Here is a 288,358-nt window from a genome sequence, read left to right on the forward strand (position 1 = left end):
TGGCCCAATTCAAAAGGAAAGTAAAACAACTACTAATGATCAGTTCCCTTGGCCAGCGGTACTCTATAAATCTTCTACAAGACTACCCGGTATCAAGACTACTTGTGCTGACCCTCGCCTGCACTTACTCACTTTTGTTGTTCCCCGCATTTGTATACTCATATATGTTTGTTTCTCATGTTGGACCGCCCTCTGATTCCCTAAAGGATCACTTGTATATGCTTATATTCTTTCCTCCATGTTGGACAGCGCTCTGACACTGAAAGAGTTATGTTTACACTCAATAAAACTCAATAAATAAATAGTATAACAACGCACAAAATTGGGAAAAAATCTGAAAATTCAATGGAGTAACATCTTTTACATGGACCAATAAAATGGGTATAAATATAGGATTGCACATAAATGTGCCAGGTCATATACGTTGCTTTTTCCAGCATTTGTTGAGTTAATAATATTTGGTGTACCTGAAACCTGCATCGTCCTTTCTTGAACTGACACAGCAAAAAAAGCATGTTTCTAAGAAGAGAAAGAAAATATACCTGAATATGAATCAAAGAGAAATATGTCCTCATCCAAAATTCGTTATCACAATTTATTGACACGTTCTCATATGACTACACCAAATTATCTAAACTACATTCAAGCAAAACACACATCTTAGCAGCTAAATGTGCGTTTCACCATCGGCAGAGCGCATTTGGAGACCTTGGAGTTTCTAGAAATCTAAGAACTTGTTTTTTGCCTGCTCATAAGTCCATCTCTCCACAGCACGGATGCAGCACATTCAAAGATCTCATAACAATGCATCAAACATTTATGTATGTATAGTCAATCAGGAGTTAGATTTAAGATGAAAGTGATACATCTTCACGTGATATGTTTAGCTTTTAAGAGACCAATGCACGCCATATTTTTGTAAAATGCAAATTAGCTGTATTAGATCTCTCCTTGTCGTGCTTTCTTTGATATTCTAAATACCGGGGAGTAACACAGGACCCTGCAACACAGGGGGGTCCCCAAGCACTTTAAAGGGACCCCCTTCCGCCATAGGCCAATAAATATCTGTGAAATATGGGACACCCAGGGGCCCCTCATATTCTGCAGGGGGGCACCATTTTAGGTTACGCCACTGCCTAAATGTACACAATAAGATACAAAAAAGTATAAAAGAATGTCATAATTATATTGATCGGTCCAAAAGATTGTCTCCCGGGATATCTACACACAAAATGGGCAAATAATAGCCCTGAGAGCAAACACATAAATGATGGGGTCTCCTTTGGCTTCATGACTGGATATATTTTTGGCACAGTAAGCCGCATAAGTTACAGCACGCCTCGTTATGCACTGCTGCAACACAACCAGCGCTTGATGGCCTTAAGGAGGACCCAGAAATATATGGCCTCTTAATAATTAACAGAAAGACATTGATCCGTGTCGCCCTGGCCTTCCTCTTAATTTAATGAGTTTTTTTTCGAACATGGGGCTTTTTAAAGGTCTGAATCAGTACTTGGTTGTATCTTTTAGTTGATCTTTTCCCTTAAGCCTCTCTCACCACGAGACCGGCACTTTGCGTCTCAGCACTTCAACTTTGCTCTCAACACCACACAAAAAAAACATTATCGCAATTTTTTTTTATGCCGAGAAGTCATCTTTTTCATTTACTTTATTAATAATTCCAGTTCCTTATTGGGAATACAGTGAAACTGAACACAAATTGAGAAAATATACTTTATGACCACAAGTCATCATCTGCGGTTGACTGAATTTGGCCAGTCAATCTTTGACATGTTGGAAAAAAAATGTACAGTATGTGTGCCCGGTTTAATTCCCGGTTTGAATATTTGTTGGATAGTAACTGCAAGTCCTTGTTCTTTACATTTGATAAGGAGGCCTTCCTTTTAATCCTGAGGGTAAATGTTATACTACCACCGTCTAATACCTCAAACCGCATACAAGACAATATCACTCCGCTCAGATGGAGGATTGCTTTTAACGACTGCAAGACTGAAGTGTAAGGTTATATTTGAAGCAAGCCACAAGATGTATATTTTGTTGTATTTTCATTTTCTTGTATAGGTACTGCAGGTGGTGCCAGGATGTTAAAAAATGTCACCTCACTTGTGAAAAACTCCAATTACAACACCTCTAACATTTTCTCTCAGCCCTACCACTTAGTTAATGAAAATCATGTTTGTGGCTACTATCTTTTAAGCCCTTTCTGGCTGCACCCTGGTGTACTTGTGCTTCCTGGGGAACTGCGATATATTTTTAAGAATTGCGTCACTGTTTTTTCTCTATATTTTGGTTTTTCAACGATTTCCTACGCTGACGGTACTCAAATTGTAGTCGCGGTCACTGGCAGCATGGAGGAAGTGGCACTTTGTTTCAATAATTGTATGCTGGCAATTGTTAGCTGGATGAGTAGCCACTATCTTAAATTAGGTTCTGAAAAAACAGAGGGAAGGACACCTCGTTTTGGAACCTTTCATGGTGGCCTCAGACCTTGGGCCCCCTCCCAATACCGGTACTCAAAGTGAGAAATTTAGGGGTAATCTTCGACTCCAAACTATCCTTTACTGACCAGACAAATAAGCTCATCTTTTCTTGTTTTTTCATGTCAATAAAACTGAAGAAAATCATGTCTTTTACTCCTTTTAATTTACAGTAAACGGCTATCGTATCCCTGGTCTTAGCAAGATTGGATTACTGCAAACCCCTTTATTTGGGAATGCAGCAAGGCTCTTAAGGTTGACCATGGGCGAATTCTGCCACGGCATGGGTGAATTAATGAGTGGGCGTGTTTCGGACTGCCTCCGGCCGTCCTCCCCACACGCCCACTGTGACGTTGGACGGCCCCAAACGGGCTAAGGAAACTGCAGAGGGTACAGAATGCTGCAGTGTGCCTCCTCAAGAACATTTGCAAGTCTGACTCAGTCTCAAACACACTAAAGGAGCTTTATTGGCTCACTGTGGGAAAAAAGCGGATTTCAAAGCACTGTGTACAGGGCATAAAGCACTCCATCGTACCGGTCAAGAATATTTTTTTACAAAATTCTCCTGGTATATTCCTAGGAGATGCCTTCGATTTGTATCCTCTAGAACAGTGAAGGTATCTAAAATTCGTAAGATGTCTTGAGGAGGGGTAGAAGCTTTGTCTATGCTCTAGTTCCTCAGAAGTCAGCTGAATCTGGCGATTTTTAGAAACCATCTCAAAACATGGGAGCATATTACCAAGCAATAGCAATAATTATCGCTATTGCTTGGTTAGAGACAAAAATTTACCGCTGAGCTGCGGCGATTTTTATCGCAGATAAACCTTGGTATTACCAAGGTTTATCGCAAATGCGATAAAAATCGGCCGCAATGCATGAATATCGCTGAAAAGTCAGCGATATTCATGCATTACCGAGCTAATGCTCTTAGCCATGTTATCCACCTCCCATTGGATAACATGGCTAAGAACTGCTCAGGGCAGGTGTTAGCTTTTGGAGATATTCGCGCTTAGCGCGAATATCTCCAAAAGTTGGTAATAGGAGATAGCGATGTTAGCGACTGTTTCCAGTCGCTAACATCTTGGCACGCCCACTTTGCATGTCATTAGTGATAAATATCACTGAAATGCAAAGTGGGACCCAAGATGGTCGCTATCTCCTACTAGCTGTCGCTAACTGGTGTTAGCGACAGCTAGGTAATCGGGAGATCATTTTATCTCCGCTTTCTTGGCTTTTAAAGCCAAAAAAGCGTAGATAAACCCCCTTGATAATATGCCCCATGGTTATTTTCACTCGCTCTTTAGATTTCAACTTTCGGCCTTTTTTAGTGCAGAATTTCTCAGACTCCAGCGCCAGGACGCCTTCAGATATATGCCATGCTTTACAAATATTAAATATCAAATATTTTTGGTATGCGCTAACGGTCCAATTGTGTTTAAGAACCATTGTTACCATTTCCTTAAAACAGACATAGAGTGAGCATTGGCTCCACCCAGAGCAATACATTTCTGTTACTTCATGCCATTCATTGTTTGGTGTATCACTATGTGGAAGCCTCGTTTGGAGGGCATGCATTGCAATGCGGCAGGGAATAGTTTACACTGAATCAGGATACATTACATTTATTTTACTCATGGATACACAGTATACAGAAAGAAAGCATTTTTTTGTTTTTTTTCAGTGCAGCAGGCTTTTGAAAAATATTTTTGTTAATAATCAAAATGCAAGCCAGACCTATTGGCTTTCCCAGTGCTTGTTTTAAAATCCTTTCATGCAGCTTTCAGGTACCGTGCATTAGACAACTGCAAAATAAAATATAACGTTTTAATATGTATGCCTATGTCTACAAAAGAGTGTATAAATGTCTTGGGACAAGAGGTTTCCAGTTCAATTTGTTCACAAAGCTCTGCATAAGGACCCAAGTTTGCTATCTAGGCCCTGGATACACTGATGCCAGAAAAGGCTGAGGTGTTTACTGCACTGTGCAATACGATCAGTGTGAGGTGTGTTATACAATGGGAGCAGTAAACGCCTCCAGATCTGTGTTTTTCTCTGGAAAATGAGAAATCACATGCAGAATTGGGGTTTTCTGTATGGAGGTCTGCGTGTATTGGAATTTACCGCATGTTTTCTACTGGTAAACTGCGACAGGTTCCACCTGCTGACATTTTTCAGGGGGAAATTGTGGTGGTTCGATGTTTACTGCAAATATCGAAAGTGCAATCCCTCTGCCGTAGGAATTCACACGAGGATCCGAATGTCACCTCCCCCCACACACCCATATCTAACAGGAGGACCTTAGTGTCACTATGAACAAAGAAACAAACCAAGGGTGGCTCACTTGTGGAGCAGATAACCCGGATCTCTTAACACATTTTCCCCAAAAGACTATTTTTGGTGCAGCGTGAAGTGGCCGTCCAGTGACCTTACCCTGGCCTTGGCCGCCTGCGCATCAGCAAATCCCTCTTAATCGGACCACAGATCTCTGGCTCCTCTAGCCGCTGGCAGAAGGACAGGCTGGGGAGAGTTACTGTGGGATATTTTGTTCCTGTAGATATGAATCTATGGCCCCCTGCGGAGAAGCAGGGGACATATGTATGCTGAGACAATAAGCAATAGTTCAGGTGACCGTCGGGCATCCAGAGCTGCGCCAGCAAAATTACTCATTCAGCCTTGGAGCCGCGCGGGCTACCAGCCCGTACAGGAGATCTAGCACAATTCGAGGTCGATAACATAGGAGAGACTGCATTCCAGCAATTAGTGATCTATTATTACATGGAAAGATATTCATTCGCGTGAACAATGTGAACGGGCGCGAGACAGTGAGCAGCGACATAAATGACGCACTACAACTATGACGCATTGCTTTTCCTTACCACAGAGCGCACCCTGAATATCGAAACCAGAATATTGATGGCACAGAATATCGAGGACAAAATATCGAAACTGAAAAATTGACTAGTAGGTATAGACTTATGAAATAGATATACGCTAATACCGCTGTGGATAATGAGCACTATATACATAAATATAATAAATATAAATAATATAAATATAAATAATCAATATAAATAAATCAGTGATAGAGAATGGAATTCAACTGGAACAACACCAGGGACATTCTACAGAACAGCCACTCCTAAATATGAGAGGTTTCTAGATATTTTAAGATCATTTTCAATGTATATTTAGATACATCTTGCTGGGAGGTGTATCATGCAAGGGAATTAGGAACATAAAAATCAAACTCAGCACTTTGTTGCAGTGCAAAAATATATGGAAGGTTGCTTTATTAAATCATGTCCAACATAGGGTCCGGACGAAAGTCTGCTTCCTAAGGAGCAATCTGCTAATAGCAATCACACTCTATCATGTCTTCAAGGTCACACCTAGAGTTTTTGTACTTGTAGGTGAGTACAGGTATACTCCCTCACACCTCCTTCTCGCCAACTTTTCCCATTCTTTTCCCCACCCTTTCCTCTGTTGCTCGCCCACCCCTTGTGGTCCTTTTAATATTTATTTGTATAAGTTATTTACATTTCTAGGAGGACCCAGCAACTCCCACTTGTTGCCAGGGTGCTCCACTTGCAGAGATGCCCTTTTTGCATTTAAAATGAATGTTTTTGTTTACCAAGCCAAGTGTCATCCATCTTGGATTGATAAATAAAGAAATTAATCAATTGCATTTGCGTCATCCAGCAGATGTACGCATGTGTGGTGGCACATGTGCAGACAAATGTTATCGTGCTTGAGCATGTCTACTAAATAATGCGGGCACCACTAGCATCATGATGCGTGCACGCTATGCATGGACCATGATGCATATTTTCTTTTACATTTTGCTTTTTACCAGTGCTGAACAGCCTTCACAAAAGAGCACAGAAACAGTAAATAGGTCCCAAAGTATAGACCTATTGGCTTTGCCAATGCTTGTTCAATTAGTAATGATATTCGTCAGTAGTCAAGTGATACTTCAGTTTCTGCAGCAAGTGCTACGTCAAACAGAGCATCAGCAGGAGAGAGGACAGAATGAGGCAGAAAGATTAATGCCACATTGCAGAGTTGCACTGAGTGTCTGTCCCTTCATAGGGGCCATGTAAAAAACACATTGGAGAAGTTGTCAGTCTTGCAACTTAGCAACCCCTTCAAGGATAGATGGTAGAATTTGAGGGAATAAAGGGCCTTGATGCTTGAGGAAGGATCCTCTATTCTTTAACGTATCCAGCCCAATAAGAGACTGGCTGAATTACAGAAGAGCCAAGAGATATTGGAGAGATTTCATAAAGGGAAGGGATGAAAGTCAGCAAGTGAGCCTCCTACGTCAGTAATTAGGCAGCAATGGAAGGCTAACTGAATTGCTATTTTTTCTAATGGAATATCCTGAAGCAAGGAAAGAATGACTGGAACATCTGCTGTAATCTCCAATGATCTCTGATCTGATAGTAGAGAGCTTGTCATTACTAGGTAAACAGATCCATGCATATTTTGAGTATTATATTGAATTATCTGCAAGGTGAATTGCATAAACGTGAATTTGTATCAAATGCTGCAGACATATGAATATGCAGGTCGTAGAATTCAAATGAGGACAATGAGCACCGACACACGACAATAACAGGTGCACTTCAATGAAGTGGGGGAGGACTGGACAATACTCTCCTCTACATCAGCATAAAATCACCGTGACCATAAGATGCCTCACATTTCATCCTAACAAGGCAACCTGCACATGCCACGAAAGTATAACCCTTAAAGCAAAAGATAGGTAAACATTCCAAAAATAAAGATTCATGCAACATTCTAAAATGACTTCCATCACTCTTTTAACATTGTCCATCTTTAGTTAGGTGAGGAAATTAATCTTGTTCTTGTTCACATTCTTTCAAGGAAAGGATTGAGTTAAGAAGTGTGAGCGGTTTACGTAGAGAGACTTCTCTGCAACAGACTCCAATCTTTGTGTTGACAGTGGCCTAAATATGTAGCATTGCCAGTTCAACCCATGCATCACGCTAGTACTAATCACGCCCCCGCCCCGGTCATTCTCTGAGAAAAAATATTATGGGTTAGACTCCAGTGAGATTTATAATGGTGGCCAGCGGAAAAGGATGTGTTGATGTTAACAACATGCCTATGATAAACAACACATTTCTAATGAAATCCTCTTGTCCCTTTAAATGTTTCAGCTCTTCATCTTTAGAACGTTTAAATTCTATGAAAGTTTGAGACTGGTTTTCTGGTGTCTATCAAAAATCCCTAAAATAGTATTTGTTGAGATTGGTCCTGCATCGTAAAGCTCATGTCCATTACAGGTTGGCTCTATGTTTCAAAAGAGAACACTACTGTTACTGTAACTTTTAACGTTCATGTGATATTGGGCAAGAGGTAATCCAAACAAAAACAACCTCACCGTAATATCCCTCTTACACACATATACCATGCTATCCAAGGCTATCAAAGGCTAATCAATACGAGGATGATCTTTGTGAGAAATTTGGCTGTTGGTTGGAGGGGGGTTCTGGATTCAAGCAACAACCATAAAACCCATCAGGGTTAACTCCTAAAGTCACTAAACTAGCCTGTGCATAACCCTCTGATATCTTGGCACAAAAGCAGTCAGGCTTAACTTAGAGGTAATATGTAAAGTATTTGTGCAGCACACAAACAGTAATAAGGTGCCGCTCGCAGTCGCCACTGTGACCCTGCATTGTTTCCAGGCCCGTATCCTGAGTGGAAGTGCCCTGCTGCCATTACTTTGTGTGGGCCAGTGACTCTTGCGGTGATTAGACAACCGCAGCTGGATTTGCGAGTCTGGGACTGCGAGGCCCACAGGTCCTTGCCCTTACCACACCTCGCGCACCTGCAGCCTCTTCCCGGACTCCTCCCTGCTGACCTGGGCTCCTATTTCAGCGACTCGTGGCCCCCGCTTCGCGGGAGCCGCTCGCAGTCGCCACTGTGACCCTGCCTTGTTTCCAGGCCCCTATCCTGAGTGGAAGTGCCCTGCTGCTGTTACTTTGTGTGTGCCAGTGACTCTTGCGGTGATTAGACGACCGCCGCTGGATTTGCGAGTCCGGGACTGCGAGGCCCACAGGTCCTTGCGCTTACCACACCTCGCGCACCTGCAGCCTCTTCCCGGACTCCTCCTCCGTTCTATATAAATCCCGCGCTTACAGCGTCCGCGGGACGCGCGCGGGGCCAAGCCCGGGGCTAAGCCCGGGCAAAGGGCGGGCCGTTGTGTGGCGGTTAGGTGGCTGTAGGAGGCTGGGCTGGGGCCCTTTTCTTTCATCCCTCCCCTCTTTTATGCTGTTGGACGTCTTGCTGCAGTAAGATAGCTGCCTACTCAAAGCATTTACCTGTTTTCCCCATTGATTTGTACACTGCCGTCACTGCCACTGAACTTTCATTTGTATGTGGCTTTTGCGATTGTTTTTTTCTTTTTTTCTTCTTGCTTTAGCTAATATCTACATTCTCCAGTCCTGTGTTGCGGTGATGTAAACTGGGGATCTATATTGCCATTAGTGCATAAATTTCCTGTGGGTCCCGGGCTTGTGTAAAGTTTAGTCTTTTAGGTCATCACTAAGGCACTACTTATTTTGGCTTCTGGAGGGTTTCTCCCTATAGCTACCGCCATGGACCCACCCACGTTGAGCACCGTTGACGGATACAACAGCAAAGGCACCTTAGAAAACTACTTTAAAAAATCCACCTCTGAGATAGATAGGGAAAATGCACTGGCCGAACGAAGGGTAGAGCGACGTAGCTCCATTGAAGGTATTAAAGCCAGACTCTCTTCATCCATAGCACCCCAGACCCTAACCCCGGGTATATGTGTGGTCCCAGTAAATGAGGATCCTCTAGCCACCCAGCTTATTCCTGTACTTCTACGAGACACTTCCCTTTCACCCCACACAATAGCTGATTCAAACAGCACAGCTATAAACATCACATTAACTCCATGCACCACCAGTGCAGGGTCAGAAGCCTCATCTGCCAGCCCACGAGCTGCGAAAATGACTGCTAGAAACAAACCCAGGAAATTGGAGGTGCCCAAAGTATATGGCCCGTCCCCAAACAAAAGACGGAGGAGGGGTGGTGCACATCAAAAGGGTAGGATTAGCCATTCTGACTTTGGTAAGGGCAAAGGGGCTAATGCAGCTTCTGCTCCCAAACCAAAGGACACTTTAACACCTGAAGAAATTCAAACGGCCCTTCAAGAAACACCACCACCTCCTATGACGACTGCTCCGACAATTGGCTCAGAATCTCTAAGTGGCAGTTCGTTGGATTCTCTATCGCCTGTCCCTTCTTTTGATACCCTTGAGCACCTACTTAGGACATACACACTTCCAATTCTAGACAGAATAATGGGGATAGAGCAACGGTTGGGGCAATTGGAAATGGCTATTTCCAACAAAGTGGGCCAACAGAAAGATCCTGTTAAACGTATTCCAACTCCTGCCGTTGCAGTTACATCTTCGGCCCCCACATCTCACAAGGACTCAAATGTACCCAGTAAAATAGCGAGCCGAAATCCACAAGGGGTAAAATCTTCCAAACTTGCTCCCCGACCTGCCACGCATGCTTTTGGCGCTATCCCGAAGGGAAGAAATAGTCCTGTTGCAAGAAGCATGCGGGAGGTAAGAGGGAGGATGTCCCCTAACAGAGCTGAACACCGCAGGGGCCGCCAGGTCGAACTACCCCCAGAAGCGGTTCCCTATGTGGTGGTGCTCACGGGTGTCCCTACAGTCGAGGCTGATAAGAGAGAAGGCCCCCTCCAGCTCAAAAACAAAACTATGCATTGGCTTACCCAGAATAGACCGCTCCCCGGTAACATCAACGGGGAGATTGTGCATGTACGCCGACTCCCCTGGTTGGGGAGCCGAGAAAAAGACATTAAGGGTGATCTCATAGTGGTAAATTTTAGAGATCCAGGAAACGGTTGGATACCAGGGAACGTAGGTAAAACAATTGTTCCCTGTGATCTTACATACTTCTATCCAAGAGCCCTAGTGGCTCCCATGTCATGTCCTTGGCCACCCCCTGCCATACTGAGTAACCCATGCACCAAATTTAATAATCAGTATTTGCCGTCGATGCCCAATCCTATGGCCCCAAAGAACGTATTTGGGTGGGACACTGTTCCTTATAGGGGTTATGGTAGTAATTTTGGGAGGGTGGATCACATGTTAGAAACAAGGGAGATGGAACACCTCCTCCCCTTTACTACTTTGGAAGTTACCAATAGATTCGAAGCCTTTTCAGGCCTCGAAGATTGCGAATGACGGTTGGGTACCTCCATCAATTCATCGCTGCCCCCGAGGATTAATAGCAATAAAGTGAACTCAAGCCACTGTAAACAGATTCGGTCAACCACTAGTGAATCTGTAGGGCAGGGGACCGTGGGAGGTAATGCTGTCAGTACTACTCGGGGAAAACGAAACGTCCCATCTAGACAACCCAACCCTCTTCAGTGCGCGGGCCCAAGAAAATATTTTACCTGATAGCGTATATGTCCATGCACTGTTATCCACTGACCAGCCTGACCCGAATTTAACATCTTTTGTCTCACTCAACCAGGAAACAACACAATTGCAAGGGTCCCCTGTTCCGCAAGTGGTCATTGAACATGCTAAATCTGGGGCACCGGGCTCCAAATCTAAATCCCTACCCGAAATTTTGAAGGTTCTGTCCTGGAATGTCGCGGGCATTGCCAACAAACTACATACTGATGACTGTGACTTCCTAGTAGCTAATAGTGATGTTTGTCTCTTTCAAGAGACTTGGGCCAGGGAACCCCTGTCCAGAATGGGTTATGCAATCTTTGAAATCAAGGCCAGCTGGAGTGGCAAGGGGAGGCCCTCGGGTGGCCTGGCGGTGTGGGTAGTTAGCCACATTAGATGCACTACCGAGAATGTAGTTACGTTCTCTCAGGACATACAGTGTGTTCTACTCAAGTGGCCCAATGCCTCTAAGATAGCAATTATAAATGTGTACTCTCATACAGTTGGTCCAACCATGGAGTCACCCACACTTGATGATCTTTTGTCCTTCTTGGGCCAACTACCCAAAGATTTCAAGATAGTGATGGGTGGAGACTTTAATTGTCACTTTAAACCACTGGAAGCGTTGAGGGAAGGCACACTCACTGCAGAAGATGACTTTTGGGGTGTTCCGGCGTGTCAATCTCCCCACCCCAAATCTTGGTCTCCTCTTGCGGTGCAAATTATGTCCCTGACACTTAATTTTGCGCTAAGGGCTTGCAATGGCCGAACAATTTCAGACTGCCCCTCGCAATGTACCTTCAATAGGAAGGATCAGGAATCACGGCTGGACTACATTTTTGTAGATATTAGCTTGTGGTCCAAGGTCCAGGATTTTAGAGTAGTTGTACGAACGGACAGCGACCACAATGCACTTCTACTAGACATGGTGTATTCTGCAGACGCAGTTGGACCGCAGCCCGCCGAGCCCAGTGAGGACCCAGGTAACCTGGTTCTCACCTCCAATAGGCGTAGGGTAAAATGGGAGAAACTGGCTAATTCACAAGAAAGTATCAGGAAAATTTATGAGCTAGCACTCCCCAAGCTAAAGGACTTGGATAATCTAATTAACCAACCTAGATTTCAAGACTTTAACAAGAGATTAGCCCAAATCCATGAAGAGCTTGTGGGTGCTCTGGGTGAGGTCCTCTACCCGGTGGTAGTGCAGCGTAAGCAAAAGACCCGAACCTCTACCTGGTACAACTCTGCCTGCAAAAAGGCCAAGACTGAGTTAATAACAGCAATAAAAGCAGGTACAGATAGGGGCAAGGTTGCCGAGCTCAGGCGGGAATATAAGGAAATAATGGCACGGGCAAGGTCAGAATGGGACTGGAACAGATGGCAGGACCTCTCTCTTGCCCTAGAAACGATGGACTCCAGGAGATTCTGGTCCTTGGTGAACATTGGCACAGGTGAACCAAAAACTGCAGTGGAGCCCAACATTGCAGCTTCTGTGTGGGAAGCCCACTTTGGTAAACTCTATGAAGATACCTTTGAAGTTAACAATGATGTGGCTGCTGTCGTCTCATCTCAATCTGGCGACGGATTGGAATTTAGTCTGGGGGAGGTGGGGAGTGCAATAAAGAGACTGGCAATGGGCAAAGCACCGGGACTCGACAGATTGCCTGGCGACCTCTTTAGGTTCCATCCTGAGATCTGGGCCCCGTACCTCCACATTCTCTTCAATTCCATCGCAGGAGGCACGGAGATCCCCTGTACCTGGCTGGGGGCGGAGATAGTACCCATCTTCAAGAAGGGCTGTCCTCTTCTCCCAGCCAACTACAGGCCGATCAGCCTCATAGATGTGCCCCAAAAACTCTTTTCCCGCCTCTTACTGGACCATCTCTTGGACTGGATGGAGGACAAAGAAATTCTAAGCCCCCTCCAGGCTGGCTTCAGGAAAAACACATCCACCATGGACCAGATCTTCCGCCTCGTACTCCTCTATTGGAAAACTGTGAGGATCGAGGGGGGAGGTTGTATATGGTGTTCGTGGACCTGAGGTCAGCATTCGACCTGGTCCCCCGAAAGAAACTCTGGGAGGTTTTAAATGAGTTGGGGGTCCCTACACACCTTCTACAGGCCATAATCCGGCTCCATGATGGTAATTTTGCTCAGGTCAGGTGTGGGAGGGGTGGAGCATTGTCAAAAAGGTTCCCTGTCCTTAAGGGGGTAAGGCAGGGTTGAGTCCTGGCGCCAACCCTGTTTTGCCTTTATGTTAATAATGTTATATCCCATCTTGGTAATGTAAGGGATAATGATGCTCCAGTTTTGGCAGGCAGGAGGGTGCCGGCCATCTTGTTTGCCGACGATACCCTCCTGCTCTCCAAATCCCCGATGGGGATTCAGCGGATCTTGGATGGATTTGGTTTTTTCTGTAGACAATATGGTCTAGAGATAAATACAGGGAAGACCAAATTCATGCTATTCAACCCCTCACCCAAGACAAGACCAAATCCTTCACTGAGCTCTGTAAGATTGGAGAGGGTAAAAACATTCCAGTATTTGGGGGTAACCCTGCACGAGAATCTATCCTGGGAACCACAAATAGCAAGATCTCGGATAAAGCTGTCTCAACTGTCTGGGGCAATTTTGAAGGTTGCGAATACTTCTACTTTTAAACCCATTACCCTGGCAGTTGAAATGTATAAAACACAAGCTAAAGCGGCTGCATTATATGGTAGTGAGCTATGGGGGCACAAAGCAGGGACAGCGTTGGCGAGTGTAGAAAATAACTTCTTGAGACGCCGCCTGGCCCTCCCCCGTGGCACGCCCCTGCTCCCCTTATGATTAGATGTGGGTCTACCCCCAGTAGGTGAGGATCTGGAATCAAGGCCACTAAGATTCTGGCACAGGCTCTGGACCACCACTGAGCTTGCACACTACAGGCAAGATCTTATCCACGTAATGAACCTGAACCAATGTGACAGAATTCAGTGGTTGGCTTTTGTAAAAAAAGAACTATACCGGCTGAGTCTCCATGAGCTTTGGGAGGCCCCTGGGATAGGCTGCCAAAAAGTTTCCCGAAAAAGACTTGTGGAGATTCATAAGGAGAGAAGTCTTGCTTCCCTTATGCTTACACCCCACAATGGGATTTTAACTGAACGTTTACTGGACTCCAAGAATTCTTACCACTTTGAAAGTTTTATGGATATCATTTTCCAGATATTGGCAAGAAAACTATTCATCCAATGGAGGCTTGGTACATTGCCCATTAAATCCTTCACATGTAAATGGGAAAAGGGGGATGAAAAAACATGCCCTGGCTGTAGCAACTATGATGAGGAGGAAATTCATGTCTTGTTCTTTTGCCCAGCCTACAATAGACCAAGGAAACACTGGCTAGTGCCTCTATGTAGGAACTTGGGCGTAAGGAGCTTTGTGATTTCACACAGAATATTGAAAACAAATACTTCCCCTCATATAGTATTTGCAGTTGCTAAATTTTTAATGGCCATGTGGCACATCAGGAGAAAATTATCAAAAGCCTGACTACCAAAGGACGGAACTTCTATATAATTGTATTGCCAACGTATCTTTTGATCACCAACAGGGATTTGAGTGTTTTTTTATTCTTTTATCTACTCTTTCAAAGTATGTTTTAACACAATGTTTTAATATAATATGTATGTTTTGTAATGTATGGTTTTATATGTATCTTTTATGGCCTAAATGGCCAAAATAAAGAATTTTTGGATTGGATTGGAAAACTCAACAAAGAAAAATCCCAAACCAATTTAGAAAAAAACGGAGTAAAATTTAATCAATTATTTGTCACCAAAACAACAGAAATCCAATTATTAGTAGAAACAGAGACATGCAATTTTAAAGATTTAGGTAAAAATAGTGCTTAAAAGCACAAAGCGTCAACTGTGTTTATCTGGTTGCCCCGGACTGGGACCTAGTCACAAGTTCAAGCTGACCACAATAGAGCATGGGCCCAATACAGGGACCAAGAGGGTGAGAAATGTAACTTAAATCCTAGTTGCAAAGCATTGCGCTCCGGTGTTCCTGAGACGTGATGTGAGGTCCGCATTGAGATGCACCGTGCTGTGTTGGCTCCGGTGACCTGTGTGGGCTGTGGAGTGAAGTTGTGTCGAGGATGAGTTGTACAGCGATGGTTCAGATGAGCTGCGAGGGCTGCGGTGCAGGTTTGTGTCAAGGCTGCATCACTCTGGGCCAGTCCTGATGGGAAGTTGTGAGGTTCACACCAAAGATGCATCATGAAGCAGCGGTTCTGATGAGCTGTGCAAGTTCAGTCCTCCTCACACAGGCAGAGGGGCAGTCCTCCGTGTAGCAGAGCAGCACAGCAGTCTTCTTCTCAGTTTTCAACAGGTCTAGAGATGTACTGAAGAGTGGATCTGAGGGTCCAATAATTATACCTGGTGCCCACTCTGAAGTAGGAGAAGCTTCTGGAGTTTCCCTTTACAGAGGTTTCATGAATCTCCTGCCTCCCTGCCTTGGTCCCAGTCTGTGTGGAGGCACAATAGGCTAGACTAAAGTCCTTGTCATGTGACCCAGGAACAGACTGCAGGCACAAAATGGTAAGGTCAAGAAAAAGTCAGCTTTCCAAAAGATGTATTTTCAGAATTGTGACATAAAATCTGACTTTAAAGTTAAAGTGGATTTTAAATTCCAAATCATCATACACCAAATGACTTCCCTACCTGCTCCCAATCAAAGGTTAGCACTTATTGAATGTAATAAGGTACCCCAATGTTATCCAATGGAAGAGGTAGACCTTACAGTAATGAAATTAAAACAAATTTGTGAGTTTTTCACTACCAAGACATATAAAACTTACAAATACATGTCCATCTTTTTAAATTCAATGCACCCTGCTCTATGGGCAGTTTAGGGCCTACCTTAGGTGTGCCTTATTTGTAATAAAAATAAGTTTTAGACTTAGCAAGGTGGTTATATTACCAAGTTCAATTGGCAGTTTAAAACCAACTGCTTGCAGGCTGTAATGGAAGGCCTGGGACATATTTTACAGGGCTACTTAATTGGGGGGGGGGCACAATCAGTACTGCAGGCCCACTAGTAGTGTATAATTTACCAGCCTTGGTTATGTGGTATAGCTGTAAGTCAAATATGCTGATCAGCTGTAAGCCAATTTTACCATGTTTGAGGGAGTGAACACAAGCACTTTAGCACTGGTTATCAGTGCTAAAGTGCACAGAGTCCTAAAAGCCAACAAAAATCAGTTCAGAAAACAGAAGGGGTGAAGGCAAAACATTTGAGGTGACCTTGCAGACAGGGCCAGTCCAGCAATCCCGTTCCAATAATGGAGACAACAGTTCTGCAGAACCAGTGTTGCCTCCTCCATCATAAACATCTATATACAGGAGGCAAGCTCAGTGGTTACCAGCCAGTTATGCACATTGCACATTTATACCAATGGTGTACGTGGGCATTATCTCTTTGGAAATGGTGAGACACAAGAGGTGTAAGAGAGGAAGCAGAGGTAGCAACAGTAGTGTTGAGGGTTAGCTTGTTTGCCTCCATCACTACCTCTTTTAGCCTCGGGTGATTAGCGGTCTCAATTTCTCTATAGCCGTGCCCCCCTTCTTACCAACTATAGCATGCAGCTACAGCTTTCGTGTCCTTTCCTGTAACTGAAACTCAATCTTCTGTAACTTGCCTCCTCTTTAGATTTTGCCGTAATGATAGCTATCTCTATTCTCTTAAATGAGAACTGTTCAGTAGAGGGTGCAAAACATGAGTTGGGACTCCTATAGAAGTGGCAAGCAATAAGGTTGTGGCAAGATTAATAGGTGACAGAGGCACCCTGCAATGGGGGAATGGACTGCTAGCCCTGTACTTTGAGGTTTCTGAGCCTATTTACAGTCCTTGACAAAGTCAATCAATTTCCACTAGACTTGTTAGCCAGAATAGTTACCTCTATTGATCCTAACGTGTGTCCCCTTACTCCACAAACTTCTTGCGTTGCTTTTGTCACAATGAGCCTCGGCGGCTCCCACACATTAGTTAGTCTCAGTGAGTATAACTTACCTCTTATCATAAATTTAGTGGACTTTATTGAGTGGTGTTCAGCGTCGTCTGAATTCTGAAATGCAGAGATCACATAACGTATTGGCCAATGTGAGGCATTTTCTTGGAATATACTATTTTGGTTTTGCCTTTTACCGGCAGTGTCCTAGAGCAACCAATATCACTGCATATAATAGAAATTAGAAGAGGCTGAAGATTATGATAAGTTCGAGGGATGGTGACTACAGCACTGAGACTACCCAAAAGAGAGTGCAGACTGCTGCATCTGTAGTCTCTTGGTCGCATCCTATGATGGTGCTTGCATTGAGTCAATGGGAATGAGCATTCAGAATATGTCAGCATGCTAAGGGAAGTGCAAGTCACCCAAGGCCTCATTAATGAAAAGTGACAGATCGCTGTGTGAAAACAGCAATGCTTCACTTTTTATTGCGCCCTCCGTGCGACATGCTGGATGAGTCATATTTACAGTATGACGCATCATGTCGCAAGGAGTTACAGATACGTGAGTATTTCTGTCCTATCTGTAGGCGCAAAAATGACGCATTGCTGGAGTGTGTCACAAAAGTGACGCAACTCCAGCAATGGGTCAATACACATGGGCAAGCCCCATTTCAAATGTGCCTGCGTCTGTCTTACGCCTGCTGTGAGGCCGGCGTAAGATATTGATGCATTTGCGTCCTAGAAGTGACGCAGTGAAATCTCATAGATTTCACTGCGTCACTTCTACAAGGCTTACTTGCATCAAAATGCCCACCCTGCATACATTATACCTGGCGCAGGTATAATGTGGTGCAGCGGTTTACAAAGTGACGCATCTACCTAGATGCGTCACTTTGTAAATATGACTCAACATGGCGCATTTTTTACTCTGCTGGTAGATCACAAAAAGTGACGCACCGGCGGCGCAAAAGTGATGCAAGGGCTCATAAATAAGCCCCCCAGTTCCTGTCCTGTGGCCCATTTGTTCTCTATAAAGCAGAGCAAATACAGCTCATTCAAAGAGAATACTAAATTAGATGAATGTTTGAGACCGGCTCAGAGGTTTTAATGTGATCTTTCTTTAACTATCTTCTGAGATTCAGAGTACATAGTGATGAACTACCCAGGAAAAATTACCTTGCAAACATGTTTCCAGCTAGTCCCCTACCTGCATATTGCCTTCGTCAGGGATTCTCTGGAGAGCGTCACGCCACGTCTGATGATGACTCCTGACTCCCTCCTGGGGATGCCTTATGAGCATTTGCTGTTGCTGCACAACTGTATTCTTCATACAGTATCAATATAGCCTTTGAACAAGTGCATTTTATATATGTGCCTTTGTTGAGGTACATCTAGGGTGAAAGTCACATGATAGTTGTTGGTCTTTCAGAACAAGAATTGTGTACACAATATATATTCCACGCATTTGTCTAATGTCTGTGTATTCTTAAAAGGAGTAATTGGACATTCTTGTCTTTCCTCTTGTAGGCAAGTCTCCCAAAGCACGAAGAGCGGGTTATCGCAGAAGAGCGCGCTATACAAAACTTTATAAATAAATAAATAAATAAACGCTATAATCTAGTGGCTAGACAGCTGGTTTTAGATTCAGAACAGGGTACCTAATTCTGTCTTCCCCTGATGTTAGTTAAGAGTTGCCAGTCATACCAGCTGCTAAATCTAACTTGTCCTTTAGTACCCCGAGTGCTGTTAGAAATTAAACGCTAAGCCGTACTGGAAAACCATTTACAGTGGCGCCAGAATGGCTGCTCTTACAGGCAAAACCAAATAAAAGTCCCCGGTACTCATCCACCTGCGGGAACAACGTAAGAAAGACTTTCGGAATGTTAAGGCAGTAAATAAAATATATTTTTTCCGATGTACCTGATGTACTATTTACTGATGCTCAGTTCTGTAGGAACAGGGCTGCTTCACTTGGGTTTTCGCTTGTTTTTCGCAAATGGCCAACACCCTTGTGCATGACACATCCCTCTGTCCTGGCAATGTTTGTGAAAAGAGCATAACGGGTTTATCAAGTGAACTGCGGCTGACCTGAAAGTAACAGGTGGGAACATGGGGCAAGCAGTCTCTGGGTGAAGATGTCATTCAGCAGCAGAAGGGGCTTCTTATTGGCTGTTTCACCTCCCTTCGAAATGCAAATGTGTGTTGTTCTTCCTGCCTGTCCCCTAGCCCCACTCAAACTGTAATGTATTCTGCGACTTCCCTTACTGCGCTCTGTAAAATAAACATGTGCCCTCGTGGAATTAATTGATCTCTCCTCTTCTACGGTTGCCAAAGGCCGCTTGCAGGCCCTTGCCGGTAACTGTATCCGGCCTCCAAGTATCGGGCCCAAGCAGCTGGCTGGCAATCCCTTAAGTCGAATGTCCTCAACTGGCAGACATTTGAAAATATTGTGTCTTGAAGCCGCCTGTCAAGAACCAATAGCGCGCACAGATCTGTCAGAGGCGGGCCCTGTGTAATTAACACAGAGGGGTTGTAAACCATGCCTGTGCAGCCTATTTCCAGTCCAGTTCCCGTGTTTTTATAGAGCACATTCTTAGGTCGGGCGTCGCAGCGCAGCTGTCGTACTGCCTTATGTGATCAACAGATAAAAAGCGTAAAGGTGCACTACAGCGAGAGGGGCTTCAGCCTCCTTCAAATGTTGACTACCTTCAGTATAGGTTTTGATTGGACAGAAGTTGTGTGCTTTCGCTGAAAAAAAGTGCTTGTAGTGCACATTTTTTTCCCTGTAGCAAAGATTATGCTCAACATAGTAGGTCTGAGTTGGTTGTTATGATTAGCCAAGGCTACCAGCCTAATCTGTTTATCAAGGAAATCTATGACAAATATATTAACACCAATGGGTCTTTAATAGTGTTTTTTATTTACACTAAAGTACATGTTGAAGACAGGTATTTTGTGACAGGGAATTACTCAGTTTACCATAGTAGGCAAGCCTTGTGGCATTGGTTACTTCCCTATTTTCCTTTGTGGCAAACCCTCTGTATAGAATTCACTTTTACCATATTTAGCCTTTCTAGACTGTTCCCTACTCTGCCCCTCCTTGCATCATCTCATACCTCTTGAACTATTCCGATCCCCCTAAACAAGTCTTTCTAAACCCTCCCCTCTCACTCTTTCCCCTCTACCTCCTTTTTACTCATCTTTTAATAATCCTTTAAGGGTCCCGGAGTAGCGTGCTACTCGCCGAAAAAAAGCTTAAACATCTCATGAGGGGTAGCAAGAGCTATATAAATGCAAATCTTTTTCCTTCTTCTATCCCTCCACTGTCCTACTCATTCCAAATAACTGACTAACATATCCACCACTCAAATTACTTTCATATTTCACTATACTAATTCACCTCTAATCCTTCATGGGTTCTGGAGTAGCGTGCTACTTGCCGAAAAATCGCTTTAAAGCCTCGTCAGAGGTAGTAAGCGCTATATAAATGCAATTACAATACAACAAATAATTATTGTTATACCGTTTTAGGAAGGGCTGTATATAGTTTTACCTACTACAATTTTGTATATATTGTAATTTCATATTTTTTTTAAAACATCAATTGTTTCAAATAATAATTGTCTTAGAAAACAAGAAATTGACAAAGAACGAAATTAAGGCATAAAACAACACCTTTACTACTATATAACCACAAACAGATGGTTAATGGTCTTTCAGAGGGACGGAGTAACTTTGTTTTATGTAATTTTATGACAGTATTTCAATACTTGCGTTGTGAGAAAGGTTATGCGGAATACAGTAGCCCTGAACTAGTTATGGTGAAAAACCAGTAATAAGACCCTAAATGGTTCTTTGATAAAAGTTATGTCAGAACAGAAGCCATAGTTCTCAACTTCTTATTGTGAAAGTCATGCTAGAGCCAATAGGCCTTTAAGGATGGGATTGTTATTACACTGTGTTAAAGCCTGTAGATATGATTGCTTTACATAGATTCCCAAAGGCTACTTTAGGAGATAGGGGTTTTAGTGTCGGTTTCCCTCTGTGACAAGCTTTGCTGGTAGAAGATTTACAGTTTGATAATCCCATATAACTTTCTAACAAAGTATTCAATATTTTTTGCTAACTATAATTTTTGGTATATTTATAATTTTTTGACAGTGCCTGAAAGTTGCCTTAAGGGAAAACTTATACAGTATTCAGAAGGAATGAGATCGTTCTAGTGGAAAACTAATGATAAAGTCTATAGACAGGCCTGATTGGTTCTTAGAGGAAAATGTATGTATTATGCCACAGGCCCGATATGTTTATTGTGAAAAGTTATGACAAAGATAGAATTGTGGAAAGTGTTTGTTAAAGCCAATAGGCCTTTAAAGAGCAATTGCTAATGCACTGTTCCAGAGGCTGTAGACAGATATCATGTTACATCGAATCTCACAGATTACCATTGTAGGCAAGGTTGTTGATGTTGGTTATAACCTCTCGGACAAACACTCGGGGTTGAAGATAGCAATGTATTAATCCTTGTTAGATCCTTTTCAGAGGAGTTGTATGTTGTTTTGTGATCTCTAATTTTGTGCATATTTATAACTTTGACTGTGTGCCTGATGGTTGCTAGCTGAAGTGCAATACAGGAGGCCTCAGTTGGTTATGGAGACGTATCATTGTTGATTTCTGTAGGCTTGATAGGTTGATTTGAAAATGGTATGTCAAATGCTGCAGAACTGATCTGTTTATTTTAAAGGGGTACATCAAAGATAGTCAGTCTGGTCTTTAATGTTATGTCTGATCTGTTTATTATGACCAGCTATTATAAAAGAGGAATAAATGCCTGACTTATTTATTGTGAAAAGCATATGCAGACACCAATAAGCCTTTATGGTTTATATCTTTTTATTCGGTGAAATCAGTAACACATACGCTCACCTCCAACCAGAGGCTGGTGAGGCGAACAAATGGGGGGAAGGAAACAGAGGGGGGATGGGGAAGGACTAGGTGGGGCCATGATACAACAGAGGAGGGGAGGGAGGGACAGGACTACATAAGGGAGGACTAAACAGGTAGGGAATTAACTTCCATCACGGATGCCTGTGAACTCCACTGGTTCATCAGGCTAGGCCTATGTGGTATTGCAGGTTGGTGCTGGTCTCTCCTTGCTTTCGTGGGTCTGTGCGGGCAGGGGCCTGATTATTCTAAGGGCTTGAAGGTACTTTGGGCCGGAGAGTTCTCAGAAGTCTCATGATAAAAATGAGAAGCATGGGCCCACATTTGATCTAATTGCAGCAGTTTATTATCATGTAAGGTTGTGAGTTTTTCAATCCATATGGTGTTCCATAGTCTGTGCAGCCAATCAGTATATTCTGGCTGAGTGTCAGTCCTCCACATCGAGGTTATAACCTGTTTGGCTGAAATAAAGCCACAGCGATGGTCCTCTCTTTCTTACAATGCAATGGGTAGGGGATTGTATTTGGTAAACCCAACAGGCTACAGCTTGGGAGGGGAGGGATATCTGTGTCCAGTATCTTGATGTTGGAGGGAGGGGCTCCAATAGTGCTGAGCATTCCTGTTGGCTTTCTTTTGTTGTTTGTTTACATGTGTGGTTCTTGCAGTTGTAGATAAAAAACTATTGTGTAAAACAAAAGTCAAGAACCTGGTTGTTAATACTTGCAATCCTCGTTGGGGTTGGAGTTGAAATAACTGTGATATGTACAATAGAAAGAAAAATGATATTTCTTTCTTGAGTCCCCTCACTCACCAGGGTTTCCCCACGGTGACATGCTTCATCATTGGGGCCATCCCAGTCCTCTATGGGCTGAGGCGTGCTGCGACTTGCGAACTACGTAGGATCACTTTATTGTGATGGACTAAGTGGAGCCCTGAGGAAGAGATAGGGGTATCTCGAAACATGTTGGCATAAGTGAATAGGCATACCTTACCCGTTGACAGTAGGATCCCTAGTTCGCTACCCCACTTATAATATACCACCCAGGAGCCAGAATAAATTATTTACAGCTCACTAGGCAGGTATTTTTAAACCACATTGACACTTACCACTCTGCTTTCACAACACCACATTGGTGCATGTGGTGTTGTGAAAGCAGAGTGGTAAGTGTCAATGTGGTTTAAAAATACCTGCCTAGTGAGCTGTAAATAATTTATTCTGGCTCCTGGGTGGTATATTAAAAGTGGGGTAGCGAACTAGGGATCCTACTGTCAATGGGTAAGGTATGCCTATTCACTTATGCCAACATGTTTCGAGATACCCCTATCTCTTCCTCAGGGCTACACAGGGACCAGCCCTGTGTACGCCACTCCTAAACCTACTACTCATGGACAATGTAAATTTGAGAAAGGGGTCTTGTAGATTTAGCCATTCTAAGACAGTCCCTACTTCATTCTCATCTCCTTCACAAATCATGAGCACATCGTCAATGTAGCGTTTCAATAGTTTGACATGGTTCAGGTGGAGATTGTTATCGGGGTGTAGGATTATCTCTTTCTCCAAATGGTGGACGTACAGTCCCGCCACGCTCGGCGCAAATGTCTCTGTCAGCGCTATGCGACAGCATTCCAAAACCACATGTCTCGGCCTGTGGAAAGGCCATTGTTCTTGAAACACTACCTCCTCTAGTATTTGCAAAGTTTCTTTATGGGGTAAACTAGTGTAGAGGCTTTCTACATCTTGGCCAACCAGGATGTGGGTTGTAGGGTCAAAATCTTTTTTTTTTATAAGGCAGAGAACTGCCTTGGTGTCTTGGAGATATGTATCTGTGCGTTGTATTATGGGACGAAGGAAGGCATCAGCAAATTTTGACAAGGGCTCGATTATGGATCCAATACCTGAGACTATTGGCCTCCCTGGTGGTTTTTCCATGGTTTTGTGTATTTTATCTATTGTATAGAAGTATGGCATTGTTGGTTCTTTGTTCTTTAGGAAGTCTGCTTCTTTTTTGGACATCCAATCATTAGTCAATGATTCCTCAATTAGACTCGCTATCTCAATGCAGAGTCGTTCTGTAGGGTTTGATCCTAAGATTTCGTAGTTCCTCTCGTCTGCTAGAAGGCGTAGACATTCAGTGTTGTAGGCCGAGGTGTTTTGTACTACTATTGCGCCACCTTTATCAGCTGGTTTTATTGTTATTGATTGATCGTTGGACAGTTGTAAGATAGCTTCCATCTCTTTCTTGCTTGTGTTATGAAAGGTTTTTATCATTTTCGGGTCTATATCAGTCACCTCTTTCAGGACAGCTTTCACAAAAGCCAGTAATTCCACTGGCATGCTGCTGGCTGGGGGTGTAAAATTGGATTTCTTTTTTAATCCCGTGTCCCCAGTGGTATGATTAGTTTGCGGTTTGTCTTTGAAAAAAATCTCAAGCTTAATCCTGCGGATGAAATCTTTCAGTTCGCAGCACAATTTAAACTTATCGAGGGTGGCTGTAGGCACAAAGCCTAGACCTTTCTCTAGTACCATTGTTTGGTCATGTGTGAGAATGGTGTCGGAAATATTTACCACCAGACTCATTGGTGGCTCGTGGTTGGCAGATTCAGAGGTCCCATGCTGCGTGTGTGGCTCCTGTTGGTTTCCAGTGGTTGTGCCCATTGCACCTGCTGTCCTCGTTTTGTCCTTCCTCTTTGGGGGAGCTTGCCTCTCACTAAAAAAGGCTGCTGTTGAGGTTCCATTGCTTGGGCATTGTTCCAAAAATGGTATGGTTGTTGTTGGAAGGATTGATGAAAAGGGGGCGGGGGCCAAAGAAGCATTGTGGCGGTGGTCCGTATCCTTGTGCCCCTTGGTGTGGTGGCCTCCCATAGTTTCCTCTATTCCTCATCCTGCCTCCTCTTGGTCTTCTGTTCCTAGTTTGTTAACCATTGGAACTGGAATCTGATGAGTCTGATCCAGTGTCTGACCCCTCGGGTCTGTGTTGTAACCCGGGTTTCTTCCTGTTGGTGTGTAGTCTTCCTTAATGTAGGGATACACTTTCTCATGAGAAAACGCTTTCGTATCCTTATGGAATTTGACATATTTTGTATCACTGAGAGAGACTTCAAACTCACTCATGGTTTTGTTAAGTTCTCCCAGTCTTTTTTTAAGTTCAACAGGTGTCTGGTATGTCTTGAGTTTTATTTCTAGATCATGAATGTCGATTTTCATCTCTTCCGAGAGGCGTGCTGCTGTCTTGATGATGAAGACTAACCTGCCCCTGGTGCAGTGGCAGCTTACCAGGGACCAGTCTTTTTAAATGCCAGGTCTTTTTGAAAAATGAATGGTTCATTTCTGACTATGAGCCCGCGTGGTGCTGCGTTAGCTCTAAGGTACTCGCTCATCATCACGCCATGGATGATAGTTTTAACTTGGTTACGTTTAAGCTCTGTAAGTTCGTCCCAACATTGGCTAGCTTCACTAGTATCTCTACTGCTAGATCCTGCTTGAGGTAGCATGGATGCTATTATCCTGTCCACTTCTTCCTCGGAAAAAGTGAGGCCAGTGATCTCTGTCATTGTATACTTAATGTCTGTTTGCCCTAGGTGGAAGAATGTGTTATTATTGGTGTGTTAGGTTTTACTCACAAGTATAGAAACTCCCACAGCTGCGCGCTGTGTTAGACGTTATATCAAGTAGGGAGTTAGAGGGAAGGACCAGGTTCACCCTCCTAATATTAACAGTAGACAAAAAACTATTGTGTAAAACAAAAGTCATGAACCTGGTTGTTAATACTCACAATCTTCGTTGGGGTTGGAGTTGGAATAACTGTGATATGTACAATAGAAAGAAAAATGATATTTCTTTCTTGAGTCCCCTCACTCACCAGGGTTTCCCCACGGTGACATGCTTCATCATTGGGGCCATCCCAGTCCTATACGGGCTGAGGCGTGCTGTGACTTGCGAACTACGTAGGAGCACTTTATTGTGATGGACTATGTGTGGTGCATGTGGTGTTGTGAAAGCGGAGTGGTAAGTGTCAATGTGGTTTACAAATACCTGCCTAGTGAGCTGTAAATAATCTATTCTGACTCCTGGGTGGTATATTAAAAGTGGGGTAGCGAACTAGGGATCCTACTGTGAATGGGTAAGATATGCCTATTCACTTTTGCCAACATGTTTTGAGATACCCTTATCTCTTCCTCAGGGCTACACAGGGACCAGCCCTGTGTACGCCACTCCTAAACAGTGCTTTAATTAAGGAAAATAATGAAATGAATGCTGCAGGAATAAAGCATGCATTAGTACATACGTCCTAATGGTCACGTTGAACCTGTAAAGAAAAAACAGATATCAATAAAACACAGGGGGGGGTTCTATGCCCCATCGTGTAATAACGTTCATTATGTTCATCGGAATAGCGATTCATGCTTGGTGGCGCCATAGTCCATGCTTATAGAAAAAAGCCAAGTTCCCTAATTAGCGGTTCTGGTGGGCCCTTGAGCACAGACCCGGATAATTATGTGATTAAGATAACCGAGCAGTATTTTGCCCGTATATTGCATAGAAACGGCACACATTCCTGTTTACTCCCGCAACATGGCCACCATACCCCGCCGAGCATTCGCGCTCTTGCAGCATGTGAACGCGGAAGTAGACTGCCTAAATACAACCCCCCAGACACACACGCATAAATATGCGGTCCGGAGGAACACCCGTAGGTGACAATACCTCGTTATCCTGTACTCCAACTAAGTGCCGGGGATTACTTAAAAGGGGCCACGAACAACTACGGCCCAACCCTCACCGAGTTTCGGATAACGAACTCGATCCGTTTTTCGGCATTACAACCAGTTAAATAACGGGGCTATTTCTCTCCTTATAGTCCTCAGATTTGGGCAGGACATGAACGATCCTTCGCTGACCATGGGGCATAGTTAGGTCCCTTATTAATGTATGTGATATGTCTGTTTTGTTGATATGCGTTTATCCCTAGTGTTATGTTTTTTTATTGATCTGTGTGTTGATCACTTACGTTTTTTTACCTCACGCCACTTGGCTTTTTTCTATAAGCATGGACTATGGCGCCACCAAGCATGAATCGCTATTCAGATGAACATAATGAACGCTATTACATGATGGGGCATAGACACCCCCCCTGTGTTTTATTGATATCTGTTTTTTCTTTACAGGTACAACGTGACCATTAGGACGTATGTCTAATGCATGCTTTATTCCTGCAGCATTAATTTCATTATTTTCACTTTTTTCCTTAATTATAGCACGGTTTAGGAGTGGCCACACAGGGCTGGTCCCTGTGTAGCCCTGAGGAAGAAATAGAGGTATCTCGAAACATGTTGGCATGAGTGAATAGGTATCCCTTACCCATTGACAGTAGGATCCCTAGTTCGCTACCCCACTTTTAATATACCACCCAGGAGCCAGAATAAATTATTTACAGCTCACTAGGCAGGTATTTTTAAAACAACATTGACACTTTCCACTCCGCTTTCACAACACCACATGCACCACACATAGTCCATCACAATAAAGTGCTCCTACGTAGTTCGCAAGTCGCAGCACTCCTCAGTCCGTAGAGGACTGGGATGGCCCCAATGATGAAGCATGTCACCGTGGGGAGACCCTGGTGAGTGAGGGGACTCAAGAAAGAAATATAATTTTTCTTTCTATTGTACATATCACAGTTATTCCAACTCCAACCCCAGCGAGGATTGCGAGTATTAACAACCAGGTTCTTGACTTTTGTTTTACACAATAGTTTTTTGCCTACTGTTATGTAGCACTTCGGGTTCGCCCCTGCTCACTGGGGTCGGTGTATGCGCTGCTAAGTTCCCTTCAAACAGACTTACTGACACAGGAACTTTAGGTAACGCAGGCTTTATTAATTTGAATGTCCTTTTCCTGTATATCGTTTTTCTGTAGTAGGGCAGGGGGCTTTCGGACTCCGCCGTCTGTCTGTGCTGTCGCTTCTCTACAGCTGTCCGGCGGTCGTCCCGGTGACTTCTGGGACTTGTGGTCCGGGCCTCTTCCTCCACGATGTCGTGCCTTCACGCCGCTCCGAAGGAAAGAAAAGATAGCACCGTTTTAGTTTGTTGTGCTACCAAAAGGCACAGGGAAGGGAGTGAGGGAACACACGTGCACGAAGAATCAACTAGGGTCCGCTGTGCTTGGGTGGTGAAGGAAGGGTAGTGCACGGGAGGCGTAAGGTGCCTTTGCGGGGGTTTAGCCCACTTAAATCCCGCCCAACTTGAAAACCTTGATCGAACCTCTGGTAGCCACACTTCCCTTGAAGTTTGGCTGGGCGATGCGCCTTCCGGTTGACCTCTTGGCTTGTTGGGTTCGTCTCCTCTGGATCTTCCGATTCCGCCTCTCCTCTCTCCGTCCCCTTCTCCGGCCGTCGCCTCCTTCCTCCGATGGTCTCTCTCCTGCTCCGGTCTCCACTCCGCCTCCTTCCTCCGATGGTTCCTCTCCTGCTCCGGTCTCCACTCCGCCTCCTTCCTCCGATGGTCACTCTCCTGATCCGGTCTCCACTCCGCCTCCTTCCTCCGCTCCGCTCCGCTCCGCTCCGCTCCGCTTTCGTCTCCTCTCATCTGCTCCCGCCTCTCCTCCGTCTTCTTCGCCGATCTCCTCTCTGCTCCGCACTCGTCCTCTTCTCCGTCACTCTCACCTCCGTCGCCTCCGGGTGTAACACACACCTGTGTGCTTTCTGGGGCTGCCTTCACCTGGGATACGGGGGCGTGCCCTGTGACGTAGTCCTCGTCCAACTCCGCCCAATTAAAGAAACAGGGCTCACCACTCTCTTCGGGCTCCTTGTCTCCGAGGATATCCGTGTTTCTCCAGGCCCCTGTGTGCTGGTTGGAAAGAGGTGAAACAGGTAAGCCTGGCGGATCCGGGCCCTCCCTGTTACACCCCTCCCCCCTTTGATTCTCCCGATCGGGGAGAGGAAAACGAGAGAGATAGTCAGCACTAGCGTTGTCTTTCCCTTTTCTGTGCAGCACTTGGAAGGCAAAAGGTTGCAGAGAAAGGAACCACTGCATCACCCTAGGGTTGTTAGAGGCGTTGCGGCTCATCCATTGCAGGGGTGCATGGTCGGTATACAGCTTAAAAGGGTGTCCCTCCAGGTAATAGCGCAGTTTGTCTATCGCCCACTTGATGGCTAGGCACTCCTTTTCAATCGTGGGGTACCTCACCTCCCTGGGAAACAATTTGCAGCTGATAAACAGAATTGGGTGTTCAATCCCTTTGTCCGATACTTGTGACAACACAGCCCCTATCCCGAAATCAGAGGCGTCCGTGTGGAGGATGAAGGACTTGGAGAAATCAGGGGAGGAGAGGACCGGGCTAGTGGTGATTACTTCTTTAAGGGTTTTGAAGGCCCTCCACATTGCAGGGGTGGGTTTCTGGAAATCGTGTTTCGGGGCCTGTTTCTTAAGGGTGTCCGTGAGAGGGGCTGCTATGTCCGAGAAGGAGGGTATGAATCTGCGATAATACCCCACCAACCCTAAGAAGGCCCGCATATCCCTAACGCTAGTGGGAAACGGGGTGTCTGCAATGGCTCGGACCTTCTCTATTTGTGGTTCAATGACCCCATGGCCCAATACGTACCCCAGGTACTTCACCTTTGAAAACTGATTCGGGATTTCTTCGAGTTGATGTGTAAACCCGCATTTGTCAACTGTAGGAGAATGGTTTCTAGGTGTCGTAGTTGGGTCTCCCAGTTGGGGCTGAAGATAATAATATCGTCCAGGTAGGCTGAACTATAATTCTGGTGTTCCCGAAGCACTTCGTTCATCAGTCTTTGGAACGTCGTGGGGGCTCCGTGTAATCCGAAGGGAAGTACTGTGAATTCGTATAGTCCGTCAGGGGTGGCAAATGCGGTTTTCTTGCGGTCTTCTTCTCGCAGAGGCACCTGCCAGTACCCCTTCGTGAGGTCAAGGGTGCTGATGTACTGGGCTTCGCCTAGTTTCTCGATCAATTCGTCAATTCTTGGGATGGGATACGCATCGAACGATGAGACAGCGTTCAGGGCCCTGAAGTCCATACAGAACCTACTGCTCCCATCTGGTTTAGGCACCATCACGATTGGTGAGGACCATTCACTTCTGGATGGGCGTATCACTCCTAGTTTGAGCATTTCTCTCACCTCCCGGCTTATGGCTTCTCTTTTTGCGGCAGGTATTCTGTATGGTCGTTGTTTCACGATGGTGCCTTTCGGTGTCTCGATTCGATGTTCTGCCAATTTCATTGAACCGGGCATGTCAGAAAAGATGGAGGAGTAGCGCTTGAGGACTCTATGTAGTCCTTCCTGTTGTCCCTGGTACAATTCCTCGTTGATGACGAGATGGTCTACCGTGGTCTCTGTTTTGTTTTCTTTGGGGGTAGTGGAATATGCTGAAAGTGGAGGGGTTCCTAGCCACTTCTTTAGTAGATTAATGTGAAATATTTTGGTTTTCCTTCCTGTCATTCGTAGCCGGTAGGTGGTTTTGCCGATGGTTTCGATGACCTGGTAGGGGCCTTGCCACTCTGTGTGAAACCTCTTGGTGGTAGATGGTAACAACACTAAGGCCCAGTCATTCACATCAAGTCTTCTCCACTTCTTCCCTTTGTCGTAGTGGGTTCTTTGTTTCGTTTGGCTCCTTTCCAGCTGTGAGTAAGCCAATTCCTGTATTTTCCCCAACTGGTTCTTGAGGTTCTGGCTGTATTCCAACAAAGTTTTCGTGTCTCGGGATGGTTCTGCCTCCCAGTATTCTTTCGTCATCTCCAGGAGGCTCCGAGGCTGTCTTCCGTACAGCATTTCGAAAGAAGAGCAGCCAAGACTGCTCTGGGTTTGGCCTCTAATTACATACAGGGCCAGGGGTAGCAACATGTCCCAGTCTGTTCTGTTGGCTGTGAGCATTTTCTTTAAAATGCTCTTTAGCGTCCCGTTATATCGTTCCACGAGACCATCGGTCTGTGGGTGATAGATTGAAGTCCAGATTTGGTGGAGGTCCAAGAGGAGGCACACTTCCTTCATCACGCGGGACATAAAGGGAGTCCCTTGGTCGGTAAGGACTTCCTTGGGGAATCCTACCCGGGAGAAGAGTTCCATAAATTTTTCAGCAATGTTCTTGGATGTGGGGGATTTCAAGGGGAAGGCTTCGGGGAACCTGGTGGCGTAATCCACAATAACAAGGGCATATTGGTTCCCCTCCGAGTCTTTGGGAGGGGTCCAATGAGGTCCATTGCCACCCTCTCAAACGGGGTCCCAATAATTGGCAAGGGTTGCAAAGGTATAGCTAGAGGTCTATGTAAGTTTTTTCGTTGACATACGCCACAGGTCTGGCAGTGTTGCTTGATGTCCTGATACACTCCCGGCCAATAGAAGTTCCGCAGGATGTTCTGGGTGGTCTTTTCGCTGGCCGTGTGACCTGCGATGAGGTGGGTGTGGGCGTTGAACATTACCTGGTCCCTGAAGCATACTGGAACAAGGAGCTGTTTGGGTTCGTCTTGCTTCCCTTGTTTGTAAAGGAGTTCATCTTGTATCACGAAACGCTGGTACTTGGGGCTTGGGTTATCCTGGTCGGCATGGGCCTGTTCCCATGCGTTGAACAATGTGGAGTCGTTGGCTTGGGCAAACATGAAGCTACGGTCCACTTCCCAGGGATCCGGGGCTGTGAGTACCATGGTGGGGCCGGTATTCCCTTTGTTAAGGGTTTCGGAGAAGAGGTCTAGGAAGTGGGGATTGTCGGTCCCTATAATCAGCTCTTCGGGGAGAGTGTTCAGAATCCCCACCTTAACCACTATGGCCCGCCCCCCTTCCAACTCTAAAGGGATATACGCTACCGGATAACTCTTTATATCGCCATGGACACACTTGATATGTACTAGGGCTTCTGGCATTACCTGGGGGGTACACACAAACCGTCCCTGTATCACCGACTGTTTGCACCCTGAGTCTAACAGAGCCTTGACCTTCCTCCCGTTCACCTGGACACTCACGTGGTACGCCCCTCCAAGTTCCGCTGAGTACATAACTGCACGGGGTAGATACCCGACCTCCATCGGCTCCTCCTGGGTCCTCTTCTGTGGACAAAACCGGGGAATGTGTCCCCAGGTGCCACAGTCGAATCATTGTGGGCCTCTGAATGTAGGTACTTCGGGGTTTGGGAGTCTAGGCCCTGGAAGACCGGGGGGGGGGGGGGGTCGTGGTTTGCGTTCGATCCGTATTGGGGGTCTGCTGCCTTTCTAGGGCTCCGTAGGGTGCAGGCCTGGTTGAGCCCGCGTGAACGTGGAGGCCATTTCCATTGCTTGCACAGTGGTCAAGTTAGAGTGTTGCCTTAACCAACGCTGGGTCCCGAAGGGCAGAGCCTCGAGGTACTGCTCAAGGTAGATTTTGTCCATTATAGCCTCCTTGGTGCTCTGAGCGGGTGTTAGCCATTTGTCTGCTGCAGATTTCAACCGGAAGAACAACGTCTTCGGGTTCTCTCCGGGGGTCCCTCTCTCCTTACGGAATCGGACGCGGTAGGCTTCTGCGTCAAGACCTAAGTGATCCAGGATGATGGTCTTTATTTGTCCATACGGGGTCTGCCCATTGCCGTTGGCCACCTGGTAGGCAGCCTGTGCTTCCCCGGTTAACAGTGGGGCGAGAAAGAAGGGCCATTTCTCTAAAGGCCATCCACAGGCCAGAGCAACCCTCTCGAAATTGACGAGGAAGGCGTCTGGATCTTCTCCCGCCGTGTACTTCTGTAGGGATATACCGGAAGGGGTGGATATCTGCTGCCGTACTTCACGAACCGGGTTGCCTGCCGGATCGATTGTTATCGGTTGTAACCCCTCTAACAGTTTCACCACAGTGTCTCTGAAGGTATCACGGTCCGCTTGAGCGGTGGCTATCTGTTGTTCCACCGCCCAGCCCAGCTGCTCCTGCCCTTTGACCAGTCTTTGTAGTAGTTCCTCCATCTTTGTGTCCCAGATGGCTATCGAGCTGCCCGCACTCTCCACCACTTGTAGCACTTCGGGTTCGCCCCTGCTCACTGGGGTCGGTGTATGCGCTGCTAAGTTCCCTTCAAACAGACTTACTGACACAGGAACTTTAGGTAACGCAGGCTTTGTTAATTTGAATGTCCTTTTCCTGTATATTGTTTTTCTGTAGTAGGGCAGGGGGCTTTCGGACTCCGCCGTCTGTCTGTGCTGTCGCTTCTCTGCAGCTGTCCGGCGGTCGTCCCTGTGTCTTCTGGGACTTGTGGTCCGGGCCTCTTCCTCCACGATGTCGTGCCTTCATGCCGCTCCGAAGGAAAGAAAAGATAGCACTGTTTTATTTTGTTGTGCTACCAAAAGGCACAGGGAAGGGAGTGAGGGAACACACGTGCACGAAGAATCAACTAGGGTCCGCTGTGCTTGGGTGGTGAAGGAAGGGTAGTGCACGGGAGGCGTAAGGTGCCTTTACAGGGGTTTAGCCCACTTAAATCCCGCCCAACTTGAAAACCTTGATCGTACCTCTGGTAACCACACTTCCCTTGAAGTGTGGCTGGGCGATGCGCCTTCCGGTTGGCCTTCTGGCTTGTTGGGTTTGTCTCCTCTGGATCTTCCGATTCCGCCTCTCCTCTCTCCGTCCCCTTCTCCGGCCGTCGCCTCCTTCCTCCGATGGTCTCTCTCCTCCTCCGGTCTCCACTCCGCCTCCTTCCTCCGATGGTCCCTCTCCTGCTAGGGTCTCCACTCCGCCTCCTTCCTCCGATGGTCACTCTCCTGCTCCGGTCTCCACTCCGCCTCCTTCCTCCGCTCCGCTCCGCTCCGCTCCGCTCCGCTTTCGTCTCCTCTCATCTGCTCCCGCCTCTCCTCCGTCTTCTTCGCCGATCTCCTCTCTGCTCCGCACTCGTCCTCTTCTCCGTCACTCTCACCTCCGTCGCCTCCGGGTGTAACACACACCTGTGTGCTTTCTGGGGCTGCCTTTACCTGGGATACGGGGGCGTGCCCTGTGACGTAGTCCTCGTCCAACTCCGCCCAATTAAAGAAACAGGGCTCACCACTCTCTTTGGGCTCCTTGTCTCCGAGGATATCCGTGTTTCTCCAGGCCCCTGTGTGCTGGTTGGAAAGAGGTGAAACAGGTAAGCCTGGCGGATCCGGGTCCTCCCCGTTACATGTTAATATTAGGAGGGTGAACCTGGTCCTTCCCTCTAACTCTCTACTTGATATAACGTTCTTGCAGTTGTGCCATTCCTGTTTGTCTCTCAGCTGGTGTGGGCCCATCCTCAAGGGCCGCCAGCTGTTGGACGCATCACACATGGAGTTGCCCAGACCTAGGATGTTGCTGGCCTCCTCCAACGTGCATATCATGTGGGTTTCATTGTTCCAGACAAAGATCAGGCGAAACAGGTGCCCTATTGACGCCCTGTTCACAGCAGAATATTGCAGGTTTATGCCAATAACGTTGCTGTGATGTGATGGAGGACAGATTTTGATAGAGTCATATTTGTACTCTGTCGAATAGTATGGGGCCCCGATCTTGCACCTCTGCCATGATGGCTTCTTTCAGCCGGTAATGGTGGACGCAGGAGAGGCTAACCTGCATGGTGCCCGGGGTACCAAGTAGCTATCCCGCTGTCATCTCTGAGTTTTATGAACAGTGCCTTCATGAAGGCAAGAGTGAGGAGCACCCTGACTCTACCTGATACGCCCTTCAGGTTATGTGTCGTGGAGCAAGCAGTCTCCAACTGGGGGCTCAACAATGTGGTCTGTTTTTTTTTAGAGGGTCCTTAGTAAAAATATGTCTCTAAGTGTAGAGTCCTTCATGGCCCTTTGCAATGCCAAGGTGGTCACCGGATCCCACCCCGCAGGGGCAGTGATACATGGGTACAGGCTGAAACAGTTCATGATAGGGAAGGCTCTCTGGTTGAGAAGCTATGTCAAGAGCGGAACCCGCTGGGCCCTCCCAGCATGGAGGAACAGAGTGCTGTGTCACTAAGCGAAATAAGCTGCTCAGGGTGGGGGTTCTTTGCACTCACAATTGGGCAGACCTCATGGTTGGCATGGGTCCACAGCCATCTCCCCGTTATGCATGTCAGATCAGATATGAAAGGTCCATCGGCTAGGTGAACGAAGCACAAGCTGGTCCAAAGGCTGCCTCTGCAGCAGGCTAACCTTTATGCTGAGAGCACCGGACCCAGCTCTCCTCATCCCAAGTGACGCCCGACCACTGTCAAGATGGAGCAAACCAAACAGGCCCGAGGGACAAGCAGCGGCACAGGGAGAGGTGCAAGTGATGGAGGGTTCCAGCCTCACTGCATGTCGCTGTGTCTTAGCGCACTGTTCTCCCTCCTACTATCATAGTGGGCGCCAAGCGATGTCTCACAGCCCCATCTAGACGGGTCCAAACAACCGATACTGAAGTGCCAGCAACTGCATGGTGAGTGGTGTAGGTGGAGGAGGGTTCAGAACTCATCGCAGGGCTCTGCGTTCAGCTGGTCTCACTGTGGGGTGCTCCGTCTGAAGCTTTGAACGGTGCTCAGTGGGCTTTGAGGTCCACGACTGCAACCTCAGATCGAAGTGGCCTGTACGATCCTCAAGGGAAACCGGCATACCTGGTCTCATCTCCAGGCCTGAGCCGAGGCATGGCTGCTGTGCACCATACTCTTTATGGCAGCCACCATCTTGCGATGCTGCCGCAGGGGCACCAAAATCCTGGCAGGTGGGGGCCCAGAAAATGTGTGCGGGTTCCCCATGGGCAGGACAGCTGTTCGATCAGTGATCTGCACCATCGGCGTTTGAGGCGGTGGAGCTCAGCTCGCTCGCATCTACCTAGCCGCCATCTTGGCCATACACCGCCACTAGTCCTTTAAAGGTTGATGCTGTATTAAACCCTGGAAAAACAGTGTATTAAAGCCTGTAAAAAGATATTATGTAACATGCAGTCCCATAGATTTCTATAATAGGCAAGTGGTCTGGTGGTAGTGACCTCATTTTATAAAACCATGGGGTAAAAGCTTTACTCTGCAAGAATTCCTGCTAGGCACTCTGAAGTTGGTTTATACATTGTTTTGCCAACTCTACTTGTGTACATATTCCTAATTTGTGACTGTCTAGTTACATTTTTTTTGTAGGAAAGTGTTTGCTCAATATAGAAGGCCTTCGTTGGTTATGTTCATGAGCCAATGATAAAAGATTAGGGCCTGATTAGTTAATTAGAAAACATTATGTCAGATGCTACAATTCCGATCGGAAAAAGTTTATAACAAATGCAGTAGGCTTGATTTATTCATTGTTCAAATGATATGCTAAGAGCATTAGGGCTTTAAGGGGGTTGATATTGTACTGTGTTAATGTCTGTAGATAGGTATTTTGTTACATGGGATCTCAAAGGAAAATTTAGTAAGTAAGTATTTTGGTGTTGGTTACTGCCTTAGGCAAACCCCGTGGTAGGAGATGAGCATACTCTAAATACTCTTATCAGGGCCAGGCAGGTTTGAGGGCCTGGCAGGCGGATATACCTGCCAGGCCCTTAAAATAAAATAAAATGTTTTTAAAAAACTGTACATACATTGAGGGTCTTTAGTTAAGTATTCTTCTGTCTGTTTGAGTATCATTCACATTCTGCATCTCCCCGTGACAGCGTACTACATTGGGCAATGGGTTAGCCCATTTCTATCATTGATTTCATGGTCCTATGAGTAAAGACAATTTTCTTGATCACATATGCACGTAGGAAAAGTAGAGTGCTTTAGTGTCTGGGCTGGTGGCCATTCCGTTAGTCTTCCATTTCTTCTTTTCCACATCCTCTTTCATTTCCCTGCAGCTCCCCAGGGAGTCCTACCAGAATGTTCGCTTGCCGTTCATTTCATCTGCAGTGTGCTGCATCCTGTGCGGCCAGGATTTCTAACCGCTTCAGCCATCTTGGAATGGTGTTATCCATGATGTATCATTGTTTTACTGGTCCATGATATCTACTGTGCATTATGTTGTCCTCCTTATATCAGCACAACAGTGATATCCATACATGTGAGCATTCGAAAATGTATAATATATAATATTGCCCGCTGCTATGTTTAATTTTTTGTATTGCAAGCACATGCCCATCAGTACTAGGTGGTGGCATGTTTTTACTTCATCTGTGTTGTTGTGGATGGGTAAGTGGATGAATCTAAGAATGAGTCAGTTGGTGGATGCATGGACGTCTTAGTGCAAGGATGAGGGACAGAGTGAAAGTATGTCGACTTGTTCAACGCTTCAACTCAATAGTGACTAAAGAGGCACTTTCAGTTGTAATTCAGACCTTTTCACATTGCAAATGCTATTGTTATAATGTTTTGGGTGTTTAGCCCTATTCACTGATTTTGCAGTTGTGCAAAATCTAGGATTTCAAGCCCTGCAGTTGCTCACCCTAATGTAAGTACAGAAACTGTCAACGTTTCTCTACAGACTTTCATGTCTATATAAAATCTTTACTTTATATTGTGATAAGTAAACAAAAGAAAATGTTACCATTTAATTTCATGGTCTTCTGCACAACCTTCCTTTCCAACTTCAGCCTAACAATCCACCCCCGGCATTTACGCTACTCCCAAAGAAAGGTCTTGCTATGCTTGACCTTTATGTTGCAAATCTCTTTTCTGTGGGCGCCTTTGTATAATTTATTCCCTAATTTTATCATCTCTGCTTTACCATATACAATTCTCAGACTGCCTAATATGCTACAACGATTCTTCACCCTCACCAATGTTCATGTTGATGTTTTATCCTTCTCTTTCTTAATTCCTACTTCTCCATACACCTTCCACAATAACAAGACTCTTCCCGCATTCTAGGGACTATTTAGGCAATCTTTCATCTCAGCCGACCTATCAAGGGCAAGCCCCATGTGAAAGGGCCTGCATTACTCCTTATGGCTGCTGTGAGGCAGGCAAAAGGATTTGAGGCAGTAGCGCCCTAGAAGAGTTTCAGTGCAATCTCAGAGATTTCACTACAACACTTCTAGAAGCCTTTTCTGTTCCGGTACGCCAACCCTGCATACATTATACCTGTTGCAGGTATGATGTAGCACAGGAGTTTACAAAGTGACGCATCTGCCTAGATGCATCACTTTGTAAATATTGTGCAGTGTGGTGTATTTTTAACGCTGTCGCAGCGTCACAAAAAGTGATGCAACGGCGGCGTAAGGGCATTATAAATAAGATTGTCAGAGTGAAGTGGCTATGAGGGGAGTTGTGAGGGAACGTGGAATGGCATAGAGTGGGGTAGAGTGTTGTAGAGTTGATTGGTATAGAGTGGAGTGGAATAGAGTGTCAGAGTGGAGTGGAGTAGTGTATCGTTCAAAATAAGTAAAGTGGCATGGAGTGGCATTGAGAGAGTTGCATAGAGTGTTATAGATTTGAATAGGGTTGTATTGTGTCAAAGAGTGGAGTGTTGTAGAGTGAAGTGTCATAGAGTAGAGGAGAGTTTAGTGTGAGTAGAGTGCAATAGAGTATAATGCAGTGGCGTAAATTAGAATGTATAGAGTGCAGTGGTGTGGAGTGCAGTGTTGCAGAAAAGATTAGAGGGTGGAGTGATGCAGAGTGCATTGGCATAGAGTTCAGTAGAGTGGGTAGAGTTAAGTGGTGCAGAGTAGAGAGCAGTGGCATAGAGTGAAGTGGCAAAGAGAAGGGAGGTGTATAGTAGCTTGGTGCAGAGGAGAGTGGTGCAGAGAGCAGTGGTGTATAGTACCGTGGTGCAGAGTAGAATAGAGTGACATGTAGTGGAGTGATGTGGAGCACAATGGTGTAGGGTGGCCTAGCATGCAGTGGCGCAGTGTGCAGTGGCAGCGAGTGCAGTGGTGCTGAGTAGAGTGACAATTAGTTCCTTTGCAGAGTGCAGTCTGCAGAGTAGAGTGTTATAGAGCGCAGAGGCGTACAGTCAAGTTGCATAGAGTGCAGTGGCATAGAGTAGAGTGTCACAGAGTAGAGTGGTGCAGAGTAGAGTAGTGCAGATACCAGTAGTGTAGAGTACAGAGGGGCAGAGTAGAATAGAGTGGTGTAGAGTGCAGTGACATAGATTGCACTGGTGGTTTCAATCCAGTAACGCTAAAATGCCCAGTTTACTGACGTCAGCTTTTGGCGTCCTGTTTAAGGTGCGGGCGCCCATGCGCTTCAAGAAGTCCGGCGAAAACGGACGTTTATTGGCCGAAAGGTTCTTGTGACTGTAAGTACATTCACTAGTCTAGATAGGCTGTGTTCTCAAGGCTATATGTAATGCCTGATTCATTGACGAAAGGAAGATTTTTGTTTGTTTTATTTTTTAGAATCACACATTAAAACATAAAGCAGAAGAAACCCACAGTGGTGGTTTTGTCTGAAGTTGGTAAGTAGCAGCGAGGGTGGAACACTTAGGAACGCTAAGTAATTAAAGCCAGATCTAGTTTCTGATATGGTGTTTTTGTTTTTTGTCTTCACAGTGGTTGTTGGTCCTGATGGGAACCCCCACACTGCATGGGGTTTGAAACGCGCAGACCTTGTTATTCCCACTCCCATTCAAATTGTTCCCTTGGTTGGGTCAAGATTGATGTTATATTGTGAAAAACTGCATTTATAAATTTGTTTTGCATTTATTAAACATCTAAGAGAGAATTTTTGTTGGAGAGTGGCCAGGCCAGTTTTCATAATAAGAACATTGGCTTGTTAGGATTTATGTTGTATATGTTGTTTGTGGTGATGTGTATCAATGTGGATGTGTGTGTACATATGCATAACATGGAGTAAGTGCAAGTGTAAAAAGTGTGAGTGTAAAATGGTGTGTGTATTTATTTGATGATATTGATTTGTATATATCCCCTATATATGTATTTTTAAAAAAAAAATCTTGTTTGAATATTGAAAATAAAAGCTAATAAGAAGCTGTTGGATGCTTGGTTTGGTTTCCTTGCACCTATTTAACTAATAGCATTAAAGTCAGGTATCAGTATTGGCAGCTCGGTTGGTGTGTAGTGTTGGTGACTCAGCCTTACTGATTAGAGTCAGGCCCTGTTTTTTGTTATAGAGTAGAGTGCAGTGGCATAGAGTACAGTGGTTTAGAGTAGAGTGGTGCAGAGTAGAGTGGTGCAGACAGCAGTGGTGTAGAGTATAGTGATGCACAGTAGAATAGAGTGGCATGGAGTGCAGTGACAGAGCACTGTGATGTATAGTGGAGTAGCATGCAGTGGCATAGCATACAGTGGTGCAAAGTAGAGTGGCATTGAATTCAGTGGCAGAGAGTGCAGTCCTGCAGCATAGAGTAACACAGAGTACAGTGGTGTAGAGTATAGTGGCATAGAGTGGTGCAGAGTAGAGTGATGCAGAGTAGACAGGTGCAGAGTGCAGTGGCATAGAGTACAGTGGTACAGAATAGAACAAAGTGATGTAGAGTGCACTAACATAGTATACAATGGCATAAAGTGGCATAGTGTGCAATGACACACAGTGTTGCAGAGTAGAGCATAGTGTCGTAGGGTGCAGTGGTGCAGAGAAGTTCGCAAAGAGTGCAGTGGCATGGAGTGTATTTGTTTGGAGTAAAGTAGTGTTGAGTGCATTGGCACAGAGTGCCTTGGTTTAAAGTAGAGTGGGTAGAGTGCGGTGGCATAGAGTGCAGTGGAGCAGGGCAGAGTACAGTAGAGTAGTATAGAGAGGAGCAGCATAGAGTAAAGTGGCATGGAGTACAGTGGCATAGAGTACAGTGGCACAGAGTGAAGTAAAGTGGCATAGAGTGCAGTAGGCTTGAGTGCAGTGGCATATAGTGGATTGTTTCAAAGTAGAAATGAATTGGGTAGAGTGGAGTGGTGCAGGATAGAGCACAGTGGCTTAGAGTAGAGTGTATAAGAGAATAGTACAGCGTTATAGAGTACAGTAGTGTGAAGTGGAGTGGGGGCAGAGTGGGGTATAGAGGTACATAGTGCAGTGACATAGAGTAGATTGTTTCAGAGTAGAGTGAAATTGTGTACGCTGGAGTGGTAGAATGCAGTGGTGTAGGGTAGAGTATAGTGGAGTAGGGTGCAGAGGTGCAGAGTTGCAGAGAAGTTGGCATAGATTGCAGTGGCATACAGTGTATTGGGTTTCAGTAAAGCGGTGTTGAGTGCATTGGCATAGAGTGCTGTGGTTCAAAGTGGAGTGGGTAGAGCGCAGTGGTATACAGTACAGTGGAGCAGTGCAGAGTAGAGTAGCAAGAGAGGAGTAGCATAGAGTGCAGTAGCGTGGAGTACAGTGACATCAAGTACAGTGGCACATAATGCAGTGGCATAGAGTAGATTGTTTCAGAGTAGAGTGAAATTGTGTAGGCTGGAGTGGTGAAGGGTAGAATGCAGTGGTGCAGGGCAGAGTATAGTGGAGTAAGGTGCAGAGAAGTTGGCATAGATTGCAGTGGCATAGAGTGTATTGGTTTTGAGTAAAGTGGTGTTGCGTGCATTGGCATTGAGTGCTGTGGTTTTAAGTAGAGTGGGTAGAGTGCAGTGGCACAGAGTACAGTGGAGCAGTGCAGAGTAGAATAGAGTAGCATAGAGAGGAGCAGCATAGAGTGCAGTGGCATGAAGTACAGTGGCATAGAGTACAGTAGCACAGAATGGAGTAAAGTGGAATAGAGTACAGTGGCATTGAGTGCAGTGGCATAGAGTGGATTATTTCAGAGTAGAATTAAATTGCATAGAGTGTAGTGGTGCAGGGTAGAGCACATTGGCTTAGAGTAGAGTGGTGCATAGTATAGAAGAGTGACATAGAGTCTAGTGGCGTAGAGTGAAGTGGGGCAGAATGGAGTAGAGTGGAACAGAGTCCAGTGACATAGAGTACATTGTTTCAGGTAGATTGAAATTGCATAATGTGGAGTGGTGTAAGGTAGAGTGAAGTGGTGCAGGGGAGAGCACAGTGGCATAGAGTAGAGTGATGCAGAGTAAATTAGATTGTAGTGGCATAGAGTAGTGGGGTTTAGTAAATTTGAATTGAGTGCAGTAGCATAGAGTGCAGTGTTGCAGAGAAGAGTGGCATAGAGTGAAGTGGCATAGAATGGAACGGTGCAGAGTAGAGTGGAGTGACCTAGACTGAATTGGTGTAAAGTGTGGTGGCTAAGAGTGCAGTGATGCATAGTGGAGTGGGGAAGAGAGCACTAGCATAGAGTAGAGTGGTGCAGAGTAGAGAGGCGTAGAGTGAAGTTGACTAGAGTGCAGCGTCATAGATTGCACTGGTGCACAATAGATTAAGCTGGCTTAGAGTGTAGTGGTGTAGAGTGCAATGGCACAGAGTTCAGTAGTGCATCATAGAGTAGAGTGGTGCAGAGTAGAGTGCAGTGGCATAGAGTCCAGTTGTGCAGAATAGAGTGTCTGTACCTAGTCCAAGCCTGTTCTGGTCAGTCCTGGAGCATTTTGTTGACAAGACTCCTTATTTGCTTTGACAGTGTGAGCCAGGGACATCAGACACACCACAGGATGTGGAGCCAGCATTGTCGAAGGTAGCCACAGCCCTATTCAGGTCCCAGGGGCTCTCCTCCCCTTACTCTACATGCAGATGGGTATATTCAGCCCTGTGACGACTCACCCATTTTCCTGGAATCCCCCAGTCCCTGTCACTCAAACTCCAGACAAGGAATACACAACCTAGCAGATGCAGGCTTGGATAGTCAGACAAGAAAATACCTACTTTCTAAAAGTGGTATTTACAATATTTACAAACACAGAATGTTAAAAACCAACTTCAATAAAATATGTATTTTATCATTCTGAGTTCAGGCATGCTAAACTCAACTTTCTACCAAGTTCCCCGAGTCAGTTAGAATTATAAGATGTTATAATCAAACTGCCCATTCTGGCCTATGAGGAACAGGTAGCCTTGCAATAGTGAAAAACAAAAAATGGCTGTAATTCACTATCAGGACATGCCACACACATAAGGCATGTCCTACCCTTTTCTAACAATGCACCCTGCCCTTGGGCCTACCATAAGAGTGAATAATATGCAGAAAAGGGAAGGTTTAGGGACTGCCAAGTGGGTGCAATTGCCCAATCAACATGGCAGTGCCAGACTGTACACAGGCTCTGCACTGGCAGGCCTGAGACACACTTTACAGGCTGTTTGTGTGAGTTGCACAACCAGTGCTGCAAGCCCACCAGCAGCATTTGATGTGTGAGCATCATCCTCTGCACCCAAGAACTTAATATGAAATCATCTGGATTGCTGATGTGCAGCGTACTATAAACTTCTGTGAATTGTGAAAAATAATTCGAACTACAAACTGTGTGCTTCATGTCCTGTATGGCAAAGCTTCTGGAATGACCTGTGCTAGGTTTTTACCTTAGAGATGGGGTAAACTCATGGCCACATAGAGAAAACAGTCTGTCCCCCTAACTGATTCTGTCTGTTCCCATTTAGTTCCCTTTCTTTCTTTGTCTGCTTCCTTTGCTGCTATCCCCTGAACCTCTCCCCTGCCTGCTACACCACCTTGCCCCCTGTCCTTTGTGCCCTTTGACTAAGCACTCCTTCTCCCCTTGTTGGGGAAAGATCTAATAGTTATACTTTGGAGTCTCTGCAAACCCGCTGAGTGTCCACAGCGCTGAGGGAGCCACTCACAGTAGAGGTTTGGTGTGGCACCCCTTGCCAAAGCACTACCGCTCCCCTTTTTGGGGAAGGATCCAGTATGTAGACCTTGGAGTCTCAGAGACCCCTCTGAGAGAGTCCACTGTGCATAAGGAGCCTCTCGCAACAGGGATGGGGAAATGATACCAGTTCCCCTGGGATCACTGCTTACTGGACTTTGGAAGCAGCTTTGACTCGTCTACCGGTTTGTGTCCCAGCCACCCCCCTCTTCTCTTCATGCTGTGTCTCTTACCCTCCCCTCCTCTTCCCCCTCCTCCATTCTCTGTCTACTTCCCCTGCCTACTACACCGCCTACCCCCTGTCCTTTTGTGCCCTTTGGCTATGCACTACTTCATCCCTTGATGGGGAAAGATCCAATATTTATACTCTGGAGTCTCAACGAACCTGCTGAGAGAGTCCACAGCCCAAGGGAGCCACTCACAGCAGAGGTATGGTATGGCACCCCTTGCCAAAGCACTCCCTCTCCCCTTTCTGGGGAAGGATCCATTATGTAGGCCTTGGAGTCTCAGAGACCCCTCTGAGAGAGTCCACTGCGTATAGGGAGCCTCTTGCAATAGAGATGGGGAAATCATACCACTTCCCCTGGATCACAGCTTACTGGACTTTGGACGCAGCCTTGACTCGTCTACTGATCTGTGTCCCCGTCATCCTCCCCCTCCTCTTTCTATATGGTGTCTCTCACCCTCCCCTCCTCTTCCACTCCTCCATTCTCTGTCTACTTCCCCTGCTCTTATCCCCCTCCTCTGAATCTCTCCCCTTGCCTGCTTTTTCCCTTACGTATATGTCCTTGTTGTTTGTCTCGACCTCACATGTAACTATTTGCCAAGCTCTAATAATTGTGCAACCTTTGTAACGTTGTAACCTGCAACTATGGTCTGACACTCATGTAAAGCACTCTGATACCTCCGGGTCTAGCCAGCGCTATATAAAACCTTTTTTTGAAAAAAAGAATAATTAAATAAATAGAAAAACAAGCCCTGGGCACTGTACTAGGGTCTGACAAGTAAACCAAACCAGCCAATCATGGAGTCACTAATCCATACATCAATTTTCCATAGGGAGCACTTGCACTGTGGCACTGAATAGCAGTGGCATCTATAACTAGCAAAAAGACATGAGGCAACAGCAAAAATGGAAGGGAGACCCACGCCAATGGTGCCAGATCTAACAACTGCACAGCGGCCCTCTGTGTCCTATCCTTCTTACCACATAAAAAACTGAGGATTGCTTTGGAAGTCCCCTGCTACTCATATTGCTGTCTGGTTGTCTCTCTCCAACCTCCATCCGAAGCACCTTTCCTGGCAGGAAATCAAAAGGATTCCTGGGTTTCCAAAGTGATGCACAGGACATACACTCTCGGCACACCCTCCTGCACATACAGACTCTAACAATACATGTGCTATCAATAATTCACAGGAATAGAGAGAAGAATTCGGCTGTAGGGGACTGTCAGACCAATTCAAAACAAGAGGGGTCAGTAGGCAAATCTTCCTGGCAGGCAACAGGTAAAAAGGCCTGCTGTGCTATTATGATCTGTTGCTGCCTCCACTGTCAATCCTCTAATCCTCCCTGGTGACCTGACCGTCGTTACTCTCAATACAGAAGGATGCACATTATGTGCACATACTCACTATAAGGCTCCACTCCGCCTCGCATTCCATGTCACGGGGTCTTCAGCACACATACATGATGTGTATGTACACTGAGGCTAACAACCATCCGTGACTCATAAGGAGAAACTCAGGGCAGGGGTACACATTCTCAAGACTCTAATAGGAGAGGTTGTAATGAAGACTGGATGCTAGAAGACAATAGATGGCAGTCGGTTGAGAGGGAAGAACAAATGGAGATGTGGTGATAAAATACAGCTGTGTTAAGTACATATTAAGTCCGGTTCAAATCTGCTTTAGGCTGATGTAACATTGCATATTTTCTGGTATTCATATTACAATTTTTTCGTGTCTGAGTTTATGCTACTACACTACATCACATAAAAAAGATTTGCACCATTTTTCCCATAAACTGCCTCCTTGCATCCTGTTCAGACATGAGATGGAGGACCAGCATTTTGTGTAATAATGCATCAGTTTCTGTAATTTTTGGGGCATTTTAAGTACATTATGCACGTTTTTTCCATACTTACTATGAACATCAAGAGTGTTACAGACAGAGAACTGGAAAAACTAAGCCCTAAATACACCAAGCGCACCAAACAAGCCCAACCTGCTACAAGGGTGCTTGGGCATGCCTTCCCCCATTAAAAGTCTTGAAAAATTGGGACAGTGTATTTCCAGCACCATCTTCCACCTAAATTGCGTAGCGTCCTTCCAAGCCTGCTAGCATGTAAATTTTAAATTAAATGTAGATGACACCACACATGGAGCTCAGTATTTAACGTCTTTAATTCTATGGAATGCAACCATTAGCTGACACTTACTGCCTCATGAATTTTATTAACCCCACCCAATCACTTACGTCACTAGACTACGGAGTCCGTTAGGGACCATGGGGGTCCCCGCTCTATAATACACAATACACTGCGGGCCACATGCATCAAGCTATTATGCGATCGCAAGCATTGCGTATCGCTAAAAAAAAGCTGTTTGAGATCGCAAAATAGCCCTAAGCAATGCATCATAAAAATTTACAGAATTTGTTAATTGCAAATTGGGACTCGACAAGCTATGCATGACAAATCGCAATTTGCTATTTTGTTGAAAATCGCAATTTTGCGATCTCAAAATACCGAATTCTTCAGGCAGGTGGTAACCAGGTGAAAACAACAAAAACAGGTGGGAAGCATTGGTAAAGTATTTAAACAGGCCCAGAAGGCCTAAGAATGTTTCACAATGACAGTGCTCTATGTCATGGCGAGGAGGATGAGGCTCGGAGCAGCAGCATAGAGAAGAAGGAAGATACAGGAGCGCATTTTTAGAGTGCACAATACATTGTTTGGTCAGACAGAGGAAGAGATCTATGACAAGTATAGGTTAAATGCAGACATGATCGATGATTTGATTGCTGAATTAGATCCCCTACTGTAGAGTCAGACTTGCAGGACACATGCCATACCCACTCATGTGCAGGTCCTATGTTCCCTGCACCTCCTAGCATCATGTAGTTTCCAGGGTGTATTAGCTTTAGCTGAACAGGTGTCACAAAGTGCCCTATCGCAGCTTTGTCGAATCTTTCATTGACAACATGTTGAGCAGGATACACCACCACATTAGCTTCCCCACAACCCCACAAGAATTGCAGCAAACTAAATTAGACTTCTATCAGGTAGCCCGGTTTCCCCACGTAATTGGTTGCATTGATGGAACACATGTAGCCATTTGTCCGGGAAACAACCTTTACAATGCAGACATTACACCCCAATCCCTTCACAACGCAGTACCATTACAACGCAAGTTGTTACAATGACTTGCTCTAGGTGGCGCTCTAGACTAAGGAATAGTATGATTTACTTTTCCAACACCTTCCCTACTGTTGCACACACTGGAGTTGGAATAATAAATCATACTATTCCTAAGTCCAGCGCACCATCTAGAGCAAGTAATTGTAACAACTTTCGCTGTAATGTTACTGCGTTGTAACAATGCAGTCGTTGTAACAACCGCGTTGGAACGGCACTCGATCTAATGACTCGTGTTGTAAAGAGGCATATTCCATTTGTCCCCCATCAGTGAATGAGTACATTTATAGGATCAGAAAATCTTACCAATCACTGAATATCCAAGTCGTCTGCAATTCCAAAAACATCATAACTGACATAGTGGCACAATTCCCTGGCAGCTGTTAGAATTGAAAATGTTATTGTCCCATTGCTCATGTTTCATTCTGTGTTAAGATAGCATTCATGGTGCCATTTTATTAGTAGCTGTCATTCTGTTCTATGATAGAAGCTGAGCTCCCGCCTCATATAGCTTCCCCGAGCAGAAAACTGCCTTCATGTATCTTTCTTTGTGTTTCTCCAAGGCTGAGTTTAGCTGTAATATTGAATGTACTCTCTATTATGACATATCTTTGCTGTTAGATAGGCTTGTTCCCACCTTCTAGAATGGGGGGCATGGGCAGAGTAACCTTAGAGCAGAGATAACATATACCCGGTTCCAGGACCGTAGCTCATCCTTCTGTGCCTCCTTTGTTTGCTAGTGCCTGGACTGGAATTTTCCAGTCTGGGCATGTTCTTAGGGATTTGGAAATGTATAATGTATAATATCTTATGCTATGTTGGGGGGAGTCAGTCCCTCAGCAGCCATCTCGCGAGGATGGTCAGACTGGGTTCCGCTGCAGCGCAATTCTAATAAATAACTTGGGTTTATATTCTCTATTGTCTGACCGACTCATTGTCTGAATGTTAAGCATTGCCTTGGCCCTATTATGCTTAGCACGCTATGGCACATTTATGCAAGGGACAATGACGAGTTGCAGTGGCCACTAACAGGTACCTTTGATGAACAAGAACTGAATTTCCTGCAAGATAAGTTGTTCGCAAAACAAAGTAGGCAGACAATGTTTGATTATCTTCAGGTATCTCAAAAGGAAGCAAGGCAAAGGCGAATGAAAGCAGCAAAAGAGGCCTGAAGAGGAAAAATGCAGACAGTGACTCAGGAAGCAGTAGAGTATGATCGAGAGAAGGTGGAAAAAGGTATAGAGTGTGCTGACGGGAAGTTTAGGTTACAATGTGACAAATCTTATGTTGCCCGAGAGGAAGGCGATGCATTCGTGGAGGAGCTGTTAGACCCTCGACCTCCACCTCCCTATGCCCCACAGAGGATATACCCTGTTGTCCTGACGCCCCAGTCTTCTGCCCCTCCTGCTTCCACCTCTAGTTTTTCTGCTCTTGACCTGGCTGCCTCAGCTACAGCACCTCCTGCTCTTTCTCTAGCCTCACATGCCGCGACTGTGACGACTGCAAGTCTCGCTGCAACGCCTATTGTTTCAGCTTACACTCTTTCTCCATCCCTCTCACCCTCGACACAGCCATTAATAACTTTAGTGTCTGCTCCTTCATCTATTGTGTCTTCCTCGAATATATCTTCCCTAACAGTGCTGAGTTTTGGGATGCCGGTGCGTGGACTGGAGGAGGGTGATTGGGTGACCGCTCTGGAACGAATGGGGCAGGTGCTGATTCGATCTGATGTGGGAGATGTAGAGAAAAAGATGATAGCTTATCGGGCTGCACAGTGGGCTCGGATTTACAGCATGGAATATGTTTGGAGTGTGCTGAAGGAAAATGTTGCAGTTCGTACAGCAGAATGCCCTCAAGCATATGTCAGCTACCTTAATAGGGTTGTGGGAGCAGCGTTTCAATGGTGTCGCACCTCAGATAATATATGACATCCGGGACCGTTTATATGCTGCCGACATGGCCCCTAATGATGTTTTTAGTAATTTTGCAACACTGATTGTTTATCGAGGTAGGTTACATCAGAAGAGCCCGATGACAGTGTCTCAGTTTATGATGAGGGAAGTACATCCTATTTTTCACCCTAAAAAACCCGAGTTGCGTGATCAGCATGGTGCAGTTGTCAGGCAGCGAGTAGAAGCTTGTTTTCAAGAACAATGGGTTTATACTCTTTGAAAAAGGAGTGAGGTTTTGTCTCTTAAGATTCAGTTACCCGACCCCAGGAAAAATCCAACTGTAAATTATAAAGAGTTAATGGAGGCTGCATTGTCAACGGTGAAGACGTTAGCACACATTGAGATATTTTTTGGCTTATTGGTGCCCGTTGAAATTTGGCAGCAGGTGCATACGCAGGACCATGTTGTGGAGTTGGGTGGCACTTGGTATGAGATCAGGGCATGGGATAAAGAGAGGAAGCCTGGTGAGAAGACTATGGCTGAGATATTAGGTTTGCCAAGTCAAAATATTACCTACATGGACTCTTTAATTCCAACTAGAAGAGTAGACTTCGACTAGTTAACAGCATCTCGTCAGGAGAAAGACAATAGTATATATAATTTCTTTACTAGGTTTGAAGGTGTGTTTTTGGACTTCAGTGAACAGGACGTGTCGATGGAGGGAGGTGTCCGACTGTAAACAGATTTGTTACAAACCTGCTTCCCAAGATTGCGACTTGGTTGCAGGCTTCGGAGAGCACTCAGACTACTTCCTCCCCATCCGTGATATTAAGTATGGCCCAGTATTAAGAGCATAGAGAGCACAAAGAGAAGGAGAAGGTGGAGAAGAAAACTAAGGAGTTGAAGATGAAGGTGTTGATGCAGCAGGTGTCTCGAGGAACCGGGAGAGGACGCGGCATTGGTCTGTCCCGACAGCTGCCCCGTACTAGCAAAAATGCAGCGCCTTTGGGGCCAAACCAGTGTGCATATTGTAAGGAGGAGGAACACTGGTGCAGTGAGTGCCCGATGTTGTTGCAAAAGGTTGTGGCCCCTAGAGGACGGGGTTCTTAAGGATGGGGTCATCGAGCAGGTGGTCTTGACGGAGGCCAGAAAAATGAGGAACAGCAGGGTCGCTCTGATCGTAACTATTTTGATGACCCTCGGGGGCAACAGTACTATCATGATGACTATGATTTGGATGAAGTGACTGGGTTGACTCATGGTTAGTTTTTGGAAAAGGTGATGGACAGAGTTTCTGAATGATGCAGAATACTCCTACCCAGTCAATAGATCAGGGCTTGATCCATCACCGTTTTTTAGCTCACTGCACCATCCCAGCTCAGAACCTGGCTATATGCAAATTAGTCTGTTCCTGTCCCAGTGCATGATGGGAACAGGGCAAACCAAACTACCAAGCCAATTCTTATACTGGGAAGGAGACAAGCTACCGGGGACCGGTTTCTGGCATTTCAGCCGTCGTCGGCCCGGCTTGCTTGAATCCTGATGGTGCAATGAGCTAGGGACTCACGTCTGAGTATACCCTCCCACACTTAGTGTGGATAAAATCAATTTTTGGAAAAGGTGATGGACAGAGTTTCTGAATGATGCAGAATACTCCTACCCAGTCAATAGATCAGGGCTTGATCCATCACCGTTTTTTAGCTCACTGCACCATCCCAGCTCAGAACCTGGCTATATGCAAATTTATCCACACTAAGTGTGGGAGGGTATACTCAGACGTGAGTCCCTAGCTCATTGCACCATCAGGATTCAAGCAAGCCGGGCCGACGACGGCTGAAATGCCAGAAACCGGTCCCCGGAAGCTTGTCTTCTTCCCAGTATAAGAATTGGCTTGGTAGTTTGGTTTGCCCTGTTCCCATCATGCACTGGGACAGGAACAGACTAATTTGCATATAGCCAGGTTCTGAGCTGGGATGGTGCAGTGAGCTAAAAAACGGTGATGGATCAAGCCCTGATCTCTTGACTGGGTAGGAGTATTCTGCATCATTCAGAAACTCTGTCCATCACCTTTTCCAAAATTGTTTTATCCACACTAAGTGTGGGAGGGTATACTCAGACGTGAGTCCCTAGCTCATTGCACCATCAGGATTCAAGCAAGCCGGGCCGACGACGGCTGAAATGCCAGAAACCGGTCCCCGGAAGCTTGTCTTCTTCCCAGTATAAGAATTGGCTTGGTAGTTTGGTTTGCCCTGTTCCCATCATGCACTGGGACAGGAACAGACTAATTTGCATATAGCCAGGTTCTGAGCTGGGATGGTGTAGTGAGCTAAAAAACGGTGATGGATCAAGCCCTGATCTCTTGACTGGGTAGGAGTATTCTGCATCATTCAGAAACTCTGTCCATCACCTTTTCCAAAATTGTTTTATCCACACTAAGTGTGGGAGGGTATACTCAGACGTGAGTCCCTAGCTCATTGCACCATCAGGATTCAAGCAAGCCGGGCCGACGACGGCTGAAATGCCAGAAACCGGTCCCCGGAAGCTTGTCTTCTTCCCAGTATAAGAATTGGCTTGGTAGTTTGGTTTGCCCTGTTCCCATCATGCACTGGGACAGGAACAGACTAATTTGCATATAGCCAGGTTCTGAGCTGGGATGGTGCAGTGAGCTAAAAAACGGTGATGGATCAAGCCCTGATCTCTTGACTGGGTAGGAGTATTCTGCATCATTCAGAAACTCTGTCCATCACCTTTTCCAAAATTGTTTTATCCACACTAAGTGTGGGAGGGTATACTCAGACGTGAGTCCCTAGCTCATTGCACCATCAGGATTCAAGCAAGCCGGGCTGACGACGGCTGAAATGCCAGAAACCGGTCCCCGGAAGCTTGTCTTCTTCCCAGTATAAGAATTGGCTTGGTAGTTTGGTTTGCCCTGTTCCCATCATGCACTGGTACAGGAACAGACTAATTTGCATATAGCCAGGTTCTGAGCTGGGATGGTGCAGTGAGCTAAAAAACGGTGATGGATCAAGCCCTGATCTCTTGACTGGGTAGGAGTATTCTGCATCATTCAGAAACTCTGTCCATCACCTTTTCCAAAATTGTTTTATCCACACTAAGTGTGGGAGGGTATACTCAGACGTGAGTCCCTAGCTCATTGCACCATCAGGATTCAAGCAAGCCGGGCCGACGACGGCTGAAATGCCAGAAACCGGTCCCCGGAAGCTTGTCTTCTTCCCAGTATAAGAATTGGCTTGGTAGTTTGGTTTGCCCTGTTCCCATCATGCACTGGGACAGGAACAGACTAATTTGCATATAGCCAGGTTCTGAGCTGGGATGGTGCAGTGAGCTAAAAAACGGTGATGGATCAAGCCCTGATCTCTTGACTGGGTAGGAGTATTCTGCATCATTCAGAAACTCTGTCCATCACCTTTTCCAAAATTGTTTTATCCACACTAAGTGTGGGAGGGTATACTCAGACGTGAGTCCCTAGCTCATTGCACCATCAGGATTCAAGCAAGCCGGGCCGACGACGGCTGAAATGCCAGAAACCGGTCCCCGGAAGCTTGTCTTCTTCCCAGTATAAGAATTGGCTTGGTAGTTTGGTTTGCCCTGTTCCCATCATGCACTGGGACAGGAACAGACTAATTTGCATATAGCCAGGTTCTGAGCTGGGATGGTGCAGTGAGCTAAAAAACGGTGATGGATCAAGCCCTGATCTCTTGACTGGGTAGGAGTATTCTGCATCATTCAGAAACTCTGTCCATCACCTTTTCCAAAATTGTTTTATCCACACTAAGTGTGGGAGGGTATACTCAGACGTGAGTCCCTAGCTCATTGCACCATCAGGATTCAAGCAAGCCGGGCCGACGACGGCTGAAATGCCAGAAACCGGTCCCCGGAAGCTTGTCTTCTTCCCAGTATAAGAATTGGCTTGGTAGTTTGGTTTGCCCTGTTCCCATCATGCACTGGGACAGGAACAGACTAATTTGCATATAGCCAGGTTCTGAGCTGGGATGGTGCAGTGAGCTAAAAAACGGTGATGGATCAAGCCCTGATCTCTTGACTGGGTAGGAGTATTCTGCATCATTCAGAAACTCTGTCCATCACCTTTTCCAAAATTGTTTTATCCACACTAAGTGTGGGAGGGTATACTCAGACGTGAGTCCCTAGCTCATTGCACCATCAGGATTCAAGCAAGCCGGGCCGACGACGGCTGAAATGCCAGAAACCGGTCCCCGGAAGCTTGTCTTCTTCCCAGTATAAGAATTGGCTTGGTAGTTTGGTTTGCCCTGTTCCCATCATGCACTGGGACAGGAACAGACTAATTTGCATATAGCCAGGTTCTGAGCTGGGATGGTGCAGTGAGCTAAAAAACGGTGATGGATCAAGCCCTGATCTCTTGACTGGGTAGGAGTATTCTGCATCATTCAGAAACTCTGTCCATCACCTTTTCCAAAATTGACTCATGGTTAGGACAGCCAGGGACAGGGCGAGGAACCAGTTCAGATACCTGTAGATCAGCTTAGCCCTTAGTTTACAGCTGACTTACAGAGCTCAACTAACTAACTAACTAACTAACTTTTTAAGTAATTGTAAAAGGGTAAGGCTGTACATAATTTTAACTTCAATGTTTAATGATTTGTCTTTTTAAATTGTGAGTTTCAATTAACTGTACAATAAATTCACGTGTCACTTGTCACTTGACATACAGGGCTCAACTAAGCAATTCTTGGTGGACACAGGCGCAATGAATAGCTCTGTTTCTTGTTCAGTGGTCCCCTGGGCAGCCCTATCCAGTCAAAATAATGTTTTGGTAGGCTTTTCGGGTATACCAGTTGTGGGCCCCATTTCCAAACCCCTTGCTTTGACTATTGGTCCCTTTACTTTAGACTTGCCCTTTCAATTGACATCCAATTGTGGAGAAATTGTGTTAGGTCTGGAGTTGTTAAAGATGTTGCACGCAACCATTTCTTGCTTCCCAGATGGTGGGAATATGACAATAGGACCAAGCAGTTCCAAGCAGTGTTTTTCCAAAGAGGAACGCCTTCCCGCTGAGTTTAAAGGTGTGCCAACTACTGATGTAGGGGTGTCACGTATCCCTCTAGTTTTGATTAAGTTCAAATACAATACTGTTTTGCCTTGTATTCCTCAGTACAAAATACCACAAGCAGGAGAGCGAGCTCTATTGCAGATCATAAAGGACTTGATCAAGACAGGGGTTGTTGAGGAGACGACTGTGAAAGTGTGCAATAGCCCTATTCTTCCCATTCTTAAGAGGGCACCTTCGGGTTCCCCGGACGATCATCCTGATGTCTATCGTTTTGTGATTGATCTGCGTAAGGTTAAAAAATTGTTGTCCCTCAGTTTCCAGTGGTCCCCGACATCCCTACCCTTCTGACGATGACTCCTTCCACTGCAAAATTATTTTCTATGATTGCTTTAAAAAATGCTTCCTTTAGCATTCCAATTCATCCTGATAGCAGGCACCTGTTTAGATTTGCAATGGCCTGCAGAAACTTTCAATTCTGTTGTGCTCCTCAGGGCTGCACTGAAAGTCCTAGCATATATAGTCAAGCTCTAAAAGGCCAATCGGATACCCTCACACTTCCCCCAGGTAATGTGTTACTGCAGTACATGGACGATCTCTTGAGCGCTTCTGACACTAAAGAAGGTTGCAAAGATGCAACGGTCAAATTATTGCTACATTTGGCACAGCACGGACATAAAGTGCCCCTTTCGAAGTTTTAATATTGTCGACAGGAGGTCACCTATCTAGGTCACCTACTGTCGAAGGAGGGAAGGAGACTAACACCTGAACGCATTAGTGCTATTGTACAAAGGCCCATCCCTAAGACTCAGAGGGATATGCAAGTTTTCATAGGCATTACTTCATATTGTCGGCATTGGATTCCTAACTTTTCCTTACTAACTGTCAGTACCTTGAATAGTTGATTCCACAGGAGCAGAAGAGTAATTCTCAGATCCCCCTACAGCCTACCAACTAGAAAGAAACTCCTGTCAGCACACTACAGAGGGAAGGGGAAATTGGGAAGAGAGAGACTGCTTCTGGGTCTGGTCTGTCTTTCTGCGCTTCAAGGAATTTTTGGATCTTCCTTCGCTGGTAAGGTGGAGTGACAGATACCTGCAGAGGATACGCAAATGTAACACACACTATACCTCCCTCAGAACAATCAATAATACATTCACCTTACGTTACTTTACTATATACCTTAAACCCTCAAGACATTAGCCTCTCTTACATGTGAAAATGGATTTCTTGAAAATGTAGGACTCTCTCTCCTAAGCATTAATAAATTCTGCACAGTTCTTGGAAGCTGTAAGGACTAATATTCAGGAGATACGAGACCTTACTTGACATATCTTGTAAATGTCTAAATTCTGGCGACTAGGTCTCACATGTGCTGGTAATTTGGAGAAGACAGAAGTTTACCGACTCCGAAGGTACAGAAGCGAAGCGAAGAACCGCTGACTTCTCTTGCAGGAATATTCAAGAAGGTGAGAATTTCCTCAAAACGGAATTGCCACAAAAATAAGGTTATTCCTAGGTGGAGAAAATACTCCTCAGCGTGCACACCAAATTTCCCACGGAAGGCGGTACAAAAACTAAGGACCGCCCCTAAGCGGTAACAAATTCTGACAGGAAAAAGTTCAGACGCTACAACGAGACACTGTTCACCGCTAAAGCAAGAGTTGAAGTGCGCAGCGCTCGAGCGCCGGCGAAGTAATCAGTAAACGACAGAGGAGGAGGGTGCATAGAGCGCTGACCTCCCTTGCTGACTTGGCGGCCATATTGGAATTACGCAATGGACTTTGGTGGTGAATGTCTTAAGGAGGAGTGAATAACGAAGTCATAGGTATGGTAATCGTTGTTTCCAGCGTAGATAGTTCTTAACCTTGTACCAATTTCTGAACCTAGATCCTGGAAAGGAGACTACAGCTAATGTGTTCCTGATAGTACCTCCCTTCAAAAGGGCTCCCTCCAACTGGGGTTTGTCTGGAAATGTCTTGTGAAATTCCTTTACCAATCTGGGTGCATGAACGTTAGAGGCTGGCTCCCAGGATCTTTCCTCTGGACCATACCCTTGCCAATCAATCAAATACGACAGTCGACCTTTCACCAACTCAGAATCTAAGATTCTATTCACTTCAAACTCCTCATCAAAGCCTACTGAGATACTATGTGGAGGTTCCTTGGTGCGCAGTTGTGGTGGACTCTCTTTGATTAAGGACACATGGAAAACTGGATGGACTCTTACTGCTGGGGGCATTTTCAGTTTAACTGCAACAGGGTTTACCATCATGATCACCTCAAAAGGCCCAAGAAACCTGGGTTGAAACTTTCCATTGCCCTTCAGATGTAAATGACGTGTAGACAACCAAACCGTATCTCCCTTTTTGTATTGTGGATTGGGTTTTCTCTTTTTATCTGCTTGCTTTTTGTAAGCTATTTTAGCATCACTCAGATTTTTCCTAGCAGTTTCATCAGCATCTTGGAACCTTTCAGCCAAACTCTCAACTGCTAGAACCGAATCATCCTTTTTACCGACAAACACATTCAGGTCTTTCCCATAATTCAAAAAGAAAGGAGAAAACCCAGTAGATGAGCGAACTGCCGAACTATATGCGAACTCAGCCGTCCAGATCAAATCTGGCCACTCTCCTTCCTGATCCTGCAGATACAAACGCAAGTACTGCTCTAGCTCTTGGTTAACCCTCTCTGTCTGCCCGTCAGTTTCTGGATGATAACTAGTGGAAAATCTAGAGTCTACACTTAGATGGTTTAGAAAGGACTTCCAGAAGCGAGACACAAATTCGGTTCCTCTGTCTAAGATCACCACTGAGGGAACCCCATGAAGACGAACTACATGTTGTGTGAACAACTGGGCCAAGCTAATGTGTCCCTGACACTAACGAAGCCGCTGTTGCAGCTAACCACTAAAGATGTGAATGTCCCCTTGCCCTGGACGCCTGAATGTCAACAAGCTTTTGAGCAATTAAAGGTTCCGCTTTGCTTTTCGCCTGTGCTTGGTACGCCTGACTACCAGAAGCACTTTGTGTTGTACGTACACGAGACGGCTGGTTGTGTGCTCTCTGACCTGACACAAGCCTTTGGAGGTAAGCGGAGGCTGTGTGCTTATTTTTCTGCTCTGCTTGACAACGTCGCAAGAGCCCTCCCAAGCTGTCTAAAAGCGGTTGCGGCTGTGGCTATCTCTAGCCGACAATCGTCAGTCTCGTCCTTGATACCGATCTCACAGTGATGGTACCTCATGCTGTGGATACACTTTTGAACAGAACAAAGACGCAGCACCTTACTAGTGCACGTCTGACTATCTATGAGCTGACCCTATTCGCACCACACGTCACCATCAAAAGATGTGCCACTCTGAACCCAGCCACATTACTACCTCTCCCTTCTGAAGGCAAGGAAACAGACGTGCATGATTGTGTTTTTAAGACTGAAGAGGAGACGAAGGGAGGGATAGACCTGACTGATGTCCACCTATCTGAATCCCAAGGGGAGCTATATGTTGATGGCTCTTGTTTCAAATTACCCAATGGCACAACAACTGCAGCATATACCATAACTACCCTCCACACAGTAGTGGAGACATCACGAGTAGCCTATCAATCGGCCCAAGCTGCAGACTAAGTTGCCCTTCTTCGAGCCTGTGAGTTGGATGAGGGACTGACTGTCAATATTCAAACTGACAGTCAGTACGACTTTGGAACTGCCCACAATTTTGGGAGGCTCTGGGTGGAGGTAGGATTCCTGACTTCACACGGTTTAAAGATCCAGAATGGCCCATTGATACACAGGCTTTTGTCGGCTCTGACACTTCCGAAGAAGTGAGCAAAAGTGAAGTGCAGCACCCACAAGGCAACTACTGATGATGTGGGAAGGGAAAATGCATTTGCAGATCTAACAGCTAAGGAGACAACTCGAACAAAAATGAAAAGAATGTTTGTGGCAGGTCCTGCTAGATGGGTTCTCCGAAGTGACTATGTTTGAGGATACACTGGATAGTGTCAAAGAAATACAGAGTGAGGCAACGATTGAGGAGCTAGTAGTATGGCAGGAAAGCACAGCACTTTTAGACGAAGATGGGTGCAGGACGGATAAGTCAGGAAAGCAAAGGTGGATGTTACAGGATGCCTATGTCCTTCCTGTAGTCACTATGGTGCACGGGCTAGCTCATATTGGTGCCAAAGGCATATGCAAACTATTAGACCTCGTGTGGCAGAATGATAACATCCCGAAAATAGCTGCTCATTTGGTTAAATACTGTATGATATGCATGATGTACAATCCTGGGAAAGGCACTCCTACACCCCCTGGCAATTTCCCTCCCCCTTCTTTCCCCTTTGAGTTCCTTCAAATGGACTATATTGAGATGGAGTGGGTTAACAATTTGAAATATGTGTTGGTGGTTGTGTGGGCATTCAGTAAATGGGTTCAGGCTTACCCCACGAAGGAGAATACAGCTATGGCGAAAGCCCTCCTGAAGGAGTTCTTTCCCCGCTTTGGTTTGACTCGTTTGATTTGCAGTGACAATGGCAGTCATTTCAAATCAAAAGTCATCCAGTTGGTGTGTGATTGGTTATTATTATTATTATTATTATTATTATTATTTATTTTTATAGAGCGCATAGTCACCCTGAAGTATCCCAGCGCTAGGGACCCTAACTCTAAAGTACAGCGGGCCAGGGGCAAAACGGGGGGGGGGGGGACAAGGGGGGCTGGGGGGAGGAAAGCAAGACTCAGGATGAGGGGAAGGCAAAAAAAAAAAACTAGGGAAAAAGATGAGTCTTAAGCTGCTTTCTGAAGCGTAGGTATTGAGTTTCAAGACGCAAGTTGCGGGGGAGCGAGTTCCAGAGGCGGGCCGCTTGGACTGAAAAACGTCTTCCTCCTGATCGGACTTTCCTGAATCTGGGGGTGATGATGAAATTTTCTGTGTCTGAACGGAGGGATCTTGTAGCTTTATAGGGAGTGATGAATTTACTGAGGACTGGGGGGCCTTGATTTTGCAGTGATTTCTGGACAAGGCATAAGGCCTTGAATTTGACTCGCTCTCTTATGGGGAGCCAATGAAGGAGTTTAAGAGCAGGTTTAGCGGAGGTTCTGGCAGGGGTATTGGTGATAATCCGGGCAGCAGTATTCTGGATTCTCTGAAGCTTGTTGAGGGTCGCTTCAGGAGCGCCTAGATAGATAACATTACTGTAATCAAGCCTCGATATTATTAGGCCTTGTATTAACAGTTTTTGGGAATTGAAAGGTAAGAGGGGCAGGACTTTCCTCAACGATTTCAGGAGCCCAAAGCAGATCCCTGATACCTTATTTGCCTGTATAGAAAATGAGAGGTCAGTGTCGATCCACACACCCAAACTTTTTACCTCTGTTTTTGGATCAGGGGGGGGGACCCAAACAGGCTGGCCAGATGTTCGGGGAGAGTGAAATTCCTTTTGGGCCAAGAAGAAGGACTTCCGTTTTTGTCCCATTCAATTTTAGGGCTGACCTATTCATCCAGCAGTGAACTTGCGTAAGGCAGTTGAATAGGTCAGCTGTTTGTTGTCTAGGGTGGGACAGAGACACCACCAGTTGTGTGTCGTCAGCATAGCTAACGACGCTCACTCCGAATGGGGTGATAACCTCCTCCAATGTGGATATATAGATATTAAATAATGTAGGGCTCAGGGAGGAGCCCTGAGGTACACCGCATTGGAGGGGCATCTCGGAGGAGCGGGCGTTCTTCTCCCAGATCTGGTAGGTCCGTTGGGCTAAAAAGGATGAAAGCCAGGATAGAGCAGAGCCTTCCACACCAACTCTTTTGAGTCTTTTAATGAGGAGTTGGTGGTCGACGGTATCGAACGCTGCACTAAGGTCGAGGAGGATCACTGCCACTGATCCTCCCCCATCCAATAGCGCTCTGGCTTCCTCTACCGCCGCCAGGAGGGCGATGTCCGTGCCCTGTCCTGGTCGAAAGCCCGTCTGGGAACTTTTTAGCTTGTGATTAGCCTCCAGAAACTGCGAGAGTTTCCTGTTGACCAATTTCTCTGCAATTTTGCTGACTCCTGGGAGTAGAGAAATGGGTCTGTAGTTAGCCAGATTTTCAGGATCGAGTGATGGTTTCTTTAATAGGGCTTTTACGACAGCCGTCTTCCAACTCGGTGGTACGACTCCCTGTTGGAGTGAGGCGTTGATCAGATTAGTAAGGGGGGGAATGATCGTGGGGGCAACCTCCTTGAGGATCCGTAGAGGGGCGGGGTCCCTAGGGGATCCGCTCTTCATGGATTTGAGCGTATTTCCTACCTCTTCTGTTGTAACTTGGTCCCACGAAGAAAGACAAGTAGGTGACGTAGGGTATGGGAGAGCGATTTCTTCGCACGGACTCGAGGGAGGGATTGAAGCCAGGATTGTTTGGATTTTGTCGTGGAAGAAATTAGCCAGTTGATGGCATTTCTCCTGATCGGTTTTAGGATCGGAGGGGTGTCCCAGTCCCTGTTCTGGGGTTTTTATAAGTTCTTTAAGGATGGCATAAGATTCCTTACTAGAGCATCCGGCTTTCTCTATTCTCTCCTGAAAGAAAGCGCACTTGGTTTTTCGGATGGTGGTTTTATAGGATAGAAGGGAGGCGGAATAGATGTTTTTGTTAATTTCCGATTTGTCTCTTCTCCAGGAGCGTTCTGTTCTCTTACACTCCTGGCGCAGAGCTCTGAGCTCTGGGGTGTACCATAAGGCAGGAGATAGTCTTTTAGGGTGTTTAAGGGTCGCAGTTATTGGGAGCAGTGTATCTAGGGAGGAGGTAATCCACTCATTAAACTGCTTGTCAGCCATGGCAGGGTCGGACGAGAGCTCAGGAATGGAATCTGTAAGGGCTGCGGCCCATTCCTCAGGTACCAGTTTGCGCCACCGTCGGTCGGTTACCTGAATTTTAGAGGTTCGGGGGTTCATAGTGGGAATTTCCCAGGAGAAAGGGACCAGAAAATGGTCCGTCCATGGGAGGGTCACAGGAGGTTTGGTGGTGATGGTTACTATATTGGAAAAAATAGGGTCCAATAAGTGTCCCTTCTCATGGGTTGGCTCATTATTTACTAGTCGGATATTTAATGATGTTAGGTCTTGCCGAAGGTCTAAGGCCAACCGATTCGTAGGGTCCATGAAGTGGAAGTTTAAGTCACCTAGCATAAGAAAGTTCGGGTGGACGAAGCTAGTTGAGACACTGATTCAATTACGGCATTAATAAAATTCCCAGGAGCGCCTGGGGGGCGGTAGATCAGTAACCCTGTCAGGGAATGAGCTGGGGAGGTTTGAATGGAGAATTGACAGCTCTCGCAGTCCTCGATATAAGCATTGGAGGTTCTACAACTAAATTACACATTAGACAGAAGTTTCACGCTGCACACTACCCCTAATCAGCAGGATTGGTTGAGAAGTACAATGGTACTCTCAAACTGAAACTGGCAAAATTCAGGAAAGCACAGGATTGAAGTGGCCAGGTGCTTTACCGTTAGCCCTTCTGTCAACCAGGGCTACGGCTCTCACTAGGACAGGATTGTCCCCATGTGAGGTCGTGTTTGGCCACCCAGCAAATGTTTGGGGCGTCCCGCGACCAAAGCACTTTTCCGACATTGAGTATCCTTCGTTAGTGGATTATCTTTATGAATTGGCTAAATATGTGTGTTCTATTCATCAACAGATACAAGAGAGATTACCACCGCAAACAGAGGGGCCCAGTCATACCATCCGACCTGGTGACTTTGTCCTCGTGACGCACTTCCAGAGATGGGGGAGCCTGGAGCCCCGTCGGAAGGGCCCTCTGCAGGTACTTCTTGCCACCAGGAGTGCTGTGAAAGTGACCAGTGGGAAGAACTGAATACACACAAATCACTGCCACAAGGTACGTTACCTCTCCCCTAGGACAAGTGGGTGATCGATGGCATAGTTGACCACGAGACGGAAAAGTGCCACGCTTCAACCCTTTTTTGAATGCCCGACTGACGTGGGTGCAAACCGATGAGGAGAACGATGAAGTGTTGAATGAAGCGGTCCCCCCAGAAGTAAGGGCCATCCAGGCTACTCCTCCACCTGACCCACAAGTGCTTGAGTCCCAGTCTCTTGGCCCCTCTGAATTTGAACCCTTGTTCACTGACTACTCTGTGCCTGGAGTAGCTAGGTACAATTTGCGTCCCAGAAGGATGGACAGTGCACCAAAGGAAAAGTCAGATTAGTAGGGATTTACTGCATGGATGAAGAATAGGGTGTATATACCCTGTCCGTGGTACCAACAATAGATTAGGGAAAGGGAGGTTGGTGCATTGTCCGAGATAATGAACAGGATAAGCTGAGAGTGTCTTCCCGAAAAGGGGGGGATGCCCTATCCTGGATGACGTGGAATTCCTTCAAAGGGCTGCGACCACGCTGCCCCACCATAGATGAACAATAGGAGTCTGCCAGCAAGGCTCAGAAGGATGCTGGGAACTCTTTTCCCATCCTATTATTTCCTTGTCATTGACACCATTGCATTGTGTTTTCCTCTTTTGATCACCATGTATCCCTTTGGCCGCCCGATTGTTGAGGAGGAACAGCCTTTTGCAGCACCACGTTTGGAAGAGAATGGGGCTGGTTAGCCCGGTTGGTTGAGAAAGAGTAAAATAGTTTTAATGCTAACTGTCCAGATTTCTCTGATAGCAATACTTAGAATAATGTGGTTTCTTTAAGAAAAATATTGTGTGCATTCCTTGATTGGTACAACACCTGCTCCCCCTAAACATATGTTTGTAACTTTGGCACCTCACAAAGGGGAACACCAAAAGTATTATAAGGATAATGAGTTTATACAAATGTTGCACCAGACACATAATGCGTCTAACATGAAAAACTGTTGGGTGTGTGGACAACTTCCCTCGGTGACCCATAAAAGTGAGAACTTATTCTCCATGCCGTTGTGCTTTATTAATATCTATGAGGGGTGGTTTGCTTTGCTTAGTAAAGTACGTCCACCTCCCTCTTTTAATACATTAGACAGAAAGAGTATTGATTCCCGCACCATGATGCAAAACGTACGCTCCCAGCATAGAGCACCTACTGGTGCTCCTACAGGCCGAGAGCCGTTCGGTAGATTGTTCCTAAGCTCTTGCATGCATGCATACAAAGGGGTAAGAAAAGCAACATGGTCTTGTATGGAAATAGATAATTTCCTGGGGTTCAACACGTCAGAATATTTCCAGTCGTTTCAGACTCGAAATGTCACTGAGGACTAGCCAATGCCGCTGTCAGTGGTTAACACCATAGCTATTTTTTGTGTCCAGAGGAGTGGGAAGATAGAGGTAGGGGAGAGCAGGTGCATCTCTACATATAAGCTGACAGTGACAGATAGTCCACCCCTGGTACTACTCCCTAGTGTCTACTTCTTATCTCTTACCCCCCTATATATAGCTCTGCCCAATTACCATAAAGACCATCGATTGCAATGTAATAGCACATACCGGTCCCGAGTTGGGAGGGTTATTAACACCGAAGCTGTAGATCATACAGACACCACTCTGCAGCTGTTCACCGATGCCATGAAAGGTATTATACCCTTTTAGGACCCTATGTCCATTAGCCTAAATATTCGTAGACTCATGGTGGTGGGTGAGCAGGAGAAGGCAGTGGTTGATTCTGGACATGGTGTGGGGGTTCCAGTTGGAATTGGGGAACAGGAAGGTGATGTGGTGATGTTAGAAGAAACTGTTGCACACATGGGTGTGGATGGTTTGCAACAGACACCAAGGGGCTGATTACGAGTTTGGCTGTGCGGAAGTGGGGTCGTCCCGTTGCGGCACCGCCAAAACCACGTGAGAACTGTTCGCTGTATTGTGAATTTTTTTGTCACTGGCGGGTGGTTCTTTTGGTGTTTCCACAGCGGTACCTATAAAATAGCAACAGCAATGGGATCTTCAAAGAAAGTTTTGGCATAGCATGGACTATGAAGTTGATGTTGTGCTGGAACTGGGGGTGCATGCACACCGGGGGCACATGTTGTGCCCCCCTGTGTGCATCCACATGGTGTGAGACACAAGGGGGCCCTGTAGGGCTCGCTTTCTTCCCTCACCACCACTGTTTTGATAGGGGTAAGATCTCCATGAAATCTGTGGCAGTGAGGAAAGTCGTATTATGCTTGGCGGGACCACAGATGTCCTGCCAAGCATATTACTATGTCAAGACCGCTGCGCCACCACCAAGGAACGGCGGTTCCCTGGCGGCGGTCTCAGAGCAGCACAACTGACATGGTTGTAATGTGGCGGTCAGAAGACCACCACTGTCGCCCCACCACAAGTGAGTCTGATGGTAAGAGGCCCGCCAAAAATCATAATTAGCCCGTAGGCCTCCCATGTGCCCCTATGTGTGCATGCACCCCCAGTTCTAGCAAGGCATGGATTTCACAGTCAATGCCGTGTAGGAACTTTCTTTGACATTCGCATTGCAGTGTCTATTTTATAGGCACCGCCATGGGAACGCCAAAAGAATTGCGTGCCAGTGACTTAAAACGTCACAATGCAGTAGGCAGTTCTCACGCAAGTTTGCCGGTGCAGATGCGGGGAGGTCCCACCGCCACACCACCAAACTCGTAATCAGCCCCTAAGAGTCGAGCTGCGCCCAAATTGGCAGTTTCCAGTGGAAGTACCCATTTCAGGCTCATGGATTCTGTGAGATTTAATGTTCTGGTGTTGGTATTTATGTGATTTTTTTTATTGTTTCCTGTGTATGTGCGTTGTTGGTGTTTTTACGTTTCTGTGGGTTTTGGTGGGTATGTTAGGTGAAAGGTTAGAGTGGACTTGTTATTTTAAGGAGGACGTGTGTTATGTTCTGTGTTTTCAAGTTTATCTTCTAAATCCTTGTATAGAATGTTGAGGAGTATGTGCTATTGTGAAATACTTATGCACCTTTATTATGTGGCTGTTGGTGTGCAGGAGGCGGTATAAAATGTTGGTTTGCAGAATGGGAATGTTGGTGTGCGCGAGGTGGTGCAGAATAATGGAATGACCATGTGGGAAGGAACGTTGGGGAGAAGTTGCAAAAAAAACTACTGTGAGCTTCATCTGATCTTCGAAATTCTGGTTTGGATTCGAAACTGTGTTGCTCCTGTGGGGACAACTAGAAGCGGTTGTCATTGGTGGGCGTTTGATGTAGATGTTGCACCTCTATTATCGATAAACCGGACTCATCTTCCTACCGATGGAAGCTGACATCTTTCTACACTTTGAGCTAGGGGTAGATCAGGTTCAGATCGGCCCAGAATGACAAGCACGATAATCAGAGCTGTATTGCCTCAATATCTAAAGCACCATAGAAAGGCGTGTATTGCTGCATCATGTAAAGTACCACAGACACATCTATTTACCTAGCCGAAAGGTGTCAAGGTCCATAGCCAGGGGAGTACTGTGGTGGCAGATTAAGCACCATGGACAGGTAACTTCTATATACCACCTCAGAATGCAAAACAATGTAGGTAGGCCAGACTAAATACTGTCTCGGTGTGTTAAAAAGCGCTATATTCAGGTGCAGTGGTGTTCAATAATGTCCTTGCTCATGGCGAGTTATCATGCTTTAATTCTCAAGATGTCGTGGAAGAAGAGAATAAATGGAGCTGTGGCAAGGCGTTTACAGCCAGTGCGCCAGGCTGCGGACCGGTGTGCGTGCTGGAGCGAGGCAAGTACACGTACCAGGCTAGAGCCAGCATGTACTGTCAAAATGAGCCACTGTAATGCTGCTTTACACTGCCACGCCCCTCTCCGTCGCTGGCTCCGCCTACTCGGCTCTCCTCAGCCCGCTCTCGCCACACTCCCTCACACGGGCCGCGGAGGCGCTGCTGTAAGATGGCGGAGTGCGGCGAGGAGCTGGACGAGGCACTCAGTTCATTCGTGTTCAGCTACCTAGAAGAGTCTGAGGTGAGGAAGCGAAAAGAGCCGGGAACGGCAGAGAGCAGAGCGAGGCAGGAGCGATGCCACCAACTGACAAGACTCGCTGGTGTGAGGAGCGCGCACACACACACGGCTGCCGGCCGGCGCGGGGCGCCCGCTGCCCAATCAGCGTCGGCCTTGCGCTCAAGCCCCTCTCGCGCGCCGCTACGCAGTGAGCGGCTCACACTTGCTGCTGTGCTGCAGTCTCGTGCAACCTTGCTCACTGCACGAGGGAACGTGGGGGCAGGAGAAGAAAATGCCCTCCGTGCGTACCTTCCACCGTGCCCACCTATGCACTTAGTGTCCGCGCTTTGTCACGTGCCCTGTCGTCCGGCTACCCTAAGACCTGCTATTCAGCTAATCATGTCCTCTGCCCGGCGTAAGTTGCAGCATTCGCTACGTGCCCTCTGTCTGTTAGCAGCACCGCTTTTGGAGGCGAGAATCCAACGCAAGAAATATGGGGCGCCCCAGACTACACACGGTTGTTGTAGCCCCTTCTGTGACCCTCCAAGTATTGCAGGGGTTGCTCGCCATGTGCCTAACGGGTCTTGCGTTTGCTCCCTCTCCCTGTGTATGCTTTTAAGCTCGATGGTTGCCACATGCCAGCTCCTAACCACTAAATCTGTTTCATAAGCTGGACGCCCACAATGTATTTGCAAGCGCTTCTCTCTCGTGTATCTGGCACAGGGTCCCCTAAATCTTCCCAAATAGTTCACACGTGCTAGAAACCCCTCCGTGTGCTCCTTATAGCTTCCCCACTGCAGTTTGCTCTCCTTCCAGCGTCAGACCTTCGCGAACTCCATTCATTCTGCACACGTGGAGCTGTCTCGTGACACCGAGGCGTGCTCATGGGAAGCTGGAGGCAGCTGTCTGCAGGGTGGGTGCCATCTGCAGCCTCCACTGCGGCTCTGGTGAACACTGGGAGGAGGAAGTGAAAATGAACCCCGCGTCATGGCTGGACAACACTGAGTGCGGGTAGAGAGGTTACAAGAATGAAACACTGCATAGGTTAGGCAGAGTATGCATAGTGTTTTCCCCTGTGCGGTGATACTGATCAAGAAGAAAGTACACGTGATGCATAAAATGTTTTACTTGTGCAATATGCGGTTGTTTCTCGTAGCAATTTGACATTACGTTTATAATAGAGAATACACCTTGCCCAGTTCCTAAATAAATTCTGCACAGAAGAAACCAATATGTGCTCCCATGCAGGACAGTGGGCACTTTATACAGAATGCAAGATGCGCTGCATTAAGAGTGCATGTGGGATAAATGCAATGTCATTTAGAGTTAAATATGTATCCACAGTGTGAAAGAAATATGCGAACCTAAACATACCTCCAAACATATCGTAAGATGAGCCCACATCTGAGTTCACTAAGATGTTCATGGAAACAGAAAACGAGTATACTACTGAAAGAACATAAAATGACAGTGTACTAACTAGAGGATTGCCTAGTTCTCTGTGTAGTCGAAAGGGGTAGGGTTGTATGAGCCAACCTGCTGCAATATTGGTAGTTTGGTAAGGGCAAACTGGTTCCTGCCTTTAAAGATTGGAGTAGCAACAATGCGCGTGCGCCGTAGTGCCGCAAGCCCTGCAGCCCCAAAGTGAGATCGCAGGACTGGTTGATATGGGTCAATATGGGTGCATTTTTGAGACACAAATGGCCTTTGACAGCGTGGGCAGAAAGAAGACTTGTCTGTGTTTATGAGTTGATCTTGTCCTTGCGGTGTGCCTCCCTGGGGTGGGTAGGTTGTTCTGGACTGGTTAAGTGGGACGCTGGAACTGGTTGAGGGTCTGACCAGGGCTGACAGGGTGGGTCATGTGCCAGGTGGGTAAGTCTGGACCTGTTCTTTCAAGGTGCTTGTGTGTGGCGGGCGGGGTGCAATGGGAGGGAGCCAGGAGGTGTGCCGTGTTCCTTCCTGGTAGAAGGGTACCTGCATTGGCTGTACTGTTGACACAGCACAGCTATCATGCATGGCCCGTTCCGACCTGCTCTAGCCAGATTGGTGCAGTGAAAGCTGCTTGCTGTTGGTCTGGCTCTGGCATTAATACATACACCTGTTGTGCAACGTGAAGACAGGAAAGAATGGCTCCAAGCCCTGGGGGACATTCTAGCAGAGGATCAACCGGAGTGCAATTCCAAAATATGTTATGGCACTGCAAGCAATGCCGAATTAAGTGCACGTGAAATTACACGGTAGGAGCATTGAAGCAGAAGGCAAATCTAAAGATTTGGAGAAATACCTAATCTCTGCACGACAGTGGGTAGTGAGAACATGCGCTAAATTTTGGCATCATTTGCGTAAGTGCATACACTCAAGCAGAGGGTTTTACAGCTGCTAACGTACACAAATACGAATAAATACAATATTTCCAGTATGCATTAATCTACGTGGGTCTGTCTTTGGAGGGTACGGTTTCTGACGAAATCTCCATTGCTGCTCCCGTTTGTGATATGTTGCCTGCATGTGTGAGGTGCTTGCATGTGGTCTTGTGCGTATCTGGCTATTTACCAGTACTTTACTCACGGACGTTTGTCTGGTTGCCTCTGCAATAGGTGTGATGCAATTTGAAAGAGATGCGGACAGCATTGTGTATTTTTAACTGCATGGTTTTCTGTGCTGCTTGCACGTATCATGGAATGGTGTCTGCATGTGTACGTTTCTTTGAATATTCTGTATGCTTTTTTCGGTAGACATCTGATACGGCATGGTCATTTCTAAAAATATATAGCTTCTCTTTGGCTGGGTGCACACCTGGTAGATTAGATGTGTTAATTGGTTAATGAGCTGATGCAGGTTATTCAGTGACCTGTTTTACTTGCTAGAAACAGGTTGGAAATCCAGCAAAACCGAAGCATAGAACGTGTGTGTACAGAGGTGGGATATTGTGCTTTCTATAGCAGCTTAAAGAAACCATTCGCGTGTCAGATAAATGGTTCGTTCATATGTATAATATCGTATATTATGCATGTTATGCCCTCCTACTTTGATGCATTCTTCGGTAAGCCGCCAATACCTTTACCCCTTTATGTGGCATCGAGAATGGACATTCTGACCTGCGGCTGCGTCTGTGCCAGGCGTCTAGGAGCACTTTCAGGGGCACCACTTTGCCAGGAAATGTTCCCTTCTCTCCTAGTCGCCAGCCCGCCTCTGCCACACGGATTCTCTATTTGACTGCAGTGCTATTAAACCAGCAGCAGGAGGAGGGGGCCCTGGTTATCAAAGTTCCTCAGCAGCTCCTCGTTTGAGATGCAGCAACAGCCCTAGGCAGGACTTATGCAACATGTCCATGAACTGGAGAGCGCGTGACCTGCTTGGGCAGGGCCTGCGGCACCTGTGTAGACGGCTCTTCACGGAGCGCCAAGTGGTGATGCAATGCTGCGGCCGCTTAAGAGTTAACGTGCCCTCCCGCGCACCCCAGGGGCTTAGGAGTCTGTGCCGGGGAGCCCAGGACACCGCCTGCCCTGCACCCAGCGGCTCCAGACCGGGCGCTCCGGGAGTTAATGACCTGCGCTCAGGGGGCGTGCAGCGAGCATGTGACTTCTTTGGACGCGCGAGCTGTTCCCGCGGCTGTCAGTGCTGACGCCAGCGCCGCGCGGGCGGCTAGCATCACATGCCCGGCACTTTCCAGGAGTGGGGGCAGTTCCCTAGGCAGCCGCTGACGTCACTGCTCTACTACGAGCAGCCCCGCCCTCCGGCTTCTTACAACCCATTGACTTGTGAATGGAGCGGCAGAGGCTGCAGAGCACGTGGTGGTGGGAGTGGACCGGCGCACGTGGCATGGAATCCCCCTATGCACTTCGCCATCCTTGTTTAGCAGACCCCTAACCCCAGCTTCCCTTTTTATGTACAACCGGAAATAGTTACCATATTTTCATTTTTTTTGCCACTACTTTCAAAGTACGCGTTTTTTTTTCTTTAACTGTTCTGTTTTACCCTTAGTTTCGGTTTTAAAATTGAGACGTGTTGATATGTTTTATATGTAGTACGTTCTGCTATTTTTGGTTAATGTCAAACTCGCGTAGTGAAAAGTTTTAGGAGTATGATGCAGAACTGATAGGCCATCCATTGCACATACGTGTTTGTTTATGCGAGCAAATGCCAATAAACTCGGCAGTTAAAAAACCGTGTCGTCACATGTTTTAGTTAATTAAATTGAAACCGCAGAATCTGAAATCTCAGAGTTAATGTGAAGGCCTTGCGCTGTCCAGCTATGGTTTATTCAGCAGTCATCAAACAAGCATATTTTCGTAGAAACGCTTTTGTACATCTGCTAATAGTTTTTAAGTTGAGCCAGCAACAACTCATGCACTCTCCCTTTCGAGACGTTATTGTTTACTATAAAAGGCTTGTCGCCAACCCTTGCTTTCTATTTGTTGGCTTCAGTTACACGCTTCTTTGCTGCCTCTTAATTGGCCACTGCAGGCCAAGCGTCACTTATGTTCCTTTCAGTGGAGCATGGACCAAGCACTGATTTAACTTACTGGCTGTTCATTATTGTGCTGTGGTTGAGGTACTATTTCTTCTGCCCCCCACCTTCCCATCTGGTGCTCCCACTTCCTTCCCAAACCTCCCTTTACTTTCTACTCCCTCCTGCTGTCCTTTATTGCTGCTCCCTCACCTCTTCTCCCTTGTGTTGCTTCCCCCCACTTTTTTCTGTAAACAGCAGCGTGGACTGCGCTGTCCTTCTCACAGCACTCCTTTTTAGGTCGAAACTGGCATAGGCTGCGCACATGCGCAGTCTCGCCAGCGAGACTTAATGACTCTGAGTAGCGAGGGTAAACCCCGCCCCTCTTCTCCATTGGCTGGCCTCCTAAACTGCTGCCAGCCATTGGAGAAGAGGTCTCAGTGTCGTCATTCTCTCGCTGTAAGCCCTGTCCTTTTCCGATTGGGGAGCATGTTTTTTTAGTTTCTTTCTCTCCTCTTTCCATTGGCTGGAATGTAAACTAAAAGTCTAAAACACGCCTGTTGTTTACATTCCAGCCAATGGAGAAGAGGGGAGAAAGAAAAACACGCCCCCTAATCGCAAAAGGACGTGGCTTACAGACAAAAGGCAAGGCGTGCGCTTGTTTAGATTTGTGCCCTAAATGTATCACAAACAATTCACACCTCAGTATCCTTGTAATTCTTACGCCTTGGCATACAATGTTGGTCGCAGTATAATGGTGATACAGCTCATTACTCGCACAACACCCCACCACATACTGGTTAATCATTCAAAGGGCGCAGCTATCTCCCCCATATTAGCGTTACTCACATCATGTCCATGCAGCTGGGGGTTGCTGATCCTCACAGGCTCCGCCCTCTTATTGGCACCGGGGACGGTAGAAGTATCGCCGGTGGGGGCAGGCAGGTTCAGATCGCTTCCCTTGGGAGGGGGCAGCCCTAACCTGGATTCTGTAGGGAGTGCATTCGTCAGGGGCGCAGTCCGATGATTGTCAGGAAGGTCTGCCTCTGCGGCGTCCACCAAAGTGAAGTGAGGGGGCACGATGTTACTGGGAGGTGGCAGACTCTAGAACAGTCCACCACCCCCGCTGCTTCTCTGTCCCGGGTGGTTCAGGTTCCGAGTTACTATTCTCGTTACTGGCATAGGCTACCAGAGACATATCGAAGAGACCTTAGTGCAAGGCCCGGTATGATAGCCCGGGCGTCGGGCCTGCACAGGTCTCAACTATTTACTCCTCCACTTGTTGTGAACGTCGTAGGTTTCCCCAGGCTCTTCAAGCCCCAGTGTCAGTAAAGTACAGACCTCATTCAGTCCCCTAGAGAGCAATGTTAGTTTCCCGAGAATGGTCGCCCTAAAAAAGATGGCAGTGCGTACTACAACTCCCAGTTACGTCCACGGCGACTTGTCTCTCCGTCCTGATTTAGCGTACGCTCGTGCGCAACAGGACCTTGCGCGTCTTTAATCTTGCATCCAGAAAATGAGAGACCGCCACTTTTGATGATTTGTCTCCAGCGTCGGTTTGACTGACCTCAACATGGCGGACGTTCTGTTAGCTTTGTCCTGTGACGTCAGGAAGGCCTGGTAGGCTGGTAATGAGAACGGTTTGCCACCCGCATAAATATGGGTTGAAGGGCTCCGAGACTAGGATTGCGTCCCACGTATTAGGCAGCCAGGGTCTCCCCACGGGGGCAGTCCGGACCGGCCCGCAGTGATGCAAGCTTTATTTTGCAGGGCTCTGTGTGGGCGCGGAGTCATTCTCCCAGACAGAGCAGCTCGGCGTGCCCCGCAGCCCTACTCCCTTACAGCGCCCGCACTACCCATGGTTCTTCGTAGCTCCTACTGCCCACCAGTGCTCTTATGTGCTCTCCGCTCCTCAGTTCCGTCAAGGGTAGCTCCGGTGCCCATCCAAGGCCCTGCAAACAAAGTGAAGCTACACCGCCGCCGCTCTCGTAAAGCTTCTGCGGCAGTTTCTCCATGGCAGCACGCGGCACCAACTCGCTCCTATAGTGTAGAGCGTGTGTGCCTCCGGCCCCTTCAGGCCGCGCCATCTCTGTCCCGCTGTTCACCAACACCAGCCATCAGGGCATACAGCCTCCCGGGATGTGCCCACTAGAGCCCCACGAGATCGGCCGATCACCAGACCCACCTCCGCAGTAAATAATCCAGCCGCCGGGCACCGGGTGCATGCACCCGCCCCTTACTGTCTTACTCTGTTGCTCTCTCCTTCCCTCTCTATTACTTTTTCTTACTCTGCCCTTACCACTCTTGCTATTTCTTTTCTTACTGCCCTTCCCAATCTTTCTACCACTTTTTGTTACGTCACAAAGCCGCAAGCCATCACTCACCTCACTCGCACGCAGCTTTCTAATGTGGTACAATAGAGACGGTCAGAGCACAGGTCCGTGATTGTTAGATTTGAGAATTTCCTACTGACAACTGTACATTTTAAAATATAAAAAACTGGAACTACAAGTTAAACAAACAAAAATGCACCAATGCAACTAATTAAACAGTAAGACACATCACAAAAATGAATTACGTTGATTGTAATATTGTACTGTTAAAGTCTGACTGTTCTGAGAAGCTCATAACTTGAGGCAGGAGAAGTAGCAATGGAAATGCAGACAAGGTCTGTGTTCCTCTGCAGGCAAAATGCATCTTCTCCGCAGAATCTCCAGTGCAGTATCACCCGGCGGTGAGCAAACGCTGTGACTCTTAACAGCTTCTTGCTCAGCAGCTCTGCTCATTTCGCCACATCCTGCTGCGTTAAGGAGATTACCTACTGCCATATCGCGTATGGCGCGGGGATATTAACTCATTTGCACAGAATCACTGGGCAGTGAGCAAACGTCTTAACTAGATTCAAAACTATTGTAAACATATATAGGCTAATTTCTTAGTCTTATCTATACCACAATGTATTGTGCGCCCTGAATTAGGTCCTAAAAGTAGCATGTTGTGGCTCTGTGTGTGTGTGGCTCTGTGTGTGTGTGGCTCTGTGTGTATGTCTGTGTGTTGCTCTGTGTGTGTGTAGCTCTGTGTGTGTGTTGGTGCAAATGCAATAGGTCTCGCATTTGCGAGAGATTGAGCTATTGGCATTGTAAATGACAATGCCATTCATTTATCTGTTTTCAAAACTAACACATAAATAAAATTTTGTCATTTACAATTCCAATAGCTCTAACTTTTGCAAAGGCGAGACTGTTGCATTGTAAATGCTTGTTTCTCTAAGCAGTGTTGCACAGCCGCTTGTGCTACACGTTCGAAATATTGACTTCGCTAATAGATCACGTATAGGCGAGAATAAATAGCTTTGCCAATGCTTGTTTGGATGCGCTTCTGAACTGTTTTACATTTGGTTGCAGCTTTTCTTATACTGTCTCTTCCTTCTTTTGGTTTGATTCTCTTTCAAGTGTCCATTAAATGTGAAATACAGATAAAGCCTTTGGGAGTCATTATTGCTCTACCTGACACTCAGCTACCAATTCGTTACACAGTTTTGCATCCTGTTGCATGCTGTCTCAAATTGTCCTATATTTTCCTAAAACCCTGCATGAAGAATTTACCCTGACTAAAATGGTCCAAAGGTTGTCTCTCCCTTCTCCAATTACTGTCTCACTCACAATACACTCCACCTAAATTGCATTCATGTTTGCTATAATTGTTAATATTGCATTTGTCCGAAATAACCACACCTCATTTGATAGATCACAATCTCTCATTTGAAACCATACCCCTTCAATCTAATAATACCCAATCTGCTCTAATCTATTTGTTAATCCCAGCAATCCTTTGCATGAATTAAAGTTGCTCCTCTAATGATCACATCTAACCGCATAAGTTTAATCTACTGGAAAGAAACTGGAGCAAAAGCAGGGGATCGTCTTCTGGAGAGTACAAGACTAATTCCAATAGCTCCTTGATTAATATTGGTTTCTGGAGCAGCGTGCTGACTGCCGTGAAGTGCTCCCATACATTGCCAGTGGTATTAAGTACTATGTTAATGAAATTACAATGCAGCACATTTGCTATATGAGAGTGTGTGGATTTTGATGAGCTTTGGCAGACGCACAGCTATCCATTGTATACTTCCATGGTTGATTAAATACTATGAATGCATTGAGATGAGCGTTTGTGGCTAATATATTACTACAAACATGGTGTTCGTGGACCTGAGGTCCGCATTTGACTTGGTACCACGCACAAAACCATGGGCGGTGCTCAGGGAGCTAGGTGTTCCCCCACAGTTATTACAGGCAATAATCGGGCTTCATTATGGAAATTTTGCCCAGGTCAGGTGCGGGTGGGAGGGGGCGCTGTCATCTAGATTCACAGTTCTCAGAGGGGTAAGACAGGGTTGTGTCCTCGCACCGACCCTGTTTTGCCTCTTTGCTAACGTTGTAATATCTTACCGTGACAATGTCAGGAACAACGATGCCCCTAGGTTGGCAGGCAGGAGGGTTCCGGCAATTATGTTTGCCGATGATACTATCCTGCTCTTCAAATCCCCGATGGGGATCCAACGGATACTGGATGGGTTTGGGGATTTCTGTAGGGCGCCTGGTCTTGAGATCAATGCAGAAAAAAACAAATTCATGGTATTCAATCCCTCGACAACAACTAGGCCTAATCCAACCCTGGGATCCGATAGGCTGGAAAGGGTTAAAACGTTCCAGTATTTGGGGGTAACTTTACATGAAAATCTATCCTGGGGTCCACAGATAGTAAGATCCCGTTTAAAGTTATCCCAAATGGTGGGGGCAATTTTGAAGGTCTCAAATTCCTCAACCTTCAAGCCAGTTAGTCCAGCCTTGGAGATGTATAAAACCCAAGCCAGAGCAGCTTCATCCTATGGTGGTGAGGTGGGGGGTCACAATGTCGGGACAGAACTCGTCAAGGTGGAAAACAACATCCTAAGACGTTGTTGGCTCTACCACAAGGTACACCCCTGCTACCACTGAGATTAGATTTGGGGCTCCCTTCAATAGGGAATGAATTGGCTCTAAAGCCATTGAGGTTTTGGCATAGGCTTTGGTCTACTAGAGAACTCTCCCACTACAGGCAAGATCTGAAGCACGTTCTGAGTCTTAACTGTTCCGACAGAATTCCATGGGTGGCATACGTAAAACGAGAATTCTATCGACTGGGACTGGCTGATCTGTGGGATGATCCCGAAAGAGGTTGTCTAGGGGTGTCCCGCAAAATGCTCACCAAGACTTTCAAGGACAAGAGCCTAACTTTGCTCGTGTGTGCTCTGAAAATTGGCACCCTCACTGAACAATTTCTGGCCACCAAAAGTTCTTTTTACTTTGAAGGATATATGGATATTATCTTTTCTATCACTGCAAGGAAACTTTTTATCCAGTGGAGGTTTGGTACACTGCCCCTTAAATCCTTTACAAGTAAATGGTCAACGTTGGACGACAAACTCTGTCCTGGGTGCAGCACGAACGTGGAGGATGAACTACATGTGCTGTTTTTTTGCCATGCTTACACTAGACCGAGAAAGTACTGACTAGTGCCACTGTGTAGGAATCTAGGAATTAGAAACTACCTACAATCATACAGAATCCTGAAGACCAGTACCCTGCACTATATTGTTTTTGCTGTAGCCAAGTATCTAATGGCTATGTGGCAGATAAGGGGAAAAATACTGAAAGGGTAACTTTTAACTTCTAAATATGAAATGAACTGTAACGAACTGTAGTTAATTGGGCCTTCAGTTTTCCAGATTCTTATATGCATTGAATCAATTAGTCCTTCGCTTCCTTGCATTGTTTTTATATTGTGTGTTCGCATGTGTTTTATATGTTTTTACTGCATCTTTTATGGTCTCAAATGGCCGAAATAAAGAATTTTTGGATTGGATTGGATATTACTACAAACGCCATTTTGTTATTTTCCCTATTTATTATCTTTACTGTTGTTGCATTATGCTGTGCATTCTACTGGCTTACTCAACGGGTATTTGTAAGGAAGTGCATTTCTCGACACGGTCACATAATACATTCATTATTATAGTATTGTTCAGTCTTTCTTTGTAGAAAAAAGTAAAACGGAGGCGCAGGGAAGTGACCGCGTTTTAAATGGCAAAACCAAAATTGGATCAGACAGCCCCTGGATTCTCAGTCAGCAGTCTTAACCCTCCAGGCCACAATTCTAAAGCGTGCAAAGGCCTCCTTACAGGCTTTGGCCCTTAATTCTATAATGACTTTCATTTTGTCACTTGCACCTAATAAGACATTCACATCCAGATCTGTGAAGGCTACATATGTTGTTTCTCCCCTTTAGCCAATGTGTTGTACCATGCACTGGCCAGGTTACCACAGCACCCTTTGTTAATCAATAACCCTGTGGTTTACAGTATCAGTTGGCACTGGCCATACAATGCCGTCATTTTAATCTGCCACCGTACTGATGCTCGGGGTTCAAATATCTTCCACACCTTCCTGCTTACTATGGAGTGTGGTGCCAACACTCGTAGACTATGGAAATAGTTTGAATATGCATTTATTTTAGTTTCGAAACACCGTCTAATGCTTTGCTTTAGTCTATTTCTAAGCTCTTATCATTTTGGTACATAACAGAATTTATGCCCAAAGACATCCAGTGCATGGCCATAATCACTCAATGTGGTAATGCGAGGAAGTTGGGATTAGAAATCACATTTTATATCAGTGGACAATTTAAACATGTGTCCCGTATTTTGCCTACATGTAAGAGTAAAAGTCATAATGCCCCACTCGTTGAACAGTGGGCTCGTTGAGCAGGTCTCAGATTGATACTTTCTGTGGCATGATTCAGGGGCCCAAACTACTACCACCATCTATACATAGCTTCTCAGGCACATCTTGGTCTTTTATGTGAAAGGTACCTCTCTCGTACACACCCTACAATGCAACACAGCAACTTGTTTTCGGAAAAACCTTGGTCGCTTTAGCTTTACTGTGAGCCTGATATAAAATGGGTTAGTTCTTGTTGACCTTGTGTTACTCTAAACCTATTTTAGGAGGGCCGGGCATACTCTACTATATTGTGGCACCCGAAAATGCATTGGGTTATATTTGCACATTTAAACAGTTAATGAAAACAATTATTTTAACTCATCTGGCCGATCACGTAATCTTGTGGTAATAAGTGCAAGTTCTTGTTACTGTCCCCATGCTTTGCCTCCGCTACAAATTCTTAACTGATAGCCGTTTTTATTGAACATCTCAAAAGTTTTTTCATCGATCCCAGCATAAAAAATTGACCTGGGGAAAAACTAGATTTCAGATTTTGACCTGTTGGTCTCAGACAGATTTTTGCTACAGTTGTGTTTGGGTCAGTGGTCTTCAATGTTTTCTATTCCAAGATCCCTAAAGCAAAATATTGTTTTTCGGGCCCCCTCTCCTAACGTAATTGTGGGTGATGGGCCTTCTGCTCATAGACTACCTGAGCCTGGTAGGCATATGGTTAAAGGCAGGTGCGTCCAGAGTTGACTTGACTCTGTTCTTGAAGAGCACTTGGGCACATGCAGCACATCTTGTCGCAACCTACTTCTATTTATGGAAGAGATAGGGGAGAGTATACAGCACACCAGAGGGCATCGACGCGCCAGGTCCACATCAAACCTTTGACGGTAAAAATTACACTGGCTTCCAGTCGCTCAAAGGACACTTTTCAAACTTAGGTGCATTGTCTTTAAAGCTCGACATGTCAAAAGCCCAACATTTGTGCCTTCCGGAATCCAAATTACATTTCTAAACCTGAGCTGAGATCACCCCATCATAATCTATTAGAGGTCCCTAAATTTAACAGGAAGAGATTGCGTGGAACCAGGTTTGCTGTGATCGCTCCAAATATATGGATTTCCCTACCCTTAAACATCAAAGCAACGACTTTCTGTGCGGGCTTCAGGACTTTGTTAAAAACCTGGCTCTTTAGACAGGCTTACGGCTAAGCTTTGGGCCTCTTTGCCTCTGTGCTTTCAGCCCCATGAGCGCTTTTTGGTGTATGTGTGCTTTCATAAACACGGTATGACATAACATCTAGTCAGTGGGTGGGAGGGGAGTAGGCTGCATGTCCATGGATCACCTGTTCCTGGCCTTTACAGTGGCCCATGTCCAGGATGATGGCTGGGAGCACTAGTGGGCCTGGATGCCCATAGTCACTTGCTGAGATATTGCGTGTAGATGGGGAAGGGTGTAGATGCAGTGCCAAAAGAAATGACTGTCACATTAACCCCAGCTACACCCCCCACCCCTGAGTTTATGGATCGAGGTTTGGGGGGTGGTGGAGGGGAGGCCTACTGGTTGGGGTTTCCTGCCCCAGAGTTCAGCTAGGTTGTTGACTTGTTGCTCACAGGGCCTAATTTAATAAAAACATACATGAATGCACATTGTTGTCCCCTACACTGCTGCTGAATGGCTGTTATATAGTAAAAGCAACCTAGAAGGGGCTCAGTCCCATGCAGAAATATGGATTAATCGTGTTACAATGGCCCCTTCTTCTGAGAGCCCTCCTGTCTCAAAAGTATCTCTGGCCCAAAAGTGGTAGCAGGTCCTGCTGCAGGGGGCCTTCGATCTCATTAATCATGGTGAGGGTCATGGTGCACGCCTGGGCTTTAGTTGGGGGCTTCCCGCCCAAATTTATTGGGAGGGAGATGGTGGGGGTGGATCTGTGGGCCATCAGGCCCTGCTTAATTTCAATTTACAGAAGGGCGAAACAGCAAGGACACAGAAAAGAAGCACTGTCTGGCTTCAAATATCCTTCATCACTTCTGACAGGAGACTGCCCCAGAGCCCTGTCCAGGTCAGTTATTCTTGCTCTGCTCTCCCACTGTGGCATGTCTCAAGGCGCTGAAATCCAACAGGACCGAAGAGGGTTATCTGCTGTTCGCCCATCTCTATGTAAAATGTACACAGCGCACTGTATTCTAGTCTTAATTGGGCAGACACATCAACAGGAAAGAGCCGCCCCAGACAGAGCAGGGACGATGGAATCAGGCTGATGTGGGCCAGTCTCAGCGGGTTTATGAGCCAGTTGGAAAAAAAACACTGTTACTTTGGTACTCATTTTATCCACTTCAGAAACATAAACCACCAAACTGGCAGTGTCCAGAGGCTGAAAACAAATCTCTAAAGCACATGGAATTTTAGTTTGGTAACAGTGAATGATGGAGACATTTTTCACCAAGGGTGTCTCAGTGACGAGAGGGGTGCATTCTTTGGCCGAGATGTCACTTGGAGAACCAGTTATTCACTTTTTATCCATCTATAATTTTATGTTACTTAATGCCCGAAAAAAAAGAATCTGTCCCTGCTCTCAACTGCTGCGCAGGGGATTAGGAAGGTTCTGGAAGCCCCAAAAATAACACAGCATTTGTCCCAAATGTGTTTTTTAAAAACCTGCCACCCAAAACCCTCTGTGCCGACTTTCCCCTCTGAAGCTGTGCTCTCCATGAGCATACGCCAACAGTATTCTCTCTTGAGCCCTGTCAGAGCTGCATGGTGTAGCAACAGCCGCAAACTATTTTTGTTACTCACTGTTGCTGCTGTGTTGCTGTAAATAACCAGATTTAGGGCCAGATGTAGGAAGCCAAATACTGACCGCAAACGCCGAAATGTGCAGAATTTCAGCCTTTGCGATCGGAATTTGGCTGTGAGCAATGTAGGTAAGATTAAACCTACTCGCAAAATAAGGAATCACAAAAACTGCGATTCCTTATTTTGCAATTGCATTTAAGGAATCGCAAATTGCGATTCCTTAAATGCAATGTAAGTAGCACAAAAGAAAGTGCACTTTAGCCTTAAGGAATCGCTAATTACCACCAACTTCAAGTTGGTGGTAATTAGCGATTATTAAAAATAAACACTTTTTTTTGCTTTTTTAAAAGTGCCATGTGGCACACATTCATGCCCTTATGCCATGATTGTGTGCCACATGTACACACTTGCACATTTCAGGGGTGCAACAGGTTGTCCTTTTGTAACCCTTGCACCCTTGAAATTGCGCCCGGAATTTGCGAGTGCCTCTTTGTTACTCTCAAAATGCGGGCGCAAATCCTATTCATTCCTATTGGACTCTTGGCCCATAGGAATTCATGGGATGGTATTCCTTGATTGCGAATCTCAATTTGCGATTCGCAATCAAGGAATATTAAGAAATCGCAAATATTTTTGCGATTCCTACCTACATTAAATTTTGCGAGTCCTTAATAGCGATTCGGTAAAAATCGCTATTAAGGACTCGCAAAATTGAATTTACCTACATCTGGCCCTAAGAATCTAATATTCACATGGGTGGCTCTCGGTGTGAGCCATAGCTAGGATGTGCCTTTAACCTGCTGTGCTTTTTTTCTGTGTTCCAGTCTGCTGGTTTCTTCTCCACACCTCCCCACCATGTGAGGGAAGACACTGTCTGGTGTACTTGAAGATGAGGCTCAAGGCTGGCTTTAGGTTTGGGGGAGCTCGGCCCAGGACCAGGGCTCCCTAATTCAGAGAGGCGGCCTAAGCTTGCATGGAAACTTGCATTTTGAGGTCCCAGCGTCTGTCCATTCTCTTCAAGCCCTAAATAAACTTTCTTGTTATCCTGCCTTAGCCTCAGCCCGTTAGCCCCCCTGCTCCCTCTCAAGGGCCATTCAGTTTTGATTTAGCAGCTAAATAAGCTATTCAGATGATGGGGAGAAGAAGGAGAGTACTTGACCCGTCTACACAAGAGACTGCCCCCACTAACATGGGACATGATGTGGCTTTACGGCCACAGCTGGCGACTTTGGAACTGGAGAACCAGTTTCGAGTCACGGCGACGACTCAACATCTTGTGATTCTGGGCAAATCATGTAATCTCCCCATGCCTTAACAAGTAAATGGTATGGAGGGACACACACACACACAACACACCCCAAGCAACAAGAAGGATGAGGCGGTAAATAAAATCAGTGCAGACCACAAAGCTTCCTGAAGCTGCTGTAAGGTCGGGTGACTCTCCCACTTGATGTACCACACGACTGGTCTCTGCTGCATTGTTCTGATACTGTACAAGGGCACCAGAGGTAGCATGTTGGTGGCAAGCAGTGGATCAATAAGAGGTCAACAGGAGACCTCTGCCAGGCCCACCACAGAAAGAAAACCATGCAAATAAATATTAAGTGGTCCTGACTGGCTTCTCCGTCCATCCCACCGGTTGCCACCTGTTCCATGTATCTTTTAAAAGCATACGTGTGCGCTGTACACAGCATCCAGTGAGCATGGTGATTCAAGTGCAGCTTTACACTTCTGAGCTAGATTCATCACTTAAACCCTCGCCCCCCTTCTACCTCTTCTGCGTTGCAGGCGCTTGGAACCCGTTCTCCCACCCCCTTGAAGCAGCAGTAATCCTCATGAGAAGGGCTCTGAAATGAGAAGGCTGCTGGTGCTTACTCTCAGAAAAGACACGCATTGCAGCAAGGAGTCTGCATTTTAAATTGTTCGTCTACTCTGAGAGCGGGGGATTAGAAGAGGTTAAAGGGAATACGTTGACGAGAGAAGAAAGAATATGGGAGGAGCAGAAAGAAGGGCTCCAAATTTAATTTCGCTTGTTTTAGCAAAGGCCGCCCCTGGCGTAACCGCATGCGCTGCTTACAATGGAGGAAATGTCTCGAGGGCTTCCTGTAAGTCTGAAGAATATTCACTTTCACTTTAGAATTGAATCACGTTCTGCACGTACCCTTGTGGGCTCCGGCACCCGCTCTCTGCTCCGCCTTGAACCACTAGTGATCTTGCTTTTTATATAATCTCATTCATGATGTACCTAATGCTAGGCTTATGTAACTAACTGCCTAGTTTTCTTTCCACAAGAGGCCATTGATTGAATGGGCAATACGTTTGGCTCCCTTCCGATCCCTGAACAGGAAGGACACAATTCAATGTCTAGCGTGAGTAGCTGGCGCTGTAAAGTTGGCAGTTGTGAGGAGCAGACATGGGTGAGGGTATTGCACTGGTGTGGTCGAGGGAGAACCGTACTGTTGACCTTGATGCAGCGCATGACCAATGAAGTGACGCGTATTGTGCAAGGCTTCTACCTTGGCTCACTCGAAGGCCTTCTTTGGGTTAATAGGCCAACAATATGTATAACCGGTGAAATAGTTTTAACGTATTAAGTATGGCGTCTGCTGCACAGATGAGTGCGTAATTTACTAGTCACCTATCTCCATATACCCAGATTCCCATTGAATCTGAGCGGATGGCCATCGCTGCATCCTCAGAAACCGCAGTTATCGTTTTGTGTCATCATGTTCAGTCTATTTAGTGCCAGCCTCCTCTTGGCTACTTCGGGATTGGAGCACAGGGACATAAACGCGCGTTATCCACTATTACAGTAGTAGGTCAGGTGAAATAATAAAAAAGTGCTTTTCTCGCCATGCACCTCACTGTCGTCAAAGTGCACAGAAATGAGATTAACCAACCCTTATTTGCCCCCAGGATATAGTGGTGGCCGTTAGGCCAATGTTGAGAATCATTAGCTGGAACATAGCAGGCCTTGCCAGGAAGATTGAGCTGCCTGAGTGGAATACTTTGGTGGACTCTTACTCCATTTGTATCTTCCAGGAAACCTGGTCCCTGGAACCAAATCATAGGGTTGGCTTTACAACGTTCTTTTTACCTGCAGTTTTGCCACCATCGGGGAGGGGTAGGCCTTCTGGGGGGCTCCTTATATAGGTGAGCATCTCCCTGGGTTGCAGCATTGAACTAAAGGATAGTAACTCGTTAGACATACTTAGGATCTCCCTGAAAGGCCTATGCAGCGGGAGATCTCTAGATATATTTAATGTATATGCAAGGGGTACTAAAGGTAGCTCCTTATCCCCCACAATAGCTCTGCTAGAAAAAGTCTTAGGGGATTGCTGCAGTGCCACAAAACCTATGGTCGTGGGGGACTTCAATGGTACTTTTGAGCCCCTAGCGGCAGAAGACATCCTTGATGTTGCTGAGGATGATTCTAGGAGGCGAATACGAACATTAGCGATCCAACCAATACGCAAATGGTCACAGAGGGCGATCCAGCTGAATGCCATGACCATGGAGTTCGGCCTTAGAGCACTCAATGGCAGAACTGTTTCAGACCCTCTGGGGCCCACACCTACAACAGGGCAAACCATACGTCAAGGATTGACTATATTCTCCTTGATATAACCCTCTGGGAATATGTCCCGGATATGGCAGTAATACCTACCGTAGATAGCGACCACAATTTGTTGTCTTTAACCCTAAAGTACTTATGGTCATCTCAAAATAGTCCTGCTTCTCTATGTAAAGAAAAGTCCCTCCAAGAAATTCTTCCATCTAACTGTGGAAGGCGCCTTAAATGGCGCAAAGTAGCTCTAGATGAAGCAAAAGTCCAGGCTATAGAAATATTATTGTCGGCATCACTAACTGAGATGGAGACCTCGCTCTTAGAGTATTCTGACCCCTCCAGAGTTACGTCGTTGTTCCAGGAGACTATAAATTCATTAGGAAATCTATTTCTGGCACAAACACGAGGGGGTAGGGCAATGGGACGTCAGAAATCTAAGGCAATGCAGGGATGGTACACATCTAAATGTAGGCAGAAGAAGTCTGCCCTAATTAAGGCTGTCAGGACGAAGTCTCAACCCCTAATTCAGCAAGCTAGGAAGGAGTACAATCTGGTGGGTGCAAATGCTAAAATGGAGTGGGAGGACCTGTATTGGCAGACACTAAGAGAGGCGAGTTCTGGGCGAGATGCAGCCCACTTCTGGAGCACCATAAGGGCAAGGAATAGGCCTGATAGTGAACTTATCACTTGTAACATAACTGGCCAGGCATGGTTTGACCACTTCTCTAATCTGTATTCCTGCCCGTTAGGAGCCCCTGCTACTCCCGCTCCATGCAGTCCCATAATGCTACCCGGAGAAAATATTATATTCTCTTTTACTGTCAAGGAGGTTGAATATGCTATAAGTCAAATTGTGCCCCAAAAGGCCCTGATGGTATTCCTGGGGATTTGCTTCGCTCTGACCTACCGAAATGGGGGAAGATCATTCACTTCTTACTTGTTGCTATTGACAAAGGTGCCTCAATTCCTGATTCCTGGAAGGGGGCTGAGGTTGTTCCTATCTTTAAAAAAGGCCAGAGGGAGGATCCCTCTAATTATCGCCCAATAAGCTTATTAGATTCCACCCAGAAGGTCGTGGGTAAGGTGGTACTCGAGAGAATCCTTCAATGGGTCAACGAAAACGAGATTCTCTCTTGACTACCAAGCGGGATTCAGGGCTGGCGCTGGCACTATTGAGCAGGCCTTCAGGCTGTTGCTAATTTATTGGAAAGTGGTCGTCATAGGCAAAGGCAGTCTTTATCTTGCATTTATCGACCTAAAGACTGCCTTTGACCTTGTGCCTAGACGACGCCTATGGGGAGTGTTGGCAGATATGGGGATTCCTCCTAATATCTTGTCTATTCTAGTGAGGCTGCACGAAGGTAACTTCGCGCAAGTGAGGTGGGGCAGAAAACAAATAAGATACCAGTGGGGAGAGGGGTCCGTCAGGGGTGTGTCCTTGCCCCAACCCTTTTCTCACTATATGTGAATGGGGTTGTTGAGCACTTGCTCGCGAAGCCATCAGATGCACCATCCCTGGCGGGGGAGCGAGTGCCCACCCTCTTATTCGCAGACGATACGCTCCTGCTATCTAAGACCCCGGTGGGCCTTCAAGGCCTCCTAGATAATTTTCAGGCTTTTTGTATCCAACGTGGCCTAGTAATTAACACAGACAAGACTAAGTACCTGGTGCTGAATCCCCTCAAAAAATTGGGCCGTCCCCCTGCACTAAATCATGTATCCCTCGAGAGGGTCACTGTATTTGACTATCTAGGTATTCGTATTTCGGACACCATGCACTGGACCCCTCATCTCTGCAAAATGTTGCTTAGTCATAAGAGGCTTACGGGGGCCCTCCTTAAAGAACAGCGCTCCTCTACGACCAGACCAATCGCCCCTGTCGATATTTACAAGGCTAAGGGTGTTAGTTCTGCCCTGTATGGTGCAGAGCTTTGGGGCACCTCTAGCATTGGCGTGTTGACAAAATCTGAAAATAAGTTTTTAAGGGGCATTATGTCACTCCCGCAGAGTACCCCAATGATACCCCTGTTGTCTGACCTAGGATGCCAACCCATCAATGATTTGGCCAAACTTCGGCCGTTGCTTTTATGGGCCAGGCTCTGGCGAGTTCCAGAGCTTGCAAAGTACGCAGAGGGGTTGGCGGAAGTATTGTCAATGGTGGGATGGCAAAAAATAAACTGGCTTAAAGATGTTCAATTTCTCTTGGGCAAGTTAGGCCTTAGAGAAGCCTGGGATAGCCGGTCTTCTCCCCCGAAAGCGACCTTAAAGACCCTCTATTGGAAATGGGTCGCCACTAGAACTAGCACCGACCCAACCCTTGGCAGGCTAACGAAAAGTTCCTAAGACACAAGGATGCACCTTCTCGGGAGCTCTACCTAGACATTGTGTGGAAACCCTATGATAGGGCCCTATACTTTAGGTTCAGGGTAGGGGCTCTCCCAGTGCGCGCCTTAACTGCTCACTGGAAGCCCCCGTACCAGACTATACCCTTTTGCCCCTTTTGTCAAACTAGCATAGAGTCTATATCACATATCTTGTTTGCCTGTCCGGCTTATGTACTTCCAAGGCACAGGTGGCTAAAACCTATCTGTCGGACTATGGGCACCAGGCATTCAAGTGAGGCACTCCGTATTTTAATATCGGATACGCGACCACTGTATGTCTGTGGTACCTCTAAGTTTTTATCATGGACTTGGTCCATTAGAGCTAAAAGGCTAGCTTTGAATGTTTAATCTGTATTTTTTTTTAACCACTGGCCAATTTTTAAACTTCTAAATTGTGCTTTTGCTCTTTTTGCTATGTAAAAGTTTTAAATTGAATGTAAGTAATGGCCTATTTTAATTTGTCTTTGTGCAAATGTATTTTAACACTGTGAAGCTTTTATGGTATGATTTTATCGAAATAAAGCCTTTGAACTGAACTGATTAACCAAGGCTGCTGAAGGGGGCATGCAGGGATCTGAGTATACTGCTGTGAAGTTGTCATTGACCGGAAGTAAGGCAAATGTTGTTTGGTTTGGTTGGTAATTTCCTCTTTGGTGGGAGGGTTGCTGGGGGGCGTTAATATTGCTCCAGTTGGTAATAAATATTCTTGTACAACTTTACATCTCGGAGGATAAGGTGTTGAGAAAGTTTACAGTTATTAGGGAATTGAGAGGACCCCTTTCGTGTTATCGTGAGGCCTGTGGAGTGAAAGGTAGATCTGGCTCAACCCGGGGCGTTTAGTGAGGTTTGCCCAAGACTGATTCCAGAGTCTGGGTGTTTGGGAAAAATGTGGCTGCTTGAGCACAGTGAGACATTTTTCATTGTATTCATTAATTTACCCAAGTCTGTACAGCCGATTAAACCTGTTAGGAGATTAGACGTTTGGCCATAGGCAACTGTTGATGAACTATGAGGTGTGGTTCTAGGCTGGAGCAAGGATGACCTGGATTTATAAAAGTTGATGCAGACATATAAAAATGTATGTAAATATCAAAAGTTGCTTTTGTAAATATTCTGATTGTTGTGAAATCATTTTAGATGTATTTGTCCAAGTAATATACATGAGGTGATTAGTGAAGGTTAAAGAAAAGTTGTTTGTAAATAAATACAACCCATACGTTTATTTAAAAAAGTTTCTTTGGTTGTGTGTATTCTTCTGTAGGGGAGGTGGAGTTGGTTCCCCATCTCGCCAGCCCTCAGCCTTTTACCTCTGTTTCTATGCGGGGTACTAATCCACTCGGCTGCTGTTCTGTCCTGCAACACCACACAGTGTGAGTACTGGACCATTGTGTAGCTTTTCCAGTGCGCATCTACCCTGACCCGCAAGACTCCAGTGTACAGGAGTACTGGCAAATTATGTAACTCTATTGAGTTAACTCCGCCCGACCTACACCACACATACTATAGCAGTACTGTGACATATATATACTATTAAGCCAGGACGCACATATCCAGGTTTGTGACACTCCGCCGTCTGCTACTGGGTCATTGTACAGCTTTGCCAATATACCACAATCTTAACCAAGAAAACTCCCCTCTATTGCAGCACTGGCCGAGTATGTAGTTTGGCGCTGCACCATAATCCTGATTTGCAGCACCTTCACAGGACCAGTAATGGGGCAGTACACAAATCTTCATCTGTTCCCCACTCCTGAGCTGTAACACTCCTCTCTGGGCAACAATTGGTGCATTGCACTCCTGTGATTTCTGAACTTTAATACTGTTGTGCGACACTTCCCTTTATACTAGTAATGGAAATTGCACAGCTCTGCCACTGCACTTATGTTCTGGCCTACAGCATCCCTTTCTGTCTCATTTCAGGTACATTATGCAGCACGGACAGTGCACCTCAGCCCCTGAGTTTGAACTTAGTGCACTTGTATTGCACACTGTTAAGCTAAACGAGCTCTAGCGAAGTCAACCTGTGAGGTTGGCATTGTCTTTAATAAATATAGTAGGCACAGTGTGGCACCATTATTTAATGCCCTTGAAATTGTGAAGTAGAATTTCACTCATCTGCTCAGGTGCAGGATGAAGAGAGACAAAGAAGTGAGCAGGGGCCAGTTAGCAGCATGCCGCTGCCTGGCCCGCTCCAAAAAGCATTTGTGGATTTCTTTGTATAATAAAACAAACGGTAGGGGCGTGCTGGAACCAAGGTGGGGGTTATGCAAGGAACGAGTGGCCCGGTAGCAGTGCCCTGCCATCAAGCCCTCCATTAAAAAGTTCTTGAATATACAAAATAAGTATATAAACATGGGGTGGTAAGGGGAGATTCTGGGAAGGCAAAGGGGAGAGAGTGGGTTTAGAAGAAATTTTGGAAAAGAGTGGGAAATATATGTACTCCCATGGAATGGTTAAACAAAAAAAAAAGCTTCCCGATATCAGCAGTGGAAGGATACAAGTCATTCAATCCGAACATGGTAAAGAGGAAATGCTCCATAGGCGGAGCTAACAAAGAAGAGAGGAAAGCCAATGAATACGAAGCTGGGAAATGACATAGGCAAGAAAGCCCTCCAATCAAGAGTATGGACTGTCTAAAGCCTATTATATGAACATTTTTTAATGTATTATTTTTAATAGGTCTTCGTCCTAAAGCTGTCTGTAGACAAGAGCTTCAAAAAGGTATCACTGAAGCAAGAGTGTGGGGGAAGTAAAAAAGATCTAACAGCTTCCATCTGTCCATTAGCACTTGGGGGTTGTACAATTATGCTTATACAAATAAAGTGAAAAGAGTCTTGTTTTAAGTGCTTGACAAAATGATGAATAGTATTTAATCCTCTTAACCGGTGGCAGGAGAGTGTTCAATTTGGCTGTGACAAAAGAGCAGGAGCTGCATCTTGTCCTAGTTTTTTGACATGTGCAGCAGAAGGAAATAAAGCTTTGGCGAATCTTAAGGTTTGAGCATACTTGTTAAAACTGTGTTGCTAAGAGTGGACTCTGCTGCCGCATCGCTTTGACAGCTACTGAAGCACTTAAATAATAGCCATTTTGGAAAGGTAGTCAGTGCAGTGTTTGTCTCCTGTAAAAACAAATATAAATATCATTTCCTACGGGCGGTCGCCAGTAGGTAGTTAGAGTTACCATGTTTCCGTAGGAAAAGCTTGCCTAGATCTTTGGTGATCGTTTACAAATCTTCACAAAATATAAAAAGAAAACGAGCGTTGGTTATTCTAGTTTTGCATGGAACTTCTTGGGAGTGATTGTCAAACAGGGGCAAAGAAAAAGGGGGAGGTCAAAAAAGTGTGTTTCCCATGTTAATTCCCTTGTGGGTTTTAAACACGACTACAGCCCGAGCCGCTGGACGGATTTAAAATCGAATTTGGCAAACATGTAGCTTTTTGTTCACAGATCACGCTTTCAGATATTTGGTGTAAATCCGTTCAGTAGTTTTTGGAGATAGTAAAGGAAATCTAAATTTCTATATCTAGGGTAGCGAAGCCTAATAAATAATGCCGAGCTCATGTAGAGAACTGCAGAGCTTTGATTGGCTGCCAACACTTCAACCAGGAAGTGTTGGCAGCCATCTTGGGACTCCGGTTAAGCCAAGTCCTAAAACAAATGCAAAAGAAATGGGGTCAAATTACGAATACAATAGCCTGCTAACCGCGCCAGGGCAAAAATGTTTTAAAAATTGTTCAAAATCATGAAACTTTGTGAATTCACATCAAAAAACAAAACAAAAAAGAAGCATGGTGTCCACATTTGTTTGAATGTTTGTCCCCGGGTGGGGAGGCAATCTGTAGTGATCTTGATGAGTGGGTCCTTTTTTGTCCTTACTGGTGAGAACAGAATTCATGGTTCTTCTTTTAAATTGTTACCGGTATTCAAATGTACAAATCACTAGGAAGCTTCCCCATTTGGCCCACCTTAGTAGTATGCAATGGTCTTCTTGCCTTTTGCCAGTATGATGGGTAGCTTAACAAGCACCCCACCCCCCCAGCGCGTTTCCTCACGATTTTGGTGAAGCATTGTTGATTCTGAGGAATATGAGGACATCTCCACCAAACAAAGAAGCACTTGCTTCATATAGTTGAGAAGAAAGACCCTAGTTTGGTGAAGATTTACCTCTTTGTTGGCTCGTTGTGTTTTCTATAGGAGGATTTATGTTATCACAGACTGTCCATTTACCCAAGGAGGTGGCACTTAGTAATAAACCAGTAGAAAGTACTCCACTTGGGTGGATATTTTGTGCAAAACTGTGGAGTCTTGCTGGATTAAGTCCCAGTTACTCACACAGCTACTGACACATCCACACAGACACTTAGACACCCAATCCACACTCAGGCACTCACACACCCACTTACAGACCCACTCAGACACTGATACACCCACTCACATATCCATTCAGACACTCACACACCCACTCGTAGACCCACTCACACCCCCACTCAGACACCCTCACAGGCTCTCCTAGACCCACTCAGGCACTCATACACCCAGTCACTGAACCACTCAGACACTCTCACACCCACTCACAGATCCATTCAGACACTCGTGTACCCACTCACAGAACCACAGAGACACTCTTGCACTCTCAGACAGACACACACACACACTCATGGAGGCACTTATAAACCCAATGAGACACTCTGACACCCACTCACAGACCCACTGAGACACTCACGCACTCACTGAGACACCCATTCAGACATTTGCGCACACACTTGCATACCCACTGAGACAGTCATGCACCCACTCACACACCCACTGAGACACTTATGCAGCCACTTCCAGACCCACTAAAATACCAACTGACAGACCCACTCAGATACTCTAGCACCCACTCACAGACTCACGGATACACTCATGCACTCACTCACACACACTCTCTAAGGTCACATGGTACGGTTAGGTAATAAAATTGAAAAAACCTTAGAACGTCACTTAAACAAAAAGGTTACAGGGACATTATAGTTTGAAATAACATTTTAAAAAACTTACAAATTCACAAAATAACCCAATGGTTACAGGGACATTATAGTTGGGAAATTGACTTAAAAACACCTTAGAAATTCACGAAAAAAACCAAAGGTTACAGGGACGTTATAGTTAGGAAATAAAATTCAAAAAACCTTAGAAATTACCTGAAAAAAACAAAGGTTGCAGGGACGTTATAGTTAGGCTCAGATTTCACTCATACAGAACGATTGAAATTCAGCAGTTATAGTGACCTGAGTTAACTGTAAAGTACTCTCCTGCAATGCACTGCTTATGACCTCACATATCATTCATGACATGGTCAGTGACATCCCTGATTACATCTAAAATGACATGACTGGTGACACCGTCCAAAGACCCGCTCACATACCCACTCACACCACTATACAACATCTCGTACACCCATTCACACAATCACTCACACACCCATACAGCCACTCACATACCCATTTACAGACCCATATCAGTACTCACACACCAGCTCAGTCCTCCATAGAGCCATTCACACACCCACTCACTCACACAGCCACTCACACAACCATTCACACACCCATACAGCCACACACCCATACAGCTACTCGCACACATACTTGCTCACGTATATAGCCACTCAGCATCTCAACACAGTCACTCACTCCACCATTAAAGAACTCGCACACATTCACACATCCATACAAGTACACCCACATCCGCTCACTCACCCATACAGCCATTCACACAATGCTCACTCCAAAACAGCCAGTCACATACAAATCACTTAACCAACACCCACTCAAACAGCCACTCACCCATACACCCAATTACTCACCTAGCCACTCACTCATACAGCCATTCAGACACCCACTCACTCACCCATATAGTCACCCAGACACCCATAAAGCCACTCGCACAACCACTCACACACCCACTCACATAGCCACTTGCTCACCTACACAGCTGCTCACACCCCACTTATGCACCCATACAGCCACTCACACACCCATGTACCCACTCACACATGGATACAGACAGTCACAGAGCTGTTCACATAATATCTGTAAGAAGCTGTATCACTCAGTAGTACACCTAACTTTTGCAGTAGCTTAATATATATGTTTAACAATGATAAACTCTTAGAAAATACTTACACTCACTGGATGATTTCATCATTGATGTCATTTGAGATGTCATCAGTGATGTGATTGACCACATCATGAGTGATGTTATATCTGAGGTCATAAGCAGTGCATTGCGGGGGCGCAAATTCTAGTTAGCTCAGGTAACTTTAACTGCTGAAGGTCACTGGTTTTGTACAAGTGAAAGTAGAGCCTAACTATAACATTCCTGTAACCTTTGTTTTTTTTTATTCAGTGAATGAATACAAGTCCTCTCTAAATGTGCCCCTGCATCAGACAGGCAGCCGTATTCTGGATGATTTTAGTCAGTTAAAAAGATAGAGATATTTAGGAAACCCTTCGTAAACTTCCTTCTTATTATAAAGTCGGTGGAAGAACCATTTTGGTGCTTCAAAGTGCTATGAATGCAAGAAGGAAACAGAGCAAACTGTGAGTGATAAAACAGCTTTTCTTCAAAAATGATTCCAAGATTCTTGCCGTGCTTCAGTGGCTGAAATGATAAACTAGCTATCTGGGCCACCGACATTCAGAATAAATAGTTGAGCCTCCTGGGATAAGAATTTTTACCTTAACCTGGTTAAGCTTCTGATGATTAATTTGCATTTCCGTATGGAAGATTTTGGAACTTCTCCAGAGTATAAGAAAATTGCTCCTCTGTTTTGAGCATAAGTTGTGAGTAATCTACGTAGCAGACAGCAGAAAGGCAAAGATGTGATAAGTTTGGCCAAAGGGGCCGTACGAGTGCTGAATAATGTCTGAGGCACTCCCCTGTCGAAGATAACAGAATGATGAACTGAAGAGTCTGTGGGGAAACAAACGATTGTTCTGTCCACATTGAGGAAATAGTCTAGCCCGCCACATGCACGGCTTCCATTCCACCAGCTGGGATATTAAAATGGAGTGGGAGAGTACGTCCGGCTCGTGTCTATAGAACTCTCTCCAACCCTAGTACTGTCAGATTATAGTACAAGTACACCTGAACCCAGGGCCACCTTTTAGCATGTGCAGTCTTTCTCCCACATAGGTCCAAGGAAAAGCGTGTTTTAAACGCTTTTTAGGTCGAGCCTGGGCAGCGCATTCTCTGCTCTGCGAGGCATGCTGTATTCGCGTATGTACTTGAAGCCCTGCCCACTTCCCATCCATATTTGGCATTTTCTTGTGTCATTGTCCGTTGGTAATGCTGGCTTCTAATTCATTATTATGCTTGTTAGTCCCTCCTTAGCAGGGCACAAGTCCTAAAAAAAGAAGTGGGGGGGGGGACTAACCTAGTTAATCAGTATGCAAGTGGCATCGCAGCGTGCAACATTGCAGAGTGCGACATCACGACGCGTGACATCATGGCACATCACATCACAGGAACTGGCATCACAAGAAGTGATATCAGATCTGCAGCTCTCACATATATGTTTAGCAGGTGTATCATGAGTACGTTTGAGCACATTTCGAGTATACTGCAAACCCTCCTGATTTAGGAAGAAGATGCACACTTTTGTATGCTACATATAAAACAATGTTACCTTTTGTCAGCGTTAACCTTTCTATAGCCGTAGCGCTTTAATAGAAATAGTGATAATTAAATTATTACAATGCCTCCTCAAGGGCAATAAGCGTATATAAATGCAATTTATTTTGTGCAAATACTGGGAAAGATCAACACAACTGACATTCTAACAGTGCATGCAAATCTCCTAAACCGAGCCTGCACAAAGTGAAAAGCTGCCTCTCCTAAGTATGTGTGAAGTGCTAACAAGGTGCGAGGCTTTGTTTCCCCTCTGCTGCATTTGCATCAGGTGTGAGGCTCCTGGCTGCTGCCAACCAGGAAACTCCAAAACAAGGAGGCTTGACGAGCCCTGAGACACGGCCTTTGTAATGGCCGAGTATCCCAGCAGGAGTCAGAAATAAGAGAGCCCCCACCTGCAGGTTGTTGTGATCGAAAGCAGACAACAACGTGCAGGCGCTGCTGAATGTGTCCTGGTGTTTGGAAATTACACTGGGACGAATTCAGCATCTTTTTTATTGGGGCCCAACTTCTTGGCAGGGTGGACGGCAACCACCCTGTAAAAGAAGTGGGGGACGCCGTCCACCTGCGTGGACCCCCGACTCGTGCTCTGCTCCTTAGTACCGCCTTGTCTTAATTTGTAACCTCCCATGAGGACTGGCCCTTTTACTTCAGTTGCTACATGGTATGTCTTATTTATTCTGTAAGCACTATTAGCTTTCTTGAGTTTCTTCTACTACAGACACAACCTGCTTTCCTGCAACATTCAACGCACCATGCACGCTTACATTTTCCAAGCAGCCTGGGACAATGGCGGCCGCTTCTTTGAAGTGAAATAGGTTTCACAAGAGTTTGAGATATTGGCATTGTAAATAACAATGCCTTTTATTTAATTGTTAATTATCAAAACCGATAAATAAAAGATGTTGTCATTTACAATTCCAGTAGCTTAAACTCTCGCAAATACGAGACCTATTGCACTGCAAATGCTTTTTCTGAAGGTTGCTGGCGCCCGTGTAGCCTGCTTTTTTGTGTGGTTTTCTTTTCATAGCGCTTCTTATCTTGCCCCCTCAACTTCCTTCTACTCTTCTCAAATGTTCAATACATACAAAATTTAAGAGGAAGAGCGAGAAGGAACATCAAATTTGGTTTTGCTCAGGGCGCTCTCGGAGCAAAGCCCAGCTCTGTCTGAACCCTGACCCCTGAAACACTCCGTGCTACAAATACGGGCATCAGTGCACCTCAGTTATGATGTGCATCACCCCCGTCAAATCAAATGGCTCGTTACGCAGCTCTGCCAATGCATCTCGCTCCAGATCTGCAAGCAACCATCTCCTGTGCCATTACCGGGACATTACACAGCTGTGTTAGAGCGCCTCCATCCTGCAGTATCACCTTGTGTGCTGGTACCAGGGGGCAATGCACGCCGGCTCTGCTAGTGCGTCTCGTGCCTGACCTTTAACATCCTCAGCTGACCCATTACTTCGTCCCACAAAAGCCGCACCACCTGATCTTTATAGTATGGTTCTGGCACCCTGGAGTCACTCAGCTCATCCAGGGCACCTCAGTCTGCCCCAGCACTCTAGTAAATCTATGAGTGGGACACTTTCCTACAAGGCTTCGGTCACAACCCTGCAATATTTTTTATGCACAATTTCTGCTGCCCAAACTCACACATCGCAGTCCATAAAAGCAGTAGCATGCCCTATATTGTTCTGTGGCAATTTGTAGGACACCCACAGTGGCACCCACATCCACTTACAGTGACACCCACATTCTCCCACTCCCTTTCCTCTGTGTAACGGAATTCGCAACACTCCTCTCCTAGTGCTGGGAGACGCACAGCGGGAGGTCTCTAGGTCCCTACTGGGGGGGGGGGGGGGGGCGGCTCCCGAGAGGGTCCAGATTTAGAGCGCTGGCGGCAGGTCCCGGCGTGTCTCGTGACAAGTCTTGTGACTCTCGCCGGGCAGGAATGCCGGCGGATGCAGGACGGGCTCGGAGGAGAGCGCAGAAACACGTCGGTCTCCTAGCGACCGGCTCCGGAGCGCAGGATCCCATTGTTTCTTCCTTTTTTAGTCATCTCTAGCAGCGCCGCATCCTCCTGATGTCGGAGTGGGACTTCCGAAGCGCTCTGGCCGCAGGGAAGCCTCAGACCAGGGCCAGAAGCAGTGGAATGGCCTTTAGGGTTTGCTGGTTTGTTGTGTCACCCGCCAGTGTGTTTGGGGCCCCTGAACCTGTGCTGTGTTGCGGCGTAAGGTGGTTTTGTGACAGTGTGTATTTGGCGGCACGCAGTGTGGCTGTGCAAAGGTACAGCGGAGGGCAGCGCCAGGGTGTCGTTGGCATTGCAGGGCGCCGGAGCGATGGCCCCCACTTGCCCAGTCCCAGCAAAGTGGTGCGGGCCCTCAGTCCCTGGAACCTGCATGGAGGGGCGGTGACTGTCCACAGCCGGCAGCAACTAATGAAACATGAGTGGGAGATGTGGTTGCAGATGTCTGTCTGATGAGACTCCGGGTTCCATCAAAAAATGCAGGGCAGAGTCCAGCAGGGGGCGCCAATGATGCCCACACGAAATCATGTCTGCATGAATAGGGTTTGCATCACGGTTAAAGGTTTGTTTAAAGGTCAGTGGGTTATTTGCCAGAGGGAATCCTCCAGTGGCCGGCTGGGCACCCCGCTGTGCTTGAGGGCAGTGGGAAAATGAGGGCAACGATGAACAATTCTGATCTTCGTGGTAAAGGCCCTTTTCAGGGCGATGGTGCGAGGCTGTGCCATACCGATTGCTTGCTGTTGTATTTTATTTTTTATAGGGCCTGCCAACGTCATCATAAAAACGCGACGAAGTGCTAATAATCGGCTTTTAAAGGGAGGATCTATGAGATGAGGGCTAGTGTTGGGAGGCCACGTGGAGCGAAGAGGCAGGAGGTAGTCGTGTAAATCCTTTCTCCCTGGGCCTGTTCATTCATTGCTTTTTTCCGTGAAACTGCGCTTGTTTCCCGAGTGCATGGGAGCGACACAACTGCCGCGACCCCTGGTGGACCGTAGCGCCCCCGGCTCTAGGGAGGAGACTCGACTATCTAGGCCGACGTGACTTGCATAAGGTCACACAGAGTGCTTTGCGAGCATCAGCATGGAGTCCTTTACCAAGCTCCAGCGGGGCGCCCGGGGCTACCATTGAGATCTTTTATTAGCCACAGTCTCGGGTTGTCCTGTGATGTACTAATTCCTTTGCTGAAACTCTCGCCACTGGTGTCCACTGTGTGCCTCCTTCTGGCAGGCTCAGTGATGATACTGCCGCTCTCAAGGGCCATTGTTCCCAGTTAGATTTGGCACAACACTCGCCTTCACTAGGATGGAAACTGCTTCAGGCAAATCGGATTCAAGGCAGGACCAGCCTGTGACAGGTGACACAGTAGGGCCCATGGTCGGTGTAATCTGAAACGGAAAGAAAGGAAATTAAAGCAGATGGAAATAAAAAATAAATCTACTTTTGTTTTTAATTATTTAATGTAAATGAAGGATTTGAACCATTTACCTGGATTAGAACTCGCAGCCCGACCAGTGTTCAGTGCATTGATTGTGTCCCGTCTGGACGAAGGCAATGCTCCTTTATTGGACTTCCTGGAAAGCTGCTAGGCAAGCTGCAGGTAGCAATGATTGATGAAGCTAGGCTGATCTTGGGCCACGCCTCTGTTGCAGCAGCTGCACTGGCACCCTGTCAAACAGCGAGCCAGGTAGGTTCAAGGGCCCTTGCACCCCCAACAGAGCCCTTCATGGATATGTTCCAGTATACATTAAGGAACGCCTGGGGAGATATGTCCCAGGGCGTACCCTCCAGTCAGCCGATGCAGGCTCGCTGGCCTGTCCATGGTTCAACTCAACGACTAAAGGGGGTCGAGCCTTCTCTGTCTTGATCCCGCGGTTGTGGAACAAGCTACCAGAAAGCCTACGTAAGGAAACAGCCCTTCTCCCTGTAAAGAAGGAGCAATCTGGTAATCGTATTAAATTATGAGTTTATTAGGAAGCAAGCAGGTCCGTCCTTTCCAGTCAGGTACCGTACACCAACAGATGTTTCCCTTACATTCTGGAGTGTGGATGTGGTGCATCATCTGATAATATGACAACCAGAGAATGCACCACGAGCACAACACCACACTCCCAGTCAGAAAAAAACTGAAGATACAACACATGCTTTGACCGGGGTACTAACTGCCACTGGGTGGGGGGTCCATAGCTACTCTCTCTTAGTGCTAAGAGACCTGCCGGTGATTATTGTATTGTATTAAATTGTAATTGCATTTCTTTATGCGCTCTGTAAATCTCAATTAACATTCACGTTTCATCACGGCTCACTAGATGGTAATTTTCAGCACATCACAAGGCATGGCGTCCACCTTTAAACGTGCTTTCCCACTGTTGCTGTTCCCACACACAACCCAGTTCATAATGGAATTACGTGTTTGTGTATTCAACGCGTGTATTGGGACCGAGAGGGCAACTAATGCCATCATTTGCCTACCAGGGCCTCTGAATTTCGGACTAATCGCCCGCTGAAAATAAAGCCATTCTCGGTCTGTTCATTCTTGTCGATGCGCCAGTGCCCCGTCCCTCTGCCCCCGAGTTTCTGCGTTGTAAACATATTAATGTTTTACTGCTTCTCAGGACTGCCTGCAACGCGCCTTCAGCCTTCTGGAATCTTGGCCTCCGAATTTGACACAACGCAGACACCTGACCCCCTAGAACAGGACGGCTCTCCGGATTAGGTCTGCCCAGTAAAATAAAGTGGCGAATGCAGCTGCGCTTAGCTACGCGTCTCCCTACACAAGGCCTTAATACATGGGTGACTCGCTTGAAAGTTATGCAGTGGGGTATATGTCTCTAATATCCTGCTTTTGAAGGGGCACTTTAACACCAGCCTCTGCTGCGCCTCGTGTGTGGTAACTGCATACTTTGCACTTGAGGGAATGTAGTCTACCCGACTACTTCCTTATTTAACTTTTTGTTGTTGTTGTAAACTTCTAATTTTTTTGCCTACCAATAGCAAATTAATTGTATTCCAGCTAGTGCGTCTTGTTGCTTTTTCCTGTAAGATGCTCACTGGAGCTTTAGCGCCTGGTTGCCTTGTCCTATAAGATGCATGCCAGAGCTAGAGGGCCTGGTTTTCTTGTCCTTTGAGCTGCTCGCCAGAGCTCCTACACTAGGTTGCCTTGTCCTATAAGATGAGCCTTGTCCTATAAGGAGCTTGAGTGCCTGGTTGCTTTGTCATAAGAGCACTGTTATACCCGATTGTCTTGTCCTATAAGATGCATGTCCTATAAGATGCATGCTGGAGCTAGAGTACCTGGTTGCTTTGTCCTATCAGATTCACGCTGGAGCTTAAGTGTTTGGTTGTCTTTTTCTACGGGATGCATACTGAAGCTCTAATACCTGGTTGCCTTGTCCGATAAAATGTGTTCTGGAGCTTGAGCACCTGGTTGCCTTGTATAAGATGCACGCCGGAGTTTGAGAGCCTGGTTGCATTGATCTAGGAGATGCACGGTTGAGCGCCTGCTTACCTCACTCTAGAAGATGCATGCTGAAGCTTGAGCGGCCTGTTGTCTTGGTCTATGATATGCACGCTGGAGCTTGAGGCCTGCTTGCTTTGTCTTATAAGATGCTCGCTGGAGCTTGGGTGCCTTGTTCTCTGGGCTGCACGCAGAAGCTTTTATATCTGGTTGCCTTGTCCAATAAGCTGCATGTTGGAGTTTCAGCACCTGGTTGCTTTGTTGTGTAAGATACACCCTGGAGCTTGAGAGCCTGGTTGCCTTGTATGAGATGCACGTCAGAGTCTGAGTTCCTCGTTGGCTTGTTCTGTAAGATGCACGCCGGAGCTTGAGCACCTGGGTATATTGTCCATAAAAGACACATGCCAGAGCTTGAGTGCCTGGCTGCCTTGTCCTAAAAGATGCACGCAGGAGCTTGAGCACCTATTTGCTTTGTCCTATTAGATGCACACTGAAGCTTTGAGCGCCTTGTTACTTTGTCGTTTGAGCTGGTCACCAAAGCTCTTTATACCTGGTTGCCTTGTCCAATAAGATGCACGCTGGAGCTTGAGCACCTGGTTACCATGTTCCATTTTATGCGAGCTGGAACTCCTGTGCATGGTGGACTTGATTGCTTTGTTAAAAGCCAGAGCTTCCATATAGATTGAGTTGTAGTGTGGCCATGCTTTAGTGTTCTGTGCAAGGCCCAGAGAGATGTTCTGAAGTTCTGGAGAGGCTTGACACTTGATTGCCTTTGGGTATGATATTGCTGTGTTGGCTTTGTGTGATTGTAGCGGGCTGGAGCTAGTGATCCTGGTTGTGTGAGCTTCATCCTCCTTGTACAAAGCCATGAAGCCATACCACAGTAACCAGCTCTTCTCACAGGACTCAGTTCCAGTAATTTCCTCCACCAGTGCTGTCAGCAAACCGCCACTTTGTCTGAAACTTTTCCCTTTCTTTACCTTTGCCCCCCCCCCTTCTACACCTCACTAGTAAATGCACACATTTCGTAGGTATGCTTCAATTTATCCACAAGACCTTCTTTTCCCTCCATTCTGCGAACGCCACATCCGTGCTTTATATAAACACTTACAAAATGGTTCTGGTGAAATAGTCTAGCTTTTCTCTCTATTTCAACTTGTTTCTCGCTTTTCGTTTTCCCTTCATTCTCAAAATGGCGCCCATGTGCCTCTTTTCACTTTGATTCCTTTTCACTGGTTCTAGAGTTTGTGGGCAGTGCTGGAAAGTTTCAGAGACGGGTCTGCCTGTTTTCACTAGTCCAGAATGCTGTGCACTGTTGCTTGCAAAGCCTGGCCAAGACTTACTTAGTTTCTTTTCATTTCCAGCGATCAAAGACTGCCTACCCTAGATGTGGTGTGAAGTTTGATGCCAGGTGCTGTTTTAATGGTATTGCAGCATTTATATAGTGCGTACTACCCGTATGTGCGGGGCGCTTGTCTACTTGGGTTGCACTTTACACCTTAGTTATAGCGTGTGTAAGTGGAAGAGTGTTTTCTTTGTTTCAATCCTGTGTGGGAAGTGTTTTCATGCCGTGCATGATCATCACCAAGGTGCGGTATTCGTTTTATGGAACAAATCGCTTATCAATGTGATAGATAAAAACGTGTGAGAGAGAGGCGGGCAGTTTGTTGTCTTCCAGTAAACCAGAAGCTTTGAGCAGCTCTGCAATTGCATTTATGGATTTATGTTTATGATCATAGTCCACTTAGCTGGTTACTTTACTAGTTGTCCATTCTGAGATAGGCTTATGGTCCTTTGTCGGCATGATTGGAGTGAGAAAAGGTAGCGAGATCCGCTAGGATACATATCATTCAATTTCTGATTTGTTATTGTGAGATGTCAAGAAATGGTGATGGTATGTACCTTGTCGGAACCTGAGGTGGTAAACTGAATAAAAGTCCATCGTTGGCCGACGGCATGTGACCAATCTCTTCAGTTATTCACTGTCTGTTCAGTTGGCGATAGATGGTTTTTAGGTCTCGCCTGTCGATGCGCATGCGCATCGAGCAAGGCGAGAGTATTGCGAGTTATCCACTCTTTATCCACACTGCAAGGAATCGTGGCGATTCCTTGCAGTGCCCGTGACTTTTAAGGTCAATGCGCATGCGCATTAAGCTTATGCGCATGCGCATTGACCTTAAAAGTCACGGGCGCGTGCATGTCCGTCTTTGTTTACCCGCTCCGCCCCCTCCCGCCGTGTCGCCTTGCCTACTCTCTTCCACAGCCTCCCCCAGTTCCCCCCCCTACTCTCCTCCCCCCTCCTCCTCTCCTCCCCTGCCTGCCTGCCGCTAGGCCGTGCCTCACCTACTCTCCTCCCCCCTCCTCCTCCTACTCTCCTCCCCTGCCTGCCTGCCGTGTCGCACCTCTCCCCTCTCCGCCCCCTCCCCTGCCCGCCCCCTCCCCTGCCCGCCGTGTTACGGTGAAAGGCTTGTTTGATGGAGGGAATGCGGGTGAAAAGAGCTGCAGACACCCTCTGTAAACTACACTACACTAGCAGCCTCCCTTCACTCTTGGGTTAGTGCTCTGCCTTTTGGCTTCTTTTCCACTGTACAAGGAGCATGCATGCGTGCAGGTGGGGTTGGCACTCTTGTTTGCCCATGATGGCATGTGTTTATTTGTGCCAGACACTGTTTGAATCTGAACTGCCCTGTCCGTGCCCCCAAGACAGGCGGTGGCATCTCCAGGCCTCTTCTGCCCTATCGCGAGGTAATCTCGTGGCGCAATCTGGCATCTGGGGCTCGCGCTGGCCGCTTCGCAGCCTGGCGCCTCGGCGTCTGCCGGTTACAGTTGTGGCACGGCCTGGCCTCCTTTCACTTTGATAAGACAGCGTCTGAGTTTCTTTCTATCAGCCTGGCCTCCTATGCCTCCGTGTCGGTACTCCCGTGGCGGAGCCTGGCCCCCTCCTCTCAGATTGGTGGTACTCCGTGGCGCAGCCTGGCCTCTTTCTCTCACATTGGTGGTTCTCCTGTGGCGCAGCCTGTACTCCTCCCGCATTGGTGGTACTCCTGTGGCGCAGCCTGGCCTCCTCTCACAATGGCGGTACTACTTTGCATCACGTTCTCGGTCAGTAACACTGACCCCACAGCCTGGGCTCCTGGGACTGGCTGTAAAGCTTAGCCGCCGGTCACTGCCCTATTACACCTGGTCCTTAGCCTGGGTTTCGGGCTCTGCCTGTTACACCCTCCGGATCCCCCCCACCCTCTCCCCTCTCATTGGTGGTACAGCCTGCCCACCTATCACGCTGGCTGCAGGGCCTGGACAGTGCTGTGTCCCAGCCAGGGGGTTCCCCGCCAGGCCTCTCGGTCTCTGTCCTGTCGTACTGGCTGCAGTCTGCCCTCTGTTTTCTCTAAAAGACCCCTAGAAGTCTTTTTTTTGGGATGTTTTGAGGGAACGCCGCCTCTTTTCTCCTGTTAGTTTCTGTTGGTTTTTGTCTTGCGTTTGATAGGTGATTGGTGCCGTGACGGTGAAGGCTTTATCAGCTGCAGCAGTCTGTAGTCCTGAAGGGGAGGAGCGGGAAATCCAGTGTGTGCTTCCCCTCACTCACCCTCAACCCCTCACTCTCACTCACCCTCAACCCCTCACTCACCCTCAACCCCTCACTCACCCTCAACCCCTCACTCACCCTCAACCCCTCACTCACCCTCAACCCCTCACTCACCCTCAACCCCTCACTCACCCTCAACCCCTCACTCACCCTCACTCACCCTCACTCACCCTCACTCACCCTCACTCACCCTCACTCACCCTCACTCACCCTCACTCACCCTCAACCCCTCACCCTCACACAGTGCAATAGGTCTCAGAGCATTTGAGTTAGAGCTTTTAGAATTGTTTATGGCTTTTTTTATTTGTAATTCTTTAGCATTGGCTACAGGAAACAAAAATGCTAAAGATTTACAAAAAAACCCATAAACAATTCTAAAAGCACTAACTCTAATGCTGCGAGACCTATTGCATTTCCAATGCTTGTTTGGTGTGGACTGGTGCCCTACTGAGTGATGGACATGGCCTTAGTAGTTTTGTTGCATGCAAGTGTAAAAGTGTCAAGCATTGTAAAATAATTATCATCTAGCCTTTATGATCTCCAATCGACGGCCCAACCGCTGCGTGTTATGCTATTATTGGGTGACAGGAAGGTTACATATTGTATTGTAATTGCATTTATATAGTGCATGCTACCACTGATGAGGCATAAAAGTGCTATACGCCGGGCAGCAAGCTGCTCTGGTGTCCAAGGTTAGTGGTTAATCAAGTGGTTATTGGTATTAGTCTTGTGGTCTCAAGAAAACAATTCCATGCATTTACTCCAGTTTCTTTTTGGTGGTTTAAATTAACAGAGGTTAGGTGTCATCATTAGTGGGGGAGGGTATGTGAGTTCATGCAGATGGCTGGTGGGATTAACAGGCGAGAGAGGAGATTTGTTATTGTTGGGTTGCAGGTATGACGTTCAAAGAAGGAGAGGTTGTGATTTTTGAAAAATTGAAATGAAATTAGGGCAATTGGTAGACATACAATGATAAAGGTAATGTGATTTTAAAGTAGGCTGTTCCCAGAAAGAGGATGCATGTAGAGGGCAGTAAGTATAGAAAATGTACTTGTAAGAAAGGTTACAAGAGTTTTTCATGCAGTGTTTTAGGAATACAGAAGGGGCTATTTTGAAATTGCATGCAATCAGAAGATGAAAAACTGTACAAATAAGATTCAAGTTAACTACCCAGAAGTGGAATATGTTTAATAAAGCATATAAAAAAACACAACGGTGATCATGAGAATGAGCGGTGTCAGACTATTACTGCATTAGAAATGGGATCCCATAAGACCACACATATGTTACATAGCACAGTGGAACCAAATAAAACCGTTGCCTCCACGCTTGGAATGGGCTGATGTTAGTCTGTGCAGGAGGCATTTGAGGCCATGGGGATCACTGCTCTGCTTACAAACATCGAGGCGAACAGGAGAAGTTTCCAGGGCATCTGTGCCTGCCACACAGGACAGGCACAGCAGTCTCCTAATGTCTAGTAAGGATTCCAAGACAGCTCACTGGGCTTTGCTGAGGCGGTGTAGTTTTGGAAACAGAGCATTCATGTCAGTTAAGTGGAAATTGAACATCCTTTGAAAACTGGGGCTTTTTGAAGGTTACAGTTTACATTTTCCAGCCTTCACTAGTGCCTCGGGCCTTCTTTCGCTTGTTTTCCAATTGAGTTTCTTGCTGGTCAAGAACAGTAATAGTTCGAGAGCCCTGGGATCCACACGGATAGGGCTGTCCGGGGAACTTTATATTGCTGTGCATTAGGATGAACGGCTTGCATTTAGAAAATTATTTTGTTGGTGGATCCCTCCTGGTTGTGGTCACTTTCCAAGTACATATGTATGCTCAAGGGCCTAGATGACCATGAGTTGTAGATCTCAAACTGGAGAGCCTTCAAACTTTCCCACGGTGCACTGGACAGTGGTAAACAGTAAATGTAAATGTAAATGTATTTGAGCTTATATAGCGCACAGCTACCCACAAAGAATTTCCCGGCGCTTGCTTAGGGAACCCGTCCTGGTATTCCCCTGTGAGATAACCCCGGCAGGGTATCCACAAGGTGAAAGCCAGGCATCCCGCCGCGAGGGGCCGTTGTGGAGATTAAGCAAGCTATTGCCCAGAGTCGCAGAGTGTGAACCCGTGAGTTGAGAAGGCACCGGAGTGAGAATTATCAGGTCCGTGGAATTTTTTGAGCCCAAGACCCGCCGAGGCGGGGAATTGAACCCTGGTCCAGGGCCGATCTCAGCTTCCGGGTCTGCCGCCTCTAACCCCTGAGCCACACTTCTCCAGCAGCAATGGAAGGAGCCCAATGTCAGCAGTGTAGAAGGTGTGTTCTCTGGCACAGAGGGTGTGTGTTTGTCTGTGTATTGGGGAGGGGTGCTGAAAGGCTTCTTGTCGGTGTTAAGTGCACCTGGTTGTTTTCCGGCACGTTTTCACCATCCTCTCTCTCGAAATCAGCTTTTTTTCTGTGCATCTTCTGCTGATCCTCGCCAGGTCTATGGTTCAGTTTCTAGGTTCAGGCAGGGATTCGTCCCAGGGCTGGTCAACAACAGCTGCCGTGTATTGGGGAAGGTGTGGGACTGGGAGTACGTTTATGTGGAGAAGTGTGGCTCACTGGTTAGAAGCGGCAGACCCTGAAGCAGAGGTCGGCCCGGGACCAGGGTTCAATTCCCGACACAGTCAATGTCCGCGGACTCGATAATTCTCGCCTAGGTGCCTACGCTAACCATGGGTCCCACTCTGCAACTCTGGGCAATAGTTTGCTTAATCTCCACAACGGCCCTAGCAGCGCCGGGGATGCCTGGCTTCACCTTGGGGGTACCCTCTCACAGGGAAAGCCAGGACGGGTTCCCCAGCGGTATACAGCGCCAGGACGCCACGTAACGAGGTAACAGTGCGCTTTACAAGTATACATACATTACATTACATCGAGTTCCAAGCTCTGAAGCAAGTATTTCAGGCCAGGGTCGAAGTGTGAGGGATGCCACCTCACTATAAGTCATAGTGCCACCATGTTTGCAGCCCTGTCCATTTCAGTTACGTGCCATTGTCATCAGGAGGGTTACATTGTCAAGAATGGAAACCAAGCACCCTGAAGACGTGGAGCATGCTGGCAACCCTAGAGTAAAGTACGTGATGACCATCAATAATTGCCTATCAATTTTCAGTGTCCCAACATATGTATACATGAGCACTAGTCATTGTTATACGTCGGTCTGTTAACATTTTCCTTCGCATATTACTTTATTCAAAACTGCATGTATGTAATGGGATTTTTAAAGTGTAAACCCAACTGTTGAACACCGGAGCACTGCACAGGGGCTTAGCTTACAATAGGGCCTCTTTGTCACGTTTTTAGAACATTTTAAACTTGCCTTGAATTCCTTTTCAGCTTGCTTGTTTGAAGCTTTCTTGTTCTTTCATGTTGGTCCACCCTGCTAATTAAAAGGCTGACCGTTTAGTGGTTGAAGCTGATTGGTTTAATATGGTACATAAAACACTTGCCACTTAGGCCTGACTGGACACTGTTCCCCAGTTCCTCTTTTTGGAAGCACTCCGCCATCAATGAGCCTCCTGACATACGCACCCATCTGTCCGCATGGCTGGAAATATGACGGTATACACCCGTTACAACGCATCTTTTACTCCGCACTACCATTACAACGCGACTTTTACTCCGCATACCATTACAACGCATTGCGCTGGGGGGCGCTCTAGGATAGGGAATAAGTATAATTTACTATCCAACACCTTCCCTAGGGTCCACGGGGACTGGAGTTAGAATAGTAAATTATACTTACCACTATCCAGCACCTCAAAGCGCTATGCGTTGTAGTGGTATGCGTTGTAAAAGTCGCGTTGTAACGGTATGCGGAGTAAAAGTATGCGGAGTAACGTCATACATCCAATATGACAGATGCATTAATATATGTTGGCTAATTTGAAATGGTGCTTCTAAAACAAGATTGCATGTTAGCTCTGAAGTAGTATGTGTTGACTTGTTGCTCATTCATTAAACTAAAAGATGAAAGACTGATTTGGCACCGCAGGTATTTAAACATTCGCCGTGCTGGTTACACCAGAGATGTCCCACGTAGATTCAGCGAGGTCAGCTCAATGCTAGATTTTCAGGATAATCAATGACTGTGTGAATGAGTTCTAGTTAAGCTATTGCATTGATATTTATCTTCTGAGGATTACCTGGAAATCTGACCTTTTTAGACGTGCTCTGTACACCGCTGGGCTGCATGCAGGACTTTGCAACTGGCCCTCAACCAACTGATAAGGTTACCAGAAGAAACCCATTTAGTATTCAGTTCTACACATAATTGTAATATTGACCTTTAATGCAACCGGTTCAGTCGAGATGAACCTGGACCCCAACCTCCAAAATACATTTAGCTGTTAAATGCTAGCCAAGGAATGGGAGGTAATTCAGGCTCCCCCCTACCAAACTACACAAGGTGTATGCTAAAAATAATATGTAGAGCAGGTGTCCTGCCACCCACCTCCACCACCAGCCAAAGAGTAAAAGAAAAATGGTGCATTGTGCCTTGCCCCCTTTACTCACCACACTTACAAGGTTTGAAAATGCTCATTGGTGATGGCTTCGCTTATGTTTTCTAGCTAAGGGGAACCATTCCAGTAGGGTCACCACGACTCCATGCCAAATGGGCACCTTGGTTGCAGGCAGGAGTGGTGGTGTTGGGTGGGTGGGAGGGGAGCCGACAGAAGACAACGATGTAAAATGAAATTGAAAAAAAAGAAAACCACTTACCTTAATTTTACATCGTCTGTTGACACCCCCCTTGAGGCCGCTCCTAGTTGCAGACCTAGACTTTCATGTTCCACAGGAGTAGATTCTGTAAGTTACAGCCTTGGTTTACTCAATTTCAACACAAAAGCATTGATATGTAAATAGAGAGCCAGGACTACAAACACTGTGACGTGGATTCATGTGCTAACCCAAGACACTCCTCATGTCTTTATTTCCAGGTAGGAAACCTCCAAAGCATTTTGGTTGATTGATCACAACAGCTGGGGTTAGGTCCCTGCTACGCACAGCTCAAGCTGTCAGGAGGCAGAGCTGTTGTCTCCAATATATTTTATAAACTTATCATGGGCTTTGGATCAGCCACCTAATCATGATAGACCCCTCCTCGTGATTGTATGGATTTGTTGTTTATCAGCTCTCTGCTTTTTAATCAATGGCCTTCATGAATTTTCTGTGTTTGTCCAGCCTAGAAACATTTTGGTCTCACAGTGTTCTGATTGGATGAGTCATGTCCTCCCACTGCTGGCTTGAGGGGACTCTTTTGTTTCATTACTGTCTCCTTTACTTGCTCATCTCCCCTGCCCACACTTTTTCACAAGGGCTTGGCAGCTGCAAAGTGTTCAATTGCTTTAAAAAAATCATTTATCGTTCTGGCATGGCCATCTGCCCTGCTAGAATGATTAATTAAAAATGATAAAATGATCGGCATGCTTCATAATGCATGTGCATTTTTGCCAGATTGCTGTCAATGCGTGCCATCGTGATGGCATGTTTGTGAAATGTCGAATAAATAAAGCATTGGCAAATCCAGGAGCTAGGCCTTTTAAAGCGGAGACCTCTTGACTTGGCCAATACTTATTTTGTAACGTGAGCTAGAATGTCTGCATATTTGCATTACATTCCGATAGAAAACCAAATGGACTTGTGTTTTCAGTCTATATTGGAACAAGTATGTTGATTGCAGTTCGTTCTGCTGGTGCTTGGAAATGTTTAAGTAAAGATAGAAAGAAAAGAGTGTACCGTTTATATGTGGAGGTGGGAGGGAAGTAGCTGCACTGAAGGGAAATTGCCCTTGATCTTCAGAGCAGGGGCGAGGCATGTTGGAAAAACTTACCAGGGGGCTCATTTGCCACAGATTGGGCTTTGCTTCCCGGGAGGATTCTTGCACAGCAAGTGTCTAGGGACTGCTCAATGGCCAGCACTATGGCTGGCCTACAAGAGCGCCACGACCAGGCCTTGTAAAAAAAATAAAACTCAAGTCTGTGGCTGTAACCTGTGAAGTAATAATCACTTTGGAGGAATTCACAATATCTGGGCATAAATCCAAGGAGGTGGCAACATCTATTTTGAACCTTGAGATTAAAGATGCACTCCTTTGGACGAATAAAGCCAAGGAAGGGTGCCCAACTCATGGAGCACTTCTACATTGTGGATGTATGCTAAAGGTGGTGCAAACCTTGATAATATATGAAATCTTCTCCAGGAAAACCCAAAGGTGTCAGACGAAGTTTGACACTAAGGAACCTGTCCTGGAGAGCTCCAGGATTGCAAAATGCCCCTGTCAGACAGACTCAGGATTTGGAACATCTGCCTGAGGACTTTTAAATTCCATAAACGGTACTCCCACAGAGTCTGGGTCCAAACCCGGTTAGTAAGGGTATATTCATGGAATATTTTGAGAGTTTGATGTTTAACCTCTACTCACAGTGGCTTTTCTCAGTTGATTTTCATCTTTTTTTTCACTGTTTGTGCATTTTTTTCCTCAGGCGCGAACAGTAAAACTTTCACAAATCTGTGCCACTTGTAAAAAGAGCGCAGAGTTGATTGAACTTTTTGCTTATTATATTGTTATAATGTGCTGTAAAAGGAGCGAATGAATCCGTATTTTACTGCCGAAAGCTTCATTGCTTAGCCTTTAAAATTTCTGTTGTCATGTTTATGGCCTGCAGAGAGTTGCTTTCTCAGCACTTCCAGTGCGAAGTTGACATTTATTCAGTTTAGTTACTCATCCAGGCAAGGCCAGCGACTGTTTACACTTGCTGCAATTTGCTTTGGGAAAGAAAGTATTCTTGCATTGAAGTGCACAAGGCCACACTGTATGTCTGCTTGGGTCACCGCATCCTAGAAACACCAGATGATCTATGGTTCCCTAACTCCAGTAATGTCTGGTGCTTTTTGGACAGCTATGAGACCTGCACCAATGTTGCTCTTGGTGTGTTCTCCCTACCTTTGCCGTGAGCGGTGTCAAGTGTTGGTAAAGGGTGCAATGTGGATTTGGAACATAAAGCTTGGAAAGATAAGTGTCATTTGTTGTTGAATATTATTATTTAACCAAAAATAGTCTCAGGGCGTCGGTGAGGGTTCCAGGGTGTTGCTCTCGCCGTAAAACTGACCCATTTTCTCTGGATTATTGGGGGGGGGGGGGGGGGGGGGGGAGGCATCATCACATGATCAGCAGAAGGGATCTCGGGCAGTTGCCCAGGTAGACCAGTCCTCTTTTCAGAGGCCCTTGACAGAAAGTTTGCCCCAGCCTTTCACAGGTACAAGGGAAGTTTCGACATTTGCACTCTAGGCCTGGTCACTCCAGCATCCGGCTGTGTCAGGTTTTTCTTTATTCTCTAACCTTTCAGCAATTTTATTTCCAATCAAAAATTCTACTGGCTCTTCAGTGGAAGAAGTTTGTGATGAGGGGAACGGTTGATAGCGTCAGTAAATATGACAGAATATACCAATAAGTAGAGTTAACATAAGACACAGAATATACCAATAAGTAGAGGGTTTCAGGAAGTGACATTATGTTTTGAAAGTAGGACCTCGGTTGAGTTTTTCAAACTAACAACGATATAGAAACAGAATACACTTAAGGAATTTGGATTTGAAACTTAATTTGGGGAGCAGCTCTTCTGCTTTTTAGTCCTCAAGTTCTTACAATGGTTATCAGACACATTTTTCAGCTTGCGGCCTAAAACGATTTATGGGGTCTGGAGCCGATCTGCAATGATGAAAGGACGGTGGTGGTTTTTAAGTGGGCAAGACTATGCAGAGGTGTACTCGAAGATAGGTCTGAAGGGAAGCCAGTGCCAAGGCCTGCTTTTCGATAGCTGCAATGAAACTCTCTCTAGTCTGCCTCTGTCTCCTCCTTGTTTGGGTGGGTAGGGTATATAATGATTCTGAAGCTGCCACACGATCTTAGAGCTTCATGCCTTTCTGGATTCCGCTTTCATCTGTCATCTGTTTGTTTATTCTCGACAGACCTTTTGTGGGCTTCTGAAAAAGTTAAAGTGGGTTTACAGTACACTTATAGCCAGGGTCACTTGAATTATGCAACAAGGTTGACTAAATTATGTGGCAGGGTTGACTAAATAATGTGGCAAGAAAAAGCTAATTATGTGGCGCAATGCAGCAAAATTTGTGATAGTATTACCTCATTATTTTGTCATTGTTTCGTTTGTTAGCACTTTCTAGGCATGGGCTGCACCTCCTTATTACCAGTCTAACGCCGAAGTACAGCAATAAGCAAAAGAAAGGTGACCAGTCCACCTTTACAAAGGGCCTTGCACAGCACTGCAACATGCGTTGCTGCGTTTTCCGAAACTTTTGAACCGCTTGAGCTAGAAACAATTTTTTTTGTTTAAATCTGCAGATTATGCAGCAGATCATGGATTGTTTGGCAAATGAGGAAAATCTATAATGATGAGGAAAACGCTGCAGCTGCACAGTTGCTTAATTCCAGTCGGCCAGACTATTACTTATCATTGTTTGGCTTTATTGTCACTCATTGTCTTGCTTCCTATTCGATGGCTTGCCTTTCTCTTCCCGCTTTGTCCTTGCCGTGTAGCCTAGCCTCCTTACCAACCTGTTGACCGGCTGCCTTGTATCATTCTAATGCTCACTTTAAGACTACTTTTTTCCCCTTTCAATTAGCACTCCATGAGAGTGCATGTGCTTTCCAACGAGTTCACTCGTGCTAAACACCCTACCTACCAAAATACCCCCAGCACTGCTCTCTCCCTCGATTGATGCTTGCTGTCATTCATGTGGTTCCCTCCACCCCGTACTCCCCAACCCCAGGCCTCAGTACTGTTTTCTTCCTTGTGTGGTACTTTTCGGGCGCCTCCCTTCACCCAGCTTTGATTTATTTTACCCACCCTCTCCCTGCTCTTTCCACACCCCTCTCCCCTCCCCCAGTTCCCCTTCAGTCCTTATGAAATGATGCAGCCACCAACAGCGGTCACGTCATCATGCCTTTTATTTATTTATAATATGGTCGAAGCAGCACAGCAGTGACAAAAATGCTTTTTGCTGATGCTGCTAAGCTTCCCAGATGCATTGGTGACACCAATAGGTCCCGACGGTCAAAGCTGTAAGCTTTGCCAAAGCTTGTTTGTGATCGTACTAGGTTGTGTGATTGTCTAAATTAATGGGAATGGCTGACTGACTGAAGAGCCTTTGGAAATGTCGCCATTTAGTAAGATATTCGTAGAAATGCTTGCTTCCCATGAGATTTCCATATATATGTTTATATTCTTTGAAACGTATATGGGAGTGTTGCTGTGTCTTGGAGTACTGCAGGAATGGTGATATCCTAAGATATTGAACCACTGAAATGTTTGTAAGCAGTCGACAACGAGCATGTCCAGTGGTGGCACGGGTAATCATCTGATCCAGAGAGAGGGGACAGAAAAAAGGGTTTTTCATGGACCGGGGGAATTTTGCAGCGTGGGTCACCCCAAGGGCAAATGGAGAAACTGAACCAGCCCCATGGGTATATCAGAAAGCTACATGAGACAGTGGTGTCTTTGAAAGTCCTGAGGGACAGGGGCATTCAGAGGCTATGTTCCACCAGTGTTTTCAGGCACTGACTGTGTAGGGGCTCTCTGGCTTTCTCAGTGTGCCTGAAGATGTAATGCATCGGGTCTCTCCTCCCTCTGTTTGCTACAACCCTTCCCTGGTGTCGAGCTGCTTGCTGAAAAGCACTACAATCAGACAGTGGCGTCACAAACACCCCGCTTTTGCATCTACGGTGGGGGTTAACACTGGGTAACTACAAAATTAATTAGTTTTTTTTTAAGGCTTATTTTAGCTGCTTGTCTACAGACAACAGATCAAAAATAACTTGTAGCAAAGGGTGTGAACAAAGGAGCTCCAAATGGTAAATGATAAAAGTGAGAAAGAAGTAAAGGGTTAGCGAGAGAGAAAAAGAAGGGTAGATAACAAATGGTGAAGTTGAATAGGAGAAATGCTGCAAGTAAGGTGAAAGGAAGGAAGGGGGATTTAAAGAAGGTTGAAAGCATGAATTGATGGATGACTAGATGGAATGATGAAAGCATGGATGGATGCGCGGATGGATCTCTTCTGGGGAGCCAGTTCCAGTTTGCTCTCTTGCTGCTATTGGAGGTATTGTTCAAAGTAGGCCGTGGGAGGGGGGGGGGGGGGGTTAAATTTCTCGCTTCTTCCTTGACTTATAGTGCTTAGTGGCCCCAGTGGGAGTTGGGTCTAAAGTATATATCTGTCAATTAAACATCTGAGACCTCACTCCCTTTAGTGGGCAAGCGCTGGAGAGCTGTATTTCCCGAACCAGACCCTAGGTTTGGGAGGGGGTAGTATTTGGGGAGGAAATGATGCATTAGGGCTTATTTGGTTTACTTGGTCTCACCCTGGTGAGTTAGCAAAGGCGGGGTGTAGATTACAGGTTTAAAAGAATCTGTAAACTAGACATGATTTATCCTGCTGAACTGATGAGGCCTGTCCACTGTGCACCTCTGGTATGACAATTTGAATCAATTAACTAATTAGTTAACATTTACTAATTACATTAGTACATTACATTTACAATCTAGTACGCTTATTGGCTGCCTAGTTGACATACCTACTGTTAGTCCTCCATGATTGCTGGGGGGAGAGTAGTTGCGTTGCCTGCGTCGTAGTTTCTGCATGTGCAGCTCAGTGTCTGGTGATTGGGTCATGTAGAGGATCAAAGGGTCAGTGTTGAACGCTGGTGGGGCCCACATACAGCTGGGATAAAAAAGGGAAAAAAACATTTTTTTGTGAAGGGGAGGGGTTTTTAGACTCTTCAAAGCAAGTTTCCTTATTCAATGTGAACTCGGGTTAGAGGAAGGCAGCTGTGTCTACAGAGCACGCTGGTTGGACTCCTGCCAGAAATTGTCTGTAAAATACATACTGTGTGGATGTGGGCACAGAGTATTTGTAAAGTAGATGACCTGCCGACTATGTGCATGCAATCCATGGGTCTAGGTGTAGTATACATGTCCTTTCGAGAGAGTGTGCATACTAGACGTAGTACACACCCTATGAACAGCCCTGACAGGTTTCCAAGGCCCGTGTATGATGTGCTTCTGCAGTCCAGATAGTTTTTCTATGTTCTCCGAATTCTGGGACTTGTACGTCTTGTTTATTCCAGTTTAAAACATGACACCTAGTCCCAGAATTAAAAGGAAAAAAAAGTTAAACTGGAGTAGCACGCTTGGAGCTGGGAAACTTGGCAGATATGAGTGCACACTGCGTTTAGTGCATGCATGTTTTCTGTACTCGGTGTACATACTAAATATTTTGGTTTTACATTCCCTGTTTTCTGTCATTTGGTGTATGCATGTATTGCTTTGCTCTTCTGTTTACAGGAGAGAGGTGAATATAGAGGATAAAAGGAATTCTGTGTACATGTACTTCTGCAAGCATGGGTGTATGCACTTCCCGTTTGGGCGATATTTATTACACATACAACATATTTGCAATGTCGAGAAACCTAATATTTGAAGTTGAATATTTTCAGTGCTAAGTGTCTTGCAAGAATACCAATAGAGGAACAATCCTGTGGACATGACAATGGTGTATTTAAAATTGAAGGGTGGGCTGCCCCAGCCGCACACATGCACCCATTTAGAAGATCTACATTGGAAAATATAGAAACTTAAGGTTCTGTAGCACCTACCTGTGGAATTTTTGGTAGTCTGTAGAGAGGACAAGAACCTCCCAACCAAAACAAGAGAAATTGCAAATTGCTCATTTTTAATTTCCACAAATTGCACTGTTGAGAGGTACACAATGTTCAGGAAAACTTCCCCCAGCCACAATCGACCAGGGCCTTCTGGCGTTTCTCCTCTCCACTCCAGCCGGGAGAGATTTTGGGAAAGTGAAGGATCTAAAGACCTGCCTCTGCCTTGGTCAGACACATCACCCCATATGATCGTACTTCAAGACGTGATGCAGCTGCTCTTCAACACAGCCCTTGTTCCAAGGAAAGAAAGCATGCTTTTTGGAGCACTGCAGATATTGGTCAAGAGTGTAATCCTCAGCCCCAGCATGTGAAATCGGGCCTGTATCTTTTCCTTGGGCTTTACAAGTTAAAGCAACCGACCAATGGCCGTGGAGTGGTGTGGCTCACTGGTTAGAGGCGGCAGACCCGGAAGCAGAGAACGGCCTGGGACCAGGGTTCAATTCCCGACGCGGCAGGGTCGTGGACCAGGGTCAGCGGACTCGATAATTCTCGCCTCAGTGCCTACTTTAACCAGGGAACACACTCGGTAACTCTGGGCATTAAGCTTGCCTCATCTCTACAACGGCCCCCCACATTCGCCGGGGATGCCTGGTTTCACCTTGGAGATACCCAGTAGAGACATCTCACAGGGATAGCCAGGACGGGTTCCCCAGCGGTCTACAGCTCCACGACGCCTCAGGGCAGCAGTGCGCTTTACAAGACACATACATTCACATACATTCAATGGCCAAAGGAATATCCGACAGCCTCCACATGCCTGGGCCTTATTGCCATGCACAAATCCGATGAATTGAAATAAAAGTTCAGGTAATTTACCAGATACAATGTACTCCATAGTTAAATCGTTGTGAAGGCAGTGTGTCCTAGTCGGATTTGCAACAGATAGCCTTCTCAACTGACATGAGGTAACTGTACCTGTCTTAAAGTAATAATTCTGTTTGCCTCAAGTTCCATATTGGGGAACCTAGCAAATTGAAAGCACATTAGAGTACTAATTACTAACTAGTTCCGAGTTCCTATGGAAGCAGTGTGATATTGTAACATGGCTTCTGCTCAGCAGTATTAGTTTGAGGTGCTCAGTTTGAGTGACCAAGGCCTTAAATTAACCACAAGGACCAGCTTAGGTGCTCCATCTTAATCATGGGCACCTTGAGGACTTCTATTGCTTCCTCCTCCTGAGTTCAGCCAATCTAATCCTCCCGCAAGGGCACATTAGGATACAAATATTACTCCATGTCATAAAGACACCCCATTTCCAGTATTAATTTACATTTCCCACATTGGTACGTTCTGGGACTCGTGATCTTAGTTTGGTACAACTGAAACCACTTGACTGTGATACAAGGAGGAAGCGACTTATGGAAGGAAAGACGAGGATCGGAAAAAAATGTGTTCTTGTGACATTGAGTCATATAGTGTTTTTTTTAGATTTCTCTTCTCACATACTGTGATGAAAAGCACTGTAAACGGCAGAGAAAGATATCCTGAACGCCACGGTCTCAAGTTGCTTAATAGACAAAATAGTGAGCATTGCCAGCACCATAGTAAAGCCGTAATGGTTGCGGGCCCTCCGTATATAAGGCCAGGCACCTTCTAAATTGACCCGGCACATAACCCTTTCTTGAACGGCACAACCTCCATGGAACAAAAATGAATTTTCTGTCTGTACAGCAAGGCCTTTGCAGGAAAAGCCTAAAAACAAGCATTGTTAAGCCAGTCGGTCTAGTGTTGGCTTCCTGCCATTTGGCTTTGTCAATGCTTATTGTAATTTGTCATTGTTTGTGTACAGCTTTATTGTTTGGGAGCTGATGGGCCCTCGCCAATATAAAACAAAAAGGCAAAAAGCAATTTAAAAAATGTGTATCAAAAAACACTTCTTGCCATAGTAGCCCCCGACATTTAGGAAACTACTTTGTAAATGTGATTCTTCAGAAATGGCAGAATGCTGTCACTCACAGCGAATTTAGCCAATGACTGAAGTGGGCGGACCCATTACCCTAAGCTCATTGGGCTAAAGAAACATGTGAATGATACAGCAACAGACCAGCGGGTGAATGAGGCTGGCAGAAAGCTCCAATAAGTAAGAATACATTTGTAATGTAAATGTAGTAAGATCATAAGGTCTTGGCTAAAGCTTGACCTAAAAACGACTCCCCAGTGAGGCCTAGAATTAATGATTGGATGAATAAGCTTGATACAATAAAAAGAAAAGCACAAATTCTAATTCATCCGAGCACAGCAATACCAGTGCCCACCTCGGGTCCTTGAATAACTTACCACCTTCAAGAAGGCTGTGAATAAATTCCCCAGCAGTGGTGCTTCCCCAGACTGGGTTTGGGTGAAGAGGAATGAGAGGAAAGGCTCAACCGCCCTCTCCAACTAGGGACTAGGCGCCACTGACTGCCTTCTCAGCCAGGAATTCTTCTTTTTTTAGTACCTTTCACCCAACCAGGACTAGTGTCTGCCATTTCCAGCACTCCGCAGATCTCCACTGCTATCCACTAGCAGCCAGGCAACACCCTGAAGTGTTAGAAACAAATGTTTCCAAGCTTGGTTTCTAAAGGGGGAGGTTTGCTTACGCGCCTGCAGCTTGCAGGTAGATGAATATGGCCGCCAGACTGTGTGAAATCCTTTCTCGCCTGCAGATCCGCACCCAGAGGAAGACACACCTTGAATTCTTCGGCACTCCTGTGAGGATTGCCACGCGTTAGCTCTGGCGGAGGAGAGCCTTAGCTATGGGATGTGAGACTTTTGTTAATACAATAATTGGGAAAGAGGAAATCGGATGCATTTCACTTCTATTCGAGTTGCCATTTAGCACAATGTGTATTTTATGCTGTAGAAGAAAAGGTACAATTTTGTGGGCGGAGGTGAGGGCAGAGTGGAACAGATATTGCACGTCTGCATGTGCTGTGGAGTTTGGCACACCTTGTTTGAAGCTCAGGGGCCTATCTAGTCTGCTCGTTCCCAGGCTGTTGCAAAAGAGCGTATGCATTCTCCAGCTCTGTTTATGCGTTTCTTCTATACAGTTTGTAAGCCAAAGTGCCCTTTTGGGGGGTTTTGATTATGCGATTGGTTCTGCGCACTCTTGGATACTGTTCTCGATAAATTGCAGCTTGTCTCCAGAAACATTTCACGGGTGCTTGCACACATTCCTCGCTTGACCTAAGATAAGTCTTTCATTTGAAGCATTTCTGGATGCAAGGGCTCCGGGCAGTACCAGATGACCCCGCCAGGATGGTCACCCAGTTTTGGGGCAATCATTTTTTGGACACATTTAGGTGCTGTGCCGCTAGCTCAGATGTCTTCACATCAGGGGATGCACCCCCCTGGGAGGCGTCTGAAATTGTTTTATGTGTGGGGGCATGACAGTGGCCAAAGGAGCATCATGCTGAAAACAGCGCTGTACTTTAATGGAAATAAAGTGGCAGTGAGCCATTCTGGAATGGGCCATCATTAAATATTTTGTAACTCATGTCTTGGCTGGGAGTAGGTATCAAAGGAGCAGGGTGGTCCAAATGACCTTCAAAATCTCCCCGCCCCACCACGTTTTTCCCTAAACACAATTTTTTAGAAAAATTGATCACTCCGCAGAAACTTCTACACTTGATAGAGTCCAGGCTGCCCACAGCATGTCCACAATCTTGCATTTTATTCCATTTTTAAAAGGGATAACTGAGCATAACTGCAGTGTTCAAACTATTAAATGTGTTTTGAACTGCCAATGTTACCAATAACTTTGAAAATAATGTGTTTGCCATTCTTGAGCCCCCCATAACTTTTTATTTTCTTTTACATAAAAACAGATGTGCAGCAGTAAAAATTTGAAGAGAACTGCACTAGCCAGAAGAATATGGGTTGGAAACAGGCACCCTCTTGTGGTGTTTTGTGGGGCGTATGAGAACGTGGTGGGTAACTCTCCACTAGCCAGGCCATCTTTTTGAGATTAGGTGGGATGCCGCTGGTAGTCCAAGTACCAGGAATGAGGATCACCTTGAGAAGCTGCTAAGCGAGCCGTGCTTTCTGCTAAACACTGAGGGTTGTGCTTACCATGGTAATGTGCTGTTCACAGCTCATTCAGTGGCCCCATCACTATTTGCTCTGGATCACCGAAATCTTAGGGTACCATTCATTTGCTTCAGGATCTCTGTGAAGAAGAGTAGATCCTAAAAAGGTGCCATTACTCTTTCTCAGAATGGTCGTTTAAAACCCAATTTCTGCTTTTCCAACACCGTCTTGTTGGCAGGGACTTTGTCAAATATATCCTGCAGCACCTACATACAGAAGGAACATGGAAGGGCCGGCCGCATGCAGTTACGTGTCTTGTGATGCAGAAACAAAACATCTAGTGAAGGCACAAGTTAAACTATTTAGAGGAAATATTGGCATACAGCTACATCTTGTGTCTGCCAAGTGTGGTGCCTGTCTGTACGATGCATATCACCCAGCCCGCCGCCCCTGAAAGCCCTCTTGATTCTACTGCTCAGTTGAAATGTAAAGGGGTGCAGAGAGCCAACCCCTGTTTGTTCATTGGTATACTGTGTGTTCTACTACATCTGATCCAGTTAGGCACTGAAATGAATTGGGCCAACATGGGACATACTCGCCACTTAAATGCTTTATGGCTCAGTGAGGCCTGTCTCATCTCTTTTGAAATGGACTGACACTTTGAACCATCTTCACTTCTTCTAGTGTTGATACCTTTATGACTCATCCAAATTTCACATTGAAAATGGTGCATTGTCCCTGTTTTTTTGGGGAGGTGGGGTTATCTACTCACTAGTAGACTTCCATTCCGGAACCCTGCTAGGACGGTGTTGAGCCACTTATCGTAAATGCTTTTTTTAAAGTCCACTTTTTCCAAATCTGTAAGAGTGTACTACTGTCAGCATGTGTGTGGTACTGTAAAATTACCTTTGTCCCCCCATCCTCCAAGGGCTTAGAGGTAGCAATACTGTGGCACAGTCACTGTTCTGCCAGTCTGTTCGGATGTGATGAGGGCCTCCTCACGTTGGCACTGTCTGGCCTTGAACAGGCACTCCGAAAACTGCCTGGACCGAGACACCCCATTGGTGGCTGGGTTGCAGGGCACGCCCTGCTCGGCCTTTCAGGGCCAGGTGCCTACCTATGTAAGTGGTTTCAGGGCGTGCCATGCTCCTTTTCCTACTTGGACAGTCTGGACTGAGTTCGGGAACTCCTTGTACAGAATGGACCGAGCGTCAACCATTCCTTTCTTGCGGCAGTCTGAGTCTCTCCGTAATGCGTAGTCTGTTTGTCACTCCAACCTTCCTTGTTAATGAGATTTTTTGACCGAAATCCCAGGGGTAGAGAAAATGCCATTACGCCCTTTATCCTCGCATCGATATTACAGAAGTAGCATCCCAGGACTTTTGGCCTCCCACTGGCCAGTTTATACATTTAAAACCCCACTGGGAGATGAAGTACGAATATAATGCTTTTTCTGAATAGGTTGTTATACTTGCAGTCCTCACCTACAACAGAGTGAAGTAAATATTGTTTCCACCCTCATTACCCATTCCCTTGTGGCCCCAATTTAATTTACTTCCTGGTCTTCCTATCTGCACTGACCTCTCCTGCGTGGCCCAGAGCAGGAGACTGGGCCCAGGTGCACAGGTGCCTGGGCCCAGGACTTCCTGCCCATGCTGAAGTCCGTGATACAGGATCAGGGATAGCAGGTGGCTAATGTGGGCAGGGCACCGTATTTCCAGTTCTACTCTTACTTTTTTTTAAAAAATAGCGAATTCTGGCCGTTTTAGTCTTTGTTTGCTTATATTGAACCGATAGAGGGAACCCACATAGACCCAGAAAGCTGATGCACAAGATAACCTGTTTTCTAAAAAGAAAGGCCGGGTGTGTAAACTTTGCAGCATGCCAGCGTGGAAGTTTCTGGTAATCTCTCAGCTTGAACAAGGTCCAACATGCACCGTCTGGCCTGTGCCCAAGTCCCCCTGCCGGAAGCAGCATTGAACCACAAATCAGAGGTGTAGCGTGAAGGACTTTACCAGCTCTTTCAACTCGGGCGTCATCTTAGGTAGGGCGCAACTATGGACGCAGATGACGTCTTCTTGCACTTTTTTAGTAAGGAAAAACACGTTTTTTTTACCCGATAGATACTGTAACTGGCACAAACAGTTGTGCACAACATTAGCAAAAACTGTCATACTTCCTTTTAAGCGATTAACATATAGATCATTTAAATTAAAATATAGATATATGGGGTAAACAAAAGGATTGAAAAGGAATAAAGTGCAGGCAGGGCCTGGCCGGGCACTTCTTGCATGGGGCCCTTCTTGCGCAGCCTGGGCCCGATGCTCCTTGCACATTTTGGGCCTGGTCCAGCTATTGTGGCTCCCTGATCTTTGCCTTGTTTGGTGGTCCTTTCGTCTTCCTCATTCCGCGCGGGACTGCGCAGGCCGCCGGGAGGGCGACAGCCAGTATCCCAGCCAGGCTGAGAGGGAATGCGCGGTTCAATCGCCGAGCACCTTCCTGCCTTATCAGACGTCCCCTCGGGGAGCGGCTGCGGTGCCTGGGAACAGCATGACACTCCGCCACCCCCTTCCTCCATATCTAATGCGCAGACTCTGGGAACTGTCTTTCGACCACCCCCGTCTGAGTCGACCCTCCCCACTCCTATGTGTCCATTTGTAAGTACGCGACCCCCCCCCCCACCCACCGAGTTGTTTCGGTTTCTGGGCATTCCAGGGTGCAAGTGAAGAACCTGTGAGTACCCACACACCGAGAGCAGTAAACAGCAGGTCTGCAGGCCGCTGTTCACCTGCGGTCAGCCATAGTCTCCCACATCTACGGTATGGTCTTTGCAGCCTCACCTGGAGCTCTGTGCCCCGCTGTGCTGGCCTGGCCCTCTCACGCCAGTATTGTGTCCAGGTCTCGGGGCCTTATCCGCAGTGTCATGGGCCCCAGTGTCTCCAGCTTGGAGTCGCCCCTTTATTTGTTTGTTTATTTCTTTATTTAGAGATTTCACTTCGCTGGAATAGGGTATCACCGCGCCTCGCGAGAGTACATTTACCCGCAGTCAACTGAGAGAATCAATGTGATGTAAAGCACAGGAATTATTTTAAACCGCCGAGAGTCACGGGAGGGAGGGCATAGACCCAGCCCAAGTGTCTCGTTCCTTTTAAAGGTGGCACTGCTTGGGGTCAAGGGAGGGCGGGAGCCGAGGGAAGGGGCTTCTAGGTTTTTGCAGCACCTCTCTAGAACGGTTCTCGTTTGAAGGTCGGAGGCTAAAGGACAAGGGACTGTGCAACGAAGCCAAGCCGGAGAGAGCCCGAGAGGCAGCGGCTGGGATGCTTGTGAAGGGAACGGATCCGGCTCCTGTGGCTTGTACCTTCTCCAACAATGCTTGAACCCAAGCTGCGTGAATTGGAGAAACCCTTTCATCCCGGGCCCGAGCCGCGGATACAGTGACAGCCCGGGGTCGGATTTTGTTTCAGAAGTGTCCAATATAAACCGGATCTGTTGCACAGAGCCCAGGACCCGCTGCTTACGACGCAGAAGAGCGGGAGGCCGCGGAAACCCGAACGATGTAACTCTAAACAGCAGGCGCGCGGCCCGTGCACCCCCACCCATCGCCTCTTCAGATTCGGGTAATCCTACCCCGAGATCCACCGAGGACAGGCCCGGGTCGCGGAGTGCCTGCCCAGTTTACAGGTGTGCAGAGGAAGTCTTCCAGGGAAGTCGCTCAGTTTTTCATCGGACACCAATGTGACCCCGCACAATCCCACACACCGACTCTACCTGGCCTCCAACCCAGCCTTGGCACAGCCGTGTTCCTTGAGAGGTGGCAAGGGTGAGATGGTGCTGTGAAGACAGGACAATGGGTCCCCTGGCCACTGGTTGACTAGTAAAATGGAGCAATAACCTGTTTAATGGCTACTAGGCGTTGGTGCCACTGCACCTGCTGCACTCCTGCTAGCTACACCCCTGCGTCCCCTTTCAACCCGCGGCCCTGGCTCCCTGCAGTGTGGGGCTGGCTTGAGCATTTTTGCCAGGGCTGGTTTTGGTTTCCACCCCGCCTTGTTAATCCCGTGCTCCTGTCCCGCGCCACCTTAATTTCCTGTATCTGGTCTCCACCTCTGCTGGAAGCAGATTCGCGTTTTCTAATTTTACGCGCAAGTTGTGCTTCCAGTGCTGACCCAAATCCAGACATGACGTTCTTACAGTGAACAATTGCACCTCTGCACTTGATGGCCCTTGTAGAAAGTCACATGTTTATATCTTTTCTTCCTCCTTTCGCAACCATCCCCATATAGGCCTTGCATGTGAATAGCGCTTCGCAGCCCTGATGATGTGCCAAAGTGCGTTATGGGATGGATAGCATGCTGTACTATGAGGGAGTTCTTGATGTGTTTAAAGTGAGGTCTGTGTATGAACCCTTTTGGGGCACGTGTGAGTGGCCAGAGTGATGCTATCATCCTGTCTTGTGTCAAAGTGATTAACCATGTTGTGGTGAGAAGAGGGGCAAACCGGACATCAACAGTTCACATTGGTCAGTTGCTGTGAGTTACTCTGCAGGTCCCTTATGGAATTTTAGGATGAATGCAGAACCGCCAACCCACATCGGTGCTGGATACAACGTTCAAGGTATAAGAACTGTATACTTTTGGAGGAGCTCTTGAGGCAGGGATGGTCCGTATTAAAGACATGTATGTTGTAAACTGTTCCAACAAAATAATTATATGCATGAATATTTCAGGAGGCTTGCAGTGCTTAATCTGGGCCGGTGGTTTCCGGTGCTTGGCACAGGCACTTAATTATTAACAACAGCACTTATGACAGCTGCCTCATGGTGGCGCTGTTGGTGTAATTTAAAGATGAGCAGAAAAACAGTGGATTATTAATCCAGAATGCATTAAAAACAACTAATACCTGCCACCAAGCCATTTTTTAGCTTTGGGGGCCTCAAACAGTCTGAATTGTCACACGTGTAGCAGTGTGATGGTTAGTGTTAGACCCAGTAAATTCTGGCTGTCTGGGACACATCGAAGCCAGACAGAATCCACCATCCTAGATGGGAGTATGATACATTTTCCGATAACCTGTGCTCACCCTTAAAACAGAGCAGTTAGGCTTATCCTCAGGGTCAAAGTATAACGTATTGGCACAACACCACGCTAGAAACACACTGAGTACACTACAAAAATACTCCACACCATATATATAAAACAATGTTTTTTGTATTCCACACAAATTGAAATCAAAACAACATACACATTGGATATATACTTTACAGTTATATGCATTTGTCAAACTCTCCCATTAGCAGCAGTACTAGTCCTATGCAGTCACTTGCTTCTTTATCCCCTCAGCCTTGTACACAACATAAACAACCCATGTGCGTACTTCCCCGAGGTGTTCACGATCCAAGCAATCCCTCTTACATCAAAGGCGACAGAACCATACATGCAGGCTGTTCGGAGGTAGTCCGCTTTCCTGCTAACACATTAGCCTAAAACACAGCATTCCCAATATCGCATACCCTGTACAGTTGTAATGGTCAAGAAATCACAGGTTTGTACTACACCTCGTGACCCAGCCCCTCACCCATCCAAACTACACCAGCCAACGATACACATTGCACCAGTTGGCGACACTTTGATTAGATTGTCAGGACCACCTATAGAAGAGGGAAACAGTTACTTGGTTTTGCCCCTTCATATTAGGCCTTTTGGCACCCATCGTACCTTCACGACAATGGTATCACTATCCCACCCATAGGGAAAAGACGATGACACCGGAAGCTGGCACGCTTACAAATTGGAGAAATGATTCCCCTCAGGCAGAGGTGTGAGCTGCAGTTGCTCCAGGCAGCCAGCCATGTTGCAACAAGACACAACAAGCCCCTCGGTTCCAGTCACGATATTCTCAACAGAGTGCCTTATGTGACGTGGGTCTGGTGGAGGGAGCCAGCGACCTCTGATGCAGGTCGCGATGTCAGGCACTGTCGTCCTCCGGATCTGGAGGTCGTAGACAGTCTAGGCTTCCAGCTCGGGTCCCGCAGACTCTGCAAACGTCCCCAAACACCCCTCGGACAATAGATGCTACAGAGTGCACACTGGCACAGGTTTTCGGTTGCCCGCACAGGTCCATCAAACTCTTCAAACTTCCCAACACTCCCTAAACTTCTCCCGTTCCGGCACCCCAGGTGGGCCGCTGACCTTCTGAGCACACTCCTATGCACACTGTGATTACGGGGTACATCAGGATGGTCCTTGTCCCAACCAACGATCACTTTCACCCGTTTTTGCCGCACCCTGCGCAGTCCTTATGATCTCGTGGAAATGGGGAGATCCTATCTCTCCCTGGGATCTTGTGGACAAGAATCCAGCCAACCAGCCCTTGGAAAGTGCTTAGGGACCCAGGCCATGACAGTTGGCAATTAGCTGCAGGTGATCAAGGATCAGATAAATCCACCAAGTGATAGTCCCCTTCCTGGAGCACAACAAGCCCCTAACCACCACAAGTCTGTTTAATCCAGTTGTAATCCCTCCTGCCCCAGTGGTTCCTCTTGTCGATGTCTGAGCGTCGATCCAGCATACTATGGTTTGAGTCCCAAAGCATCTCTAACTCCTGAGGGCAATGCCCCGGTAGTTTTTACCCACAATGGCCTTTGAAGTTGAAATCAGATTAAAAGGGCACCTTTGAAATGCACAGGTCCTCTCTAAATGTCTTCCTGTCTGCCACCCCCCCCCCTTTCCCGGGAGGCTTGATCAATATCTTTAGTGGGGCCAATACTCTGCCCCTTGCAGTGCAGGTGCCAATTTCACCCCCTCTACCATCCCAGGAAGGCTCCTCAAGGTCAGAGATCTGCAGTTTCCCTCAAGCCCCTAGATTATGGTCTTCTATCAGGAATGCACAGATGTAGTTGTTCTCCCCCTCTCCCCCAGCACCCGAATGCGGACTGGAGACAGGCTGACAGGCACACAGAGCAACAAGCACTGAAATTCCGACGTACCCAAAGTGGCATTTTCACATTAGTAATGTTAAATACACACGCACGATTGGAGAGGTTTTGCCATTACTAACTCATTGATATCAAACACTATACTGCTACACATCTGCATGTAGGAAATACTGCTCAATAAATAGAATAGCCTTACCACTAGTCCCAGTTTTAATCAATTCAAGAAGCCGGCCCCACCGTTCCGAACACACCATTGCCCATGCCTCTTTCCAACACCACACCCTGCCCCCAGGGAGTACTACGATGTAGCGAGAGACATGCAGAACCTTGGCAAATAGCTTTTACAATGCCAAGTCTAGCAGCAGTAACCTGTACACACAGGCCCCGCCAGGGCAAACCTGTAGCAAGTTTGAAGAGCTACCTCTGTGGGTGGCACAAGCAGTGCTGCAGGCGTATGGAAACGCATTTGAGTTACATGCCCTAGGTAGATGTCCTACCCCTAGAAAAGGGGCTTACAGCTAAATCAAGTCAGACAATCATGTATACACCAATCACCAGTATGTATATGACAAGCACAGCGCTTTGGCGATGAATGGCAGTGTCAAAAGTGCTCGAAGTCCTAAGGCTAACACATAGATCAGCAGAAAACCAGGACAGACAAAAGACAACAGTTGAAGGAAAGCACCTTAGAAAGGGCCATTTCCAGCAGTCAGTAGTTGTGTAGCCACTGTCATTGGCAGGGCTGGCAGTGGCAATGGGTGGTGCAAGCCGTGGTGGCCTCCTGAGGAGAGCCTTGGCACTTATTTTTTGTTTTACAAATAAAGCACTGGAGGCTTGTGAGGGAACAGGGGGCAGCAGGGATAGATACATTAAAGTCATTTGGGATACCAACCATTATTATATAACAAGAGTTTATCATTTCCTCACTGTTTCTAGTTAATAGTAATAGTAATAAATGGTATCCCCTCTTAGTATGAAGTGAATTGGTATACAAGGGTTTGTGATGGCACTCTAAATGTATATGTGTCTCACGTGGCTTTTACTGATTGTTGGATGGCTTGGAGCCAGGAGCGTATCTACAGGGGGTGTTGCAACGCCTAATAAATATATTATTTATATATAGTTGGGTACAGGAGCTTTCAGTCTGGTATGATAAGGTGTCTGTCGCATTTCATCTGGGATTTTTAAATGCTCAGACAAAAACAAATACACCCGTGGCTCTATTTTAGACCTTAAAGCATGGTTATTTTACAAAATACTGCTTTAAGTACCCCCTACAATCCGCACTCCTTTCCCCTTCCACTGACCAATGAGCCACCCTCATGTGCTGCTTCTCAAATCATTAACATGACATGCCAGCGTGATTATCTGAAAATTTGAAGCTCAAACCCCTCGCACCACAAGTCTTACTTACCAAGATATGCCTCTGCCTGGAGCGAGTTGTCTACTGGTCCAATCTGGGATTTCAGAAGCTGTCCCCATTCTCTCTGCTACAATCAGCTGTGAGAGACTTTTCTTGAAACTAATCTTGCTCCTTTGTTTGGAGCGCTCTTGAGTGAAGTGTTTTGTTCTGACCATATCTGTTGGGCAGTAAGGTGCCAAGACGCCAGTCTGGTCGTGTACCTTTCTTTTCGGAAGAGTCAAGTCTTGACCTGGGTCTGTATCCTTATTAATATAAGAGCTGAATCATGATTGGCTATGCATCCTTATTTTGTGAAGACCCATGTCTATACTTCGTTCCTAAACCTCAGATGGTCTTGTATGCTTCGTAGCGGGGCTGGTAAGGAGTTCAGAGTAGTGCCACTTTAACTGACTGGCAGGTCACAAATAGTCCTCTTCTTCTATGAGCAATGGTTATATGAGGTGTTAGTCCTGAGCAGAAATGTGTAATCTTAGACTCTTTGGAATTTATCTTCTAGGAACCATAGTCCTTTCATGCAGAAAGATCTGTGTACCATATAAAGTGCCATGAAGGCGGAATGTCTCTGTAGGTAGCCAGTGGAGTGCATGCAGCACTCATGTCACGGTTTCTCTTTGAATGTAGGTATATTGGCAGCCTTGATGAGTTGTTATGAATCACTTGCAATTTGCAAAGTAGAAGACGAGAGCGGTTATCTACAAGCCATTTGCAAATGGTATGTGCAACGTCAGGAGGTGAGAATCGGCTGTAGTGTGTGGGTATACCAACTGATGGAAGATGTGTCTGCGTTGTGCGGGATTAGGGACAAGTTTGAGCACACCAGTGTTTCTACTTCCTTTGATGTTGCTGGTGGTGTCTTGCGTTTTTGGGCCAGATGGTTGTGGGTTGATACTTGGCCATTTTGGCATCACTTAGTTTAAGCTGGTTGATCTTAATCAACTGTGCCCATTTTGATCGCCCTTCACTCCCTGGTTTGTGGGTGTGGGGTCTTAGTCTGCACTGATTACCCCAGCTCTACTGGCCTACGTTCCCCAGTATCCCTCCCCTTCCCGATTTTTAGACACTTTTTAACCTTCTTGACCATACTCACCCCCTCCCCCGCACTGGGCTTCTGTTTTTTCTGTCTGAAAACTCTCAGATTTCACAATCCAGGCAGTTTATGTATTGCAAAACATATAGGTTCTGCGCTACGGCTCTGATGTCTACTCTGAGATTGGTTATGTCAGCTCAGTGGATCCATACCCCTGCTGCAGGGATGTGTCTGCATCCTACTGGTCACAAGCACGAATAGGTGTGAGGCTGTCATTTTTCTCTACACCCAGGAGATGGGAGAGGTTGACTGCTGTAGCTAGCTCTGGGATCAGTGCAGGACTTCACAACTGGAGCACCAAGAGTTTTAAACTGCACTATTCGGTATAAAAAGCTGAGTTTATATTGCTCACAGATGCTCTAATGGAATGAGTAGTTACATATGGTATGCCATTGGCATTTGCATAACAAGCAGTCTATGGCATTTAAGACTGATTAACCCTTGCGTCTAAACCAGTGAACTTCAATCTCTTTCATGCCGCAACCCTCCACCCCGTGAAAAAAAATCAGGCTCCCCCTTAAAAAAAATTCACAATTATTCTAATATATTGACAATGGTTAAATATGTCTAGACTTATTTGAACATTGAAGTTAAGTTATGTTACCGTTTAAAAAATGCAATCAACTACATAATTGCCAAACATACTATTTTGATCAGGCAAGCCTTAGTATAGCCTTATAGCCCGCCGTAGAGGGCTATACCGGCTATTAAAGGCCCTCTCCAGCGTTAAAGGCCCTCTCCGAAGGCGAGGGCCTTTAACAAGGGAGAGGGACTTTAACCCCTTCCACACTCATGACGAGCTGGGCTCGTCATGGTGTAGCCTCCTCAAACACTGATGACGAGCCCAGCTCGTCATAAAACAATGAAATAGAACAATCTCCAGCACAGGAGGGGAATTGCCTTAGCAGCCATGGGGTTAATAGCCGGTATAGCCCATCTACGAAGGGCTATAAGGCTATTAGAACATTCTGTCACTAGAGGGCAGAATGTTCTAACAAAAAAAACAAAGCCTTTTGGAAGCGTGAGGGGATTGGAATCCCCTCAGGCTCCCTGAAGCCTTTGTTCACAGCCAGAGCTGAGAACAAAGAAGCATTGGAATGTTGGAGCTCTGGGCTTCCACCAGCCATTATAAGCCCGGAGCACTCCATTGTTTTCAATGGAGCTCCCAACATTCCAATGTTCTAATACCGTGTAAATGTATCCACTGTATGATTAATAAAAATGGGGGTGGGAGTTTTGATGAATATTTGGAGTCCGTTCTCTTTTGATACCGTCTCCCGGCCAGGATATAAATGACAGAGGTTAGTGATGGCCCATTACAAAACAGCTTACTGCCTCTCATTTTTCTCCACTGAAAACAAAGTACTGTTATCAGCATAATGCTTCTTTTGGCCAGAGCCTGGTCCCCCTGGGATCCCTTGAGACCCTCCTAGGGGGGCCCACCCCAGTTGTAAGTTCCCTACTCTAAACCCACCTCTCCACACCTCTGCGATCACAACAGTGAATATGTACACATTTAGGGCACTGACTCTTCCTGGGACTGTGAGGCACTGCTCTCTCTATGCACCTTAGACCCACCGTGCAGCAACACCGCTGCGACTCCAGGATCCAGACCAGAGTGTTCTTCAGTGGCCCTGCTGGACCAGGGCCGGGATCAACGCGCACATGTTTGCCTACCCACCTGCCTCCTACATCTTGCCGCGCCGTATTATAGGCCTACTCTGCACAGAAAAACGCCTGCACCTGACCTTTGGCCCTAATCCTCTTCTACGCCCGTTGCACAACTTTGCCACCCATCCTCTTACTTGTTTTAGGCTAGGCACAGACAGCTCAGGTGGCACAAACAGTACAGGAAAGCTGGCACAGCGTGACTCTGTCTAGGGGCTAAGGCGTGTAGTAGGAGGTGGAGTGTTATTTTCGGATTAAAAGTTTATCGCACTGTGTAAACTGCGTCAGTGTCAGGATGATTGCTGTGCTTCAAGCTTGTGCATAATATGTTAACTTTTTTATACTGAAGGGAGAGCAGGACCATGTGCAAATGTGGCACTAAAGCTAAACAAACCAGCCTCTCTTGACCATACGTCTCCTCCCCTAAAATTGAGGTGGGGGCTTTACACCCCGGTGGGACATTACTAAATATGAACAACTCATTGTTTAGCAGAGCATTTTTGGGCACTCGATCGGAAAGCATTTCCTTCCATGGAAGGTCGAAGTTTAGCTGCTTTCAGGCGGGTGACCAGGCCTCAGAGCGCTATTGTACCACTGATGCCTCTGTTTTGTTAGCTAGATTTCTTTCCTATTTACCCCCTATCTGTTCCTCTTTTCGGTAAATGTTGTCGGGCTGGAGGGACAGATTGCCTGGAGCTGTTTGCCAAATTTTTGCCGGATACCGTTCCTAAACTTGTTTTTAATGAATAATCGGAGCAGTCTGTTAGAGCGAAATGAGTGTATTTTACCTTCTGTCGCGTCCTAGTGTGTGTGTTGGGAGGGGTGAGAGACCTATCCTTGTTCTCAACGAGCTGGTCTCTCTCACATAAGTGCTGGGCACCGGTCAGTGGTCTCAGTTAAGGGGCCTGAAATGTATGTTTAGAATTTGAAAATAAGTTTCTTTCTTTTTCTTTCAGTCCAAGTGCCGCGAAAACAGAACTCGCAGCTCTCCCAATTAACTGAGTACATACCTCACCCACAATAGGGTGTATTCTTCCGTCTGTTGTCCCAATAATACATTTAAAAAGCATGACGATAACTCCCAGGAATTAAAGAGTTAACTTGGATTGCACGCACTACTCATGCCTGCACCTGGGGAACGGGATCGTTTTGGCGGGGTCTCGCGCTGGTGCTCCTGCTGGCACGTCATGCCCGCGCGCCGCCATGCGCTGTTGATGCCCGCCAAGGACCCGAGGGCTGTTCCCGCTTCTTGCGGCGGGGCTCCGGCTGGTTCTTCCAGTTCCCGTCAATGTGCAGGTATAACCGGCTCCCTTGTCTGGCCCTGGCGTCTGTGGGGATCTTCAGTGTTGCAATAGCCTGCAAATGTCAGATTCATTCGACATACTATATAACCGTGACCTGTCAATCGCAAGCAGTGACGTAGCAACGGTACCTTATGCAAGCAAGGACAAAGAATCTATCGTTTCCCCCATATTCTGTAATCAAAAGTCCCAATTCAGGGGCATTGCCCCCTCATATCAGTCCCGCAAGCCCATATAACCTGGCATCTAGGGCTGTCGACCCTGCTCACTTTTATGAACACATGAAAGACCTTGTATAGCGCTACATAATTTCAAATGCCAGTAGGCGCTCTACTGCGGTCTTTGCTATTGCTGTCCAGCTTCGCACATAACTCGAGTCTCCGCAGAAATGGATTGAGCCCACGTAGAGTGAGCAAGAAAGTGGAATAACGAATGAGCGCCTTTGGTGACCTGTTATTCATCCAAACAGCTAGCATGCTTAGTAAGGGGGTAAAGACTATGCACAAGGGAGGGTTTAATTTACTGAGGTAAGTACCGGGGAGGGGCCTCTGTTGAAGGCACGAGCCACGTAGAGATGTTAACCCTAGTCTGCAGTCAGCACTGGCAGTGTCCTCCCTGCACGCGCATCTGTTCTTGCACATAGGAAAGCTCATATCGGCCGTTATGCTTGCACGTGCCCTGCCCAAGTGAAAACTGTTGCCCTTGACCTGCCCCACGACGTTTGATTAAATGCTGTTGCGGAGGGGTCAAGCTTGCCGGGCCCACGAAGGCTGCCTCGGCATTCGCTCTCTCTGTGTAGTGTAAACAGAGCTGGGCCCTCGTCTGCATGCTATGTGCGTATACTGCGAGGAGGCGATAACAGACTACCCACACAGATGTATAACTAATCATTCCAGTCCGTCCACAATCATACAGCATATGGAGCCATTTTGTGGATTGGCAACCGGATACCCCCTACAACACAATCCACGTGCAATTGACAATCATTCATGTTTGCATAACCGCAAAACACGTTTGAGCTTTGTGGTTCCCTCACTCAGACACAAAACGCATACACAAAGACTGTGAAGCGCCCCCCAAACCGTGTTTCTCTGCTTCAGTACTAGTGCTGATTGAATGGGCGGCATTTCATGGGAAAGAAAACGTGCATGTTGACTTAAAGAAACTAATTTGAGTTTGCCGGCCTTCTGGTCAAACATAACTATTTTATTTTTTGGACAAAGGCCACTTTTCACACCTGACATAGGATTTGTTCCAGCCTTCCTAGGAGGCAGCATGCCCATTCTCCTGAAACGTCAGCCACTGTCTTCTCTTTCCATAAAGTGGTTCACAAACAGGGAATTGCTGTGTGAGCTGACTGGCAGAGCCAGCCAGATTGTGACTCATGAACCCTCTTATTCAATTAGGTTTTATTTGTTTTTTTTCAAATTAAACCGACTAAATTGGATTAAATGCCTTCTTTTATGGCAAATGTAGTGTAATATCAAACACGCCATCATTTGACAAGCGTGCACAAAGTCTTTTTGGAACCATCTCTGAGGCATGTATTTTACTATTTTTTTAAGGATGTAAAGATTTGTCAAATGAGGTAAACGTTACTAGTAATCAGTGGAAAACATTTCATGTGGGTCTTTCATTTTAACTGTACCTACAGTCACTGTCGCCAATTCTAAAATATGACAGCTGGACAATATAGATCTCAGTTTTTAAGAAATATAGTACTTAGGTCTTACCTACCAGACAGCTTATAGATATCCATAGGCTGAAGCTTGTGGTGGTCTATACCAAAAACTTGCAGTGGGCTTAGTCCACCAGTTTTATGACACACTTGTTTGCTTGCAATATCGTTGGCTTGCCTTCTGTTCTTGTCATTTTCCCTCCCTTGGAGTGCAGCCTCTTTACAATCCATCCTTTTGATTGTATCCTTCCACTGCTTGCATTTAGGGAACTACTTTTTTCTTTTTCTTTAAGCACTTCTTTAGAGGGCCTGTGTTTCATTAATTTGTCTCATTTTGTGCTGCTTCCCCCTCATCAAATACCCCCCAACCTGCTTGTCATTTGCTCCCCTAGCTGTGTAGTATTTGTATTTTTTTGGGAGGACTTGGCAGCATCCGTTTGTGCTGGCAGGTCAGCAGTATTTAGACCACTTTTCTGCATAAGCACACATGTATGATGGAGTATACATCATCATGCTTGCGCACGTCTGTTGAATGACATAACAGACAGGAGTGGCTACCTTGGGGCCTTTCTCTCTATTTTTTTAATTATTGGTTAAAAGCAGTGGCAAAGCCAATAGGTTAGCAAGATCAAATTAATCGGCTTTGCCAATGTTTGTTAGTTTTTGCTAATAACCCAAATACCCTTTGATCAGTCTGCACCAATGTTCCAGGTCTTATACTATCTGTTTGATTCTGAATTTGCCTCAAAGTGTTCTTACTGTACTGTGTGTGTGTGCACCTTCACAATGGCCTATATAGATTGCGACGTAGGTTAGAAAATGACAGGCAATATTGTGATATCAGAAGTGAGGTGATGTGATTGTGGCTGTAGGTGGCCGGGAGGCTGCATTCCGCACTGCTTGTACTAACGCTAGGATGGCTTTTATTGCATACACCAGAAGAGCACTGTGCATTATAAGTGTCAGCCTCTCGCAGCAGAGGAGGAGAATCTCGCAGCTTGACATCCATGTGCCCGACCCCCATTCCATCCCACTTTGCCAGCTTTTGACACTTGCGCTGGGTTCTGTCAGTCGCCCTAGTAACAACAACCCATCGATTAGATGAGTGTGTTATCGCCTCCTCCTGAAGTCTGCAGAGCAAGGAGCGCTATATATAGCCACACGTTTTGTAGTGCTGTCACGATGCTGTGCGGCCTTTGCATTGCACACTTCAGGCACTTCCAAAGCCCTCTTTCTCACACTCCATCGGGTATGCCAGAAATAAGTGCGGTGTAGGGCTGACGATGAGGCCCATATGATTTCTTCTGTAGTCAATTTTGAAACATTGCCTGGGATGGTAGTTTGCTGTCCCTTGCAGGCCAACATCTGTGTGACTGCAGCCAATAACAGTCGGGCGCAAATTGTGACCTGCCTAACATATATTTATTAGAAAGGTTGTTCTATGTGATTATTTTTCTGTGAACTGATTTTTTATTTCCGTGGTCGGTTTGCAAAATATAGCATTGGTCTCAAAGTGTGGTGGTAAATTCTGACAACTTTTTTTTTTACCAGTATTCTTTGAACAGCTGACCATTGATGTCTTCAGTAAAAAGGTGTATCTGTATTATGCAACATGCCATGTGAGGCTTGTTTATATTGGACCTCCTTATTCTAATGGACATCTTATTTTATCATAGACCATCTCACTATATTATCAACCCCCCCTGCTGAGTTCTTCATTGGCTGTCTACCAAGTTATGCACCTAAGCTGCAGATGTGGGACCAAATGAGGGAGGGCCTTTAATGACTGTTAATGCTGGAAGCAGAAATGCTATCAAGCTACCAGAAAATTTCTCCCTCTAAGTGTAGATTGTTCTAAATTATATTGACAAAATAATTAAACAAATACTGGAATATTTGAGCAGGTCTGTAGCAGCCATTATTAGCCCTCGGAAAATCCACTGTCTTCAGTGGTGCTCCTAACCTTCCAGGGGTGTAATATGTGGACTGTTATGATAGCATGTGGTACGATACTTTGGTTGAGGATTTTTTTTTTATAATCCTCTACTCTCATGGGAGCTCAGTTGTACCTGGTGCATGACATGGTTTTGTGCTTTTTTGCATGGCGTGGGGGAATTCTGCAGGACTGATATTCTGCGACGCTGTTTTTCCACGTAACATGACATTCTGCAGCAGGTTATGTTAGCATGTTTTGGGGCTGTCTTTCATCATGGGCAGGACAATATTTGGGGTGCTGCTTTTGACACTGCACAGCTTTGTTGGTACACTTTTTAATATGCACAGCAGTTTGAGTGGGGAGGTATGCTGTTACATGGGATTTCTCACAAGTTTCTGCTTCGCTGTATTCGGCTGCGCCTTGCCCTCTATAACTATTTCTGTACTCTTGTCCTTGGGGATCCTCTGATATAGATACTATTACAGACTTCCTTCAAGTTAAACCACCCACTGCATCCACTGTATCATCTATTCTCTCTTTTTTTGGTCTCCACCACCACCCCCCCATCTCTGCCTTTGCATCTTGGATTATCACTGTAGCCCTTCATCCCTTTTCTATTTCCAGGAATAGGATATTCTGCATCCTCTGGGAGTGTAAAACTGCTGACCGCAGCTCCGGAAGCCCAAGAGTAGAGGACGGAGCTGCACACACAGAAAGATAACCCACAGTGATCCCTGTTGGGTGTCTGCACAGCAGGGCTTTAAGTGTGCCGGGTCCTGCTGGTGCTCAGAACCGTCAGTTCTAAAAAGAAGGTTCTGAGACAGTCCCGATCGGGCTCTCCACTTTTGCCCTCGCCCTCAGGGAGAAAGAAAAACATCTTAAATCTGCAGCAGTGCCACCCTTCACCGCCTTTGAGTTAACTTCAAAGAGACTCGTATTTTTCAGTTCTATATAGCGCAAACTCAGCTGAAGGTATTGGAGCGCTTTACATGAGCACCAGTTACATTACATAAGGATATATGCATATTATGAATCACAGGATGTTGAGCAGACATCAGGCTCGAACTTACTTTTTCACCTCAAAAGTCAGCAGCTGTAGCCTTATGCCACAACCTCGCACGCAAGATATGAAGCATTTTCAAAATTATAGTCATAGTTGTTGCTTCTTATTTATCTTATGCAACTTACAACTATTGACAAAGGCAATAGCCCTGGCTTGTTGTAGGTGAAATGTTTCTTATTGTATTTTTTATCTAGATGCAGTGATCCAAGCAGCAAAATCCCAGTCAGACGGCACACAATGCTAAGTACAGATTTTTAGTTTAAGTGTTTTAAGCCATACCCTTAATTTCATCGGCAATACCCCTATGAGAGGCCCCCCAGTTTTTTCATCCCACTTAAAGCCCTGCTGCACAGATTTCCCTACCTGGATGCACCAGATCCCGTAGTTTTCCTTTGCTGGTGCATTTCTATAACTGCCCCTTGTGGGGTGACCGGCCTGCTTCTCTACTGGGGATGCTAACATGTAAACATTTTACCCGTATGAATTATTTTTTACTATTCTGTAGGCATAGGAAAAGGTTTAACAAATTGCTATCAAAAATAATTTTTTCAATGTGCCTGTGAGCTCTGAGGGCGTTTTCGTCCGATTCAGATTGGAAAACATCAGTTCACGCTGTCTTGCTGAGGGAGGGGCAGGTTCTAGTGCACCGGCCTCCTCCACGCTCACTAGCAGATGGATCTATTCTGTATCTGCTCGAGGGGACGCTGATCTTTTGTTTTCAGACGCCCGTGGCAGCGGGTTGTGGCTCCTGTGGCTGTGCCTATGATGCAGAGGTTGCAGGTAAAGTTTCCGCGTTGTGAAAGAATGTTTTATTACCATAGGAGTCACACTCATTTACATAAAAACTTTCAGCACATTTTCATCTGGAAATGGACTACTCTACATTTATTTTCCTCAAGTAAACTTGTTGTCCGTCCTCAATACAAAATTATATTTATTAGTGTCATGAAAGGATCAAATTAAGTTTTCTTTGGCCTTAGGGCCTTCACAAAAGATAGGCTCCTCATACTTATTAACTGTGCCAGCGCCTCAGGCTTCTCACCAATCAAAGCGCTTCACAAACCCTGCCAATTGGTGCAGTTAATGCCAACACCTTATGCTGCTTGCTGGTCTGTGGCAACACTTGTTTGGCACTCCCCCAAAGCAGTACCTAGACACGTACTCACAAAAGCCAACCTCTTCCTGCACACCACTGTCTGCTTGTAGCACTGCCCACCGGAGAGCATCAAACCGACTCTGGGGGCAATAGTTCAGATTCCATGCCCATTAGATGTACAACCTCTCTTTTGAGATTTTAAACAAGGGTGCTAGATTTTATGGAGTTTGTGTTCCAAACTGCTCTATGTATCTTAGAGATAGTGACCAGAGACCCCAAGGTTGGCCCACGTCCCCCAACTCAGTCGAATCCATGGCAAGACACTACTCTCTGAATGAGTGCCAAGACACTGCATCCACTTGCAACACTGTAGCAGCTCAAGGCCTAGTCACCAGCCAACTGGACTATGGCAACACTCTCCACAAAGGAATCACCATACACCTTCTGCAGAGACTCCTGGCCATACAGAACTCCCCTGCTATCCTCATCCTCGACTTCACCATATATTTATTGTATTTAATATAGCGCTTACTACCCCTGACGAGGTGTCGAAGCGCGTTTCTGCCACGTTGGACCTCGAACCACCAACTCGTAAAATGAAGGCCTTAAAGCAGACTTTGGTTTTGTAGCCTGTAGTCTCCTCGGCAGTGCTTTCTCTGGGTTTCACTGAGTGATAAGGAAGCAGCTGAAGGGCAGGCCGGTGTCGTTCAGATGTGCTGACGCTGTGTCTCACCCAGGGCCTGCCGGCTCTCACCAGAATACCCGTGCGCGAGCAAGGGCTCCTCCTATCAATGCCGGGATCCATCCATCACCCGCCATTTAACGGCTCGTGTTCCCATCGTCCTCTTCGGCTCCCGCGTCTGTGCGCAGTGACTGGCCTTGGCACGTGGGCATCTACGTCGGCGTTCTGCAAGGTGCGCGGCGTTAAGTGCGTACAGTCTTCTGATGTATCCCTGACGCGTGCGGCACTCCCAAGCTTCTTTTGAGACCACTGAACTCTGAAGAGTGACGCATGGACAGTGGGGCAGATTGTGGTTTGTGTCAGGGTGTAAGTGAACGCATGGATAGAGGGGCAGATAGTGGTTTGTGTCAGGGTGTGAGTGAACGCATGGACAGTGGGGCAGATTGTGTTTTGTGTCATTGTGTGAGTAAACGCATGGATAGTGGGGCATTGTGGTTTGTGTCTGTGAGTGAACGCATGGATAGAGGGGCAGTGTGGTTTGTCTCAGTGTGTGAGTGAACGCATGGATAGTGGGGCAGTGTGGTTTGTGTCATTGTGTGAGTAAACGCATGGATAGTAGGGCAGTGTGGTTTGTGTCTGTGAGTGAACGCATGGATAGTGGGGCAGTGTGGTTTGTGTCTGTGAGTGAACGCATGGATAGTGGGGCAGTGTGGTTTGTGCCGGTGTGTGAGTGACCGCGAGAAGCTTGCGCCTCAGCTGGTGTCTATGGACTGCAAGGAGTCTACCTCCTGTCTTTCTGAGAAATGTTCTGACCCTTTAGTGGAAGTATTTGTGGGACAGACTGAAGAACCGTTGAAGGGCACGCAATAAAGTTTTGTGATCAAAGTGACAGCTTCTTGCTGGAATAGTAGCTTTCAGGGTGCACAAGGGCAGAAAAGAAGAACGGTCTGTGGAGGCTAAATACGTTGCTTTACTGGATGATATGTCATGAGCATGACTGACCACACAATTTCCCAACTCCAAGGAACCAGAATGCACAGGTCACTTGAGCAGCAGGCCTTAGGAAAGCAAGTCGAATTTTCAAAGCTGGGTATGTGCAACGTTGGCTCCCTGTGAAATCTAGGTTTCCCATTAAGCCCCTTTGGATACTACATATGTGACTGCATAGGTCGGCCACAAATATCTGAAGGCTAAAATATCAACGTATGCACAGATAAATAGATGTGATCCGCTAACAGTAACTAGCTAGCCTTTGTCCCATTTAAAATTTCACCCTTTGTTGGGTAATGGCTTAGTGTACCGGTAGAGTGCGCTCCCAGATTGTGTGGTCCAAAACTACTTACTCACTTCCTGTTCTGCTTAAGACCCCCAGGCAGCACTCACAGACCAAAGCATTGGTAGTTAGTAGGTGCTACACAAATGTCTTAGCATATTATGGGTCAATGTGCTAACCACACATCCGTCGATGATTGTGTGCAAGTTTCTTTTTAGCTTCATGTTGATTACTGTTCTTTATGTCTGGTGGTATGGTGGTTGCCTCACTTGGAGGAGTGTTTAGTAATCCCGAAAAGTAGTTCAGTGTTAGAACCATTAAGTATCAAGAAACAATCAGCCACCCATGGCCCTAAACCAGTCTGGTTTCTTAGGCCTTTGAATTGGTTTTACTTGTTGGTGTTGTGTAGCTTCCGTGTTGTGTAATCTGCGTTAGAGAACTTTGGAGTAACCTGTAGTTGGAGATTATTTGTAAGTGTGGCAGGGGTGATACGTGTCAGTGAAAGCAGTGATCATTGGAGTAATATGCGACAATTTCTGGATCCAGACAACAAACGACTAGACTTTGTTTTTAATTTTATGTACTACCATTACCCAAGTCAGTGAGTCAATAACACACTTTTTATTGATCTTGAAGGGATGGAAGGCGCCACCTACAAAGGAGTTTAACCTTTGACAGGCAGATTACACACATTTCCTTGCAGCAGGCCCTCTGGCCCGGATCTTTCTAGCAAGAGTATCTATCTTATCAGGTAGCTTTGCCCTCGTGCCCAGCCTTTTCCAGGCAAGGCTTATGCAAATCTGATGCAACCATCCCCCGCACCCAGGAAGGCCGTGGTTGTGAAAGGGCACCCCGCCAAAAGGCGACTGGCATACAGACGAGGAGGCCATGGCGTTGCCCTGGCCAATTTTGAAAGGTAGACATGTGTTACCTAGTTCCCCTGCGGACCAGTGTGTAGAAGCTGAAAAGTTGAACATGACGATTTTGGAAATTTTGGAAAGAAAGAATGTTTGTGCCAGCACATTTTACCGTTCAGTGTAAAGGGTGAGCAATGGCAGGCGGTTAGGAGAGGGACTGTGATGCATCTAGAGCAGGGAAGAAGGAGGAGAGTGAGGGTGCCTCGGATGATTGGATGGAAGGGGAAAAGCGACGACAGGCTGGGTTTCTTGATGAACTTGGTGTGTGTGTGTGGTGGGGGTTGGCAAAGAGCCAGGGATGGACAGGGAACATGAAAAAGAGAAAAGGCATCTACCTGAAAACTGGTATGAATGGAAGGATCGCGGAGTAGATAGATGACCCGGCATCAGGTAACAGGAAGGATAAAAAAAGTGTGGTCTTTTGTGCAAAAGAGAACGAAAACAAATACAGCTGCCTTCCACCAACGCACCCCCCTATAGACAGAGCGCTATCCTTCAGAAACCATTCTGCTCCCCACAATGGAGCGTTAAACGCCGCATAAATGCTACCGTATAATACAATGCAGCGTGGTGAGAAGGAAGGGTCAAGTGTGCGATGAATTATGGAGTAAGGTCACCCCGACGTGTGTCGGACTCCGTCCCAGCCCACCAGACCATTTGGACACCAACACTTTGTCCGTCGGAATGACGCCTCTGCGTACTGCCTGCTGCCTCATGCCCAATGGGTGATTTTTCCTGGGCGATGCTCTGTGTGGTCCCTTTCTCCGCGTGTGGGCCCTAGGTGGTTTAATTAGGCAGTGTTTGCCCGGGGGTGGGCCTCTCTTGGTGCTAAACAGACGATGGCAAACAATGGAGATATCGAATATTAAGAGACGAGATGTATGGGTGTGCACGCCTTCCTCCATTTGGGGTGGTGTAGGGACAAGAGGAAATGTTTAGCCCTTCCTGGATATGAAACATTGATGCCTCGGGGAGCTTCCCGTAGGGAGCTAACAATGCTGGAGACGGTGACCTTTCCAGCAACGCGTACTTTTGTGTAACACGCTTATTATTATTATCCAACCCGGTGGTGTGATTGCGTCCACTCGGCAAGATAAAAGCTGAGATTCTCTCGCCTAGATTGTATCTTGTAAACTGCGCTTTACACACGCACCCCTCTAGAGGGCGCTCATCCCACTGAATGGGGATGAGCTAGCATGGCACCCAGCCGCCTGGCTGCGCTCTTCCAGTCTTCTATCAGGTTATGTTAGACATGCTCATATAGCCAGCATCCTGCCATTTGTGCTGCTTCTCAGCGCTATAGCGTGAAGGGTCGCTCGGTATAAAGGAGACCATGCCCAGCCCACCCCGCAGCCTTCAGCTGCTTTTTCGTGCCCCCCTCTGTACTCTGTATGTGCAGGGGGTTTACCAAATACAGATACTGCCATCTTCGGCCTATAAATTGTACCGTCTCCATGGAGCCGTGGGAAACTCGTTGAAGGCCGCCTTTTTTTAATGTGATTGCATTATACAGCGGTGTCTGCCAAAAACGGGATCATTGTGTACTATTTCACTCCACTTCCTCTTGCCGAGCTTGTTAATGTGGCAGCAGCTCCTGTCTCGTCTCAGCACTTCTCGGTGCAAGAACCCGCAGTTGGTAGATGCAACTGAAACCACTCCAGCAGGGTGCACCATGATGGGGTAACTAAGGTTGTGGCAAGTGACAGGGCCTTACTGCTTGCAGCTTCTTAACTCACTTAAACCAAAACCACCTGTGTATCGTTCAATTCAGAGTTCTTGGTTGCTGTTGGTGGTTCTGTGGTCTAGTGCTTGTTGGTGTCTATGGCTTAGTTCTTGTTGGTGCAGTAACCTGAAGATTATATTGTGCTGCTTGGTGGTCTCTACTGGGCTTCAGTTCAGTGCTTGGTAGCCTCGAAAGCTTTACGGTGGGGATGTTAGTCTGGTTATTTGACTATCTGTGTCTTAGTGCGGCCCATTGGCTGGAGTGTGGGTCTGAGTGGTCTGTAGTTTGTTGTTGGTGCTATTGGCATGTGTGATTGGTGGAACCTTGGCTCTGTGGTGGAGCTGTGTGTATTGGTGTTCGCGAACCCAGCAGTTCCTGATGGCACTGTTGGTTGAGGTGTTTTGTAGTTTGACTGCGGTATTCAAATGCTGGGTCATTTTTCCCCTGTTAGTCGGATGTGGGCTCTGGGTAATTTGTTTTACAGTGGATCGAGGTTTGTACTGCAAATCCTAACATTTGGTGACTTCATGGCTCAATTTTGGTGATTTGAACGAGAATGCTGGGTTCCATGTGACCCTTGTGTTTTCTTGGCCCAAGTGATGTTTTTTCCTCCTGGCTCGATAGCAGTGCTGTCCACCTCTGTTAATGATGGCCTTGTGGTTCAAACACCGAACTGTTGTCTGGATGCCTGATGACTACATGTCACATTCTTGATTCTGTGTGCATGGTGAATTTATGGTTCGGTGGTACTGCACTTGTGTGTGTATGTCAACATATTTGTCTGTGGACACTGGAGAGTTTTTAAGAGTAGGCTGCCTGGCTGTCTTCCCCCTCAGTGGATGCCCTTGGGCATGCCCTGCTTTTGCTGCGTGTACTCGCATTTGTATCTATGATGAAATGGTTCCTGCAGCAGTGGCTGTTCCTGACCCCCCTTCAGAAGGTGTCTCTTGGCAGAGCCCCAGCTGCCTACAGCAGTTATGCAATGTAGATCAGTTGGAACTGGGATAAAGTTCACTGGTCTCATGACTGAACAGGGAGGGCTGAGTAAGGGAGTGTCACCTTCTCTAGTGGAGCATGCAGTTCACAGTGGTAGTGGAATGCTTTGAGCAGTCTAGGTTTGTCTGTGGGCGCGCACTTGCATAGCCCCACTGTCCCAAAGCTCAACCGCTTGCTGAACTGAAAGTCTGTAAGAGCAGGCAGAAACCGCAGGCACACAACCAGGGACAGACTGTGGCCTAACCACACATAGAGTGGTGGGCCCTAGCAATTATTTTACGTGTGTAAGTTAACAAAACCGCAAAAGTGACAACCAAGATGTGCCAGGCGCAGCCCAGTCCTGACAGTGTATTATTGCCAAGTGATACGGGTGCTGAATCTTACATATCTGTTGCTGCCAGCGGTCAATCTGAAATGAAGAAGGTAACACACAAAACGTACATGGAATATATCCATATAGGTCGTTTGCAGAAACGTGCTAGTTGTGATTTTGTTGTTACAATTAATGTCATAAGTGGATTTTCCCATATCAAATTTAAGTGTGGAGTTACGCACAGTGCTTCGCGTTTTGTGTTATGTACTCGTCCCGCAGCAGTTTCCACCAATGCTTTTGCCTTGGACCATCCCTTCGGCCATCCATCCTCAAACCTAGCCACCATAGCCTGCCTTCTAAGCTGGGTGAGCACTTCAAGCATTCCTCCTGGGGTGTCTCAAAAATGGGTTCCTTCTTGGGTTGTGTCTACACTTTGATCATCCAGGTTGGTCTCCACTTTGAGCTGTCACTTTGAAACAGTAGGAGGCCTATGCATGCAGCGAACACCACTGGGGGCTTAATGCAGGGCTACTTACACCAGTCAGGGTCTCCATGCAGGATATGGAGCTCTCCATTTTGCAGAAGCACCTCCACCTCTTCCCACAGTTGAAAGGGCCGAGGACTTCCCTCCTCCCGTTGGAATACCTGCAGAGTTTTAACAATAGGTTACAAGTCGGAGGCATTGGATTTTCATTTCACAGCTGTTCCCTTGCTGAGTTGGCGAGGTCTTTTCAAGCGCAGAGGCTGCCACATACCAAACACTGCACTGCAGAATCCTGGGACAGTCTGCAGTCGGTACTTCCATCAGCTGGAGGATAAGAGGGGTGCTGGTGTTCCAGCACAAGCGCAGGTGGCAGCAAGTCCATTGGGCAATGACGTCTACAGGACGCACATGCAATGTGCTTCATAAGACTTCATCACAGAGTCAGCACTGCAATGAGAAGTGCAAGGTGACCCTGCCCTTGCAGGTGGCCAGCCAGAAGCAAAGCAGCTTAAGTTCCATGACAAAACAGCAAGAATGCACAAAGCCCAGGAATATGCAATGGTATAGCTCTCTGAAGCAGTAAAATAGTTTTGATGTATATGCATTTTTGACATATGGTGACTTATAGTTCACTTTATTATATAATGCTTGCTGCCGCAATCTTACAGTTATATGCATCTATAAAAATACTGCTGTTACCCTAGTCAGTGGGATTAATGTAATAGACCCTGGAAGCAGCAAGGTCTGCTTTCCTGCTGGGAGTCCATCTAACTCGAAGATTCCTCGTTAGCTGCTGCACCAGGAGCTATGTTCTGCAGCCTGTGAAAACACAACTACACTGCAAAAAATATATTTTGCAAAAAACATGGGCTCCAAAAAATCGACGATCCAGATCTCGACCTTACTTAATGGCTCCCTACAAAAAAGTTCTACCTGCTTGTAATCCAGCTTTTCTGCACCTGTCTCAAAATGTACTAAGACAGCACTATATATGCACAACATTTTTGTTTGTGTTTAAGCTAGTCCAGATGGTTTATTTATTTATTTATTTATTGGTTTGTATAGCGTTGGAATCAACTCTCAGTGGAGTATCTCTGCGCTTTGACACCTGTAGAACACCAAGAAATAAATGGGGGTGGAAGCTAAATTTCATTTTTAAACAGTATTGTTTTCAATTGTTTCCGAAATTTTAGATGGTCTGTGCATTGTTTGAGTGACAGAGGGAGTTTATTCCAGAGAGTAGGTCCTGCTATGGAAAGTGCCTTGCTCCCGTGTCTGGCTTTCTTAGCCCGTGGTTAGTGTTAGACCTGGACTCTGTTGGCGTGGTCTCCCCTAACCTTTTCGGTTGCCTTGTCAAAGCGCTGTGCCTGTCATATTCAGACTGTGGATCGGTTTATATATGTTTGGCTGATTCGAGTTAGCTGTAAGTCCCTTGTCCTGGGGTAAGTCCTATACCCAGTACATGTATCTCTAATGCACCTCCATGGGTCTGCCGCACTGTTTGTGCCATCCACGGCGGAAGCTCATCGATGGTGCCAAAGGTTTGGCCTGGTGAGGCCTGTGTGCATGGGTTACTATTGCTCAGTTTAGCATTTAAAAAGCTAAGTGACAATATTCTGCATGTCTCCTACTATATCGAAGTTCTCTTTGGTGACAAGGTGCGGTGTTGGAAAGAGGTTGGGCAGGTGTGTGTATGTCTTGTCTGCAAGAGTCATGAGTGACACTGGATGGTGCCACTGGTATGAAGCAGCCTGCTTCCTGCATTGGATTAGCATGAGGGAGTGTAGGAAAAGGTTGTCTAGCATTATTTCCTACAGGCAGAATAGTAACAGAATAGTGTTTGGTATTGATGAGTTCATAATGGTGAATCCTCTCCGGTAGTGGGAGGAGGTTCAACATTACAGTGATTGAAATGTCACTTTGGAATAGTGAGTGTTTTATGGCTCGTGGCTCAGTGTGCCTGGTGGCCTATCTCCTAATTCACAACTGGGTGCTAGGGGGGCAGCCACATGTGTACAATTGTGATAGAAGGCCTTAAACTAGGAATTCATGGAAAATGGTGGACCCCTGACCCTGAAGCTCTTTTCTGGGACAGATGTGTGGAGGTCGAATTGGCACCTGCATTCCAAGGCGGAAAGGAGATCAAACCTCCTTGGGTAGGATGGCAGGCATGACAAAATTTAGAGAGGGCCTGTGCATTTCAAAGGTGGCCTTTTGAACTGATCGTATCTTTAATGGCCATGGTGAGTATAGTTACTTGGGCTTTGGCCTCTGAAAGTAGAGACACTTTTGGATTTGGAACTATACTACCCTGGTTCGATACTGGGACATTGACACAGGAAATATTTAGGGCAGGAGGAATTGCAACTGGACTATTTGCAGACTTGTGTTTGCTTGGATCTTGTATTCCTCCAGGAAGGGGCCTATCACTTGGTGAATTTTGCCGGGACGTTTGCTGGCCTGCAGCTAAGTGCCAACTGTTGTGGCATGGGTCTCAAAGTACTCTCCAAGGACCTGTGAGCTGGCCTCTGGCCACGGAATCCCAGGGATACAAAGGATCACACCGTCTCCACAATATCCTATGGACCACACAGGGTGCAGCGGAGACAAGTGGAATTGATTGTGGTTGGGACAAGAACCATGCTGACATACACTATCATCTCGCTGTGCAAGAGGAGTGTGTGTGCAAAGATCAATAGCCATCTGAGGTGCCGGGATGTGAGGAGATCGGGGTGGGGGAAGCACGCAGAGTCTGAGTAACCCATGCTTGCAACTAGAGGACCTGTGCTGGCTTGCGCTCCAGAGCGTGTGCTGTCTAAGAGGTGTGGGGGAGCCTGAGCCGGGAGCTAAGACTGTCGTCGGCCTCCAGATAGGGAGGGCGACAGTGCCTGACATCACAGCCTCTGTCAGAGGTCGTTGGCTCCCTCTCCCTCGTCCCACACCACAGGATACTTTGTTGTGGAAAACACTGTGCTGAGACACAAGGGGTTTCGTGTGTTTTGTGGGCATCTACAACTGACTGTAGGGGGTCTACGGCAGGCACACCTCTGCTTGAGGGTAAAAAAAACATTTTTCCTGATGTGGAAACACACTAGCTTCCTGGGTCATACCATTTTTTGTCTACGGGGGGCATCGATCGCGCTCTTGTGCAGGTGCTGGATGGATGAAACAAAGTAACTGTTTCTTTCCGTGTTAGGTTGTTCCGACCGTCTAGTCAAGAAGGCGCCAGCCGGGGCAACATGTATCGTTGGCTGTTGGAGTTGAAGGACTGAGGGGTTGGGTCAAAAGGCATAGTAAGAGACTGGTGACTATTTGAACTTTCTCCAATGGGAAAGTCTGACAAATGCATATAACTGTAAAGTGTAAATACAATGTGTTTCATTTTGATTTCAACAGAGAAGTCTGATAATTGCATATAACAGTAAATTAAATATACAATGTTTCTTGTTTTGATTTCAGTTTGTGTGTGTGTGTAATACAAAGACAAGTGTGTTTATAAATACGGTGTGAGTCTTTATGTGGCGTATGCAGTGTGTTACGAGGGGGGGTGTTGTGCCAATACTTTACACTCTAGCCCTGAGAATAAGCCTGACCACTCTTTACAAATTTACCAGAGGGTGAGCACAGGTTATGGGACAAGTGCATCATACTCATCCCATTTGGATAGGTGAATTCTGACTGGCTATGATCCGTCTCGGGTATATCACAAGAAAGAAGTAGTTCCTCTACCGGGCAGATGCACTAATAGGTGCTATCAAGGCAGAGTGATTGTTGCTGGGAGATCTGCATTTCTGATCATGATGCCCAGGGCTTTAAGTGGGATGAAAAAACTGCGGGGGTCTCTCGAAGGGGTGTGGCCAGTGTAATTAGGGGCGTGGCCTTAAAATACTTTCGCTAAAAATCTGTGTTTAGCATAGTGTGCCGCTTGACTTGTATTTTGCTGTTTGTCATTGCATCCAGATATGTGATACAATAAGTAACATCATACCTACAACAAGTAAGGACTATTGGCTTTGTCAATGGTTATTAGTTGCATAAGATAAATAAGCTGCAACTATGGCTTGTTACATATAATATTGAAAAAGCTTCAGCTTAAAGCCCTGGTGCCCCTACCACAATGTTGCTGCTCTTGCGTTTCAGAAAGAGACGGGAAATCCAGAAAGAAAATGACTCTTTAAAGGATTTCCCTTCCCCCCCACAACGCTCACCTGGCATGACGTCATGCCATAACTTCTCCACTAGTGAGAAGTGAGCAGTGTGGGGAGCACACATCGATGTGCTTGCTGTCTCCAAATGGGTCTCTATCGGGCTGTTTTGCACCCTAGCACTTTTTTCCGGACTGCCAGCTAACTGCTGTCACTGCAGTTCGGGGGAAAAAAACGGACCACCTGTGCCAGGGCTCAAAACAGAGCCCGATAGAGACCCGTTTCGAGCCCCCCTTTAAAAAACTGCCAGTGCTCAGACCCCTTGAGACCCGGCCCACTTAAAGCCCTGATGATGCCCTCACACACCTGTTAGGGTGTCATGCTTCATCATAGGGCGCTCCTCATCAGATCGGCGCTGCAATGTCTGACGGCATGGTGGCTACTTTGGCGGAGTTCTTTAGACCTGAGGACGCGGTATGTGGTGAGTGCACGTGGGCAGTATGAATAGTGGTTTTGATCCATCTCAGCCAGCCTGAAACCGCTTGGTCTAACAGTTAGTATTTTGTGTTCAGTTGTAAATGGGCTAAGCCTTATGTTCTTATGGATAAAATGGGGGACTCGAAACAAACCTACACTCCCCATTTCTACAATTTGCATTCGGCTGTAAGCTGCAATGAATCCATTGCTTGCCTTTGTGTGCACCACTCACCGACTCCATGCTTGGCTGTTTGCAGGAGGTTATTCCAGCAGCACCAGCCGGAGACTCCATCCTGGACTTTGCTTGTCACAGAGTCAGAAAGCATAGTACAGCCATTTGAGACTTTTTTTTCGCACAAGTTGCCGTCTCCGCACTCCTCCGGCCGATGCCCTGTAATGGGACCTCTAACTGATTAGCTTTTTCCCTGAACCCTTAAGGTCTCTCGTAGACCTCAGAAATGATCATTATAATCAAGTTGATCCCTAGTAGGGTGACCCCACTCCATGCCATCACGGACAGTGTTTCTAGTAGCGGACGTTTCACCAACAAATCATTAGTAGATGTTTTAGCTTACTTTGTTCCAGGTAAGCACACTTAGACTACAAGGACCAGAATGCATTGGCTGACATGCACAAGTCCAGGACTAGAAACTGTATAATGGCCTGGAGCGGGGTGATCATCCAATCGCCGGCGTGTTAAGAGAACCCAGTCCATTACACCGTGTTCAGAAGCAAACCAGGCCCACATTAAATGCGAAACAGTCCGTGATTTGGGACTTTCGAACTCCCAGCACTGAGAGATCCAAGTTGCTGACCCATTCACACAGTGAGCGTGGGGGCAAGGCTGTCTTCTAGCTCTATGGTAACTTGTGAACCGCCATATTTGTCTGTTGGGCTTACGTTTGACAATACTACCCGACCTCGGTTGCTTCACAGAACCAGTTGGACAGCCACGCCCGGTGACAAAGATTTCCTATAGCGAAGCCCAGGGCTGGAAAGGCGGTGTTTGGGCGGCATGAAGCAAGGTGGCACCTCGAGTGCAGCAAGGCCCCGGTGCGCGCGCAGTGGAAATGCGGAGTGCGCTGCAGGGCCGCAGCTGCTCGCCGTAATTAGATGGGATATTTTTAGCAATGTTCCCAGAGCCTTCATGCTGCACGGGGTAGCCATCGATCTTGAAAGGCGAGGGGGGGCTGCAAGAGGGATAGGAGGAGGCAAGGAGGCCCAGGGATGCTGCAGTTCTAGCGGGCGGAGAAGATATTGCAGGTGTCCTGAAGGATGGGGGAGGGGCACAGCGAGAGTGCTAGAACAGCCAGGAACTTTGCTGTCTCTGGTGCAAAAGGTGCAGTGGCACCGGGCCCAGTGTTTCATGGAGTGGGGAGCGTGGCACCCAAATTATGGTATCCTTTATTAAACAAGAAGTGTGCACGGCCCTATTACGCTGGTTACATTAGGATCGATGGCATCTTTGCTCTACCATTGGGGTCAATAGTGCCCCCACGCTACATTCAGATGACGTAGCACACTCTTGGGATGAAGAGGGGTGCACCCTTTGTGGGCGTCTCTCCAGGCCTTCATGGCAGAAGTTTTTTGCACGGATTCCTCCCACAGTGGGTGAAAAGGTGCCCTGTTGGCTCCTGTGGTGTCAGAAGACGCCAGATTCTCTGAAGTGGTGGGCTGGGCTACCCTGCCGCGGCCTACATGCTGCCTGACACTCGCTGCGGTCATGGCTGGGGTCATGGCTACAAACGTAACCCTTGCCATATCGTGAGAGGCAACTGCCATTGAATCCGAGGTGTGACCGCAGCCCTAGCCCTTCTTACCCGCGACCACCAGTCCCGTCTGGTCATTTCCTGTCCACTGTTGACACTAGAGTACCAGGCCTACAGTTTTAGAATTGCTTCCTATTGCATTTGGTTCCTTCCAGAATTTTCAAATTCAGTTTTTGTTTGGCTGCCGATTTGGGCTCATGTTGGCCGTGGCTGTAGGTCCCCGCGCCATAGCAGTGTGACAATTTGTTAAGTGTCCCGCAGGTCTGTTTGTACCTTATGCGTGTTAAAAGCCTCCTGTTTCCACTTTAATTACCGACAACCACGGGATAATCCACGGTTGACCTGGCTGTGGTACCCCGGGTAGAGATCTCTTAAGACCTTTGAACAGCTGGTGTGGGGGCACCCCGGCTTATCCTTCTTACAGCAGGCCGCCTGGGCCTGGTGCCTCTCTGGGGCAGGTAGATTGCATGTGGACGCCACGGCCTGACTTTATGCCGTGGGTAGTACATAGAGCTCATTTTGCTCGCCTGTGGCATGGTGTGAGCACCAACCGTGTAGCAGTGTCGCAGGCTAAAAACAGGGTTATCGCATCGCGCAACATGTCCAGTTTTATAGGTAATTGGATGGAGTTCAAAAGAGGTGGAGTAAGATCTTGGAAATGAAGCAACTTTAAAAATGATTTTTTTTATGTTACTCGCATTTTTGCAGAATTTAGTGTTTGGTCTGTTCTTCTGTCCCAGTTATGAAATTAAACCCTGTTTAAAGGTCTGTGTAACAAAAAGAAAAAGAGAAGCTGGAGCAATTGGGAAAAAATAGGCAGAACTAGTAGTTTGATGGTTAGCAATTCTGCAATGCGAAGCTAATTGAAATATGTTGTAATCAACCAAATCTGACAATAGATGCTTTTGTAAGGTCCTGCATATCAAGAGTAAGAAGTTCATCAGTTTTATTTGTATGATGTAAGGTAAGTATTGGTACCACACAGTCAGTCTCCCATGTTTCTGCTGCACAGGGGGCTCATGCAATATCTCGCATATAGGGCAGGCCACCGCCAACACCCTGTTAAATAATGCTCTTTTAAAAAGGAACCCTGGAACCAGATGCAAATTGGATCACTTTGTGACCTGCGGCAGGGATCTGATGTGCTGTCTAGATGATGTAGCACAATTATACGGCTGCACCCTTGGAGGATGGATATATCTCTGAGACTGCAGCTGGAGTCCTTGACTTAGAGAGGGAGGTGGAGAGCAGAAAGGAGTGGGTTGGGAAGGTGGCGGGAGTGCACATGCAGCACCTGGCATAGCTAGATGAGATTGAGTGTATAAGCCTACAAGCGCAGCACTGCTCGCATTCGATCAACCTTTTCCCTATTAAAATGCAAATGCCAGCATTTGTAAAGGGCTACCTCCAACGGATGTGTCCACGCCCTGGGGGCCGTCGGAAAGATTAAGACTTGAACAGTGGAACCTCTGCTCTTGCATCTTCCTATGTACCAAAAATCGCATATAAGATATATACATCTAATCCTGTTACTACTATCCCCTGTGGGCCTGTGGTCTGACTTCACTGAAAGACCTTCTTGAGGAGGTTGGTTGTTTGGTGTGGTTCCAGCCTCAAATGACAAATGGGCTAATGTTCAATATGTACCTCCCAGTTTGAGCCTTCAGACTGGCTCTCGAAGCCTAGTGCTGGTTGAAGAGACATGTGGGGCTGAAGCCGCTCTTCCGATGCTCTTTCTCAAGATTGGAGGGGGTCTTTGAATCAGCCACGCCAGACTGAAGCCAGGTGTTTACGGGGTGTTGGAAGGGGATCTCCATATTATTAAAAATGTCACTGCAGGCGCAAGCAAGCTAGGCAGGACCTCCATTTCTGGAAGTGGTCTCATCTGCACTCGGCCATTGTTGCAGCAGCCACTGCTGTCTGAAGACTGGCCTCTAGGGAACTTCAATGACTCTTCGCAGATTCTTTACTCTCCTTGGAAATCATGGGAGCTGTTCTCAGACAGATGTCGGTCAATAGGTGGCAGAAAAGTAGCTAGTTGCAGTTGACTAGCATCCATCTGAAAATCAGGTGGCTTGTGATATTTAAAGATTTTAGTGGCAGCCGGTGAGGTTAAAATGCATGTCTGCAGGCTTTCTACCTCACTTTTTTGTTGTTGTTCGGATCCAATGTGTATTCCATCTCCAAGCCATACAGGAGAAAAACACATCTTCGTAGGTAGTTTCATACCTGCTGTCCCGGCTATTTTGGAGGAGGGTTTGTGTATACCCCTAGACTTGAGAGCCAGAAATGGGGTGCATAGGAGTTTCACAAAGGGTTCTCGCCCAGTTTGTGTAACCTGACACTCAGTAGAAACCTAGAGGGGAAAGGAGCTCCAGCAAGTGAGGACACTACCATTTCTTTTGCATGCATCCACTATCTTGCCAGATGCACCAGCATCTTGCTTGGAGTACACTTAAACCCACATTTGTGATATCCCCACACATTTTGAGTGCGTGTGAAAGGGCCTCTGTTAAATGGCTTAACTAGACTTTACATGCAGTTAGTGAGGCAGGTATACCTCTGTGGTACTGCAATGCTTTCAGACTCCGCCCTTCCAAAAAAACCACTCATTTCACAGCAGCCAGTGCACTTACTGTAAGAGTGGTACTGCAATGCTTTCAGACTCCGCCCTTCCAAAAAAACCACTCATTTCACAGCAGCCAGTGCACTTACTGTAAGAGTTAAGGGGAGTGCCCCTTCAAGAAAAAAATGATGGTGGTCATTTTGCCCACCAAACCCTCTCTCAACCTTAGCCTAGTTCTCTCCAGGGGCACACAAGGGTTGAAGTATAGGTGGTGCCTTTTTATTAAAGGTTATTTGGAAATACACTAAAAATATAGATGAACGATGAAAGAAAAACTGAAAAAACAGCTGGATGGAACAACTGTGGCCTTTGATCCTATACACTCAGACCCTTGTCAGACCCCTCTCACCTACAGTGGAGGCTGCTAGTGCTTCGGTGTTGGTCCTCTACGGCTCGCACTGTGAGCACCAGAGGTTCTCCGCCTTCTCTGCATGTTCTGGTTGCATCTCTATCCCTCTTTTTCTTTTAAGGTATTCAACAACATAACATGGATTTAGGTCTGTTGTGGACTAGAAGCCATTTGCCTGCCACCTTGTTAGAGTCGAAGTGGCCATTTAGGGCTGTCGGGCAGTGCCAAACGGCAGGTCTGACAGGTTAGTGTGTGAAGCGTGCGTATTTTGTGGTTTGTGTGCAATTCTATGGTCTGCTGTGTGGTTTTACTGTTGTTTTCCATAACATTATTGCAAACATTGCCAGCAGCATGCACAAATGCATGCTGTCAGCCTTGATTTGCCAAAGGCCTCTACAGTGTGTGCTTGAAAGTTCAGAGCTGTCAATTTGCGGAACGTGGGCCTTTTTTTGAGCTATCTGATTCGCTAATGGGAGCCACTTTTATTATGTTGCCTGGGCCCATGTTCTGTGCCAGCCCAACCATGCTCCTGTTTATCACGCGCATAGCTGTGACATTATCTACCTTGCATGTGTCTTGTTCTGTTGTTGCGCTGTTGAGCTTTTCGCGCTGATGTAACCTACCCCATTGCATTTCATAACGCCCCGCCATTTGCTTTTTTGCAGAATCAGGTGCCGGGCGAGGAGGCCCTCTCATTGGATTTCTCTGAGTTAGACCTCTCGCAGCTTGACGCAGGTGACTTCGACTCCTCCAGTTACTTCGACGAGCTTCCGTGGGGCAGCGCACCGCCGAGCACCAAGTCCAGCCTGTACAGCACCGACGAGTCTGATCTCTTCAAGGTACGGGCAGTTGTGACGCAGCCGCTGCGTGAGTTCAGGTGGCCCCAGCCCCTCCAAGCTTGGCTGCGAGGAAGCCCACTCTTCGACCCTGTGATCACTTCTCTCAGATGCTGCTTAAAAATGGAGTTCATTCGCCGATTTCAAACGATAGGCCACAAGGGAAAACAAGCATTTGCAATGCAATAGGCCTCGCATTAGTTACATTTAGAGCTATTGGCATTGCAAATGAGAATGTTTGATTTTTTTTCTCAAAAAAAATCCTAACAGGGCTTGCAAAAGCAGACAGCATGTCATGCCTGCTTCAGCAAGACATTAATTAACTAAATAGTGGTAACTAACTATTAGTGAAACCTAGAGAGTACGGACACATGTAAGAGGGGGTTGTCTGTATGAGAGGTAACAGAAGAGGGGAAGGTAATAAGTAGGGACTACTAAGCCTATTCAAAAAATCAAAAGCCATCATTTACAAAAGATAGTAATAGGAGCCAATTGAAAAGATGGGCGTAATGGGCGGAGAAGTGTGGCTCAATGGTTAGAGCGGCAGACCCTGATGCAGAGGTCTAGCCCGGGACCAGGGTTCAATTCCCCGCCTCGGCGGGTCTTGGGCTCAAAATTCCACAGACCTGATAATTCTCACCTCGGTGCCTATTCTAATCATAGAGCCCCACTCTGCAACTCCGGGCAATAGCTTGCTTAATCTCCACAACGGCCCCCACAACGCTAAGGATGCCTGGCCTTCACCCTGGGGATGCCCAGGAGTGGACGCCTCACAGGGAAAGCCAGGACGGGTTCCACAGCGGTATTCGTACAAGCGCCTTGAGACCCTTGCGGGTGAGTAGTGTGCTATACAAGTATCAATTTACATTTACATTTAAAGTCCATACCTGAATACAGCATGTCTCAAAGAGACCGCACAAGTGCTGCCTAGGCAAGTCCTAAAAAATGACCGGGCTCTGAATGCAGCGAGGGTGTGCGCAGGGCAAATAAATAAGGGTCCAGTGATCAGCAGGTTGGGTGGGCTCAAATGCAAGAATGTTGTGTTCAGTTTGACTGTGAAACTCATGTAATGCAGATTTCATTGTGGTGAAACCAGAGACGGCTGGGTCACACACAGATATCTTAACCGATTGCATTAACTACTGAGGGGTTTCTCTAAGTTTTCTGAAGTAGATATTAGTCCATCGACCTAGCTTATTAGAACTGTCCCCAGGGCCTTACAGAATAGTCTAGATCTTAGCAGCAGGTGCATTTAACTGCAGGGCTCACAGACTCATTACCTGTTCCAGCCTCCCTGGGAGACACGTCTCTCCACAGTGCTTTCTGTCCATGGTACACAAAGGGGGCTCAAATGTGGATTTGTTTCCTTTGAGACCCCTGCCATTTTTTGCTTTAAATTGGCTTGGCTAGAGATAGCTAATGTCTTTTAGGGCTCACGTCAACACAATTCACAGAAGAGGGGTTTAGTGCTGCCCCTTCCAGCCACTTCAAGTTTGAGGGGACTTTCACATTGTTTTAATTTGCAACTTTATCAGCTGATTTACATAAAAGATGGTATGGAAGTGATGCCAAGACTGACTGTTCAGTGTTGAAAGATAGTGACTGGCCACCTTTATCAGCCCACTTTCCTCTCCATCCCCCATATGGCACCCGGTTTGGGAACAAGTGCACCACACACTAGAAGCAAACATGCTTGAAAGGCTGATAGTTTGATGGGTTGGGTGGCACAGGCCCTGTTTAAGTTCTAGCTGGCTGTGCCTCCCACCATCCTTTTAACAGACCGCGACTTGGCCCTGCAACTGAGACCTGCTGACTTTGGAGCTGGGGAACCAGGTTGGAGTCTGGGGTCTGCTCACCATCCTGTCATTGTGGGCAAATCACGTAATCTCCCGTGCCTACCAAAAATAAATGTGTCCTTGTGTAATGTACGTGGTGCTCATGTAAAGCGCTCCAATACCTTTGGTCGAGTATGCATTATATAAAAACTGCAACTAAAAAAGGGGTTTGGGTGTCCGGGGGAAGGGGGAGTGAGATGGACAAAGCTAAATCCTGGATGCTAGTTTACCTTCCCTCATCTCTCCGGTGGTAGATCTACCAAAAGTTGAGCTGGTGGAGATCAGAGAGTATCTGTGTCCAGAGTCCGCAAATGACAAACCATACACTCTCTTCTCGGCTGCAGGTTCTAAAGTAGATGCTTCCTGGTTTTATCTTCCTGTCATGGTAGTGCTTTGCTTTCGATCACTTAGAGCAGAAGTAGATTGACCGCAAGAGGAAGGGGGATATTTCGTAACAGATTATGAGGGCATTTGGGCTGTGTAAGACACATGTCCAGCAGGCTGTACTCTTTCAAACATCTGAAAGCCCAGACAGTACCACTTTTTCCAGAAACCTCCAAACAGATCCTCAGGTTTGTTTTTTTTTTAAACTGAAGAGTGCAGGGTGTATGATCAGGGCTTTAAGTGAGATGAAAAAACTGTGGGGGAGGGTCCCCTCAAAGGGGCGTGACCAGTGTAATTAGGGGCGTGGCTTAACAAACGTACACTAAAAATCTGTTTAGCATAGTGTGCCGCCCGACTTGTATTTTGCTGTTTATGTCATTGCATCCAGATATGTGAGACAACAAGTAACATCATACCTACAACAAGTAAGGACTATTGGCTTTATCAATGGTTATTAGTTGCATAAGACCAATCAATCAGAGTACTTGTAAAGCGCGCTACTTACCCGTGAGGGTCTCAAGGCGCTGAGAGGAGGGGGGTGCCGCTACTGCTCGAAGAGCCAGGTCTTGAGGAGTCTTCTGAAGGCGAGTAGGTTTTGGGTCTGCCGTAGGTGGGTAGGGAGAGTGTTCTAGGTCTTGGCATCGAGGTAGGAGAAGGATCTTCCGCCGGAGGTTGTTCGTTGGATGCGGGGGACAGCAGCTAGGGCGTGGCTGGCGAAACGGAGCTGGCGGGTGGGGGTGTAGAAGTTAAGTCTGCTGTTCAGGTAGGCTGGTCCGGCGTTGTGGAGTGCTTTGTGCGTGTGGGTGAGGAGCTTGAAGGTGGTCCACTTGTCGACGGGGAGCCATTGTAGGGCTCTCAGGTGGGGGGTGATGTGGCTGCAGCGGGGGACGTTGACGATCAGTCGGGCGAAGGCGTTTTGGATGCGTTGTTGTCGTCGTAGGTGTTTGGCTGGGATTCCTGCATAGAGTGCGTTGCCGTAGTCCAGTCTGCTGCTGACGAGGGCCTGTGTCACCGTTCTTCTTGTTTCGGTCGGGAACCACTTGTAGATCCTGCGGAGCATGCGGAGGGTGTTGTAGCAGGAGGAGGAGACAGCGTTGACCTGTTTAGACATGGAGAGGGAGGAGTCGAGGATGAATCCTAGGTTGTGTGCATGGTCGGTGGGTGTTGGTGCTGTTCCCAGTGTGGTCGGCCACCAGGAGTCATCCCAGGCTGAGGGGGTGGGTCCGAGGATGAGTACCTCCGTCGTGTCCTAGTTTAGCTTCAGACGGCTGTTCCTAATCCAGTCGGCGATGGCCTTCATTCCCTCGTGGAGATTGGTTTTGGCGGTGTGCAGGTCCTTGGTGAGGGAGAGGATGAACTGGATGTCGTCGCGTAGGAGATGATGTTGTGGTCGTGTTGGCGGGCCACTTGTGCGAGGGGGGCCATGTAGACGTTGAACAGCGTGGGCTGAGGGTTGAGCCCTGGGGGAAGCCGCAGATGATGTTGGTGGCTTCGGATCGGAAGGCTGACGCTCTGGGTTCTGCCGGAGAGGAAGGACGTGGTCCAGCAAGAGCCTTCTCTTGGATTCCGGCTTCTAGGAGCGTGTCTTCAGTGCGCAATGGCAGACCGTGTCTAAGGTGGCTGACAGGTCCAGGAGGATGAGGCTGATGTTTTGCCATTGTCAAGTTGGCGCCTGATGTCATCTGTGACGGTGATGAGGGCTGTCTCGGTGCTGTGGTTTCGTCTGAACCCGGACTGGGATGGGTCCAAGATTTTGTTGTCTTCAGGTGGCAGGCTAGTTGCATGTTAACGATTTTCTCGATGACCTTTGCCGGGAACGGGAGCAGGGAGATGGGCCGAAAGTTCTTGAGGTCCTTGGGGGTCCGCCTTGGGCTTCTTGAGGAGAGCGTTGATTTCGGCGTGCTTCCAGCTTTCCGGGAATGTCGCTGTTTCGGAGGAGATGTTGATGACCTTCCGTAATTGGGGTGCGATGGCTGTGTCTGCTTTGTTGAATACGTGGTGTGGGCATGGGTGTGACGGAGATCCTGAGTGGCTGGAGTTCATAACCTTGCGTGTCTCGTTGACGTTGGACCAGTAGGTCAGGCGGTTGGCGCTGGTGGTGTTCACAGGGGAGGTGGGGTCTTGCGTAGTCGGGGCGGTCGTGGTGTTGAAGCTGTCATTGATGTCAGCGATCTTGCGGTGGAAGAAGATAGCTAGTGAGTCGCACAGTTCTTGTGAGGGCGGTATATCGTTGACGTTGGCGCTGGGGTTGGAGAGTTCCTTTACGATGCTGAAGAGCTCTCTGCTGTCGTGTGCGTTGTTATCCAGGCAGTCTTTGAATGAGGATCTCTTGGCTAATCTGATGAGGTGGTGATGTCTGTGGGTGGTGTCCTTGTGGGCTGCGTGGTTGTCCAGTGTGCGTTCGTGGAGCCATATCTTTTCCAGTTTTCTGCTTGCGCGTTTGAAGGTCTGAAGCTCGTCGGTGAACCAGGTGGCTCTCTTGCTGGCGTGGTTGTTGGAGGGTTTCTTCAGCAGGCGAAGGTGTTGGCGCAGTCGTCGATCCACTGTCTGAGGTTGCGGGCTGCGGTTTCTGGGTTGGTGGGGTCGGTGGGTGGGTTCTGGGCGAGGGTGATGATCATCTGGTCTTCGGTGACTTTGCTCCAGCAGTGGCGAGGTAGCTGTTGGGTGCGGTGGTGCGTGGTTGGTTTCTTGAAGGTGAAATGGATGCAGCGGTAGTCGGTCCAGTGGAGTTCGGTGGTGTGGTTAAAGACGACGTGGGTGCCTGTGGAGAAGATGGGGTCCAGCATGTGGCAGGCGGCGTGGGTGGGGTGGGTGTGGTGACGAGTTGTCTGAGGCCGAGGTTGGCGAGGTTGTCGATCAGGGTGGCGGAGTTGGCGTTGTTGATGTTCTCGAGGTGGAAGTTCAGATCTCCGAGGAGGATGAAGTCCGTGGAGGCGAGTGCGTGGGTGCTGGCGAGGTCGGCGATGGAGTCGCTGAACTGAGCTCTGGGTCCGGGGGGTCTGTAGATGAGTGTTCCTCTGAGGGTGGTGTTGGGGTCGGTGTGGATCCGGAAGTGCAGGTGTTCGGCGGTGTTGAGGGTGTCGTCTGCGTGGGTGGCGAGCTTAAGGGTAGACTTGTGGACGATGGCTATTCCTCCTCCGATTCCGTTGGCGCGATCCCTGCGGTGATCTTGTAGCCGTCCGGGATGGCTATGGCGATGTCGGGCGCCGAGTAGTCATTCCAACAGGTCTCGGTCAGGAAGGCCACGTCTGGGGCAGAGGTGTCGAGCAGATCCCAAAGCTCGACGGCGTGTTTGCATGCGGAGCAGGTGTTGAGGAGTATGCAGCGGAGGTGGTTGAGTCCAGTGCTTGGAGGTTTGGTGGCTCTGTTGCAGGTGAAGCTGCAGGTGTGGCAGGAGAAAGGTCCATGAGTCTGTTTTGGGGCGGCCTGGAAGCAGGTGTGGTTTCGGCCGTCATTGAGTGCGTAGAGGGTGCTGGCGTCGTAGCGGAGTCTGGTGTTGTGGCGTTCGCGGGGTCCAGGGGTTCTGGCGCTGGGTGCAGTCCAGGCGCAGACGGGCTTGCCTTTGGTGCACCTTCGATGCATAAAAGGGGAAGAGTGGAGCAGCTGGGAGGCGGGAGCGGGTGGCCAATGGGGAAGCAGGGGGGCAGGGACGCAGGGACGCAGTGGCGGGAGGAGTGGGAACAGTGGGAAAACCGCAAGAGATGGCGGGCAGCAGTATCAGGCACGAAGCAGCTGGCAGCCGTGTGATGGCGTGGGGAGCGACCTGCCTGCGAGCAGGGTCAGAGGTCACCAAATAAGCTGCAACTATGGCTCCAATTAAAGAGGGAAATCCAGAAAGAAAATGACTCTTTAAAGTATTTCCCTTCCCCCGCAACGCTCACCTGGAATGACGTCATGCCGTAACTTCTCCACTAGTGAGAAGTGAGCAGTGTGGGCAGCGCACATCGATGTGCTTGCTGTCTTGAAATGAGTCTCTATCGGGCTGTTTTGCACCCTAGCATTTTTTTTCCGGACTGCTGCTGTCACTGCAGTCCGGAAAAAAAGACGGACCACCTGTGCCAGGGCTCAAAAGAGAGCCCGACAGAGACCCGTTTTGAAGCCCGCTTTCAAAAACTGACGGTGCTCAGACCCCTTGAGACCCGGCTCACTTAAAGCCCTGCGTATGATGGCCAGAGTTGGCATACAGACCGGAGAGTTTAGGCCTAGATCCTGTAGCCACAGTGAGAAGGGAGGTGCCTACAGAGAGGTCAGTCTCCACTGCCAGTGTACTCTGCACTCCGTATAAGGGGGAGCAATGAAGAAGGCCCGGGCTCTGCAGCCAGTGAATCGCCGTGGCCATGTTCTGCATGATTGTAACTCGAGAAGAGCACCAAGGCCAGCCTGCCTGATGTTAAACAGACAAGAATACAAGATCCACAGGCAGTGTGACGCAGGAGAGGCATGCAGAGGCCTGGGTCTTCACAGGTGAAGGTCAAGGGAAACATACAGGCCTGGCCGCAGCCTCTGCGTCCGCGGGGGATCGCGAAGCCCAGCCTGTGGTGGGGGGAAGGAGAAGCAAGGGCTGCAGCGCCTGGACTAGGAATGGCCGCTCTGATTCCAGGCTGTGCGCGAGTCACTGAGACGGAAAGCCCAGGCTTGCAGTTCCCCTGACCCAGAAATGAAGAGATGGGAATAGATCCGCAGGGAAAATGAGTGCCCCATTTTCTTAGATTATCAGCACCTGTTATTCATATCCAGTCACGAACAGGTTTTTCATCTCCAAAATGATGTTGTGCCACCCCCACACCCCCCCTTTTCCTTTCAAAGCAAGAGGGCCCCTTTCCTGTGCACCCTTCTGAAGCTTATACATGTGTACGTATGAAAGACTCAAAGAAAAGGTGGGTGCTGCCACACTTTGCAGATTCAAGTTATACATTCACAGCCACTTCTTGCAGTGAAACTCTGCTTGAGTCACCCCTAATTACTCCCCTAATAGTACTTACTGTGCAGAACGTCTCCGCGTCACCTTTCTTCTACTGACCTTTGTCACTGGATATCTCGCTGCTTTTGTCGCTGCTGGTGGAATGTTCCTACAGTTAACCTTGCTCACGTGCTATGTTGCGCGTTGTCAGTGACCCCTGGTGGCCACATGTGCGCACTGCACCTGACAGAAAGACCAAAGTATACCAAAAAAAAGTTGTGGAGGGAATGCTTGAATTACATTTAGCTACTGGTAATTACTCCCTGGTCCATCCTTATTTCAAGTCAAGTCAAAAATTATGTTTATTATGACCATAGTCTTTAAACAGTAGCAATAAGCAATATCACAAGTTTAAAATATTCCCATAAAACTCATAAAACAATGTAAAATTAATCCAGCGTCAGATAAAACTCTTACATGTCCTTTTTAGGTATATCAATTTCCCTAAAATGTACATCTTGCAATAAAAACGTATTATTACATTTAAAACTCATTTCTTTCCTTTAGTTCTTATATCATTTCCTTCATGTTAGAGTTCATGCAGTACTACAGACTATTCTTGGCTTCTTAATGCTTTTAACATCGCCTTTATGTATTTCCCCAGAGCAATTGCAATGTCAATAGTTGAGATTTCAAATAGTAAGTTTGTTGCCTGCGCCCTTGTCCTTACATCATATTTTATAAATACAGGACGCAGCCACATTTTCCGCTGTTCTAAAAACAACAGGCATCATTATTTAACACACCATGCTCCCTTAGTTTGGACCCAGATATACCCAAATGAGTCTTGGCCCTGCCTCAGTGGGAGCAGTCGAGCCCAAAATGGCAAGCCAGGTCGTCCCTGAACCTAAACGCAGACAACTTGCCCTTGTTATGGGCTCATCATCCGAGTTTAGCTTGGTTCCAGTGAAACAGTGTTTACGGGACTCATGTCTGGGCAGACCAAGTGGAGCAACATACTAAACGTTTTCTAAAAGTGATTGATGGATTGCTTAAATGAATCTTAACCACTGGCAATTACTCTGAGCTACATGCCAGTCCTTTATTGTGCACAACATGCCATCTCAGTTTGGACCCAGCCATATGCAAATCAGTCTTGTTAAAAATAATAATAAGGGTGAAACCAGTCCTGGGTTGCTTGTATTCTAGTTCCGGGAGGACCTGGCATGGCAGTTCAGGCTGGACTGTTCCCATAAGGGCAGGGTTACGGATCATTTCCATTTAGCTGAGTCCAAACTCAGGTGGCGTGGTGGGCGACAAACGATGGATTGGGATGCAGCCTGAGCAATCGCCATTGGCTGAGATTAATTCAAGCGTTCCATCACTTATTTTTTTCAGGCCCTAAGAGAAAGACCAGCAGAACTATGCACGGTGGCAGTGCCAGGGGCTGTGCCGGCAATTGGCCTATACAACCTTGCTGATGATCAATAGACATCATACAAAAATTCCACTGCTGGCTGACCACTTGACTGTGCTGGCCTGTTACATAGCGACTGCGTGGCAGTGGTACTTTGGTTCTGGTTTCCAACTACACGTCCTTAAATCCTGTTTACCCTAATATGTCTTACCATTCAGTCACTCAGTGTTCATATGTGAAGCTCTTTAATCACTGTTTACTGCTTCTCTAGACTAACTGAGGAGCCTGCAGTGTTTGCACATGGGACAATTTATTACAGAGCATCTTATTAAAGGATGGAAAGCAAAGGAGTGTGTTACGAACATTGAAAAGTGTAATGAATGAGATAACTTAGTTAAACGTGCATGATGTAATCTGCACATGGATTATTGGCAGTGAAGCTGGGATTAGAAATCTGACCCCGTAGAGCTTAGACACCATGCCACAACTTATTTTTTCACGTGGAACTGCCACAAGAAGTTTTTGGTAGATGAGTCTAAGCAGTTTTCAATCCCGCATGGCTAAATCTTGGCACAGATCACCATCCGCTTCATGCTTTAGTAGGTCTTCCATGTGAATTCCTACTTGGCTTCTAGTGGCTAGCATTGACTTCCACGTTTGTAGACACGACTGCCTGTCATGGTTTCAAGCTTTGCTACTTCAGAACCTTTGATCAAGCAAATGTGTTTATGTTTACAGTGTATGCTTTGTTAGTCGCAGTGGATCAGGCCCCATAGACCTATCTCACAAAAAAGATAGTCTTGTGATGTCACTGTGTATGTTTGGCAGCTGAAAATCAAACCATTGTCTTAAAGGCCAGTCTCCTAATGGAAGCCTTGGCAATGGGTGGTGCGTGGTCCAGTTCTTCTGCCCTTTCTGTGGTTGATTGATGTTTGTGTTGGGGCACATCTCAGCTCAAGTGTTTCCTTGTTGAGAAGGCAGGGGCCATCCAGCCTTCTATGGCACAGGCCGCTCGGGTATTCCATTGAAGTACCTGTGAAGCACAAATTAAAAGTAATCCAGTAACAGCAAAAACATAGCCATGAGTCTAGTGTGGAATTCTTCTCAAGTTTTCAAATACAAGAAGGTGCAGGGTAATCCAAGATCCCACTATATTTCCGTGATGCGAATGAGGCCATATGACCCATAATGGATGACCCCAGCATTGGGGAGCGATTAGTAAATGACAGTGACCCTAGACCAATCAACAGGCAGTGTATGCCGAGCCAACTCTACACACACCTCCTTGGGCTAGGTACTGTTCTTCTGCCTCTCCGGTCCTCCCACCTCCAGGCCTCCCACCTTCTGAAAGCAGGAACGCATTCACTTGGTGCTAAAGTGTGTTGTGTCTGAAGGCCCAGTACTCCTCTGTTGGAAGACCTGCAATATTTTGGCTGTAGTTGCTAAGGGTTTCGGAAGCCTTGACGTTACTCTGGTCAAGGATGTATTATCATTCTTCCTCCAAATATAAAAAGCCAGGACAAGGTAAATTCTAAAGAGTTAAAATAAGACCGCATTGTTACAAACAATATACAGTACAAAGGAAAGGAAACATAAAATGTTGTTTAGCTGAACTTAATAATTAAAAATCAGGAGTTTTTTTTTAATTGGGGGTTTCAATAGTGCAACTCTAACAAAAGAGGGGGGTTTGACTAAATCTTGGCACTGATAAAGTCTAACTCACTAAACAAAAGATCAGAGGTTCATTTTCTCGAAAGAGGAAAGTAAGGATGGGGGATGTTTAACTGTAGGGTGCTATTACAGGACTGTCAATGAAGAATCGGGTTGCTGGTAGCACATACCTGGACTAGATAAACTGGAATCGCAGAGCAAATAAACATTGGTTGTCCTATTGCCCGCTGTAAGGATTGGACTGGTGGAAAGGGATTGATAGAAACACTGTGCTGTCCTGAAGAAGGTGCTCCAGAACCACAAGTGGAGGTGCAAACATGCGTCAACGTTTTATAGCTCGAGTTCACTATATGTGGATCTAGCACTGGACAAGTAGATGCGTCAATACAATCTTGTAGAAAGAGGAACTTGTTTTTATGTGTGAGTGGGTGTGAGGAATTTACTTACGAGAGGTAGTCTTGTATCGATTGCATTTAATATTTTTATGTGTTACATTTATATGCTGTAAAAAATGTATCCACATGTTTGGATTATATGTTGATAAATGTATAAGTCTGCATACACCTTTTTGTAAAATGGTTAACAAGTTTAAGAATAATTCTTTATTAAATAATGATTCTGGGTTAGCCAGAGGTTCCATTGTATTCTGGCTGTCACCACTCCCTGTCACGCTTAATTTTCAGCTTTCGCCCTTTTTTATGTATGTGCAGTTATGTACCAGTAAAAATGATGTGAAATTAAGGCTCATGCCAGGAGCCAAATGCCACACCACGAAGCAGCCCTTTCCACCCTCACGGCTTTCTCTTTTTCTCCTCGCAGATCATAGACAGTGAAAATGAGGCCCTGCTGGCCGCCCTCACCCAAACGCTGGACGCCATACAAGACGACGATCTCGGCCTGCCTGTCTTTGCCACCACGCACGATGGAGGCTTCCTCGCCCCGCCGGCCTCCCCGGCCAGCCCCGCCTCCTACGCGGCGCTGGCAGAGTCGCCCCCGCCCTCTGAGGCCGATGAAGATGAGCTGTCTATAGTAAGAACCACTTCCTACTGTTTAAAGTGGCAATGGATGCCTTCCCTGACTAGCCGGCTGCATGGGTATGATAGCCGACAAAGGTCTGAATTTTTTCCATTTAAGGCTTTAACCTAAATTTGTAGTAGTAATGATGTAGAAACTTTGCTGATGTTTTGTTCCTAAGCAGTTGTGGTTTTCTAACCTGATGATTTAAGGGTCTTGGCGCTGGCCTTCCTCGCCAAGAAACCCAGCATTCTAGTGTGCCAGCTCTTAGCATCTGCTGGGGTGGACGAAAGACCTGTGGGCCATTGGATCACAGTGGGAATAGTTAGTTCCTGGGCTGTGCATCCCAGTGGCTGCTCTGAGCACTGCAGGCGCCTGAAGTGTGGCATCAAATGACATACTGTGCAAACAAGCACAAACAATTTAAAGACATGGACCGTCCTATATCAACCTGGCTATGCACAGGAAAATCATGCAAAAATGCATTGTGCAAACACCAGCAAATATGCTCTGCAAAGGAGCATGCAGAGTGGGTCACTTCCCAAGGGCCTGTAAATAGAGTGGCCCCTAGCAGTCCTTCCAGAGTCCCATTAGCGTCCCTGACTAGGGCAATAAAACATATCTCTATTAACAGATCTTCTATCTGTTTATTAAAAATTGCACCAATCGAATGCTCAACATAAAGATCTCTGGGTTTAAAGCCTCTATGGCCACCGACCTACATGTTCTTACGCCCAAGGCTAAACGCTCTTAATGCACCAAAGTCCGAAGTACTTGTAAGCCGGGGCATGCACAAAGTATATGCATAAACGTTTCATTTGCCTGATGGCACAAGTGATACAATTTGTCCTGCTGGGCCATCTTTTGCCACTTTGGTAAGAAGTCAAGAGGTGGAATCAGACCAAATCCCATTTTTATAAGTTCCCTCTCGCTGGTCAATGAAAATGCTGCCCCAAAGTAGGGTTGTTCCTTGCTGATATTTTGATAATTTATCACCAGTCACCAACATGCTCGTTTTGCCAATGTGATTTTATCCTCCAAAGGGCTTTTCCGTTGGCTGCATTTATTCAGAGTTTTCTTGAAGGTATATCACTCGTGTTCATTTGCCGTAAATCTGAAATCCCAAGATTCTCTATGCTGCTCTGTAGGTACTTAGCAAATTGACATTTCCCCATTTGCAAGTTGATTTCCACCTAAGCAAGACGTGCCAATTAATCTTCAGGGGCACTCCGTAATCGATGACAACATTTGACAAAAGCCCCTTGCCTAGCGAGTGATCGTTTTATCAAAGAAAATTCGAATCTTACTTGGGCTTGGGAGGCAGACTTCGGTCACTGAAACACTCGTTCATACGTTCTTATTATAAGCTTCTCCAAGATATCCGCTTCTTCACTCCGCATTATCTCACCTCCGTATGATCTCGTAGGAATGAGTTTAGATTGTATCACTGTTATCAGTGCCTCTATATTGTGCCCTCACAGGCTTTTCCATCAATTAGAAAAGGCAAAGTTGTGCGCGGCGAAGGAGCTCCTCGAGTCCAGTTTAAACCCTAACACGTATAGGTTGCTGTTTCATCAATATTCCCCCCATTGAGGTACCATTTCCCCAGTAATTTTAGGGTATGACTTTAGTCTTTTTGAGACTGATTTCCAATTGATTGTTAACTGAGTACTCAGCAAGCCTGTTGATCAGTCTCTGCAGGCCTACTCGAGTATTAACAGGAGCAGGTCATCTGCATATAAAATGTTGCACTACTGTTGGCCTCCAAGACTTGGTGCATGCAACATCACTTCAGCAAGGGATGGCAAAAGATCTGAAAGGAACAGGTTAAACTGAAGTGGTGCTAATACACACCCCTGCTTCACTCCGAGGGAAGTGTTGGCTTCTCTAGTCAGGTGCTGCCCACCTTGATCTTCACCCAGGTTGTTGTATAAAGCAGCAGATTCGCCCTCTACAGCCTTTGGTGGGATACGTTACGTTACGTTACGTTACGTTAAAAAATATTTGTACCGCGCACGTTCACCAACGGTTTCATGGATACCCCAACGTTGTAACTTCACCCAAAGCATAACTCGAGGAACACGTTCAAAAGCTGTTTTAAAGTCCACAGAACACATGAATGACGCTGTGCGGGTATCAGTCACCCTTTTCATTATGAGACCCACTGCTATCAGGTTAGAAGTGGTCCCTTGCTTTTTCGAAAACCCTGTTTGATTCATTGGTATTCTTCTTGCCTCAGTCTTCCACTCCAAGAAGTCTTGCGGAGTAGTGTTGATTTTATTTAGATCTACATCAAGCAGGGATATCAACTGATAATTGCTAGGGGACGCAGCTACCCACCTTCTCCAGCTTTCCGTAATACTTTTAATTAGCTATATATGATTGAATATCGAGATCAGAAAACCTGCCCAAATATTAACATTTTGTTTCAAGAGGGCTGGCTGTATTCCATTGGGGACAGGCGCACTGTTAGTACGCGAGTTCTTGATAACTTTCTCCATTGACGCAGTTGGGTAAATTTAAGATGTCTAGGCCATCATTGCTATTGGTTTTAGTAAGTGCTAAATCGGCTGGGTCCATACTATGTTCCATTTGATATCGACCAAGACTAGGACCAGGGGCAGAAGAGGCATCTGTACATCCTTATAGTGTGCTTTAAAAAAGTTCACTCATTCTTCTTCGCTTAAATTAGCGTTGTTTGCTGCCCTGGGGACCTTGTTGAGCTCATAAATTATCTTCCAGAAAGTCCTGTGATCATTTCGTTCGGAGCAGTGGAGGAGCTTGGCACACAGTGCTTCAGATCTTCCTTACTTGTGCAACCAAACCTCTTTTTATTTTAAGCTGCTGCGATGAGCTCTTAGGCACTTTAGCAATGCTGAATACTGCGGTGTGCGCCACAGTTGTTGGATAGTTCTGCTGATCCGGGATCTTATAAGGCGAATCCGCTTTGGCCAGTTGATGATTTTATTATGCTTGAAGCTTGCGCTATTGTGTGTATTATTTGCCGGATACCTTGCTGCTAGATTCTCCAAAAGACATTCCATGCCTTTATTGGATTTTGCATGTTAACTGATATTCCTTTCAGAATTCTCTTTGCTTCACTTGCCCGGTCTTAAATCTTATCCATTTAAGGCACTTTAGATTTTCAGAGCGGTTGTAGTGGCACTGATCCCGAGGTTTTCTGGGTTACAACCATTCTCAGGTCTCTGATCAAATTTGAAATCAACTAGCCTACTATATAAACTGGCACTCACTATCGTAATATCAAGGTAGGAGTTTGGCTTGCTGGAGGACCTTGTCCAGGCTGGTGGGATATCCCCCGGGAGACGACCATTTAACGTTACCAATCCGGCTAAATCACAAGCCCTCAAAAGTTTTTTCCAAAGGATATCTTGCCTTCTACGTAAAGGATAACTTTGAGCGGGCAGGTTGAGGTATGAATTCTGCTCTCCATTGCAGGTTTATCTGGTATTGAAAGCAGGTGGGGGCTTAGCAGTCCTCCTGGAAGTGCACTATGTTTATGCCCCAACTCTGCAATAACTCCTTACAAGCTCTAACTTTAACTTGAATGTGTGGCAAATTAAAAGTGATAAGTGTAGGTTCTAATACTTGCATTAGCAGTTACCCTTGGCGCCTTTTTTTAGTAGACTTGCCCTATGATGGTTCTCGCTGGCTACGCCCTATTTCTGTCTTTCCTTGTACATTTTCTCTCCCACTTCCTCCTGCGATAAAGTGCTAGATTGTTGGGTGGTGTGAACTCAGTGGAGACCAGGTCTTGCCTGTGCTCCTGGTTGCTTAAGACCATAGCCGGCTCAGTGCCTCCTTGCTTATTTAGGCTGGCTTGGGGAACCTTTTTTATTTTCTCATGATTGGCTGGGGTGGTCGATTCCAAATTCTGCGCCATCTCGTATTCATGTCCCTCCCAGACTCTGGATGCTTTCCTTATATCCCCAATCGCTGTTGCTACTGCTGGGCTGCTGCTATGGCAGGGAGCAACGTGGCTAAGGGGTGTACCAAATTGCAGTGCGGCGGCGTGGGGTGTCTGAGACTTAACCAGCCTTACTCAGCCACTATCCCCCTGCGCCCTCCTGCAACATAGCAGGCGACAGGCGCTAACCGTTGCGGCACCAAACCAAGCAGCCACATATCGTGCCGGCAGGACCAAAGGTGCAGGGGCACATTGAAACTAAGCCACTCCCCTCTATGCCGTCATCCAAACCACCCTCTGAACGTTTCTGTTAACAGCGGCTTGTCGCTGAAGCCTGCCAGCGCCCGCGCTCTGCTCGTCTTGAACCGGAAGTCCGATTAACAGAAGCCTAGGAGGTGGCGCACACTGCCTTGCGTTCACTATGGGCCCTAGCAGCACCCAGACATCCCTGATCTGAGGTATTAAATGAGCCAGATGTTTCCCGCTTGTGTATTCGGGCCAGCTCCTCCCCCAGGTGGACTCCTAGGGGGCGAGCTCAGCTCACCACTGTCTAAAGAAGCAAGGCCAGTAGGCAGTGAGAGAGGGCCTCCCCAGCGCTCTCCGTGGGCTCCTGGATTGGATATGCAGGCTCAGACTCCCTGAAGGTAGGGCCATCCTTCTATGCCCGGCTGTGTGCCAGGTGGGGATACGTTAATTCCAGTGGGTGATGGCTTGGAGTTGTTCTCTCTGCCTTTCAACCATGAGCTGGGAGCCCTGGTGGGGACCCGGACTGCTGGTGGGTCATGATTCCGGCTACCTCCAGGGCTAGCTCTCTGCAAGAATTTCGAGAGCAACCTGATCCCAGGGGAACCTGCCTCGGGACAGCCTAGTGCTGACCTTTCCAGGACTGGGACCTTCCTTCAGAACTGGTCAATGCCGCTCTAGCCTTTCTGTGGCGAGTTAGCATGTGCCCAGCTTCCATGAGCAGCCCAATTGGCAGTGCTATCAGTATTCCTATAAGGCTCTAGTCTGACCTAACACCAACCAAACTCAACTCAACTGAACTGAACTGAACTCCACACACACTCTACCCTGCAGGCACTCAGCCACTAGGGCGCCTACACACTCCCTCCCTCACCAGACTCACTCAAGCTCCGCCAGTGGACCTGGTCTCCCCAACACACGTCGTATGCCTATACTCTTTGCTTTAATGGTAGGGTCCCTCCATAGGCAATAGAGATGCTTACCTTTATGTCAGCCGTTTAGCGCACTAGTGCAATCGCCTGTTTTCAGCATGCAGGGATCCATTATCACAAGGAACACTGGAACTATGTGGCATTTGCACTCAAATTGTGCAATAGTTTTGACTAATCTATGCAGCAAGTAAACCCATGCTACGCGCATAAGGTTTATAATTTGGTGCCACATTTCTTTTGCTATTTTGTCATTTTAACAAATATAAATACAGCTGAGTTAAAACTTTAACCTCATTAGTACCATTTCAATACCTGGAAACGACAACTGAAAGTTGTCCAGTTAATCTTCATCTTACACAGTGTTGCACAGTATGTGACACTTTGAGTACTAATTCATGATCCGTTTCAGCTAGAAACGATTGTTGAAATCTGCAAACTGTGCAGCATATGATGGATTATGTGGCAAATGTGATGAATCCATAATTATGCAAAATACTCTGAAGATGTGTAATCGTGGTCCCAGGGAGGCTCAATGGCAGGGATTTTTATTCGCTGTTCTCTCCATGCTCACTAATCAAAAGCTTTACATTTCTAAAGTATTGATAATAATATTGGGATTCTATGAAACTTAGTTGAAAAAGAATGAACACGGCGTCTTGAAAATGTTATATGTATACTTATGGGCTTTGAAAATCTATATTGTACATATTGTGAAATTTCATATAATTTTCAATTATTTTGCTACGCTCTAGAAATATATGTTTGTTATTCTAATATGAATTTTGGTTGGAGTTTTTTCATATCATGTTTATAATTAACTGTTGCATTTTCTGCATTGGTACATTCATTCAAATACTCTAAAAAGCAATTCATATAAAATTTGTGTATTACTCGTTTTATCTCCACTCTGCACAGAATGCCAACATCTGAATTCTTTCAGGAACAACACTGGCCTCTAGGGAGAAAGGAAATGGCGCAGTGCACTACACACACCCTGTCCAGTTTGCGTAATGTAACTGACCACAGGCCTTTGTTTTTCAAGATGTATGTTCCAAGTGCAGAAACCCACATTAAAAGGGAAAGAAGTCTTTTTTGCCACACCGTGGACATCTGATGACAATTTCCCGTTGCTTGGCAATCCTCCTGGCCACCACCGTGGTGGTTAAATTGAATTTATTGCATTTTTTAGGAGCTTTGCAAAGCATACTGCTCCTTCATTGCACCAAGAACACCGCTTTTCCACTCTCAATCCTATCACAATCTTCTTTTCTTACCACTGAAGGTTTTATTCTTTCCCTTTCGCCTGTTTAACCCTCCCAACGCGGAGTTAAAAACTCAAGCAAGATAGTTAAATTGCTGATTGTTTTCTTTAGCTGTATTTCGAGGAAAGATATTAAAAAAAAAAATTAACACATTTTTTGGGAAAGCCAAATTTTCACTTGCCAGTGTACTATTCCAATGAGCTGCCTAGTACGGCTAGCCAAGGTGAGCACCTCACGGTCTCCAATCCAGGTGTTACTGGAAGCAAAACAAGATTACTGCACCCAGAATGCATCAGGGTATCACACAGAAGTCAAGGAATGAAAACTCTCTCCATAGTGACCTGGAGGGTGCAATTTACCACAAGCACCATGCGATGCCTCTAAGCTCCTGACAGTGTGGCCTTTCTTTCCATTAAGTGTCGTCCTTCTCTGCTGAGCTTCAGTACTTCTGAAATCCTCCTGGCTCGTGCTCTCACCTGCCCCTTCCTACACTCGGCCACGCTTACCCTTCACACCTTACCAAAAGTTAAGTGTGTCCTCCTAATATACTCCTCGTCGAATCAGGACGGTAGTGTTTTCATGTTTTTCATTTGTTATTCCATGAGTATATTACTCAGACTAGAAGTACCTCTAAGGAGCACACTGCACATGTAATTGTGTACGCTGGTAGCTACGCGGGCAGTGTTCTTCGAAAAGCCCCCTTGTTTTTGGCTAATCTTGGCGCTGTATTTGGTGTAGTTTGTCTGGTTTTACTTTACCAAAGAATCATGTTAGATACCCAGCTTTGTGAGAAGAAAATAATCCCAACGAATTTTTCATTTATTTCACTATATCTTACAACATACAATAGAAAGCTTATTTAGTGGAACCCCTCTCCAGCCCCTTCCCACCCCAAAATACCCCGCAAACTTGCAGTTCTCAAATGTTCCCAATAAGAAAGTTTATGGCCTCACTTTTTAGTCCACCTGGTTACACTGCATCACCTTACCCTTCGACTAGACACGGGTAGCGTAACTCGCGTGTATTCTCTCAAGTGATCAACAGTCGAAGGGATCTCAGGGGCTCAGCCGTTCTCCAGCCCTTGGTCCATAAGATACCCTAACAACCAGTGTTTGAAATTGAAAAATAGAAGTGCAGGTATTCTGTACCAGAGTACCTGCTTGTTTCTGGGAAGTGCCAGTACTCTCCAATTAAAAGCATTACGCTTTGCTTGAGAAGTGCCGGTACTTTCCCTCTCAAAATAAAAAAGTGCCAGTACTCAGTACCAGACAGAACCAGCCAGTTTAAAGCACTGCCTAACAATGCTTGCTATTGGCTATCAAATTTATAGTTCGGTCCTCTGAGGTCCCAGGACAGTTTCTCCATGGACAATAACTCCCTGTGCTTTTCCGCCCATTCTTGCATCGTTAGTACGTTTGGGGAAGGTTCCTCGGGGCGCCAGTGGTGCTGGAAGAATTCAGATGGTGGTAGTTGGTGACGAGACGGAGCGATGAAGAAACCTTATTAATGTCTTGTTTACTGCTGATCTGCTGTAATTTCACTAAGTTATGTGTCTGAGCTATGTGGATTAAGCTTGGACAGTGTTAGATGGCTGATTTCTTCTCCCCGGATTGTCTCCACAGCTCAAGAAGCTGCTACTCACTGCGGCACCCTCAGGGGGCGAGTTGCCCAAGGAGGAGAGCTTCCAGCGAAAGGTGGGGCTTAAGCCCAGGTTGCAGAGACCTTGTCTTAAGGTAAGTTTTGAGATTGTTGGTGAGTGTCAAGGGAAGTTCATGTTGGGCACAATATTGGTGTCCTTCCTGCTGGGATCCTTAAGGGGCCTTTAGAACCTTTGTTCCACAACAATGTGTTTAAGTAGCCAATGGACTGTTTTAGTCCTGGCGACACGGTGCGGGCACTAGAGATCCGGTTAAAGATGCTCACAGTGGAGTCATTGTTTCAAGACATAGGGGGCCATTGAAGCTGGTGGAATGGGGGGACCCACTCCACGTTCTCGTCCTCTGATAGCGAGCATTTCACAAGCAATCAATATATCCCAGTAGAAAACAACTATTCAATTTGTAATATGTGGTGACAACTATTTGCACTCTAAACAACGCACTTCTTTCCACCTCTTGATATGTAAACAACCTTCCTATGCAAATTCGCCAGCAATGTACATAAAAGCGTGAACTATTGATTCTGCTGCTCTTGGCCTGGCAGATCCAAATACTTTCAAACACGTATGCTCTCGCCTCAGTCACCCTTTCAAAATGTCTCTCAACTGTCTCACAAACACAGCCCAGGCCCACCTTTGTTCGTCTTTCCCATTCACCAAGCCTTCATCGTTGCCCCCGCTGATGACTTTGCAACCACTATCCTGAAGCAACCACCCCACCTCTTTACTCCACTTTCAAAGACTCTTGTCATTACCTTACTTGAGGACATCCAATCCACTATCCATCCTCTAGGACATTCCGGTAGGACCACCTGTCTCCTGTTCTTTCACCAGTCTACCACTTGCCATACCGCAGACCAGGACTTTCTTGTAATGACTGCAGTCGCTCACAGCCTCAATGAAATCTCGCATGCCACTTTCTTCCCATTCTTCACCATTGGAACTTTCTCTTCTAAGCTTGACTAACTGAGCACCCCTCCCCAAACCCCAGTCTCCTCCTCCCTCCTGTCAGGCTCTGTTCTGGCAACATTCTTCCACTGCTTCTGCACCACGGATCTGGCCACTGTCATATCCTCCTCAGGCATCCTAACTGCGTGCGACCCTAATCTTGGCCTCTTGTCCCTCTTCTAAAGCTCACTCACTACAACCGCACCTGTGGCTTTCTTTCTGGAGGTTTGCCCTTTACTTGATGCTCAACCTAACCAAGGAAGGGCATACTTTCAATATCTCTGCATGTAATGCCCTTCAGACTGCACGGCATCCTCTCCATGCCTGGAAACTAAGCAGCCCTTTTGATCTTGAAATAACCCTAAATGGTCCTCCCCTCCACTGCCACTCATTGCAACCTCCTAAATGTTCACAAGATCCATCCACCCCAACTGTTTATAAGCTAAACCTTTCGCAGGCTGCTTCGGGGCTGCAGTTAAGAAATATTTTCACCACTTTTGAATGTATCCTATCCAGGTTCTTTGGAAGAAAAACCTGAAATTGCTTAAAATTTGGGGTATGAGATTAACCCATCCGGTGGCACATTTGAAAGAGACGCCGTGCTTGCCATTAATCAATACAACTTCTGTAGCATTCTTTGAGCTTGATTTCCAGTTTGTTCATATCACCACCTAGCAAAGGTGTTCGGACTACGTCACCCACCAGCCCCTGCGAGAGTAGGCAGACTCTTATCACTGATTCATTGAAAGGTCCCTGATCCCGCTCTTCAAATCTAACCATGCCCTTGATTTCCCGCCCCTTTTATTGGACCATTCAGAATCCACGCCACTCTAGCCTTAAACCCTCTGCTGATTTGCTGTCCCCCGCCTGCAGCCCTTCAGATGGCCATCATTCTTAATCCTTGCCTCACCCACACTGGAATGACCCCCTCCAGAGCAGCAGGTCGGATATTTGTACCAGTCTTGTCTTAAGCTGCCCTCTGAGCATGATTCCGCCCATGCAGTTCCTGAGGGAGGCTGTGGATGGGAGAATGGGGTTTCAAGTGGAGCCCTGTTCAGTGCCATGCTGCATGCACTTGACACTATTGTTTTCATTTATGCACTACAATCACCATGGTGAAGTTTTCACGCGTGCACACTAGATACTATTTGCCTGACTGTGCCTTTGTTTCCATTGCTCCTAGGCTGAGGTCTCGCGAGAGAGGAAGTCCACATCGAGCCGTGGGCAGGGCCGTAGCTGCACCGAACTCCACAAGCACTTAGTGACCCTTCAACATGTTCCACAATCTGTGACCGAGGAGAGTCAGAGCACTAGCGAGAGCGTGTCCCAGGCCTGCAACAATGACTCTGGGGATGGAGGGAGCAGCGATGGCGAGGGTAAGCTCCCTCAGGGTGCCGGCAACACCCAGCAGAGCCCTCGGTGTGAGGTGGAACCTCAGTTTATCTGCGAAAAGGAGCAACAAGCTATGGTGGGACTAATCCAGTACATGCATACCTACTGCCTCCCCCTCAGGAAGCAGAGTGCCCAGGACTCGCATGGCAAGCATCGGCATGATGGCAGTGTTTTCAAGAAAGCGAAGATGACGTCCCTGCCACAGAAGCCCATTATCTCCGGCAAGACCACTTTCAACCTAGCCAGCTCAACAAAATGTCGTCCGAAAAAACTGTGCTCAGAAAATTCTATACTGAGGAAGCTGCTGGCTCAAGATGTTGCCAGCGACGTGAGTAAGCCATATCGACTGGTGCAGCCAACCTATGCTTCATTAATTAGCACTTCCAGGTGCAAGTCGCCCACCGCAATCAAGCAAGAAGTGGAGAACACCACAATGTATGCCGCTAAGGGCAAAATGCAACTCCCGGTGAAAGCAGCCCTCAAACCTTGTCCTTGGGCACAAAGCAAGGCAGGCGGCACAGGGCGGGACATGAGACGGCCATCCCTTGTAAGACATGAGAGTGCATCTGCAAAGGTTGCCCCAAAACCAGAGAGCACGATCCACGCCGTGCGGCGCTCTGGCCGGTTGAATCCAGAGCTGGGCCCGTGGCTGTCCTTCACCGAGGACGACCTCAACGAAGCCTTGTGCGAGGTGGAGAGCGGGCTTGGTGCAGTGGAGGAGGCTGTGAGCTTAAAGAGTGAAGTGGAAAACCTGGAAGCTTCTGAGCAACTGCTCCAGCCACATAGAACAGAAACAGGTAAGGGCAAACGGGGCGACTGAGGTGGGGAAGTAAGCTGGAGCTGATACCTACATTCTGAAATCATCGCCATGTGTGCATTGATGGAAGCTCCCCCATTTGAATGTCACTCACAAAATTAGACAGTGAAAAATCAGACTGGCACCTCACATCTCGGTCCAATATTCAAGACACATTATAGCCCACTTAATAATCTTTTAATAAATTGGAAGCGGTTTACCGCACAAAACCGACAAATCAATGAAAGTCCTTTGTAGAGAGGAGACCATTAAAAAGTAGAACGTGAGTTGCTCTCTAAAATCGCTTCTAAATGGGACATTTATTAAGTTATTAAGTATTAGTTACTGCCACAAGTGTCTGAAACCCATATATTTGAAATAGGTCATAGGCAATAGTTGTCGCCTTTTGTGGTTCGTGGTTAATCCATTACATCTCCCCTCTTGTGTCAGGGAGGGGTCCAGCATCTGGGTTCTTGGTCCCTTCTGTAACTTGAAAGTATTTTAGACTTGTATGTGTATTTGTATTCTCATGTACCTGACTTTAAGTTAATTGTGTTCCACCAAGTTGGCTTAGTGTCCAAGGATTCGGAAAAATACTGCACTCGTCTAAACCGGTAAATGGGGATCCTATGAGTTTAGCCCTTCAGATTACATGTCAAATTTTTGTGGACCTCCTAAGGGACTCTGTGGGAACCAAGGCCTAGATACCACCTGCCGCTGAAGAAGGGACTGTGTTTGCCCATCCACTTAGAATCAATAGAGAAGGTTTGTCCGGGGCACCTTTCCCCAATCCCTAGAAGCGATTTATAGGTCATAGACACTTTAAAATGTTCCTCCTACTTCCTGAGCCCCTTGTTCAGGAACATATCTGATTTGAAGAAGGAGGAGATTGACACATTTACTGTCTCTAACTGCACAATTTGGATTGCCTTCCATACCCCATGCCTGAGGTCGGTAGATGCTTGGAGAGCGATTTTCTAAACACGGTAACCAAAGCATCTCTCGAGGGCTGTAGGCATAGGCTTTGTGTATCCGTCTGTCAGGGGCTCGATTTATAGAAGCCCCCCCAGATTAATATAACAATATTGGCATTGGGTCTACCTTTTTCAGGGGTAGTTAGATGGATAGGATTACAGAGACTTCATTATCTAAACAAGCTCCCAAAGCTACAGTTTATTGGTTTGGCCCAGTAAGGCAACCTTTCTATGTGATGAGGGTGGGATGACCGCATCAGTCATCATTAATTGATAGAGGGTTGATCTGTGTACAGCCCATAGTGTTAGTGATTGCCGAAATGGCAGACATTTTAAACTATATCCGAAGCATACGTTGGCAGTCAGAGCACCAGAGCATGGCAACCAAATGTCTAAACCATCACAGCCTGGTGACCAAACATCTACAGCATGGTGGTACAAAGCACCAATGAAGTGGTATCTACAGTTCAACAAACAACTAGCCAGGCTCTCATGTCACAATAGTCAATCCATGGGGCTTGGTAGCCAGAGAGAAAAATCGCCATGAACAAATTATTCACTTGGCAGGATTTCAAGAGTAACTTTTTAAAGTTATTAAAGTGCTGCATCCATCCAAAGTTTGACACCATCCTCTGGTTGCCTCTTAATATGAACAGGAAGTGTTGTATTCCTGCAAAACATGCTTATTCTGTGGGTTTTTTTAAAATCCGGGTTGAATTTCATTGTTTTGTGTACAAATTCACAGTCTCCAGTGTTCTTTGTATATATATCTAAACTTTGATAAAAAACTAGCAAAAATCGCGAAACGTGTCCCAAAATGGTGTGTCGTTGCCATACCTTGTTTAGTGTCGCTGTTTGATAACCATATTTACCTATATGCTATATTTATTTGGGCATGAGGAAGATAGTCTAAATGTGTTTGACATGTTTTGCAAGAGACCGATTTGAGAGTTACAAAGCAGAAAAACACAGGTTTACTCTGGTCACATTTGTAGATTCCCCAGGAGTCCTCAATAAAAGAATTCCTACAACAGAGGATCGGAAAAATACAAGCTCTTCTTTTCAGCCCTATGAGAGTATATACGTGTTGTGACGTCTAGAGGTCGAACATTAGCCTAGATATGGGGCAGAGGCCAAAAAATGTACATCACCTCTCTGTGGCCGGTATCTGATCTCTTGTATCCAATGTGAGATGAATCATTCCATTTTCTGCTTAAAACACAGATCCGCAAACTATCAAATTCCAGTCTGTGATGGAAACCGTGGGACTGTTTTAGAATGTCATTGCCCCTCTGAAACAGCAGTGTAGGGTCATACTAATGGTAGTTAAACCCAAGCTAAATTTTTACTCTTAATAAGGATGTCTCAGTTGGTCACTGTCCATTTACAGATCAGCGGGAGCCCTATGTCCTCTCACATAAAGGCCATCTTTGCACTTCCACTCAGATTTTTCAGTGAACTCTAAGCTGAAAGGTCAGAACTTTGAGTGTGAGGACTAAACATCCCCCCTTTCTAGGGTTCCCCAGATAATGGGCTAAAGATGCATACGGCACAAAGTGTGCATCTGCCAGCTTGCTCTTCCAATACGTGTGAGTTTCTGATTGAACTCTTATATGTATGGACTTTCACCATTGACCTAGCTGTAGCCTGCAAACTGATACAAAGATGTTAACCCTGGCCGCAGATTTGCATATTGTCTTCTCGAAGCATGTCACACGTTTAGGAGACTTAGACCTACATCATTATTGTTTGGGACAGAGTGGCATTGTATTGTCCATATTCTTGCACAGATTATTTTGTCTGGGTCAAAGAATAGGCATCTGAAGAAGATATCTCTAAAATGGGCCTACTCCTCCAAAGGGATACATTGGGAGCTCCCTATGTTTCATTTCACTCGATGAAAGCTCGATTTATGCAGCAAAAGCCCACGGCTCAACCCTTACCTTTCAAAAAGAGTGGGGAAAAGGGGCACTGAATGGCAATAATCTAGAGTGTTCACCATAGGGGAACGAGAAGGTTCAAGTAATTAGATGCTGGAGGTGGCCAGAGAAACACCTCTGCAGTTCCACCACATTCTTATAACATGAAGATATTTTAGTGGGTAGTTGAATATATCTGGATGAAAAGGATTAGGTTCAGATGGTATTAAACTCCACCACGTCGGTTGTGACTAGGTCCACGTGTTTTATCTTAAGCCTTGGCTTATCTCTGCATGGCAGCGAGTTCTGAAATCCCTGCTTGGCGCTGGTTATCCTCTGTGAGGTATCTGTGGATCCCTGCCGGTAGCTTGAGCCTTCCTAAGTCTCACACTCCCTATGGACCTAACCCACAACACTGATCGTGTGCACATGGTGGGTTACTTTGTCACATCCTTTCTCTCACCATAGTCCAAAAAAAGCAGTCTGGGTCACTGGCATATTTTCTCTTACTTTAAAAAAAGAGAGGGTATCCCAGAGTTAAAGAAAGGACTGGGTATAATGCAAGTGAAAAAGAGAGGGGGTTCCTTTCTGATAGTTAACTTATTTTCCCTTACCTCTGCTTTCTGTACTGAATGTGTACACTTTTGAAAACTATCTGAGTAATGCATTCTCTTTCTTTATTTTTTTTTCAGACCTTGGCTTCACGCTGCCCTCGCCTGAAAGGTAAGTTTTTCCAGAAATTAACAGCCCACCAATGAAGGTTGGCATAGGTGCCCACACTTGTCCAAGGCACATGGTGTACAACAGCTGTTGCCTCCTTGGAAAAACATAATAGTTGAGTTTTGGAACCTTGTCCATCTTCTCACACAAATGTCCACATGCAGGTTCCCTCGATGGTAACTGTGAATAGCAAGGACCCCCTGGGTAGTGACAATCTATAGACTCCTAGGCAGGGTGGCAACAGATGCGAAAAAATCCTAGGACGTCTAGGTATATAAGTGTACAGATAAGACAGGCCAGTTGTCAAGAAGGAACAGTAGGGGAGGATAAACAAAGTTGTATAAAAAGTATATTTTTATTTAGTATATTTAAAAATCATATTAGAAATGACCAAAGGTCAAAGCAATATGATAGGTATAAAATATCTTTGTCAAAATTACATACAATAATCATAACGAATTAACATAGAATTCATAATACATAAAATAAAGGGAATATATTAACAAAAGCATACAGATAACCACATCAACAATAAACCAAGCATAAGAACTCGACGCGCGTTTCGGCAGGGGACCGCCTTCTTCAGGAGACACAATTTTAATTCCTGAAACACAATTATAAAAGAATATCTATGTTATCTAGACATCCATAAAGATTATAACAACAACGTGTACAATTATTATTACTAATAAATTTAAAAACCTACATTCCTGACTTGAGGTCTGACCATGACTATTGTTATGTACACTCAAGGCCTTTGATGAGCAATATAATTTTGCTGATTGTACAGTATCTGACTCAATTAAGGCTAACGTATCTTGGATTATGAGGGCATCCCCTTACAATGAAGAGAAATACACTCAAGTTTCTTTTAATAAACTAAAGTAGAATCACTTCTAGATTCCTACATATCGGACTAATTCTTTGTAATTGATAGCACACAGTAAGTTCATATCTATCTTCCTTAGGTTACAGATTGTTTCAAAATAGCTGTTTGTTAAAAGAATAAAACAACATAACAGATCCAAAACAACAGTGTTTAATTCACAAGGGTATACTCACAAAGGTATAAATCTATCCATGCAGCAAAAACACCCAAGGGGAATCTTCATGCAAAAGTGATGAGTTAATGGAATATTTTTTGATAGAGGGATTCCTAATGATAAAATTCGCATTGTTAACGGGTGGTCATATCAAATTATTCATCTCAATAAAAAACACATTGGCGTGACAATTTGCTCTTGACATGTGGATAGCACTGCAGAGGTAATAGTTTTTGGAAGGATGGAACACAAAAAATGTGCAAGGTCATACACATTGTACCCCCTAGATGAATGTGTCCTATAATACTAGTCATATCACATGTATATGGTAGCATATGGACCAAGGGGCATCTTAGGTGATTACAAAAAACTTCCAGGTACGATCCACTTACTATTAGGCAAAAGAGAGCGATGGAAGACCGTCAAGGAAGGGGGGACAGGTGCTGACTAAACAACACTGTTAACTGATATAGTGCACCACAAAACAAAGAATTGGTGGTATCAGCCCTGTACCTTATATTTCCATATACGATGTGTGAATGTTGCTGACGAATTTTATTCTTTATATAGACATTTGATGACCATATTGAAGATGTCCCAGAACAATGGGTACCGTAAATACACTATGGATAAAAACGGAGACAGAATAGGCTTATTCCTCATGTGTTATGACCATAGTAACAACAATGGTCTAAAAACTTAGATGAATCATGAAAAAAAGAAGTAGATATAGTAGTTACCTATAGCTTGAAACTATATTAGATGGTAGACTTGACGCTTGACGCAAGGTCGTTATTGATGGCACCTTATCTCATAGATAATTTAACAGGCTCTAAAAGAACGAATTCCAAATTGACAAGTTATTCTTTAAATCGTCTCGAAGTTAGTTGCATAGTGAGGCAGTATTATACACATCCGGGCTGTTTTGGCTATACTAACAGACCCCCAAATAGTCTTTAGTTAAGTTTACCTTGATGCTTAAATGAAGTGGCGCCTGTGTTCGACACAACTCTGAAAGGTGGCCTTGGAATAACTCCTTGTAATGTTGAATTTAAAAAAGACACTCTGAAAAAATGAAGTCAGAGTATTCAATTAGTTGCTTGTAAATATAATTACAACGTTGCAAAAAATTGCAGCACAACAGAAAGCTAGTAGCGATCTGGGCGTGCTTTCAATCTCCACCATGTCAAGGGCTTACCGCAATACGACTCGATACTGGCGGACAGCAAGATGTAGCTGCTTCGTCTTCCGGCGTGTGGGGACTCGTCCTCCTTAAAGATACAATGTATCTCACGTCTCACGACTATTGACATTGTTCGCGCATTTTTTGAGCGCCATTTTGAATCGGGATCGGGTTGTGGGAGTATAGTCCTACTTCGGTTTTATTACCAGCACCCTCCGCGATTTTTTCACGCGTTTATCACTTCCTTTAAATACGGAAGTTTTCTAACGTGAGATACATTGTATCTTTAAGGAGGACGAGTCCCCACACGCCGGAAGACGAAGCAGCTACATCTTGCTGTCCGCCAGTATCGAGTCGTATTGCGGTAAGCCCTTGACATGGTGGAGATTGAAAGCACGCCCAGATCGCTACTAGCTTTCTGTTGTGCTGCAATTTTTTGCAACGTTGTAATTATATTTACAAGCAACTAATTGAATACTCTGACTTCATTTTTTCAGAGTGTCTTTTTTAAATTCAACATTACAAGGCGTTATTCCAAGGCCACCTTTCAGAGTTGTGTCGAACACAGGCGCCACTTCATTTAAGCATCAAGGTAAACTTAACTAAAGACTATTTGGGGGTCTGTTAGTATAGCCAAAACAGCCCGGATGTGTATAATACTGCCTCACTATGCAACTAACTTCGAGACGATTTAAAGAATAACTTGTCAATTTGGAATTCGTTCTTTTAGAGCCTGTTAAATTATCTATGAGATAAGGTGCCATCAATAACGACCTTGCGTCAAGCGTCAAGTCTACCATCTAATATAGTTTCAAGCTATAGGTAACTACTATATCTACTTCTTTTTTTCATGATTCATCTAAGGTTTTAGACCATTGTTGTTACTATGGTCATAACACATGAGGAATAAGCCTATTCTGTCTCCGTTTTTATCCATAGTGTATTTACGGTACCCATTGTTCTGGGACATCTTCAATATGGTCATCAAATGTCTATATAAAGAATAAAATTCGTCAGCAACATTCACACATCATATATGGAAATATAAGGTACAGGGCTGATACCACCAATTCTTTGTTTTGTGGTGCACTATATCAGTTAACAGTGTTGTTTAGTCAGCACCTGTCCCCCCTTCCTTGACGGTCTTCCATCGCTCTCTTTTGCCTAATAGTAAGTGGATCGTACCTGGAAGTTTTTTGTAATCACCTAAGATGCCCCTTGGTCCATATGCTACCATATACATGTGATATGACTAGTATTATAGGACACATTCATCTAGGGGGTACAATGTGCATGACCTTGCACATTTTTTGTGTTCCATCCTTCCAAAAACTATTACCTCTGCAGTGCTATCCACATGTCAAGAGCAAATTGTCACGCCAATGTGTTTTTTATTGAGATGAATAATTTGATATGACCACCCGTTAACAATGCGAATTTTATCATTAGGAATCCCTCTATCAAAAAATATTCCATTAACTCATCACTTTTGCATGAAGATTCCCCTTGGGTGTTTTTGCTGCATGGATAGATTTATACCTTTGTGAGTATACCCTTGTGAATTGAACACTGTTGTTTTGGATCTGTTATGTTGTTTTATTCTTTTAACAAACAACTATTTTGAAACAATCTGTAACCTAAGGAAGATAGATATGAACTTACTGTGTGCTATCAATTACAAAGAATTAGTCCGATATGTAGGAATCTAGAAGTGATTCTACTTTAGTTTATTAAAAGAAACTTGAGTGTATTTCTCTTCATTGTAAGGGGGTGCCCTCATAATCCAAGATACGTTAGCCTTAATTGAGTCAGATACTGTACAATCGGCAAAATTATATTGCTCATCAAAGGCCTTGAGTGTACATAACAATAGTCATGGTCAGACCTCAAGTCAGGAATGTAGGTTTTTAAATTTATTAGTAATAATAATTGTACACGTTGTTGTTATAATCTTTATGGATGTCTAGATAACATAGATATTCTTTTATAATTGTGTTTCAGGAATTAAAATTGTGTCTCCTGAAGAAGGCGGTCCCCTGCCGAAACGCGCGTCGAGTTCTTATGCTTGTTTTATTATTGATGTGATTATCTGTATGCTTTTGTTAATATATTCCCTTTATTTTATGTATTATGAATTCTATGTTAATTCGTTATGATTATTGTATGTAATTTTGACAAAGATATTTTATACCTATCATATTGCTTTGACCTTTGGTCATTTCTAATATGATTTTTAAATATACTAAATAAAAATATACTTTTTATACAACTTTGTTTATCCTCCCCTACTGTTCCTTCTTGACAACTGGCCTGTCTTATCTGTACACTTATATACCTAGACGTCCTAGGATTTTTTCGCATCGGTTCCCTCGATGGTGTCTGGGATCCTCGTTTATTCCGTCTCTCCAGGAGATCTGTTGTTTTAACTCCCAACAAGACTGAATGTCTTGCTCTGGGTAGATGGCCTTCACTTCAGCGGGGCTGATACCCAGCATGCGCCGTCGGTGGGTGACCCGGTCTCATGTGCTCATGCCTCAGACTTGCAGTGAACTATGTGACTGGGTCATGCTGGAGACCCTGTGGTTTCAGTTTCATGTGACATACATATACTGCGAACCAGAGCATCCGTTCCTCTTAGGACACACATGCACCGGGAACAAGACTCGCATGCATTGGGTACTACAGCATCTTTCTCTCATAAAGTACACACACCAGGAACCAGATACCGGAGTGGCTTGATCTCAAAGCTCCAGCACACTCCCAGAACTAAAGCACCCCATTTCCACAGAGAGAGGCACCCAGGAAAGTTGGAGTCTGATTGTCAGAGGAGGCCTGATCTGGAGTCCTGGGTCTGTTCTTCCCCTTCTAGAGACAAGGGGCCTGCATGAAGTTAGGACTTTCTTTAAAGGGACGCCTTGTTATTAGGGTTCTGACTGCCTTTTGTGCTGCTAACCCCATCTCTAACCCTATCTTGTTCTTGCTCTCCCACAGTGATTCTGTATATCCGAAGAAGGGTTTTGACCAGGGCGTCTCGGTGGAGTTGTGCGGGACAGCAGGTAAGCACACGGGTGACCTTCGGCGGTCTTGGTGTTGGCTGGGTGGCTCCCAGTGCTCCTTAAGATAATCTGAGGCAAAAGGAAGAGGTGGAGCTAGGGGGTAGAGTATGCAGAGGATTGGTGGCTGCTGTTCTTATTATGATCAAGTTTTGCTGTGCAGCAGTGAGAACATAGTAGTGTCCACTCCACCCGAGAGAGGACTGAACTGTAGGGGAGAGCACAGCAGTTCTGACAGAAGGATCTGGGAGAAATAGACCAGCACCACTGGATGTGAAATAGACCTGCAACTCTCTACTGGGTTCAATGCAGGGTCAAGTGGGTTCCTCTTCTGTGCTAATGGAGCCCGGCAGCACCCACAACCCACTGGCAGTCCATGATTAGAAGAAACTGCCTCTGTTCCTCCGCTGTTACTGATTGAGTTTCTTTTTTCCATCTTCTGATCTCTGCCTCACGAGATAGGCCTCTTTGTCATGAAGACAATTTCATTCCATTAGAACAGTTTGTATAGCATTATGGAGCCCCAGTGGACAATTAAGGAAGATAAAAGTTGATATTCTTTAAAAGAAAATTGGGTTGTGTCTTCCATGAGTTGTTCTTTGCACCCTGCTATATTGACCCCTTTATTTGTACATGGCAGATTCTGCTTTTGTTTACCTTAATATCGTTATTTTTCCCTAAAGGTCTAACACCACCAACGACACCACCCTACAAGTCTGCTGATGACGACTTGTTCAAGCCTGACATAGAGTGCAAACTTGTGAAGGACCAGGCCCCCAACTTCCCCTCACCTACCGGCGATGGCGCCGAAAGCTCCTTGGCGATTTCTGGCAAGTCCTGCAGGAGGCAGCCGGCGAGGACAGAGTTGTTTGCACACCTGAGTCGTGCAGCAGGGCGGCCGTGCTGGAAGGATCAACAGAGCACCAAGAGGCCTCTGTCCCGCTCCTTTGGTGACCACGACTACTGTCAGGTTGTGCGGTCGGAGGCCTGGACACAGAGAAAAGTGTTGAAGTCGTGGGAACCCCCAAGCAAGTTGGCAAACAAGCACCTGTCATTAGCGTCAGTGCCACCACAGCATAGACTTTCAGGGGGCAGCACGGATGGCATAAAGCTGCAGGAGTCTCCCACAGAGGATGAAAATCAGCTCAGAGACTTTGAGATTCGTGCCAGCCTCACCAAGCACTTTGGCTTCCTTGACCAGGCTCTGGACGACGTGGACATTACGCCTAGCCTGAGTCCTAGTGAGGATACAGTCTTTGAGGACAGTGGCAGTGAGAGTGACGGCTCACAGGCAGAGGATGTACACAGCCCCCCTTTCAAGTCCAAGCAGTGCCCACACAGGAGCCCTACAAACCGCACCAGCAGCCATCCGCGTTACCGCAGTCTGTCCGGCTCCAGGTCTACCTGCAGGTCCAGATCCCCAGGAATTGGCAGAAATTTAAGGTAAGTTTTGAGGAATACAACAAAAGTATCTTAGTGAGGCTAACTGTGGTAATAAGAGGGTCTGGGATTCACAAAATGCAGGCAAGAGCAGGTGTATAATTGAGGCTTCTCTTCCAGGGTTTACTCAGCAATAGTCCTAAGCACTGAATGGCCTCGCCCACTTTTGGAGCATACAAAAATACATATATATGTTGTATGATTAAGGAGTATCCACACACACACATATATATACATATATATATATATACATATATATATATATACATATATATATATATATATATATTTTATTTTTTTAGGGCTAAATAACTAACACCATGCTGAATAGGAAACTATTTTTCCTAACAATTCTGCACTTTATTGGTTAAAAGTCTATAAGAGACACTGGTAATAGAAATCTCATATGAATTCAATAAATAACAGAATTGTTTGCACTTATGAATTTGACTGTGTTCAAGAACTGTTAAATAACTGAATTACGTTACATGTTTTTAATCAGCACTATGCACTTTACCTTTAGTCACCATTGATAGCCACGGATTACAATGCAATTTGCACACTACAAGATGGCTTCCATCTTTTTGTATGTTAGTAGCCTTTTTCTATTTCTATGATAATGTTCAATCGGCTAATGGCTTAAAATGGCGACATGTATTTTTCACTAATGTAACACTGACGAAGCCTGCAAAGGCGAAACGCGTCTGTTGGGGTGAGGGGGGTTTGGTGTAAATAAATCTTGAATTTGGATACCAGGGTGCCAGCCATTTTTTCCGAACTCGTGGATGAAAGTAGGAATGTGCAGCGATATATATATATATATATATATATATATATATATATATATATAGATAGATAGATAGATAGATATATACTGCATTTTATTTTTCATTTAAAATAAATATATATAACTAATAGCATTTCTTTTACATAGAAAATACACACTTTCACTGTTTAAACATAGCCTCTAAATTCAAAGCAAAGGCAAAGTAATAGAAGGTATGTTAGACCATAGCCTGCATAAAGAACTAAATATAACTGACAGCCTACCTTTAAGACCTCCAAGACCTCCATGCTCCCATCATGACCCAAAGGTGACAGTTAGGTCAAGTCTTTTTTACAGCGTATCACGATGTGGAGTGATAGTAAGAAATAAGAGTCCTACTGTAAATGGTATTCGTCCAGGGAGGTGGAGGGTGGGTTGCTTATGGCTTTGATGAGTTTACTCCTGGAAGAGAACTAGGTTTACAGGTAAGTAACTTATCCTTCTCTTCCACGGGATACTCCTCAATTGTCATAAGTACTGAATGGAATAGCAAGCCTATCCCCAGAATCCTGCGGACGAACACCAGAACCGTTAACACACCATAAAGGTAATTTACCGTAACAAGATCCTGAAGGAGGCTTGCTCAAACTGAGCATCCGCCTGAGTGTCACAATCTAAGCAATAGTGGCGAACAAATGTGTGTAATGATCGCTACAGCTTTACAGATGTCTGCAATGGGTATATTTCTGAGAAGGGCCATAGTGTAGGCCTTTCCTCTCGTGGAATGAGACTTCCGCTTACGAAGGAGCTATTTGTTAGCTAACTGGTAAGAAAAGAAGATTCAAGAGACTATCCAGCTAGAGATGATTTGTTTAGAGGAAGGGAAACCAGTGCTCATGGGACCATAATTTATAAATAAACGGTCTGATTTCCTTATGTCCTTGGTTTTATCCAGATCACATTTAAGAACCTTTTTGAAATCAAGAGAATGTAACACCTCTAGAGGTGTGGATTGGTTCGTGGAAAAAGTAAGGGTAATTGACTGATTAATATGAAAATCAGAATTAACCTTTGCCAAAATTCAATACAATTTTGGCATTTTATCTCTTGGTGTTCTAGGCTGCATACATGTGTATGTGTATGTGTATATGCATATATATATTTTTATATGTATGAGGGTACTTCGTGTTATTTATTCCTTAATCATACATGTATATGTACATATGTATTTTTTGTATGCTCCGTGGTCCCCACACATGGTTGGGACTATTTGGTGCTTATGACCTTGATGAGTATTCCCCTGGAAGAGAACTTGGATTACAGGTAAGTAATTTATCCTACTCAGGGGTCTCCAGATAATGGTCACCTTTGAGCTCCTTTTGAAAGAGGGAAATGTGCCTTTAGATACATGGCCCGGGTGTCTGAAGTGGTGTTCCGCTTGTAACATTGGTACATGATTGTTTGAGGTTTTTACACAAAATGTTTGTAACTTCCCCCAAATCATTGTTGTGCAGCTGTTTGTTGCTTCCCATATGGGTTTGTGTTTTATACATACCTCAGCATATATGTATAGAGACACAGGTATGTATTTTCAAATGCACATACAAGCACTGCCAGTGAATTGTCCAAATTGTGTCAGTTAAAAGCATTTGTGCTTGAGGAAGTGCTCCTCTTTCAAATAAACTTTTATAACAGTGTTCTTAAAAATGAATATTTAAACGTTAGTGTCATCAGAACTTTGCCTGGGTTGAAATTTTCACTTTCTCATTAATGGGAGTGCTCATACCTTAAACTTCCACCGGCTTTCAGAGGTGCCCTCTATTGCATGTGCAGGGATGGTTGCAGTCATTGGAGGTGATCAGGCTAGACCATGCAAGGCCTGCTGTGTAGTTGCCCCCCCCCTGGTGAGGTGCCTTCTCCCATCCATCAGTGACGAGGAGCTGTAGCATTTCAGTAAGACATAGCTATAACCGTACTTCCAGATGGTTAAATCATACCAAACATACAGAATAACCAATGTACATCTAAATGAGCTCTGTTTATAGACACAGTACGCCCACTTATTTCTTTTGGCTGCTTTTAACTGCAGATGTGTCACATGTTGGTTCCTCACCTTTTGAATTCCAGACTGTATCCAGAAAGGTTTTAGCAGTTACTCCTGGGTGCAGGCAGGTGGTGCCTTAAGACCCAGCGCTGAATCGCACCTCCTCAGGAATTGAGTATATAGACGGCATCTCTTCGTGCTTATGTTGATTCCTATTCTTTTTGCGACCTTTAATGCAGTTCTAGAGCTCCGCTTTCCACCTTTACTCTGTGTCTTATTCACTACGAAATCTGCTTGTCTGAAAGTGTGTTAGGGAAATGTCTCCCTCGTAGTTTAAATGCTTCAAACTGTGTCACAACTGCGGGAAACAAATGTTGATCATGAACTGGCACGACGTCTGTCTTCAGTGTATAGGGTCTCGGCATGATTTGAAGTACAGTGACAAATAGTTCCTGATGCACCAGAAATTACTTGGCAAAGCTGTACTTTGCCAAGCACAAGAAGCTGGATAACTTGAGTGCCAAGTCTTGGGGCATTTCCCATGCTAAGTCTTGGTATGAGTCAAAGTCACCATCCTTGTGTAAGTCGAAGACTAAGTTGAAAGATAGTTCTTGTCATAAACACAAGAAATCTAAATAGAAGTTGTCTCTCTTCCGTCACTCACACTCTTGGAAGAGGTCTCTTCGTCTGCATTAGAAGGACCCAACTTCACCTCAATCATCCATCTTCGAGCCTACCCCATATGTGGTCACATCAAACTCAGTTTCCAAGGCCATCATCGACATGTGAAGGGCCATTAACGAGCCAATATTGCAGTGGTTTGGGGTGATTCTGGGCCCATCTGGAAAGCCTTTGGGCCCCATGGATCTGCTGGATCTCACATTTGGACTTCTACCAGCCGGGCCTGCCCTATCACCGATTGACCCTATTAGAGCCCACCTGCCCCCAGCCAGCGCCATACTTCAGGGCTGCAACAACAAATGATGGACAGAATGCTGAATGCATTAAACGTTCACCCCCAGTAAAAGATCTGGGTTAAATCCATCATTCTTTTGCTCACAACCCCCCCAGTTTGGACCAAGCCATATTCAAATCAGTCTTGACCCTCTTCCTCAAGGGAACAGTCCAGCCCGACTGCCAAGCCGGGTCCTCCCTGGACCGGAAACAAGCATCCTGGGTTCAGTTTCGTGGTAACACCCCATATCATCCAGGCTAGCTTGAATCCAGTGGCAGAGCGAGCAAGGGACCCACGTCTGGTCATACCCATCCCACTTAGGGCGAAAAGTACTGCGACAATAAATGATGGATGGAATGCTGAATCAATCGAACATTGATTACCAGTCAAAAGATCTGGGTTACATCCATTGTTCTTTTGCTCAGTACGCCACCCCAGTTTGGACCCAGCCATATAGAAATCAGTCTTGACCCTGTACTTCAGTAGCTGTGCCATAGGGCACGTCTGTCCCAACTGCGCTGGCACCAGTCTGTGCTCCAGAGGTCTTGCATTAGAGACCACTTTTGGATAGACTGCCACCTTCTGTGTTATCTCAGTCTGTGTCTCAATACAAGATAACAAAAGCACAGCCTTTGTTTTGGGAGGAATCCCAGAGAGTGGTATTGCCTTAACCTCTGAAGTACCGAAGACTTGAGATCTTGTTTTGATCGGATTCAGACGTTGACCAGAGCCTCCAAAATGATTATGATAAGGAGGTAGTAGACAACTTACTGCCTCCCCATTATATTAATTACTGCTTGTAAGTTGATTCGCAGAATGCTAGTGACCTAAATGCACATCACTTAATACAGAAGTGTATTCCGCAGACGGCCCTCTACCAAGGGGAGTGTCCTGGTCACGCTGGTAGGCCTGCAGAGCCCAGCGGTGCTAGACCTCCAGTAGCCCATGATTGAAACCAAGGCAGATCTGTTCACTGAGAGTTTGCAGCCTGGGCTTGCATCTTCGGAGCTTTTGCTGCTGTTTTGAGTTTGATTTTACCCCAAAAAACAGAAGATCTGACAGCAATGATAAACTCTCAGAAACATTAACAATGTAGTGTTTCCTCAAATAGTATTCAGAACCCTAATTAACTAATGGGATGATATGAATTCTAGTATGTCCATCCATGGGCAAATCTAGATACCTTTGTCGTAAGGAACATTCCCAAGAACAGTGTTACAGCAGGCCTGCCCATCTAGCTGTATCAATGTGGATGTTGGGCGTCCCTAAGCCATTATGTGAGATACGGTGCCCAGATTGCTTCAGAGGTTTGCAGCTGATCATTTACTTTATTTATAAATCAAGGGTTCGTGTGTTGGATGCCAAGGCCTCTGTCGATCTCCCAGCATAGGAGGCATTGTTGTTTTTCAGTACCTCAAGATGCACAAGGTAGTTACTGCCAGCGCTAAGTCCAGCCATCTCTTTTGAGATTCCAGGAATTCCACGTACATCATGGTGTAAAGCAAGTCTAGAGGGGGTTTTAGATTTAAGACACTTGTGTCTTTAATTTGTTGCCGGACTGAATTACAGAAATTCAGATAAACCAGACAATGCCAAAAAATAAGCACCATATCTCCTCCGACCTCCAGCATCTCAAATCCAGAGCCAGCTTTGCTGTGTGTAGCTTGTTTGGAGACCAGTGGTAATCATGAATTACCTTTAAAATAACTGTGTCCGTCTGGCTTTCCGAAGGCTGCAATCATGATTGGCCGGAAGAGTAAACCACTCTGGATCAGTAAAGGGGACTTGAACATGTAGCTGTCATTTGGTTTGGATATCTTTCTCAATGACTTTGCAATACGCCTCTTCAGTCAATGTTTCGAAGATACAGGAGGTTGCCCCAACGTTCTAGGTACATGTGGTCAGAAGAGTTTTCTTGTGCTATCGCTATTTTCGTCAGTTTGCATTCACAAAGTTCTTACATTGGAAATAATATAAGAATTGGATAGATTCCAGTATAGATCTTGAAACGTTTTAAAGCTTAATCTACAAGGTGGCTTTCTGTGTTCACAGCACCCAGTTCAGCATTTTCCTATCAATACGAATGTCAGAACTGTTCCAGAGAGATGCCTGCAGATTCAGAAACTCTTTGCTGTAAGGTTTGTGTCCAGCCATCCACATTTGCCTGAATCCTATCAGTATAGGATTATCTTTGCTGTCTGTTTTAGGGTGACTGGCATGAATCAGCTGCAGGCCCTTGACACAGCCTTGTAAATGGTTTTCCAGTTCTACTCAGTCTGGCATTTCCAAGTCAGAGGTGAAGTGGTACACTAATTATAGGTGCTTGAAAGTGTGATAAAGTTCTATTTTTGGCAGTAGAAGGCCCCCTCCAGTTTTTGGGATATGTAACTTAACCACTGCCAGGCTCGGCAGACGATGTTGCCAAATATAATTCTTGATCAGATTGTCAATTTGTTTAACATACAGATGACACACAGTAAGTGGCAGCATACCAAAAACCATAATTAAAATGGGAGGGTTAACACCATCTTAATTGTTTGTTAGCCCAGCTATTTATATATCCAGAAAACACAAATCTGAACCAAATTCATCCGAGCTGGGGTGGATATCTCCGGGGAAATCAACATCACCTGGATGTCATAAGCATACAGCATCATTTTTAGAATGCACATTGGACTGTCAATACCCACCATCTCCTACAAACAGTGAATGACAATTGCTAATGGTTATAGCGCTATTAGAAAGGGGAGGCAGGGGACAACCCTGTCTGGTGGGAAGCTGTTGCAATTTATTATGGCTGTTGGACTACAGTATAACCAGTTCATCATATTAAGCCATTGCTGCCTTTTAATGATGCTCTCATGGAAACGTTGGTTGCGATCTGGAGTTGCCTCATTGTGAGGTGTGATAGGTGTGCTCAGGTGGACCTAGTTTTTCTGAACCAGCATCAGACTCCTGAAAGCTTAGAGGTTCAAGGCTCCACCAGCAAGGGCAACCCTAATGCGTATACCATGGCCTTGTCTCACAAGAGGTTGAAGCTCATTGACTTGTATGGGAAGAGGGATCTTCTTGGCAATGAGGTCCTTGAACGCAGTGTCTGCCATACTGCAATACACGTCTCCTTGTGTATGGCCAGGGAGATCATGCAAGCCATTCCATAAGAATTCAGGAATGCTTTCGCACAGGCAATCCATAATGGTCAGGATGTGGCTAAGTATATTTTGTGCGCCCGTCTGGACTCATCTGGACACAGCAGATTGCGTTAACCATGCCATGAGCACTAGTGTTCTGATGTCATGCATGGATGCGCCCAAAGGGGTTTCTGAGGGCTCGTAGGTATCCTTTATAATTATGCCTTTTGAAGGCTCCAGGTTTTGTGGAGATAAGGTAGATCTGCTTGAAGCCATGTCACGGCCCTTTCCTTTGGGCCTACTGTTGCTGGATTCCTCCAACAGTACTGCACAGTCCTAGTTTCCGGAGGCAATATGTGCAGCACACATAGCAGTCCTTTCAAGGTACCAGAGGACTTGGTGGTGGCACAGTTCATAGCCATTAGTAGGGACAGCATTCATCGTCTTCTTCGTCCCCCTGCCACAACTAAAGCTGACCACTATGATTCATGCTCCTTCGCTTGTTTGCAGCTGGTAGGGCAGGTTACAATTTGTCCTCCTGCTCATATTGCTTGCAGTTACCACATACCTGTGGTTTCTACAACATGTTCAGCAAGGTTACACACTCTTACTTTTATCTTCCCCCTCATACTCCTCCCACTCTTGCTGAGACTTGAGTTCATCATGCCTCCATCCTCGTACTGAAAGTTCAATCACTGTTGGCCAATGGAGCTGTAGAGAGCGTACCTGAGGGAAGACACAGGATTCCTGCTTTGATGCCAGGAAAACTCTGCCTACTCAGACTGATTCTAGATCTGGCATTCCTGCGGTTCTCTGTCAATGAGCCCAATCTGCAACCAATGTAGAAGATTTAATTCACTGGGGCAAGCCTGGATACAATGACTTTAAAGGCCTTTCCATCACAATAGCTAGTTTGGGACATTCATGTTAGGACTGTACCTGAAACATCTGGATCATCTGTTACGGTGCAGACAGTTCTGAGGCTTCTTGGTATCATTGCCTCCTCCATTCTCTTGGCTTTCTGCGCCCTTTGGCACATGTGACTGCTGCAAGTAAACCTATGCCTGCCCAGGGCTCAGCCTTAAAGGCAGCCTGTGATCTTCAATGCTGCTTGGCGGATGCCAGCCTGACCTATGGCAGGCTGTTATCCCTCCCTCACCCATAAGTCTCTGTGATGACACATGCATCATTTCTGGGCTGGAATGGTCACCTGGGCGAGATGGAAATCCAGGGTCTTTAAGCACCGGGTGAACAAACAACTGTTTGTCGGTTTTGCTGGGGGTAAATGTGCATGGAATGGGTTATACCCTGGTCAAGAAGAAGCTTCCTTTGTGTTCATCCCGTCAAGGCTGCCACAGTGGCCTTGGCTAGGGGTGTCCTGGTTTTGAGCATTTGTCAAGATGCTGCTTGAGCTTTGATGTACCTCTTCACAAGGCAGTGCTGTCTCAGCTCTCAAGTCTGCAGATAGGGCACCTTTAGGGCGGTACTACTTTGATATTTAACCAGAAGCTGAGGAGTCTGTGGTTAGAAATATACACCTGAAGAACAAGTTACTTAACTTTGATGATACCTCGCTCCGGTGGATACTCTCGCTAGCGCACTTTTGTCTGTCTTACTTCCTCCTCATTCCTTGAAGTGGAATTTTAGGGTTCAGTTTGACACTCTTTCATGTTTGCAGTCTGTCAGGGTTGATCCATGTCCAAAGGCGTGGGAGAAAACTAATGTCAGTGCTCAGGGGTAGTCCCTAAATATGGCTGTATCCCATCACTTCTGAAGGCAGTGCGATTCAGCCACAAAGTCCAGTGGCAACGCGTATCAGCACTCGGATCCCTTCTGGCCCCTTGGATAAATTCCAAAAGTGAGCAATCAGCAGTTAAGAGTATCCATCAGGAAGAGCGTTACAGAAGGTGAGTAACTTGTTCTATGTGTGGATGGCCTGAAATTCTTGCTTCTCAGGTAGACGTTGGACACCTTACTGCTAGGCATTTAGTCTGCTGTTGTCAGGACAAGATAACCATGTATCCATCACTGAAGTTTTGTATCATGCTACCATCTAGTTATTTAGGAGCACTAGTTACAGATGGAAATGTATCCAAATAGTGTGTACGAATCTTACATTGCCAGAAGATGATGAAATACCAGGGTAACACTGCAGAGGCATAAGTACTGATTATTGGCAGTATCTCTGGGATCTCTCCTGACTTCTACAGTCAGTGACCCGGGCAAGTGCACAACAGAGTGGTGAGAAGTTCCCGTGAGAAATTACAAACTGTAGCACAAAAAACTCAGAAGTAAAAGATGACATCTTTTTAAAGAACACTACATAGCCATAAAGAAACTTCCCCCTTTCCTTGCAGAACCCTGCTTTTCTCTCCAGGACCTCTCTGACTTTATTGCTGCTTTTCATCCTGTACATCGCTCTGCTGACTTTTGACTCTGTTCTTGCTATACAAATACCAAATACACGCATTTGTCGCTGTAAACCAAACATTGTGACATAAAGTGAACTCAAAATGTAATATTGACTGAGAGAATGCCATAAGCTCATGGTGTGACCTTAAATTACTGCATAATACATCCAAGAAGGGCTTTGTTGTCACTGACGAGCAAGTCACATGGATTGGAAAAAAGCCAGACTTGGCATTCTGCAACAAAGGAACGGGGAACAGATTAAGGTGCCAGACTGGCATGGGACATGGGCAAGCTACTCCTAAAATTATAAGTGTGTCTGCGATATGTGTTCAGAGAAATAAGTCAACAGCCACAGGTGCACGAGCACAAGGGTATAGAGTGTCTGGACTAAGATATTAAATGCGCCTTCTTTGTCAAAGGCTAGCAGAGCGCCACTCTCATAATTTGCTTCTTGTCTTTTGCATGCTGTACCAGAATGCTGTACCTGACATTGCTCTGTCCAAACACCTATTGAATTTTATGTATGAATCGGAAAAAGCTACAGTTCTTGCTGCCCTCAGCTACTGCATGTCTATGGTCGATATTTGATTTGGGGGCTTTCTTAGAAGAATACATACCACCATGGTTTGTCGCACAAAGGTCATACCTCTCAGGCCCTTTCCAGTGTCCCCATATTCCCTATGGTAGAGCTCTGTTTACATGTTGATTTGCATTTAGTCCACTTTACATGATCAGAATTAGGTGACTTTCATTTTGTTATTCCACATAACCATTTGCCTTTTTACATCATCTGTTAGAGTAGAACTTCTCTACCGTCTCTTTCTGAATTTTTTGCTATACGTTCATTGGTTTGCTTGACTCGCTGGTCAGATAAGTAAACCACATCCTTCTTTATCTACCAGGTGTGAAACCAGTGAGCAGGGCCAGAAGCAGAGCCAATGGCATGTCCAGCGAAGTCGTCAACTTGCAATTGTAAGTACCATATTATATTGTTTACCAGATTTGTGTCCTAAACCTGCAGGATTTAATCAAAAAATATATGCACCAGGTGCTTGCAGATGGGCAGCTGTCATGGGGACCCCATTCCTTAGCTGAAAAGTGCAACTAATTGGCAAAATGGCAGCATGGATAGTAAGTACGGAGTAATTTTGCCTGCATTGACACTAGAGTAAATACTATGTCCTCCTGCGTTCTGGGCACTGGTAGCCTTGCTCCCTTAAGTGGTCTTGCTGACAAGACCAAGCAAGGCACTAATATACTGTGTTCTGACTCCATTCAAGATCTTCTGAGAATTTACCGGATTCTCAGGAGCAGCCAGCAGATTTTTCTTTTCTTCTGGTAAAATTGTGACTACCTAAAAACCTAATCTTTTGCTTCCTTTCTCCTTTGTTGAATTTACTCTAATACAAATGGAGCTCTGCCAAAATGTCCTACAAAATTAGAATGGTGGGATTTTTTTCTACATAAGAAATGTTTAGATAAACTGGAATATTTTAAAAACTATCCACAGTTTTTCGTAAGTGTAATATAGTAGATTTCAGTATTGAGACAAAAAAGTAAGTAGATTCGGTTTTTTTTTAGAAAAAAGACCAATGATTCTGATTTTCTGCACATTTGTGGGATTAAATATTGTGCATCTACGTGAAGTTTTTCTTTAATTTGAAAACCTTGGGGAGCTATCAGGAGTTTGGAAATCTCTATATGCTTAGGTGAAGCTAAGCCTGCAATGCAGCACTTGATAGGAAACAACGGAATAGAGGGTACCCGCTGACCGCAACACCCACTCTGTTGTGTGTCAAAATGAAGGTTCTGTTTAAGGCAATGCTATGGTTAGAACTGACTCCTGATTGTTTATGTCCATAGGCACTTATTGCAAACTGTCGTCATTTTTGAGGGCTAGTCCCTACTTTTTAAAAGTTTATCAATATATTTATCATGTCCCTAAAGATATTCACATCTCATTTTATACTTAGTTCTAGATGTACCAATTAAATATGCAAAACGTGATGGATGTAATGCTTGAAATAATGTCAGCGACTGCGACTTTTCTAGCATACCAAGTTGCCTCAATTTGGACCCTGCCACATGCTTATCAGTCTTGACCCTGCTCGAACCAGATCAGTCCTGCCCTAACTGCCAGGCCATGTGCTCCTTCAACTAGAACACCAGCAGCCATTGATCGGTTTCATCCTTATTAGGGCTCATCAGTCAAGCATAGCTTAGTTGTAGTGGCACAGTGTGCACAGGACCCATATCTGGACCTACTGATCCCACTTGCAACCTTGCTCTAAAGTATACAAAAAGCAATGGATGGAATGCGTGCCTGCTTTAATGTATAGTTGCAGTGATTTGCATATAGATGGGTCTATTCCGAGGTGGCATTATGGGCAAGAAAATGATGGAGCGGAATGTGGGCCGAGTAATTACTAGTGGCTGAGCTTAATTCAAGCATCCCATCCCCCCTATCACTTTATTGTAATCTTCATTGCGACGTTCTAAAAGTCCCAAGGGCATTTTCTCGAAAGCTGGCTACCCCACCATAAGCTTAAGTTTGAAGGGGCTCTACAACCACACCAGGACTCCATTCACAAGACACAGGAAGAGCAGATTGAGCATGGGAGGAATCCATGTGGCTTGGAGAACGAAGGGTTAATAAAAGAATAAAACGTGACTAAGGTGTAGAATAACCTAATCCGGTGTGTCCTCCATGAGGGTCTTGGTGGGGGTCGTTTTAACGACTCTCTCTCTTTCTTTCTGTGCAGGACGAGGGTCGTATGGTCTATATCCGGAATCTTTCCAGCAGCATGAGCTCTGGTGAGCTAAAGAAGCGTTTTGAAGTCTTTGGGGAGATCACAGAGTGCAGGGTGCTCACAAGAAACAACACGTAAGATGATCTACAATTCTGTACATATTTTTGGGGGGAAAATCCATGTGCCTTTATTTGAAAAATAAACCTGTACACTTGTAAACACTGATTATGTGCACTTTAAACGTATGCAAAATGCTTAATGTATATGCAGTCCAGAATTCCTAACCTTCAATTGTTCACAGCTTTAATGGACCTTTGCTCTTAGTGGTTCTAAGGTTAATTTGCTTCGTCATCAGTCGAAATCAGTCCTTGGGTTGTTATCCCAGAATCTCATATCGAAGCACATTGTGGTCAGTGTTTATATTTGTGTGGTAATACATTCCCTCACATTTTTGCTTCCGTGCAACTCTTAGTGAACATGTCACTTATTGGAAGTTCATTAGAGGGGTGTAACTGTGGCAGTTTGGAAGCACTTACATTTCACTGTGCCTTTTAACAGTTTGTGGAGTTCCCCCCACTATTTTATACATTTTGGGCTTTAGAGGTTTCTGAGTGCATGCATTAGTTTGTTTCAGAAGGTAACTTAGAGTTAACTGTTGCAGCAAAGAGTTGCAGTAACAACGTAGTGGAGTGGTGGTAGTTAAAATGTTTGTAGTTCCAAAATCTGGCTACATTTGGGGAAATGAGTAAAGCAGTCAAAAGGCTTTCAAGCCCACGATTACACAATGTTAAGGAAAAGCTTATGAGCTGGATAGAATCTGGCTGCTGGGTCTGTCCTGAATCCCTGACAGACCTATACTGCTGGCATCAGGGCTTTAAAGATACTGTCAGCAGTGATGTGTGGAGGTTTTTCAGTAAATTGAAGCAATGGGTGATCATCCTCTACCCATATCGTCTCTGCATATAGTTGAGATTTGCGTGTGTAGGGCTATGTTTGCAGAGATCAGGTTGGTGTTTTTTGTATAGATGCTTTGCATTGAATTGGTAATACCTCATTATAATGTTTGCACAAGGTCGTGAAATGATGAGGTCGTGTTGAAATGTGAAAATTGTAAACCATAACCAGAAGGTAATGATGTGTTTCTTTTCTCAATGCACAAGAGGGGGCAAGTATGGCTTCGTCACCTTCAGATGCTCGGAGAATGCTGCTCTGTCCTTGAAGAATGGCGCCTCCCTGCGGAGGAGGCAGGAGCCGGCCTTCCAGCTGAGCTACGGGGGCCTGCGGCCTTTCTGGACCAGATACACTGACCTGGGTAAGGCCGCTGACCACACGGAATCGAATGCACCTGTTGGGAGATCAAACTCTTCCTAAATATAATAGGGCAGTTAAGGCGGCAGATATAAGTGAGACAGTCTTAGCAATTTGGTAAAGATGACTATGATGAGCCTCATTCCAGACGTTTTTGGGGTCTCTTTCTTATCAGTTACATCAAACGATAAACATGAATGTCATAGTTCATGCTTGGTCTTGGAGGTCAATTTCTAGATAGATCTTTTTTCACTGAAAGTCTAGCATACCGTGCAACTTCCTCCTAAATTTCCATGAACTTGATAGAACCTGGAGCTGTTGGCTTCTGGCTGATTTACCAGCAGCAGAACACCACTCCATTACCTAAGGGCAAGGAACAAATGATGTATTGTGCGCATCTTACAGCCAACAACTTCTTTTTTTGTTTTTAATCACTTATAAATCATATTAAATGTGTTAAAGCATAACTGACTAGAATGGAGAGCAAAAAGGGTCTAGGGTGATTTCTGGGAAGAATGAAGTATGTGAATCTGTTGCATTTAATAGGCCCAGATGCTTCCTGGTGGGTAAATCTCACACAACCTACATCCTCCATATGTTTGGTGAGTCTATGACTGCCCATGGCACTTGCTGTCTCTCACGCACCCGTTTCAATTTCCCGCCCTCAGATTCAAACATGGAGGACATGTCCCCGTCGGCATCCATGAAGAGCAAGTATGAGACCATGGATTTCGACAGCCTGTTGAAGGAGGCCCAGCGCAGCCTACAGCGGTAATGGCCTTACCCTCCAGAAGCACCTCAATACCTCAGTCAAGGCACTTCGGAAATGTTTACGTTCTAAAAAAAAACTGAGTCTATTGGGGGTAGGAAGACCAGAAAGAGAAAGGAACAAAGACTTGTATCCCTTTAAATTGATGTTTACATTGAGCAAAGCTGCTTCTGTTTGTGAGTCTCACCGGTGTTTGATGTCCCACTGCCACACTATAGCATTGTCGCTTCAGACTGGTTATCCTTGGTGTGCTTGTAGACATTGACCCCTCCTGCGGTCCTCCTTCGCCCTTGACCTGTCCCCGTCGTGGAGTTCCAAGTGTATTTTCCACTTGCCATTGCCATCTGTTGTGTGTGACAACAAAGATGTCAATTGTGTATAGAGTTGGACCTCTAAACTACTTTTTAATATAAAAAAGAGAAGATCTATCCTAAAGATGTATTTATTGTAAGCCCTGTACTGTATGTTCCTGGTTCTATGTGTGTTTCCTTGGTTTAAAACTATGCATTGTAATGAGGTGTTTGCCAAAGAATAAATGACGTTCAATCAGCAATACCACAAGAGTGCAAAAGCCACTTTGACTAGGGTCTACCCTGGCACCAACTCCCCAAAGTCTTGACCAGAGACATGATAGATTGTAGTATTCCTAATGATGTGAGCTGCCCCCAAGAATCGGTGCATTCATTAACTATCCAATGATAAGGTGTTTTTCTGGCACACAACCAAGTTCTCAATGTAAACGGTGTGTGCGCAACCTGCTGAAGTTGTATTTTGTTGCTTCAAAAATGTATGTTATTGTCACCCTGCTTGGTAGAAGTTAGTGTAGTGACCTCAGACAGATAACTGACTGGTTTGCCTTGGCAGGGATTCAACCACCGCTGATTTTCCTTCTGGAAAGTGACTTATTCGGAATCTGCCTAAAACAATAATCTCTATCAAAGTATAATTAGCAAATTGATAACCCTGGATCTTGCAGATTAAAGATACTTTCAGGGGTGATCAATACTCTGGGTTATTCTTATCTGTGGGACACTGAGAGATCCAGTAAAACATACCAAGAGACACCTCTAGACTCGCTGCCGGTGGGTTCTTGCCAAAGCTTTGTTGAAGGCCAGAATTTTGCTTGAGAGGGGTGTGCACTCCAACCCTTATGTGCCCTATAAATATTGTTTGCAATATTCAATGGACAGAACAGGTACTGGATAGTTAGCAGAGTCCTAGGTGACAGGCATGAATGTACAGGATTACAAATGTGTAGCTTATCTTCAGTGCTGAATTTTTGCTGGTGTTTTCCCGTGCTTAGCACCGGCACTTATTATCAACACCGGCATTTATTAATGACAGCCCACCACATGGTTGGCGCTGTCTGTCTATTTTTTGTATGAAGCACATCAGATTAACAATAATTGTAACCATTTAAAAAAAAAATCTACAGCTTCCAAGCCATTATTGCGGCTTTGGGTGACCTGGAATCTTCCAAACAGTTACAGTTTTAGGAGTGTTATGTTTAGTAGGCAGTGTTTATACTGGCATGTGGCAGCGATGTTGGCTCCAGTCGGTAGTGCACCCTACAGTGGCTTCTTGCACAAAACCATGGGCCCCAGCACTTCTTTATTTACAAAATAAGCACTGCTTGTCTTCTGTGTGCAAACGGAGTACCTTCCAAATTCCCAGATGGGGGGAGTGGGTTATTAAGTGAGGGGGAAAATGAGGGACTGACAAAGGTGAACAAGCTTGCCGCCACATGGAATATTTCCAAATTTGCTGCTCCCATTGCTAGTGCACATTATTAGTAGAATGTCAGATCTTTCCGCATATGCCTTTCCACCTGTCTTTTTGAAAGCAGGGAAGTTGGTGTGGTTGCTTTGGCCCCGCACATGTAATCCCACTTAGTGGAAATTAAGTCTTGCAATAAATGCCACAGAAGATGTTTGATTTGCTTAGTGTAATGTGCCTTAATAGTGTCGCTATAGGGTCTCTGCTGTGGCTGAAAGCCTGAAACCATTCACAAGAAGGCAAATAAAGGTGCTCGAAGGCGGCTGTACTTGTGAGATGGTGTTCTCTTCTCCTTAGCGGATGGTTGTTGTACAGCACACGTCTTTTGTTGACAAGGATGGTCCGAAGAAAAATATTCTGTCCAAACTGAAGCTGCGAATATCTGGCAATTAAACTAGTGTCCATTAAGCAGGTTAAAATAAATAGCGCCAATTGGGTATTGACATGGAGTTTTTAGGTCTCGCCTCTCAATGTGCATGCGCATTGAGCGGGACTATAGGGGCTTAAATAAGGTTTACCTAGACAGGCGATTGACTGGCGATTTTTAAATAACAAGTTCCCATGGCCTGTCCCAATATGCTAATCGTCTATTTGTTCAACAGTGTGAAACACATCAATCCTCAACTCCATATTATTTTTCCCTTGGTTGAGTTATATCAAGGACCACTGTAATTATGCAGCAGGTGAGGGACAAATTATGCAACAAGGGTAACTAAATTATGTGGCCAGAAGAGCTAAATTATGCAGCATAATTGAGCACATATTTTAGTATTTTATTATTTTGTCACTTTTCCTCGTGCTAAAAGTGTCTGGGAAAAGATTTCACCTCATTACTACCTGCTTAATAATAGAACTCCGCAATCAGCAACTGGAAGATGACTAGTCAACTTTTTCGAAGGGCCTTCCACTGCACGGGTACCTGTTATCACATTTTTAGTAACTTTTAATCTGTTTGAGATATAATAATTTTTTTGTTAAAATCTGCAGATTATGCAACAGATTTAATTATGTGGTAGGAGCGGCAAATCTAAAATTATATAGAAAACTCAGCGGCTGCAGAATCCCATAATTCCATTGGCCCTGGTTATGTTCAATCTAATGTTACTGCTGAGCTCCAGCATACGGATGCATAGGGAACCTTAAAATTGGCGACTGCTATTAAAGTAGCTCTCATTTCCAACACTGTATTATGCCTGCCTCTTACTGTCTTTTGGGGTTTAGAGAATATATTTGCCTTCTTTGCCTCCTCCCCTTCAACCCTGAGGAAAATATTTTTTTTAGCAATAAGCCAAGAATTTTTCCAAGGCCTGTTGTGCCTCGTTTCTTGTTTTTATGTGCAACATGTCCAAGAACTAGAAGCCATGCAGAATAGAATTCCATGATGCATTTGGCCACCATGGTATCATAAAAGCCATATTCTCCATTGACTTGGCCAATGGAAATGATTTGGAATATCAGGATAATGCATAAAGATCCTGACGTCCAAATAGGAGGGAGGATAAAAGGATTCCAGACATGCTTCGTCATGGACAAACTTTTTCCCATTCCATAGACCTTTACATGTTGCAGATCTTTGACAATGGCGGGCCTGTGGGATTTAGCCATACTGTATAGACAGGCAATAATAGCCTCAAAAGCCTTAGAATAAATTGGAGGTATATGTAGTTTTCCCAAAGAAGTAGTGTTTCTGACCCACCCTTAGTTCTTTAAAAGGATTGAGCGTCTGTCTTTGGCCAGGGCCTCATTGTAGCTCTGCCTTTGTTTCTTCTAAACAATGATGTTTACATGTGATTGCAATAGAGCTTTACTGTAGAATGTATAAACAATGACACCCTTAGGGTGGAAATTTACTATTCTGTGCCGTGCTTATGTCTCTGAAAAAAATATGCTTGAGGCAGCAACAAAATGCTTTATTGCATCTCCCTGTAAAATCCATTGGCTAATTTGCTGTGGTTCTAGACAAAAAGGAGACATTTTTATGGTGGGCACGCTGCTGTTGTACTAAACTGCTTCCCTCCATCAACTTGTGGTGAGCAACAACCATTGACAGCAACATGTTTCGGCTCACTCTTCTTTCTGTTCCATGGAACCTAAACTGAATGCCACTTGCTGCAACAATGGGCAATATCCTACAAATGTATCCAACATGAGCTGCACCACGCCATAATTCAAGCCAGGACTACTGGGATAGGATGCAATACGAGCTTACTTTGTTTTTTTTTAATGCATTTCCTGAGGCCTTTAGATTATCATTTTGAAAGAACATTCACTGGTACTTATGCACACGTGAGAACACGCTTTTGAAACGCACAGCTATCTAGAGCAGTGGGGTAACCAGCCCCTCTGCTTCCAGCCAACCACCAGGCAGGGGCCCGGTCTGGACCTTTGATCGCAGAGCAGGACACCTTCGGCCTGGGAAAAGTGAATGCACGGCGAATGCTTGTTTTTAGTAACTGGTTATTCTCATGAGTTGGATGCAAAGGCCTTTTAAATTTGGAAATCCAAGCCTACCATGAGCAGAACATACAAATGATAAAATGTTGGGGTTTGTAAAGAATCCACAGTGTGATAGTGGGATAGTAAAATCAGTTACAAGCACTTAAGACGTTCTCGTAAGACACATAGAGGTAACAAAAACTAAAGAAGCCATTACGTATAGGGGTGTGGGTTCGAGTGAGAGTGGGGGTTGTGGGTGAAGGAAAACCTATTTTTGGATCAACACAATGTTTGTGTCCTAAGGGTGTTATATAGTGATCCATTGAATCAACACCTTCCTCCATGCCAGTGGGGTTCCTTGCAGAGGAGAAAACCCCAAATGGTTTTAATGTCCTGAATGTTCTGTATTAAAAGTTAAAGTAAAATGAAATGCCCCCGTGGTCGACGGAGATGAGACTAGAGCATGGGAGCCTTTGCCCTTTAGATTGTTGGGCAGGAGGCGCTCCTGCACATACTTTTTACCTTCCGTGGAAGCTGCTACAGCTCAGTCCCTCTCGCGAACAATAGCAGTCCATTCTTATGGTGCAGAGATGTCCTTCCCTCTGTCTATACATAGTTTTTGCAATTCTATTGTAGTGCTTGTTCTCCTCCGATCATATGGAGTTTTGTTCTTATGCTGTAACTAAGCACAGACCCAATTTAGTTTTTGTAATTCCAGATACTACCCAGTTGAGATTTTCATATTATCCTCTGGACATCACACCACTCCGCCTCCATTTTGAAGGAAGTATCTAATAAAATGTTAATAGGACGGGATGACTTGGAAATTGCAATCTAAGATGAGAAAGAAGAGATGCCACTCATATACATTCCAACAGAGGAGCTGCTCTGGAAAATGGAGCCAGATAGAGTAGCAAAGGTTGTTGGCGGAGTTTGTTTACCAGAAGGATGTGTTTTTACAGTGTGGTGGTTAATGCATCGATTTATTTGGGCCACAGATGTTAAGTGCAAAATAGCTAACAGACTGCAAAAGCCTGCGGTACATTCTGGGGACGGTATTTATTGTGAGAGCATTGCCCGATCTTAAAATAATGTAAAATCTAAAGTTTTACCTGACTTCCCCATCTATAGCTCTATGTACTTCACAATATAGGAATTTGAAGTCTCTTCGGATTATTTCCTGTGCGCCCCCCATCTCCAAGATGCTTACTGTAGCTTAGCAGCACATACACTTCTCTGCTCAGTTGCATCTTGGGAAATGCACTGGCCACCTCCCTTTTTTGATGTCCAGCAAATTTCAGACCCACTGCACCCACATGGGTTTCTCCAAACTATCTCCAGAGCAAGAGTTGAACATATTGCCTTGTTTTTGTTTTGGATGTAGATAACGGCTATAACAGGTCGTATTTTCATATTCTAAGGGGGCTTTATGGGGCATTACGATATCAGAAAATATCTGAAAATAGTGGTGTGGGAGGGTTGTCTGCACATAGTGTGTGTGTCTGTGTGTGAGCCGATGTACTTCTGGGGGAAAAAAGGTGTGGAAATTTCACAAGGATGGGAGGAGTACTTCCTCCATTTTATTTATAAGTAGGCTAATTTCTACTTGTTTTTTTTAAGAAACACTGCTTATAGTTGATTTTAGTGATTAATTGAAAACATTATTTTTTTAATTGGTAGAGGTTTTTTTACAGACATAATATTTCACTTTTACATTTTGTTCCCTTATTTATGTAAAGTACTTTTAACCAACGCCGGCACCAATTCCTATGCCTTTATCCATTTGTTAAATTTTTACATCCTATGTGTGATTTCACAAACTACGTTATAAAGGAAATTATGTTTTTTTTTCTTTTTTTATTTCTACATGATTGATTTTTGTAGCTTTGTAGGTAATTTAACCAAAATGATGTTTTGTCCAGAAAGTTATAAAGTTTGTATTTTAAATTCTGTATTTTATTGTCATGGATTGTTTCTCCTTGCCCCCACAATATCTTTCTTCTCCTGCGCCTCAGGAGGTTCTTGTTTACATCTCAAAGACTGTATGTAGAATCTCTCTACTCATGTTCTGTAAATAGTTACTGTGATCTTGCAGACAAATAAAACTATTACATCTATGCGAACATGTTTACAGTAAATGAAAGATTCTTTTTGCCCATTTGAGGAACTTCATGTCACACCAGATTCTATATTAAATGTAATCATCTGTACATTAGAAAAACAATTAACAAAATCACTTTTTTTTTAATTCACAAATTTGGTTATTTCAGTTACAGCTACTCTCCGTCTATTATTGCTACTATGTTAAATATAATTGCATTCTGACCTATTAAAAGAAAACCACACCAGCTCAGAAAACCTTGCACCCGTCCAGGACCTCAGTTTTAGTAAGTGTTTAGCATTGAGAGTACACTGTTTGAGATGTTCTTTTACAGATTTTCAATTGTAATTTCAATATACATACAGCAAACGTTGACAAAGCCAATAGGTTAGCTTGGTCTTCCAGCCTTTTCATTTTGTCAGCGCTTCTTTTGTTTTTTTCATGTTTTTTGCTAGCCGTTATTGTTTGGGAAGTAACTGGGACCTCTTTAATCTAAATTTTAAAAATAATGGCAAAAGGAAAAATATTTTTGTATTCAAAATGCACACATTGCCATAGTAGTTTCTGGCACTGAATGGAGAAGGATTCCATCTCTCACAGTGAAGTTATCCAATAGCTGAAGAGGGCTCAGTAGTGTAGCAAGCACTTTTACCCTCGTCGTGCCTATCTCCCTGCCACCTCCAACTCTTCGCTCCTATTTGTGGCTTTCGTGGGGCAGCAAACGCAGGGACCGTCACTGGCGGCAAAAGGTCTAGCTACACCACGTAGAGGGCTGACCCAGCTGCTTGCTGTAGAGGCTGGAAGAAAATGTGAATTACGCAATGAGATACAGATGGATGAAGAGGCATATTATAGATGAGTACAGTATGCATATAATTATAATAACATCATGGCTAACTCTAGAACGAAAAAGTCACAACATACTATTTCAGACAGAAAATCTATCAATGTTCAAAAATAGCATTCAAGTAAATTTCACAGTGAAGTTTTTCAATGGTTAAAGAGGGCTGGCCCAGCTGTATGCTGTAGTAGCTGGAAGAAAATTTATTTGAATTACGCAGTGGGATACCTATTGATGAAGAGGGCTGGCTGAAACCAACTATAGATGATTAGAGTATACATATAACTTTAATAAAATAAAAAACCTTTTAGCTAACCCTGGAACGAAAAAGTCACAACATACTATTTCAGAAAGAAAATCTATAAATGTTCCAAAACAACATTTGAGTATATCTTCATGCTAGAGAAAGATATTCCTCCAAATAGTTCTGGCTTTAATGTGCTAACGTTTGCAAACTGTTTTGTGCATATCTGCTTCAATGCAGTACCACATAAAGCCAGACCTTTTGTGTTTGCCAGTGTTTTATGTGTTCAAAGTGGCTGGAGTGAGAGAAAGAATGTGTGTGTCACTTGCATACACATATCTGAAAAAAACAGGTAAGTATTAGATTCCTTACCTTAGAATATCCCCAGGTGTCAGTCTGGATCCGCACATTTTTGCGTAGTAGTACCCCTGTGCGTTGGTAGGCGTCGTCTGTGGCTCCGTGTCCGTCGTCGGTGTCGTTGGCGCTGGGATGACATCACCGAAGTACTTAGACGCCGCCCTCGCGCGCTGACGTCAGTTCTTCTTTTTTCTGAGCCAGCAAGCGCCGGTCCGGAGAAAGTGGTACCCTTTAGTCACTTTTTGACTAAGTTTTTTCAATCCTTTTTGGATCCGGTTCGAGTCAAACGACTCCATCGGTGCCGGTAGGGATGCCCGGGTTTAAACCCTGTGCCGACTGTAGCCGACTAATGTCGGTTACCGACCCCCATTGCCGGTGCCTGTATTGCCTGGGGCCCGACCATGATGACAAGTCATGCCCCGACTGCCGGGCCTGGACATCGAAGGCTAGGCGGGAGCGGTCCCGTAAGCGCCTCGAGCTCCGGCAGTCGGCACCGTGCGTTCAAGGTCCCGGTCTGGAAGGAGGTCAAGGGACCGGTCGCGGGGCTGGAGTCATCGTAGCTCGGCGAGTCGACACCACTCGTCGGGCTCCAATCTCCTCAGGTAAGAGGCACAAGAAGTCGAAGAGGCGACATCGCCCTTCTGACTCCCCTCGACGCTCGCGCGATGCGGCTGGGGTTTCGGGTGACACCACCCACGCAGCTCTGCCAGAGCCGCAGGCATTGCGGCCTGCTCCATACCCGCCGGTCCCTGGGCAGAACACGACGCCGGAGGAGATCGATGCCTTCCTCATGGCCATGAGGTCGCTTACTCCTCCGTCGGGTTCCGCGGCGCCTTCGGGCCCTGTGGCCCCGACTGGGAGCCCAAGTGGGCCGGTTGCTTCGGCCCCGGTGCCATCGGGTTCTTCGGCCCCGGCGCCGTCGACGACTTCGGTACCGGCGCCGCAAGGCCCCACAGGATCCGGTTCCGGGTCGCCGCGGGTTGACATTACCACCCCGCCGGCATCGACCCCTAGGGCTTCACCCCTCGGTCCGGATCCGGTGTCGGAGCGGCGTCACTCGACGCCGCATTCGCCGCCGGCCGAAGAGGAATTCTTCGAGGATCTGGGTCCATCCTTTACCCCTGAATTCCAGGAGATGGACGACGAGGGAGACTGAGGGGGTCTGAGGACCCTCTGGCACGTGAGTGCCAGTCATTTCAGGACTGGACTGGACACAGGAACTAGGGGAAGCCAGTGGCCTGAATACCTCCCCAGACACTGGTTTTGTCTCCTCTCCTACCGTGGCTACGGAGGAGGGGCCTGCTTATAGTGTGGTGCTGACGAGGGCGGCCAAGGCCTTGGCTCTTGAGCTCCCCGTCGCAGCGGTGAGGTCTAACATCCTCACAGAGGTCCTTAAACCGCTGGTAAGCTCCCCAGAGCCTCTAGTGCAGTTTAATGAGGCTCTCATGGACGTCCTGTTGGGCACTTGGTCCAGGCCCGCTACAGGTCCCCCTGTAGATAGGAACGTCGCTAGGCGCCACCGCCCTGCTCCGGGCACCCTAGTTTCCTGTCCATCCACCCCACCCCGAGAGCCTGGTTATCCAGGCCTCTGCTTCCCAATCCGCATTCCTGACTGCAACACCAGATCGAGAATCCAAGAGGTATGAGCAATTCGGCAAGATGTTCTCCTTCCTTAGTTTGGGGTTGCGGTCGGTCAACACTGCATGCCTCTTGGGCCGTTACACCAACTCCCTGTGGGATACTTTTGAGGCCGTGCTGCCTGAGTACCCGGAGGGAGCCCGGGTGAAGCTCTCTCAAGCCCTCGCGGAGGGACGAGATGCATCACAGTATTCCATACTATGTGGACTGGATACCACGGACTCGTTGGGAAGAGCGATTTCCACATCTGTGGCGGTTCGCCGCCACGCCTGGCTGAGGTCCGCCAACATTTTGGCTGATGTCCAGAACACCCTTATGGACATGTCGTTCGATGGCAGCCACCTCTTTGGTGGCAAGGCAGATAGTGCGCCAGAACGATTTAAGGACTCCAGGGCTACGGCCAAGTCCTTGGGCCTGTCGGCCCGCGCCAGCAATCTTCTGCCCAGCGCTCCTTTCGTAGCCATGGAAGGGGCGCCCCCACACGTCCTGCCAGCCACGGGCCGCAGACTAACATTCAGCGCGGCGGCGGGTGTGGTTACTGTTGTGGCGGTAACAGGGGACAATGGCGCGGCCAGTCCACATCTACCCCCGCAGCATCCGCCTCAAAGCCTTCCTATTTCGAGCTTTCAGGCCCATTTGACACCAGTGGGGGGCAGGGTTCGCCATCACCTCCTCCACTGGCGCTCCATCACATCGGACAGGTGGATGCCGGAAATCTTCCGAAGGGGCTACTCCCTCCCCTTCGACGCGACCCCTCCAGCCATGCCACCGCAGTACCACTGCGTCTCGGGGGATCACTTGCAACTTCTGCAAGAGGAAGTTACGGCCCTCTTGGCCAAGGGGGCCATCGATCACGTTCCTGGGCCAGAAGTAGGGTGTGGTTGTTACTCCCACTACTTTCTGGTTCCCCAGAAGGACAAAGGGGGCCTACGCCCTATCATGGACCTGCGGAACGTCAACGGCTTCCTCCGGAAGGAGAAGTTCAAGATGCTGACTTTGGCTCAGGTCTTAGCTGCCCTAGACCCGGGAGACTGGATGGTAGCGTTGGACTTGCAGGACGCCTATTTCCACATTCCCGTCTGAAGTACTGAAAAAATTATTACAACCCAACTAGAGCCTTACTTACAACTAGCCCAATACCAATTACCAATAATCAGTCGGTGTGCAGTGTAGAAGGTCCAATCGTTTATTATAACAAACAAAACTCTGTCAGAGGAGCTCCTTGCGACCTAACCCCACGAGGTCTGCCAAGAATACTGCTGGCACATTGTCAGAACATCACATATATACTGTTACATTTCGAAACCGTTACCCAAGATGGAAAAATACAAGTTGGTACAGAGGTAAAGACCATATATGGGAAACAAAGTGCTCTTGGTTTAGCTCATCTCATTATAGCAAGGTCGTGAGGGTGACTCCCTTCTGCTAACTCCGAGAGAGTCCACGCAGCACCCCTCGGAATGTGCTTATCCAGCCTCCCCCTTCTACCCATAACCTTGACAGGCCTAACGTGCAGAAACAGCAGTTTGCAACAGTAGGGCTATTTCTCAGGGGAACGGCTTCGGCAGAATGCAAGGATAGGGCTTGCTAATGCAGAGATCGAACGAGGCCACAAAATGGCATCGGTCGAGTCTAGCAGGGCTGTCTGCGATCTAGATACAAAAACATGCAATATGAGGTATGTTAATTCCTAAATTACTTCCTTTCGTGTGTATATTAATGTTTGTGTTTATTCGTTAGTCTTCTAGATACATCACACTAACTATCAAAAGCAATTATATGTTTCGCTGAACCGAAAGTCAATTCTGGTTCCTCACGTCCTTCCGGCCCACTGGCGCTACCTGAGATTCACGGTAGGCCACGAGCACTTTCAGTTTACCGTGCTCCCCCTCGGCCTTACCAGCGCCCCACGGGTGTTCACGAAAGTGATGGCGGTGGTCGCAGCTCATCTGCGCAGGTTAGGGGTTTCAGTCTTCCCCTACCTCGACGACTGGTTGTTAAAGGTGGGCTCGCCCCAGACAGTCGTCAGCCACCTCCAGACTATGGCCGACCTCCTGCACCTGCTGGGGTTCTCCTTCAATGTGCCAAAGTCCCACCTGTGTCCCTCTCAGAAGCTCCTCTTCATCTGGGCGGTTCTAGACTCTAGACGCAGTTTCGGGTTTCTCCTCCCGGACAGCGGGTTCGGGATATGCAGGCTCTGGTTCCGATCTTTTAGCCTTTATCCTGAGTCTCCGTCAGGTTGACGCTGCAGCTTCTGGGGCTGATGGCCTCCTGCATCCTTCTGGTGCATCACGCCAGGTGGCGGATGCGGGCTCTGCAGTGGGACCTGAAGTTTCAGTGGGCCCAGCATCAGGGCAACTTGTCCGACCACTTCTTGATCTCGGAGGGCACTGCAAGACAGTTGCAGTGGTGGCTCATGGTCCGCGATTGGGTCAGCGGCAGATCCCTCTCCCTACCCCAACCGGAGCAGGTAGTTGTGACCAATGCGTCTCTCCTGGGATGGGAAGGCCACTTGGGAGAGGCGGAGTCCCGGCTCCATATCAACCTTCTGGAGCCGCGGGCGATCCGACTTGCACTGAAAGCATTCCTCCCCTCTGTCCGGGGGAGTGTAGTGCAGGTGTTCACGGTCAACACCACCGCCATATGGTACTCAAACAACCAGGGCGAGGTGGGGTTGTGGACCCTATGCCAGGAGGCTCTGCACCTTTGGCAGTGGCTGGAACATCAGGGCGTAACCCTGGTGGTTCAACACCTGGCAGGTTCCCTAACGCCAGGGAGGACGAACTCAGCCGTCGGTGCATGACGGATCACGAATGGCGTCTGAACTCGGACGTGGCGCAAGGTCTCTTTCAGCAGTGGGGAGAGCCTTGGTTGGATCTATTCGCCACCGAAGAGAACGCGCAATGTCATCAGTTCTGCGCGTTGGAATTTCCAAGGTGGCACTCGCTCAGAGACTCTTTTTGTCGCGAGTGGAGTTGTGGTCTGTTGTGTGCCTTTGCGCCTATACCACTTCTGCCCAGAGTGCTGAAGAAGATCAGGCACGAACGGGCCCAAGTCATCCTTGTTGCTCTGGACTGGGCACGAAGATACTGGTATCCCGAGCTACTCAGCATATAAGTTGATCCCCCGATTTGTCTGCCTCTTCAGGAGGACCTTCTGTCGCAGCAGCAGGGGACGGTCCTCCACCCGAACCTGTCCAGCCTCCACCTCCATGCGTGGAGATTGAGCGGCAACAGTTGAGGCCATTTGACTTGCCTCCTGAAGTCTGTGATGTTATTCTGGCAGCCAGGCGTCCCTCCACAAAATCGGTATACGCTGCAGGTGGAACAAATTTGTGGTATGGTGCACAGCAAAGGCTGTGGATCCACTCTCTGCCCCTTTTTCTGAGGTTCTCCTCTTTCTTCTTTCTCTTGCCCAGCAGGGCTCTGCTCTGGGCGCTATCAAGGGCTACCTCTCTGCCATTTCCGCCTTCTTAAGGCTCCCTGATCAGCCCTCTTTGTTCAAGTCACCAGTTGTAAATAGGTCTTGAAGGGCATCACTCATATGTTTCCCCCCTGTTACTTTCGTGATGCCTCAGTGGGACTTGATCCTTGTTCTGACTTATCCGATGTGCTCTCCCTTCGAGCCACTTCATAACTGTCCTCTTCGTCTTCTTACCCTTAAGACTGCCTTCCTGGTTGCCATCACCTCTGCCAGGAGAGTGAGTGAGCTCCAGGCCCTTTCTTCACAACCTCCTTTCCTTTCTGTCCATCCGGACAAAGTTGTGCTGCGGACGCTACCCTCTTTCCTGCCCAAGGTAGTCCCAGCCTTCGACATCGGGCAGTCCATCACCTTGCCCACCTTCTTTCCGCCTCTGCATCCCTCAAAAGAGGAAGAGAGGCTCCACCGTCTGGACCTATAAGGTACGCTCTCCTACTATCTGGATCGCACACGCCAGTTCCGGCTGGATGACCAACTCTTTGTTGGTTACGTAGGCGCTATTGAAGGGATGGGCGGTGCACAAATGGACCATTTCCTGATGGGTCGTCTTGTGCATCAAGGCTTGTTATTCACTGGCTAAAAAGGAGCCTCCTGTGGGGCTACGTGCCCATTCCACTCGGGCCACGGTGGCTACTACTGTCCTGGGTCAGGGAGTCTCCTTGCAGGACATCTGTCAGGCAGCTACGTGGGCCTCGCTGCACATGTTCGCAAGACACTGCTACCTGGACAGCCAAGTCCGAAGAGATGGCTTTTTCGGCCAGTCCGTTCTTCAGGACTTTCTGGTGTGATCATTGGTTCGCAGACCCACCACCGGGTTTGTATTGCTGGGGTATCTATTCTAAGGTAAGAATCTAATACTAACCTGTTTCTTTCAGATGCAAAAGTTACTTACCTTCGGTAACGATATATCTGTAAGAAACAGTAGTTAGTATTAGATTCCTTACCGCCCCGCCCATCCTCCCCGTTCTCCGAACCGATATCTAGGGTTAAGGTCATCCCTCTGAGGGCCCTAGTTTCATGGCGCCAGTGTTGGTTTTTATCATGGCTCTGCGTTTCTGGCGCAGAAAAGCTGTGTATAAGAACTGACGTCAGCGCGCGAGGGCGGTGTCTAAGTACTCTGGCGATGTTCTTAATACTCCGGCGACATCAGCCCGGCGCCAAGGACGCCGACGACTGACGTGGAGCCGCAGACGACGCCTACCGACGTGCAGGGGTACTACTACGCTAAAATGTCCGGATCCATACTGATGCCTGGGGATATTCTAAGGTAAAGAATCTAATACTAACTACTGTTTCTTACAGATATATCGTTACCGAAGGTAAGTAACTGGTGCACCAAGCCATATGCAGATCAGTCTAGATCCTCCTCCATTGGAAACAGTCCAGCCTGAACTGCCAGACCAGGTCTAACCTGAACTGTAACACAAACAATCCAGGACCCATTTTTCCCATATTAGGACTCATCTGCCAAGTATAGATTGGTTTCAGTGACTGTGTGTGACCCACAACTGGGCTTACCCGTTACACTGAAGTGTACAGAAAGTGATGGATGGAATGTTTCCAGTAATCTCAGCCATTAGTAAATCCTGTGGCCTATCCCAATCCATCGTTAGTTTGGTTGAGCTGTTCCTGTTGGAGCAGGGTCAAGACTGATTTGCACATGGGTGGGTCTAAACTGAGGTGTCATGGTATGGAAAATAAGTATTGACTGGCAAGCGCCCCCAGGAGTTACCAGTGGCTAAGATTAATTCATGCATTCCATCCATCACTTTTTGTATATTTCAGTGGATAACCCTGATTAGAATGGGTATTCCCAGACATGGGTCCCAACCACACTCTGCCTCTGGAACTAAGCTATATCTGGCTCTAATCAGGGCAAAACTGGTACTAGGATGCTTGTGTCCCTGTTCAGGGAGGACTTGCCCTGGCTGTTCGGGCTGGACTGTTCCCATTTGAGCAGGATCAAGCCTGATTTGAATACAACAGGGTCTAAACTGAAGTGGCATGGTGTGCAAAATGACCATGGACTGATGTACTGCTTGAGTCGTTGCCAGCTGCTGAGATTAATTCGAAAATCCTTCCATCACTTGTTGTATACATCAGTGTCCCTTTCGTGTTGAGCAATCCATCACTGTGCCTGCTTTCTTTCCCCTTGTCACTCCTCAAAACAGGAGAGGCTCCATCTGCTTGACACCTAAAGAACATTACGCTTTTACATTGAGTGCACCAAACGACACCATGTAGACTGTCCGCTTTTTGTAGGGTTCTCTAGGACGAAGAAAGGGCTGTGCAGATGAGGACCCTGTTGAGGTGGCTAGTCCTCTGCATGAAGATCTGCTACGCACAACCCATGAGGAATTCCCCCAGAGGTCTGAGGGCACATTACACAGTGTCTAAGGGTACTACTATTACTGCATTGCCTCACAGTGTCTCGCCTTAATATCTGCCAGGCTGCGCTGTGGAAGTCTGTGCATGTGTTCACAAAACACTTATGGCTTGTCCGGCCGAAAGGACTCTTTGCCCACTTGTTCCAACAGGACGTTTTAGTCTGAGTCCGCTCCACGGACCGGCCACCTTGTGGAGGAACTTCTTTGGTATCTATTTTAAAATGAGGAACCTTTGCTGAAATGTATTCATCAGAAGAACAAGTAATTTACCTTCTGTAATGCTCTTGGATACTCTATCAACATATAGATGCTAACTTTCCTCCACACCCCATTCTGTTGAGTGACGTCTTTTCAATATCTAACTGGGTCCCATGCGCGAGATCCGCAAACTCGTACCTTGTTCAGCCTCCACGTCTGAGGGCTTGGAAAAGGGAAATAAGAAACAGACTTCAGCTTGCAGGGATGGCGACTGTATGTGGCTCTGCTCCATCGTATCCCGCGAAGTACGGAGTAAAACAGCACCACCTAGCAGTGAGCGGCAGTAATGCTGAAAAAAGTTTCCAGATCTGCCTGGCACCTGGGGAATATTCTAAATTCAGGAATCTGCGATTAGATAGAGTTTCTGCTAGAATGAGCGATACTGAAGGTATGCAACTAAGTCATTCTACCACTGAGTGAGGCAATGCTCTGTATATCAGCACTAGCACCGTAAAATGTCATGCAATTGTAGAGTAAGGTGTTTCTTGTTACCCCATAGGGACATGGTATTTTGGAAAACTGATATCGCTGTGAAACTAGTTTTCCTTGTTTGATATTGATATCCACACTGCTGGAATGCCTCCAGAGACTGTGAATAAAAATGCACACGGGTTTGAAGAAGTAAGGCTTGCTTAGTATACATACATGTGTGAAGAACAAAGTTTCCTGTTAAGTGCCTTACCTTGTTTTAGTGTAGGTTCTCAAAGCAGTAGGCTGGTATTACTCCAGCGTCTTTCAACTCTGAGAACGCTGTAGTTCTTCATCCTAGCACACCATCTGATCAGGGTCAGTCTAGGATGGAGACTGAGAGAGATTGATGCCTCATGCCCTGCCTCCAACCCATGGATCTGTGCAAAGAGCAATAAAAAAATATTTGTCCGCCCACTCAAACCCGTTTTATGCATGAGCATTAGCAGATCCAATCAATGTCATAGGCTTAAAGGACATTAATACAGACTGTATTGTGAGTCATTCATTAATAACCATAAATACAACTGTCTCCGCTCATAGACTAGAAGGCTTCCTTGCAGTGGACATCTAGGCAAAACATAAACGTACCCCATTCATTCTCTATCCCATACAGATTTGCAGCTCTGAAAGTTGCATTTGTGTGAAAAAAAATAAAAAGTATAGCATGGTAGTGGGACTTGGATTTATATACAACTAGCTTACCCGTCGCGCGTTGCTGCGATCTCAGAAGAAAGGAAATTTAAGGAATCTTGTTATGATAACATTCAATTTACATTGTGACATTTTTATTGAAACTTATTCATTTTACTATGGAAAACATTTTAAAGTGTTGTTTTTATTCTGTTTATTTATTCGAGTGCTTGTGGATACACAGTATTTTTTGTTTTTCCGTCTGGTGCGTACACGAATAAATCAGGTTTTCCGACGCGTGAGCTGGCCACATACAGTTATCCATGTGAGAAGCACGGATTCTCCAGATCTAGTCCACACACTTGCAGCGATTGTCCTTGTGCTTAGTTGATGGTCATTGCAAAAGCGAGTCACACCGGAAACTGTAAACGTTCAGCATTGGAAAGATTACGTGGGCCCTGGGCTGATATTTAACTTTTTTTTTTTTTTTTTGCCAGAAACCTTCGCAGGAGTGTACTCAACAACTTCCCAAAGTTTCATGCCGATTGGATGAATGGTGTAGTAATGCATAAAGGACAAACAGACAGACATACATTCGTTTTTATATATATATAGAATATAGACTTTTTTCAGTTTCCCATGTAAAATACTTTTATTGCAGAACTTTTTTAAGGATATTAGGCACTGTAAGAAATTCGATTATTTGGGGAGGGGAACAACTCGCCTCAAAGAATCATCACAGTCCTTGTCAGGGTGAACCCTCAAAGCCACTAAATTGACCTCAGCTCAACACCTTGGTAGACATGGCACACCCAAATGGGCTTATCTTAGGCCAATGTGTAAAGTATTCATGCAATACCAAAACACCAATGAAGTAAAAATGCGCAACAATAAAGAGTAAAATTAGAGTAAAATTGAATAAACAAAATTAGAGTAAAGTTGAATAAACAAAATGACACACAAATGAAAAAAATCTAATAATAGGAACCAGAGATATGAATTTTTAAAGATGCAAGTAGGAATAGCATCAAGGAGCACACTCAATAGAGTGGGAAATAGGCACAATTTGACACTGACTGTGATTGAGTGTGGGTCAGAAACACCTGCCAAGTTCATCCTAATCAAAGACTCTACCTTCTGACTTTAGTCTTTTAAGACTCAATTCATTATACAGTACGATTTTGAAGACCCCCCAGAACTGCGGGGATGCACTTGGAGTCCCACAGGCTGCCAGGGAGAAGTCAACAATGTGGGCTAGTCCAGGGCCAGTTGCCACTGGTCTGCTGCACCGTTGCAGGAAAGGCCTCCAGTACCTTGATATATCCTTGTAGCTATAACAGGAGGTGGGCATTATGACCGTTGAAATCCTTCTTTTTCCTGGGTACAAGAGGGAGAAGGCCCGGTCCTTCAGGGCTCCTCTCAAGTCACAAACAGCAGGTTCAGTCCTCTTCTGTTCTTTCTCAGGTCCAGGCATGTTCTGAATCGGGTGCCTAGAAGTGCCACATTTATATCTGCTCCTGCTAGTGGGTGGGAATTACTCTTGAGCACATCCTAATCAATGGGGTAAAGGTTTCCGAGGCCAACCCTGCCCACTTTGGGTATTGTCAAGATGGTAAAAGTGTTCTTCCCCACTCAACCTGGGCTCTGAATGCTGGGTATGTGTGTGTGGTGAGTAGATGGTGGTATTCCTAGTGTCCTCCCACATCTAACATGAAAATCCAGTTTTAGGCAGCATATGTACCCCGAATAAACCCAGAGACAGAAGTCTGGTAGAACATAAGCAGGGGTTTTCAGTAACCAGAGAGTGGATACAAAATAATTGCCTAGCTACTGAAATATGTAAACTCCAGCAGACCATTCAAGTAGGATTTGATACTTTGTCGAAGAGGATGCCTATAGCCCTCACCCTGCATATTCAGTGAGATTCAGAGGAGTCATCTCTTCCCATTCAGGTCAACCTGTGACTCTGAACTATTTTGTAGTTTCTGAGAGGAATTTCTCACTTATCAAAATGCTAATCATTGTCTGGGCAGAAGTTGGAGAGAAAATGCAAATTAACCTCCAGGAACAACTAGTCCCATTCCCATGCTACAATATTAGTATTTTAATCTGTGCTCTGGTTTTCTACATAGGAGAGCTAGACCTGCCACTGTGAAAAATAGCTTTGGGTTCTAGTCACCTTAAGGCTATGTTAACATTAAATGTCTACATGTACTACTTTTAAATACCACGCACCTTGCCTTGTAGGCTACTAGATCTGCATAATGGTGGCATGTTAATATTTTAATGGGAGGGCAAATGTGATTATTATGACAGTGCAGATTGCAGTGTTTGCACTCGTACAGTCAAGCTACACTAGTAGGCCTAAAGCCATGTTTTACACTCTCACTGTAGTGGGTGGCTCAATGGGTGCTGGAGTCCGCTACAAACATTTAACTTACATGCTCTGGGTACAGTTTGTGCCATATGCTAGGGGCATGTAGGTGTGTTAGTATACCAATTTCATCATGTTGAAAGGAGTTCTACAGCCAGCTAAAACAGTTAAGGCAAAAATCTGGGGCGATATCACACAAAAGTCGAAATTGAGCAGTCCTCATACCAGTTATTTATTGGCTGATATTAAATCAAGGAGATTCACATTTCTACCCAACACGAACAGGCAGTATTTTTGTATGCTGTGGTGGGTAGCTACAAGGGCCAGAAGCTATCTTCTTGCTTGCACAAACCATGCCCATATCTTCACCTATTTTGCCTACTTGTCAATTGTCAGTGTTGCAGGAACTTCTGTGATTACCTCACTGAAACCCTGGTTGTTATTGCTGTCATTTCGAGGTTCGACTTACCCAAAGACGGTTATACAAATCAAGATCTTAGGATGTATATCGGTCTTCCAGAAGTTTAGATATGGCGATGCCCATCTTAAAATCTGAGAGGATGGCTGAGTGTGCTTTGCTTGTATGGGACCAATAAACTCGACATAGGGTGAAGTGGCTGGGATTTGGGACAAGTAACCCTCAATAAAGCAAGAGTGTACCACAACCATTCCTTGCATAAATAATTAATTGTTCCTGCAAACAAATATAATTCTAGTATTGAAATATGAACAAGCTACTTGTTACTATCCCTTGAAGATAGAAAACTTGGTTAGGCATTCGAATGCTCTAATATGAAACTATTTTTGAACTGCTCATTCCACAACCTGTAGTGAACTCTGTCTGTTAGTGTTCTGATCACACTGGTTCACTTGGTAAAGATGCCCAAAAGGGGTCCTCCGGCGCACGATATTGAACCGGTCCACAAAGGTATTAGGATACAAATTAGCATTGACAAGGAGTCAGGTTAGAGAAGGGACTATTTAAGCACTCTGACACATTTGTGGTTTTGTGTGTGCTTTATAAATGGCTGATGCTTTTGCCTTTATGAGGAGGATTCTAAATAGGGTAATTTCAAACACTTCATGGTTTAAGAGGCCTGTCCTTATCCATGATCTGAATCTGGATGATCTGACTATATTATGGTGCTGCTCACCCCTTGATGACCATGGGCAGCTGTTTTCAGGTCTATGGTGACCAATTTCATAACGGAGGCTTCCTGTAGACCACAGATTTGGAGAGCCTGGCTCCTGTACCTCTACGTCTACCTGCTGTTTGCTAGTTCCTACCTTGGCTGCACCGTCTTTCGCTGGTGCCCCTTCTCCATCTCAAGGTCATTACCCATTCCTCCCAGGGCATTCAGCCTAAGAGAGGCTAAGAGGATCTTCATGTCACCTTTCCTGTCTAGGCTTCCTATGGCCTGGACCCAAGTCCAATTTCACTACCCTTTCATCCACCTTCACCCTCCTGGATTCTCCCCTCTAGTGTTTCAGTAACATAAATGCATTCATTTCTGTGATTCATTGACTTCACAGTTCCTCTTGGTAGTGAAAGTGCATGATGGTCAACCCTCTCTAAATAGGGTGCGGTGAGTGACACTATGACCTGGTGGTCCCATGGCAGATAGACTTTCAGGCTATGGGTTGCCATTAGCGGAAACAGTTGAGGCTCCGCCCATGGTATGTGAGTGGTTCCCCACTTCTGCATGAGGGGAACAGTCCATTTACAGAGCGGAAAGCTGTTGCTTAATGGCGATACTCCCTCTATGCATTCCCTAAATAGGGTCCTAAATACTTAAGAACTGACACCGCCACACAATGTTTGGCGCAGGCTCCAAATCTAAAGTACCTCACTCACCCCTCCTGTACAGATCAAACTTATACTGACACCTTGGTAAACCATGAACTCCGAAAGAATGCCAGAACCCAAATCTGGTTATGAAGTGTTTTATAAATGATGCAGTACGTTACAATGGATTGGAGCCTAGCTAATACGGAGCAAGTTCTCATTTTTTTTTCTTGGCTTGTCATAGGTTTCAGGGGTGCAAAACACTTCGGCCACTAACGACCCCCCTCCCGCCATGTTCCCCATCCCTTTAACGAGACCTCCCCTTTGGTCAGCGGCGCTAGGAAATTCTTGGGGGATCCACTGGCGCAGCGGGGTTTCCAATTCTCTGACCAATGTGTGACAAAAAAACAGCTAGTTTTATTTGCTAGGACGGTATGAATACAAATAAAGTTTTAAGCACAAAAATAAATTCATCATTGTATTATTATACCAGGATTGGCACAAAACAAAGATTTTCCTTTCACTTTAAGCAACCATGTATAGCTACAACAGCTCTCTCCTCAATGGATAAAGCATGGACGTTTAACGTGTATTAGTTCCATCCACAAACGTCACATATGAAACATAAACTCACTCATTACATGATGGAACTTCTACTATGAAATTAGATATTCATCTTTCTCGATACAAAATATCTATTTATTCTGCAGCTGGGTATCTCACTAAAATTGTTACCCTGGAAACGTAGGTACTCAAAAACATGGAATGGACAATATATGAACAAATTAGGGTAGGCCCTGAGTAAAAAAGTAACGTTTTTGAATTTTTTTTTTTAATTGTGTTGATTTGACAGGGGTGACACGTATGTTGAAGTCCATTGACTGGTCAATGTAGTACTCAAACCAGAGGAAGGAGTGGGGAAGTCACCAAGCCGTAGTGCAAATATTGAGAGAAGGTTTGAGCATCTTAGAAGGAGCAATATGGGTCTATTCTGGAACTTGTATAATATTTTGTACAGAGGTTATACTGCAATAAAAAAATATAGTTTTTATCCAAGTAGATTTTAGATATTCCCAATGTGGCAAAAAATGTATTTCTCCATTGCACGGATTGTAGCGAATACCACTCCTTTCGCACATTCTCAATCACTCTGTGACAACGTAGCTGACTTTTTGAAGACAAAAGTACCAATGTTGTAGGTAGCCTAGGTCAAAAAGACACAGCTTAGCTAGTGTGGAAGATTAGCTGCGGGGCAAAGGAACCAGCATTAACCGACAGGGGTAGTAAAATACAAATTCTGGCAGATTGTGACCATATGGTTCCAGAAATGTTCCTAAAACGTTCTAATGTTACTTCTTCTGGGTCGCCTAGTGACCCTTTACCCTTTAGGATTTGGAGGGAAATTACTTCTTCTTTGACCAGCTCTTTACGGAATCAGTCTTTATCTGATGGTTCCATACCTTTAGAATGGAAAAAGGCTATTGTGGTTCCTGTACTAAAAAAAACCTACAGCCGATTCGTCAAACTTGAGTAATTTGTGGCCTATATTCTTTCTGTCATTTCCGGGGAAGTTCATGGAGAAATATGTCATCAAGCTCATATCTGATTTCTTGGAACATCCCCAATTGCTACATACTCTTCTATCAGGGTTCCGGCCTGCACATGGTACCAAATCTGTTTGACTCTGTCCTGGATTAGCTTAGAATGGCTGCAGACAAGGACCACTTTGTGGTCCTTATGTTACCAGAGATGTCTCCCGCCATCGATAGTTACCCATAACCTCTTGATTACCAGGATGGCAGTGGGTGGTAAAACGGAAACAGCCCTGAGGTGGTGTAAATCTTACCTGAAAGATATCTCAAGCTGTTCCTCATAGCTCATAGACCATAGCTCAAACCACCGACTGGGACGCACTCACAGAAAAGAAAAGAAACAATATCAGGACCATTCTACATGGACTGATCCTAACTCAATACCTATGAACAAACAGCGCACCTAAAGGCCTGCTAGTCCCCAACGCACCTAGGATCTTCCTAGATGATGCCACATTTAGGAAGGACTGGGCCCAGATAGCTTGGCACTGCACAAGAGACTGGCTGGTCCTCATAATCAAAACCGCCAAACGCCTCTCGGACGCAATGATCATCAAGATACAGGCCACCAAATCACATTTCAAAACTACAATAACCTCCTTCAAAAAGAAACTGGAAGAATCCAATAAATAACTGAATGAGTACAGAGTACTTGACCCAAGCTAAGATAGCAAAATTTGACAAAGATTTAAAGAAATTAAATTACTCAAAAACCTACCCTTACGCAGTGGATGATTATGTTGCCCCACTAAGACAAGACAGAGGCTCAGATTCATCGGGGGACAACACCTCAGTGTCCAGCGACTCCAGCGCAGGATCTGTAAAACAACAAAGAAACAGAGGCCGGGGCCGTCGCTGGCAGCAACCATGGGGAGGACAACCACAGCCCAACCAGGCCTATGGACCCCCTGCGTTCAACCACCCACAACAGAACCCCTACTTTGGATGGCCACCCTTGTACCACCAAGCACCCCAGAACGTCTATGGCCAACCCTACAGACCTCCTTTTTTAGGGCAGGGGGCCGAACAAGAGGCCGCAGGAGAAATACACAACAGACACCCCATGTACACTGGACAGAGGAAGACGGACCGGTCAGCGCCAACACCCGCAACAAGGGAAAGGAACAACAACCGGGCACCAGCCACTAACCAGGGAATTAGACACACCTTCCCTGGTCTTCAACCTGTCCTCCATAGACTTAACCGCTACTGAAGAAAAAGTACTGAATAAAGGCCTCTTCTTTGTCCCTACCAAGAGAGTTGACAAATTTGTCCTACATACCGAACTAGCAGAGTTCTTCTGGAAGCTGAAGCTCTGCGCCTTTTTTGAAAGACAAGACAACAATAATGACACAAGGGAAACCAATGAGACTGGTCTACGACCCAAATCAACATTCATGCCTCCACCTTCCAGTATACCTGTAGAAATCATTGCCTCCGAGCAGGCCGTCCACAATGAAGTAGAGAAAACCAATCAAACAGAGACTTACAACAACCTATTTAAAGAAGAACGGGCAGCAGTGAAAACCCTCAGAGACAACGACAACATTACCATCAAACCCGCCGACAAAGGCGGAGGGATTGTGATACAGGACACCCAGGCTTACCGAGCAGAGTGCCAGAGACTCCTTAATGACAACCGCAATTACAGACGCCTCGACGGCGTCCCTTCCAATCAACTCAAGCTAGCAATCACCAACCTGGTGACCACAGCGGCAAACAACAACCACATCTCCAAACAGGAGGCTACCTTCCTCTGCAACACACAAGCCCGGATATCTTACTTTTACACAGTACCTAACGTACACAAGGAAACGAGACCACCCCCGGGGCGACCGATTGTCTCAGGCTGCAACTCACTCCTAGAGCCCCTCTCAAGGTTCTGTGACTTTTTTCTTAACCCTCTAGTACAGACTGCAACCACTTACATCGAGGCCACCAAACATCTCCTGTCCCTCCTTCAAGACCTGGATTTTAACCCCACAACCCAGTTACTAGTGGGACTGGACATTGAAAGCCTGTACACAAGCCTTCCCCAAGACGACACCCTCAAGGTCCTAGAAGAAACCCTGACCAACTCACAATGGGAACACACCACACCGAGAGAATTTGTCCTAGACTGCTTAAGATTGGCATTAAAAGAAAACTTTTTTGAATTTGAGGGAACATACTACCTCCAGACAAACGGAACGTCCATGGGCAGTATTTTTGCGCCCAGTGTGGTGGGACTATACATCTACCACCTGGAACAGTCACACATCCTCGAGCCCAACAACCCTTTCACGGAATCAATACTCTTCTGGCGTCGATACATTGATGACGTCCTCATGATATGGGAAGGCTCGGAGGAGTCCTTGAAGAACTTCCTGACCTGGCTCAACACACGTGATCCCTACCTACGCTTCACGTACACCAGCAGCAAAGACCAGTTACCTTTCCTGGACCTACTGATAAAGGCCACCAATGGTAAACTGTCAACCACTACATATTACAAACCTACGGCAAGAAATTCACTACTGGCCTTTGAAAGTTTCCACCCACGACCACTAAGGGAGAACCTGCCCTATGGCCAATTTCTACGCATAAGGCGCAATTGCAGCAATAAGGAGGACTACAACACACAGGCCACAGACCTTTCCCACAGACTACAACAACGGGGCTATCCAACAAGGATCATCAACAGGACCAAGAAACGGGCAAAAAAACAAAATAGAGACGCCCTCCTGGAAACACCAACCCGTCAATAAACAACACCACCATTGACCTGTGTCACCACGTACAACCCTATCTCCAATACAGTGGCTAAAATCATTAAGAAAAATGGGAGAATCATCAACACAGGCAAACAAGACAGGGACCTGCCCCTCTTCGCTTATAAAATATCCAACAGCCTACGGGATCAACTCATCTCTACACGGACTAGAACCACGGAAACCACCATCAACCCTACACTACATCAAGTGTGGAACCTCCCCAAAGTCACAGGTCACTACCCCTGTGGCGATTGGAGCATTTGCCATCTCACGACACATACCAAAACCCTGAATCTGGAAACAGGAAAAACATGGCACCAACGCAAGCACACAAACTGCAATTCAACCAACCTAGTGTACTTGATTGAGTGCCCTTGCCAGCTACGATATGTGGGGAGGACCACGAGAAAAGTACGCACCAGAATCACGGAACACAGAAGTACGATTCGGTGCAAGAAGACTATCAGCAAACTCACAGACCACTTCTTTAGGCTTGGACATACCACCAATGACCTCAGATGGACAGTCATCGAACAGATCCCTGTCCACCCTACAGACGAGAAGCAGCTACTGTCCAAAGAACAACGCTGGATCTACAGATTGTCAACCCACACGGAGGGACTGAATGATAATATTCTGTGGAACAGCCTCAGCAGATGAGGCCCCCCTTCTGTCAACACCTGACACATCATTTCCACTCTCCCAGTGCCATCTCACCAACAGCGCACTCGCAGGGCCTGGGATGACCCTGCCCTGTTACATCTCCTGACACCAAACGTCCTCAGTGCGATGTACTGGCTCTAACACCTAGGTTGTGACCAACTCACTCACAGTTCCTTCTCAAAATGCGCTAAACCATCACTCTGTGGGACGACACCGGATCCCACCCACTGATGCCCACTGAACCTTACTCCACCCGGCAGGGTACTTAATCTCCACGGCCCGCCTGGACCCACTACACTGTGCCAGGGTATACACCCACATGAGACAATTATGACCCGCGATGTCCCTTCCCTGAAGAGCACGTGAACCCCCCATGTGTAATCCCCCTGCACATTCTCATGAGCCCCCCACTCAGTGGGTTCATCACCTCCACTCATAGCAGAGCCAATTTGCAGCAACATCACTGCACATTAGCGTACGTTACCACCTTAGCCCCGCCTAGTTGCCGCTTTATACACAAATAGAGAGGGTGCCCCTTCATTATAGTGCACAGATGGAGCGCGACTCCCCTATATGGATTAGCACTGAATGAATGAAATGAATGAAAAAGGTATTTAATAAAGCGCACTGCGGCCAAGCGGCTTCCTGGCGCTGGGGACCTGGTCAGGGCTCACAGAGGGGATCTGGGGAACCTAAGAAGGAAAAGCCTGGGTGAAAAGGAAGGTTTTGAGGGCCTTTCGGAAATGGGTGTAGATGGGGATGGAGCGAATGTGAAGTGGAAGACTGTTCCAGAATTGGGGGGCCAAAACAGAGAGACGAGTGCCACCAGTTCTGGATTTGCGGAAACGGGGGATGCGCAAAAGAGAGAGAGAAGAAGAGCGAAGGGTGCGGCTGGGGGCGTGGGATGAGATTAGGGAGGATATATAAACAGGGGCAGAGCGGGATTGAGCTCGAAAGGCAAAGCAGGCTAGTTTGAAGAGAGATCTGAAGCGGATAGGGAGCCAGTGAAGGGATTTAAGAACAGGAGTAATGTGAGAGGATTTGGGAAGGGAAAGGATAAGGCGAGTAGCTTGGTTTTGAATGGCCTGTAAACGTCGAGACTCGTAGCCAGGAATGCCCACGTACAGGCCATTCCCATAGTCAAGTCGAGAGATGACTAAAGCTAAGACTATGGTTTTGAGTGCGTCAGTGGTGAAAAAACGCAAGATTTTCCGGATGAGGCGGAGGGATAAGAAGCAGGAGGACACAACAGAGCTAATCTGACTGTGCATTGTCAAGTCAGAACTAACTTTGATGCCGAGGGTGCGAACAGAGGAGGAAGGTGTGGGAGGGGGACCAAAAGAGAGGGGCCAGTGTGCTGGGGACCAAGGATTAGATGGACCACCCGTGAGGACAAGTTCCGTCTTATCGGGGTTGAGCTTAAGATGGTTAGAGCTCATCCACTCCGAAATTAAAATTAAGGTGGAACTGAACTTGGGGAGAGAATCAGGAGAGGAAGAAAGGTCAAAGACGAGCTGGAGGTCATCTGCGTAGTTATACACCGAGACCCCCAGCTCAAGAAGAGATGACCGCACATTTGCACGCGCATGTAAGCGATCTAGACATTCAACTGCGCCATGAAAATAAATAGAGAGAGCGCTACATACACCTGCATGCAAGTCTTTCTTCTATTTCCTCTACTACAGGCATCTCCTTGAGACAACAGGAAGCTGAACGTACACCTGCATGCGAGTCTTTCTTCTATTTCCTCTACTACAGGCATCTCCTCGAGACAACAGGAAGCTGAACACACCCCGTTACACATGCCCAGGCCAGAACACCTGACACAGCTAACAAGCAACACCTGGCGCTTTCTACTGGTATTTAAGTGCTCTCTACACTGAAACTCACTTCTCACGAAGCCTCTGCCCGGACAACAGGTTCATTGCGGGCCCAGCGACATCGCGAGGTAAGTACCTGAACTCGACTTTGTTAACGGTACAGCCACCATTCATGCTGTCCCAGGCCGTGTCTGTGTGTGCATCCTTTTACCGTTACCTTGTTGGGTCCAGACTACCCCCCTCCCCCAACAGCCTTTTTCCATTCCTTCCCTCAATTTAGAGTGCACATGGTCCTGGCCCCCGGCTGAGCTCCATGCTGAGTTGTTCACTAAAATCAGGTGTAAGCAACTCCATTTTAATGTTTTTATTCCTTCACCACTGTTTACACCAACTCCGGTTACGGTGCTTAAGCCTAATTTCACATATAATTATGCATATTGTGAGACCGGCCACACTTTCACTGCCCGCCACTGACACCAACACTATCGCCTTGTCCATGGTCACCTCTAGGCACCCAGCGTGGCCTCACTGAATGCTTTTAGCCTGCTACAAGGAGCCTTGAATTAAATGTTATGTCTGTCCTTTTTTACCCCCCACAGGTACAACTCGAGAAGAAACACCTCTTGCACATATAAGCACCGTAGTGTGTGCTTTACACACAGGGCACTGACAAACTCATACAAACCCCTGTAACACCCTACACATATAAGGTCCTGAGGAAAGCCAGTAGAAGAAAAGGCCGGCTGAAACTAGTTGACCGCACATGATGTCGGAGGCAATAAGCCTACCGTGCACGTCCGAAAGCCTTTGTTTTTATTGACTACCTGGGGCCCACCCTTAAAACAGTCTTTGGGACACCCAGGACAGTATTTTAAACCTCACTCAGAGCACACTCACAGCACCCTCACGAACCAAAAAAACCAGCTCTGCAGTAATCTGGCGTCGAAGCACACCTGAGGTACACTCGGTACCTAGGGTGGGGCCCGATGATGAAGCATGCCACCAACTAGGTTGGTGGGTGAGGGCCTTCATAAAACCTTATGGTTTTCCTCCACCCGCAGACATACAAACAATTTAAACCAGAGTTAGTTCTCATTGATTGCTAAGGAATTAAATCACCGCCAATATTAGGATAATCAAGATTTTTCTCATGCAGATGCACCTGTAAGCCATTGATATATAAGAAAAAGGAATGGGGACAAAATACACCTCTGGTGAACCCCTTTTGTTGATAAAATGGATTTTTTTTTCACCACTAGGGCCGTAACAAATCTTTACAGTAGTGTCGAGATGTAACCTACATAGTAGGACAATTAGTGGTTCCTCTACCCTCATCTTTCCCGGTATGATCCACAATCTGTCACGATTGACAGAGTCAAACGTGCAACACAAGTCAATGAAGGGAAGATGTAAAGAGCTCTTCATGGGCTTGACATATTTGCTGACAATCCATGACAGATTAAAGCATTGCTCCACTGTGCCCATTCCTCGACTAAAACTAAATTGGATTCTAGACAAGACATTATTGGCGTTGGCCCAGCCTTCCAAACAGGCCAGTAATACCCTGCCCAGTACTTCTACTATTGAGTCAATCAATGAAATCAGTCTATAGCACCCCTGATCATTTGTGTCACCCTTTTTTAACACTGAAACCACTATTGCCTCTCTTCCTGAGGCTGGCAGAGGTCCAACAATAGCAGCTTTGAAAATATTTTTTAACATGGGCGCACAAAGTATACTATTTTCCTTAAAAAGGTCGATGGGAATCCCATCTGGACTCAGAGCTTTCTGCAAATGCCCTTAGAAATTGCATTCTCCACCTCTTCTACCAAAATAGAAATACTTAAAAGAAGCGCTTGTTCCATTTACTGGGGCCCTTGAGATTCCTGATCATACAGAGCACCCACCTTATTTGCGGTGTTACATTTTTCTGTGAAATGTGCCACTCAATTATCCTCTAAAATTAGGTAGTCCATTTTATCGGAGGGGGCGTCTGCAAACACCGGACGATTAATAGCGTCCCAGAACTTCTCTATGTCTTTAAGTATCCCTGATGCCTCTAAATCTGACCAAGCCTTTGACCTTAACTTATCTTTCTAGGTTTAATTATGTCTTTGTAATTCTTCCTCAGTGTCCTCACTAAGTATTTGTCACGTGGTTTTGCCAGAAGGGCACCTTTAAGGTCTTTGTGGGCTTTTGTGTAAGCACTATTAAACCTCCATACAAAAGGTTTCTCCTTAGGACAAAGGAATTTCACCGTAACTTCAGAAGAAATAGCTGTACATAGAATTTAAAAACCCCGTACAATATTAGCTGGCGGATTCTCAATGCTTAAACATCTGTTTACAAGGTCAAAGTTCTTGCAAATTATTTTACGGACAAAAGCCTGTGGGCTTTTCTGAACCCATTTAAGTCCAATAACTTGATTAATATTATATCCAATAGGAACATCATGCAATTGGGACCCCTGTCTGTATTTTAAAGGACACCATTAAGGGGTTATGGTCACAGTGAGCAAGGACTTTGTAATCCCTTCCATGCTGATAAAATTGCTGGTTATTATTGTTACAGCCAGATTCTTATCCAGATTTTCCTCTTACCAATCTGGGGAATCCTTGGTCGACTGGACCGTCTGGTCTGCTAAGAAGTGTGAAGGGAAGAACAACAAGGTCATAACAACTTTAGAAACAACCAATTAAACCTAACTCAAAAACCACTGACTACTGAATACAATTTTAGGGGTTTATTACAAAGCCAAAAACAACTGAATATAGAGACACCTCAGTTAGAGGTTGAGAAAGTAAACGGGCACTAATACAAACATAATCCTACGCAAAAGTCTCATATGACTTAAAATAATGAGCAAAGTTATCTCTAATAGCATTAGGCAAATGACGACAGTCCCTGCTTGAAGTCTTGACTGCATTCGTTCAAAGGAAAGAAAATAAAGTTAGTCTGTCCCTACACTGACACTAACATGGCATCCCTCCTTAGCATCATCCCCAGGCAAGAGAATAAGGTGTCAGCAGTGAAGACTTCCTAAAAAGTACATTCACTTTCTATAGGTAAGTATCCTAACCTACTGAGCTCGTTCTAAGATGCTCCTTCTATTCTCCTGCCTAGCTCCCCCTAAACCTGAAACCCTACTAAGAACTGCCTCTCCTCCCTTGGGGCACTTTCCTTAATACAAAATCCCAAAACATTAAACACGCCCTAAACACACCCTTCGGCAGGTCTTCAGGTTGTGCTTTTCAATCGTAACTGCAACTCCGTCCAAAAACCGTTGGTGTGTCTTTGGGTCCCAGGCACCTTCTCCGTCAAAAGTATCTTCTTCGCATTCCAATACCTTGCCACATCGCTCGTCTCTACCATCCTAACTCCTAAAACATAGAGTTATTCTTCCTAACTAGATGTGTGTCCTTGCACCTGCAACGGAAAGCTGGTGAACAAATTGGCCTTGTACACACACAGATCTGCAATATGAAATTCGACTAAAAAAGTAGCCATCCCAAGGAAAAATACATTTTCAGGCCGACATTTTCTCGACAAACTAAGGACCACAGTTAGGCCTCTTGCTAATGCCTTCATACAGTTAGGCCTTTACACAATTTAAACACACTTCTAAAGTACATTATAACGTTAGATTCAAAATCATGTTAATGCATTACATTTCACTCATGTGCAGCTTTTAACATGGCACACGTTTAAACCCAATGCAACATCTAATATGTGAAGCAATCGTTTCTACACTACTTAAGGCACTTTCTCGTGTTAAAACTACATTAGTTTCCAAACGATATGAATACTCCTAAACATGCTAACACAACTTGATTAATTACTACCTTTCTAATGATCACACATTAGTAGAGTCCTCTAAATATGCGGGTGCTGACTATTCGTGATTATAATGCACCCCTACACATTTTCAGAATAACATGGAGCTCTATCATTAACATAAAATCAATTACACTTGCATGGCCCCCTCCCACAAATGTTGGAAATTGCCCAGCAGAGACACTACACAATTCCTTAGAAAAGGCAGTTCATTTGAGATCACAATTCATCCACATAAATGGAGTGATTGAAGTGAGACACATGATGTCTATCCCTGGTGTCCATCCCGCAAACTCGTGACCCACTGAATTTGCACAATGTAATATACCTGAGTCACTTCGACTTAGTTTTTAACATGTGAAAGACCTTTTAACACACATTGTAAATACCGTTACAATGAAGATCTCTGTTGATATCTATGTCAAGTTGTTATTCATGCTTTATTGTTTATTATTTCATGTATTTTGTACAGATGTTCATATTACCAACATGCGTAATATATTGACAAGAGTTTTTCACTCTGTGATGTACACCATAGTTGCTGAGGGCAATTTACTGTTTAACAACATCGTTTAACGATGGCACTGACTGGTCGTACAGTTGAATTCAGTCCGTTTCCAATGTTACGGCTCCTCCGTAAGCAAATTTAGGTACAAAACTAACACATGCGTTTCATCTTGCGAACATGGCGGCCAACTTACGCACCCGAAAGAGGCTGGTGATATACGCTCCTAACATGAGATACACTGAGAGCCATTTCATGTGAATATCTTGTTAATATTACTTTAAATAGTGAGCTTTTGCACTTGCATATCAATAATACATATGAGCGTATGGCACTTGGGCACTAAATGCTTACCATGTTCACTTAAACAATTGCTTGCACACGAGGTCGCACCCAAGGCACTTTTATGCGACAAGGCTTGTTACAGCAAAAATGTCCTTCAGTTAAAGGGGAGTGTACCAATATTCTCATATTTCAAACTATTTTTTATTTGTATTCATTTTTTAAAATTTATAATGCATGCACATACTACTTCTCACTATGTTTGAGGAATTAACGGACAGTTATACTTCGTAATTGACACGGTTAATAACCTCAGAATTTCGTTAACACTATCCCATGGACACAGTGATTCATTGTTCAGCTTCTTAGAGACACAGGATATTGAGAATGTTATCAAACGCATAGGACTAGCTTGAAGCGTCGTTCTCATTTCACCTTTCCATCTTCCTACAGAAACATATATACCCCTAAAGAAGGGCATCCAGTCAGAAATGCTTTGGGATTCTTGAAGTGTGAAAGTCTAACACTGATTTGTATACAAACGGACATATATGGAATGCTTTCAAATTCATTGCTGTTTAAATCAATTAAAATGAAATATTATTTTGATGAACTTTGAGGAGCATTTTATGTAACAATTTCTTTTGAAATTATTGATGAACTTGATTGTTAGAAGGTTGTTCTGACCATCTGAGCCATCCGGATATTTCTCTTTTTGAACACCTATTTGTTGAGTTTTTACTGTGGGAGAGCCTCATGAGTTGGGACTCACCCACAGTGAACTCATGATGAAAGAGACTGCATGTGGATTTTACTGGTGCCCCCCTGGCTTGGCTAGGCCACTACTCTGCAGCTGGAGTAAGGGGCACTTGGCTGGTTACATGCAGGCATCTGTGTACATGCGTGTGCACACGTGTAGAGGGCTGCACAGGGGAGATTCTTGGCGTGCGCAGCACAGGAGCAGGTACAGATGGAATGGTCTGGCAGGACTTAGGCAGAGCTGGGTGTTGACATGGAATAGGCTTTATACAGTGGGAAGAAACATGCCAGGGAAAGTCAGTGTGTTTTACTGTTTTTCACTTCATTATTCTCCTATGGGGATGTGGAGCTCATGGGCTAGTTTCACTTTCCTAAGGCCTACAAATTCCAGACACTCACTAAAGTCCACTATAACGTGTGTGAGAAGAAGTATTCTGCAGAGACCAAAGTCATATTTGCACTGCTTTTGGGTCCTCCAGAAATGTCATATTACTCTGAGTCAGCTCATAACCAGGGCCTGGCTGGGGCCTGACCCTGACAGGCTGAATTATTGACCTTTCTCTCCAAGCTGTAGCCTCAGAGGCCCAGCCCTGCACAACAAGCATTCCAAGGGCTAGGGACTCCACTCCAGGAAGAGAAGATGGGTGGAGCTACAGGTTCATCCATCAGCAGCTGACACCTGGGGCCATGCACCAGGCTGCTCTGGAGAGAAGGCAGCAAGGGGGGAAGGGGCTCTCGGAGACCATGTGGCATGAGACCCCTGGACGACACCATTTTGAACAAACCAGAGGCCTGGGCTTGAAGAAGGGAGCAGTGGCAGAGAAGTGAGGTGTCGCTGTGTGATAGGGCAAACAGAGACTTCCTGCACAGTCCCTCCTCAATTCTTTAAGAAAAACTTGCACGGGAAGAGGAGCTCTCTCTGGGGTGTGGTCTGCTGAGGACGACTGGTGCTGGAGCCTTGCAGCATGGGCAGCTGGAAGAAATAACCTCCAGATTGGCTCAGGACCCTGAGTGGCACCACAAGGGGAGACCAGGACCAGTGAAGAGAAGCCTGGGCCTCATTGCAAGGAGAAGAGAGGCCCAGGAGAAGAGCCAGGTGAGAGGCTGGGGCAGGGAGCCAGTGAAGACAGCTCCCTGCTGAATCCACCCTCTGTGAGACCCAGAGGGCAAAGCAGAGTGCTCCCAGTGGCTGGGGAGCGCCACCAGGAGCAAGAGGAGGCAAAAATGACGCAGATCACCCTGGATGTTGAGATATCCCTCCCAGAAAGTAGGCGACCTTTGACCTCCAAGAAGACCAACGACGAAGCACGTGGGGCTTCGCCGCTCGTCTTGAATGTGCCCCAGGGGTGGGTCAGGCCCTGGTGGCTGCCCCCAACAGAAGCTATGACGGGGAGTGCCTTCGTGCTTCCTGTGAAGATCGTGAGAAGGGGCCTGGGATCCCAACCACGGGCCCAGAAGGGGTCAGGGATCCCAACCACAGGCACTGCTAGAGGCAGGGGGTGCCTTTGATCCCGCGAAGACGAAAGTCAGGGAAGGAGGACAACCGGGGTGCCAGGAGCCCACCATGGCTCCCGGTGACAATAGAGTGTGGGGAGAGCCCTCGCGCCCCCTGCAAGGAAGTCAAGGGGGCCTGGGATCCCAACTCTGGGCCCGTCACTCGGAAGTAAAGCCCGGGAGCACCGTTGCGCTCCCCGTGAATATGTCCCGAAAGGGGGCCCGGGACCACATCCCCTGGCACCGAAGACAGAACCGGAAGTCAGGGAGCACCATCTCATTCCCCGTGAAGAAGTGCAAGGGGGCCTGGTACTCCATCTCCGGACTCCGAATGGAAGGCGGAGGTGGGAGTGCCGTTGCACTCTCCCGAAGACTCGCTAGAGGGAGCAGCCTCCGTGTCTGCCCGCCAGAGCTGGCAGACCAGAATGCACATGCCGGCTCCCGCGGCCGCACACGAGGGTGCTGGCCGGGAGGGAGCCGGCAGGGGCAGCTGAGGTGGGCTCCCTGAGCTGTAGCAAGCAATTCACCTCAGGAGGCACAGGGCCCGGGTGGGACCGGGCCCTCAATGAGGAGCAGACACGGGCATACATCGCGTCTCTCCCCGACGCAGCGGGAGAGACGCTGCTATAATAATCATGGTGCTGGAGCACCTCACCCCATAATTCTTTGCAGGCCAAGCAGGCCTGCAGGAATACACCTGGTCATCTGCGTGTGGTGGACCACAGGAGGATGGGGTCACCACAAGGTGTGTGTAAAGGTGCCGGGGGTGCTGCAGGAGCAACGCAGTCTCCCCCAGCACAAAAGCAGAACTTCCTTCCCTAAGTCTCATGGGGACTCAAAAGAATAACCCCTCAAGGGCTCAGCAAGTCGTTATCAGCATCCCCATGGCTGGAACTTTTGTTCTGCAGCTGGGAGTGCCTTAGATATTGCCTCAAGGTGTGAAAGGCTGAGTGGGGGATGTCTGGAGAAGGGCATCCCCTGGAGATGAAGAGGTGTAAATGCACCCCAAATGCAGTTAACCACATTATTTCGTTTTAAAGGGACTGAAAAGCACATGTGTAATGTGAAGTACCTGAGCAGGTAGAATCATAAGCAAAGTGGGGTTTTGTTGCCAGAAATTCTGGCTAGGGTATCTGGTGGTATATGCTTAATCCTGTGATTTAATTTGTGATGCCTTTTAGAGGTTGTAGTTGCAATGCATTATAAATGTCATCATCTATGCTAAGTATCTCATTTAAAGAGATGCTTAAACATGTATTCCTGCTGCTGTGCTTAGGTGAAGAACAACCCAGACTGTTAGCCACTAAAGATGTAGAGGTTTATGCGATATGGTCAGTATGACATGTTTAGTCAGGGTTATGTGTCACCAAGGCAGGGGGTACCCCCTTTTAAGGCTTGTTGAGATAATGAGGTGAGTCGCCACTGGGATGGTGCCGGTGCGCAGGACCCTCGCTCCAGGTTATTTTCAACTAACGGCATTAGGGGGCAAGATGATGTGCATACATGGGAGTGGTGGTACTAGGGAGGGGTGGAGATGTTATGCAGTGTCAAAAAGTAATTCCAACAGCTTATGTATATTTGTAAATTGGTGCATAGTATTGAGTAGTGTGTGTGTTTAATAAATGTACTCTTACTTTTATAAAGCAAAGTATGGACTGGAATTGAGTGTTATTTCTGTGCACCTGTAATGGCGATTATTAGCCCACTTTTTGTACAATAGAGGAGGGACTTAGGGCTATATGTATCCGAGGTCCAGCATACGAGCCCAAGTGTAATACAAAAACAGAATGGTATTCTGTTCCTAATGAACACTATCGGTTAATGTGTAAGTAGTGAGTTATGAAGTACTCACTAGAGGCAGGAGGAGGTTTCCTCCTTTCTGAAAAAGACCCTCACACACCCCATCAGTGGGGTGTCTTGCTTCATCATCGTGTCTGCTCTTTATCAGGTCGGTGCTGCAATACCCGATCGGCACCCTAAAACAGGAGGTAGAGGTCCACCCAGAACTATTTTAATGAATGTGGCCACTCTCCTGATTAAAAACGTGAATATCGTGCACCCCTGTTATAAGGTCAGAGGGAATAGCGCTGTTGGGGTCAACATGTTTCTTGCCATTGTTTTAATCAGAAGCAAACAAAACAGGTGATGGACCGAATGTGGATCAATGTCACACATTCACCCAAGTCCGAAGATCTGGGCCAAATCCATCATTTTTTTGCACTCCACACCACCCTGGGTTAGACAATGACGATATGCAAATCAGCTCTGACCCTGTGCCCCATGGGAACAGTCCAGTCCAAACTACAAAAGCCATGTCCTTCCCAGAACGGAATCAAGCATCAGAGGACCGGACCGGTTTCGAGGTAACACCTCTCATCAGCCCGGCTAGCTTGACTCCAGTGGTGTGGAGTGCCTGGGACCCACGTCTGAGCATCCCCAGCGCACTTATGGCGGCAATTGCAAACAAAACAGGTGATGGACCGAATGTGGATCAATGTCACACATTCACCCCAGTCCGAAGATCTGGGCCCAAATCCATCGTTTTTTTGCACTCCACACCACCCTGGGTTAGACAATGGCGATATGCAAATCAGCTCTGACCCTGTGCCCCATGGGAACAGTCCAGTCCGAACTACAAAAGCCATGTCCTTCCCAGAACGGAATCAAGCATCCGAGGACCGGACCGGTTTCGAGGTAACACCTCTCATCAGCCCGGCTAGCTTGACTCCAGTGGTGTGGAGTGCCTGGGACCCACGTCTGAGCATCCCCAGCGCACTTATGGCGACAATTGCAAACAAAACAGGTGATGGACCGAATGTGGATCAATGTCACACATTCACCCCAGTCCGAAGATCTGGGCCCAAATCCATCGTTTTTTTTCACTCCACACCACCCTGGGTTAGACAATGGCGATATGCAAATCAGCTCTGACCCTGCGCCCCATGGGAACAGTCGAGTCCGAAGTACAAAAGCCATGTCCTTCCCAGAACGGAATCAAGCATCCGAGGACCGGACCGGTTTCGAGGTAACACCTCTCATCAGCCCGGCTAGCTTGACTCCAGTGGTGTGGAGTGCTTGGGACCCACGTCTGAGCATCCCCAGCGCACTTATGGCGGCAATTGCAAACAAAACAGGTGATGGACCGAATGTGGATCAATGTCACACATTCACCCCAGTCCGAAGATCTGGGCCCAAATCCATCGTTTTTTTGCACTCCACACCACCCTGGGTTAGACAATGGCGATATGCAAATCAGCTCTGACCCTGTGCCCCATGGGAACAGTCCAGTCCGAACTACAAAAGCCATGTCCTTCCCAGAACGGAATCAAGCATCCGAGGACCGGACCGGTTTCGAGGTAACACCTCTCATCAGCCCGGCTAGCTTGACTCCAGTGGTGTGGAGTGCCTGGGACCCACGTCTGAGCATCCCCAGCGCACTTATGGCGGCAATTGCAAACAAAACAGGTGATGGACCGAATGTGGATCAATGTCACACATTCACCTCAGTCCGAAGATCTGGGCCCAAATCCATCGTTTTTTTGCACTCCACACCACCCTGGGTTAGACAATGGCGATATGCAAATCAGCTCTGACCCTGTGCCCCATGGGAACAGTCCAGTCCGAACTACAAAAGCCATGTCCTTCCCAGAACGGAATCAAGCATCCGAGGACCGGACCGGTTTCGAGGTAACACCTCTCATCAGCCCGGCTAGCTTGACTCCAGTGGTGTGGAGTGCCTGGGACCCACGTCTGAGCATCCCCAGTGCACTTATGGCGGCAATTGCAAACAAAACAGGTGATGGACCGAATGTGGATCAATGTCACACATTCACCCCAGTTCGAAGATCTGGGCCAAATCCATCGTTTTTTTGCACTCCACACCACCCTGGGTTAGACAATGGCGATATGCAAATCAGCTCTGACCCTGTGCCCCATGGGAACAGTCCAGTCCGAACTACAAAAGCCATGTCCTTCCCAGAACGGAATCAAGCATCCGAGGACCGGACCGGTTTCGAGGTAACACCTCTCATCAGCCCGGCTAGCTTGACTCCAGTGGTGTGGAGTGCCTGGGACCCACGTCTGAGCATCCCCAGCGCACTTATGGCGGCAATTGCAAACAAAACAGGTGATGGACCGAATGTGGATCAATGTCACACATTCACCCCAGTCCGAAGATCTGGGCCCAAATCCATCGTTTTATTGCACTCCACACCACCCTGGGTTAGACAATGGCGATATGCAAATCAGCCCTGACCCTCTGCCCCATGGGAACAGTCCAGTCCGAACTACAAAAGCCATGTCCTTCCCAGAACGGAATCAAGCATCCGAGGACCGGACCGGTTTCGAGGTAACACCTCTCATCAGCCCGGCTAGCTTGACTCCAGTGGTGTGGAGTGCCTGGGACACACGTCTGAGCATCCCCAGCGCACTTATGGCGGCAATTGCAAACAAAACAGGTGATGGACCGAATGTGCATCAATGTCACACATTCACCCCAGTCCGAAGATCTGGGCCCAAATCCATCGTTTTCTCCCTGAGTGTACTGGGGTAGCTCAGACGTGGGTCCCAGAGCCTCCACACCACTGGAGTCAAGCTAGCCGGGCTGATGAGAGGTGTTACCTCGAAACCGGTCCGGTCCTCGGATGCTTGATTCCGGTCTGGGAAAGATATGGCTGTTGTAGTTCGGACTGGACTGTTCCCATGGGGCACAGGGTCAGAGCTGATTTGCATAAAGCCATTATCTGACCCAGGGTGGTGTGGAGTGCAAAAAACAATGGATTTAGGCCCAGATCCTTGTACTGGGGTGAATGTAAGACATTGATCTACATTCTGTCCATCAAATTGTTTTTTGTAATTTTTTCCCTGAGTGTACTGGGGTAGCTCAGACGTGGGTCCCAGAGCCTCCACACCACTGGAGTCAAGCTAGCCGGGCTGATGAGAGGTGTTACCTCGAAACCGGTCCAGTCCTCGGATGCTTGATTCCGGTCTGGGAAAGATATGGCTGTTGTAGTTCGGACTGGACTGTTCCCATGGGGCACAGGGTCAGAGCTGATTTGCATAAAGCCATTATCTGACCCAGGGTGGTATGGAGTGCAAAAAACGATGGATTTAGGCGCCGATCCTTGTACTGGGGTGAATGTAAGACATTGATCTACATTCTGTCCATCAAATTGTTTTTTGTAATTTTCTCCCTGAGTGTACTGGGGTAGCTCAGACGTGGGTCCCAGAGCCTCCACACCACTGGAGTCAAGCTAGCCGGGCTGATGAGAGGTGTTACCTCGAAACCGGTCCGGTCCTCGGATGCTTGATTCCGGTCTGGGAAAGATATGGCTGTTGTAGTTCGGACTGGACTGTTCCCATGGGGCACAGGGTCAGAGCTGATTTGCATAAAGCCATTATCTGACCCAGGGTGGTGTGGAGTGCAAAAAACGATGGATTTGGGCCCAGATCCTTGTACTGGGGTGAATGTAAGACATTGATCTACATTCTGTCCATCAAATTGTTTTTTGTAATTTTCTCCCTGAGTGTACTGGGGTAGCTCAGACGTGGGTCCCAGAGCCTCCACACCACTGGAGTCAAGCTAGCCGGGCTGATGAGAGGTGTTACCTCGAAACCGGTCCGGTCCTCAAATGCTTGATTCCGGTCTGGGAAAGATATGGCTGTTGTAGTTCGGACTGGACTGTTCCCATGGGGCACAGGGTCAGAGCTGATTTGCATAAAGCCATTATCTGACCCAGGGTGGTGTGGAGTGCAAAAAACGATGGATTTAGGCCCAGATCCTTGTACTGGGGTGAATGTCAGACATTGATCTACATTCTGTCCATCAAATTGTTTTATGTAATTTTCTCCCTGAGTGTACTGGGGTAGCTCAGACATGGGTCCCAGAGCCTCCACACCACTGGAGTCAAGCTAGCCGGGCTGATGAGAGGTGTTACCTCGAAACCGGTCCGGTCCTCGGATGCTTGATTCCGGTCTGGGAAAGATATGGCTGTTGTAGTTCGGACTGGACTGTTCCCATGGGGCACAGGGTCAGAGCTGATTTGCATAAAGCCATTATCTGACCCAGGGTGGTGTGGAGTGCAAAAAACGATGGATTTAGGCCCAGATCCTTGTACTGGGGTGAATGTAAGACAATGATCTACATTCTGTCCATCAAATTGTTTTTTGTAATTTTCTCCCTGAGTGTACTGGGGCAGCTCAGACGTGGGTCCCAGAGCCTCCACACCACTGGAGTCAAGCTAGCCGGACTGATGAGAGGTGTTACCTCGAAACCGGTCCGGTCCTCGGATGCTTGATTCCGGTCTGGGAAAGATATGGCTGTTGTAGTTCGGACTGGACTGTTCCCATGGGGCACAGGGTCAGAGCTGATTTGCATAAAGCCATTATCTGACCCAGGGTGGTGTGTAGTGCAAAAAACGATGGATTTAGGCCCAGATCCTTGTACTGGGGTGAATGTAAGACATTGATCTACATTCTGTCCATCAAATTGTTTTTTGTAATTGTTTTAATCAGAAGCCAATTCTTTAGGACCGATGCAAGATCTATCCACACTTTTTGGTAGTGGTCCCTAAATAAATAAGTGCCCACCCATACAGCACCCTAAAAAGTGGTACCTGTAGATCTAGGACATCAACCCTAATTGGGTCAGATTACTGTGTCATCATGTTCCGGCAGGTGTTGACACTGAATAGTGCAGTGTCTTGCGTTATCCATGCTGCTGGCAGGAAGACCTACCCTCACTCTGCCTGTCCCGGGAGGTCTTACTAGCCCACACCATCTCCCTTGAGTAAGCCTCAGACTGCTCTGCAACGCTACCCTCTGAGAGTCAGGCGCTGCACTAGGGTGTTTGGTTCCCAGTGAAGGACAAATGAGACATGCTATTTGTGCAGGCCTCACAGATACTGCCCCGTTTTCCAACGTTGATTATATCCCACTTTGCGATTGAAGTTGTGCAATTAGAGGACGCATTCCCCAGAGTGAGAACCAGAAAGTCTCATACACATTGGAAATCAATTACCTGTCAAAGAGCAATAAATTGGCAGCAAGTTTCAGCTGCCATATGAGCAAACTCCATGGGTAGTTAGTTACTGACACAAAGGGAACAATAATGTCTTCCAGTAATGTGTAATTGCTTAAGGAAATAGCACCAATGAAAAAGATGTATTGATCCCAAAGGCATAGGGCAGGAGATATTAGCATGCAGTGAGACAACGAAGAACCTACAGCCGCAGAAACGCTGGCCGATGCTACTGACAACAGGCGACCACATTCCAGATGTCTCCCACAATACACTTTCAAGAGGTCTCCCACAATCTCCAAAGGGGAGTCCAGACAAACACCGATTCCACTGAAGCCTGAGAACCTGACGTACCCCCCCAAGCAGAGGTCGAAGTGGGTAGGATCCTATGGGCATAGCATGCCTCAACCTTTATTAATTAGACACCACAACAGTTCTCCTACTTTATGCTAATAAGCAACTGTCCCTGTATGGCTAATTCTGATATTTGGGCTACCTCGGCTGAAGTGCAGGGGTCCATAGTCTCCCCTGCTGTGAAGCAGAGGAGGGGCAGACAGCTAAACAAGAAACAAGCCTTTTTGCCACAGTGTCTGCTCCTTAAAAGAAATGCAAATGTGCGCATTTGGTTAATCTGCAAATGCAAAAGGTGCTCGGGAGCCGGTGTTAGCTTTAATTGATGTAGTCACTTGAAGAGTGTTCTTTTCGAAAGGTATTGCAAGGTGACATGATGATATGTGGAGTGTGTGCGTTAAAAAGACAGTCAAAAAAATGTTGCAATAGGTACAGACTACATATTACTCAGATCTCTTCTTAGGAAGCCTTTTGTTATCTTAAACCTACGTATTTTTGTGCACTTTGTGTTAGCTTATCTTATACTGTGTGTAATTCTGCACACATTCACACTGTTTCTGTCACAGTCTGGGACCTTGTAACACTAAAATCTCCAACAGCCTGATTCATGTAAGCAATAGCGCTCGCAAAAGGGCCAGATTCTGAGAATCTGGCCCTTTGCGAGTGCGATTTTTGCATTTGGTATTCATGATACCAAATGCAAAAATCGCTATTTAAGAAGTCGCAAATATGCGAGGAATAGCATTTAAGGAATCTCTATTAGAGATTCCTCAAATGCTATTCATGACACATCCTGAAATTGCGATTTAGGACTTTTGGGGCCGCTATTTACCGAGAGGTCAGACCTGTCGGTAAATAGCAGAAACTCAGAAAAATGCTTTTAAAAGCATTTTTCTAAGTTGCATGTTGCACACACACATGTCCTTTGGACATGTGTGTGCGCAACACCTGTCCAAATGTGCATTTTAGGGGTGCTACAGGGCGTCCTTTGGACACCCCTGGCACCCTTTCAGTCGCTATCTCATTTGCGAGTAGCAAATTGCTACTCGCAAATAAGGGATACTCCCCATTCATTCCTATGGGCCTCTTGGCCCATAGGAATGAATGGGGAGTATTTGCGAGTAGCAAATTGCTACTCGCAAATGAAGAACATGTAGGAATCGCTATTTTATTAGCAATTCCTACATGAATGCCGTTTTGCGTGTCCTCAATAGCGAGTCGCTATGATTCGCTATTAGGGACACGCAAAACGGATTGTACATGAATCAGGCTGATAGTCACTATTTCCCAGGGCACCTCCCAGAACTCTGTGGCTTTCTACAGTTATCCGCAGTGATCGCTTTAACCAGTTGAGTTTTCATTATGAAAAATAGTGCATCTCTCACTGATTAGTTTAACTTGCATTTATTTTTCATTTAAGAGGTGTTACTTTATATGTGGTTACTTGAAGGTTAAAGACCAACACAACAGTTACAGCATATTTTGTTCTTTTCAGACACGCCTTTCACCCCGCTCCCAAGATCAGTGACCCTGCCTCATTGGACTAAGGATCACAGTTCCCATACTGTATTTAATGCACTGCGACCACTGCCTCCATGAGAACCCAAGACCTTCACATATGCTGATACTTTAATTGTTAATGAGAACATTTATACGTGTTTGTTGGATTGCAGTGTTTCCCCTTATATATGTGATAGAAGATTTCAAACAGAGAGACATCAATGTCACCAGGCACATTCTTTCATGTTCACACGCATACACATGCCGACCAGTGGCGGCCGCCCCAAACAAAAAAAGTGGTGAGCCGGTGGAGGGGTCGTGGTGTGGGCACAGGAGGGGAGTGCGGGGGTAATAATAATAAACAAAAAGGAAAACATACCTTAACCCCTTCCCTGCTGGGCACATTCCCCTGCTGTGCTGGGGGGAGGGGGAGGGCGCGCACAGCGCCCCCATGCTCATGACGAGGTCAGCTCGTCATGCAGCACAGTGTTCGTGTGCTCATGACGAGCTGAGCTCGTCATGACCACACCCGTTTCTTTAGAACGTTCGCACAGCAGGGGAATTTGCCCAGCGTGCGAGCGTTCTAAAGGTCATGACGAGCTGAGCTCGTCATGAGCACACGAGAACCGTGGCTCATGACGAGCTGAGCTCGTCATGAGCATGGGAGGGGTTAACCTGGCGGCCGCCTCGCGCCTCGTGCCTCAGTCCTCCTGTGCTTTCTGTTCCCAGCAGACACTATGACAGCACCACAGACTCCCTGTGCAATACCAGTGTTGCTGTCATGCTATGAGAGCAGCGCAGGGAAGGGCCTGAGCGGGCAAGTTTGATGCTCCGCTCAGGCACAGGGAGTCTGTGCTGTTTCCCCAACCTGGCTATTCAATACAGCTGGGTTTTAGAAACAATGAGTGTTCATGTGTGTTTGGCCTGCAGTCTAAGTACACCAACCAGTCCACCTCCCCTAGGAGCGGCTCCTATTGGGGAAAAGAGGCAGGCGGGGCAGTGGGCCGGGAGGGGGAACGGGGACAACGGAGACAAAAAATACAAAATAACATTTACAAAAGAGGTGGGGGAAACGGGGGGCAGTGGAGACAAAAAAATAAAAAATAAAATGTACCTGCTGCCCTCCAGCATCGCATTGTGCTCTTCCGCTCCTCTCCGCTGCTGCAGGCAAGCACAGGCTCCCAGCCTGCCCTGCGGCCAATCCTAAAAGAAACTTCAAGATTGGCCTGAGCGCCAATGATGTGCGCTCCAGGACAGACTGGGAGTCTGTGCATGCTCTATCTAACCCCAGCAATGCAGCTGGGGTTGGAGAGAGCTTCACTGCCCATTTTTTTTGGACGGCCTGAGAGGGCCAGCCAAAAACCACATGCGCAGTGTAGGTAGAGCCCACCACTGCAACTACAGCCTATCATCACCTGGCCCTTCCACAAGCTAAATAAAATGATAATAAAAAGGGTTTTAAACCTGTTTTATTTTGTCATTTTTTTAAGTGCTGGCAGTGGGGGAGACACTCCTCCGCCATAGCGGAGAATCTGCCCCTTCCATTGGCCCGGCCCACCATTCCCTACACACGCTGGCTGAGCCAGCAGCTGAAAAATAGAAAAATAAAACAAAGATAAAATATTGTTTTATTTTCCAGCTTCTAGCTCTGAGCCAGTGGAGCGATGCTCCTACCCCATCAAGGCGGAGCCGCCCCTGTATGCCGATACGAAAAGACAATCGGGGATATGTACAATAGAAGTGGCGAAGTGAGTTGTTAGCCGTCATGGCTTAATGCCTCACTCCACCACTTCTAAAGCGCAAAGCTGCACCATATTTACAAGGATATGGTGCAGCCTTGCATTTCCCCCTGCGATGGCGCTACACTTAGCAGTGTAGCACCAACGCAGGCACCCTTGAACCATACTGAAAGGGTGTCTGCGTGCAGGGGAGGATTCTTTTTCTGTAGGAAGGTGTCCTTTCCTGCACATACACAATCCTGAAAGCCAGTTTGGCACTTTCATGTGTTCTGCTTAATGCAGCACACGTAAAAGTCACAAAATTGTTAAAAAAGATTGTTTATGTACAGGGAGGGGGACCTTCTATGTGTTCTGCCTTTCGCAGCCCCTTCCTGTACAGAAACAATCCATGACATTCAGCTTTTTCCATGGGTGCTGCAAAAGGCAGCACCCATGGAAAAAGCTAAAATGAGGAGAAATAATGCATTTCTCATTGTTTCGCCAACTTAAGACCAGGTTTTACATGGTCTTAATGTTGGCGCTGCCTCCTATGTACGCTGCCCTTGTACATAGGGGGAGGCGTCAAAATCAATGGGTGTTGAAGTGGAACGCCCACCGCAACACCCACTGCCCAGCCCTTTCACTCTAACCATAGCATGAAAGGGGGCTTTATTTACAAGGCCGCGTTAAGCCACATTAGGTGGCTTAACGCAGTCTTGTAAATAAGGCTAATCCCTTACCGCCACCACAACGTCGTTAAAAGTGACGCTGTGTTGGCGACAGGGGCTTCTTGTACATATTCTCTACAAACTCTTGCAAGTCACACAGAAACAAATAGGCAAGAAAAAACATTAGGCTAATCGGCGCTGGTTACTTATGTTGGCCTGCCATCTAGTGGCCAGTATCTAATTTACAGTTTTGTTCAAACAGAATATATTCAAGTGTAACTTAACTTCGATGGACCATTTTTTTCCTGCAAGAAAATACGGATCAAGAAATTATTTATTATGTTTTATATTTTTTAGTTGTACATTATAAAATACGTCTTCAATTGCTTGTTGTTATGTTTTCACTTTTAGGTCTGTTGCGCATCCGAAATGGATGGCGGGTCACGTTTATTGAAACGGTCTGGATAAGCCTGTCAGTTGAGGCAGACGATTGGTTGATATTTAGCACTTAAAGAAATGCGCACTGGGCTTACCCTAGTGGGGAGTCAACAAATATGTAAATAAGCAACTGGCTTGAGAATGAGATGCTTTGTGTAGCGACTCCGGAAATGACAACTGCACAGAAGGTGACGTTCGTGCTGCTTGAGGGGAAGGTCGAATCAGCTTTGTAGCTGGGGTGAGTGAGCACGCTCCTTAAGCACATTGTTTGCTGCTGTGCTCCTGGATTCAAGGCGCTATACTCAAAGTGCTGCAACATTAGGTTCCATATTTAATTTATTTAAGTAAACCTTGGTGCAGTGTGTGGGACGTCGGAAACCAACAACTCCGTCCTCACAGCACACCCGATTGGGGTGACCAACTGGCATGGGTGCAAATTCAGGACAATGAGTGTAAAAATTCAGGACAAAGGGTCAAAATGCTGGACAAAAATTCAGGACCAGGAGGTCAAAATTCAGGACAAAAGGCAAGTTTTACACATCAGAGAAGTTTGCGCAATAGTATATAAGTAAGTAAATAGACAACCACTAAGGTACAAGTGAAAATAAGTTTATATTAGGCTGAGACAATTGTGCACTTCATAGTTTCTCAGTATGTGTGCAGTTTTAAGCATATGTGCAGGTCTTTTTGTAGTAACAACACCGCCCCCCCCTTCTTTGCTCCCAGAGAAAACGCCTGATGCCCAGTCCAGCCAGTCTGGCCTTGCTACCACCCTCCAATGGCGCCCCTCATCTTCACATAGACCCTCTCTTGTGTATTTAATTTCTTCCATAGTGCTACTCATCCCAAGTATGTGGGGCAGAGTGTTGGAGTGCGTTACAACACACACATATTATATAGAGACAATCACTCATATAAATGTGAAAGTCAATGTATAGGAAATGTTGCTTAAGATAATGGGGCTTACAATGTGTAATCATCCTTTCATCCATCATTCAGTCTTTCACCATTCATTCTGTCCATCCATCTGTGTGCCCATACATGTCCATATTCATCCATTTACAAACCTATCCATCACGTATCCTTCCATCCATCATTTCAATCATCCATCCCTCAATCCACCCTTTTACTCATCCATCATCCATCCATCCACCCTTTCACCTTATCCATCCGTACACTCATCCATCCACTCTCCCACCCATCTATCCATCCATCCATCCATTCACCCATCCATCCAGCCATTTACCTATCCAGCCATCCTTTCACTTACTCATTCATCCATTCAGTCACTCATCCTTTCACCCATTCAGGCATCTATTTACCCAGCACCTTTCTCTTTCAATTCCCTTTTCACTTAGCCATCCTTCCATCCACCCACCCATCCATCTACTCATCGACTCATGAATCCATCCTTTGAACCTATCATTCATCCATCCTTTCACTCATCCATCCATCTTTCTCTCATCCATCCACCCTTTCACTCCTTCACTCATCTATCCATCCTTTTGTCCATCTACCCGCCCTTTCACTCACTCATCCAGCCTTACATCCACCCTTTCACTCATCAGTCCATCCATTCAACATTTAACTTATCCATACATCAATCAACCCTTTCACTTATCAATTCATCAATCCAGCCATCATTTCACTCATCCATCCACCCATTCACTCGCCCATCATCTACCCTTTCACTCATCTATCCAGCCATCCATCCCATCTCTTCACTTACTTACTCACTCACCTTTTCACATTAATTATGAGACCCATCATGAACTTCACCCTCGCTGTAGTTCCTAAAGCAAGAGGTTGGGTGGGGCAGGGTTCATTATGCCCCTGCACATAGGCAATCTGAAAAAGTGGAAGTCATGAGTCATGCATGATGCACAGTGCCTGGACGAGGGACGACTGTGACCAGGTGTTGTTTCCAGAGCTTTAAGTGGGATGAAAAAACTAGAGGGGTCTCTCCAAATGGGTGTTTGGTGTAATAAAATGTGTGGCTTAAAACTCATAAACTAAAAATCCGTGCCTACTATAATGTGCCGCCTGACTGGTATTTTTGTTGCTTCTGTCATATTTCCAGATATATAATACAACAAGTAACGTTACACTTAGAACAAGTAACGTTACACCTGCAAAAAGCCAGAACTATTGGCTTTGTCAATGGTTGTTAGTTGCATAAAATAAAAAAAGCAGCAACCATGGCTGCTAAACTATGACTATAATACTTTCCTTTGAACATCTTCCACCGCCTTCCTTTGGTTAACTGGATTCTCACCTAGCAGCAGCATGGGCGTTTTTGCACTTCCATGTGACAGAATGCCCTGCCCTGGACCGAAGCTGGAGGAGGCCACCACATGTGCTGTAACAGCACAGACTGACCCATTGTCATTCTGTATGTGGCAATCAGCCGCATATAGAATGACAATGGGCTCGGTGGGGCTGCTCTTGTGCTTGAGGAGGAGTGCGAGGCGGCCCCATCAGGATGCTGAGGCCTTTCACAGGGGAACAGCTCTCTTACCTTAAAGGCCCAAAATTACGGACAAAAGGCATCCGTAAAAGGGATCCTCACGGACCACGGACGTGAGGTCCAATTTACGGACTGTCCGGGAAGTTTTTGGACGGTTAGTCACCCTATCCAGGTGCGTAACACAAGCCCCCGCAAACCCTGCATTGCGGGGGGGCCCCCTTGCTCCAGGGGGCCCCCCGGGGCCCCTCACTGGTGTATCATGATTCATGAAGAATGAATCATGATGATTTTAAAATTATGGACGGTCCGACGGTCCCGGCCGGGGCGGGGCCCGTGAGGCTGGCAGCAGCAGTGTGGGGCCCCGTCCGGGGCCCATGCTGGCAGCAGAAATGGTGTGGGCCCGTGAGCGAGGCTGGCCTGGCAGCAGGAATAGTCCGGGGCCCGTGGCTGGCAGTGGCAGGCTGGTGAGGCTGAGCGGCTCTGCCTCAGTGTGACTGGTTGAGCACTGCCACTGCTGACTGCTGCTGAGGTCAGGAATGAGGCGGCCCGGCCCGGGGCCCGTGGTGAGTGAGGAGGCGGAGCTGCTTCTGCACTGCACTGCACTGCAGCAGTAATGGTGTGGGGCCCCGGCCGGGGCCCGTGAGACTGGCTGGCAGGTGGCAGCGGCCTGCCTCTGTGACAGTCTTCTTGAGAGCACTCACTGACTGCTGAGGAATGGTGCGGGCCCCCCGGCCGGGGCCCGTGCAGTGAGTGAGACTGCAGTGGCAGTGCAATGGTGCGTCGCATCGGGGCCCCGGTCAGAGCCCGGGGGCCCGCCGCCCGTGAGGCTGGAACTGGCAGCGCGGCTGAGCAGCTGAGTAAGTGAGCCTGAGGATTAAAGAATGAATGATGGTGCGGGGTCCCGGCCGGGGCCCCTGAAATTGATACAAATGGGAGGCAGGCCCCGGCCTGGTGACACGGTGTGTGCAGTGTGTGACTGACTACTAGTACTAGTTAGTAGTCTTCAATGGTGGTGGGTGGATGATCAATGGCGGCGGGGACAGGGTTGTTTTTTACTCCTCACTCCCGCTCCTGAGGCTGACTTTTACTTTCCTTTCCGCCCCGGCCTCCCAGGAAGCGTATGCGCGCCGGGGGCGGGGAAGAGGGGGGCTGGCTGTTGACCAATGCCCGACACACGCAATAAGCGCGCGCGTAAGGTGTGGCTGCGGCATCAGGGGCGTGCAGCAGAAAGTCAGAGAAGAAGACAAAGCCACCACCTACGCTCAGGTCAGGAATCATCGATCACGCCTTTATTTGCAAATTGCATTCATTTAAATTGTCCGCCCGACCCCTACCTGGCTTGCCTGGCTAGCCTGGCTAGCCTGGCTAGCCTGGCCCTTGAGGCTTGCGCAGCCCCCCGCCCCCTCAGCTGCCGTGCCTGCTCGCCATTCTGCCCCTGGCTTCTCCAGCTCCGAGCTCGCTTTGCGACGCCAGGCCCAGTAGGCCCCAGCCCTCTCAGGCCAGCAGGTGGTGAGTGGCAGCGTTCTTCTCTGTTAAGGCACAAAGGTTTCTTATGTAATGTTCTATGAGAGTTATGTCTGCACCATGATATAACACCGTCCGCCGCCCAAATGATGAAAATGCTCTGAGGAAAGCGTAAAAAAAGGTGCTTGTATGCCGGCCTGGAGTGTATGGGGAAGAGCGCTGCGACTGCGACAGGCAGCTGTATTTTAAAATCAGAAATTTAGACTGCCTGGACGTCCTATGGCTTGTTGATGAAATGCGGAGGAATTCGGGGAAGTTGAGTAGTGCCGCTAGTGGAAGCTGGAAGGTAAAATGGAGGTATCACAGAAAGCCCCTGAGGGAAAATAAGCACACAGCAAACGCAAAAATGTCCTTGAAATTGAAAAAGATTCTGAACGTTAGATTTGGTTGTATCCGTTATGCAACCAATTTCTATGTTTATTTAACTCCACTGACTGCTGAGGAATGGAGTGAGACGGCAGTGCAATGGTGCGGGCCCGCAATGGGCAATAGCTCTCTTAACCTTCCCGACGGCCCCCAGAGCCGGGACACCTCTCCAGAGGTGAAATGCTGGTTTTTCTATTTCTCTAATCATCCCAATGCATTTCGGTCAGTGCCCTGCTTCAGGGAATGTTCATCGATCTAAGAGGCAAAACATAGAAAAGCAAGTGCAAGATAAAGTATATTGAACATCAAGCACATGATCGAAGCCTTTGTATTAATTATAAACGAATATATGTACACACACGATTTGACTATTTGGGGCCATTTCTAGTTAGCTTGCATTTTTTGTTAATTTTTAATGGACTAAAGATCCAAGCTCATGAGAGGGTATCCACTGATAGCACTTATGACAGCCCTAAATTGTGGTTTTATTTTTATTTACATCACAAATGTATATGGCTATAAACATATGCAAGTGATTCTCAGAAACAGATTTCTATATCAGGACACAAAGCAGTTTGCTATGATAATCCCATTGATGTATATACCCGTTTATCACACATACAAAGGCTTTGATCATGTGCTTGATGTTCACTGTACTACACCTACCATGCAGGGGACTGATCCAAGCCAAAACAAGGCCACAGATGCTCTGATACAACGGAATGGAAGAATGCAGAACGTCCTCAGTGTGGAGGACCCCAATGGTAAACAACAGTACCCACCACAATCAATTCTCAGTACCCAATGACTGCCTCAGGATCCAGAGAAAAGGATGTAGGTAGATGCTGCTCTAGAGTGTAGACCTGCACTTCTGGGCATCGATCAGTCGAGGAAATCTACCCCTTTCTATTGTGCACTCAAGGGTTGGTCATTTTCTATCCCACTATATTGTACTGTAAGTCATTTTAGTTGCCTTTATATAGTTCAAGTCCCAAAGAGGTGCTTAAAAACATTTGCGGACAGACAGCACCTTACTCTGTGGGAGTGCTTTCGATGGAAGAGTGTGTGTGTTCCATCCGCCCTATGTAGTTGTGTTTTTATGTGGTGTCAGAGGGCCTGGGTTGTGCTGTCATCATGTCCTGCTTCTCCCTTACAGTGTGAACTGGGACAAAAAGTAATAATAATTAGTATGTTTAATCATAAAATTCTGGTGTATGGATGAAGAGAAAGAGTGTGAGCATTTACGGCAGAAACTGCTCGAATTGTGTTGCAGCGAGAGTATCTGCACATACACAGGGGTGACGAGAGGTGTAAGGATGGGTGTGTACACTCATGCAGATATGTACCTGTCCTCCTATCAGAAGGTTTAACCATAATGAAAATGTGCTGTAGAAACTGTGCATAGGTCAAAGGGTGCTGATCGTCAGATGTGCGAGGTGCCGCATGCCCTCTGTTGTCCACCCAGGATGGTAGATGGGCAAACCCTACAAGTGGCATGACACAATCAACCATGGTGTATGTCGATTGCAAATTAACCACAAACAAAACACCTGGGTCTAACCCTGGTCCGTTTTATCCATGTTATCTCAGACCTGCAGTGGATGTTCAGCTTTATGAGCTTTTTCACTGGCTGTAACACGGATCCCAGCCTTTTCCATCTATGTCCTATTGCCAACTTTAAACCCAGTGGCCATTTATTGTCAACATCTGGTCACTGCCTCAGTGGATTGTGTCCAGGGTAAGTGGAAAGCATCATAATAACTGGTGCTTATGGGTCTAGCAAAATATGCTAGATTTCTGGGTGGTAGGGCAAAGTGGTACATGGTCGGCGGTGGGCCGCGCCGCCGGGGGGGGGGGGGGGAGGCATGGTGGGCCGCGCCGCGGGGGCCCCCTCCATCTGCTTTGCAGGGGGCCCCCTCAAGTTTCGTTACGCCACTGACCCTATCCCGAATCCTGTGCCCCCCACATTCTATATTACATAGTGACACTCCAATTTCAGCACCCACACAGGACAAATCCCATTTGCAACACCAACACAACACCCCCCCTTTTATTCACAAAGAGAAACCATATGAATGCTAAACAAAACAAAAAATGTTACAAAAATAATAAAGTTAACATCCAATAATATCAATGCTAGTAAAACAATTATATAAACAACTAATCACAGCAAAAATCTTTATATTTCTTTGGTTTTCTAACAATCCTCCCACAATTTCCCCTCCTCTCTTTTTCACTCTCTTTTATACTTCTCGGTTCTTTTAATACTTCTCTTTGAGTATGTCCCTGTTCTTACATTTCCTATTCTTCCAACACTCCTTGAGACCCTTCTTCCTGTGTGCTTTGTGAAATTACCTGTGATTCTTGAAACCCTTCTCCTTGAATATTAGGTGGGATTTCCTCCCAGAGCTCTCGGAATCCAGTGGCCCCCACATTCTATATTACACACTGACACTCCAATTACTGGTACCACACAGGCTGGAATCCACTGATCACATCTAATACTGAAAACGCAGTGGTTTCCAGTGAGACCAACCAAAGCATCGCCCGAAGTGGAAGGCCTGATCCCTGTATATCTTCCGACATTGATGACTGGTTCCAGCTTCACAGCAGAGATGCTTCAAGGCATGGGCAATTTGGGCTTTTGCCCAGGCCCCCTCTCACTACCTATTACTAGCACAACAAGCTCCAAATTTCTATTTAACTTTTATTCACTACGTTACTTATCCCTTTCTCAGACATCTTCCTCTCCCTGCCTTGCTCATCCATCTTTATCTCGATAGTTCTCTGCCTCCCTCTAACTTAATCTTTCGTGTTCCCTGCCACTCTTTTTACATACAAAGACACACAGATTGATGGACAGAATGCAGAGAAATTCAAACATTCACCCCCAGTCAAGAGATCTGGGTTAAATCCATCATTATTTTGCTCACCATGCCACCCCAGTTCAGACACAGCTATATGCAAATCAGTGTTGACTCTGTGCCTCATGGGAACAGTCCAGCCAGAATTGCCAAGCCAGGTCCTCCCTGGATCGCAAACAAGCATCCTGGGATTGATTTTGGGTCATCCCCGCTCATCGCACAGTTTGGATGGCGGACTGTTCCAAAGCTTGGCCCTAAGAACTGTGAAAGAACTTCCTCCGTGGAGTATCTTCAAGAATTTAGGAATCCACATCAGGCGGAGGTTATTAGACCTTAGTACTCTCCATTGGGTATACAAGATCAATCTGTTCTTCAAATCGCGCTGGCCAGCTCTACCAAGTGCTCTAAAGGCCAGCATCAGAGCTATAAATGTAATGCACTGTACCACAGGAAGCCAGTGAAACTACCTTAGATGGGGAGAGATATGTTAACGGGGAGGGACTCTCCGTATCAGTCTGGCCGATGCATTCTGGATTTACTGTAGTCTGCATGTCAAGCCCACAGGCACACCGAGATAGAGACCGTTCGAGTAGCCCAATCCAGACGTTACCATAGAGTGGACTACAGTTTTTCGAGTCTCTTCTGGAACAAATGAAGGAACTTCCTTATGGATTTGAGTTTCAGGAAAAAGACCAAAGAGATCTGTTTGATTTGAATGGGGAAGGAGAGTGCTGAATCCAATGTGATGCCGAGATTTCTGGCAGAAGGAGTCGGTATTGTGTGCGAGGATCAGGTCACCAGAGGTTAGACAGCGGAGGCCCGTCTTGACTGAAAACCAAAACTTCAGTTTTATCGGAATTTAGTTTCAGACAATTAAACTCTATCCACGTCACAACTTCTTTGAGGCATTCTTGAAGTTATGAAAGGCTACCTTTGAGCCATCCTGAAAAGAAAATAGCAATTGGGTATCATCTGCGTATGATACTACCTTCACACCAGAGGTTTCTATGAGATCAGCCGGTGGGCTGAGGTAAAGGTTGAACAAAAGGGGGCTATCAATCAATCATCAATCAATCAGAGTACTTACCCGTGAGGGTCTCAAGGCCCTGAGGGGAGGGGGGGGGGGATGCTGCTACTCCTCGAAAAACCAGGCCTTGAGGAGTCTTCTGAAAGTGAGTAGGTCTTGGGTCTACCGTATGTGGGTAGGGAGGGTATTCCAGGTCTTGGCGGTGAGGTAGGAGAAGGATCTGCCACCGGAGGTCGTTCGTTGGATGCGGGGGACAGCGGTGAGGGCGAGGCTGGCGGAGCGGAGCTGGTGGATGGGGGTGTAGAAGCTGAGTCTGCTGTTAAGGTAGGCTGGTCCGGCGTTGTGGATTGCTTTGTGTGCGTGGGTGAGGAGCTTGAAGGTGATCCTCTTGTCGACGGGGAGCCAGTGTAGGTCTCTCAGATGGGGGTGATGTGGCTCCGGTGGGGGACGTTGACGATCAGTCGGGGGGTGGCATTTTGGATGCATTGTAGTCGTCTAGTCTGCTGCTGACGAAGGCCTGTGTCACCGTTCTTCTTGTTTCGGTTGGGAACCACTTGTAGATCCTGCAGAACATGCAGAGGGTGTTGTAGCAGGATGAGGAGACGGAGTTGACCTGCTTAGCTATGGAAAAAGGGTGTCGGTACACACATTGGGATCTGCCTTTCAGGGAGGCTTTGAGCCAAGAGAAGGCCTTGCCCTGAATTCCTAGATGACTGAGACTAAACCGGTCAAAAAGCAACACCATGACAGGAGTGCTATTATCAAGGTTCCCCCTAACAAACCCAGCCACCTCCAAGAGACCTCACAGCAAATGCATTAAGGTGTAAACTATACCAAAAGGTTTCTTCATTGCTCATTCCCCCTCTGAACTCATGCAGGAATATCTTGGGGGTGCTCCAGCACCTCTTGCAACCCCCCCTACCTTCAGCGCCCTTGGCCTTAGGGCGTTCTCTTTTTCTGTATTTTACCATCTAAAGACAAACATGCACTGGTCTGTCTGTCACATGTCAGAGCTGCAACGCAACTACACTGGAAGTCCCTTTTGTAACATTAAGACAAAGGGAGGCATGGATACTTTTTTAGTTCCCATTGGTATCCCAGGCCAAAAGATGCTATTTGATTCCAATTGCATAAACATGCTCTCCCCTTTGTACATATGACTTTACAAGCACGAAATATTTACATTTACCCTGTGAGGTATGTAAATGCTTGTTGCCAAGGGTAATAATGGGCAGGTGGTGCCAAGGACCAAGATGGCGACACTGGCATTGTGTTCTCCAGTGACTGTCCAAACAGCATATTCAAGCTTCGAAAACCAGCATGCTCTCTCCAGGTCAATGATAAGGTCATTGATGGGGATGTGCAAGATGACCATCATTTTTTGCCTTGTTTAGGAGTCTCTTCTGGCTCTGGGTTGCTTTGGCTTGGTGGAGATTACTACCAGCGAGGCTCAACTGTGTTGATTCTGAAGAGTTCATGTTATTACAGTAAATCCAGTCGGGATATTGCGGTTTTCCATATTTGTTTTGTCTGCTGGGAGACAAATTTTAGCTAGGTACCTTGAGGACAATGTGAGCAGAGTAGGTTTATAGGGATATTTCCCTCAATGATAAGCCTTTACAATAGGTGAGTTGTGCCCTAGCTGTCGATCAGGCCTTTTTAGGAAGGACTTTAAGGAGGCAGAGGTTGGAGTTGACCAATATGACCACTCCCTGATCTAGCTCAATGTGGGCGTCACCTATGGGTCCTCACGGGTCTCACTTTAAAAATCCTGGCTGTAGGACGTAAAAGAGGCATGGTACTAGTCCCATTGGTTTGAGAAAACGCCGCCGACTCCAGGCCTCAAGGCTGTTGTAGGAATGACTGCCCCAGACGGGGTGATGCCAGTGGTGGCCTGGGCAATGGCCAGCAGCTGATGTAGCTTAGGGTAGCCACTCAGGCAGTCAGTGGGGTTCCTCAACATGCCACAGGCCAAGAGTGGTAGGTAGGTTACCTCAGGTAGGAGAAATACCCAAACTTGATGCTGACACCACCAGTCGGAGAAAGAACGACCCTTGGCCCTGCTCAAGGCATGTCGCTCCCCACTCCGCAACATCACCACCTGTTGTGCCCGTGTATCCTAGCTTGTTGGGTTATAAAATTAGATATATACTTGATTGGCCCACTATGTATCATATAACTGTGGATTCATAAGAATAACCATATACTATCAGATAGATATGCGTATGCTTGTTGCATTATTCATGCAGGCCTATTCAGGCCTATTGATATAACCACGGCCTGTACTTTCCTTTCCCCGTGTTCATGTACCATTTCCCAGAAGTCACGTGAGTTAGCCCTCGCTGCGAAACCATGTTGCCATGCCCAGTTTCCCTCTCTGATCTTTAGTGTGTAGCTCAGGGAAACTCAAGGTCGCACCTGCCTCTCTTGTGGGATGCGTGCATTTCAGCAGAGCCCGTTCCTGTACTCCCCGGGCTCCAGATAGACAAGAAGGCACCTCATTGACCTACCCCCGGAATAGCTTTTGTCTAGCTACTAGCAATCAATTGTGCCTTATATGGGTCTTCCTGCTGGCTCACTGACAACTTGTGTTTTTCCTTCTAGGGTGTCGACTGAGATGTGTGAAACGTAGATATGCTTTGTATCTTTTGCATGAAGTTAGTCTCCTCTGCGCCCCCCCCCCCCCCCCGAGGTCGTGTAGACCGAGGCTCCCCTGACAGGGCTTGTATTTGATTTGAATGAACGATTTGACTCTCTCCATTGCCAACTGCCTTATTCTTCAATTGTATTATATATGGGCTATTGGTAAGTATAGCCCAGCTTGTGAAATTTCGATTCCTTCAGTTGGGGACTCCGCCGGGACTCCGCGATAGGGTCATCCCCTCCTGTAAACAGGAGTAGAAGGGACAGGGAGGAGTTCTGGCCGAGTGGGTGGACAGACAGTATTTTGAGTCGAAACATCCGTTTGTGGTATGACAATTGGAGATACCGCCCTCGAGTCCAGTATCCCTCCCAGCTGCTGAAGACGCTACGCCGGAGTCCTACGGGCTTAACCCGAGAAAAGAACAGGCTGTGTCGGTCTGTTTAGAAATCGGCAGTGGAAAAGTCGGGATCGGCCTGAGTACACCAGGTGAGTGAGTTTTTGATTACGGACACTGGAGGAAAGTGTTCATCTGGTAATAGCAGTCTGCTTTTTGATGGTGGTCGGGGAAGCCGGTCCACACAGGGAATCGGAGGGATCTGACGTTGCGGTGCAGGGGCTGCACGGGTTACCCTATAGTTTTGTTTGTCTAAACTTCTGTAATACTTGGTGCCTCATAGTGCACGGAGTGCTTGCAAGGCCGAACTCGCTCCGGGAATGTCCTGGGCACCGCTGGGTAAGCTAGGGTTCTGGAGCTTCTAGCCCCGAAACATCGGCCCAACCAGAATGCGACCAGGGGATACTTAGGAAGTGGGTTTGTGGTTTTCCTACCAAGTGGCTTGTCTGTGGTTGAATTTCGGATTGGTCTGAGATTCTTTTTGAATTGATTCCCCGAACGAGAGTCGACGAGCTCCGTTCGTATTTGAAGACATGTCATTTGCATTTGAATTTGTATTGAGCTCATTTGTTACCGTGATGCACTTTGCTTTACATGTGTGAGAAATAGGAAGAGTATGAGAAGAGTGAATGGTGAACAGGGCGCGCCCGTATGAAAGGAATGATTGAAGACTTATAAAAATTGTAATATCGTTATTACCATGCCTTGTTTCAGCAAAATATGTTTTGGGTGCTGCTGTCGAAGAGGTGCTCAGCTGGAAGAAAGACAGCCTGCCCCTGCCGAGGGAAGCCCCAGTTTTGATATGTACGTTAAACATGGCCTTACACCAATTCTGTTTAATACGTTGTGGCACAAATATACTAAAGATAATACTGAATTGCAATGGCCTTTAACAGGGTTGTTTGATGAAAAAAAGATTACTTATTTGCAGAATAAAATGTTTATGAAGAAAAGTCGCCAGTCAATGTTTGACTCCTTGAACCTATGGTTGAAGGAGGCTAAACGACGGCGAATAAGGGAAGAGAAACTGTGAAAGATTAAATCTGGGCAGACTGTAACCCAAAAAGCCATAGCTTATGATAAAGGAAAAGTGGAGGAAAATATTGTCCAAATGGACAGACAGTTCCGTTTGGAGACAGACAAGAGTTATGTGGCTCGACCCGATACTGGAGATGAGATAGAGGATCTGTTAGAAACTCGTCCGCCTCCTCCTTATGCTCCACAGGGTTTATACCCAGCAGTGGTATGCAACGGTTACCACGCATATTTTACAACGCGGTACCGTTACAACGATACTTTTACCATGCAGGTCGTTACAACGAAATGCGCTGGGGGGCGCTCCAGGATAGTAAATACTTTAATTTACTGTCCAACTCCTTTCCCTAGAGTCCACGGGGACTGGAGTTGGAATAGTCATTTAAATAATTTATTATCCAGTGCCCCTCCACGCAAGTCGTTGTAACGACTTGCGTGGTAAAAGTAGCGTTGTAACGGTACGCGTTGTACAAGTACGCGTGGTACCGTCATACATCCCCCAGCAGTACCCTTAGTTTGAAAAGATCGCCCAGGGACTGCGTCGGACCTTAAGGATCTTACGGGAGCAGCAGCTACAGCCCCGCCTGACGGGTCTGTACGGAGTGCGCTGCTTCCCCCTCCCTCCCTCCGACCATTTACCTCACCTTTAATTTCGTTACAACCAGACTCGGTTGTCCCTTCTATTTTAAGCCCAGTGTTTCTCTCCCCTCCGGCTCAAAATACTATAGATCCCCGAGCTTTGGCTACCATAGAACCTACACCTAAACGTCTTGGGTTGGATTCGAGCGATCAACGGATTTGTACCAGATCCTCGTTAGGTATGGCAGAACGGACGGCTATGTAAATCAGGCATCCCAATGGATGCGGAATGCCATTTATACAATGGAAGATATTTGGAGTACTATGAAAGATTTTGAGCCTGTTAGAAAATATGGCGATTTGATTGATTTCGCTATGGGACCAGTGTTTTGAGTAGGGGCTCGCTCCGCAAATATTGAGAGACATAAGAGAACGAGCCCATAAATTCCAACTGCAGTCCGATGAAGTATATCAGAATGTAGCGACTCTCTTGCAGTATCGAGAGCGAATGCATCGGAAATGTGCAGATTGGGGAACCCAGAACCCTATGAGAGAGGTACATCCTCTTTTCTTTCCAGAATTACCTGAACGTACAGATAATGGGGGCAATGTAACTAGAGCAGGAGTGGACGCAAGGCTTCAGGAACAGTGGGTTTATATCCCTTGGAAACGAAGCGAGGTTCTTACATTGAAAGCCCAGCTCCCTGACCCTCGTAAGAATCCCACTGCGTATTACAAGGAATTGGCCGAGGCTTCCAACTCCGCGTTCATGACCATACCAGATATTGAGTTGTTTTTCGGCCTTTTGATCCCGGTTGATATTTGGAGACAGATACATAATACGGATCACATTACCGAGCTAGGGGGAACGTGGGATCAATTAAAGAATTGGGATAAGGAACAAAAGCCTGGAGAGAAACCACGAGATGAAATTTTAGCAGTACCAGATAAAATCATTACATACATGCAAACCCTCCTGCCTCCCAAGAAAATAGATTGGGATAAGTTAGCTGCCTGTAAACAAAAGAAGGATGAGAGTGTCTCGGATTTCTTCACGAAGTTTGAGAAAACATTCATAGATTTTAGTGGTCAGGATTTATCAACAGATGGGGGAATACGACTGTTTGTAAATAGATTTGTGTTGAATCTATTACCGGAGATTATGTCTCACCTACAGGCAGCTGAGAGTACGTGGACTATGGCCACCCCGTCCGTGATCCTCAGTATGGCTCAGTATTATGAGCATCGAGAGAATGAGAGCAAGGAAAGGACTGAAAAGAAAACGAAAGACTTAAAGACTAGAGTCTTGTTGCAGCAAGTTAGTAGAGGACAGAATGCGGGATGAGGTGGGCGCGGTTCCTTCCAAAGAGGAGCAGGCAGAGGAAGAGGAGGTCCCCCTAATATTGGTTTGAATCAATGCTCGTATTGTAAGCAGGAGGGGCATTGGAGAGCGGACTGTCCTTTGTTGATGGCAAGAAACGGCCCCGGTAGAGGACGAGGACGGGGTCGGGGAAATGTTGATCGAAACAGCATGCGGAGGGAAGACGAGGATTCCCGAAAAAACTATTTTGATAATCCGCAGAATAGACAGTACTATAATGAGAACTACAGGGACGATGGGTACGATGGACAAGATTATGCCTGAGACAGCCAGGGACAGAGAGGGGGCCACATTACAGTACCAGTTGACCAAGAGGGACCTTATGTACAAGGGGAACTGTTGGGTGCATCGGGAAAATTCCTATTGGATACTGGAGCAATGAATAGTTCAGTTGCTCATACAATGGTCCCAGGGGCTGCTCTGTCTGGCCAAAATAATGTATCAGTAGGATTCTCAGGAATACCTGTGGTAAGCCCTGTTTCTAAGCCTTTGCCTTTCACTATAGGTCCTATTTCTATACAGTCCCCTTTTCTGTTGACATCTAATTGCGGTGAGAACCTTTTGGGTTTAGATATCTTAAAGAAATTACATGCTCGGATTTACTGTTCACCGGATGGTGTATATTTGACAATGCAGAAACCCTTGTTGAGGGACGCTCAATATTTTGTGAAAGATGAGCGGCTTCCCCCTGAATTCTCTACAATTCCTCAGACTTTGTGGGCAACAGGAGACACTGATGTTGGTTAGTTAAAGATACCCCCCGTGTCCATTATCCTGAAACCTAATGCGCAGCTGCCTCGCATTCCACAGTATAAAATTTCACCCGAATGTGAATGGGCTATGTTACACATTCTTCGCGACCTCATTAAAAAAGGGGTAGTGGAAGAAACAGTGGCAAATACTTGTAATAGCCCGATTTTACCGATTTTAAAGAAAGCCCCAATTGATGGTGCCCCCGATTATAAGAACACATATAGTTTTGTGTTTGACCTTAGAGAGGTTAATAAGATAGTGGTTCCACAATACCCAGTAGTACCTGATATAACTGCAATTTTGACCATGATCCCTCCCACAGCACAGTATTTCTCGGTAATAGATCTGAAGAATGCCTTCTTTAGCATCCCGATTCATCCAGATAGCAGGCATATCTTTGGATTCTCATTGGCTGGCCGAAGTTTCAGATTTACACGTGCTCCTCAAGGTTATACTGAAAGTCCCAGTATTTTATAGCCAAGCTTTAAAAGCAGTCCTTGATGAATTGATTCTGCCAGCCGGAAATACCATTATTCAGTATGTAGATGATATACTAGTGGCCTCTGATACTAAAGAGGGATGCAAGGAGGCTACGGTGAATTTGTTACATCATTTGACTAAGAAGGGTAATAAAGTATCCCTTTCTAAATGTCAATATTGTCGACAGGAAGTGACCTACCTAGGCCATTTTCTGTCGAATGCGGGATGGCGATTAACTCCTGAACGAATATCTGTTATAACTAACATGTCTGTACCTCGTACTCAACGTGATGTTCGTGCTTTTCTTGGAATAACCTCCTATTGTCGTCAATGGATTCCTAACTATTCACTTCTCTCTAAACCCTTGTTGCAATTGACAACCAAAGATGTGCATGAACCCCTTACCTGGACGGATGAATGTCAAGAAGCCTTTGAATCTTTAAAGTCTGCTCTTTGTTCTGCACCTGCGTTGGGAACTCCAGATTACCGGAAGCCTTTTTCACTTTATGTGCATGAGGTAGACGGTTGTTCATTATCAGTGTTGACACAGACTTTTGGTGGGAAACAGAGACCCTGTGCATTTTTCTCTTCCGTTTTGGACATTGTTGCACGTGCCCTCCCAAGCTGTCTGAGGGGCACTGCTTCAGTGGCACTGGCCATCCGACAGTCAGAAGGAATAGTCCTTAACACCGATCTCACAGTCATGGTACCACATGCTGTGGATATCCTTCTGAATAGGACCAAAACGCAACACCTCACACGTGCTAGATTGACAGGATATGAACTGACATTGTTTGCCCCTCACATTACTATTAAAAGATGCACCACTTTGAATCCCGCCACATTATTGCCTCTCCCTGAGAAAGATGAAAGAGTTGATATCCATGATTGTGTATTTAGAACAGAAGAAGAATCAAAAGGACGTGTGGATTTAACTGACACCCCTTTACTTGAACCAGACGGGGGAATTATATGTAGATGGCTCTTGCTTTACGTTACCAGATGGCACTGCAACAGCTGCATATGCATTTCCACTTTGAAGACTGTAGTGGAAACCGCAAGGATTTCACACCACTCAGCCCAAGCAGCTGAACTAATAGCTTTGTTAAGAGCCTCTGAAATGAGCGAAGCTCTAAGGGTGAATATTTTTACAGACAGCCAGTACGCCTTTGGTGTTGCCCATAGTTTTGGGAGGCTATGGAGGGAGCGGGGTTTCTTTAATACACATGGCCAGAAAATTCAGCATGGTCCCTTGATTGATCGATTGCTATTTGCCCTAACCTTACCAAAGTAGTTAGCCATTATTAAATGCAGTGCACATAAGAAGGTTGTAGATTCTACTGGAAAGGGAAACGCCTTTGCCGATTCAGTAGCAAAAGAAACGGCTCAGGCTAAAGGAAGTCCCATGTTTCTCAGTACATCTGCCCGATGGCCCACCGAAACATCTCTTTTTGATAATACCCTTGAAAGTGTGAAGGAATTACAGAAAGAAGCGACTGTCGAAGAGATGCAGAGGTGGGAACAGGAGATTGGGAAACTAGATGAGAATGGATGTTGGATAGACCGATCTGAGAAGCAGCGATGGTTGTTCCCTAATGCACTGGTGAATGCAGGCCCGGCCCATATCAGTGCTAAAGGAATTAGCACGATATTAGACCCGGTATGGAATAACCCCAACCTTTCCAAACTAGCAGCCCACACTGTTAAATATTGCCCAGTGTGTTTACAATATAACCCTGGAGGTAGAGAATCTGTTTTGAGTGGCAATTTTTCCCCGCCATCCTTGCCCTTTGAAGTACTACAGATAGATTTCATACAAATGGAACGTGTGAATAATTTAAAGTATGTATTGGTGGTGGTATGTGTTTTTAGTAAATGGGTCGAGGCCTACCCCACCAAAGATTCCACTGCAATTACCACTGCCAAAGTTCTGATCAAAGAGTTGTTCCCTAGATTTTGTTTGCCCCGAATTATCTGGTCGGACAACGGGCCCCACTTCAATGCCACACTTGTACAAAGTGTTTGTGATGGACTAAAAATTAGACAAAAGTTCCATGCCGCTAGCGGGCCTGGCATATTGAAGCTTAAAATGGCCAAGATCTGTGCAGACACTAGATTAAAGTGGCCCGATGCCCTCCCATTAGCTTTGCTATCCCTTAGAACAACTCCTCATTCTAGGACTGGTCTGTCCCCATATGAAGTTATATTTGGCCGTCCCGCCAATGTGTGGGGAGTCCCTAGGCCCAGATCTTTTAGAGATATTGATTATCCATTGATGACAGACTACGTTTATACCTTGACTAAAGATCTGCGTTCTATTCACCAACAGGTATCGGACACACTGCAGCCACTACCGGAGGGTCCTGGACATCGATTGGAACCTGGCCAGTGGATACTGGTGAAGAATTATCAACAAACGTCGAGTTTGGAGCCCAGATGTTCTGAGCCCTATCAAATTCTCTTGGTGACGAGGACGGCGGTGAAGGTGCATGGCCGCAAACACTGGATACATCCGAGCCACGTCAAGCGCCTCCCGCTGCCCCTGCCCTCTGACCGACAAAACAAAGACGGAGTGCCGAGTCAGGAAGGAGAATTGATTCAAAGTTTTGTGCCCTTTTCAGATGCTCAAGAAAAAGGGCAATCAAGTGCTGTGTTGCCTGAAGGTGGAGGTGAGATAGCTCAATCAGAAGCGACTACCAGTCCTGAGGCAGCACGAGAGGTGACTGAGTCTGTCACTCATGCCACTGAATTATTTCCTGAACAGGAGCAACCTGGCCGTTGTCGATACGATCTGCGGCCCCGAAAACAGCGCAGTACCCCACTCACTAATGGAAGAAAATAAATCAAGACTTTGTGTTGAAACGCCTTAAGGAGTGTTTGAGGTACTGTGCGAGACACTGGACTGAACTCTTGGAGAGCTTGGAACATTGTGCAAAAAGGGCTCTGTTCAGAAAGAAAGACTGAGTTAAGGGCCGCGATCGTACTTCTGGAATCAGACAAATGTTGATTTCCTTGGAAGTGATAAGAGTCTGCCTGTGAGGCTCTAATACGGACACAGGGAGAAGATCCCTTTGTGGGAAGAAGAAAACCTCTGGTGGTGTGCGTGCTTTGTGGATACAAAGTTTAGATTTTTGGACTTTTAGCAAGGGACCGAGATAGATTTGAACTTTTAGCAAGCATGTTTCCCTTTGATCGATTTGTGATGGAAGATGAAAGACCACTTGCCCCTCGGCATCATATTCATGATATGCAATTGTTTTCCGGATGGCCCACTAGAGTGAAGGTGGCATTCGTTGCTTGTATTGTTATAATTACTGTAATAATGATGTGTGTGTTTATATACTTGGAATTTCAGCATCCAGTGCAGAAATTTTTGAAAACTACTCCTGCTCCAGGAGAACATCTCTTTTATTCTTTGCCCCCGCTTAAGGCTAGACATAGGGAGACTTATTCAAAAAATGTTTTTATAGAAATGTATCAAACTCACAGCACCTCAAACAAAACGAACTGTTGGGTTTGTGGAATATTACTGTCGGTCATGCATCAGCACGCGTTATTTATCTCCCTTCCTTTGTCTTATTTAGCTAGTTGCGAAGCCTGGTGGCAAATGTTGTCATTAATGTATTCCCACTATATCGAAAATCCTAAAATATATTCAGAGAAAGACTATGAAGCTATTTTAAAGTACATAGAGCGACACCAAGGATTTGATGCTGAAGGGGATGGAGGTCAGGGTTCCTTAGATCCGAATGCGTGTATGTATATACCATTAATGCTAATGATACCTGGTTACAGGATGAAATGCAGGATTTTGACCTTTTTAATTCTACCTTGCATTTCCAGCATTTTCAGGAACGAAATGCTACAAATGACAAAGCATTCCCGATCCCCATAATCAATGCCACCTCCTTGTTCTGTATTAGGGGGCGGGTCACGTTAAGGTCGGGAGTAGTACCTGTAATTACACCTACACGTTGCAGACTGACAGTACTCCCCCAATGATCACCCCTCCTAATGTATATTTTGTATGTGGGGAAAATGCTTATACCTGGCTCCCTCGAGGATGGTCTGGGCGGTGCTATCTGTCTTTTCTTTACCCCCCTGTCTATATTGCCCCTTTGAATTATCACAGGACCCATCGGTTGGTAAAAAGAACGGTAGAATATAATAGAACTATTAGAAGCTATGATACTGACAGTACAGATCAAACAGATACCTCACTGCAGCAATTTGAAGATATCTCAAAGGGCTTGGTTCCATTTTGGGGTCCGATCTTTAATAGTCGGAACATAAGACGCCTGTACAGAATAGTGGAAAATGTGGTTCAAACCACGACCGAAATTTTAACCAACCTTACTGTTGAACTTCAGGCTACGAGGCTTGTTTCTCTTCAAAATCGGATGGTTTTAGACGTCATCCTGGCAGGTAGGGGTGGAGCTTGTCGCGTGATTGGCAGCTCTTTTTGCGTGTTTATTCCTGATTCGGCCCCTACCATACACCTTGCAATTAAGAAACTACATCGATTAGCTAGCGAACTTCATGAAGAGAACGGCACCTGGTCCCTTAGTGGATGGTTCTGGGGCCTCCTCACCACTTGGGGTTGGAAAATATTTATGATCTTAGCAGGAGCCTTTGGGGTTCTTTTTACCTGTTGTATATATGTCTTCAATGTGGCCCAGCGTGTTGCACCTTTTGTGCCGCCAAAATAACCTCAGCCCTAACCCATTCCCGACAGGAAAAGATAGAGAAGCAAATGATTCAGAAGGAAGTAGTAGACCTCATGCAGATTGATGAAGGGGTGTTTGTAGAGTAGAACAGTTATATTGGCCATAGTAGGCCAAAAGGGCCGTCTGTTGGGTTATAAAATTAGATATATACTTGATTGACCCACTATGTATCATATAACTGTGGATACATAAGAATAACCATATACTATCATATAGATATGCGTATGCTTGTTGCATTATTCATGCAGGCCTTTTCAGGCCTATTGATATAACCACGGCCTGTACTTTCCTTTCCCCGTGTTCATGTACCATTTCCCAGAAGTCACGTGAGTTAGCCCTCGCTGCAAAACCATGTTTCCATGCCCAGTTTCCCTCTCTGATCTTTAGTGTGTAGCTCAGGGAAACTCAAGGTCCCACCTGCCTCTCTTGTGGGATGCGTGCATTTCAGCAGAGCCCGTTCCTGTACTCCCCAGGCTCCAGATAGACAAGAAGACACCTCATTGACCTACCCCCGGAATAGCTTCTGTCTAGCTACTAGCAATCAATTGTGCCTCATATGGGTCTTCCTGCTGGCTCATTGACAACTTATGTTTTTCCTTCTAGGGTGTCGACTGAGATGTGCGAAACGTATATAAGCTTTGTATCTTTTGCATGAAGTTAGTCTCCTCTGCGCACACCCCGAGGTCGTGTAGACTGAGGCTCCCCTGACAGGGCTTGTATTTGATTTGAATAAAAGATTAGACTCTTTCCATTGTCGACTGCCTTATTCTTCAATTGTATTATATATGGGCTATTGGTAAGTATAGCCCAGCTTGTGAAATTTCGATTCCTTCAAGCTCACTGCTGCTGCCACTGCTGCGAGTTCAAGGCCCTCCTCCATCCAGAGGCTACAACCTCCGCCTCATCCCTGGTGGCCAGTGGTAGGTCCTAGGTTTGCTTTTGTAATTGTATTGCTTTTGTTTAATTGTTTGTTTGTTTTGTTTTTCTTTCCTTCTTTCCCCTTTTGCATTCCTGTGCCCTGTGCCCTTTTTTTGTTTAGTTTTTCATTCCTCCTTTCCCCTTTTGTAGTTCTGTGCCCTGTGCCCTTTTTTCGTTTCCTTTTTCATTCCTCCTTTCCCCTTTTGTATTTCTGTGCCCTGTGTCCTTTTTTGCCTTCTGTTCCTTTGCTGTTTCTGCCCCCGTTTTTCCTGCCGCTGTGTCCCCTGCGGCCCTGCCCCACCTGCACCCATTCGTCCACTCCCTCCTTCCAGCTGCTCCTCCCTCCCACCATCCCTTCTTATGGCGGCCGCAGTGCGACCGCGCTGCAGGCATGCCAAAGGTGAGTCTAAGGCAAGCCCGTCTGCGCCGTTCCATGCCTGGACCGCGCCAGCATCAGAACCCCTGGCCCCGAGAATGCCATGGCACTAGACAATGCTACAATGCCAGCACCCTCCATGCACTCAACACCGGACGATCACACACACACCTGCTTCCTGGCCGCCCCGTAGCACACCCAAGGACCCTTCTCCTGCCGGAACTGCAGCTTCACCAGCATCCGATCCACCAAGCTTCCCACCATGAAAGAACGCAATCACCTCAGGTGCATTCTTCTCCACACCCCCTCCGCCCGCAAACATTCCGTTGAACTCTGAGACCTACTCAACTCAACCTCCACAGACGTCGCCTTCTTGGCGGAGACCTGGATGAACGCCTTCTCAGCACCCGACATCGCCATAGCCATCACGGACGGCTACAAGATCACTCGCAGGGACCGCACCAACGGAACAGGAGGAGGAATTGCCATCGTCCACAGTAACACGCTCAGAGTCTCGAACAACACCAACGACACCCTCAGCACCGCCGAACACCTGCACTTTCAGATCCACACCAACCCCAACACCACCCTCAGAGGAACCTCGTCTACAGACCCCCCAGACCCTGTCCACAGTTCAGTGACTCCATCGCCGACTTCATCAGTACACACACCCTCGCCTCTACAGACTACTTCCTCCTCGGGGACCTTAACTTCCACCTGGAGAACAACAACGACACCAACTCCACCACCTTGATTGACAACCTCGCCAACCTTGGACTCAGACAGCTCGTCACGACACCCACCCACTCTGCCGGCCACAAGCTTGACCCCATCTTCTCCGCTGGCTCCCATGTCTCATTCAGCCACTCCACCAAACTCCATTGGACTGACCATCGCTGCATCCACTTTCCGGAAACCCACCACGCACCACCGCACCCAACAGATCCCTCGCCGCTGCTGGAGCTAGGACACCGAAGACCAGCTAACAACCTCCCTCGCCTGAAGCCCACCCTCTGACCCCACCGACCCCGACACTGCCGCCCGCAAACTCAGACATTGGATTAATGACTGCGCCAACACCCTCGCCCGATCAAGAAACCCTCCAACAGACACACCAGCAAGAAAGCCAGCTGGTTCACCAAGGTCCTCCAGGCCTCCAAGCAAACTTGCAGGAAACTAGAGAAGAAATGGAACTGGGAACCAACACTGGACAACTACGCAGCCCACAAGAACGCCATGCGCCAACACCATCACCTCATCAGATCCGCCAAAAAGGCCTCCTTCACAGACCGCCTAGATGAAAATGCACACAACAGCAAAGAGCTCTTCAACATCGTGAAGGAACTCTCCAACCCCAGCTCCAACACCAACGACATCCCACCTTCACAAGACCTGTGCAAGGCTGACCCCAAGGACCTCAAGAACTTCCGGACCATCTCCCTGCTCCCATAACCGGCGAAGGTCATCGAGAAGACCGTCAACAGACAACTGACCCGCTACCTCGAGGAGAACATTTACAAAAAGGGGTGGTGAGGGACAGAGTCTCTGAATTAAACAGAAAGCTCTCACCCAGTCAAAAGATCAGGGCTAGATCCAACACCGTTTTTTAGCTCACTGCACCATCCCAGTTTCAGAACCTGACTGTATGCAAATTAGTCTGTTCCTGTCCCAGTGCATGATGGGAACAGGACAAACCAAACTACAGAAGCCAATTCTTACACTGGGAAGGAAACAAGCTCCCGGGGACCGGTTTCTGGCATTACAGCCGTCTTCGGCCCGGTTTGCTTGAATCCTGATGTTGCATGAGTCCCTTTCTCACTGCTCCATCAGGATTCAAGCAAGCCGGGCCGAAGAGGCTGAAATGCCAGAAACCGGTCCCCGGTAGCTTGGCTCCTTTCTGGTAAAGAATTGGCTTGGTAGTTTAGTCTGCCCTGTTCCCATGATGCACTGGGCCAGGGACAGACTGATTTGCATATAGCCAGGTTCTGAGCTGGGATGGGGCAGTGAGATAAATAACGGTGATGGATCAAGCCCTGATCTTTGGACTGGGTAAGAGTGGTCTGCTCAATTCAGACACTCTGTTCATCACCACCCCCTTTTGTAAATCGATTTTGGCCACTATAGGTGTGGCAGGGTATACTCAGACATGAGTCCCTTTCTCACTGCTCCATCAGGATTCAAGCAAGCCGGGCCGAAGAGGCTGAAATGCCAGAAACCGGTCCCCGGTAGCTTGGCTCCTTTCTGGTAAAGAATTGGCTTGGTAGTTTAGTCTGCCCTGTTCCCATGATGCACTGGGCCAGGGACAGACTGATTTGCATATAGCCAGGTTCTGAGCTGGGATGGGGCAGTGAGATAAATAACGGTGATGGATCAAGCCCTGATCTTTGGACTGGGTAAGAGTGGTCTGCTCAATTCAGACACTCTGTTCATCACCACCCCCTTTTGTAAATCGATTTTGGCCACTATAGGTGTGGCAGGGTATACTCAGACATGAGTCCCTTTCTCACTGCTCCATCAGGATTCAAGCAAGCCGGGCCGAAGAGGCTGAAATGCCAGAAACCGGTCCCCGGTAGCTTGGCTCCTTTCTGGTAAAGAATTGGCTTGGTAGTTTAGTCTGCCCTGTTCCCATGATGCACTGGGCCAGGGACAGACTGATTTGCATATAGCCAGGTTCTGAGCTGGGATGGGGCAGTGAGATAAATAACGGTGATGGATCAAGCCCTGATCTTTGGACTGGGTAAGAGTGGTCTGCTCAATTCAGACACTCTGTTCATCACCACCCCCTTTTGTAAATCGATTTTGGCCACTATAGGTGTGGCAGGGTATACTCAGACATGAGTCCCTTTCTCACTGCTCCATCAGGATTCAAGCAAGCCGGGCCGAAGAGGCTGAAATGCCAGAAACCGGTCCCCGGTAGCTTGGCTCCTTTCTGGTAAAGAATTGGCTTGGTAGTTTAGTCTGCCCTGTTCCCATGATGCACTGGGCCAGGGACAGACTGATTTGCATATAGCCAGGTTCTGAGCTGGGATGGGGCAGTGAGATAAATAACGGTGATGGATCAAGCCCTGATCTTTGGACTGGGTAAGAGTGGTCTGCTCAATTCAGACACTCTGTTCATCACCACCCCCTTTTGTAAATCGATTTTGGCCACTATAGGTGTGGCAGGGTATACTCAGACATGAGTCCCTTTCTCACTGCTCCATCAGGATTCAAGCAAGCCGGGCCGAAGAGGCTGAAATGCCAGAAACCGGTCCCCGGTAGCTTGGCTCCTTTCTGGTAAAGAATTGGCTTGGTAGTTTAGTCTGCCCTGTTCCCATGATGCACTGGGCCAGGGACAGACTGATTTGCATATAGCCAGGTTCTGAGCTGGGATGGGGCAGTGAGATAAATAACGGTGATGGATCAAGCCCTGATCTTTGGACTGGGTAAGAGTGGTCTGCTCAATTCAGACACTCTGTTCATCACCACCCCCTTTTGTAAATCGATTTTGGCCACTATAGGTGTGGCAGGGTATACTCAGACATGAGTCCCTTTCTCACTGCTCCATCAGGATTCAAGCAAGCCGGGCCGAAGAGGCTGAAATGCCAGAAACCGGTCCCCGGTAGCTTGGCTCCTTTCTGGTAAAGAATTGGCTTGGTAGTTTAGTCTGCCCTGTTCCCATGATGCACTGGGCCAGGGACAGACTGATTTGCATATAGCCAGGTTCTGAGCTGGGATGGGGCAGTGAGATAAATAACGGTGATGGATCAAGCCCTGATCTTTGGACTGGGTAAGAGTGGTCTGCTCAATTCAGACACTCTGTTCATCACCACCCCCTTTTGTAAATCGATTTTGGCCACTATAGGTGTGGCAGGGTATACTCAGACATGAGTCCCTTTCTCACTGCTCCATCAGGATTCAAGCAAGCCGGGCCGAAGAGGCTGAAATGCCAGAAACCGGTCCCCGGTAGCTTGGCTCCTTTCTGGTAAAGAATTGGCTTGGTAGTTTAGTCTGCCCTGTTCCCATGATGCACTGGGCCAGGGACAGACTGATTTGCATATAGCCAGGTTCTGAGCTGGGATGGGGCAGTGAGATAAATAACGGTGATGGATCAAGCCCTGATCTTTGGACTGGGTAAGAGTGGTCTGCTCAATTCAGACACTCTGTTCATCACCACCCCCTTTTGTAAATCGATTTTGGCCACTATAGGTGTGGCAGGGTATACTCAGACATGAGTCCCTTTCTCACTGCTCCATCAGGATTCAAGCAAGCCGGGCCGAAGAGGCTGAAATGCCAGAAACCGGTCCCCGGTAGCTTGGCTCCTTTCTGGTAAAGAATTGGCTTGGTAGTTTAGTCTGCCCTGTTCCCATGATGCACTGGGCCAGGGACAGACTGATTTGCATATAGCCAGGTTCTGAGCTGGGATGGGGCAGTGAGATAAATAACGGTGATGGATCAAGCCCTGATCTTTGGACTGGGTAAGAGTGGTCTGCTCAATTCAGACACTCTGTTCATCACCACCCCCTTTTGTAAATCGATTTTGGCCACTATAGGTGTGGCAGGGTATACTCAGACATGAGTCCCTTTCTCACTGCTCCATCAGGATTCAAGCAAGCCGGGCCGAAGAGGCTGAAATGCCAGAAACCGGTCCCCGGTAGCTTGGCTCCTTTCTGGTAAAGAATTGGCTTGGTAGTTTAGTCTGCCCTGTTCCCATGATGCACTGGGCCAGGGACAGACTGATTTGCATATAGCCAGGTTCTGAGCTGGGATGGGGCAGTGAGATAAATAACGGTGATGGATCAAGCCCTGATCTTTGGACTGGGTAAGAGTGGTCTGCTCAATTCAGACACTCTGTTCATCACCACCCCCTTTTGTAAATCGATTTTGGCCACTATAGGTGTGGCAGGGTATACTCAGACATGAGTCCCTTTCTCACTGCTCCATCAGGATTCAAGCAAGCCGGGCCGAAGAGGCTGAAATGCCAGAAACCGGTCCCCGGTAGCTTGGCTCCTTTCTGGTAAAGAATTGGCTTGGTAGTTTAGTCTGCCCTGTTCCCATGATGCACTGGGCCAGGGACAGACTGATTTGCATATAGCCAGGTTCTGAGCTGGGATGGGGCAGTGAGATAAATAACGGTGATGGATCAAGCCCTGATCTTTGGACTGGGTAAGAGTGGTCTGCTCAATTCAGACACTCTGTTCATCACCACCCCCTTTTGTAAATCGATTTTGGCCACTATAGGTGTGGCAGGGTATACTCAGACATGAGTCCCTTTCTCACTGCTCCATCAGGATTCAAGCAAGCCGGGCCGAAGAGGCTGAAATGCCAGAAACCGGTCCCCGGTAGCTTGGCTCCTTTCTGGTAAAGAATTGGCTTGGTAGTTTAGTCTGCCCTGTTCCCATGATGCACTGGGCCAGGGACAGACTGATTTGCATATAGCCAGGTTCTGAGCTGGGATGGGGCAGTGAGATAAATAACGGTGATGGATCAAGCCCTGATCTTTGGACTGGGTAAGAGTGGTCTGCTCAATTCAGACACTCTGTTCATCACCACCCCCTTTTGTAAATCGATTTTGGCCACTATAGGTGTGGCAGGGTATACTCAGACATGAGTCCCTTTCTCACTGCTCCATCAGGATTCAAGCAAGCCGGGCCGAAGAGGCTGAAATGCCAGAAACCGGTCCCCGGTAGCTTGGCTCCTTTCTGGTAAAGAATTGGCTTGGTAGTTTAGTCTGCCCTGTTCCCATGATGCACTGGGCCAGGGACAGACTGATTTGCATATAGCCAGGTTCTGAGCTGGGATGGGGCAGTGAGATAAATAACGGTGATGGATCAAGCCCTGATCTTTGGACTGGGTAAGAGTGGTCTGCTCAATTCAGACACTCTGTTCATCACCACCCCCTTTTGTAAATCGATTTTGGCCACTATAGGTGTGGCAGGGTATACTCAGACATGAGTCCCTTTCTCACTGCTCCATCAGGATTCAAGCAAGCCGGGCCGAAGAGGCTGAAATGCCAGAAACCGGTCCCCGGTAGCTTGGCTCCTTTCTGGTAAAGAATTGGCTTGGTAGTTTAGTCTGCCCTGTTCCCATGATGCACTGGGCCAGGGACAGACTGATTTGCATATAGCCAGGTTCTGAGCTGGGATGGGGCAGTGAGATAAATAACGGTGATGGATCAAGCCCTGATCTTTGGACTGGGTAAGAGTGGTCTGCTCAATTCAGACACTCTGTTCATCACCACCCCCTTTTGTACCTCGAGGAGAACAGCATCCTAGACCCATCCCAGTCCGGGTTCCGCAATAACCACAGCACTGAAACTGCCCTCATCGCCGCCACCGACGACATCAGGGCCCTGCTGGACGACAGCGAAACCACAGCCCTCATCCACTTGGACCTGTCAGCCGCCTTCGACACTGTCTGCCACCGCACCCTACCCACACACCTCCATGACGCAGGGATCCGAGACAAGGCTCTGGACTGGACCACCTCCTTCCTCTCCGGCAGAACCCAGAGTGTCCGACTCCCCCTTTCCGCTCCGAAGCCACCAAAATCATCTGCGGCGTACCCCAGGGCTCATCCCTCAGCCCAACATTGCTCAACATCTACATGGCACCACTCGCCCACATCACCCGACTACATGACCTCAAAATCATCTCCTACGCGGACAACACCCAGCTGATCCTATCCCTCACCAAGGACCCCCTCACCGCCAAAGCCAACCTCCACGAAGGAATGAAAGCCGTCGCCGAGTGGATGAAGAACAGCCGCCTGAAGCTAAACTCAAACAAGACAGTAGTCCTCATCCTTGGCTCCACCCCCCAGCCTGGGACGACTCCTGGTGGCCGGCCGCACTGGGAACAGCACCAACACCCACCGACCACGCACGCAACCTGGAGTTCATCCTCAATTCCACTCTCTCCATGACGAAGCAGGTCAACGCCGTCTTGTCCTCCTGCTTCAACACCCTCAGCATGCTCCACGAGATCTACAGGTGGATCTCCACCGAAACAAGAAGAAGGGTCACCCAGGCCTTCGTCAGCAGCAGTTTGGACTACGGAAATGCCCCCTCCGCAGGAGCCTAGGCCAAACTCCTGAAACGACTACATAGCATTCAGAACTCCTTTGCATGCCTGGTCCTTGACATCCTTGCTGCAACCACATCACACCCCACCTGAGAGACCTGCACTGGCTCCCCATCAACAAGAGGATCACCTTCAAGCTCCTCACCCATGCACACAAGGCACGCTACGACACCGGACCAGCATACCTCAACAGTTGACTCACCTTCTACACCCCCAACCGCCAGCTCCACTTCGCCGCCCTCTCCCTCGCCACCGTATTATGCAATCTCCTTTTATTGCCAGCTCACACAGCTCAACAATTAGAAAGAATTTAGAACATTGAGAACATTCTGAACATCTATGTAATCCAGCACCAGGCAGCCATCTTCCTTCTTTTATTGCTGCTGCTCACCAGATAAGTACTCCTTACTTCTCTCCTCTAATTTATTCTTGCTTATGTTTATTAAGGCTATATTACATGTATTTTACTTGTTTAAATTACCTTCTTGCGCTATTCCCTGTTATTTTCTCTCTCAATATGTCTATCAGATGCTGATTTCATCTCTTTATACCCGCACGTTACAGCTTCCTTTTCCCCCTCAAATGGTGAGTTCTCCCCCTCTCCATACTTAGATTCCATCTACCCTTTCCCCGTCTCACCCGGAGACATCAGCCTAATTTATATATAATTCAGCCTCAATCACACACCGGAGGCTTACTCTGCCTCCTACCTCTGAAAAATGCACATTTAAAGGACGCGTCGGGTCCTCGATCTTGCTCTCGCTGCCCCACGCGCATTGCACACACTTCTCCTCCATAGAATTGTAAATATTTGGCCTCAGAGGCACACCGGAGGCTTACTCTGCCTCCTGCCTTTGAAAAATGCGCATTTGAACGTCGCACCGGGGCCTCGATCTTGCTCTTGTGGCCCCGCGCAACCCCACACACTTCTTTGCGATTCACGCCACCGGATCTACTCGGGAGGCATGCGCGATTAAAATAACATCCCCCTACTAAAGAGGGAAACAAAATCCCCCCCTACCTCCTCACAAGGGACACGTTATTCTTCTCATACCCAGTGCGGCCGCTATCTTCAATGTGACCGCACCGGGACCTTTCCTCATCAACAAGGAAACAAGCCTCGCTTTGGTTTCCCTAGAGGAAAGACCCTTAGGCACTACTTCAAGGCCTTTAGTTAACTGCAAACGACTTTCCTGGCATCGAGGACGAGGTCTCTTGGACATAGCTGTCCCCTGCTGAACAATATTTCAAAATAATTATCCTAAATAGGAGTTTTAACCCCTTGTTCCCCCTACTTACCATTGCTTACCGAAATCCTAGCCTGATTCCCTTATATTTAAACTATACTTACTCTTTTAATTAATGTAATTATCAGAAATTTCTTACCTATTCTAATTAATATAATTACTTTAAAAAAAAGGGAAAATGTCTGAACAAGAGCTAGATTCCCTAATTTAAAATAAATTGAAAGATCTTGTAAATAGGGCTTCAGGTAAACTGACGGGGTCGCTGGATGACACCATCAATAAAAAAATAGAAAACCTTTCTAACCAAACTACTAACCAACCTGGTTGCTCTACTTGGCAAGAAAACTCTCAGAAAAAAAGACCATCGGATGACCACCCTCATAAAAAATCAAAAAATCAAAAGGGGTCATTGAAAATGTACCGGATGACGCCGGTGATAGTGTCAGTTTGTTCGACACTGCGGATGGGCATGACGGCCCGGGTGTCCCTATAGACAGTGAATCTGATGAGGATCAGTCTTATCAACCAGAACTTGATCTATCCTGCTCCTCTGAGTTAAATACTGATTACAAAGATATACCCACTGAGAAAAAAGGGACATCTGATGAGGTATCTTCGGCCTCTGGATCTAAAATTCTCGACCCATTTGGGGATAACATGTTCGATCCCCTGATGATTAAACACCCCCTCTCACCCGGATTGACCCCCTCACAACATGTTGCCAAATACATTACCTTTTGGCTGAGGAGAGAAATACCGAAAGAGGTCAGATCTCGGCTACGCTCCGAATGCCCCCGCCCGTCCCTCCCAGATATGATTACTAAGACCCCAGAACTGGACCCGAAGATGGTATCTTTTATTAACCAGGGTGGGAAAGACCACAGAAGAGGCCTAGACAGAGGCCTAAAGTCCTGCCAAGACAGACTCCTTGACGTTATTGGACCCACTTACTAAGATATTTGAGATGGCCAAATTAGCCTACTTAAACAATGGCAAAGTTAACCTCAAAGAACTGAGAGAATGGACACAGAGAGCTGTTTGCCTCCTTGGAAACACAAACACGGCTCTATCAAATGAGAGAAGGAAAAGCATCCTTTTAAAATTGGACCCCAAGCTCAAAGAACTCGAAAATAAAGAAGGGGGAGCTTCTTCTCAAGGCAAACTTTTTGGTGATAACTTCATCAAGGAGATGGCCAAGTATGTTGGAATTTTTAGTTCCATACAAAAATCTCAAAAAGAAATTAGTAAAGTCTTAAACGATAGGGTTTTTGGAAGGGCCGGGCGAACAAGGGGTCGGTTCCCCGGCTGCGGTACCCATCCTCCAGACCCTACTTTGCACAAGGGAATAGGTCCTTTCACTCCTATGGCTATTCCAACTTCTATCCCCAAAGACAAAGAGCAGGTCGAACAACCGAGGTGATAGAAGACAGAGAGGATTCTCATCAGGTACGTCATCCCAAGGACCCTTTACCCTTTCCCTATAAAGGTGGGAGGAAGACTAGCCCAGTTCTCGGGAAACTGGAATCTAGTGACACGAGACCCTTGGGTTCTACAAACGGTCAAGGGATATCGAATAGAGTTCACAGACACTCCCTTTCAGAACAGAACCCCAAGGGAAATTATCTTCTCTCAAGAAACTCGAAACCGGTAACAAAAGAGGTAGAAGACTTACTGGCCAAAGGCGCCATCAGGAAGGCAATTCATCCCAAGGGTGGCTTTGTCAGCGACAAAAAAAGAACAAAGAAATGAGGCCCGTTATAAATCTAAAAGATTCAAACGAATGGGTGGTTTACCGCCACTTCAAAATGGAGGGGATTTATCTCTTAAGGGACATCCTAAGAAAAGGGGATTGGTTAACAAGACTAAACCTCAAAGACGCCTATCTTACTATCCCCATTTGGCCTCCTCACCAAAAATACCTCAGTTTTACATGGCAAAACAAAACATGGGAATTTTCCAGGATCCCCTTCGGCCTACCTTCGGCACCCTGGTGCTTCATAAAAGTACTCAGACCGGTAGCAACATGGCTAAGGGCAAAAGGGGTAAGATTAGTTATTTACCTAGACGACATCCTAATAATGGGTCAATCAGAGGAAATTGTATCATTTCATACTCAATGGGCCATAGAGATATTAGAAAAGTTAGGATTTGTGATAAACATAAAAAAATCATGCTTGATTCCAGCACAAGACATTCACAGCCTGATTCATGTACATGCCGTTTTGCGTGTCCCTAATAGCGAATAATAGCGACTCGCTATTGAGAAAACGCAAAACGGCATTCATGTATTTTTCGGGGAAAAAATAGCGACTCGCACGCGGGCGCTAAAGCCGTTAGCGACCTACAAAAAACGCAGAAAAATCGCAATTTCCGGCCACCAGCGATCGGGATTGCGACTCGCAATCCCGATCGCAAGGGATAGCAACGCGCAATCCCGATCGCACGGGAATGCGACTCGCAATCCCGTGCGATCGGGATTGCAAGTCGTATCATCGCGGGAACCGGAAATACGGCAAGACGCATTCCGAGCACCGTGATGACATCACAACCAGGAAGCAGCCAAATCCCACCCCCAAACACCACAGTGACGCAATCATCCGACTCGACACGACGGAAAGCTGCCGCAAAAACGCCGATAGCGACTCCCGACCCGGCAGAAATAGCGCCCGCCATGTCTGAAGAACCACTGCCCGGCCCCAGCAACAGCGCTAGCCGAAAGCGCAAATTGAAATTCTCCGAGTCTGAGCTGGAGAACCTCATTGAAGGGGTGGTGGCCCAACACGACCAGCTGTTTGGGGCCAACTCCAGGAGGGTCCCCGAACAGGAGAAGAGGAGGATCTGGGTCGGGATTGCCTCCAGCGTGAACTCAGTTGGCGTTGCGGACAGGTCGGTGGAAGAGCTCAAGAAGCGCTGGTACGACCTCCGAGGGCGTGCCAAGGAGAGGGTGGCGGCGCGTCTCGGTGAGTCGTCAGGCACTGGAGGTGGTGGACCGACTGTCCCACCCAACACCCCCCTGGAGGACCGGGTGGAGGACACCTTGGAGAGGGAGGCGTGTGTTGGCGTGACCACTCTGGACTCCTCCCGCCCAACCCACAACACCCAAGGTAAGTGGCCTGCGACTGCGACCCTGTCCCCTATGACCGTCCCTGCCCGAATAGGCTCACTCATTGGCCCTTAATCATGCCTATGCTGTGCATCAGGAAATGCCCTGAGGCATTGTGGGAGACGTAGTATGTCCACAATGTAGTAGTACCACAATGCGGCCAGTAAGGTTCCTAAGCGCACAAATCCACAGCCATCCAGGGAATGCCACCCAGCATGCATGTAACATCTGCACGTCTGCCAGTCACATGCACCTAATGAGTATCCACTTACCCTCACAGGTGCAGATGATAGCAGTGACAGTGAGAGGCTGGTGATCGTCGAGGAGGCCCAGGAGGAGGAATCCCTACCCGCTACCCAGCCACCATCCCCTGCCGCTGCGCCAACTCCAGCAGCCAGGCCCCCCACCTTACCTGCTGCACCATCTGCAGGCCCACCGGTCACCAAGGCCAGGCCCCCCACCTTACCTGCAGCACCATCTGCAGGCCCACCGGCTGCCAAGGCCAGGCCCCCCACCAATGTGCCCCCAGTGCCTGCCGCACCTGCGACACCAGCTGCTACAACACCTGCAGCTCGTCCTCCACGTTCTGGGCCAGCAACATCCACACAGCGGCAGCACAGCAGGAGGGGCAAAGGGCATCTCCATGCCTGCATGAGCGTGGAGCGGCGAATGCTCCGCCTACACCAGAGGCAGTCGCAGCAGCAAGGAGCCATCCAGCTCCAGCTGCAGAAGATCGGCCGCAATGTGGCGGGAGTCGGCCAGCGGGTGGACCGCATGACGGCGGCCATTGAGCGCATGACTGCGGCAATGGAGGCCAATACTGCTGCGCTGGGGAAGCAGCGCAGTGTTGCACGCAGGCGCCACCACCAGCTGCTGAGCCAGATGGCGACCTATAGTCGCTCCAATTATGTGGCAGCAAATGCCACCACCCAGCTGTCGCGGCGCTCCATGACCCAGCAGCACCAGCTGGTCCAGTGCTGCGAGGAGATCACCCGGGTGCTGGAGCACTTGACCACCGCTGTGGTCCCACTGCTCACACCTGTCCTACCGGCCATCGTAGGGGGTGATGATGGCAGTGAGGCAGCCTCCAGCGTGAGCAGCAACTCTGCCACGCAGGCCCCCCCACCTAGGCGCAGCACCAGGGCTACGCCTGGTCCATCTGCCCAGGATGAGGATGAGCCTCAAAGGCGCCTGGGAAATGTGCGCAGGAAGCACCAATGACATTGTGTCAGGGACACAGGCGCAGGCTGAAGATAAGCCTGCCATGGACAATGACATGCAGTATGCTGGAATACTGTATTTTTTTGTAAATAGTTCTTACCATGAGCCTTTTCTGTTGTGAATCAAACAAATACATTTATTTTGCAGCACACATTCGCCTTGTGTTATCATTACATTTTGCATGCAATTGTGATATGTGGGGTAGGGGAAGGGGGTGGGCTAGAAATTGTTAGCTGTGATGTGGTTGCGACGTCTGTGGCCTTCAGCTGGGTTCTCCCCGCGTGCATGGTGCGCATTTGCTGGTGGACGGTTGTCCCCCTCAGATTCACTGCCTGAGATGTCAACTGGTATCCGGCGCTTGGTTGCAATGTTATGTAGCATTGCACAGACAGCCACAATGCGGCAGCACGCTGCAGGACTGTAATACATGGCCCCACCTGTCTTGTGCAGTATACGGAACCTGCTCTTGAGCAGGCCAAATGTCCTTTCAATACAGTTCCTTGTCCGGATGTGCGCAACATTGTAGCACCGTTGCTGAGGTGTGGCAGGGTTGAGGTAAGGGGTCAGGAGGTATTCCCGTAGGGCGTAGCCACTGTCACCTGAATGAGAGGAGCAGATGTTGATTGCCTGTGCAGCGCAGTTACTTCATAGCAATGTGACATTGTCGACAAAGTGTACTTACCAAGTAGGTGTCCTTCCCCAAACTCTCCCCTGATCAGTCGTGTGTGGAGTCCGCTGTGCCTGAAGATGAAGGAGTCATGGGTACTCCCTGGGTACTGGGCCACAATGTCAGTGATGATGCTCTTGGCATTGCAGACCATCTGTATGTTGAGGGAGTGGTAGGACTTTCTGTTGCGGTACATATACTCCGTGCCCGCTGGTGGGCAGATGGCGACGTGGGTACAGTCTATGCAGCCGAGGACATGGGGAAAATGGGCAACATTATAAAATTGTAGTTTACTGAGGTCCAATTCCTGTTGGCTCGTGGGAAATGTGATGTGCCGGTGGAGCTGGCTGAGCATGGCGTCAACAAAAGTGTGGAGGCAGCGTGACATGGTGGGCTGGGATATCCCCCCAGCAGCGGCTACTATGCCCTGGAAACTGCCGGAGGCCAGGAGGTGCAGGCTGCACAATACCTGCACATGTGTGGGCACAGAATTGTTTCGCCTTGTTGGGTGCTGCATGATGGGGTCGAGTTCTTGTATCAGCCAGGTGATCATTTCCCCATTCAGCCTGTATTTTGCATAAATCTGTTCTCTGGTTTGGCCCAGCAAGGTGACCCGCTGCCGGTAAATCCTTGCCTGCCTCATGCGTCTCCTCCGTGCTGCTCGCTGTAGCCTTCGCCGCCTCACCACCATGTACATCCCAGGCATTGTGGAACGCCTAATGCTGCTGCTGACTGTCCTTATGTGTGATTGGTCAGGCCTGGGACTGTTGGTGATTGGCTAACAGTTTTTCAAATTTGCCTTCATCATGGCTTGTATGGTTACCACCTGCTTTGAGCTGTCCTTAACTTGCGCCGCGCAAATGTGCGATTTTGCGCTTTTTCGCTAATGTATTTCTTGCATGAATGCCGTTTGCGACAATATTGCGTTTCGCTAATCATTTCGCAGAATCCGTGGTTGGTCGCTATTTCCGTATCGCTAATGCTCGACTTCCCGGAGTCTGCGACTATTTCTGCGTAATCGCTATTCCAGTCGCAATTATTTTTTTGCGATTTCGCTATTTCGTACTTGAATGCCGATTCCGTCTTTTGCGCCCGCAATTGCGTTATCGCAGCCATTGCGGGCGCTATTTCGCTTCATGAATCAGGCTGTCAGTTCCTGGGATTCATTGTAGACACCCTCAACACAGAACTTCGCCTTCCCAGAGACAAGTTAAAAAAGTTGCGAAAAGAAATAAAGAAAGTCTTATTAGCCAAAACTATTACACTAAAAGACTTAGCGAAAATCCTGGGTCTCCTATCCTCTACCATACAAGCCATATTTCCCAGTCCACTCTACTATCGAGCCCTCCAAAGACTAAAGAGGAGATGCCTTCCCACAAATCAATCATACTCCCAAATCTTGTCCTTAGATCAGGACTCGAGGGAGGAATTGGAATGGTGGCTCAAGAACGCTCAAGCTTGGAACGGGAGAGCAATCTTTGGGAAAGAACCCGATTTGTTGATAGATTCGAAGGCAATCCTAGAGGGTTGGGGAGCGAGATGCGGAAACTCTATGTTGGTCAGACCAAGAGAGGAACATGCACATCAACTGCTTGGAACTCCTAGTGGGCTCCTTCGCAGTCCGGAGTTTCACTCAGGAGAAGATGAAATGTTGTGTAATGCTTCACATGGACAACATTTCAGCAGTCCAATATGTGAGCAAGATGGGAGGTCCACATTCCAAAGATTTAGCTGAACTAGAGAAGGACTTTTGGGGTAACTGTTTAAACAAAGGAATTTCAGTTGTAGCTCAACACATTCCTGGTCTGAGCAATGGAGTAGCCGACTGGTTCTCCAGAAATTTCAAAGACTCCAGCAATTGGAGATTGAACAGGGAGATATTCCTACACATCCATCACATATGAGGCCCTTTCAACATAGATATCTTTGCAGACAAGCTGAATACTCAACTGACTCAGTTCTTCAGCTGGAAACCAGACCCTCAAGCGGCCTGGGGTGGACGCTTTCCTACAAGATTGGAGAGGTCTAAGGCCATATGCCTTCCCGCCTTTTGTCATGCTACCCGGAATCCTCTTACATACACGCAGATTCAGGGAAATACTAGTAGTGGTAATTCCTCTTTGGAGATCTCAAGCATGGTTCCCTGTAATTCTAGAAATGTCAGTAAACTTCCCTCTACTGATTTCCCAATTCCAGACCTTAGTTCTCGGCCCTCGAGGAGAAATACATCCTCTAATAGAAGAAGGCTCCTTCACACTGATGGCATGGAAGATTTTCGGAGACAGTGGGAAATCCCTGGCCTTTCGCCAAATGCTTTTAGACTCATACCTGAGTAATGGGCTTATGGCACAACAAAAGCATGTAGACTGACATGGAATAAATGGATTTTCTGGTGTTTTCAATGGGATATCAATCCCATTTCAACTGATGCAGTCTATGTAATAAATTACCTTACAGAATTATTTGAATCTGGTTTATCCTATAGGACAGTAAACATCTATAGATCAGCTATTTCTGCTGGACATACCTTGATAGACGGACTTCCTGTAGGTCAGAATACTTTAACAAGGAGAATTATGAGAAGCATCAGGGTCCTTAAACCCCGACTCCTAAGTACACCTCGCTTTGGGATGTTAAACTGATCCTTCAGGTTTTAGACGGTGCACAGACATAATATCGAGTCCAAAATATCGATTGGACATAATATCGAGTTTTTAATAAAGACTGGACAAAATATCGACAGGACAGAATATAGATATCAAAAATATCGTTTTTAAGGTAATTGAAGTAGTATCGACTGTTAAAAAGATAGATAGTTAAAATATCGAAGTATATAATGTAGATAGTTAAAAATATCGATTTTTTAATATTATATAATTTTTGATAGTGTATTTTTATGTTATAATATGTGTGAAAAGTGTGTATTTATGTTATGAATAATTTTATTTAATAAATTAGGTTTTTATAATTATTGCGTAATTTAATTCTGTAGCGGGTTGTGGGTTTATAGGGGAATAGGGTGGGAAGTAATTTAATTATAATTAATTAAATATGTAAATTTATTTATTGATAGTAATTTGAAATTAATTGTTAATTAATTTATGTGTTAATTAATTTAATTTTAATTGGAAAATAATTATTATTAATTGATTAATTGGTAATTATGTAAATGTTACTAATTTAATTATGTAGCGGGTTGTGGGTTTATAGGGGAATAGGGTGGGAAGTAATTTAATTATAATTAATTAAATATGTAAATGTATTTATTGATAGTAATTAGTAATTAATTGTTAATTAATTAATATGTGTTAATTAATTTAATTATAATTGTTGAATAATTTTTATTAATTGATTAATCGGTAATTATGTAAATTTTACTAATGTAATTTCTGTTGTGGGTTGTGGGTTTATAGGGTGGGACGTAATTTATTAATAATGAATTAAATAATTAAATTAATTAAAATTTATTTTTGGGGAAATAATTGTAAATTAATTTTTAATTATTAAATAATTAATTGTTAATGTTTAATTAATTTGTATTAATAGGTGATTAATTTAAATAATTATTGTTAATTAGTCATTTTTAAATATTAATTATTATATTAGATACAATTTTTATTTATTTTTAATTAATTATTAATAGATAATCATTTTAAGATTTTTGAATAATATATGAAATATTTATTTTTCCTAACCCCTACGCTATCCAACGCTTTCCCTATTGTTGCATCCACTGGAGTGGGAATAGTAATTTTTACCCCTACGCTATCCAACGCTTTCCCTACTGTTGCACTCTTTGGAGTGGGAATAGTAATTGTAACCCCTACGCTATCCAACACTTTCCCTACTGTTGCACCCACTGGAGTGGAAATAGTAATTTTAACCCCTACGCTATCCAACGCTTTCCCTACTGTAGCATCCACTGGAAGTGGGAATAGTAATTCTAACCCCTCGCTATCCAACGCTTTCCCTACTGTTGCACCCACTGGAGTGGGAATAGTAATTTTAACCCCTACGCTATCCAGCGCTTTCCCTACTGTTGCACTCTTTGGAGTGGGAATAGTAATTTTAACCCCTACGCTATCCAACGCTTTCCCTATTGTTGCACCCACTGGAGTGGGAATAGTAATTTTTACCCCTACGCTATCCAACCCTTTCCCTACTGTTGCACTCACTGGAGTGGGAATAGTAATTTTAACCCCCACGCTATCCAACGCTTTCCCTACTGTTGCACTCTTTGGAGTGGGAATAGTAATTTTTACCCCTACGCTATCCAACGCTTTCCCTACTGTTGCACCCACTGGAGTGGGAATAGTAATTTTAACCCCTACGCTATCCAACGCTTACCCTATGCTTGCACTCTTTGGAGTGGGAATAGTAATTTTTACACTTTTGTTATTGTACGATAATAATATTGCCTATTATTTAATTATATTTTGTTACTATATATATGTTTTAAGAAATATGAATACATTTTTTTTTACTGTCATTAATTATTTAAATTTTATAAGTTAATTTAAGTATTTTTAAGTATATTTTAGTAATTAATTTTTAATATTAATTTACTTTAACATTGTTTTTAGTAAAGTCGATATTTTTTATAACTGTATTTTTGTAAACAATATTTTTAACTTGATATTTTTGTACTTACCTGTTTGTAGATAGAAACTCGATATTTTGTCAGTCTATATTTTGTCAACGATATTCTTGAGGGTCGATATTCTGTCTCTCGATATTATTTCAGTGATCCGTTTTAGACAATTGGGGTGATAATCACTTTTTATCTCTTAAAAAACTTTCCTATAAACTCACAACCCTCCTTTGTCTTGTTTCATTTAGACGTACTACTGATGTTAGAGCTTTAGATGTCAACAGTAGAGCCTGTCAACCTGAAGGAGTTTGCTTCTATAATACTAAGACCCTTTCTTCAAGCATTTTCTACCCTTACTTTTCTACAAACCCTAATCTGTGTGTGGTGCACTGTTTGAAAGAATATGAAAAGAGAACCCTTAATTTAAGAAACGACGTCCCTCAACTTCTTATATCTCATAGAAGACCTCACAAACCTGTTTCTCCCCCTACCTTTGCTAGATGGGTTATGGAAAAGCAGCCCCCTTTGAGACCCCCGAAACTGCTTGGTTTGTCAACTTTAATTCACCTTCGATTCTATGAAAATAATGAGGCAGGCGCTGGATACTGAAAGACAAGAACAAGGTTTATTTCTCCAGAGGGGAGCACCTCTACTGCAGACACCGGGATGTCTCTCAGGGAGATGTTCCAACTTCAACTCTTCAACGGGCCATTTTAATACAGTGTTTTGACAATACAATCTTTATGAGCGGTATCATGTAAACTTAGCACCCCCCACCTCGGACAAGATGCCATACACTCCGGACAAGTTGGTTTGTACCCTCCAAATCATAAACAGTCGGACATATGATGCTTATCGGGCAGCTGGCCTTTGCCTCAGGGTCGAGAACATGCGAGGCTGGTCAGGTTTTAAAGTCTTTTACTGTTGATAGGGAAACAAGTTCTATTGTCCATCGGGAGGTGCATTCTTCTGGGTGCACCTCCTTTATGCTATTGTGGGAGCTTTTGGTATCTACAATCTTTGGTTATCTGCACAGGGATGGGGAGGAACAAGGAGGGCAGAGGTTTGTGGTGGCAATAGAATGTCCCTTTGAAGCTAACATCAAACGTGGGCATGTCCGCTAGATTATAGCACTTAGCACACATACCAAGTCAGTCAGAGGTTTATACAGATACTTGTGGGAGTGCAGGTGAAACAGAGGTGAACAACAGAACACAAAATGGTTGCGGTCGATCAAAATGGCTTTGGCCTATGTGCGCGTAGAAAGGGATCAACGGGCAAGATGGCGCAGGTAATGTTCACGATTATCGGCCCAGGTTTCACAGGGTGAAAGATGTCATGATTGAAGGAGGTATAGACACCACTATATTTGGAGCTCATTCACTTAGAGGTGCATCAGCCTCCAAAGCTTTTACCTTGGGAGTGAGTTTACAGGACATTTTAAGGGCAGCAGACTGGTCTAACGAAAGTATGTTTAAAAACTGCTATTTTAAACCAATGCAAAATGTAATTGATAATGTATTGAATGCACTTTGAACTTGCATAATATTGGCCTCCGTGCCATGCCATAAAATGTAGATTTTCCGCAGCCTGCTGAAAAGAAAATCTGGATTTTAATAAGGACACGGAGGCTAAGATTATCCCACCACTTATACCCACCCGGGTAAACTAACGTATTACCTATTCTTTCTTTCAGAGTGACAATTTTGGCCATGGATTGATTCTTTCTTCCGCTGGATTTCTTTGCATTAAAGTTTATTTCGTTTGCAGCGCAAATAAAACAAGGAAGATGGCTGCCTGGTGCTGGATTACATAGATGTTCCGAATGTTCTCAATGTTCTAAATTCTTTCTAATTGTTGCTGCTGTGTGAGCTGGCAATAAAAGGAGATTGCATAATTTTAGCCTCCGTGTCCTTAATAAAATCCAGATTTTCTTTTCAGCGGGCTGTGGAAAATCGACATTGTACCATGCTTAGAGATGAGAGCACATGCACGTTACCACTAGTTAGCCAGGATAAATTGCACAGTCCTATGCCCAACACAAAACAGGTTCAGTAACAGAAGGCAAAAATCTGGGATGACCCTGCAGAAACGGTAAATTTACAACAAGACATATATGAACCTCATTCGAAGAACTATGGAAAAACAGGCTGAGTTTGTTGGTCCATAAAAATCTATAGACACAGTAAACCAATTGTTTTTCTGGACAATCTGACGTATTAAAATCTCAGTACTATTAAACCATGCCTGTGCTTTTGATATAGATGACAGAACTATATCATCTCATCTAATAAAACCCAACCTGGAAACCAAACCTTTTCTTCAATGAATTCCATTTTAGGTGCAATACTTCAACTACCCTTCTTTCCCCAGATTAAGTTCAATTTGTATCTGTTTGTAGATTAACATTTCATTAATTTGTACTCCATTTATTTTCTATTTTTGTAAACATAACCAGTCCAGACAAACAAGCTTATGATGTGTCCTAACAGAGGTGCTGTGTGCCGTGCTTGTTCAATTACTTTATTTCTTATTCACGTCTACAGTAATGCAAATGGGATCTTCTTTCTTTAGTCGGAAAAACAATGGGAGAGCAAGGGTGTGGGGGGGCGCGTTCTGATCCCCTGGAGCATATGATACTTAAATAATGTGGACGAGCCCACTATGTGTGTGTGGATATTTGTAGTCACTGCTTGTGGCATGAGTTGAGACCCATTGGGTGTTTAAAAGACCCCTCACACACCAACCTGGTTGGTGTCATGCTTCATCATCAGGGTCCCAACCGGATGGCCGAATGCCCCCCGGTTGTGCTACGACGCCTGATTACAGCGGAGCGGGTGTTGGTGCGTTTGTGTGATGTGAAGTTCTACAGTTAAAAATATCTCTGAGAATCCTTGCCTCAGCATTATTAATGGTGGTTCAGGATATATGTTAAAA

At 46.4% G+C, this 288,358-nt stretch overlaps 1 protein-coding gene across 1 annotated transcript; it reads left to right on the top strand.

Moving 5' to 3' along the window:
* Positions 1-65,633: 65,633 nt before the first annotated feature.
* PPARGC1B (PPARG coactivator 1 beta) lies at positions 65,634-206,157 on the top strand. The gene is made up of 12 exons (XM_086931606.1): positions 65,634-65,737; positions 152,806-152,979; positions 164,003-164,212; positions 172,185-172,295; positions 174,351-175,356; positions 178,941-178,971; positions 184,186-184,250; positions 184,931-185,690; positions 195,898-195,967; positions 197,758-197,879; positions 198,906-199,057; positions 199,722-206,157. Exons 1-12 carry the CDS (start codon positions 65,666-65,668, stop codon positions 199,826-199,828), a joined length of 2,880 nt encoding a protein of 959 aa, XP_086787732.1. The 5' UTR covers positions 65,634-65,665; the 3' UTR covers positions 199,829-206,157.
* The last annotated feature ends 82,201 nt before the right edge of the window (positions 206,158-288,358 follow it).

Source organism: Lissotriton vulgaris, chromosome 7, assembly GCF_964263255.1.
Source record: "Lissotriton vulgaris chromosome 7, aLisVul1.2, whole genome shotgun sequence".
Classification (NCBI taxonomy): Eukaryota; Metazoa; Chordata; class Amphibia; order Caudata; family Salamandridae; genus Lissotriton; species Lissotriton vulgaris.

What these genes read in the sequence shown, in the direction of transcription:
- PPARGC1B (XM_086931606.1), top strand. Translation starts at nt 65,666, where the DNA reads ATGGCGGAGTGCGGCGAGGAGCTGGACGAGGCACTCAGTTCATTCGTG. An exon ending in ATGAAGATGAGCTGTCTATA is followed by an intron (nt 164,213 to 172,184) that starts GTAAGAACCACT and finishes TTGTCTCCACAG; the next exon opens with CTCAAGAAGCTGCTACTCAC. An exon ending in TGCAGAGACCTTGTCTTAAG is followed by an intron (nt 172,296 to 174,350) that starts GTAAGTTTTGAG and finishes CATTGCTCCTAG; the next exon opens with GCTGAGGTCTCGCGAGAGAG.